The sequence below is a fragment of the Nelumbo nucifera genome, chromosome 2, assembly GCF_055504915.1.
Source record: "Nelumbo nucifera cultivar China Antique chromosome 2, China Antique-T2T, whole genome shotgun sequence".
Classification (NCBI taxonomy): Eukaryota; Viridiplantae; Streptophyta; class Magnoliopsida; order Proteales; family Nelumbonaceae; genus Nelumbo; species Nelumbo nucifera.
Genome location: NC_142650.1, coordinates 32036456 through 32324813, shown reverse-complemented (window position 1 = coordinate 32324813; position 288358 = coordinate 32036456). Strand labels below are relative to the sequence as shown.

Below are 288358 nucleotides of genomic sequence, written 5' to 3'. Positions count from 1 at the left end.
TGTTTTATGGATTGGTAGCTGTATTGTTTTTATGTAAATCCCAGTGTAGAAGGGCGACAGAGATTTTTTTATTTCTTAACCACTATCGTAAATCTCCTTAAAGCTCAGTTTTGAAGGAATACAAATGCAAATATGTATAATATAAATACATACAAAATAATATAAAATGTAAGGTTTTGCATTTTATATTTATATTTATATTTGTACTCCTTCCAACCGAACCTTAATGAACATGTCTGTGCCACTGGGATTCTAATTGCGACTTAAATGAAAATGAGAAATGAAAATAAGATTTAAAGATAGATTGGCTGAATGTAATCTTTTGGATTTTGGTTTCACTGGCATGAGATTTACATGGTGTAACAATCGCTTTGGTGATGAAATACACATGTGATTGGATAGAGCTGTACCCAGTGTTCAACATTTAGGTGGCGTTTGATAATATTTTTCAAACCTCTAAAGTCTAAAACTGTTGTTTTTCAGACGTCAAAGGTGTTTGGAAGTGTCTGAAAATTATTTTCATATAATAAGACTTGGGCCAGGTGTTGAATGTGTTCAAATGCATTTCACACTTGTCTGAAAGTCCAAAATACCCTTAAAAACATGCTTGTGTTTCTCCCTCTCACTGTTCATATTCTCCACTTGGCATAGCTGCGAACCAACAGTGGCAAGTGACTCCTCTAGCGAACTAGTGGCGGCAAGTTATGGCCTTCTCTCTCTCTCTCTCTCTCTCTCTCTCTCTCTCTCTCTCTCTCTCTCTATATATATATATATATATATATATATTCATTTTCGATAGTCGTTGCAACTCTTGACAATGGCGGCAAGTGACTCCTCTAGCGAACCAATGGCAGCAACTCCTCCGCTGCAAGTGACTCCTCTGCTGCAACTCCTCCGTTGTCCACTATTTTTCATCTTCTTCTTCTTTAAGACATTATTTTTTAATTATTAAATATTTTTATTGCTTTATGGACTTTATTACTATTTTCATTATTATTTTGACTTTTAATAATTTATTTTTAATCTATAAATTTGTATGTATTTTAAAAAAATTTCTTATTTTAATATTTTTATTTTTTATAATTTATTCATATTTTTCAATATTATTTTGAGTTTAATAAATAGTTTTTATGAAATAGTACAAGTTGAACTCAAAATTACCAAATAGTCCAATTTAGGGGTAAAATAGTAAAATTAGTGAATTTCATATGCTGAAGGTTTGATCTAACACAAAGAACCTTATTTATTCAAAGCCTGTAAAAAGTCAAAAAACAACTATGTCTCTTTTCAAATTTCATACACTTTTAATATCTTTTTAACTTTTCAGATTTTAGATTTATCAAATGCCACCTTAGTCACTGTGTCAAGTGATCATTCCCCACTATTATTAAATATGCTAACACCAACTGTTTGTTCAGCAAGAAGATGCCTTGAAGTTCTTTGGATGGAGATCTTGGGTTCTTTGATAGTTTCAAAATCTTTGGCAAACATCAAGTGGGTCCTTTGCTAATAAATGTGGAGTTGTGTTAGATTCTTTCTTTCAAAGAAAGGGGATGAGCAACAGGTTCTATTAGGAAAAAAATGGTTAGGTTGGAGAAACAGTTACTCTCTCTTCAAAATTCCCCCACTACAACAAATGCCTCGCATCTTCAATTTACACTTTGACGAGAATTAGAGGCAAGGTTAGACAAAGAAGAGACATATTGGATTCAAAGAGCCAAAAATTAATTGGGAAAAGTGTGGTGGTCGTAATATGTGGTGTGAGCGTCAAAAAATAGTTCACTTGGGCTGGATTTGGAGTTGCCACTCATCATATTAAGAAATGGAGGTGATGTGACCTCCGAGAATGGTATCAAAATCATTTTAGTTCAATAGTGACTCTAGTAGCCTGAGGCACCGGCTAAACCAGTTCGGGCAAGACTCAGATGGGAGAGAGAAAGGGTTAGGCATCCCTCTCCCGAGTCCAATAGGTGGGGCCTACATGGGGTACCAAACAAGCACAATACAATTAACCAAGCAAAATAACAATAAAGAAGTGAACCAAAGGAGTAAGCCAACACAAAAGAAAAGCTCCTTTTTTATTTATATATTTTTTATTTATTATCTTTATTAATTTTTATCTTTTGATTTTCTCCCTTTTTAATTTTTATGAATTATTTATTTATTTTTTGTTATTTTCTTATGGAATACTATTGATTTATTTGTTTCATGGAATTATTTTCTGTTTCTTTTTTTTTGTTTTTTTAATCTGTTACAATTTTTTTTATATTTTTATATTTCTCTCTCTTTATATTTTTATTATATATATATATATTGATTTTTTTTTATATTATCCCCCTTTTAGTAGCTTATTCTTCCTACAACTATATCCCACCTATCAAGCTAATTCATAACCATTGGTCAAGCCCATTATTATAGATTTTCACTTTTTACTTTTTTACTTCCAATTTTTCTTATATCCTTTATTATTATTATTATTATTTATTTTATTTCATAACTATTTTATTTCTCTGCAACCTGCATTCTTTCCTTCCTAACTAACTAGACATTCTGTCACCTCCTCTTCCCATTAGTCTTTATTTTCCTTTGTCTCCTTTTCCTATTGTATATATTTTATCTTCCCCACCTCCAAAGATAAATCGGTGAACAGTTCCAAAACCTAGAACCTATTGGAATGAGTTGAAGAAGAACGTAAAATGCTTAGTTTAATCATCAATAAAAATAATGCAAATTTGATATTCAGATTAGTTCCTAATGTAGGGTGATTTGGCCCGACCTAATAATAGAAAGACACGTGGACACGACCTAGCTGACAGGACGATAGTTCATCCTGACGTATCCAAGTCTGCGACGGACCGAGCTCAAACAATTGAACCACCTCAGGACAGGCTCACCTCGGAAGGAAATCCACTTCGGGACAAGTTCACTTCGGGGCACGATTGCATCAAGATCACCTCGGTTACCAGGCACCTCGGCGTTCGTAACAGGTTGGACCCGGGGGGCATCGGTTCGGGTAATATTGACCGACCTCCACTTGCTGACCCCGAAGATCTTGTCACCGGATTCCATGTTTTACGGGATCACACCTCGTAACGGCTGGCCTTATCTCCTTCGACCAATTCGGACAGCAGCGATATGCTTTATCGGCTAGCGACGTTATCTCCTGTTAATTCGGTAACGGGCCTCATCACGACAAGAATCACAGAACCACTCCGAGAAACCCGCGAGGACTCTAGTATATAAAGACCCCAACCCTTCGGGGGAAAAGGTAAGCGCAATCACTGCTTACTAGCTCTCTTGCTTTCTTAATTGTATTCAGCTTGCACATTACTAACTTAAGCATCGGAGCGACCTCGCTGGGTAAGCACCCCCGGATTCTCTGGTTCACTCTGTGCAGATCCACCAAATCCGTTGTCTACTGGAAGCTAGATCACCTCCAGCTAGGAGCAGTCAGATTGCGTCACATCAGTTCCAAAGCATAACCAAGATAGCAAATCATTTTGATGAAACGATTTAATAAAGAAGGTGTAGAGATATGGTGAATTATCACAGGCCAACAACTTAAGCAGAATTTGATTTTCAGAGATTTGAACATGAATAGGTTATGAAATAAAACACATCATCATCAACAGTATCGATGGAGAAAGAAAAAAAAAATCACAAAAGTAACCATTCTTCTCAAATCTATCTGTAGCGATCCGACGATCGTCTGTAATGTTCAACTGCAGAGGTTTCATTATCACCTCTGTCCTCGGCCAAATTTGTAGAGACTGACGCACAGGGCTTCACTATTGTCCCCGAAAGAATGAAAGAAAGAAAGAAAGAAAGAAATAAAAGAACAGAAATAATAAGAGAACTAGATTTGCCTGAATGGTATTTTGGCCTGAGATTCGATCGAGGCTTGCGGAGAACGAGAACTTTGTTTCGATTGAACTTTGTTGATCTGGATTAGGAGGGCTGTTCGGTATCACTAGAGGAAGAGAAAACCCAAATTATCAGAACTAATATCCTTGTCGTACCGGTGAAGAACAAGGGACTGTCGTTGAGTTTGAAGAGTTGACAATAATGAGAAAGACCAACAAAGCATTTTATATCAATATTTACTCTAGGAAACAATGCTTGGTTTTCTCCATGATTTCATTGACTTGCGATGTTTTCTCCATGATTGGTTCGAGTTCATAGGTGGAAGATGACCTCCGATGATTTCAACCTCTCCTCTATGATGGATCAAGTTCGAAAGCTAAGTATAAATTACTGATGGCACCGACCAGTAGGGAAGAGAAAGAAAAGGAAGATAATGAATGTAAAAAAGTAGGTCGAATGAGGGATATAGCAGATCACCGCTGTTGTGAGTTGCAGCGACAATCTGGAAGAAACAGGGATGGAGAATTGAGAAGAAAAAGAAGAAGAAGCAAAAGAATAATGAGGGGTGAGAGGTCGATGTGGGGTAGCCGCTACTCCTTTGGTTTTCATTCGAAGGAGGACGTCGATGAACAGTATATTAGCTTGAATTGAAAAACTTAGCTTGAGTTTTATAGGTAGGGTTCAAGGCATTTTGGTAAATTTGGGGAAATCTAAGGGTAATTTTGTAAATTTAGGTCAAAACCGGTCTGACGGGGTTCAGGCCGGGTTTTTAATCCAATGGTGGGTGGTTTCGAATAAAAAAATGGAGGGTTGAGATGCGTCTGACCACGGAGAGTGGGTTTGTGTGTGTGGACTTACGCGACTGAAATGGAATGTTTTTGGATATATAGGTAAATTGGGGTATATTTGACTGAAATTTGGTAGGGTGGGGTTTTTGGATGTTCTGGGTTGATTGGTGGGGTTGTACTGAACCAACTAGGCCTCAGGCAAATCTAGAAAAACACTAGTTCGATCAATCTAGGGTTTCAAAATGGAATCTTGGTGCGATGAATGGGCAAATAAAGGAAGGTTTGGGTGAAATTTTATAGGGTAGGTTTTTGGACAGTCTAAGGTGATTGTTAGGGTCAGATTAGACCATTTGGGTCCGGATAAGAATAACTTAGAATCCGATCAATCTGAAGTCTCAAAACGAAATCTAGGTGTGATGAAGGGGAAAACCTAGGTGATTTGGGCTGAAATTTTATAGGTGGGTATTTGGAGATGTATGGGGTCTGGTGGTGATGTTTGATTAGCCTTGAAAGGTTGAGATCATAGGAATTTGGGTCAATAGGATGTTCTAAAACGGAATCTTGGTCCAATGAAAGGATAGATGGGGAATCTGGGGTTGAAACTTTATGGGTAGGTGTTTTGGTGTATCCAAAGTTTAATGGTGTGGTTTGATCAGTTAGTATGTGTTAAGACTGAGGGGATCTAGGTTGTGGGTGTTTGGGCCAATGAAATGGCTTGGAATGGAATCTTTGCTTTATGAAAGGGCAAATGAAGGAATGTTGAGCTGAAGTTTTGTGGGTAACCATTTTGGGTTGTCTAGGGTTTAATGGTGGCATTTGATCTAAGAATTGAGGTGTAGGTGGGTGTTAATCAGTACCATTGGATTGGTATTGGGAAGATTTAACGGTGGATTTGAGGGATTTAGGGCTAAGAGTTGGGATTTTTGGGGATTCGAGTGTTTCGGAGAGGTTAGGGTGGTCTGATCGGCTGTTTGGGGTAAATTGGAGGTTTAGGCGGCATATCGAACAAAAATCGAGTGCTGACATGCAGTATTTTCAAGTACTTACATCTAAAAGGAAGAGAAGAAATTCTATCTATTGGCTTAAAAGAGATGATGGTAGCCGAACATCATCACCAATTGTGATTTCCACTATATTATCTTCTTATTTTCAACAATTGTTCATAACGACATTACCTTCTCTTCATGACTTCGAAGGGCTTCCTTTGATAATCAATGGGGACGAAAATCAATCTCTATGTCATCTTCCCATTGATACAAAAATTAAAGACACACTTTTTAGTATGGTTGTTGATGAGGGCGGATTTGGCCTTCCAGTGAAATTGTGACACCTGGCACCTCATGCAAACCAAGTGCAGCCTCTTGACAACTGGGCAGCTCGGGCAACTTGGCATAGCTCGCCACAGGTAGTTCGGCAGAGCCTGCCATAGCTTGCCACAGGCAGTTCGGAAGAGCCTGCCATAACTCGCCACAGGCAGCTCGACATAGCTCACCACAGGCAGCTCGGCAGAGCTCACCACAAGCAGCTCGGCATAGCTCCCCCCTAGGCAACTCGCCAATTGCAGGGTAGCTCGGTACAGAAGAGCAGTTCGGCATATCACAGGAAGATCTCCTGCCTAACAACCGTACTTGACAGATTCAGAGACCTACGCCCACGTCTCTTGTCAGGCGTCGCCGTGCTTGCCAGCCCTGAGAGCTGTCCCTTGACCGGCAGAGTCGTACTCTACAACAGCCGCCTGCACCCGCCACCTCAGCTCTGGCAGTAACGGCTGCGGTAGAGAGACAGAGGTGGTTATGCCTGACTTGACAGAGGTTGTTACGCCTGATTTGATAGGACACCCCTATATAAAGACTCCGATCCCCAAAGACAAAGGGGGAGAGATGGAAAAAATGGAGGTAATCCCTGCTCCCTAGCTGTCTCATTCCTCTAATATCATCTTCAAGCTCTCTATAATCAGAGTGCTAACTTAGGCATCAGAGAGTCCCCGCCGGGTAAATACCCCCAAGCCCCCTGGTTCAGTTCTCGCAGGTTCCTCAGCTCCCACCGCCTACAAAGTAAAGGAAAAGATGGAGTTCTCGCAGGTCCCTCAGCTCCCGCCGCCTACAAAGGAGAGGAGATCACCTCATGCAAAGGGCAGTTGGGTTGCGCTACACCAGGGAGCTCCACCATCCTCTGAGTTACAGGCCGCCTAGGAGCAGGTCAAGTGACGAGTCCACCAAGGTAGCTCACCACCAGGGAGCTCAGCATAGCTCTCTCCCAGACAGTTCGCCAGGGAGCTCGACATAGCTCTCCCCAGCTCGGCATAGCTCTCCCCTAGGCAGTTCACCACCAGGGAGCTCCACCATCCTCTCCTGGGAGCAGGTCAAATGACGAGGTACTTAGCCGAAAAAATTGGTACGTGACCGGAACCGATTACATCAGTTGTGTTCAAGACAACGGGCCTGAATGGTATACAGGCAGGGGTACTTCAACGATGTTGGGACACAGTTTATCATGATATAATGCATCCAGTACAACAATGTTTCATACAACCTGAGACAATTGCCACTATAAATCAAACTTACATTTGTTTGATTCCCAAATCTGAAGTCACTGAGACAACAGTGGATTTTCATCCTGTTGGTCTTAGCAATGTTTCTTATAAAATTGTTCCTAAGATTTCTTAAATAGATTGAAGCCTCTACTACAAAAATACATTGGACCTTTTCAAAATGCATTCTCTCTGGGTAGACATATTTCAAATAACATTGTCAAAGCCAAGGAAGTGATACACACTATGAGGAAGCAAAGGGGTAAACACTCATCCTTGAGTTAGATCTAACTAAAGCCTATGATAGAATTGAATGGCAGTTCATTTTGAAGGTCCTATCATCTTTAGGATTTGCTCAATAACTTTTGCAATATTGTGTATAACCACATATCTACTACAAAATATTGCGTGTAACTTTGGTGTTTGGCTTAGTTATAAGAGAGTTTCCTTTCTGAGTTGATTTCTCTATTGGAGGGAGATGATCCTCCATCTTGGCACTTGTAGACTTCTTATGTGGTTTGCAGAGGATTCTTTGGTGGTTTACTCCAAGTGCTCAACTTACTTGGTTTAATCCCATGTGTTCTTTTATTGTTTCTATTACATGTTAGTACCCAATCTTTTGTTTGGGTCTTTATTGATTGTTTGGAGCTTCTTTTATAATTCGAGCATGAATGAATGAATTGAGCCTTTATGGCTTAAAAATATTAAAGAAAAAAAGCTAACAATAATAATTTCAATATCTTTATTAGAACCCATCAAGTAACCAAAGCATGGAGTGCTAGTGGATTTAAAATTTAGCATTTTGTATTTCATTTTTTCTATTAATAAGAATACTTCTTATTTAACACATTTATTTTTGTTTAATATTATACATATACAGTATTAGAGATGCGTACAATTTTTCTCAACAAGTCTTGTATTTTCTATAATTTGTATTTCTATCTATTTTTTGAATGGGAAAATGATTTCATTTTTGATTGGTTTTAAATTTTGTATTTCATTTCCATCATTAATAAAAATACTTACTATTTATTTTACTTATTTTTCTTTAATGTGATAAATATAGTAGTATAGATATGCCAATTTTTTTTACAATTTTTTTTTTGTATTTTTTTGTCATTTTATATTTTATTTATTTTTATTATTTTACCATGATACTATGGGTTATCCCATTTGATCAAATTGTTGAACTACTTACCTACCACTTGGACAAAAGAAAGGTTTTATTTTCATGTAGGTTTATTTAAATACATAAGTTTTGTACTATTTAAAATTATTGGATGTCATCTAATTAGTAGAATTGATTGTTAATAAACAAAAATACTTTAAATAAATGATCTAGTAGAGAGAATATGAGTTGACACCTTAAATATTGGACTTAATGTGAGGGAATTGAATGAAGTGAAAATTAGTAGTTGAAATTATGTTCTTTGCCCTTACAAGAGAGGGACCAAATTCAAAAGTAGAGGTGCTTTAGTCAAGAAAATGTCCAAAAAGCTCATTAATTTAATATACCTAACATTGATTTAGTGAGAGGGAATGGGACTTAATTAAATACAAGACTTGATGAGAGAGTTCTAACAATAGCTCTTTTTTGGGGCAAAAAATAACTTATTTATTATTAGATAGAAATTCAACTTTTTAAAATACACACACATATAGGGTTCAAATTATCGAAATGTATTGGTGTGTATCGTATGATATGTATTGATTTTGTACCTTACCGTTACCCTCATTCCTAAATAGTTAATTGTTTTTGTTTGTTTTGTATAGTGGTGGATCCAAGACTTTTGGCTGGTGGGGGCAATCATTATCATAACATCAACTTAGTCATAATAGGGTGGTTTGGGGTAGGGATCATACTCCCTATCCCCAACCCTATCCTTATTAGGGTGAAAGGTTAGCTTCCATCCCCAATCCTTGATTTTTTTTTTCTTTTTGTGAAAAGATTCACTTAAAATGAAGGAAAACCTTCACTCTCCATCCATATCCCTGTCATCGATTAGGCATCCCTATTAATTCCCATCCCAACCATGGTAGTCTCCATCCCTGACCCAATTAGGTTGAAGAGGTTGGGTACTCAATAGGGACAAGAAAAATTGCCATCTCTCTAGGATTGAGGAGCTGAAGTAGAGGAATAAGATTGAGCTATTGTGTCTTTGGAACCAACAATCTGCCTTCCAGTTCATCCTTTTTTGGGTACTTCTTTGGCTGTGGAACCAGTGTTAAGCCCGAAGAGTACAACTCTTCCTCAATCTCAAGGTCTAGTCCCTTTGAGTTGCGTGTAAAAAAGATTTAGTGATTTGAAAAATTAAAGTAGGAGGGGTGGAGTCCTTGTTGAGGGTTGCATGCATGGGGTTAAGGAAGGATCCAACATTCAAGATGCCTCGATTTCGGTGCCATCTGTTTCAAATCTGGTTTGTGAAGTTGAGATGGAGGATTCTGAAGTTGGTTTACTCCTAAACCAGGAACCTACCATGGTCTTTAGCATTCAGACCATTGTAAGAAGTTGGTTCACATGGTACAGGGACATGGGTGTCATTTTTGTATATATATATATATATTTTTTTTTCTTTATTTCTTACTTATTCACCTTTGAAAAAAAATCCCATTTAAGAAAGCAAAATTTACCCTCCTATTTTTTTGAGTGGGGGCAATTGTAAAATAAATTTAAATTTATTAATAAGTTTCACATCTATGCATTTTTTTTTCAAATCATAATAGGGGCAATTGCCCGCACTGACTTCAACATAAATCCACTAGTGGTTTTATATATCATTACATGATGAGAAACATCTATCAACAAAGTGTCAAACAGAAAAAAAAGGAAAAGAAATAGTAAGTTTCAACTAAATGAAACTCTAGATATGCAAATTTTGTGTATCAAAAGTATTGACACTTTGAAATTACAATTGGGTTAAAACTACCAAGATTTAACCAATCCATTATTTTTCCTTTCCTTTTTTGGTATTAAATATCACACATTATATGGGAATAAGGATTCAAGGTGCATATAAGCTCTAGGCTATAAATAGTAAAATCAAAATCCAATCCAAAATTTGATCGGATTTTAAGATTTGGATTAGGTTCAAATTTTATTGGATTTATATTTAGTCTTGTTGCCCTAAGTAGATTAACCCTAGAGGGGGTGAATGGGGTTATACGAGTTTCCTCTATAACCAATGTCCTTTTCAAAACTATTGGAACATGATGAAGATAGAGAGCAAAAATGTAGTGTGCAATATAATGAAAATATCAATATAAAGAAAGAATATCAACCGTAAAAATCAAAGAAACACAAGAGCAACAAAGATGCATACAGGGTTTTTAGAGGTTTAGCTAAACTTGGCCTATGCCCTCTCCTTAGGCACATCACTTGAGAATTCTTACTAAATCAGCTAGATTTTTTGGGTGCCAGCAAAGCTTTTACACCAGTTGGACTTTCTAAGTGCACCAATAACACATTTACACCAGTTGGACTTCCTAGGTACCAATAAGACCTTTCACCGAATAGTCTTGTAGGTTCTATCAAAACCTCTTCACTAAATAGTCTTATAATTCCAATTCAAACCTTTTCATATGTTCTATCTCAAAACACATAGCTAGCAAACCACTAACTATTCAATCACAAATATAATATGAACAAAATTAATCCAATATGCAAGATGATACGGTGAATGCTTAGGCTCAATGGGGCCTTTGTGTTTCTCTAAAATCTCAACTTCTTTCACTCAACATATTTGAACTCGAGGGTTTTTCTCTCTTTTTATCTCATGGGAAGCTTATTAGATCTATCCTTTTATTTGCCCACATTTTCCTCTAGATCTCAACTTCTTTCACTCAACATATTTGAACTCTAGGGTTTTTTTTTTCTCTTTTATCCCATGGGAAGCTCAATAGATCTATCCTTCTGTCTGCCCAAGTTTCCCTCTTGTCTTTCTTGCTAAACCCTTGAATCTCATTTCTATTGCCCAAATCCTCTCATTCTCAAATATTTTATATATAGGTTTTGCAAGAGAACAATATGACCATTTTTAATTGATTTGAGATTGACCATCATTCTATTGGAATCATTAAAAGATGGTTTTCAACAAGTTTCAAACCTTTCATGAGGAAGAAAGAGCAATTATGGCTTAAATGGTTTAACAAGAAATTGTGTGAGAAAATTTTCTACCAGAAGTAGACGACAACTTATGTTCCTAAACATTGTTGTTACAGGTACGTAGTTAACTATTGGGTGGCACTACTATCGCAAGTAATCGATTACTTGGTGACACTATTGTCACAACTTGCCAACTAGTGACAATGTCCAACCTTAGAAAAATATATTATGTAGATGGGGATCAGATCTAATAGACACAATATAGTAATCATGTTCAATGAGCACTTGATAAACATTTTGACAAGTGTCAAAGTGGTTTTTAATCTTTTTCAAGGGTAGGTTGGGGTATATTAAGGGACGGGTGTAAAAAAAATTTCTAAGTGCTCATTGAACGTACTTACGACTTTGTGCCTACCTGATCTAGACTGATGTAGACGACCCTAAGACATGGGAGACAACTACTTAAGCCTTTACACTTGAATTTTTCGCAATTAAGCTCAATATAAAATTTGGGGAAAGCCTAGTCACCTTTTCAATCTAAACCATTAGTCTCTAAGGTTTTGGTTATACCAGGGCAGGTCTATATTGAACCTAATATGAATATCTTGCTACTAGTTACATTAAGTTCCTAAAAGAAATAAACCAAGTTGGAAACTCTGGAGCTCGATGTCTTTTCATTCTTCCTCTTCTTCATGATAACATAGCTTCTTGCATGGAGTGTGTTCGGTTCATATTTTGCTACAACGACTCCTCTAAGAATTAGTGATTTCATGAAGTCCTTTAAGCTCAACTAAGGAAGTATCTCATACAACTGTACACTTATCCTTCTCAAACATTAATACTCTCAATAAGTTTATTAACATCAAAGTACATTGGGTCAACATGCCCGATGCCGTTTCATTTTTTAAAACGGAAACAATTTAAAAAGTGAATTACTTTTTAACTTTAAAAAGCTAATATAAATATTGAATTCACTAGAAACAATATATTTTTATATATTATATATATGTATGTATGTATGTACGCATGTATGTATATTATAATCGGATTCAAATTTTACTTGGATCGATCGAATTTTGGACTTTTGAAGTCCATTGATCTTATTACAAAAAGCTTGAAGTTATGCAGGTTTTATTCCATGCCTCCATATTTAAAGGGACATCAAACGATAATCTCAGCTATTGGGTAGGGTCCAATTGAATTAAGCTTGTTCAGGTTCAAGTTCAATTAGGCACAATTCAAATTTGATATTGATTAAGTTCATATCCAAGAGTAAGCTTGACTAGTTATTCGAAATCAAATTCGACCAATAAAATGTTTGGCTTGAAACCATGAGCCTGGCTTGATTAATATATTATAGAATATAAAAATATATAATATAAAAGTAAATTAGTTTTTCAAGCTTTAAGTTAAATTCGAACTTATTTAATATTTAGTTGAAACAAGTTCGAACCAGAAAATAAAGTTCAAATCAAATTTGAACTTGAATGTAGGATTATATTAATCAAATCAAGTCAAGACAAGCTGAAGTTCGTCTCGACTTGATAAGATTGCACTAGTGCTATTGTATCATCAGAAATCGAGCAATCTACTTAGAAGATTGCTAAAGGAATTCCAGTGGTCTACTCTAAAGTGAGAAAGGTAGTTTTGTGAATGCATTTCGAAGAACAACAGACTCAAGGCCTCGAGTGGGAGAAAAGAATGGTATGTGATGTGCCACATGGTTTGTCTCTCTATGACTTGCCATATGTCATATCATATGGTAAGAGGGTGTATAACAAACTCTACAGGTCCCCACTCAAAAGGGTTTAACTTTTCTTTTCTTTTTCTTTCTTTGGGTGCACAGGTGAAATTCTAGTCTCACATTTGCCGATGGCCGAAGTGACCACATGATTGCTTTTCATATATTACGTTTTGAAGTTGTGTTAAGTATTAATTGTTTGTCTCTTTCCTAGTCCCAACATTTGAAGTTATTTGCTTCGACTGGCCTACACCACCTTGGGGTTGGGGGATGTCTTCCATGCTTAGAATTGGAATTGGGTTCCGCTAGGCTGGAACATTGTCTGGAGTGGGTTCCGTACCTTGGAGGTTTTGCTAGTGTTGGACATTAGGTTTCTGTTGATTGTTGTTAGGTCATTTTGTTTTCTTTTTTGGGTGCAATGGAGCTATATCCATGTTACATGTATAGCTCTTTTTCTGCAGTTCTCTTTTTCCTTGTATGCATCAGAAAATTTGGAGTTTGGTATTGCTACCCTTTTCTCATTCTCATCACTCAATTATTTTTGGGATGAAGACATTTCAGTTAGCGTCAATTTAAAATAAGCTTTGCCTTCATTAAATTAAGGAAAAGCTAAAGTTGTTGTTTGGCGATGATGGTGGTTATGACCTTTGTTAAAATAAAATAGATTAAGCGTCCGTTTGATTCATAATTAGAATCGAAATTGGAATGGTCTATTCTCATATTCTGTTTGGTTTAGATAAGAATGAGAATGGGGATTAAAACCAGCAGAAATGCGATTTCATTTCTAAGAAAGAGGTAGGAAATAGCCATTCTCTCAAATGGAGGAATGTCATTCTAGTAGGAATAAGAATGAAATTCTGATTCCGCCCAACCAACAATTGAAATCGAAATAACCATTCCAATTCCAGACCCCTATTCCTGTTAGACAGTTTTGTATGCCCTTAGCTTCAATCAGAATAATGTACTTTATGAGTTTATTGTAAATGAATAAAAGTGCATATTTGATTCATGTCTCATTGGTATGTTTCTGTGTAATACCCTTAAACTGGACACTTAATGAGACTCGTGTTAGTTTAGAATGTTCACAGCCAGTGGGTCGGTCTGAAGAGATCTATCCTGACAAGGCTGACACTGCGGTGCCACCAAGTCAGTTGGGGTGGCCTGTCTCAGCTGCCAGGGTGAGACCCTAGGCACATACAGTATAGGATTAATTGAATTTATGAACTGGACCAGATTTTCAGTATTGCCCTGGACCTTGGAGATTGATGGGCAAAATTGGAAAGTTACACCCGACCCTTAGACTCGATTATGATACTGCACTAGGTGTCGGATTGGGCTGTTTTTGATGTACCATTCAGTGAGATCCTTAGCGGGGGTCAAAACCTGGGTATGTTGGGACAATCCGAGAATTCATCTGAGTGGGTGATCATAGTGACAGGATCAACCCCTTTGTCGGACAAAGGTAATGATTGGGGATGCACTATCACTGATGGAAACCAAGACTGCCGACAGTCGATTTCAACTGTTGAGATTTGTTTGCAAAGTATATTTTATATAAGATATAAAAGTATATATATTATGGTTTTTGAAAGGTTTGCAAGAAGGTTTTAATTCCCAGGATCCATATAAGTAGAGAGTGCAACACTGTTCCTTGCAGCCGAGGGAGAGGTCATCTCTTGTCGGGTAGTGTATGATCATTATGGGCTGAGAGGTTAAGTGTATGACCATTGAGGATAATACCTGATGGGCTAATCTTGCCTCTGCCCACAGTCCTTGGGTGTTACAAGGTGGCTTGGCCCAGGGACCACTTAGGGTAAGTGTTGGGCCCATAGAGCCCATTTGATGGGTTTCAAGGGGTGCACTGTCCATGACAGTGTATTCGGCCAGGCCTTGTAACAAAGGCTGGGCCGAACCCATGTGGTTGATGTGTAGATCAATGTTTAGGTCCCACGCCATACAAGGAAACCCAACTGGACAGCAGTTAGGAAGGTTAGGTGAGCACATAAGCTTAATGGGCCTAAAGCCCATTTCGAACTGGGCTATTTTATTAGTTAATAATGGGGCGAATTCTGAGATGGATTAGCAGATAGGATAAGGAAAGAATTGATAGGAAGCTGTGCTCACGTGCCATTCTACTGATTCTTGCGAAGGACAGAGTTATTGGGGAATAACACTGCTGATTCTGCTCCATTCTGCACTGCGCCATCTTCAGTGGGAGCAGTCTTTGGATCCTTCCTTGGGCGTGAACACCTTTGTTGAGAGATACTATTTCTCCGTATCAGGTATAATACTCTCCTAATCCTTTTGATTCAGATCTGGTTCAGTTTATGGTTCAAGAATGATCCTTCAAAATATGATTTTCTAAAATAGGGAATGAGATTCTCAGTTGAAGGGAGAGAAAAATTTTTGAAATTCGCCCCCTTATTCCGCAACCTTTGGGCGTCTATATGATGGATCTCCTATCCCTTCAGTGGTATCAGAGCCAGGTTCAAATCTTGAACCAGTTTGTTTCAGATCTGAACCTGCGCAAATGGGCAGAAGGTGTTCTACCCGATTTGCGCAGATATGGGTTTTGGGAAATTTGTTCCCAAAATTAATGGGCGAATAATCTGATATTAATTTTACATAAATCTGGTTAATATTTAGAACTGTTCTTTATGATTTTCTTGATTTATGGGCTGTTCGTACAAGAGAAGATCGGATTCTTGGTTTGCGCAGGGAACCTGCAAGATTTGCAATTTCTTGATTTATTCATTACATTTGGTTTGTAAATAATTTTTTTTTTATTTTCTAGACTCAATGTATTAGGTATTCGATTTGATGTAATCATTAATAGAAATAGGATTTCTATTTATTTTATTTTGGATCGAAGATGGCGGCGCAGAGAAGGAGATTTCGCAGATGGGAGAACTACAATCTGCGTTTTGCAGTTTATGAAACTGCAAACAGTGATCTAACCTCTGTTTTGCAGGATGGATTGTGCGAACAGCCCTGATTGACTGATTCTTAATTTTCTTTTATCTGTATTTAATTTCAGATTATTTTCTTGAATTAAAGATTTAATTAAAGATCAAACCCTAGACCCATTCGAACCAAGATTGGTTCAAAATGTTTGGACCGAATCTAGGGTTTAATCAAGGCTGAAAGTGAGCCCTAATTTTCCCACTAATGGGTTTGAGGATTGATGTTTAATTAAATGGTTAATTCGGCCCAACCTGTAAAGGCCCAGTTTTAAAAGGTTAAAACTACTAAAAGCCCACTTAACATTTAAAGCTATATGGGTTGAACCATTCGGCCCATATACCTAGATAATATTAATGGTTAATATTATGGATTTAAAATGGACTTCAAATGGGCCTTACAGATGATTAATTGATTGGATCAATTTATCCTTGCATATGATGTATGGATGTGTGATGTGCTACGTAAATGGGACATAAATGCTTGGCCCATACTCAATCGACAGTGGTTCTTGTACACACCATGGCTGAATGCACATCATTGTCATGGTGTCCCTTTTGGTCATTGAATGACCTCCCTCAGTGGTGGGCCCCACACCTCATCAAGAGGTTACTTGCGGAACCCTAGCCGATTTAGGCCCACCAAAATCTGGCTTCATGAAATTCAGTAGGAATCATACAAAAATATATGAAGGATTTAAAACTCCAATAATTGCAAAATAGCAAAAAGAAAGAAAAAAACCAAAAGAATAAAATAAAGCAATGGAATTTTGCTTGATCCACAGAGGTTAGAAAGTTCTGTCAATCAAAAACATCATTATTTGCTTTCGTCATTTTCTGATTGCGAAGTCCACTTGCCTCTGGCCAATGCCCCTGATCAAGTTTCAAAGAAACTGAAACCATTGACATACACCACCTGTTTCCTTTTCAATAATTTGCTTGGCTTACGTAGGAACTAAAATGTCTAAACATAAGCAATGACCAGAAAAGGTAAAACGTTGACCTCAACTCTAAGGATATCTAGTTTGGGCAAATCCAGCCACGTTTTAAACGGTCAAGTCAGTCAAACAAATGTTAAGAGTTAAGACTTCAAGGCCAAAGCCCAACCCATTCGTGATGTAAAGCCCGAGTTTGCCAACTCAAGACCAGTGCCTTCTCAAACGGAAGAATGCCGAGTGACCAACTACTGGGGCATTGGCCCTAGCGCTGTCAATGGAATCCGGTCCAGTATGAGTCCATTATAGATGGACCAAGTCCGATCCAATCCAATTAAATACTTTGAATCATTCTGGATTTGTCCAATTTAATGTCTGAATCGACTAAAATGTTCAAATTGGTTTTAATTTAGATTGGGTCCAAATCAAATTTGATCCATTGTACCTGTATTCTTATTTTAATGGATTAGATGTTCATTCAATGCAACCTAATTCAATATAAATCAATTACAAATAGACTAGGTCTAATCGAATCCAACAAATACTTTAGACCGTTACATCTGGACTGGTCCAATTCTATGTTTTATTGGGCAGTCTAATATGTTCAAATTGATTTTGATTTGGATGAGTTTCAACCCATACCTGGTCCATTGACACCCCAAATTGGCCCCAATCACCCCTTAATCTTTAGATTCTCTTTTTTTCTCTTATTTTTATTTATTTATTTATTTATTTTGTTTTTTGGAGCCCTTATAGTGGGATTTCAACTTGGGCAGGCTTGGATTGGGCTTTTATTAAAATTTGAATGGATTCAGCCCAAAGGCCTAAGCTACCTGCACTGTAAAATACTAACTCAGGCCAGCCCAAGTTGCACCCCTAAGCTCCATGATTTCCTCCTTGAACTCTATCAAGTTTTGGGTTAATTTAGGTATGTGCCGTTCCCCTTGTCACTTTCCAAAGCTCTTTCTTTAGTCACATAGAACCTAGAGGTCATTTATTACATGGTACACACTACACATTACAGGGGAATTGAGGTGAATCTCATCAATTGGGTCATTGGCATATTCTATTATTACCATGTTTTCCCTTTTCTTTTGCACCTTTTCTAAGTCCAAACTAGAAGCATGAGAATACTTTGGCTATATTTGGTTAGACTTCTACTTTTTACTTTTAATAGTATGAAAGTATAAAGTACAAATATAGCTTTTACTTTGGTATTTTTTCTTTGAAAACTGTTAGGGTAAAAAATTTTGAAAAGCATGATTTTCAAAACAAAAGTACCATTTTCTGTTTGACAAAATTACCCTATCAGTCGTGTGATTCATTTGATCTTATATGTGACAATGGCCACATTACATACTAAACATACACACACATGCCACATGTACACATCATGTACACGTGGCAACCACTTAGAATTGGCGCTTGGTTTAGGAAATGAAGTGGTTTTGTATAGGTATAATGCTATATATAATGTTACAATAAATAAGTTATAAAAACATTTCATTAAATTTCAAGAATGGTTTAGGAAACGGAGAAGTTGACAGTAGTGATTCCTGTGGCAGTAAACATGCAATAAGCATACCATTAAGCTTGAAGATATTACATGAAATAGATAAAAACATTAAAAGAAAGGGGTAAATATAAAATCGGGATCCATACCTGCGATTCTGGTGGCTGGTATAGGCCCACCAGAGATTGTTACAGCATTCTCAACAGAGAACAAAGCAGATTCGTCCTGTCTTAAAACAGTGAGTAAAGGACTAATCTCCACAAACCCACTTGTTTATGTAACAAAAACAGGAAATGAAGTGAGTTGATTTAAGTTGATCAGTCCTCCATTACTGGCTAGAAGAAACTTTTTCTCTGTATAGAGGTAGTTTCAGCCGTCTGCTTGGATTTCTGAACTTTTCTCCTCTTCTATGGATAGAAAAGAGGGAACCCATCAGATCTCTTGGATAATTGTCCGTCTCCTAGCTTCACTAGGGATCTTTGTACATGTTATTTATGCGATTTCATAGAAACTGAGTAGAAGAATTAAGGGCCCGTTTGATTAATGGGAATAGGGGTCTGGAATCTGAACTGTTTGGTTAGACAGAATTGGAATTCCATACATTCCCCCATTTGAGGGAAGGACTATTCCCTCCCCCTCCGTTTGAAATGAAATCCCATTCCAATTAATTGTAAATCATTCCGATCCCTGTTTGAACCAAACAGACTATGAGAGTAGACCATTCTGATTCTGATTCCGATTTAACTGATTCCAACTATGAACCAAAAAGACCCTACATTGTCTTGACTCTTGAAGACAGATGACAGGATAAGTAATTAAAGTACTTTCTTTCATTGTTTTCAATTTTTAATATTCTCAGTTTTCCATTTCTGCATCTGGATACATCAGCGTGGAGGGGACAAGAGCAATCAGTTTTCCATTTCCACCAAATCATTGCCTTCTGATCATTTTTAAGTGTGAATTTATGTTTTCTTTCCTTTGGTAGTAGAAACTATATTGATACTAGACAGTTGAAAAACCACATGGAATATGGACCTAGAATTAAGATATACATTTTTGTGGAATCAGAATGGGCACCAAGTAGAGGATGGAGTTATTCACCATTTGGGAAAGAAAATGAACCAGAACTCAACATCAAGAAAAAAGCAATTAGATTATATTCACTCTGAAGAAAAAAAATGTAATGAACTTGTTTGTATATCTATAATACTAATTCTCACAACTGAGAAAAAAACCAAAGGATAAGACAAGATCCTATCCCAATTCAAGCTTATCTACTAAAAGCAGCAATTGATTTATCCATGTCACGTAAAATATTTAAAAACACTAAAAAAAAGAAAATACTAAAACAGGAGAAAACAAAGACTTAGCTTTATTTAATGGATTTCTTTAAGTTGGATACATATATTCTTTAGTTCTTCAGTTTCTTTCTTTAGTTACATCTGCTTTTGGCTTCATTATATTATGTAAGTCTTCTCACCAAAATGGGCTCAATCAATCAATCCAAATAATTCAAATAATTAACAAATGAATTGAGGTAAAAAAGAAAAAAAGAATTATTAGATTCATTAGTTGAGTTATACAAAAATAAAGTAGAAGTATTGCTAATAATTGAGTATGGCTCCATAACAAAGCTTATAAAAATATTCAAAATCTCACTTAAGCATTTAGATCCAGCTTAAGCTGAAAACAAAAATTAAGGTTGTATTTGATAAATTTCAGGATTTGTGATTCCAAGGCCCAAAAGGGCTTAATAGTTTTTTCAGCTTTAAATTATAACATTTTTAAAAGCAATTTTTATCAAATGCTCAAAACACTTTCCGGCTCAATTCTGTTTTCACAGCCCAAAGCTCAAAAGCAAAGGTTTATCCAAACAGAACCTAAGTAAGTTGGAGCATGAAGAAAGCAAAAATTAATGATTTATTAAGTGCATGTAGAATATCTCGCTAGAAACCTTGTGCCTATTCTTCTATTCCTGCTTCAATAACACAAAAGGTTTGTCATTTGTTGGTCCAATCAGAACTTGATTTCTCTTAGAGGTGGGTGATCATGGGCCAGTTCAGACCATAAGTATTAGGTACAGGCCCAACTTGCAAATTTCTGGCCCATAAGTGTAGGTTGGTATTCAGTGGATATGTAAAGTTGGTATTTGGGTGCAGGAGCAAATTCAGACCAAGGGTTGTTGGTATTTGGTTTGACACGTTGAGGGAAAGTTCTTAGAAAAGGAACTTCACAGAATTAAGTGGAAGGACAAGTATTAGAGAGATGAAATCCAATTCCTCTGAACTTTAAAGTAGATCCAAAGGATACCCATTGTCCAACCCAACCCATTTAAATCGACCCAATGACTGATTCAGTCAGATCCAGCCCATTATATGAAACCTCCTAACTCACCCAATCATATGAGAAAAACTCAAGAACATTCCAATCCAAATCTAACTTGTTTAACAGCCCTAAACTCAATGTTGAAACTTGAAGCACAGAAAATCTTAAATACCCAGCTAGGTAACTAATTTCCTAGTGTAGAATGTACGGCTTAGTGATGAAACTATTGGGCTTGAATTTGTAAAACTGGGCCCATTTATTCTACTAAAAAGTTCCCTTTATGTTTGGGGTTTCAATATGAGAATCCAACCTGAAAAGATCCAAGTATTTCTTGGAAATTTTATGGTTAGGTCAACTCGCCTTCACCAGTGTTTGTTTTTTTTTTTGGGGGGGGGGGGTTATGGGTTTGGGGATGGGCTACCCATTAAGTAGGCCCAGCTGCCCAGGACTGGACCATACTGTTGAATTTGGACCAGGAATAACAACTAAAAAGGGTTTTAGCCCATCCCCATACCCATTGTCCTCCCAATCCAGGTTAAGGGTGGTAATTTTTAACCTAACCCGCTGAACCCACCCATTATCTAACCCATTCAACCCACTCATTTACTTGACGGATTGTGTGATCAATCCATCACCCAACCAACCCATTTAAATGGGTTGGGTTAGGTTGTGGATAACCATTGGGTTAACCATTATAGACATAAGTATTAATTCTTTAGTCTTATTTATTTTATTCATTTGAATTAAATAATTTATAATTAATGCATTAATTTTCTATTAATAATTGACTAAATTTAGTTTTGCATTGAATCAATACACTTCACCCAACATAAATCCAAATCAATTTGACCCGAGTCCAGACTAGTTCAATGTGGTTTGACCCGATCCGATCCGATCCAGCACATATTGATCCAAGTCGGCCCGAATCCGAAATAGACCCCGGGCAGGATGGCTTAGTGCCGCTTGATTTGTCCGATTTGGGCCGTCCGACCCAACCATTATTCACACACTCCGACCTGACCCAATACAAGTCGATCCGGGTCAACCTGAATCCGAAACGTTTTTGGGCTGGATGATTCGGCCTCCATGTGCTTTGCCCGATTTGGATCGTCCATCCGACCAATATCCACATGGTTCGACCAAATCCGAGTCGACCCGATTTAGCTACACTAACTCGGTTTGGGTCGGTTGGTCCGATCCTGAACCCGTGCACAAACCTGATATGGTCTGGTCCAAGTCAATCCACCATTAATTGAACTGGTCTGGTCCATCGAATTGATCCAGATCTAAACGGTTCAAACGCCCTTGAACCTAAGTGGTTTAAGTTGGTCTGACCGGTTTGAGCCTAAGTGGTTCGGTCAAACCCGAAATCCGAGCATAGTCAAATGGCTTTGCTGCTTGTGTAAAAATAAAATGCATGTAATATGATTTGAACCTTCACCACTTATGTAAATAATAACTACAATAACCATCAAGCTACAACCAACTTGTAAAAAGAGAGAGTTTGTTTTTTAAGTCAATAAATATTAGATTAATGGGTTTGGGTGGATTAAATTGGGTTAAAGCGGGTTTGAGTTGAAGTCAACCCATTTAATTTTATATAATTGGATCATTAATGGACTGGATTGAAACTCAACCCAAACCAAACCCAACCCAACCCGCCCAATTGCCACCCATAATCCAGGTGAAGGCGGGAGGGGGGAATCAATCCCTCTGCGCTACAACCAGCAGAGACCTTATCAATTGAGGAGCCCGGATCTCCTGAAAGCAAAAACTCTCTGAAAACACGACATTTAATTGCACTGTTTGGATATTAAAAATATCTCATTTAAATGGAGATATTTACAATGTGTGACTGGATGTCCGTGCTTTCACAGTATTTTCAGAGTTTTTGCAGTTAGGAGATCCCGTCTCCCATCCAGCCAGTTGGCAAAGAAGGGAGATTGGATAATAGAAATAGACCACATGGACAAAGAGAAAGGGTCAAATAGGGTCATCATATCTGAGAGCGTATGGGAGTTGGCACTGGACCCAATTTTGTCGACGTTCTATTATGGGGCCTGCAAATGAAGAGACTTTTGTGGTTCTAAGCTCCATACTCAATTTAGATATGTGGCAATGAGTGAACACTGAACAGACAAGAAAAAGATGAATTTTAGAAGGCTGGAACTTTTATGGTTCATGTCAACAGTCTTCTTAGAATGACTAGTGGGCCAAATGCATCATTTGTAGATTGCAGATTTTACAGAAGTATTAGGAATTCTTTGGTTTTGTTTCCGACTTGTAGTGAGAATAGGTGGTGTTTGATATCGTGAATGTTTTTTGCTTTCGTTTGTTTTTGAAATTGCCACATCAGGGAATAATTAAAGGGTTCGACTATGATGTCAGAAAAACATGATATTTGAAAAATTTACAGCCAATCAACCGGTACCATAAAAGTAGGAATCAATCGGGCAGGTTTTTCATCAAAATTCACGAGGGGTTGTGATTGGTCAAAACCTTTTCGGTATGATATCTTTCTGGTATATAGATTTTTCCATAATTAAAACATATTCTTTTTCTTTTTCTTTGAGAAGTGAAAACAAGTCAGTTTTGTTTTAAAAATCCATCATGTTATGTAACATTCAAATGAAATCATGCTTTTCAGACCAAAAATTCAATAAGACATTTGGGGTTTCAGTTTTTTTTTTTTTTAAACAAAACAAACACATATACAACCAAGAACAAGTTTTCAGTATTTTTGTTTTAAGAACCAAATTATTTTCAAACCAGATGGCCTTGATTTATTTTTGAAACTCACAAAGAGAAAAACCTATGGTTTTCAAAACCGGACTGAACCGGACAGTCAAACCGGAAAACCAGGGTGATCAGTTCCATTTTTCTTCAAAACCGAATATTTGCAAAAAAAGCATTGGTTATAATCGACAAACTGCTGACTCGGATGATTGAACCATTCCAATCGTTCAACAATTTTGACCATTTTTTATTGTTATATTTTTTTTATCAGAACTAGCCAATCGTTCGATTTGAATGATTGGACGTTCAACTTAAAAACCAGACTCTGACCAGTTCATTCTCCGTATCGATTTTAAAAACCTTGGAAAAACCATTCACACTGGAGAATACCCCTTGATAAATAAAAGTTGAAAGAGTACATATATACCAGACTTCTAGCAGCTCCAACCCTAGCTGAGATATGATGCTTCTAGTACTAGTTTGTACCTACCTGTTTTCTCCTTGCTTTGTACTGAATTAATCATTAGTAACGTATCATGAAACTGATGCAAACTAAAGTACAATTATTTATTTGGAACTTCAATGATCTATCTTTAATTGTTTTGCATTACTAGCACATTAACATGCAGATATTAGATCTATTGCTCTAACTCACAACCGCCCAATAATTTATTCTTTTTGTTTTTTTCAGGACAAAACATCCGTGACTGACATGTAGGGTTAGTACTTTGGATCTAAGATAAAACTTAGGGCTGTTGATGATATCCGTTTGTCTGAATTCAAATTCAAATTCAATGGATCAAAGATAAAAATTAGGGCTTCTGATTGATATCCATTTGTCTGAATTCAAATTCAAATCCAATATGATTAAGCCAGTCCAAATTTGAACCAAATATAATAAGGTCCAATATTAATTCACCCCAATTCAAATTCAATGTGATTAAGTTAAAGTCTCATAAGTTATTCTAAACTATTTTATTCATGATATATAATATCAAAGTCATGAATATGGTATTAAGCAGAATAGAATGCTCAAACAGGACTCATGTAACCCACCTGGATGATGATGCTGATATACAATATCACTCATTTTAGGTTCATTTTGTTAATATTTTGATCATTTTAGCTCAATTTATAAAAGATATATAAGATCTAAATCCAATCGGAGTCTGATCTGAATCCAACGGATAATATTCAATTGAAATATGAATATTGACAGATCAAACTTGGATCTATATGTAATCTCTTGGAACCCTAAGAAAAATATATTTTGGAGAAGACTTCCTGTTTGCTTTAACAGCCAATTTATCTGTTTTAATTACTAAGGCATCTTTAAAAGTTGTCTTTTACCTAATTATTTAAAGGAAAAATGTTTCCAAATAGGGTCAAGTACGGAGCTTCACTAGGCAATCTATCCTATTTCTGCCATGTAGGTGGGTGATGTGGCAATCTGAACTGTCCCACTCTAGATGGGATACTGATTCAATCCCCTAGTCCATATCAAAGCTGGCATAAAAATGAATAGTTAATTCAATAATTATGTGACCCTTGTATTAAGAATTCCATGTGGCAAATGATTTTGGACGTTGGAGTACCCAAAAGGCCAAAAAGAATTCTCTCTCTTCCTCTTTCTGCCTAATTTACATTTTTCGTAGAACAAATTTTGACTCAATAAACCTAGCCACATACATATTCTTAGAAAAGGAATTGGGTATTTAATAGAGTTTATACAATTAAATTTATTGTAATTAGAGGATAAGATGTACTACAAATCTATGTTAAAAATCTTAAAACCAATGGCTAAGTTAGAAAAGATTCTTAAACTCTTCCCAAACTCAACATTGTACTTAACTATATGAAAAATTTAAGTTAGAGAACATAGCCATACGAGTTTCCTACTTAATGGTCTAAGGTTGGGACTTGGTCATTAATCAACTGCGTCAACTACCTATGGCAGATGAGATGGAAATTGGAAAACGAAGAAATGGGATTTTATGGTCATTGAAAAAGGTTAAAAAAACACTCTAATATCTTTTCCCAAATTCCATCTCTCTCATCCAATCTTTCTTTGTTTTCTATTCATATACATTGACTTTTTTTTTTTCTAGATTCTTTTGGTCTGGTTTGTTTCGTGGGTTCTTTCTCTAACTTTTTTTGGTTTTTTTTTTCCTGGTCTAGTTTTCTCCTTGTTTTTTGATTCTCTTCTTGATCTTAATTAATATGATTTACATTTTCTTGAAGTAAATGCATTTTTTTTTTTTTTTTTTAACTTCATTGGATATAACTGCTTGTAGGGGTGATCACCTTCAACTTGTTCCGTAAAGCCTACTAGAAAAATCCAGGATTAGGCCTAGTTTTTTTTTTTGTTTGTTCAGGCCCGAACTGGGCCTCGGCCCACATCAGGTCCATAAATTTCAGGCCTTTTTGGGCTTAATACTTCAAACCTGGCCCGGACCTAGTCAATTCTGTATATATTTAATTGTATATTTTATATATAATTTTTATATATGTAGATATGTTATTTTATTTTATATAACACAAATTTTGTTCATACTATATACCAAATAATATAAAATATTATGCATATGTAGTATTTTATACATCAAAGTCATGGGCCTAGAATTAGGCTTGACCCAACCCGGGCCTGTGTAGGCCCAGAGCTTGGGCCAGGCCAGGCCCGGGCCTTGACTATAGCCCTTATCATAGGTAGAGGCGTAAAGTGGTCCGTGCCAGGCGCAAGCGGCCCACACAAAGTGTGGGCAGTTCCGTGTTGGGCTGTAGGCCGTCACGGGCCGTGTTGCCTTCCCTGATGAAAATTTTGGGGGTCGGCCCGACATGGCCCACGGCCCAGGCCCGCATGGGCCAATGCTGTGCCATGGGCCGGTCTGGCCTGTGGGCCAAGCCTTGGCCCAAGTCGGGCCATGGACTGGGCTAAAGCTATTTTTGTCTATTTATTTTAAAAAATTGAAAAAAAACTTAAAATTTTAATTTTATATGAATTTTGATGTATACAATTGCTTATATATACAATAATTAAATAAATTAGTATAATAAAATTGAAAAAAAATTGTTTATTTTATTAATATATTATTATATAATTATAATTTATATAATATATTATATATATAATATATAAATAGTATGTGGCACGACCTGCTTGATCGTACTGTATCGTGCCGACCTGTGGACTTTAAACCCCAGGCCCAAAACGGCATGGCCTATCATGCCGGGCCTAGCAGGCCTATGGGCTGTCGTGCCGTGCTGTGTCGGGCTAGGCGCTAGGCCCGACCTGGCCTGATCCATGATCATTAGCTGCTAGGTTTATATCAAACTTGCTAGGTTTGTTTTGACATGAGATTATATCAAATCTTCTAGAAATTATACACTACGAGATAGAAATTAGAGCTCATGCTAAGATGCTACATTCTTCAAAAAGGCTAATTTTAACTCTTTTTGTAAGTGTCAATACAAATTTTGTGTATAAATACAAACACAAGAGAAGGTGGAGACAAATTTTGAAATAAATGAGATATGAACTCTTTCCTTTGAAACTCTTACAAAAGAAATAAAACCTCTGATTCTCTCTTGATAATGCACTTCTTACAACTTGAAGATTTATGATCCTCTCTTTGTGCCAAAAGAGAAGAAATCCATTTTTTTATTGTTTTTGGGTATGTGGGGCCACGCACCGCTAATAACACTCCCCCCTTTTTCCCCAATCGGTGGTTATGGGAATTGATCCTACGTTAATGTTAGAGTGAACCAATCAACATACCAATGAACCACCCCTTGGTCAAGAAGAAAACTAAATGTTAGATCCCTAGTCAATCTACCCCACTTTTTTTATGTCCAATCTACCCCTCTTAACACTAGCGGTGGCCACGAGCTGAGCTGTTCACGAGTTGTTCGAGCTTGGCTCGACACCTCGACTATTGAGAGAGACTTAGGCTCGACACCTTGGAAATTGAGAGAGACTTCGACTCGGCATCTCAACAGTTGAAGGAGACCTTGGCTAGGCACATCGACAAATGAGAGAGACCTTGGCTCGATACTTCAACAGCTGAGAGAGACCTTGGCACCGTGACAACTAAGGGAGACCTCGGCTCAGTACCTCAACTGCTAGGGAGACCTCGGCTCAACACTTCAGAAGTTGAGGGAGATCGGAGACCTGCAATCAGAGGCAGCCGAGCTCAAGCTGAACTGAACTCGAAGTTCTGAAATTTTGACTCAAACCAAGCTCGAGCCGAGCTGAACTCGAACTTTTGAGATTTTGACTCAAACCGAGTTCGAGCTCAAGTCTCTAATTCGAATTGAGCTCGAACTCAAACTTGAATCTAATAATTTATAAACAAGCTGAGCTTGAATAACCAGATATTCAACTCGAATCCACCCCTACATCGGTTGATGGCCATTTTTTTTTCTCCCAGCGTCATGGTCTAGGCCAATTCTGTATTATTATACCGAATAAATGGAGAAATGAATTTCAAATTATTCATTCTCAAGAACAATAATTCCAAGCTTGGTGGCTAAATCCTAACTCTACCAGCCATTCATTTCAGGATTTCTTTATCATAAAAATTATAAGTTCTGAATCACATCAATATTGAATAGTTTCTCAATTGGCTGCATGTGCCAATTTTCAAAGGATAAGATTCGAATGATATTTAATTAATTACTACATCAGTAGAGCTAATTAAGGCATGACAAAGGAAAACCAAACTCTGCTCATCATTCAATAAAAAAACAAATAATATAAGATAAATAATCAGAGACACAAAAGAAAGCAAAGACATCAAGTTCATTTGCCTGTAGGGAGATTTACAAATCTTTCATTTCATGGACCATCCCAGTTGGCGGGTGTTCACAATGTTGTCGCCTTCACTGTTTTGGTTGAAGATTTGAAGCTTCAACAGCTTCTGCAGCGAAGGAGTTGAAGCATCAAAGTCATACAAATGACATGGACAGGGTCACAGGGCCACTGAATGCATACAAATGACGCTACTCACATATAGTACAGCCGCACATCACGAACATCTCCCATGAATGACAATTGAGATATTTCCGATGTACGGCAGTGGTGTTCTCATCTGTAGGTAGCAGATCAACATTCTTTATCAGTCAATTCATCCTTGGCTCTAGCTCAAGCTGTTATAGATGTGGACTAACCACCTAGAAAACGTATTCTCTTAAGTGTTAATTGTTAATTAATAGTCACCCATTCGTTATCCTTTTAGATTCTATGCAAAACTAAACTAATTTTATATTAATTGCAATCGATTTGTCGAGGGAAAAGACTGAATTAAGACAGAAATAAATACTTTATTAAAAATCCTTTTAACAATAAATGTATTAACTGAGCCCAGATTTATTACCAATAAGAGGCTGCTAACATAGTTTCCAAGAACTTGATGTCTTGATCTATATATGGATGTTGTTATCAATGGGAAGACAACATCCAAGTGGTGGGGTGGAATTAGTAATCTAATCCCAAACTACAAGAGACAAATAAATTAATGGGTAAACACAAGGAAAAGGTATAAATGATTTATCTAATAACTTTCTCAAAAATCATTACTACTAAGGTTTTGTGTGTATGTATGTGTGTGATGATATGTTCTCATAGTACAATAGGGTGAGTTTGGGGTGGGGCATCCACTCCCCATCAGTGATGGGGAATCTATTAATTTTTCTTGTCGTAAGTCCATCACCTAAAAATAATATAATTTGTGAATATTTTATAAATAATACTATAGGAATTTGAGGGTATTTTAGGAATGGAATTATGGGATGTTAAGATTTTAAGAATTTAGGAAAAACTTAGAGACATTTTAAAAATCAATATTAAGTTTAGGAATACTTTACTAATTTACCATTGGGTTTGGGCTGGATTAAGAGAATTATGCAAAGCCCATCTCCATCTTGTCCCTGGTTTGTAACAAAAATATTTTCGTCATCCCCATTCTATCTCCATTTAAGATTGGGGAAAACCTGCTCTCAGCTCTGTTTGGGGCAAGATGGGGCAGGGCCCTGGTTTTGTGGAGAAAATTACATCTCTATCCCATAGTGGTGAGGTGTTATATGCTAGGTGTGGGGAGCTTCTGGTTATTTATGCTAGGTTGTTTTTTCTATAATGGGTAACCATTTGATCCGGCCAGGTTGTGGTATATGATAGATTTGATTAACATGACATGGTCCTTGGTATAAACCCTAGTTAGGGATGTCAATGGGTCAGGTTCGATATGGATTTTTGCCTTGACTATCCCAACCTGACCCTCGAATTAATGTTCCCACCTGAACTTGAACTCGATTTATTTACCAACCCAACCTGATCTCGAGCCTTTCAATTGCATTTTTTTTGTAACACATTTTAAAAACTAAAAAATAAGAATTTGGTTTATAGGTTTTAATGCGTAATTTTAGCATAGTGAAAAAAGAAAATCCAAAATAAACATGAAAATCTTAACTCTTAAAGCTATGGTGTTAAAAGATATCTGACCTGTAGGTTGGGTTAATTTGGATTTACTGTTTAGTCCCATCTATCATGGTTTTCAAATCACCGTTGACCCGGATGGTCAGACAGTTTTGCCTAGAAACCTTTCAGGGAATTGGTTTCATTTCACCCCTAAATTGTTCTTTTGTCAAAAACTATTGATTTGGTCAATAATCTGTTGACCCAAAAATAATTTTAACCATTTTTTGTTTTAATTATTTTTAAATTACAACGGGCCATCCATTTAAACCAGGCGGTCAAACTATTGATCAGAAACCAGTGGCCAAAGCAGTTATAGTTTGAGTTGGTTTTTAAAACATTACCATTCTTTCATATCTGTAGCCTTAATTTATATGCCAATCTCAAAAAACAGGTTTTAGCCATTTTTATTTTAATTATTTGTTTAAATCTCAAAGGGCCATTCATACGGAATGTTAAACCACTAACCTAAAAATCGATGGCCAAAATGGCTCTGATTTCAGGTCGATTTTTAAAACATTACCATCGATTGATATCCATAGCACTAGTTTATACGCCTACTTGCCAACATTCCATATAATAAATTAATAATAATAAGATAAATAAAAAGTATGATTCTTCTTCAGTTATAATTCCACTACCTCACCAAACATGCTGAAACTTTAGGGACGTGTCATATGTTGAAATACCAAACAAAGGAGCTAAAAAGGTAGTTATAATCCAGTAACCCACCAACCACTCTTCACATTAATTCTTAAAATTAATCTATAATATGATCTCAGTTGACTTGCTTCCTCTTTGGAGAATTGGGTGGTTACAGAGAAAGTGGTGCACATGGAGATTTTGGATCTCATATCCACAATAATTCTAGTTATACCTACCCACAAAATACTGCATCTGTGAATTGCGAATATCTCTTCGTGCATAATAATATAAAAGAGAATGAGATATTTTCCATGTATGACTGCCATATTATATGGGTAATGGGTAGAATTGTCATGGGTAAAGTTCAAAGTTTCGATACAGTCCGATATACTAAATTGGATGTACCGTACATTGTATCAACACTTAATATTTTTTTAGGGTTTTTTTTTATCAAAATATGTTCAGGGGATCGGTTAAAAACCTGATTATTACCCCCCTGAAACAGGTTATACTCCAAAACTCCTTACATTTCACATACGGGCTGATACGTAATGAAAATTTAAACCTTAGTTATGGGTAGGAAATGACTCGCACATGAAGTCCATTTACCTTATCACACGGAGAGCCTGTGGTTATGTGGGTTTGTGCCTCCTCTTTCCAAGGGGTGCTGATTAACCATCCAAACAATTCATAAGTAAGTCATTGGCACTTGTTCAGATTTACTCTCGACTATGGGTTGGGTGGAAGAGAATGGATCAGTAGCCATGTCCACACAGTTGAGACTGGTTCACCTTGTCCATACATGATTTCCATGAGATTTCCTCTATATCTTTCTCTAATTATTAAAGTATGTAGTATATTGTTCATTGTATATGAAATTATTAATCATAAAATTATGTTAAATTCTTTAGACTCAGTTTGGAAAGAGTGAAATTAAGAATATTTTCTCAAATTTTCTGTTTTTCTTTTATTTTCTATCCAACCAACTACAGCCAAAGTGATACCTGCAATGAGATATAGTTTTGTGGCTATTGGTATATATAATAATTTTTTAGGGGCAAAACAATTAAGTAATCAAAGCAACACCCATGGTTCATCATTCATCAATTAAGGTAGAATTTATTTGATAACAGTTGAAATGGCTGAACTGAATAAATTATTGTTTTATCTTTCATCTTTCAGTAAATAAGTTGCTAAGGGTCCATTTAGTTTATGGTTGGAATCAGAATCGGAAATCCCTTGTAATTGGAATTAAAATCGTCTATTCTCATAATCTATTTGGTTCAGACAGGAATCAAAATGACAATTAGAATAAAATGTAATGGGATTTCATTCTCAAGAAAGAGGAAGGGAATGACCATTTTCTCAAATGGAAGAATGCCATTCAACCAGGAATGAGAATGAAATTATCCAATCAAATAGTTGAAATTAGAATAGCCCATTCTAATTTCAATTCCAAACCCCTAATCCCACAAACCAAACATGCCGTAAGTAGGTTGTGAGCTTCTACAGATGCCTGAATGAAATATTGGATTATTTACTGCAAGCTGCACTTCTAATTAAGCACTTTATTGTATGACTTTTTTTTTATAATCTATTAGAAATAATAAGTCATTCAGTTCAGCCATAACCGAATCAATTTAGGGCTTAAACACTAATCCCTAAATTTAATTAGATGAAATGGTTGTGATTGATGGTTATATGAGATGCCTATAGTGGTCATATATATATAATCCAATATGAGAATTTGAACTCCAACGAAAAAGGTGAGTTCAACCAATATAGCATTTTAATTTTTGATGAGTAAGAATATGGGAACCGAACAACCCAAAAACAAATTTCTTTTAGAAAGTTATTTTTTTCATTTAATTTCGACGGCCGGCCTTACACAATCATCTAATTGTTACATAAATATCCCTTCAACATATATAACATAGGCCATTAAAAGGACCTTAAACAACCTACCAAAGCACAAAAGCTGGGATCGATCAGTTACACAATATGGTTCGTTTTGTTTTTGAAAACAAAATTTATTTTTGCTGATGTTGCAATCATGGTTTGAAAACTGGATCAGACCGGATGGTCCGACCGGTTGACCTGGGAACCGGTTTTATTTCACCCTAAAACTGATTTTGGTTAAAAATCATTAATTTGGTTAGTGATTCATTAACCTGAGCGATCGAATCATTAACCCGGATAACAGTTTTTAGCCATTTTTTAAGTCAAAATGGGCCATCCATTCAAACTGAATGGTCAGACCATTTGACAAGAAACCAGTCCCTAAAACTGAATGGTCAGACCATTTGACAAGAAACCAGTCCCTAAAACTGAAGGGTCCGATTTTTAAAACCTTAGTTGCAATTGTTTTTCGTTCCAAAAACAAAACCATGTTATCAAAAACACCCCTTAGTTATCATCAAAACAAAAATTAGCTGATGGGCCCTACTTAAAACTAAACTAATAAGCAAGAGAAAGATTTGGCTATCGAAATTCAACCATCTTGATGGGCTGTCAAAAGCAATCTCCAATTATGCACATATTTGTTCACACACAGACTTGTATAACAATATCGTACTGGATGCATGGCTTGGTGAAGTAACCTGTGATGCTGACAGCTCAGTTTATAAATATATATATATATATATATATATATATATTACACGCAGGAGACATTTTCCTTATACAAGAGATGATAGCCGATTCAGACCCTTGACACATTAATTTGGATCAACTAACTGAATGTAATGGCATGACTGTATAGCAGTGTATGGAACCAATGATAATTAACGCTCTGAAATGTGAACAAGTGAGTCATAAGAAGATAAAATATATGAACCCCACACCCATTCAATATCTCTGTCTCCGTGAGGACATAATCACAAGGAGAGCCCCTGGATGAGTCGCGTGTTCATTTCTCTCGACAGCAGCACCATGTGTAGTGGTGCTTTGTCAGGTGATATTATTAGCCAATAGGCCCAATACCATCCAAAGTACTATTAAACTATTTTATTCCAAAAAATATCCACAAATTTGGGTTTTGGTTTAGATGGATCGGGTAAGGGCAATTTGTGTAATTCGTCAGGTTTCAAACAGACCATTATGTTCTTCTCATGACTCATAACCAATCTTATATATATGTTATATGAAAGGGTCGTTACCCAATGTTATTCCTAGTTATATGAATCCTGAGAGGGGTAGACAGTAAATAATTTTCGGCAGTTTTGTACAACATGACCATGCCCGGATACTGTTTTTAGATTAGGATTTTGTGTTTTCAAACTTGTCTTTAGAATTAAGGTAAATTACAAAGACCCCCCCGTATTATGGGGTCTGTGATAAAGACTCTCTGTATTTTGTTTTGCGATAAAGACCCCCTGTATTATGACCACGAGACAAAGACCTCCTTTGACTTTGACTGTAAAGTCAGATGATGGAATGCGTTAAATTATCAAAATACCCTATTAAACTTTTTTTATTTTTTATTTATTTTTTTTGTTTGCCTTTTTTCTCTTAAAACCTATTGTTTTCTCTTTGTTCTCTTCTTTTTCCCTCCCTCACCGTCCTCTCTTACCTTTCAATTCCAGTAAGAAAATAACACCCAAAAGAAGTATCTCCGATGAAGTAAAACGGTAACTTTGGCGAGAAATCTCTACTGAAAGAGTGGAAGGAAACATGCCACCTCCTTAGGAGAGCAGAAGGTCCTATTCAAAGAAGGCTTCGTTGAATCTTTCAAGGGAGACCCAACAAAGAAGTTAAGTCAGGTTGCAAAGTTCCAGCTTAAAGAAAAGAAATTTCCAAAGCCCCGTATGCAGTTTTTTCACCACTTGGTGTTCCTTACTGAATGTTTTCCGGTGTAATTGAATCTCACTGCAACATCTAAAGTCCAAAACAACCATAATCTAACTATAAGAGAGCTCGTCGGTAGTAAAGCAATATCAGTATGAAGTCGATGAATCCTTGTAGAACATAATCCTTACAGAACCCCCTGAAAGCATCCACCTTGCGACCAAGACCTGTCATTTCGTCTAAATCTCCTTCGACTTCACACGTTTGAAGGTCGAAGGCAGTCGTCCATGTTCATGTCCATGTCGGATTCGGCAGGTTTCTACTTTATCGAAAGGTATAGCTCTAAGGGAAAAAAAAAAAAACAGAAGACTCCAACTATTAAAGTGAAGACCTCACACACACACCTGAAGGCTGAAGCTTCACCACCAACCAGAGAACAAAAGAAATTTAAAGAAACCTCCACAACATTTCATCTTTCACCGCTACTTGTCGATCACAAAAATTTACAAAACAAAGCTAAGATGAGGTCTATGCCACACTGAGTTTCGTTCTTATATGTTTCTTCATATATGAAGAAAAACTTTTTATCTTCTACTCTCCTCCTCTTCCTTTGGATTCTCAACTCTAGCACGCCTATGCTGGAGGAATGGTGCAGATGCCATCGATCAACTCCGTCTTTTCACCAACAGCTTCGCTGTCATTCCATACAGCTCCTCTTCAGAAGTGGCAATCACCGAAGAAGCGTCATTGTGAGAGATGACACAGTCGACACTCACAACAACGTTATCCACCTGGTTCAGATCATTCACCTGCAAGGAACGGAAAACAGAGGAAATTGTGAAGAAGAAAGGGGAGGAGAGAAAGGGGAAGGGGAAGAAGAGAGATCGGGAGAGAGAGAGGGGGGGAGGACTCCGGAAGTCCACCGCTGCTGTTGGTGTATTGTGAGGTCGGGGAAGATGAACAGTATTTTTCTCCGAATAGTTATTACAAGGGTAATATGGGGATTACAAAATATTACAATGGTGGATTTCAATGGAAGGCTAAAGGAAGGGGGTCTTTGTCTCATGGTCATAGTACAGGGGGGTCTTTGTCGCAAAAAAAAGTACAAGGGGGTCTTTGTAATTTATCATTAGAAATATAACCAAAAAAAACTTGTTAGGAGATATTACCATTGCACCGAGCAATGACTCCTTACAGAGCCCCAAAATGTTTTCAATTCATTGTTGATTCGACTGGTTGAACTATTTAAATTGTTATCTGGTCATGATTTTGGGTCCGGTTCTAATAAAACCTAGGAATTTATCAAAACTGTTGACTTATTTGATCTAGTGACGAGGTCATGGATTGCATACTAAATGTGTATGAAAACTTTCAAAAGACATAACTTTGCGCTTCGATATTTGATTGGGCTGATTTTATTATTTTGGGTAATTTATGCATCCCAAAGACACCTTGCCTGCTATTTTCGTGAAAAAAAAAACTTGTTTTTGGCCTCAAATTGCAACTTTTAATATTTATTTACAAATAAAAAATTAAGAGCTGAATGAAAAATATAAATTAAATATAAAATAATATATATATTACATGCAGAATATAATTATACATTATTTATTCATAAGATATTATATGTGTGTTTGTATAACTATGTATATACTTAAATATATAGAGTGTTTACGTGGCACAGTCTAACCTATTCAACCTGGACGGTTAAACCAATGACCTGTTACCTGGAGGCAAAAAACGGTTTGATCTTTAAGTCGGTTTTTAAAACATTGTAACCCCATTCAAAAACCCTAACGTTTTCCTAATTCCACAAAGGCTATTCAAGTGATGACCATGAGATAATGAGTATACATCCCTTTCTCTAGGAGGTCCTTCTCTCATTTTCCTTCTTTTATCGGTGCATTTGGTTGCATATAAAATGAAGGAAAGTTAATCATATAACATACTTTGTAAAATAATAAAACAATTACCCAATATTAAACCCATAATTGACAATGATTTTAATTTGCAAACATGAAAAGGCTATGACACACCAAATGAAGAGTTTCTTGGTACTTGTGTCTAGAGCATTTACCTTGTTGTTTGTTGATTCAATTTTTTTTTCTTAATAAATTTTCAGCATTAGAATGAAGTCAACATATATATCTATGGTATATTCTATGCAAATTGCTGCATATAACTCAAATGTGAATGAACCAGTGATACATCACAATGATATCTTTGATGTAATAGTCTTCAATGGTAAGTACACCTTGTGAAATATGAAAATACACCTTGTATAGTGTAAAGTGTAAATCAATGAAAAGTAAATAAATCATGCAGCATATTTAATGTGATTGGTTAAAATTTTGATTTAACATAGAACAAATATTTGAAAATTGGGCAATTAGCTTGAAGCATGAAATTAATTTTTGGGCGTGAGCCATGTGGTAATGGGCCATACCTTGTACTATTAAGTGCTTAATTTTTGCGTTCTCCAATATATTGAAAAATCAGGTAGATAGAAAAAGGAATGCCATTCAATCAAGGTCTTCAACCATGTTGAGGACAAAAAAGTTAGGTATATTGTATGGAGACATTCCCACCAATATGAAACCCATTAGGGGGCGTTCGTTTTTGGGATTTTGAGAGGGGGGAAAGTTGGTCAATGGGATTTACAATTTTATTGACCAAGAAACTCATATTTTTTTTTTCTGATTTATGTGGGGATTAGGGAAAGTTTATTTCCCTGGGCATCACTTACGTGATACCCATTTTCTAGGTGGGTAAATTAACTTTCCCATATTGGGAAAATTGCCAACATTTGGATGGGACAAAAATGCTCCTTTTGATCATGAAATTTTTATGGCTAGAATGGTCATTATCTTATTTACTTGAAAAATAAAAGAACATGGGTAAATGCACTTACCTGGATAAATGTTTCCTAGGAAACACTTACCCAACTAAGTTCATTTACCTAGGTAACTAACTTATCGAAAAGCGAACGGGGCCTTTATTGTGACATATCTATTATTACCTTACATGAAAGCTACAATTTCACTCATGTAAATTTGTTCAAACATGGTTTGGTTTTGTACTCACAAATTTACATTGTCTTGTTTTGTTGTAAGAGTACAAACACGAATCAAAGGCTGAATCAATCTATTTACATAACTTAACATGCAAAGTTTGCTTCCATTTTTTTTGGAGGCAAACTTCGCTTTCATTAAAAAAGCAAAAAGGGAAAAATACAAAAACCTCCCCTGAAGTTTCTAACAATCATAAAAATCTCCCCTATAGTTTCATTTTAACAAATAACTCCCTTGAACTTTTGAGAAACTCGACAAAAATCTCCATTCCATCACCTTCCCAGACGGAAAACGTTAGATTGATGCACTAGTTTTTTTCTAGATACCCATTCTACCCTTTTATAATTTATTTTACATACAGAATTATTGAAATACCCCTGTTTTAACTCGACAAAAATGTTAGAAGATGACCATTAAATGATGTTTTTGTCAAATTAAAACAAGGTTATTTCAATAATTTTGTCTATAAAATAATTTATAAAAGAGTGGAGTGGGCATTTAGAAAAAAAATGGTGCATCTGTCTAACGTTTCCGTATAGGAAGGTGACGGAAGGGAGGTTTTTGTAGAGCTTCTCAAAAGTTCAGGGGAGGTATTTGTTAAAATGAAAATATAAGGGATGTTTTTATGATTGTCAAAAACTTCAGGGGAGGTTTTTTGTATTTTACCCAAAGCAAAAGCAGTTAAAGAAAAAAACATTATTTTCAATTCCAATAAAAATACATTATTACCAAGTGCCAGCAAAATTAAGGCCATGTTTGGGAGTGCTTAAGTTAAAAAGAAGTGCTTATTCAAATAAGCACTTATTTGCATTTGGCACGTTTGGTAGTATTTTTCTCCAATAAGCACTTAAAAATAAGCATTTGTGTCTATTTTTTCCTTCATTTTCTTTCAAATTTTCAAAAAATACCCTTATGAAAGTGCTTTTATTAAATTACTTTTATAAAAACACTTTGTGAAAGTGCTTTCGTAGAAGTGCTTTCATAATACAAAAGCACTTTTATGAAAGTATTTTTATGAAAGCACTTTTATAAAAGCGCTTTTGTGAAAGCACTTTTATAAAAGCACTTTTGTGAAAGCACTTTTATAAAAGTACTTTTATAAAATTCAATTAGGCATAATTTTATAAGTGGTATTTTAAATTTCAACTATGGATAATTTTGGAAAAAAACATTGAATAAGTGCTTATTGTATAAGCACTTAAAAAACTGGAAATTTGGACTTAAAAATAAGCCTTATTTCAGGCTTATTTCCCAAATAAGCACTTATTTTTAAGCATTCCCAAACATAGCCTAACTCACAGTGCAAATTTATTTCAATTATGCATCTGAATTCTTACCAAACACAGTTACTCAAACTTTTCCTTCCAACTTAAACCCTGACCATTTAGCTAATTTCTTTTGTGTCACCTCAGTCTCCACTTTCTCTTTCTCTCACACTAACAAACCCATTAAATTAAATGCTTTACGTTGTTACATGTCTAATCAAGTATCTTAGATTACATTAATTGCATAAAGCGAAAAAGACTTCCTTGCGTGTGTGTTTGGATATGGACTTCCATGTTTTTGCAATATAAAACAATGGTAACATAAGCAATTAACAGTAATAAATCATTTTATTTATTTTGAAATTCTTTTTGTAAGCTTTATCTTCAATATTTTATGGCTTAACAAAAGCCCTAGAATATAATAATAGATTATTAAATTTTCATTTTCATTTTCACTTTTTTTCTTTTTTATTAATTAATGTATTTATATGTATACATGCATTCAATAGAGTTGGAATGATAAGCAAAGGGATAGCATGACCTTGAAACAAAGAAGGACCCTAGGCCTAAGAGAACAAGAAATAATGCACCAAGGCTCTGTTTGTTTGCAATGTAATTTCATGAGAGGGAGTACAAATGAGTAGAATAAAAATTCTGGTTCATTTTGGTTTTGGGTTTTATTTTACTTTACCAGGGCTTATATCTCTCAACACATTATGGCCTTGTTTCGTTTGTAGAAATTAGAGGTTCGGAATCGGAATTGGAATGGGCTATTCCGATTCCAACTATTTGGTTGGACAGAATCAAAATTCCATTCCCATTTCTGTTGGAATGGTATTCCCGCTTTGAGGGAATGGTCATTTCATGTTTCTCTTTTGGGAATGAAATCTCATTCCTACTAATTCTAATTCCCATTTCAATTCTTGTCTGAGCTAAATAGACTATGATTATAGACTATTTCGATTCCGATTTCAATTGCAAACCAAACGGACCCTATATTTTGGTTGAGACTGATGCTTTGTTAGTGCATCAAGTGACTCAATTGTTGTTTCTATTAAGATCAATCTTTTATGATGATAATGACGATGAATAAATGAATGAATGAAAACATAGCAATTATTATTTTTAACTGGATGAGCCAACTTTTAGAGAAGATTCCAACAATATCTAATTACTGAATCAATAAAACTAACACATGACAAGAGATAATATAACATTGATTACATTATAATATAATACAAATCTCAAGACAGATAATCAGAGTCCCAAGAGAAAACAGAGATATCAATTCCATTTAAATAGTACATATATCATATTATAATTGAAGGGTCTGGCAGGTCTGAAAGACCAGTTGTGTACCAAAGAGATTCACAACTCTCTTCATTTCCTATATCAACTTGTACACAAGACCTTTACATGCTTGCCACATCATCTTCAGTCTCATACAGCAGGCCAGCAAGTGGCAAGAAAAAGGCAATTCTCAGTTGAACTGCTGAAGTGTAGAGATGAACTGAAGCATCCAAGACAGACACAGTCAGCCATATACAGATATGAGTTGGACACTGGAGAGGTCTTGGGCAAGTCATTGATCAAGTCATCCTTCACTGCAAGAGATGTGGACGACCCACCTACAAATCGAAAATCAAGAAGGAGATTGGATGGATGGTTAGGATGATTTGGGGGGTTAATTAATAAGTTGATCGATCTCTATTCCTGTGCCATTTGATAATGAAATCCAAAAAAACAAAGAAGAAAGAGAGAAAGTCCAGATTGCCCAGAAGACACGCTTTCGTTTGGAGTTAAGAAGGGCTGACTTCGTAGCCCTTGAATAAATAAATGGTTTTTAAAACTTGTCCAGAGTCCAGACCAGATGGAAGAACAGGGACAAACTCGGAGGAATAAATGTATAAAATATAAAAGGAAAAGCAGAGAGACCGGGGACAGAGAAATCAAAAGGAGTCAACTTTGAAATCCAACCCGCTCCAATTTTCCTATCCACTATACCAAATCCTTCGAGAATGAAAACCCATCTCCAAAATTATTCCCTCTATAAAACCCAGATCGTAGTCCTTCGATTTCGGTATGATTCTCTCGCAATTTCATCGATGTCTTGTGCTGCTCCGTTGTCTGTACGATTCGTTTCATAGACTTCCAAGTTCCAATCAATACGTGAAAATTTCACATCTCTTTTTCTGTATTTCTCATGAAAATCGGTTGCGATTCCTGTTGCTTAATTCCATCACTACTATCTATCCTTTGGGGATTAATTTTCAATCCTTCTAGACGCTATTGAATTTGTTTTCCTAATTTGGGGTTCTTGTTCAATTTCAAGCTTCCAACGTTTCTTTCCTAGTTCATAGAGTTTTATTATTAGATTTTGTTATGTCAGAGAATCCCACCCTTTCCCCCCTTTTTGGCTGATTATCAGTTCCTTCTATAAACATCTCTGTATTCTCTGTAATTCTGTTTTTTGTGATCACATCATTGATTTAGCTTCTTTTTATTAGCGGCTGGAACCCAGTTGGGTCTCTCAAATTTTCTGTAAACCATGGGAATTCAGAGAGACAGGGTGAGGTTTAATGTTGGAGGTAGGATCTTCGAGACTACGGCGACCACTCTGGCGAACGCCGGCCGGAACTCTCTATTTGGAGCAATGTTTGATGAGAATTGGAACCTGCAACCTGGCGAGGCCGGTGAGTACTTCATCGATCGAAATCCTTCGTGCTTCGCCGTCCTTCTCGATCTTCTCCGAACTGGGGAGCTCCACATTCCTGCCAATATACCTGAGAAGCTACTATACCGAGAAGCTCTCTACTATGGCCTGCTCGACCATGTTCGAACTGCTAAATGGGGCCAATTTGATGGGAACCGGCTGAGGCTGGCAGGGTCTATAATGGGTCGAGCGCCGGGCGACGGTACGGCAATCCGGGCAGGTCCTGATGGTGGCTGTTGTGTTGCCCACGGCAGCATGGTGCACGTCTACGACTGGATGCTGGAAGAGCACCAGTCAATTAATCTCGATTATCAGAGAGTCAACGATGTTGGGTGGATCGACTCAGAGAACATAGTGGTCAGTGCCTGCGAGAGGTTAGGCAGAGGAGATGGTGGAATGGGCCTGTTCAGCTCATCCACAGGCGAGCTGAGGTACAAGTTTCAGGTGAGCCATGAGAATCAGGTCAAGAGTTTCACGGCTGGAGCCTTGAGCTTTACTCCAGACTACAAGATTCTTGCTAGTTGCAAAGGCAGGAGCAACGAGTATGGAATTGGTGTATGGGACCAAATCACAGGGAAACAGATAGATTTCATTTATGAACCTCCGGGTTGGTCCATTGGTGATGCAGACAAGCTTCAATGGCTTCAAGGGACTAACTGCTTGCTGGTTGCAACCTTGTTTCCTAGAAAGGACAACTGTTACATCAGCCTGTTGGATTTCAGAGACAGGAGGATAGTCTGGTCCTGGTCAGACATTGGGGCTCCTGTAACAGTGGATGAGAAGCGGGTCCGTGATGCCATTGCAATGGAGGAGACTAGCTCCATCTGTGTGGTAAATGAGTATGAGGACTTGGGTTTCATGGATCTAAGAAGCACAGCAGGGAGCGTGAGGTGGAGCTCAAGGAGCAGGCTGATGAAGGGGAAGATGCCCGACGAGCCGTGCTATCCGAAGTTGGCATTGCACGGCGGCCAACTCTTCTCCTCCATGAATGATTGTGTCTCAGTCTTTTGTGGGCCGGACTGGGTGTTGACCTCTAGGCTCCAATGTAGCTTTGGGGGTTCCATCTGTGATTTCTCAATTGGAGGTGATCGGCTTTTTGCTCTTCACAGTGAGGAGAATGTGTTTGATATATGGGAGACTCCACCCCCACCGATCCTTTGATTCAGTACAAGGCGCCAGCGCCGGCTCCCTTCTTCCATGAAAGCGTTTGACATATGGGTGTTTTCTATTTTTCTCATAGATTATAGAACTCTTAGATTGTGCAAAATTTTGACATACTACTGGGGAATTTAGATTCTTGAGTTTGCACAGAGATTGTTCATAATTGCTGAAAGGAATCGAATTGATTTTTTTTTGGGTAAAGAATGAAATTGATTGTTTTAGCTACCATAGGCATAGTTTGAATTTATTGAGACCATCCTTCATTTTCAGATCTCTCTCTCTCCCCCCACTTTTCCAGTTTTCTTTTTTCAAAGTTGGTTCTCTCTAGTCTCTACTGTAGTCTGTAGCTTTTGCTCTTCTGAAAACCGGTCTGAGTAAGATTACGCAACAGCTTTGCTGGGGAAAAGAATGTTGCACAAAAATTCTTTTCTCATGGGAGCAGTTACAAGGCCAAGCTGGCTCGTTGAGAGTGGAACAATGAAAGTAGTTGCTCTGAATAAGTTTACGGAAGTTTGCTTCAGTTGAGCTTGATTACCTAATCAGTTTTCCCAGTGGGCCCTATCTGGAAACCTTAATATTTCTTTACCATTTCATGAGCCCATTTGAACCAACAATAGTGAATGTTCGTGGAATACCAAACCCATCCAGACCACCCACCTCCCCACCCAGAAAGAAAAAGGAAATAGAGAAATAAAAATTCCAAAAGAATAATTGAACAGGATATTTCTCATTAAAAAATTACAAATACCCAAGTCAATGAAACTCTGATTCAGTTACCTCTAGAAAGAAAAATGTATCTCAGTGGGTCCCACGAAAAAAACAAAAGAAAAGAGAAAAATAACTAACAAGACCAAGAATGTACAACACTACAACCCCCTAGGAAAGGGCAAAGGGGGAAGGGAAAGAGCAGTCTAAGCCGGTCCATAGGACCATGATAAGGCCCAGTGCATCACCATGTTAACCGGAAAAAGTGGGCAAAAGCCCGGGTCCCATCATGGTCCAAGAGACCAGCTTAGCGTATGAATGAAGGAAAACCATGAATGATGAATGGAATTTAGCAGCACCTACGCCTCAAAAGTTGCATGAGATGCTATTATAAAATTTGCCATGAATTTTTCCCTTTTGATAGCTCAGTATTTTATATATCCAATTTTCTCCACTATAAGCAAAACCTCAATAATCTAAATGGAACAGAGAACTGAATCTGATCGCTGCAAATGAGACCTGAAATTGCACTTTAGTCCATCAATTGAGTGAGTCCTTATCCTTTTATCCATCTTGGTTGCATCACAAAGAAATGGAAAAAACTGGTTGTTGGACACAGACAGATTACAGACTAGTTGATGGCAGTTGGCCTGCTTACATGATGGGTACGTACTCAAGTCTTAACCACCAGAGGTAAGCAATGTATTTTCAGGATGATTATAGCTACGTTCTACCTAATTATTTTTATTTCCAAAATAGAACAATTGTTCAAATATGAGAGGAAACAAGTAATTTGACTGAAAATAAATTGGTAATAAAAAGGAAGAAAAAATAATGAACCCCATGAGGCATGCAATAAGGTTAGGCATAATCAGGCATCACTTTTCTGAGGAATGTAATCGGTTGAGACTCCTCAGGAGAAATTTCATCAAATGCAACATAATTTTCCTCCTTACTGTATACATGGCACATTGTCATTATCGTCTTCATTAACCGCCAATTCCATGTTGCTTCATTCAAATACTGTTGGTGGTGCAGAATACCAAATGCAAAAGAGGGGGGGGGTTAAAAACTCAGTCTCCATTTAGCAAAGGATTTACAAAAAGAAAATTTAAGTCAAAATGTAATAACTATGAGAAACTAGTCCATATTTACCTTGCCCCAGTTCTCCTGTATGGATCGGTGAGCTGCACGCAAGTTGTAGCTTGGTATCCTTGGAGATACATGGTGGGGGATGTGCACATTAATATCATGGCAGAGTATCTCAATCCTGTCCAGCAACGGGGGTTTTCCGTTATCCTCATTTCTAGATAAGCAATAACGTAAAACTAAAGATAATGAAAATATTTAGAAGTATGAAAATGGGAAAAGATAATATATTCGTTAATTGAACATCACTCAAGTTATTTTCTCTTTTTTCCTCCTTTTCCTTTTATTCCCTCAGCTATTTCATTTTATGATTGCTTAATACCAGCATATATTGTAGCTTTGTTGTGCTGCAAAGTTTGAAAATAATATGAACATTTCCTTATTTCAGCTAGTACAACACGCTCTCATCTCATCACACAAAAAAGGGAAGAAATTGTGTATGTGTGGGTTGGGGGTGGGGGAGAAAAAGGGAAAAAGTTAACAAGAAGAAGAGAAAGAAAAGGGCAAATGGCCCATTACCAGTGAGGATAGTTGCAATGAACTGTCCCGTTAAGCTGAGATTGAGCAGCATTCCACTCATCAGAAGATTTAAATGGTATGTGGGGAGCTGTATGATGGACCATTGTGAAAGTACTCATCTGCAGATGTAACATGTAAGCTAAGATCATCATATACATCATTTCAGACATTAAAATATTAATAGGATAAGATAATCTTTCTGAATAGGAAACTAAGATCTCTGTATTATGTTACGAATGGGAATTCCATACAAGTGGTAGTCTGGCAGAGACAAACTGAATGGAACCTATCATTTGATGGGTTCCAACTTCTAACTAGGAAATCTACTAGTCAGAATCCACTCGGCATGTGATTACAGCCATGAATAGGCCTTTTTCATCATATTTTTCTCGAGGCCCAGAAGAAGATTGTCATAATCATCGACTAATTAAAGTCACAAAATACAAGTTGGATACATTGAATGGTGGATCATAACCTCAAAGGTCATACACCAAATAAAGTGATATAACTGGTAGGAGTTTCTGAAAAGACCTTTTTCTGAAACTGTGATATATTTTTTTTTTCCGGTGGCCCATAGAAGTTAAGGGAGAATTTTTTTTAATCAATGGTTTAAGGAGAAGAAAGTGACAACCATTGACTGATCAAAGTTACAGAACATAGGTGGGGCACCTTGTAAGGTGGATCACAGCTTCAAAGGCCAATACACCAAATGAAGGGGTATAACTGGTGGGAGTTTCCTATCTCCTACTTTAAGACAAGAACCTATATTTCCTTAACATCAAAATAATTCAAAGAACTGTGAAAATAAAGGGATCAAGAAGCAATACCCAGAAATGATACCCTAGCCATGGCATCAACCAGAACTTGATCCATCCCATCACCCCCGTCTTATAGATTATCAAGGGCCATCCAATTGTAATAAATGCAAAGACACAAGCCAAGCTTATCTTCACCCTTTTAACTTCACTTGGTCTGAACTTTCTCAAATCGAAGTGCCAGATCAACCTATTTGGATGCTTATTAATGTTAAGAGACAGGAGTATCATATTGAAACATTAGCACTTCAATTACCAAAAAAAAGAAATATTTGCACTTCCAAAATAGTTTTTAAACCTTTGACAAGAAAGCAGAACATTAAATGTGGTTGTTGCATTTACTCATTCAACTAATACTGTCTGAAAATAACTACTATACCAGTGAGCTATAGACATCCAAGGCCTGAATGGTCCATATCCAAATATGATTGCCTTGCGCAAAGCTGGTGATGAATCAAACTCTTCTCTCCAAACAGGGTGCCAGGCTGTATCCTCAGACAACCTGAACAGAATACAAAATTAAAAAAAAAAAAATTCAAGACCAAGATGAAAAGAAATGAAAAACATCACGAGTACAAAAGAATAATAAGGAATAATGTGGAAAATAAATGAAAAATTATGAATCTTGAAACATGTAAAGAACTGTGGCAGTCTGTATCCTATATAACAGCCAAATATTATATACTCTCAAAAGGGTCAACCAGAAATTAGTATATTTAATGATAAGCAAAAAAAAGTCCCAACTAAACTTGATCCATAACTGGAAAATATCAAATTTAAAAGACAAACCAGAATGCATTTTATGAACTAATATCATTCTACAATTGACAATTTTTTGGCCAGAAACAAAAGATACAGCACCAACAAGTTTGACTAGAAACCAAACTGCAGGTAGCTTAAAGGTTTGTGTCTATAGAAATTGGTTGGCAGGTTAATGGTGATTTTCCATTTTGGAAATGTGAGACAAAATGAAAACCGCCTCAAATATTTAAATTAATATAGTTATATAAACTGGAAAAAGGTCCTATAGTTCGGTCAAATAAGGATGTTCTTCCCTACGCAAATGGCAAACCCATACATTTTTGGAACATTGAAGGATCTTGTGACAGATCTAGACTGTCCATCAAATAGGGAATCCCTTGGATTATCCACATGTTCAATCCCATAGTTCATATCTATCATATAGCCCATATTATATTGTGGTTTTAACAATTAATATTGTCCTTCCAAAATTTTAATTTTTTAATATAAAACATACCTACAAAAGTGGGCTTATTTTGCACACAAGGTGTATTAGGCCTAAATGTTTTTCATGAACTGAGAATGGGGAGAGGAACTTGAAGACTCCCTTTGAGCTCCAAACTAGTTTGTCACATGAAAGGTTACTTGGTTGTTTAAGAAAGCTCACTAAATGACCTGACTACTAAACTCACTTGCCACTCCCATATAAAATTATAGCATGGAAAATATATGTACTGCTAAATTAGTATTTACAAACTAGTGATACAGAAACAAAAATATGCAATAGAAGAAAGGAAATATGCTCAGCCTATGGAAGTGGAATAGTGGCTAAATGCTTCTTTGGAACAAATAGAAGCCAACTGTGCCATCCTTGTTGCCCAATTTTTGTTTAGACTAGGTGAAACTAAACAAATACTTCAGGAGAATAGAGATAGTAAAACATAGGATCAAGGTTCAAAATTTCGATACACCCCGATACAGTGGAAAGGGGTGTATCGGGATTTTGAACATTGTGCTTATATATTCTTTTTAGTTTCAAAATTTCACAGGGGAGGGGAATAACATTATTTAATATATAAAACAAACAGTTTTTAATAATACCTTAAAATAAGTGTATTGCTGACGATCGTATTGGCTGATACATAAACAAAATTTGAACCTTATGTAGGCTTCTGGAGCATTTATGATATATGTTATGTTTGTGTCTTGAATTTTATGTTATGTTGTTTGGGGTCTTCTCTTTATATATCTTTGGCTTTGAAAAGAAGTTAAGTTTTTGAGAGTCCAGGTTGTATTGGGGTTTAGGGTTTCTGAAAGAGAGGGTTTGCTCAACACTATAATCTCCATTGCTGTTTTATATAGTGGATTTCCGCTCCTCCTTCACCCGTGGGCATAGGCTATAAGCTGAACCACGCAAATCTGTGTGTGCTCTGATTTCTCATCTTTGTTTTACTTCATTTTTGTGTGCCATTTGAATGTGTTTTCTGGGTTTGAACTTCCTCTAATAATTCTCTGGCATATATAAAAAGATACTTGCTCAAAAGGCTACAAGTGTAGGGAAAAATCTAAAAAAGCAAGCACCATAAGACAATCATCAATAGTGGTCTAATATTACACTTCCTACTTTATTAACACAAGATATAGTAATGCAGAAAAACTAGTGGAAAAGAGCATTTTAATAAACTGTTCAGTAATTCGGGATATTTTAGTAGTTCTGTCATTGGAGGGTTAAGTCTACAACTAGTTTTCCCTGAAAATTCTCTCTCTCTCTCTCTCTCGCTCTCTCGCTCTCTCTCGTCCAAGTCCTGAGGTAAAATATCAAGCTATTATTGAATTTTCAAACAAACTCAAAGGAAAAGCACCACAAGCAGGGGCATAATCCTCAGTGAAGGGTGGGAGAGGTATCTAGAGGGATTACGGTGAAGAGACCATGGTGATGTTTTGGTGTCCATCGACGAGGGAAATTCAGATATTTTGTAATCCCAAAGGGAGTCAGAGTTGATTACTGTTTGAGAACAGAGAAAGTGTAGGCTGAAGCAGATTTCTTAACGTCATGGAATGAGTGTACTGATTCACTGATGTCCAATAGCACCATTGACATTCTACAAACAAGTAAGGTTTTGACTACCAGGATGTATAGCTCATTCAAATTGTTCCTAAAATTAGAAAATTCCATTGTAGATAGACTGGCCACAGGTGGAGCAGGGATTAAATTCCATGTATCAAGGTCTAAACTCCTGGCCAATGGGGAGGAGTGTAACTTCATCTTTTCACAATTGATAACAAATGCTTTTGACCTTGTTGCTGATAAGAAGGGAAAATTACAATCTCAATACTAAGTTGAGAACTTATATAGCCCATGGAAGCACTCAATGTTGTGTGTAATCTTAGGATCTGTACTCGAAGTAGCAAAGAAGAGAAGAGAACCTCTGAAATGCAATGAATGTCGAACTGTACTTGCCAGTCGACCATGCTATTATTTATATATGAATATAGTACAAGGTACAAGAAATTACTGGGATGCCCCTGATTAGTGATGGGACACCCAGATGACTTAAATCATTAAACAGGATTAGGCCCATTAACACAAGCCCAGTTACAAGATATGTTAAACATAAGAATGGGCTAATAAGAACTCTTATCAGCCGAACATCACTCTAACATTCTAACACTCCCCCTCAAGCTAAGCATGGATATCAATCATGCTTAGCTTGCCAAGCATATCCCTGAACTTTGTTGTTGCCAGCCCTTTAGTTAATACATCTGCAATCTGCATCTCTGATGGAGTATAAGGCACACAGAGTTCTCCTGAAATAATTCTCTCTCTGACAAAGTGTCGATCAATTTCAATATGTTTTGTCCTGTCATGCTGCACGGGATTGTTGGCAATGTTGATAGCAGCTTTATTATCACAATACAGCCTGAGAGGACCCTCAGTCTTGATACCAAGCTCATTAAGAAGAGTTCTGAGCCATAAGAGTTCAGCAACCCCGTGTGGCATAGCTCGGTATTCTGCTTCTGCACTTGATCTAGCCACAACATTCTGCTTCTTACTGCGCCATGTGACTAGGTTTCCTCCCAAGAATGTACAGTAACCTAAGGTTGATTTTCTGTCTCCAACAGACCCAGCCCAATCAGCATCAGTGTAGGCTTCAATTTCAAGTCTGCTGTTTTTCCTGAATAGAATTCCTTTCCCTGGGCAAATCTTCAAGTATCTGAGAATTCTTTCCACTGTTCTCATATGAGGGGTCTTTGGTGAGTGCATGAATTGACTGACAACATGCACTGCATAGGCAATGTTTGGCCAAGTAAGGGATAAATATATCAGTTTTCCTACCAATTTTTGGTACCTTTCTTTATCACAGTATTCCTCACCCATTGATTCTTGTAATCCATGGTTCGGTTCTATTGGAGTGTCTGCTGGCCTGCACCCCATCATGCATGTTTCCTCTAGGAGATCTAGCACATATTTTCGTTGACATATGTAGATTCTTTCTCTTGATCTAGCAACTTCAATCCCAAGAAAATATCTCAGATTTCCCAGGTCTTTGATCTCAAATTCTGAAGCTAAGAACTCCTTCAGTCTCTTCATCTCTTTCACATCATTTCCAGTAATCACCATATCATCCACATAAACAATGAGTGCTGTAAGTTTGTCATCCTGTCTCCTTGTAAACAATGTATGATCTGCACTGCTCTGAGTGTACCCCACTTTCTTCATGGCCATACAAAGTCTCTCAAACCATGCCCGGGGAGACTGCTTCAAACCATATAATACTTTCCTTAGTTTACACACCTTCTTTCCAACATCATATCCAGGTGGGGGTTCCATGAATACCTCTTCATGAAGATCACCATTTAGGAAGGCATTCTTCACATCCAACTAATGAAGTTCCCAAGAGAATTTTGCTGCTAGTGACAATAGAACCCTGATTGTGTTGAGCTTTGCTACTGGGGCAAAGGTTTCCTTGTAGTCAATTCCTTCCTTTTGTGTAAATCCCTTTGCCACAAATCTGGCCTTGTACCTCTCAATTGACCCATCTTCCCTGTGCTTTACTGTGAATACCCACTTGCACCCAACAGTGCCTTTCCCCTCTGGCAGGTCCACCAATTCCCACGTTCTTGCTTTCATTAGGGCTTTCATCTCTTCATTTATGGCTTCTTTCCACCTTGGATCAGATGCCGCCTCTGGTACCTGGAAGGAACACATACAGAGGAAAGAGCAGACACAAAAGAATGATAGGCAGGGGTTAAGTGTGAGTAAGAAACATAATCAGCTATGGGATGCCGAGTGGTACAAGAACGAGCAGGCTTACGGAGAGCAATAGGAATATCCAAATCTGAATTGAGTGAGTCAGAATTACCTTGGATTACAGAGACAGATTTATTTAAGTTCAACTGGTTGCAATCATGAGGTTGAGGGCCCTTCTTCCTTCTACTGTATGTAAGTATCTCTTTCTCTTGCCTACTGAAACCTTCAGAAGCATCAGCTGAATCTGGAGAAGTAACTGGCACAGTGGGAGTCTCACTAGGTTGACTCGGAATGTCACAGCTAGGAGTAGTGGAAGGTGATAAAGGGGAACAAATAAGAAGGGAGAATGAGAATCCTCTTCCAACCCACTAGTCTCCCCCTGAAGAGGATTCTGAGAAGACTGGAAATAGGGTTGAGACTCAAAAAAGACTACATCTCTGGTGACATTTTTTCTTGGAGACAGGATCATAACACTTATACCCCTTTTGCGTAGGAGAGTACCCCAAAAAAGTTCCCTTTGTAGCCTTGGGATTCAGCTTGGTTTTTTTTTGGATCCTTCACATGTATGAAGCATGTACAGCCAAAAACCCGTGGGGAAAGAGGAAATTCTTGAAGAGTGGGACACAAAAACCTTAGATGGCATCCGATTTATCAGGTATGATGCAGTGAGTACAGCTTGAGACCTGTTTGCTGAAATAGAGCTTTCGAATGAGAGAAGAAGAAGAAGAAGAAGAAGAAGAAGAAGAAGAAGAAGAAGAAGATATGAGATGGGCGGCAGTATCAGTTCTCAGCCAGCCCTAATCTATTATATATAACAACATTACATAATGTTACATAAATAGACCAGAATGCCCCTGATTAGTGGAGGGACACCTAGTCAAATAAACACTAAATAAGATTAGGCCCAGTAACTAAGGCCCAATAACTAATGACTTAAGACCCAACAAGGATAAACATACAAATTAAGACAACCGAACCAACAAGACCAATATTGCTTGGGCACATTGTGCTGGAAAAGTAGGGTTCGAGCTGTCTCCAATAGGTGCCTGTTCTTGCGCTCAGCAACCCCATTTTGCTGAGGGGTGTAAGCACATGATGATTGGTGTAACATGCCTGCATCTTCCATGAATGAGTTCAGGGATCTTTCAAAGTATTCAGCTGCATTGTCTGAACGGAATTGCTTAATCTTCTTATCAAATTGTGTTTCAACCATCTTGCAAAACATCATAGTTATCCGAGGAACTTCATCACGTCCTTTTAATAGATAAATCCAAGTGCACCGAGAATAATGGTCAATAAAACTGATAAGGTAACGGAAGCCATCAATGGAAACAATGGGTGAAGGACCCCAAACATCAGAATGAACCAAATCAAAAGGGGCTTGAATTTCATTACTAGAAATTGGATACATTGATCTACATTGTTTTGACATTTGACACACATCACAAATTAAACTCTGACTTGGAATGCCCTTACATAATTCGGGAAACAACATTGCTAAAGAAGAAAAAGACAAATGACCTAGCCTAGCATGCCACAAGTGCAGCCTAGCTATTGACTCCACACTTTCCGGACTAGTAGTAACAGAACCTTGTAGGGTTGAGCTGATATTTGCATCAAAATAGTAGAGGCCCCCATACTCATGACCACTCCCAATCGTTCTCCTCGTCAATCTGTCCTGTAAAACACAATGAGAAGGAAAAAAAGTTATACTGCAGTTCAAATTTTTTGTAAGCTTTGAAACAGACAACAGATTTGAGGTAAGACTAGGAACATGTAGGATTGATTTAAGAGAGTGATCCTTGCTTAGGTCAACCACCCCCTTTCCAGAGATGGTGGAGAGAGACCCATCAGCTACTCTCATCTTATCTTGGCCAGACAACAAATGATATGAAGAGAATAAGGGGGACATATGTGTCATATGGTCAGTGGCTCCGGAATCAATCACCCAAGAGGTAGAATTAATGGAACTAGTTGCACTAAATGCAGAGGCTGTACCTGATTTGGCAAGAGAGGTGGAAGCTAAAGAATTGTTCTTCAGACGGGCTAATGCCCGACTGAGAACCTCTACCTCACTAGTTGTGAAGCCCAAAGTACTTGGTCCAGAGGAGTCGGCAGCTTGCCTTGTGGTGGAAGAGGACACTGTTTGAGTACTCTGTGAGTTGTCACTACTGTTGTTGGTGGCAAGATTCCCACTTGCTGTGTGGCCCTTATGTTGCCTTTTGTCCTTTCTCAGAGCAGCTGGCTTCAGATGAGGGTACAAGACCCAACATTTCTCCTTTGTGTGTTTCTCACCACTACAATGGGTACACTTGAGGGACTTCTTGTCTGAAAATCTATTTCCCTTAGTGGAGACTAGGGCTGAATGTTCTCTAGATAGTTCTGTTGACTGTGTCTGGGAGTTAACTTGCATCTCCTTTCTCCTTACTTCTTCATTCCTCACCAGGTAGTAGACATAGTAAAGCTCAGGTAATTCATCTCTCCCTGGAATCTGTGACCTTATATACAGGGTCTAGGCCCACCAGAAACTTGAAGGCTCTACCCTCCTCAATCTGTTTGTCATGCCTCTCCTTATCCTTGGCATTTTCCCAATCCAAAATCAAGTGATGGTCAAGCTCTTCCCAGAGGCCTTCCAGTGTTGCAAAGTATGTTGCCACGGACATGTCTCCTTGCCTTAGGGCTGCAATGTCTTGGTTCAGCCTGTAGATTCTAGCATTGTTCTTTTTCTGGCCGTATGTCTTGGATACTTTCTCCCAAATTTTAGCGGCTGTAGGGAAATGATGAACAGTTCTGGCCACCCGAGGAGTCATGGAGGCCAGCAACCAAGACATGACTATGGCATTTTCCTTGCGCCACACGGTGTATTCAGGACTGCCAATTTCTGGTTCTTTCTTGTCTCCACCCAAATAGCCTGTGAGATCACAAGAGGTAATGAACAACCTTGCTGAGACGGACCACTCTCTGAAGTTATACTCATCCAGCAGCACACTTGTAATCTGCAAGCTGTGCAGATTAGGGTTTTCCAGGTTTGAGGACCTTGCGACAGGTCTGTTATCTCTAGAGGAAACTTCACCAGATAGTGAGAACATCCTGACTTCAGTCCTACAGTTGTTCACAGTGCTGTAGGTGGTTCTGTTTAGGGTTGGCCGAAGTGGTCACAATGTTCACAGGGCTGATAAAAAAGTTCACAGTGCTGGTAGCACACTAGATAGACTTCACTTGGACTGAACCAGTTCGGGTACAGTAGCAAGTAAAAGTTCGAGGCTGCAACTGTGCAGTGTAAGTTTTTACCACTGTGCTGTGCAGGGCTGAAGTAGGGCTGGTAACCAACCTGAAAATAGGGCTCTTTACCACTGTTCTGTAAGAGTCTTGCTGGTGCACCGAAGCTGCAACTGTAGAAGAGGCTCTCCCCCTTTCGGCTAGTGCTAGGACTGTTGAAATCAGTCCTCAACTAGGTCTGTCCTATACAGACCTCTCTTAGTAGCCAGATAGCTACTACTTGCTGGAACCTAGTAGGACATCTACTTCTGGGTCTTACTTCCCTTGAGTCCTACAACCAAGAGAAACCCTAGGTTTGAACTTTTCTTTACTCTCTTACACCCCTAGGTCTTTACTGCAGCAACCCAGAAAAAGGAAGAGAGAAGATGAAAAGACAGCAAGAGAAGAGAGTGCGCCGGCTGAAACCAAGAAGAAGCTAATGCTCTGATACCATGTAATCTTAGGAGCTGTACTCGAAGTAGCAAAGAAGAGAAGAGAACCTCTGAAATGCAGTGAATGTCGAACTGTACTTGCCAGTCGACCATGCTATTATTTATATATGAATATAGTACAAGGTACAATAAATTACTGGGATGCCCCTGATTAGTGATGGGACACCCAGATGACTTAAATCATTAAACAGGATTAGGCCCATTAACACAGGCCCAGTTACAAGATATGTTAAACATAAGAATGGGCTAATAAGAACTCTTATCAGCCGAACATCACTCTAACATTCTAACATTGTGGTCTTTATGGTACCAGTGGCCAGAGATCATTGAAAAGATTTGAAGTGAAACATCTCATACTTTAAAGGGAGGACAAGAACCTTGTCAATGTGATCTAGCAAAAGAGGTTGGGATTATTTTGGGTTTTAAACTAGAGGCATTGCTTTTTATTTAGGTTCTTTGAGATTGAACTAGTCAATTTCACATAGACCTTCTGAAGGTCAAGGAGCTGTTTGATGATGATTGAAGTAGCTGAACTGAACAACTTATTGTTTTGTCTTTTAGTGGATCCAAGTCAGAGTGGCCACTATAGACAAAAGAAGCCAAAGATTAGGTCTATATTGAGGCCAACCTTCAACATTGGGTAATGGCCCTTTAAACCTACCTGACCATATTAATTAATTCATAGTACAGTTTGGGATAATCTCTCAATGGAAAATTCATATGACACAACATTCAACACTCCTCTATCAAGAAGCTGATGGTTAGTTTCAACTGAGGAAATTGAACTAAGATTTAAGAGTTTTCTCGGCCAAAATTTTCCCAGTTGGATGTCCCTATCAATCCTGCATATCCACATTTTCTTTGCCCAAACTTTAATCGCATATTGTATCAATCATCAATACAAACACAAAAGATCAGATGAATGTTGTTAAAGTTAGTCAGCAGGGGTAGTTTTGTCCTTTTTCTATTGTTTCTTCTATTCTGTCTTCAGCTTATATTTTAGGGGCATAGTTGTAAATTTGAACTGTTACTGAATAGAAGAAGTTTATCATGGGTCGACAGAGCGCTAGTCTTCTCTTGACTGCTCTTCTCTTTCTTCGTTTCTCTTTTTCCTCTCTACTGTTTTCTTCTTCATTTTCCTTTCTTTTCCTTCTTCCTCCTTTCTCTTTCCTTTTTCTTTTTATTTTCAGGTCAGCATAGATGGGACCATTGAATAAATCACATTTCTTTCCTTCTGTTTTCCTTAATCTGTTTGGGTTAGAAGACTATCCAAGAGGGATGGAATGTGAAAGGCCTTATAAAGAAGCATTGTACGTGTCATAGATGGTCTCAAATGGAGGTTGTACATGTATACATCTTGATCAAACCATCCTTCTAGTCCAGTCTGTCTCTGGAGTCTGGACAGGCTCACCATAATCCCCTCAAACAGATTTACTGTTAGGAAAAAAACAAGTAATTTGTTCTTAAACATAAATAACAAAATGGAAGTAGTAGAATGCTTACATATTTGTTTTTGCATGATGCCTATCATGTTTAAAACGCCATGGCTCATATGGGTATATAAGGGGCAAAAAGGCCAATGTTCCAACAATGTCCTCCACTAGTTTGTTCCTTGAAAATGATTTGTGAGCACAATCATGGCCTATTACAAAGAACTTAACAAAACAAAAAGTAATAAGATCCTGGGGAAAAATAGCAAGAGAAATTGGAATAACATTTTAGAATCTAAAACAACAGAGAAAACAAATGAGGGGGGACTTACTCCAGTAACGGCAGTTCCAGTCCAAGCCCAAGCCAAAGGAAGCAGATACCATGGAGCTTTGGAGATCATGAAAATTCCCAATGCGTAAGAAGTAACAGAAATTAAAACTGACTTCCAAGCCTTCACATCATCAATCTCAAATACCTTTTGGAAAAATATTCATTATGTGTCAGACAATGCCATAAATTCTGGGGAAAATAATGCGTCTATAACAAATACTATTTTGGTGGAGAACTTCAGACCTCCAATCTTGCAAGAAAATTAAGAGCCACTATTCACGCTTAACTTAGACTAAACTGAATGATCTTAATCATTCAATAAATATTAGATGAAATACAATAAAATTACAGGAAAGTGGATTCATCAGCTAGTATCATTTGATCAGTTTGTTTAGGAACTTGGAGTTCTTGATGGGGTAACTGAGCAAACAGAATGTGTTGGTTCTTCAACAAATACACCATGTGTATGGCATGGTGAATTGGCAGAAGTATGAATATGAGGCTTCCCTAACCTTAACCTAAATATGTCTCGCTTTTATCACTCCATTAAGAAAAGATACCTTCTTAGGAAGGGTGTCAATGATATCCTTCAATGTAACATTTTCAGGCAGTGGTTCTCCAATTTGGGTAAAGCCATAACTTTTAGCTAGATGCTTTCTTTGCTCTGCACTGTCTACTGTAGGTGGCTGAACTGGAACTGCCACAGCCTGTACAATTCTAGTGCCTCTGTGGTGAGATAAAAATTGATGTCTCCTTCCTCCTTTAGGAAGGATTCCCCACTTCACATGGCATATACCTGTTTATGATTAGAAATCATATTAGTGCACCTGTAAATGCTGGCAGGAGCACACCCATAAGCTATAGTCAAAGGAAAATAATAAATATATGCTTTCTCTTAACATGCTGAAGAAAATCTCAGGTTTCAATATGAACCAAGGACAAGAGAAAATGGAAAACATATTTCAGTGCATTAAACACTACTTTGAAATAAAGTATCTTAGTTAAAGATACCACAAATTATTTTCTTCATCCTCAGTGAAGTAGAAGTAAAATCCAACTATGTAAAGTAATTCACTCCCTTCTTTTCTTCTACTCTGTAAATTCTTTTTAGAGGGAGGAGGCCCAGTTTGGCCACCTCTTATGGCTGAGGAAAACACCTAACAAATTTTTAATGCATAATCAATTTTTTTTCTTAGGTACAATCCTCACCTCAGGAATGATCAAAGTCTCAGAACAAAAAAAAAACAATAATAATAATGAAATTCAATGATGAATATGGATTGTCTTCTTTCCAAAAAGGGCAACAAGCAAGTATGTTCAAATGCCTTTAAGAAAGCAGGGACCTAGAAAAAGATGCCACAGCCACTAAACAAGTGAAAAATGTTCTTATTAAAAGAGAAAAAAATACTGAATTAGTGAAGTTACGAACTTTAAGAACTCCTATTGAATTGGACTAGGTGTTGATTTAGTGTCCTGTAGCAAGACAAGCTCAGAAATTATGAAAATTGCTAGCCCACACAGATTTAGAATAAAGAAGACCAATAAAACTGGACATTGTAACCAATAAGTCAATGTCTAACATATTTGAAGAAAGGAAATATTTTCAGTGCCATGTCATAACCACATGAATCAACGGGAGCATTTGGAATGAATACAATATCGGAAGTTTCTTGAGAAATTTTCTAGGGATAGTTATACATCTTTGTATACAACATAGAAACGTGATATAGCTAAAAATGACAAAAGGTGACCCAAGTCAGTGGAAAATTTGTTATGGACAAACAAGTAGAGCAGGTCAGAAACAGTTTACATATCGGGTACAACAAAATCAAGTTGGGATCTAACTTGTCATACAATGGCATTGTAGTATTAAGGGCTTGCACAATCTCTTGCTACTTGGGTAATATAGTTATATAATTAAGAGTCTGTCAAGAGGGAAGCCAAATCTGATCCTTCATAGGGATTAAGTTAATAAATAGCGACTTGACTGTTAATTCAATTGCATAAAAACAGAGAATAATACAATTTCTAACAAGCAGTTTTATTTCTCTACCATTTACCACGACTGGATATTCTATATCTATCATAAAGTGTTCTAGCAGAAGCCAAAAAAAAGAAGCTGAAATCCCATTTGGAAAGAGAATCTAAATCAACAGCCCAATTAGAGAAAAAGATGCAAAAGGCATGTTAATTGCTAAAACAAGCAAAATGAACTTTTGGGTTGTGATTAGCGAGACAAAGGAAACAAAAGCACCTTAAAACTGAAACCATATACATACCATGAAAACATTGCGAGGCAATTCTACTTCTACGAACTCTCCCTTGGTGGGGGCCCTGAAATCAAAAGAGTGATAAATACATAACAGCATTAAAAAAAAAAAAAGAAAAGAAAAACAAAGCATGTACAGAGATATATGTATGGAGAAAGAGTACTGTGAAATAGAATCCCGAGTCTGCAAGTCTGCACGCCATGAGCAGAACTGCTGAAGCTGAAATTCCAGTTCACAAGTCCCCCCACCCTGAATGGCAGAACGAGAAACAGAACGAATGGATGGACGAGAAAGAGGGAGTTAATTGGGAGTTTGGGACCCGTATCTACGCTTTTCTAGCGATGCTATAGACGGGGGCCCACCACATCCTCTTCCTAGATCCTACTTCCTGGCCAATCATCTTTCTTCTTTCAGACATGGTGATGACGCAAGATATCACATTGGCGCCCTACAACGCGCCCCACTGGCGCCCCACCGCACATCCAAGCCTTCCATTGGGAACACCTCCCAATAACAAGTACGGTAAATGTTTCCAATGGATGCGCAATGTGCATGTTGGGCGCAGATATGAATGAATTCCTTGCCTGGGCAGCGTAAGCTTTCAATCACTTGCCGAGAAAAGGGTATACAACTACACACTCTTTCTCCCGGTTTAAGGTATTGAACTCTCCCATTAGTAACCCCACATGTAGGGGTGTCCATAAAAAACCGAAAAACTAAAAAACCAAATCGCAAAGTGCAGTTAACCTAACTGATCGGTTTGATTTCGGTTTGGGGTTCGATTTTTGGTTAACTTACAAAAAAACTTATAGTTAACCGAACTAACCGGTATATATATTTTTAATATGTCACATATTTTTTATGTATTATATATAAATATATATTCATTATATATAAATATATACTTATATTATATTTATAATGATCTATTTATAAATATATTATATATTTTTCAAATGTTTATAATATATTATATATCATTTATTATTTATTATATAATATTATACATATATTTGTATAATATATATTATAAATATAAAAAACCAAAAAACCGAAGAACTGAACCAGTCAAAACCGAAACTGGCAGATCGGTTAACCGGTGGTACCGGTTTGGTTTCAATTTAGAGAATTGAAAAAACTGATACCACCAGTTCGATTTATGTAGTGTACAAATATATATAAAATAATACAAAATATAAGGTTTTGTGTTCTGCATATTTGTACTTGCGTTCTATATATTTTCATAAGGCTATGTATGTTTTTTCATATTTGTATTTGCGCTCTACATCATACATTTGGTTAACTAGTTGTTAAGTGGTATTTGAAAAGATGCAAATGTCTTTCAGTGTCATCTAATTCTCTTTGTCAACCATCCAAACATTAATAGAAATGAACAATCCTAAATCCTTCCTTCTTCTATTCAAGAAAATTGGGGTCACCAAAATGTCCCGCAACTTTCTTGAATAGAAGAGGTAAAGATTTCGGATTTTTCATTTTTTGTCAACGTTTGGATGGTTGATAAAGAGAACTAAATGACACTCGAAGAGCATTTGTATCTTTTCAAAAGCCACTTAACGGTTGATTAACGACAGGTACTGGGTTGGCATATTTTAAACATTTGAATACTGAATTATCATATTTTAATGTTTAGGGACCAAAGTGGCACTAAACCCAAAATATAGGGTAATAATTGAGAATTTTCCTTTTCCATAAAATGATCTTATGCTCTGTTTAGGAAGAGTGTAAATGCTGATTTACTGCACATAACAGTTAAATCGTCTGCACACTCTCCGGACATTTGCTACAATATCATATTGTAGTTGGTGGCGATGAGATTCCAATAGCCTGAGCTCATCTCTGAAGTAAATCTAGTTCAAGCAACTGATTAGGGAAAAGATTATGGTAGGGGTGAGCATTATTCTGTTAAAACTGAATTACCGAATCGAAAATTTTGGTTTTGATTTTTTTGGTTTGGTTTTTTTGATTTTTGGGTAATTTGGTTTTTAATAATTTCGATTTTTGGTTTTAGTTTTCAGATTTAAAAATTTGGTTAACTGAAAAAAAAACGAATTAATTAAAATTTATTATATAATATACTATATATTTATATATTAATACATTATATATAATGTATTATAATAAAATTGTCATAATATATATTATAAGTTATAATATATATATATATATTAAATTCGGTTTTTAATCAAAATAACCTAAATCGAATGCTCACCCCTAGATTATAGATTATGGTACCAAAGACGAAACATTGGGGTCGGAAGGGAGCCAAGTTGACCGAAGAGATGATCCTCGTCGTCTTTTGTAACATGGATCTTGTATGAAGATCACAGTAGACGCAGCAGCGGTGATGGTAAAGGGTTTATTGCAAGACAGGCAGCTGATTCTCATCGTCTTCTATGACCTATATCTTATATGAAGATCACAGTAGACATGGCAACGGCGACAATAAAAGGGTTTCTGGTAGGACGGGTCGCAGTTGCGAACACCTACAAGACATATAGAGCAAACAATTATCGCCATCGTCAAGTCCTAATGGAACATACGAAAAGTCGTTTTTACCCTTACATTAAGAAAGGGCGTTAAATAGTAAATTACTATTTTAGCCCTATATTTAACAGAGCTGCAGTGGAGAAGAACATCATCGCCTACAACAACCGTTGCAACTTCCGTCCGGCGGTGCCTTATCTCCGTCGGGATTAGAATTGTTCAAAGAGAAGGCATCTGATGAGGGACACGGTGCATCGAGATTAGGATCGTTGCCCTCTTCTCTAGCGTTTCAACTACTATCCTATGGCAAACACTATATCCACCATGGTCTGATGAGGAACACGGTCTGACGAGGGACATGTAGGAATGAGGAAGGGAGAACCAGAGAGAGGGGAAGAAAGTGAAGCGTTTAAATCTGTCGCGGCGGTGACAAAAATAGGGGGAAGGAAAAGAGAGAGACGAAGGGGGAGAGAAGAACGGAATCGAGAGGACGAAACAGGCGTTTAATTTCGTTGGGGAATCTCGAACGGAAGAAGCAGAGATGGCGGCGCTACAGACCTTCTTTCCTCCTCTACCATCGGCATTGCAACTCTTAGCAGCGAACCTCCCTCACCGGACCTCTCTCTCTCCTTCTTCTTTATCTTCTTCTTCAACCCACAGCTCAGATCCCTTGTTTTTCCTCCCTTACCATTGTCACTGCATCTACAACAGAACATCATAAGCAGGGCTTGCATCGTTGAGCTGGGGGGAAACGGCCGTCAGCTTGCATGCAAACCATTGCAACATCGGCTGGGTTGTCGACGACGGAAGGCAGTTTAGGCGATCTTGATCCCAACCGAAACACAGTTCGGATGCAAACCGATACATGGCTCACCTTGTCTCCAACCTTTCGACCGAGCAATACAGCGGCGACAAGTTTCTCCCCCGAACTCCCCATGTTCTCTCATTCTCTCTCTCCTCTTCTATCTTTCTAGTTGTCTCTCTCTCCTCTAACTAGCTAACACCCGAGAATACACACTATTCACCTTCATCTTGAACCTCTGGACCGAGCAACATAGCAGCGACAGAGCAGCAGCGAAACCTCCTCCCTCCCATATTTTTCTCTCTCATTCTCTCTCCCTATCCATTTTTGTCCAACGAGATAATACCCCAAAAACCTAATCATTGTCTTGTTCATTGGAGAACCAGCGGCGACAAACCGAGCTCCCTGATCCACAGTGCCGGCAATTCCATTCTTTCTCTCTCTCTCTCTCTCTCCCTCATTTTCTTTCTTTTTTTCATCTTCGATGTCTTTTCATCTCTTTCTTGTCCCCTATTTCTCTGTCACCACTGAACCTACATCAACGGAGCCCCCACTAAACTTGTCATTACTAAGACGCACCATTGAAGCCTCTGTATAAAAACTGCCCTCAAGTTCTAAAGCTGTGCTCATGTTGCCAATTTGCTACATCAAATCTTCCCAATCCGACGTTGAAACAGAACTAGTAGTGGCGGTGACATTTCTCCAATCTCTCATCTTCCTTTCTTTTTTATTCTTTTCTCTATCCACTTCCATCTTCCCCACTCGTCTATTACTACAATCTCCAACGATTGCCAATCACAGCAACCTTGAACCAACTCTAGGACCTAGTTACTACTCACCGTTAGCAATGGAGACTGGAGAGGCCTCCCTGCTCCTTGGTTTTGTTCCAATTGTGTCAGATTGAGTAGACCGCCTCTGTTCTCTGTTAAGCCATTCATCAACAGCTCCAGTCAAGCTGTATCCTTGGATTCACAGAAGCAGCCTGCGGTAGCAGTTTTTAATGTTTTCATCATCGTGTCAAATTGCAAGGTCGAAGGCACATCTGTACTAACTTCCATTTCTCACCAGAAATGAAAATCAACTGGTTTGATTTTTTTTATTGCTTCTCTCCATCACCGTTCTTATTATTTTCCTTTGAAGTGCATCTTGTAACTAGCTCTCGCGCTCGATGATGAACAGTGGCCAATGGAAGAAAAGAAAGATGAAAAGAAAATGGGAAACATAGGGGAGGAGAGAGAGATAGAAGGAGAAGACGTTGTTGATCCATTGGGTTTGAGGCTTTGGGATGTGCGGTATTATCAAAGGGTATTTTAAATATAATTTAATATTAAATCAAACATATGAAATCACATGTAAACGGTTTGTGATAGAGACTTGATTGGAAAGGAGTTATGTTATAAGTGTTAGAAATAACAGGGATACTTTACAATACCAAAATAGTACGGATATAGTTAATGAATTTCTTAAACCTTATAGATGGATACTTTGTCCTTTTTTATCTATGGGTTTCCGAGAACAAGAAGAAAATAAATGGGAGTTCTTGGGGTTGAAGGCAATTCTTCGGTTCAACTACAAAGAAAGACAAGGAGTGGAATAGTTGTGCCACAAGATAGCGTCGGGGAGTAGGGAGTGGTTCGATGCAGTTGTTGCTGGCTATGTTCATCGAGCATAGAATTATTGTGCTGGTTGCATCATATCCTGTTCCACCGTCCACATAATCTCCCTGCCTCCGCCCTCTCTTATTCCACCCTCCTACTACTAATAGTAAAGCGTAACCTAGTCCTCCTCCTCCTCCTTACTGTCTTCAGTGTGCAATCTAGCGTGCCGAAGTAAGGCGGCACCACCCCTGCCTCCTACCTTCATGTTCATCACCCTCATCTTAATCACATCTACCGAGTTCGACGCCACCGTGACCATGAATCCCGTCGCAAAATAATAATTTACTATAGCTGTCGTGTTAAATATAGGGTCAAAAAATAGTAGTTTACTATTTCACACCCTTTCTTGAAGTAAGAGTAAAAATGACTTTTTGTGTCTTGATTACGATTTAATGATGGTGATAATTATCAAAGACGGTAGAAGTATTTTAAGATAATACGAAAACAATAACAGTCCGTTTGATTGCTGAGAAGGGATGGGATGAGAAAGGATGTAATGGAAAGAGAAATTTTTTTTTCTCAATTTTGTCACCTGTTGGTTGTTGAGACCAGTTATTCTGTTAAATTTGTTTTCCAATGTTTGATTGATGAGAAACTTTTACAGGATTGTTAGATCCATCCCAATTTGACAAGTCCATGCATTCTTACGATACTTGTTTTGGAGACAGCGTGGCACAATAATATTTGAACAATGAAACATGTGAGGTTGAAGAAACCAAAATCTTGGTTTCTAGAGAATAAAGTATACATATTTCCAGCTCTTCTTAGTTTCATTTCGAGTTATTGGCACCTTAATCTAGCATTCTTATTAATATACTATAGTTAAAAATCAGAAAATTAATATCTCAAGATGCCTGTAACCATTAAAAACTATCTTACAGTTCCACAAAGAAAACTAGAAAAACCAAAAAATTAATATGGTAGAAGAAATTATACCTAAACAAAGAATATGGTAAAAATTGGGTCAAACAAATACAATAAGGAAAAGAATTTGCTAAATACGTATTAGTGCTCAATAGAAAAATAAGAAACAGAGCAATAATAAACATCATTAATAGAGTAAGAGTCAATAGAAAAAAGAAAAAAAAAAAACTGTTGTAACCTTAAGTAGTTAAAAAAAAAACCTGAGATGACTTGAAACAGAGCAATAATAAACATCAAACATCAAACTGGAAGATCTGAACAATGAGTTTCCAACAATAAATCAAAACTCAAAAACTAAATATAATCACAATTATTGCAGATTTGGAACAAATCAAAAATAAAAATAACATTAATGAGTTTCCAATAACAAAAAAACGGAATATATGTTTCCCAACATAACACCAGAGAGTTCTCAACTACAAAAAAACGAAAGATCTATTATAAACACAACAAAAAACGCTAGATATGATGAATTCCAACGTTAAAATAAGAGATTTGGTGCTGAGATCTAGAATGATGGTGAGATGGCGCCGGAGATGCCAGATTTGGTGTTGGGATCTGAAGGGGGAATTCATAAAATGAACGAAGACAAAAACAATACCAAAAAGAACGAAAATCTCAAAGGGATGTCAGATTTAAGCTAAAAGAAATCGCCGAAGATGGCGTCGGAGAGATGATTGTTGGACGGCGTATTGGAAGAACATGTTGTCTTCAAGGTGCTCTTGATAATATTTTATCACAAATGGCCAAATCTTCTTTTCCCACCGGGGTTTCACCATTTTGGTGCGACCCCGCATATCGATTTTTGGGAACTTGTGTTCCACCTCTTTCTCTCTCAATCCCAGCTTTTCTTTTAAAACAAACACATGAAAAATAGAATATTCTTTAAAGATGCTTCCTATCCCATCTTTTTCTCAGCAATCAAACCGACCATAAGAATATAGTTAATCAATTTCCTAAATGCTAGAGATAGTTTAAAAAATTTGTCCAAAATAAATTAAGTGGTATTTAAAAGACATTTTAATCCTTTTATATGCCACTTAACCTCCACTAATGATTTTCAACTAAACTAACAATTTTCGAAAATTCAAGTATGCATGACACATTTTGAAATTGAATAAAGTAAAGGTACTCTGGAATTTTCCCTTTTTTTCAGCACGCACGTATTTTGACATCAAAGGAATGGACAAGAAATACGTAGTATTGCAGACATGCGAGACACCAATGAAAAGAAAAACAAGAGACATTTAAGAATCGATATATGCACCGACAAACTGAAATTCTCAATCAGAAAAAACAATAATTTAAAATAAGAAAAAACAGTAACTGGGATACCGAATTTCGGTTGCAATGTCCTACATCCTTATCCATCTCCGTTTCCTAAAGCCTGTTTTCTAATACAAAAAATTGGGATTTATTTATTCTGTTCGTTTCATTTAAAAAACTTTACCCTTTTTTAATTTTGTCAATTATTATACCGAATGGATAAGCTTTTTCGCATTCTGGATCTATTGGTATCCGTCACGTTGACAAAATTCTTTGGTTTGGAATTTTGAATGGATCCCATGTGGGTCTCATAGGAATCATTTATTATTAAACACTGTTTTAATTGAGATAACAAACTTGGAAGTATTTCAAAAAAGTGGTGAGAATAAAGGGGTTACCTTCTAAACAATCCAAAAGCTCCTATATATTATTGGGTTTCTTTTGTTCATGCATTTTTTTTTTCTTTTCAAACCATTCACATCTAAGCATAAAATCTAACTCTTTTGTCTTTGGCTTGGTTCCTGACCATATGTTGGAGTGGTGTCACCTCTTTAACAACACTACTGGTGGCACGTGGAAGATGAGACAAATATGGGTGAACGAGGGAGAGAGATAAATGAAGGGTGATGTGGGTATAATTGGTGACTCCACTATATGATACCACATGGCACTATCTAAGGGCAATCTTATCACCTTAACTTCGGCTAGGGGTATTACCTTAACTTTCCTGCGTCTTTGCTGTAGGAGTATTTATTGTAGGCATTACGCCAACACATTTATGATGGAGCAACGCTCAGATTTTGGGATCTCACCCTTTGAACTGCCGCATTCATGACCAAGATTTACGGAACAGTCCACTATGCACACTTGAGTCAATTTTTATTCTTTTATTATGACTTCGGCTTTCCATTAGCCCTAGGCTAATTTGATTGTTAGAATCCTCACCTTTGTGAATACTCACAGTACAACTCTTAAACAGGTGAAACTCTTGGCCCTTTGACTTTGGAAGTTAGTAAGCTACCTTGGGCTCCAGATTTGACAGCAATAAAGGAGAGAGAAAGAGGGAAAAATAAGTGGATTGGATTTTTTATATAGTAGGTTGGACAGGAAGCCAAAGTAAAATATTGGCATATTATACATAATAGGCAGTTGGAGTCTATGTTAAAAAAATTATCCCAAAATAATGTTATTTATTTTTGTGATGGGTCAGTGCTAAAACTATTTGGCTGTTTGGATTAAATGAGTTGATCCATAACATTAAAACATGAAAAATAGATAACATTATAACAAATTATAGGAAAAAATTGAACATGTCATTATATATCTATATAAATATATTAGGCTGAAATGTGTACAAAGGAAAGACCGATGATGCAAAAAATAAAATCTAATAGTAATTTTTGCCTTTTTTCCCTTAGAAATTATAAGAATGCTACATAAGACAAACTCCATTGTGTGATTGACGAGACCGGATCTGCTCCTCACACCAGGCGCCTCACATGCACATCCTACCATGCATTGGGAACATCTCTTGTACTTATAAGTTATTATTCACGGGAGATGTTCCCAATACACGGTGGATGTGCCTGTAAGGTGCCCATGTGTGAGGAGCAGATCCCTTTCCGTGATTGAATTGTAATTTTCCCTATGTTATTAAAAAATTACACGACTACCACGTATAAGACAAACCTTACAACTTGTAATTGTCTCTATGGTGTACAAAAATTACAAGACTACCACATATAAGACAAACTTTCAAATTTAATTGACTCTAAGGCATTTAAAAATTACAGGAATGCCACTTATAAGACAAATTTATTCTCTTTACATCAATGCCTCTATGATATTCGAAAATTGCAGCAATGCCATATATAATTATTCATGATTATGCCATCCTACAAAATAAAATGTTATCCCTCTTCTCTCTCACTTAATTCTCTCTTTCCTCATATTCTTTATCTCAACTTTTATTTATTCATTCATTTATTTATTTTATTATTATCTAAGCATTTATTTATTTAATAAAATAAAATAAAATATTTATAAATCAATAAAATAAAAGAGATTTGACATTGAGAGAAATATTTTAATAAACATTTATTTATTTATTTTATTAAATTATTTATTTAATTTATTATTATTATCTACGCATTTATTTATTTAATAAAAGTAAATAAATCATTTATAAATTAGTAAAATAAAGGAGATTTAACATTGAGAGAAATATTTTACTAGACATTTATTTATTTATTTTACTAAATTATTTTTTATTATTTCCTAAGTGTTTATTTATTTAATAAATTTAAATTTATAAATCAATAAAATAAAATAGATTTGACATTGAGAGAAAGATTTTAATAGATATTATTTATTTTATTATTATCTAAGCGTTTATTTAGTTAATTAAAATAAATAAATTATTTATAAATCAGTAAAATAAAGGAGCTTTTACATTGAGAGGAAAATTTTAATAGACATTTATTTATTTATTTTACTAAATTATTTGTTTATTTAGAAATAATTTACTAACAAATTATTCTCTCCCCTTGAGCTCAATATTTAGGTAGGGTTGCCAATGGGTCTGGTCCAATCCAACTGATCCATTGGACCCGAACCGATTGGGTCGGTTCTAGTTTTAGGAACTGGAACCAACAGGTCAATTCCGGGTCCTGATATAGGTTCCCAATTACTATCAGTTATATATAATGTATAATATACTAAATAAATAAATTATATATATATACTATACATATAATATATATATATAGAATGTTTAATATATATTATACATAAATATTTAAATTTTATTTATTATCGGGTCTGTCGGGTCATACCCGATTGTCTCGAGAACCGATCAGGTCGGTTCCGGTTCCAACCCAAACTTGGCCCTTTGAGGGAGGCCAAAATGTAAGTGGAATAGGGGGCTATGGTTTCCATGGGTCCCCTTGGCTCCGTCCCTGGGTTTGGGATTAAACCTATTCACAGGTCACGTCGGGATGTGACATTTGCCTTTATATCAATAAGACTTGTTCATGGGCCGGGTAGCCTGATGGGCCGGTCCGATCTAAGTTGGGCTTGGACAAGATTTCAGGCCCGCAGGTTCGGGCTTGGGCCTAAAATACCAGGCCTGACTTTTTTTGAGCGAGGATTGGGCTTTCTCAAAAAAACCTAGCTCAAGTCCGAGCCTGACTTGATTATGTATTATATTAATAAGCATATATTTTATATAATAAAAAAACATATATATAATATATATTTCTTTATTTTTCTTCTCTTTTTTTTCAAGTAATAATGACACTTTTCAATATTTTTTAGGGTTTGAGGTCTTTTAGTATAAATAAAATAGCTTTTAATTGAATTAAAAAGGCACAAGTCTTTTTTTTTTTCCAAATTTCTAACCGGGCTTGGGTTCGGGCCCAGGCTTTGGGCTTTATATGAGGGCTGGGCTCGGGCTCAAGACCTAGGCCCAATGGTCGGGCCGGGCTTGAACATATTTTGTTAATGTAGAGGCAAAGCCCGACCCGACCTGGCCCATGAACAGGTCTAATATCAATCAAATATATTCAAGTCCAAGTTTGAGCATGACCAGACCATCGGGCCTAGATTTTGATCCCAAGCTCGACCCCCATAGAAAGCCTGAAGCTCGACCAAGAAGTTGAGAAAAGAGATTTGTATTCTTTATTTAACAACAAAATTGATTTATTTATATTAAATTGACTCCAAAAGTGAAAATTTTAATTAATTATTTTTTGTTTTATTTTATTAAATTAAACACATTATTATCCATAATTTTTATTTATTTAATTCAACATGCACCCAATATTTAGGGTTGTCAATGGGTCGGGTTTGGTTCTAGATAACTTGGATCAGTCATGTTCTAATAATAAATTAATAGTTACTTATTTATTTTATTACAATAAATAATTGATATATTTATTTTACATAATTAAGTAAGTTATTATCCATAGATTTCTATTTATTTATTTTAGTAAATTAGCCAATTAATTAATAATTTATTTTACTAACAAATTATTTCTCTTTCTCTCCGAGCCTAATAATGTAGGGCTATCAATAGGTTAGGTCTGTGTTAGGCAGGGGCAAAGCTAGGATTTTTTTATGAGGGAGGCAAATCTAAGTGGAGTTGGGGGGGGGGGTAATTTAGTGCTATCAATAGGTTAGGTCATGGTTGGGTAGGCGTAGAGCTAGGAATTTTTTATGAGGGGTGCCAAAATCTAAGTGGATAATATGGATGGCCATTGGGGGGCAAACATTGGGATGGGGAATGGGAAAATATACATGAAGAGTGGGGATTTGTTGGGCCATAGGGGGGCCATGGCTCCTTGGTGTCCTTGCCTCGAGGTTGGGATTAAATCTATTCATAGGCCATGCTAGGCTTTGCCTTTATATCAATGGAACATATTTAGGCCCAAGCCTAAGCATGACCGGACCATTGGGCCTAGATCTTGAGCCTAAACTCGACCCCCATATAAAGCCCCCAGCCAGGAAATTGAGAAAAAAGGATTTGTATTATTTATTTAACAACAAAATTGATTTCTTGATTTATTGTTTTATTTTATTAAATTAAATATATTATTATCCATAAATTTCTACTTATTTTAAGTAAATCTTTTTTCCTAAAAAATATTAATTAAAAAATTTACCCTTTACAAATTCATTTTTTCCTATACAATAATTTAGCTTTTGCAAGCAACATAGGGGCCCCTCCGCTAGTTTACCATATTAAACAAAAATATGTTCAATGAATAAAAAACATTATTATTGGTAATAAAAATGATTAAAAATATAAAAAAGAAAAAAAGAATTAATGTCTAAATTATAATGACAAATAAAATGGTTCTATATTATATTTTTTAAAGCTATTTTGCATCAAAATAATCTTAAAGCTATAAATATTAGAGAGCCTTATTAATTAAAATCTAGCAGCGTGAATTTGACCATGTCAACGTTTCTGAAAACCATGCGACCAAAAAACCATTTTTTACTTTGCCTCCGGTTCTGATGGTCCGACCATCCGGTTTGATCCCAATGCGAGAACATTACACGAGAAAGGTTAATAAATAACATTCCACGGTTTTAAAATAATTGTCACAGTCACTCGTCACCGGTTAAGCAGCCCCAATTAATTGTTCAACCCATATAAATCATAAAAACCCAATACCGGTTCACCAGGTCGACCGCCCGGTCTGACCCAGGTCCGACAGCACTCACGCATAGGACACCTAGATACCACCCCACATCGAATTAGCGTTCTCTCAAGTTATCTATCTGCTCAGAAGCTTCCATTTCTAATTAGAACTTGTCCCTCACTGTGGAGGTTTGTGGGCTGAAAGTGCTACACGAGTCAGGTCGGACCGGTCTGGATTCCTGGACAAGGTCACGTGGGCCTAAGAGCCAAGATGACCATCCCACCAGGTGGAAGAAGATTCCTGGGTCGTTCAGATTACCAGACTACTCAACTGGCAGTTAGGTTTATCTGAGCCCAGTACGGAACGGGGCCCAGTTTGGCCCTCGGGGTTCAGTGTGGGCCGGCCCAGTAGCAACGCTTAGCACGTTGTATCCGGAGGAATCTATATGAAAGGAACCGTACTGGGACACTTTACATAATGACCAAAATAACCTCATTGAATAGGGAGCCTTTTTTTGTCGTCTTTGCCTGAAGCACACGTGCCAAGGGTCCAGCTAAGTAGCAATCTGAGCTTTTGGGGGGAGAGAGATGAACAATCAGACGTCATCTGCATCATCATTCACCATCGTTTCCGAACCAATAGAGACAGAGACAGAGACAGAGACAGAGACAGAAACAGAGTTTGAGCTGAGCCTGATCGTTGTTAGATCCGTTTGACAACCCTAGAAAATTCCAAAATCTCAATCTGTCTGCTGTTTTTTTTGCACAAAATTAATAAAAAAACAGGGGAAATTTGTTTATTCCCACGGAAAACGAAAGTCTGGATAAAAGAACTAAGAAAACAAAGGAAAGGATTTGCAGAGAGACGGAGAGAGAGAGAGAGAGAGAGGGAGAAGTGTATTTGTACAGGAGAAAACTAACACCTTAAAGTTGCAGCAAAATTCATTTTTATATTGGGTTCCTACATTCGCATTCTCGTCCGTGATGATTCATCCAAAATTTTCAGATTGGATCTTGCTATTGGAGCTTCAGGTGTCAATCAGCTGGGCATTGATGTCGCTGGAAATGGAGCTGTTCTAGGGGTCGCTTTGCTTTTGTGGATTTATCGGATCTCCCCAAAATGGCGCTGTTTCGCAAATTCTTCTACCGGAAACCGCCCGACGGACTTCTGGAGATTTCTGAGAGAATTTACGGTATGTTCTATATTAATTCCCGAGTTTTGTGGTTTCGGCTGATGGTTTATGGCCGAGGCTTTTCATTTGGGTGTTTGATTTCAGGTATTTTGTTGAATTTCGTCAACTGCTGTTAATTGTTCATGGGCATTCGAAAGTTTTGCATTTGGGTTGTAGTTTGGAAACTTGGGAGTTTTAATTGTTAATGTTTATGTTTTAAATCCTATTTATTCGAGTTTTTTGATGTGTTCGAAATATCTTGTGCTCTGTTACGTGGTTGTGGGAGGCTTTGTTCAATGCATGGTTTGTTGTATCGATATATTTAAGACTATGAATGCTAAGACGAAAGGACAGAGAATGGGAAAAATAAAAGAACAAGAGAAAAACTTCAACTCTAATTGATAGTTTGACTTAGGCATGATTCACTTTAATAGAGCTTCCGATGAGGTTTTGAAAGTGTAAGGCGACCCCGTAAGGTTGCACTATGTAAATATACCAGCATTTGTCTTCTTTGCATAATCTCTGGAGAAAACAACTGTACCAGCTTCCCTCAGGGAGCATTCCTCGTTAAACGCTAGTACCCATTACTCTGGTTCAACCCTTATATTATATTGCCAAAAGAAACCTCCTATAAATTCTTAACTAATGCATTTTTATATAACATAATAAAATTTATCAACATAAAAGAAAACAAGAACAAAAGAGGAGGTATGCTACTCAATTTTACAATAAAACCATAAGGAATAGAAGCGGTGGGATGGCAGCAAAAAAATCTAACTACTGCCACCCCAACCCTATGCATGAAGCTATATGAGAAATCACCAAACACAATTTACACAAGCCATGTAAAAGGCTGACCTTCGATAGCCATCAGAATCCAAGCACAAAAATAACCAACAGCTAGCCAACCCAACTCCCAACCCCTACTTGTCCCAATTACCACCCAAACATCACCACTTTACCTCTCCACCTTCTTACTTTCTCCTTAGTGGTTCTGACATTCATTCCATCAATATCTTTCTGATTTGAATAGCCCATCTTACTTCTATCACTTTTCCTATGGTCTCCCCCAAATGTCCTATGGTCACTTTTCCTATGATCCCACTCCACTACATCCCATTGCAGATTTGCATCAGTTCTCTTCTCTTCTTATGTGATCTTTCATCCATTACCAAAATCTCCTCCACTAGCAGTGTCTAATCTCTGTACTTGTCTGGATTACAATCCAAAACTAATTCATCTTTAATCAAGTCTAAATCCAAGATCTCAAACTCCAAATTAATTGTGTTGACCAGAAATTCACTTATCTCCTCATTGTTTCTCTGTGTTAGTAGCTGCTCCCTTAAACATCCTTATCATACAAATATCTGTTCAAGTCTCATCCCCCTCCCCCACCTGAAAAAAACCTAAAGGCTGCATTTGGAAACGATGCAAATAGTGTAAATGCAAATGACAGTGCATTTCGGTCCATGTAAATGCAAAGCTGGGTTAGTTTTGCATTGACAAATTTACCTTCTTACCAAACAACTTTTAGTTGTAATGGATGCAAACATGAATCCCAATAAAGTAATATACCTTTTTTTTAACAAAAGCCCACTTTGAATGCAAATTTACTTCTTTATTTGGATGTAAAATTACATCTCACTTTCAATGTAAACATGCCTTGGAAATTGTGTTTTCTGTCATTGTGAATGCATAAATGCATTCTTGCCAAACACTAGCAAAACTGAACCAGAGTGCATATTTACACTGAACCGGCATTTACACTCTATTTGCACCGTTTCCAAACACAGCCAAAAGAAAGGAAACCAAACCAGCATGGAAACCTGTTATATGATCTTCCTTAATGAAATAACATTTTAAAATGTTTGAGCCTCTACTATAAATCTAAACAAAGTTTTGGTACTTTGGTTTCATTCTCTTTGACCATTCTTAGTACAGCTCCTAGTTGTATTCTATTATTTTATAATAGTTAGGATGGGGCCTGGTCATCATTGTCATATAGGGAAAATTATGATACAGGAAAGACATGGTATAGAAAGAGGTTTGACCAATCAAAGCACTCCCATGAATTGTGATGAATACCACATCATTGGTCACCTCTTTTATGATACCGTTGTTTGGATGTAAATTTTTCTGGTATCATAGTCAAACCCTGTCATATATATAGTATACATGTAGTGATTGGTTCATCTTCCCTCCATTTTAGTTGAATTCTTATTTTGGTCAAAATTTGGTGACATTAACATTCATTTTTTTTGGATTTAGAGGAACATGAATGTCACATATATACATGTAAATTACTTGAAGGCATAGCTGATAAATCCTTAATTAGTTTGTTTGTTTGAATTTCATTTCCAAAAGTATTCATTTATATTGGCCCTTACAATTTTCTATGTGCATATAGTTTTTGATTATTGCTTTTCTACGGACGTCTTGGAAGAAGGTGACTATGAAGTCTACTTGCGAGGCATAGTAGGTCAAATTCGTGACCACTTCCCTGATGCTCAGTTCATGGTTTTCAACTTTCGAGAAGGAGAGGGCCAAAGCCAGATTGCTGATATCTTACTTGAGTACGATATGACTGTAGGGGAGTATCCTCGGCACTATGAAGGTTGCCCATTACTCACAATGGAACTGATCCACCATTTTCTGAGGTCAAGTGAAAGCTGGCTGTCACTTGGGCAGAAGAATGTGCTTTTAATGCATTGTGAACGAGGTGGGTGGCCAGTTTTGGCTTTCATGTTGGCTGCGCTGTTGATTTATAGGAAGCATTATACAGGAGAGCAGAAGACCTTGGACATGATATATAAGCAAGCCCCTCGTGAACTTTTGCAGTTACTGTCACCACTGAATCCAGTGCCTTCTCAACTTAGATATCTACAGTATGTATCAAGAAGGAATGTTGGCTCAGAATGGCCTCCACTGGATAGGGCACTTACTTTGGATTGTGTCATGCTTCGAGTTATTCCTAATTTTGATGGAGAGGGAGGTTGCAGGCCAATATTTAGAATATATGGACAGGATCCTTTCATGGTTACTGATCAGAATCCCAAAGTCCTGTTCTCTACACCAAAGAAGAGCAAAGCTGTACGGCTTTATAAGCAGGTAGTTTGAAATTCTCTTTCTTTACTTTCTTTTGTACATATATTTTTCTTTTTGTAACCTTATTCTTCTTCCTGAGTAAACATGCTCTCTCTAAAATGTGTCTATACTTCCGTTCCGTTTATTAATAACATTGATTGTTACTTATCAAAAAAAAAAAAAAAAGAAAAGAGGGTGGGCCTTGGCGCAATGGTTAGGTTGCTCCATTGCGACCTGAGTGACCAGGGTTCAAATCTTGGAAACAGACTCTCTGTGTGTACTGGGGGTAAGGCTGAATATGGCACACTAGTGTTGAATATGAAGGTTTATATAGAGATAAAAACAGAAGTCAATGACAAAAAGAAAGATGCCTTGTTTTGTACTGGCATATTGCACAAATAAATAATACAAAAATAACAAATAAATGCATATAGATGTACATAAAAATAACTTGTATTGTATTGTTCATGCTTTGTTCTTACCCACTTGATTGTCTACCCCATAGTTGATAATCAATTTCTTCTAAGGCACATGCATCACATAGATGGTCACACTTCACTAATGCATACAAGTGCAAGAAATAAAATAGGAATACCTTGCTCTTAAAACACTATTGGTTCATATATCTGAACTAAATAGTTAGATTTATATGTTATTGTTCTTTTAGTTCTTAGAGGAAAAAAAACCCTACTCTGATAGGATCCAAACCCATATCTAATATATCAAACAAGTGACATAAAATCTTAATATACATATTGCTTAAAGCTTAGGCCTCAAAACGCCTCGAGGCTTACATGCCACCCCTATGATACTCAATCACCTTGCCTTTGCCTTTAGAGGTTGATTGACATTTCATTAGAGAAAGAATTGCCAGTGGAGAGATTTGTTTACCTTTTGTGAGGTCTGAAGATCAATCGGCTGATTGTCTTACTAAAGGTGTCTCCAAATCAGAGCTTGACAACAATTTAAACAAGCTGGGCATGACAAATATCTATGCTCAGCTTGAGGGGGAGTGTTGAGAGTGTAAGGGCATTTATTTCCTTTCATGTCTTTTGTATTTGGGCGCCTACTCAAGGATCCATTTCTAATTTTCTTCAATATGTTAAGTAAAACATTTCAGGGTGTGAACAGTAACACACCTGAGACTCTCGACAAAAACCTTCTTGAATACTTTAACTCTCATTAATTCATCTGTAAAAATACTGTTAAAAGTATCCAATGTCTTCACCCAATGGACTATTTTGACGGTGATGGCTTCAATAATAGCATCCTTGCTTCTTTCTTTATCAAGAAAAATTCTTTGGTTCCTCTCCTTCCAGATTGTCTAGTAAACTGCTGCCCTTGTACACTTCCATAATATTCTTCCCTTCTTCTTTGGCTAGAGCTAACAAAGGTAGAGACCAACAAACTTTGTACATTTGATCCAAACAAAGAAAGAAACCAATCCCAATTGAAGAAGAAAAAGGGCAGGAGATTAATAAGTGATAGAAATTCTCACCGTTGATCATGTAGAGAGAGCAACAATGAGGTGAAAGGCACTAATTAGGTCTTTTTCTTTGCAGTAATTTACAAGTATTAATTCTCTCTAGAAGCACTTCCTAGCAAAAACCACCCACCCTATGGGGAATAGGTTTACTCCAGACCTCCTTGATTGGAAAAGACAACCTTTGATTGTCATGCAGCTGAATAAGTGATGAGAAAAAGGAAGCACGGTGAAGGAACCAGAGGGAGACAAGGTCCATATCCTCCTATCCCTTTTTGCAGTATCCAAACACATCCCTTCAAGGTTTTGAAGCAAGCTCATGACACTTGAATTAGAAGGAACCATAAAAGAAGAAATGGGTTCCTCCCTATGATTGGAGATGGCATAGAGAGAGGGAAATTGTGTCTTCAATGATAAATTGCTCACCCAAACATGATCCCAAAACTTAACAAGAGTTCTAGACCCGGAACTATATTTGATAAAAGGTAAGAAAGAAGGAAGAACTGAAGAATATCACAAATGGACTTCCAAGGAAAAGCTCTTGTCTCCTTAGCTGAAGTTCTAGTGTCCCACCCTTCAATTGCAAGCTCATGAATGCTAATGATCACCTTTGCCCACAACTTATCTTTGTCAAGAGGTAATCTCAACAACCATGTTCCTAGCAATGCAATGTTCCTTTTCTGTATATTACCAAGACCTAATCCTCGAGATTTTTTACTTCTACAGACCACTTCCCAGCTAACTTTATGATCCTTCTTCTCCTCCTCCCTTGGATCCCATAAAAATCCCCTTATCAAGTCCTTTCCAAGTTAGATGCCCCCTTTCCCATGGATAACAGAGAGAGTACCATCAACCACTTTCACGTTATCCTGTCCAGAGGCAAGATGATATGATGAGAAAGATAGGAGTCATTAGTTATGTGTTCAGAAGCTTTGGAGTCGATAACCCATGAGTTGGAAGTACAAGACTAGATAGCACTAAGGGCTGATGCAATACCTGTTATGGTAGAGGAAAAGACGAGGAAGAAACAGAGGGCTGTTTTAGTCAAGACATTAGCTTGATTTAGGATGTCTACCTCTTCAGCTGTTAGAAGAAAAACAACCTTTTGAGAAGAAAGGACTGTTTAGAAAGATGCAAAAATCAAAAGAAAGTAGCAGAAATCAGAGTTGGTGACAAGATCTGATACTGGAAAAATGGAGGGGATGGAGTTCGTGCAGGCAGGTCAGTGGAGGAGATCCTTGAAGATAGAAGCAAAAAATCTCCTGTTCGAAGAGATGAGAATCAAGGGGAAGGTAAGCCTGAAGGTAAGGGAAGTGAAAAAGGGTACAATATTGCTGGAAGGATTAGAAGTGATCAAGTGGCTAAGAAAGTTCATAGCTGGAGCCTGTTCAAAAGGTAAGCAGATAAACTGGCAGGTTTTTAGTACATTAGAAGGGAGAAGATATGTTGTTGAATGTAAGAGGAATAGAAAGGGGTTCTTCATAGCTTTGACTGAATTTTTTGGTAAGGGACAGAGGCAACTGGTGTGTCTACCAGCAGGAAAACAGAACCAAGGCTGGGGGGAAGTAGACTGGTTGCTCAAAGAGTTCTTAGCTCAAAGAGTAGCAAATGAGAAAAAAGCCTCCATAAGGGAGGAGAAGGCTTATCTCAGTAACAGCAGGGTACAACAAGGGCCAGTGGTCATGGCAAAAACAAAAGGCCATTGCAGAATGGTGGGAGGTCTAGAGAGAGAGGAGTGGGATAGTAAGTTTGTGATACAAGCCAAGGAAAAGGTTAATGATTGGAGGAGGGTAGCTGACTTACTGGCAACCAGGTTGAAGTTGAAGAGTGTTTTCATAGTAACCCCCTTCGATAACTGTAAAGCCATCCTAGATCCATTAGAGAATGATTTGGAAATATTAGCTATCAATGTTCAGGCTGAGTTCGGATCATTCACAGTCTTCAAATGGAATCCAACATCCAACTCCAAGGACTTTTTTGTTGAAGATGGTGTGGTGGTGCATGTAATAGGCTTGCCATTCCATCTACGGAAACAAGAAATAGCAGAGTCTATAGCTGTGTTGTGTGGAGGAATCTTGAAAGGTGCTTTCTGGGGCGATCTCTATTCAGTAGCAATCCTGCTAAGTGGTGTGAAGCCAGAAGAAATTCCACGAAAGGTAGAGGTACGGATAGAGGGGAGCTTTGTCTCTGTGTGGTTAGCTTCCTCCATTGAAGCAGGGCTGTGGAAGGAGGCTCGGTTGGTAGGAGGGGAGAAGGAGGAAGAAGAAGCACTACGTGGACTTGTGAGATTGGGTAATTCAAATGGCAAGGGATGTTTCACTAAAAAGGGCCAACATATTTTGGGAAGCCAAAAAGCTTTGGGGCAGTTGGAAGGTCAAACCTGGAGAAAGCAAGAAGAGGTTATGACAAATGGCAGATCCTTTGCGCAGGTGGTGTTAGGGGAAAAAGACAAAAAGCTTTTAGTGTCGAAAGGGAGAAGGCTGAACCAGCAATCTCAGACAGGGAAGGTTGCTGGTTCGACCATTAAAACAGGGGGGCGTGACTCTTTAAGTGGTTGCGTGGGACGAAAAGAAGGGCCCAATCGAGTGGATCCCTATTGTGGTGGGCCGGAGAAGGCTTTTCAAGTAAAGGACCTAAAGTTGGGCTCCAATAGTCTTGAGCCCAAGGCCCATTATAAGACAGATGGGCCGAGGGACATGTTAAGTAAGCACGTGACTGGGAGGAGGGATGAGCTGATAGACGAGAGAAAGCGTCTATCTTCTTCAACCCCGAACCCTTCCTCTCGATCGAACAGTTCAGGCGCAAAAAAGTCTCAAGACTCGCAGTCTCGAGGCTCTCTACAGTGGGTCCCATCCAACCTGGCGAACCGTCTCTCACCAGATAGGCACAACCCGAGATACATGAAGCCTAGTGATGAGAACAGAACAGGGTTTGAAGATTGGTTGAGTGAACAAAACAACAATGACGATTCTGATAGAGACGAAATGCTAAGTCTGGGAAGTTTGTCTCCGAAAAGCAACAATGATCTTCTTGAAACAGAAAGTTTGCATACATAGTTGTTTTTAGAGGAAGAGACCGAAGAGGCAGGTGGCGGGAAGACTAGGAATGGTGAAGAAATTGGTTCTGAAGCTGTGAAAACTCCTCCTCCCTTCGTCGAGGGAGATGACCCTGAGTCTAATGAATTACAGGATGTTGGTGGAGAGGGACAATATTCGGCCGTGAGGATGGATGCGGGTATTCCAGTGTCGGAAACACAGAGAAAGGTTTTCCAAGTGGGTAGGTCGTCAGGAAGTGACTCTTTCACCATGTCTACTTCCCAACCTTGTCCAAAAAGGGGAAAGGCTTTAAAACCATGTGCCGCCTGTCAACAAGTCATTTTCAGTGATTCTAGTCCTACCCCCGTTTTATCAGGTATGGGTGTCAATTCTGTTTTAGGTACTGACTTGTTTGCTATGCCTGTAACAGATATCCCAACTTCCCATCTAGGAGTTTCTGATGCAAGAGAGAGGGTGATAGTGGAAGGAGGAGAGAGGGTGTTGGAAGGAAGTAGTAAGGGGGAGGCGGATAGAATTTGGGAGTTGATCTGTACAATGATGGAGGAACAAAATAAAAAGGAAGGACTCGTAGAAAGATGCAGTAGCAAAAATAAGTGTGAGAAGGGTAAAATTCTTTCTCAAACATTGGCTGGAAAGGATGGAGAAATTGGGAAGGGGGGGAAAAGAGGAACAAATAAGAAAAAAAGATCTGAAGTGGAAAGGCTAATCTCAGACATTGAGGGGGATTTAGAATTCAGTGGTAGAGGGGATAGGAGGAAGGGCCTAAAATGAGGAGAATATGGCCTCTTATTGGGTTCCTTTGTTTATTTTGTATCGATGAAAATTATTAGCTGGAATGTAAGAGGGTTAGGGAGTGCAAGGAAGAGAAGGGCGATCAAAGACCTACTCCGAAGGGAAAAACCTGATTTTGTGTTGTTACAAGAATCCAAACTGATGGAATTAGATGGGAGATGGGTGAGGAGTTTTTAGAGGTCTAGAGGTTTAGGTTGGAGCTCGTCTCCTTCTTGGGGAGCCTCGGGGGGATTGTAACACTATGGAGGGAGGATGTGGTGGAAGTAGTGGAAGAATTGATAGGCAGATTCTCAGTTTCCATTAAGTGCAAGAATGTAGAAAATGGGTGTGTATGGGTCTTAACCAATGTTTATGGCCCTAATTCCTATAGAGAGAGGAATGAGATGTGGGAGGAATTATATGCAATCAAGGGGCTATGGGATGGTCCTTGGTGCCTGGGCGGGGATTTTAACATCATTAGATTCTCTGATGAAACCAGTAATCCCCAACAGGTAATCTCAACAAGCATGAGGAAATTTAATGGTTTTATTGAAGATTGTGAACTAAAGGAAATACCTCTGCTGCAAGCCAGTTACACTTGGTCCAACCTTCAGGAAACTCCGTTGTGCTCGAAGTTGGATAGATTCCTTTTTAACCTTGCCTGGGGGAATAGTTTGGAAAACTTGGTTGCTAGGGCATTACCTAGGGTCACCTCCGATCACTGTCCTATCGAAATAGGAACTAAGTCTTTTCCTATAGGACCCAAACCTTTTAGATTCGAAAATATGTGGCTTACCCATCCAGATTTTGTGAAAAAAGTGAAGGAGTGGTGGGGTGAGGAGGAGAGGGGGGTAAGATGGAAGGGGATTAAGTTCCACAAGAAATTAAAAAGGTTGAGAGCCAAAATAAAAGAGTGGAATAGAGATCAGTTTGGTAGAATTGAGGAGCAAAAATTGGGCTTAATCTCTCAAATAGAGAATTTGGATGTAAAGGAATCTCACAATGGGCTGACCGAGGAGGACAGAGTGTTAAGGAGACAATTAAAAAAGGAGTTGGAAGAAGTGTTATTGAGAGAACAAATCAATTGGAGACAAAAATCTAGACACAAGTGGATTAGGGAAGGCGATGGGAACACTAGATTCTTCCATGATTTGGCAAATGGGAGACGAAGAAAGAATTTTGTGACCAAGCTAGAGATAGGAGAGGAGGTGATTACCAACCAGGATGACATAGCCAGAAAATTTGTGGACCACTTCAAATCGATTTATAGAAGGCCTTTGAGTGAGAGAACAGTCATGAAAAGGGTGGATTGGCCAAGAATTAATGAAGGAGTGGCAAGGTGGCTGGAAAGGGATTTCGAGGAAGAAGAGATTAAGAAAGTTGTCTTTCTAATGGATAGATCCAAGGCTCCAGGTCCAGATGGCTTTACAATGGGTTTTTATCAAGACTGTTGGGAGGTGTTGAAAGAGGATCTAGCTGAAGTCTTTAAGGAATTTGCAGACAATCACACTATAAGCCTTGGAATTAATGTCACCTTTTTGGCCTTGATACCTAAGAAGAATGATGCCAACCACCCAAAAGATTATAGGCCTATTAGTCTGGTGACAAGCATCTATAAAATTCTGGCTAAAGTGCTCTCATTGAGGATCAAAACAGTCCTCCCTACCATCATTAGTGAAACTCAGGGGGCTTTCATTCAAGGGCGACAAATAACAGATCAGATCTTAATTGCGAATGAATGTGTGGAGGAAATGAAAAGGTCTAGTAGGAAAGGATTCATTTGTAAATTGGATCTTGAAAAGGCCTATGATTTGGTGGATTGGGAGTTTCTATTAGAGGTTATGCGAAATGGTGGATTTGGGGACAAGTGGTGTAGTTGGATCTTTGGGTGTATCAGTACTTGTCACTACTCTATTCTGGTAAATGGTATGGTGAGGGACTTTTTTCCAGCTTGCAGGGGTGTCAGGCAAGGGGATCCACTTTCACCATTCCTTTTTACCTTAGTAGCTGATGTGATTAGTAGGATCATTACTAAGGCTGACAGTGAAGATGCCATTAGGGGTTGGAGAATAGGGAGACACCAAGTCCCTGTCACCCACCTTCAGTTTGCAGACGACCTAATGATTTTTTGTGAAGGAGGTTTTAGTGAAAAGGTAGCAAACCTAAAGGAGCTAATAAAAGGATTTGAAAGTGTCTCTAATTTGAGAATAAATCTGGAAAAGAGTTGCGTAGCAGGTATAAATTTGGAGGTAGGGGAGGTCGAGGCTATTGCGGAGTGTCTTGAGTGTTCCACCTCTGATTGGCCTTTGTCATATTTAGGGGCAAATCCTAGGGAGAGTAGATTTTGGACCCCAGTGTTAGAAAAATTTGAGAAGAGATTAGTCTCATGGAAGAGGAACTATATCTCTTTAGGAGGAAGAATTACCCTAATAAGAGCTACCTTGGCTAACTTACCTACCTATTATTTGTCTATCTTTAGGATACCAGTTAGGGAAGCTAGGAAGCTGGAGAAGTTGATGAAAGACTTCTTATGGGAGCCGGGACAAGAGAAAAAGGATCACTTGGTTAATTGGGAAATTGTGTGCAGAAGTAAAGAAGAGGGGGGTTTGGGAATTGGGAGGGTAACTAGAAAGAATCAAGCTCTGTTAGGGAAATGGTTGTGGAGATGGCCTTTGGAAAGAGAGAGATTGTGGCATGAGGTGGTGGGAAGCATTCATGGGAGGTCAGAGAATGGATGGGATGCTGGTGTATCGAGGCAAGCTAACCTAGCAGCACCTTGGAAGGCTATTCACAACACCCTTCCTCAATTCCTCAATTTTATCAGTTATGAAGTTTGTTCTGGCAACTCTATCCTTTTTTGGGAGGATATTTGGGTAGGAGACTCACCGTTAAAGGATTTGTTCCCTTCGCTTTTTTCTATTTCTTTGTTCAAAAAAGAGGTGGTCTCAAAATTTGTCTCACCCTTGGGAACACCCTTAGATCCTACTTGGGATTTTGGTTTTCGTAGAGGACTTAGGGATGCTGAAATTGAGTCTCTTTCTTTTTTGCTTGGGTGTCTTAATCAGGTTTGTTTGGATCCCTCCAAGCCAGATAAGAGGGTTTGGACTCCTAGACCCAATGGAACCTTCACTTGTGCTTCTTTTTTCAAGTCCATCTCTCAACTTTCTACTCACCAATCCTTTCCGTCAAAAGAAATTTGGTGTAGTGTATCCTCTGTAGAGCTCACGGTGAGGATTGTTACCATCTATTAGTATCTTGTCCCTTTTTTGCAGACCTTTGGGCTTGGCTACTTTCGTTGTTTGGGGGTAGTTGGAGTCTACCAATAGAAGTTCACATGCTCTTCAACCATTCTACCTTTTATTGGCCTACAAAAATAGGGAGAATTATGTGGAGATGTGCTCGTGCTACCTTGACTTGGACTCTGTGGGAAGAAAGGAATCTCAGAATTTTTCAAGATAAGGAAAGGAACAGCCAAGATTTGAAAGATTGTGTGTTAAACAGGGCAATACATTGGCTGAAGACCTTGGAAATCTTTCATCAATTCTCCTTTAATGACATTTGGAGAAATTGGTCAGCAGTAGCAAGGTGTTCATCTTTAAAGGCCAAATCAATTACAAGCTGGTCTCCTCCACCCGAAGGTTCAATTAAGTTGAACTTTGATGGAAGCAGCATGGGTAATCCAGGATTATCCGAAGTGGGGGGTGCTTTGAGAAATGAAAAGGGAGAGATTTTGTTGCTCTACTCAGGTCCTTTGGGAATTGGGAATTCCATCAGGGCAGAACTTTTAGCTGTTGTACAAGGGGTCCAATTTGCAAACCAGTTGGGGGTACAACACCTAATAATCGAGGGGGATTCCAAAGTGGTGGTGGATTGGTTAAAAAATTCTGAAGAGGCTATGTGGCGATACAAGAATGAAATGAAGAAATTTAGTTGGTTGACAAGGAATATGTTGGTCACTGTACAGTGGGTGGGGAGATCAGCAAATACCTTGTCAGATGTGTTAGCTAAGCAAGGGGTAAATAGGGAAGAATTATTTTGGGCTCAGTTGTGATTCTTGTTTTTCTTTCCTAGTTTACTTGTAAGTTTCAAGGAGGGGCTGCAGCTCGCGCCTCTTACTGGGATGATGTATGAACTCACTCTAATTTGCTTCTGAATCAATAAACTTATTATTATTCATCAAAAAAAAGAAATCAGAGTTCAAGAGGAGAGAAGATGAAGAAGAAGGTGGCGGCAACTTGGGTTCAGAGAGAGATTTTCGAACATAATCACTTCTCTTACACCCTTAATTCTATTTTATTAAGTTAAACTTTGGTAATTTACAGAGAAACCCTTAGTTGGGCAGAAAATTAAAAAAGACATAACATAAGAAAGAATAAGCCCAGATTAAGGCCCATTACAACAAAGAATAAACAGCCTATGGGCCATTCGGCCCATCTTCTCTACACTCCCCCTCAAGCTGAGCATATATGTCAATCATGCCAAGCTTGCCAGTATCATGCTGTAGTTTAGCCTTGGGAATGCCCTTGGTGAGGAAATCTGCTAACTGTCCTTCAGAGGTGATGAAAGGTAGACACACTTCTCCAGAAGCCACTCTTTCTTGAATGAAGTGTCTGTCAACTTCAATATGCTTAGTTTTGTCATGTTGCACTGGGTTGTGAGCAATGTTGATGGCGGCCTGATTATCACAGTATAACATCATTGGCTTATCATGCTCAATACCCAGTTCCTCCATCAAGGATTTAAGCCACAATAGTTCAAAAACTCCATGAGCCATGGCTCTGTATTCTGCTTCGGCTGAAGATCGAGCAACAACTGATTGTTTCTTGCTTCTCCAAGAGACAATATTACTTGGCACCAAGCTATAGTACCTAGAGGTAGATCTTCTGTCATCAATTTTTCCTGCCCAGTCAGCATCTGTGTAGGCTTCAAGTTTCATATGGCCATGCTTGGCAAATAGAATTCCCTTTCTAGGGGAGCCCTTCAAATAACACAGAATCCGCTCTGTTGCTGCCATATGAATATCCCTAGGAGCATGCATGAACTGACAACATATGCAATGTCTGGCCGAGTCATGCATAGATAAAGAAGTTTTCCAAGTAGTCTTTGGAAGACTCCCTTATCTTCTAACAATATTCCATCTGAAGCAGAGAGTTTATGGCTCATATCGATAGGAGTAGCAACTGGTCTAGCACCCATCTTCTCTGTTTCAAAGAGCAAATAAAAAACATACTTCCTCTGAGAGATAAGGATCCCATCCTTGGATCTAGCAACTTCTATGCCAAGAAAGTATCTCAATTCCCCTAGATCTTTGATCTCACACTCTATATGAAGAAAATATTTGAGATCATTGATTCTTGAGACATCATTACCAGTCACAACAATATCATCAACATACACAATCAGGTAAACGGCCAAGGATCCTCTCCTCTTCACAAAGAGGGTATGATCAGACTGTGTCTGTACATAGCCAAAACTAACAAGGGTGGCCCTAAACCTTTCAAACCATGCTCTAGGGGACTGTTTGAGTCCATAAAGAGATTTCTTTAGCCTGCAGACCTTTCCTTTCATATCTGTTTCATACATCCCTGGAGGAAGAGACATATAGACCTCCTCATGTAATTCTCCATTCAGAAATGCATTCTTTACATCCAGTTGATAAAGTGGTCAGTCTGAGTGTGCAACCAAAGATAGCAGAACTCTCACAGAAGTCATCTTGGCAACAGGGGCAAATGTTTCCAGATAATCAATCCCATATGTCTGTGTATAGCCTTTTGCAACCAGCCTAGCCTTGTACCTTTCAATGGTGCCATTAGCATGCTATTTGATAGTAAAGACCCACTTACAGCCTATTGGATCCTTCCCTTCAGGCAAATCAACCACTTCCCATAGCATCCCTCCATTTTGGAATATTAAGAGCTTCTGACACAGACCTGGGAATTGGGTTAGAAGCAACAGAAGAAAGGTAGGCAAAATATGAAGGAGAGAGCAAACTATAAGAAAGGTGTTTGGAAATGCAATGTGCAATACACTTCATTTTTCCTTTCCTAATAGCAATGGGGATATCAAGGTCTGGGAAGGATGGCTCCAAAGGGGCTGTAACAGTACCTGTTGTCTCATCTGTAACTGGAAGTGCATGAGGCTCATGTGTTGTAGGGGAAACAACCTGCTCATTTCTGGTTCTTTGCTGTTGATACAACATGGGATTAAAAAGAGGGCGAGGAGGTAAAGGAGGAGGAATAGGAACACTGGAATGAGAGTGAAGTGACTGATCCTCCCTTGATTCATTTGAAGGAGGAAGAGACTCATCAAAAGACTCAATTGGGACAGGAAGAGGAAGAGCAAACACTTGTGACAAATCCTCCCCCTTTGGACAATGTCTCTCCAGAGAAGAACCATAAAAGGAAGAAAGCTCATCAAAGGTCACATCCATTGAGACATACCGAGTGCCAGTCTTTGGATCAAAACAACAGTAACCCTTCTGTGTGGAGGAATAACCAAGGAAGATACACTTGTGGGCTTTTGGTTCAAATTTATGTCTTTGGACACTTGGGATATGTACATAACAGGTGCAGCCAAAGACACGAAGAGGAATAGGAAAAAGATCCTTGTCCGGATGAAGAAGACTGAAGGGAGACTTAAACCCTAAAACCCTGTATGGCATACGGTTTATAAGGTAGGTTGCAGTGAGAACAACATCACCCCAAGACTTTGTAGGGACATGTGAGACAAATAGAATACTTTTTGCAACTTCAACAATATGTCTATTTTTTCTTTTAGCAACTCCATTCTGTTCCAGGGTCCTAACACAGGAGCTTTGATGAATAACCCCTAAATCAGTGAGATAGCAAGTCAAGTTTTTCTTAAAATATTCTTTTGCATTGTCGGATCTGAAAATTTTAATCCTGGTATCAAACTGGGTTAGGACAAATTCATGGAATTGCCTCACAAGACTGGGAACTTCATCACGGGACTTCATAAAAAATATCCAAGTGAACCGAGAAAAGTCATCAATGAACAAGATAAAATATTTGTAGCCACCCATAGAGGGTAAGTGGTAAGGCCCCCACACATCAGAGTGTACAATATTAAAAGGAGAAGATCTTTTATTACTCAAAGGATAATTGTTTCTACAATGTTTTGACAGTTCACAGGACTCACAATGAAGACTGGACAAACTAATTCCCTTAAACAGTTCTGGGAATAAATGACTTAATGCAGAAAAAGAAAGATGACCCAAACGAAAATAACATAACATGACTCGACTGGTGGACTCTGTAGATGTAGACCCAAAAGCAACTTTTCCAGGTTGTTCATGGCACTGTCCAGGAGTATCTAGCAGGTATTTTCCATTCGCCTCACAGCCACTCCCAATCACCTTTTGAGACTCCAGATCCTAAAAAACACAGTAGGAAGGGAAGAAGGTTACACAACAGTTTAATGACTTAGTTAGGCTACTTACAGATAACAAGTTTGTATTTAGTCTAGGTACATGAAGAGCAGAAAGAAGAACCAAGGAGTCTGTAGCCTTGATGGTTCCCTTGCTGGAGATAGGGGCAAGAGAGCCATCGGCTAGGGTGATTTTGTCACGTCCAGGAAGTAAATCATTTGAAACAAACAAAGTAGAAAGGCTGGTCATATGATCAGAAACACCAGAATCAATAGTCCAAGGGATCCTACGATTACTTGAAATGGTTGCATGATTGGAAGAAGCCCGTATACCTGAATGAGAAAATGCAGAAGAGGTTGAATTTTCTGAAGGGTTGGAAGAAGAGGTTACACCCTCTAGGTGACTGATCATCCTCCCAAACTTCTCATATTCTGCCTTCATAGCTGCTAACTGTACACTAGCCGTCATCTCTTCAGTTTGGTATCTGTCACTATCTAAACCAGCAACAACATTAGCACTTCCTGCCCTTTTATTATCAGGCTTCTTCTGAAACCGAAGTGGTAGGAGCTCAGGATGCAATTTCCAACACTTGTCTTTAGTGTGTTTTGGCTTTTTACAGTACTCACAGACAATCTCTTTCCTCCCTGAGCTACTTGGAGTCCCTGCAATCCCCTTGGGTTTCACTCCCATATTAGCAAAGTGATCATTTAGACCAGCCCCTTGAACCTGGACAAGTCTTCTGCTTTCTTCACTACTTACCAAGGCATATGCCTGTGATAGTGAGACACTATCCTTGGATAAAATATTTTGTTTTGTGATATCATACTCTGGATTTAATCCTGTCAAGAACTCAAACACCCTGTTTCTCTCAACCAGTTTTCTGTAGGTCTCAGCATCATTAGTGGTGTCCCAGGTTACAACTTCTATCAAATCTATTTCTTGCCATAAAGATTTCAGTGTTGAGAAGTATACAGCTAATGGTTTCTCCCCCTGTCTCAAATTCTTCACATCACTTCTCAACTTGTAAGCTCTTGCCACATTTAATTTTTGGGAATAGGTTTCAGCAACACTATCCCAAATTTCCTTTGCTGAATTCATCCACAAATAGTGCTGACTAATCTGTGGTTGCATTGAGTTCACAAGCCACCCAATAACAGTATAATTTTCTTGCATTCACTTTTCATATGATGGATCATCTTCCAGAGGAGCCTTTTTGCTTCTGGAGATAAAATCCCACTTGCCTCTTCTACAAATATGAATCTTTACTGATTGTGACCAAGCCAGATAATTAGTTCCGTCCAGCTTGACTGTGGTCACAGCCAGTAGAGAGTCCACAGAGGCTCTCAGAACCTGTCCGGATTCAGCAACATGCTTGTTTTCAAAGTCTGAGGAGTTCATCTTCTTAAACACTTCAAAAAATGATTTCAAACAACTTCGAAAAACACCAAATGAAGACAGAACAAAACTGTGTTGTGAGCCAACCTCTATGCAGCCGTATCAGTAATCTGCGTCACACCCGGAAGCTGGGAGAAACGGAGAAAATTCAGCCGCTCCTTGTAGACTTCACAGAACACCAATCCACTTGATTCGATCTTCAAGAAGGAGAATGAGAAAGCCTTCACTCACTGAGCGCCCAGGTCAAACTCCTTGTGGGGCCCGCAATCAGATTTCTCCAGAAAATTTGGGTTTCGGGCAACACACTTGAATCTGTCAAGGGGGGCGACAAAGCCAGTCCTCTTCTCTCCAGAAACCACTAACAACTAGGCTGAAAAAGGTGTCTTTAACTATTCATACGATTCAGTTCTCCATACACACTGTATTGGGAAAAAAAGGTGAAAAAAAGGGAAAAACGAGCCTGCTCTGATACCAAGAAGAAAAACAGCCTTTTGAGAAGAAAGGACTGTTTAGAAAGATGCAAAAATCAAAAGAAAGTAGCAGAAATCAGAGTTCAAGAGGAGAGAAGATGACGAAGAAGGTGGCGACAACTTGGGTTCAGAGAGAGAGATTTTCGAACATAATCACTTCTCTTACACCCTTAATTCTATTTTATTAAGTTAAACTTTGGTAATTTACAGAGAAGCCCTTAGTTGGGCAGAAAATTAAAAAGACATAACATAAGAAAGAATAAGCCCAGATTAAGGCCCATTACAGCAAAGAATAAACAGCCTATGGGCCATTCGGCCCATCTTCTCTACACTGTTAGAACTAGCTACATGCCCATAGGTCCCTTGCCACTTAGTTGGCTTCTTTTCTTTATTAAGAGCTGCTGGTTTCAAGTGGGGATACAAAATCCAGCAAGTGTCCTGATTGTAATTCAGGTACAATGACAAGGATGCCCTTAGTGGGACAGCTAACTCAAAAAGATAAGAAAAAGGGAACAACACTGGCCCATAACTAAGGCCCACTAACTTAACACACAATTAACAACACAAATAAAATAAAAAGATTAAGGCCCATTTGGCCCATCATTTCTACAGTCCCACTATTTATATCAACTTAATAAAAGAGACTTTACATAAACACCACTGTTTATGATAAAAGATGGACAGGAGTGTCCTCATTATAAAAACTAAAATGTCTAAACTACCCTGCCACCCATATACATTAGATTTCATTCTCTTCAACATAGGGCATGAAATATATTTACAAAGAATAACTTATTTTTATTTATAAATATGCCCATACTTAACTATGTCATCATATAAGATCCCTGAAAACTTTGTTGCAGGCAGACTGTGAATTAGTCAAAATCGACATTCATTGCCATATTCAAGGTGATGTTGTGCTTGAGTGCATCAACTTGGATGATGATCTGGAACGTGAAGAGATGATGTTTCGAGTTATGTTCAACACAGCCTTCATTAGATCTAATATCTTGATGCTTAGTCGTGATGAAATTGACATTTTGTGGAATGGCAAGGATCAGTTTCCCAAGGACTACAGAGCAGAGGTATGCATCTCTCCTGCTTCATTTGAATGGCCTAGTTCATGATAGTGTTTCTCTGATGAGTGCTACATTCTGTTTTGTATGGGTGAAGATTCTCTTCTCTGAAATGGATGCTGCCTCATCTCTTATCACAGTGGATTATCCTCATCTTGAGGAGAAGGAAGGTGTTCCTATGGAAGCATTTGCTAAAATTCAGGAGATCTTTAACAATGTGGATTGGCTAAATCCAAGTGCAGATGCTGCTATAAATTTTCTTCAACAAATAGAAATAGATACAGCAAATATTCTCCAAGATAAGTTGGAGGCTGGTTCTTTTCAGAATGATGAAGGTAGAGATCTAGTACAGGAGCCAAGTCCTGAAAAGCTTCCAGAGAAACTGAAGCCTGTGTCATCAGAAAATAAGATTAAGAGCTCCATGTCTGTGGAACTGGAAAAACAGACTCTGCCCTATAAACTATCTGTAGATTTAGATTCACCTAAAAGTAAGTTTCAACCAAACGAACTGCATGTTGCATTTCAACTACGTTCTCCATCAAAGATCATAACACAACGAATATCTCCTCTATCAAGTCCAATGTCGTATAATTCTCCACAAGGTTCACCTGTGGCAATATCAAGATATCATAGTGCACCCTCAGTTCTTGGTATTACAGCTCTCTTGCATGATCATTCTTCAGATGGGAGTCCAGACAGCCTTAATCTTCTGGTTGCATCTCCTCCTTGCTATTCACCTTCACCTAAACTTTGGGGGTCTAGTATTGTTTCATCAATACCACCACCACCACCACCACCCTCACTGCTGAATCCTTTGATGCCTTCTACCACAATAATTTCTTCAATCCCTCCATCACCATTACATCAACATCTATCAACTTCAAAATCATCAGCTCCTTCTCTAATGCAGGATCCTGGAACCTCTTCTTCAGATGGAGGCCAGTTATCACTGGCTTCTCCCTCTCCACCTCCCCCTCCCCCTCCCCCTCCCCCTCCTTCCTGTAAGGAGGCATCAGCATCTGTGATTGTCACTGTAGATTCAATTCCTCCTCGTCCTCCACCTGTGCCCCCATGTTTAGGTTCCACTGTTAAGAATTTATCATCAGTCCCACCACCACCACCACCACCACCTCCTTTTCCATCCAAAACTGTTTCATTCGCCCTCTCTCCTCCTCCCCCACCTCCACCCATGGAGAAGGATTTGCGACCCAAAACCATTTCATCAGCCCCCTCTCCCCCTCCTCCCCCACCTCCTCTCATGAAGAAGACAGATCTTTCATCTGGTCCTCCTCCACCTCCACCTCCTCCTATGTGTTCAGGAATTTCCCCAGGTCCTACTAATATATCTATTGCACCACCACCACCTCCTCCCCCTGGTTTTTCATTAAAGAGTTCTGGGCCTCCATTAAATAACTCTCCGCATGTTCCACCTGTGCCTCCTCCTCCAGCTCCTTTTCCAAATGGGGTTTCAAGGGCTGGTGATGGTTTCCCACAATCTCTTTCTTCAGGCAATAGTGGAGCTAGTGGTGTTGCTGGTCCTCCAACTCCTGCACCACCTTTAATTTCTTTTGGTATAAAGGGACGAGGGTTATCACGTAATACAAGTCCAAGGAATCAACAAAAGAAGTCTTCCTTAAAGCCATTGCATTGGTTCAAGTTAACACGGGCAATGCAGGGAAGCCTGTGGGATGAGATATCTAAGTATGTTTTCTCTTGCTTTGTATTTGCATTCTCTTTCATGTTACGAAATGTGACTTTTCCTATTTATAGGATTTCAGAATCATTTATATATACATATATATGTTTCTATGTGTGTGCATTTCTTTCGATGCTAGGTCTCCAGGGGTTGTTGAGATGCCAGAACTAGAGAATCTTTTCTCAGCAGCTGTTTCAAATTCTGAACGGGGCTCAGGTCAAAACTCAAGTCAGCGTGCCTCAGCTGGACCTAAATCCAATAAAGTCCACTTGGTAATTTGGCCATTGGTTCTCATATGATACCACATTTTTTTGATCAATATATGTGATACAACATTTACCTATAGTTAATTGAAATCTATTTTGTTACTCAAGGGTGTGGCTCGTTTAGATATTGTTTATGCTCTTTGTTAAGAATTAAGAAAGATTTTCCCCATTTAATGGGAAGAGGTATTTGCAAATCATAACAACAACAACAACAACAACAACAACAACAACAACAACAACAACAACAACAACAAAGCAATTACTACTACTACTGCTACTGAGATATTTGCAAATCATAACAACAACAACAACAACAAAATAATTACTAACTACTACTACTACTACTATTATTATTATTATTATGATAATAATCATCGTAGTTATTATCATCATTGTTATCATAATCATTTTTACCATTATAGTTATTATCATTATCATTATGATAATTATAGTGATAACAATGATGATGGTAATAATAACAGCAACTGCAATACTAGGCCCAATAAACCACGACTAGTCTGTCAACAAACATATATGCTCAGCTTGAGGGGGAGTGTTAGAATACTTTGTATGCACAATTAAGGCTAGTGATATAATTTCAAAAGATTAAATATGATACTTTCGTTTTAGTTGACTAGAACAATCAGGTGTGCTCTTTCATTCTTTCTGTTCTCCTTTCCTCTTGTTTCTCTCCATTTTCTATTTCTACCTTCTTCAAGCCCTAAATCTTTAATTTCCTCAAAATAAGTTTTAGTGATTAGATTGTCATGAGCAGAACTTCAATTCTGCCTTTGATATCTCATAACATCTATCTATTATTCTTGCAGATTGAGCTAAGGCGGGCATATAATTGTGAAATCATGCTTTCAAAGGTCAAAATTCCATTGCCAGATATGATGGTATGCTAATAGATAGCATTTCAAGTAGCTAAGGTTTCCATAGAGGCTAGTTTGATTATAATTGTAGAAGGGCCATAAAAATGGTCTTTCTATAACTTAAAATGCTTAATTATTTGAGTTCCAGACCATGTGTTTTGTCTCTTTCTTCCATTATCATTCTATCACCTAGTCCTTGGGATGTCCATCTATGCATTCTTTCATATAGAAACTGTAATCATGTCAGGAGCATTGCAGTAATAAACAGCTTTTGATTGATTCTTCCTGTTGATTTTGCCTTTTCATTACAGCATGCTGTACTTACACTGGATGAGTCAGCATTAGATGCTGATCAGGTTGATAACCTAATTAAGTTTTGTCCAACAAAAGAAGAGATGGAACAACTGAAGGTAGATAATTATTATTTTTTCTTTGCAAGTCATAAATCCTGGATATTTTTCTGTACTGTGTACTCAACTTCAAATATTTCATATTTCCCTTAGATCTTGAGATAAAAGTAGGGAGGTTCTTTTGGAAATTATACTCTGATATTCTTTTGAAGCATTTTAAGTGCATTCACTTTCATACACAGGGCTACAATGGAGACCCAGAAAACTTGGGGAAATGTGAACAGGCAAGTCAGCTCCTACTCTTTACTTGATTTCCTCCCCTCCCCCACCTGAATCTTTGTCTTGCTAGGAAAGAAAATATAACGTATACTTAAAAGTGTTCATTAATGTTATGTTTAGTTTGAAAGAAAAGGCCAGGAAAGGAAGGGAAAGGTAGGGAAACCTGGTACAGATTTCTCCACTTTTCCCTTTCTTTTCCTACCTTCTCTTTCAAACCAAACACAGCCTAAGGCATTAAGGTTGTCATCTATTAGGTTTATAAAAGCAGCATGAGTTGATGGTTTCAGTTCAAAACTACTTTTATTAACCCATGAAATTACATGATTGCTTTTCTGCTTGTTAATTAAAACCTGGTCTGAAAATGTATCCAATTCTCATTCTCTGGTGCAATTTTGTAACAGTTCTTCTTAGAGTTGATGAAAGTTCCACGAGTTGAATCTAAGCTTAGAGTTTTCTCATTTAAGATACAGTTTCGTTCCCAGGTCAGAGTATGGTGCAATATATCTTGTTTTTTTTTCCAGTATTACCTTGTTTCCTGCTATCACTTTATATGGCCATTTCCTTTCCAGGTTTCTGACCTTAGGAACGCTCTGAATGTTGTAAATTCTGCATCAGAAGAGGCAAGTTTTTCCTCTTACTTTTCTAGTATTTCTTTTGCACTCAATTAGGTATTTCTATGAAGATTAGAATCTCATAAACACTGAGACCAATGTGTGTATCAGATCAGGAATTCTGATAGATTGAAGAGTATCATGAAAACAATTCTTCAACTGGGAAATGCATTGAACCAGGGAACTGCAAGGGGTAAGTTGAAATTCGATTGGTCCAGTATATTAGCAATGAGTACTGTCAATGTGTCATATATTGTTGAAACATGAAAGATCCAAGTGTGTGCAGCCTTAACAATAAAAGAAAAAGGAGAAAAAAACTAGAGAAGAAAGTGTAAGAAGAGGAAAGAAGAGAGGAGAAGCAAACTGGAATAGAACTAGGGATGCAGTAGAGAGGAGAAGATGAATTAACTTCATCTAATTTCCGCCCCACTTTTATTATTATAGTAAAATAAACTATTCTAACACTCCCCCTCAATCTGGAGCATAAATGTCACAAAGCTCTATCTTGTTACAAATATGATCCATGCGAGTATGGCTCAGCCCTTAAGTAAAGAGATCGGCCAACTGATATTCTGATTTTACATATGGAGTAACCACTTCTCCAATAAAAACATTCTCTCTCACAAAATGACAATCCACTTCTATGTGTTTTGTCCTTTCATGAAAAACAGATTAGAAGAGATGTGAATTGCAGCTTGGTTATCACAAAACAGCTTTATAAGTTTAGTAACCTCTACTCCAAGTTACTGCAACAATTGCTTCAATCAAACCAGCTGACAAGTAGTGTGAGCCATTACATTGTATTCTATTTCAACACTACTCCTGGGTCCTGGCTATCACACTCTATTTCTTACTCTTCCAGGTAATTAAGTTTCCATAAAAAAAGTGCAATATCCTATAGTGGACTTCCTATCTGTTATTGTATCCGAGTAACCTTCTAACACCAACTCTCCCCCATTTCTATACAGTAACCTATTTCCAGGAGCACCTTTTAAACAACGTAGAATTCTAACAACACCTTGCTAGTGCCTAATTCTTAGGTTTTGCATAAATTGGACAAGTTCTCCCACATTGAATGAAATGTCTAGTTTGGTGATAGTAGATAGTCTTTCCACCAACCTCTTTTACCTTCATGGATCTTCCAAAAGCTCCCCCTCACTACCAGTGATCTTAGTGTTCGATTCAATAGGGGTTTCAACTGGCTTAGCCCCTAGTAACCTTGTTCTCTCCTGTAAATCAAGTACATAATTCTGTTGTGAGATTGAGAAGCCAATGATGCTCTATTGTGACAACCAAGCAGCTATCAATATTGCACATAATCTTGTTCAACATGATTGAACTAAGCACATTGAGGTTGATATACATTTTATACGGGAAAGAGTTTCCTTAGGAGAAGTTTGTTTGCCATTCATCACCTTAGAAGACAATTGGCTAATATTTTGACCAAGGGAGTTATGAGAGGGAAGCTGACACACTATATAAGCAAGCTAGGCATGATTGACATCTATGCTCAGTTTGAGGGGGGTGTAAAGAGACTGGGTTGAATGGGCCTTAGTATCTTTTCTTGTAGTATGTTTTTATTTATCTGTTAACTAATGGATAATAGGCCCATCTTAATGGGCCTGTTATTTCTTTTTTGCTAGTTCTCTTTATGTTATTGCCTAGCTGGCTGCCCACTTAAGGGTATACTTGTAATTATGCTAAGATTGAAGTTTAGTAAAAAGGATTAGAGAAGGAAGGGAAGAGATATTCAAACTCTTCTTCTTCTTCCTCTTCTTTTCTCCATCTTCTTTCTTTCGTGTTGCTGTTCTCTTCTTTTCTTCCTCTTTTCTCTCTAAATTTTCCAAGTTTACATCAGTTTTAGAGGACTGATTTACATCTGATGTGAAGACTTAGTCACAACTAGAACAAGAGGAATGGGGTCCTCAAAGGGAACTGGAAGTGGAGGTGGAGAAGAAGAAGAAGAGACATCGCCTAACCCAGAAAAAAACGAAATAGACTCAATGAAAGTAACATCAGGATACACAAAGGAACGTCGAGAACTGGGTTTATAACACTTATAACCTTTATGAGTCTGGGAATAGCCAAGGAAGATACACTTAGTGGATCATGCATCTAATTTGCCCATTTCAGGCCTAAGATTATGGACAAAGCACACATACCCAAAAACCCTGGGAGTAAGAGGAAGCAGAGACAAGGTAGGAAACAAAATGGTGAAAGGAGAATGACCTTCAAGGATGGGCATTGGTATCTAGTTAATAAGTGCAAGATGTAAGCACAACATCACTCCAAAAACATTTGGGTGCATTCATATGGTGCAAAAGGGACCGAGCAGTTTCCAAAAGATGGCAGTTCTTTCTCGTAGCCACCCCATTTTGCTATGGGATGTAGGTACATGAGGCTTGATGGATAATGCCATGTTCCAAATACTCCTGAAATGGTGTATAAAAGTATTCTCGGCCCTTGTCAGAACGAAGAATCTTAATGTGTACACCAAATTGATTGTGGATTTCGGCATAAAATTTTTGGAAAATGAAAAACAATTCATTCCTTTCTTTCATAGGATAAAGCCATGTCATCCTTGAATAATCATTAACAAAAATTACAAAGTATTTGTAACCATTGTATGAAACTATTTTATTTTGACCCCAAATGTCTTAATAAACTAAAGAAAAAGGACTCGACATCTGATTATCAACCCTAGGACTAAAGGGAACACGATGATATTTCCTTAACTGACATGACTCACAATCCAAAACAGAAAGACGACTCTCAAGGACAGGACAAGTTGTTAAACAGTTTTGTATGCCCTTAGCTTCAATCAGAATGATGTACTTTATGAGTTTATTGTAAATGAATAAAAGTGCATATTTGATTCATGTTCCCTTGGTATGTTTCTATGTAATACCCTTAAACTGGACACTTAATGAGACTCGTGTTAGTTTAGAATGTTCACAGCCAGTGGGTCGGTCTTGAGAGACCTATCCTGACAAGGCTGACACTGTGGTGCCACCAAGTCGGTTGGGGTGGCCTGTCTCGGCTGCCAGGGTGAGACCCTAGGCACATACAGTGTAGGATTAATTGAATCTATGAACTGGACCAGATTTCCAGTATTGCCCTAGACCTTGGAGATTGATGAGCAAAACTGGAAAGTTACACCCGACCCCTAGACTCGATTATGATACTGCACTAGGTGTCAGATTGGGCTGTCTTTGATGTACCAATCAGTGAAATCCTTAGCGGGGGTCAAAACCTGGGTATGTTGGGACAGTCCGAGAATTCATCTGAGTGAGTGATCATAGTGATAGGATCAGCCCCTTTGTCGGACAAAGGTAATGATCGGGGATGCACTCTCACTGATGGAAACCAAGACTGCCGGCAGCTGATTTCAACCGTTGAGATTTGTTTTGCAAAGTATATTTTATATGAGATATAAAAGTATATATATTATGGTTTCTCAAATGTTTGCAAGAAGGTTTTAATTCCCGGGATCCATATAAGTAGAGAGTGCAACACTATTCCTTGTAGCCGAGGGAGAGGTCCTCTATTGTCGGGCAGTGTATGATCATTATGGGCTGAGAAGTTAAGTGTAAGACCATTGAGGATAATACCTGATGGGCTAATCTTGCATCTGCCCACAGTCCCTGGGTGTTACAAGGTGGCTTGGCTCAGGGACCACTTAAGGTAAGTGTTGGGCCCATAGAGCCCACTTGATGGGTTTTCAGGGGGTGCACTGTCCATAACAGTGTATTCGGCCAGGCCTTGTAATAAAGGCTGGGCCGAACCCATGTGGCTGATGTGTAGATCAATGCTTGGGTCCCACGCCATACAAGGAAGCCCAACTGGGCAGCAGTTAGGAAGGTTAAGTGAGTACATAAGCTTAATGGGCCTAAAGCCCATTCCGAACTAGGCCATTTATTTAGTTAATAATGGGGCGAATTCTGAGATGAATTAGCAGATAGGATAGGGTCTTGACCCTATCCACTCAGAGAGTCCAGATCTGAATGTGATTCAGATTTAGAAACCTCCTAATGAGATTAGGAGAAAGCTAATCTAATCTGCAGATAAAATAAGGGTTTATCCTTATCACCTGAAGAGAAGGCTGATCCAAATATGATTTGGATAAGCGGCTCCTAATGAGATTAGGAGCTGATCTTTTTAGGTTAACATAAGGAGGGGGCGGCAACCTTTAGAGACATCACATCAGATTTTCTTCAGTGCTGAAATCAAGAAGAGAGAATTCTGCACCCTGCGAATACTCTCTTGCCGCCTCCCTGTTCTTGCCGCCCTGTTTGCTAGTTCGATATCCAGTTGTGGGAGAAGTCAAGATTGGATCTTGACATCAGTTTTTTGAGAAAGGATTGAAAGGAAGTTGTGCTCACGTACCATCCTGCTGATTCTTGCGAAGGACAGAGTTCTTGGAGAAGAACACTGCTGATTCTGCTCCATCCTGCACTGCGCCATCTTCAGTGGGAGCAGTCTTTGGATCCTTCCTTGGGCGTGAACACCTTTGTTGGGAGATATTATTTCTCCGTATCAGGTATAATCCTCTCCTACTCCTTTTGGTTCAGATCTGGTTCAGTTTATGGTTCAAGAATGATCATTGAAAATATGATTTTCTAAAATAGGGAATGCGATTTCCAGTTGAAGGGAGAGAAAAATTTTTGAAATTCGCCCCCTTATTCCGCAATCTTTGGGCGTCCATACGATGGATTTCTAATCCCTTCACAAGTAACTTAAGTGTTTTAAGCGACAAGTGACCAAGTCTACAATGCCACTGAATAGGAGAAAGAGATGTCTGAAGAGCCGTTGTTGAACCACTACCACCATGAAGATAATACAGTCCATGAGCTTCATGCTCTCCACCAATCTTCATCTCCATCTTGGGATCCTGAAAATTTATGAAGAAGGGTAAAAAGTGATAGAGCAATTAAGAGACTTGGTCAACTTACTAGCAAACATAAGATTAAAAGGGAATTTAGGAACATACAAAACTGAGGATAGGGATAAAGAATCTATGTCAACACTACCAACATCACATATGGAAGATGTGGGACCATTAGAAAGGGTAACAAGGTGTGATGTGGAACATTGAGAAAGGGAGGAAAACACACTTGGAGTCCCAGTCATATGATTGGAAGCTCTAGAATCGATAATCCAATGGGAGGGTTTGGATGCCAGACAAGCCATACCTGAATGTGCAAGGGTAACTGTATTCTATTGAGACATTGAACTACCATCATTGGCCACTGCATGCTTTGCCCAAGTTGAAGATGGGCCATTACTATGTCCTTTGCAGCAAGCTCCCCCTGAATCTTGGCCTCCAATACGTCTACCACCACAACTATACATGGGTCCACCACCACCACTACGGCCGGGTTGAACTCCCTGAGCTCCACCTATGACTCCACGACCTCCCCTTCTTGTCACTACAAAGGTAGACCTATAAGAGAAAATTAGATTTCTCTGTAGGTCCAATAGAAATCCTCTGAAGACAGGCAAACACCTCTTTAAGAGAGGGAAGAGCAAACTCACCTAGTATCTATGCTCTCATTGGTTCATATTCAGGTTTCAACCCTACTAAAAATCTGGTTACATCGAGTTGCTTTCTCTGTTGTTGCTGAATTTTAACATTAGAAGTAAGGGGATGGTACACATTCCACTCATTGTGAAGATTCCTCATGTTAGCATAGTATTCCTCAAGACTTTGATTACCTTGCTACAAATTAAAGTACTCCTGATATGTAAAGATAGTGAGAGGATCTAGCTGCGGGGCTATTTTTGTACTTTTACTCTTTGTTGTACAACTATTCTTTGTACTCTAAGGGCAGATTTGTCCTTTTATCCTTTTAATATAAATATAACTTTATAGTTGTTAGAATGCTCGAGTCAGGGGTATTTTGGTCATTCTGGTGTATCTTCTTGAATGTGAAAGGTCTATTGTATCTGAGTTTAAGTTATGTGTCCCATCTTCTATGAGGGATAAAATTGTCTTTCTTGTAACTCTAAGTTTTATGAATAAAATTCAAGTGGGTCGGCTAGGAGAGTGATTTTTCACATTCTCTCTAGTCTGGCCGAACTCTCTTCTTCTTCTCTCCTTCTTCTTTCTCTTTTCTTTCTTCTTTCTTCTTCTCTACTTTGACCTAGAATCAACTAGGGTTTATTCACATGGTATCAGAGCTGTAAGGTCGTATCCTCACTCCTTTCTTGCTGCTGTTCTCTTTCTGGGTTCGCCGCCAACCTTCACAGTCATCTTCTTCTTTTCCGACTGACCTGAGTGGAGGTTCGATAAGGGGCTGAAAAGGAGCTGTCGTTTTGTGGGCCTGGAGGTGAGAATGCCTCCGGTCGTTGCTGTGGTGGTCGTTGGAGTGGTATATTAAACCCTCTCTTCAGTATCGAAGAGGGCTGAATGTGGACAGGTATGAACACTACTGTTGCTGGTCCAAGTAAGGGACTGTGAATGTTTTTTTTTTTTTGCTTCAAAAGTTGGTTGTGGTGATGCTCGGTGTGACTGATATGCATTTCAGTCGTGTTCCTCTGCATTTCTCTTCATATGTATGCTGAAAGAAGAGTTGTCGACTGCTGAAGTTCACAACAGCAGTAGATTGGTGGTGGTTGTGTCGTGGTGATTGGTGTATCTATGTTTCTAAATATTTAAAAGTTGATCTCCTGGACCTTGTGTGTAATCAGTTCTGCAGTGTGCAGCCCAAGTGTTTGATGTGAAGACTGAGTGATTTCAGTCTTAGTGTGTTGATGGTAAATGGTTCTGCAGTGTGCAGCCCAGGTGTTTGATGTGAAGATTGAGTGATTTCAGCCTTAGTGTGTGGTGTGTAATGTGTATTTAAAGAAGCTGGAGTTAGTGGTGTTATAAGCGAGATAAGCCTTGTGAAAGAGTGTGAGGTTGTGTTGTGTATTTGAAGGTGAAATAATTAAGATGGCTTCATTTGAAAATGGGAATGATAACAAAACAGGTGTCATGCTTTCTCCAGACTAGTGTTCAAATGACATCCATCAAGTTGAATGGTGAGAATTATGTACCATGGGCAAAATCTGTGGAGGTGTTCTTGAAGGCCAAGAGGAAGGTAAAACATGTAAGAGAGGAGAAACCTTCCTCTGATTCCCCTGGGTTCAGTGACTGGGAACAAGAAGATGCACAGATAACGACATGGCTCTGGAACAGCATGGAACCAAAGATTAGTGTAAGCTTCATGTTCCTAGATACAACTAAGGAAATCTGGGATCATGCTAAGAAGTTGTATTCTGGACAAGACAATACAACTAGGGTGTATCAGTTATACCAAGAGTACTTCAATTTGAAGCAAGGGAGTCAAAGCTTGGAAGAGTACTATGCAAGTTTGAGGAACATTCGTAATGAGCTCATTGTGTATCACCCTCTAACATCAAATGTCCAGATCCAACAACAACAACGTGAACAACTTGATGTGACTAGGTTTCTTGTGGGTTTGAAGGCTGAGTATGAGCCTGTCAGAGCACAGATATTGGGGGGATCAGCTCTTCCCTCACTTGAAGAAGTTTTTGCCCGTCTTAAGAGGACATCCATTGAGCCGGTGGAACATTCTTCCTTCTCTGATAGATCTGGTTTGGTAGTGACTAAAGGGAGTGGCCGTGGAAGTAGAAGTGGTGGTGGCAAGAAACCATGGTGGACACATGTTTAACCGGGCTAGTGGCCGGACTGGAGGCCGAGAGTCAGGGGGAGGCCGTGGAAAAGGAAGGAGTAATGCTCAGAGAAAATGTACACATTGTGGCTTAGAGGGGCACACAGTTAATTTCTGTTATGATTTGCGTGGTCCACCCAACACTTGGGCTAACCATGCTACATCTAAGAGTAGTAGCACAATTACTGAAAGCCAGCAAACTGCCCCAACCCCCTCCACACCTGCTTGTGCTTCTGGGCAAGAAATGGTGAGTGTACCACGGTAGTATATGAGCAGTTCCTTCAAACATCTCAGCAGAACACAACTACACTTGCCCATTCAGGTATGACTTGCTTAGCTTCCAAAGCCTCACCCTGGATCATTGATTCCGGAGCCTCGGACCATATGTCTGGGACTCTTGATGTATTTTGTTCCCTTTCTTGCTCCTCCACATCTCAGACAGTTACACTTGCTAATGGTTCTACATCTCCTATTTGTGGTGTTGGTGATGTTGATCTCTCCTCCTTGTCTTTAGCATCTGTTTTATATGTTCCTAAGTTCCCTTTTAACATTATGTCTGTTAGCAGATTAACCAAGTCCCTTAATTGTTCTGTAACCTTCTACCCTTCTTCTTGTGTGTTTCAGGATCTCAAGACGGGGAAGAAGATTGGTGGAGGGCATGAAGCAGGTGGTTTGTATTACCTTGATGGTGGTGGCCCCCCAGTGGCTTTTCAGTCGTCTCTTACTCCTCTCCAATGGCACTGCAGACTTGGTCATCCCTCTCTCAAGGCTTTGGAGCTGCTAGTTTCTTCCTTGAGTCATCTTTCATCATTAGATTGTGAGTCATGTCAGTTGGGAAAACATCATCGAGTCTCATTTAGTCCAAGAATTGATAGTCGTGTCTCAAGTCCTTTTGCTTTAGTTCATTCTGATGTATGGGGTCCAGTTAAAGTGGTGTCATACAATGGGTTTAAGTATTTTGTAATCTTTGTTGATGACTTTTCAAGGATGACATGGATCTATCTTATGAAAGACCGTAGTGAATTGTTCTCTATTTTTCAGAAATTTCATGCTGAAATATGCACTCAATTTGGTGTTCATATGAAAATACTTCGCTCCGATAATGCCAAAGAATACATCTCCTCACCATTTCAGCAATACCTAGAACATCATGGAATAATTCATCAAATTTCTTGTGCCTACACCCCGCAACAAAACGGTGTAGCTGAACGGAAGAATAGACATCTTCTTGAAACTGCTCGGTCCTTGATGATCAATATGCATGTCCCAAAGCATTTTTGGAGTGATGCTGTTCTTACATCTTGTTTTCTAATAAATCGGATTCCCATGTCAATCCTTGGAAGTCAATCCCCTTTCTCCGTGTTGTTTCCTACTTTGTCTCCATTTCCTCTCACCCCAAGAGTCTTTGGCTGTGTTTGTTTTGTTCAACACTTGGGGCCTGGAGTAGACAAGCTAGATGCTCGAGCTACGAGGTGTATTTTTCTTGGCTACTCGAGGACTTAGAAAGGGTATAAGTGTTATAACCCAAAATTTCATAAATCGTTTGTGTGCTCTGATGTCACCTTCTTTGAATCAGTTCCATTTTTCTCAGATGTTGGGGTCTCTTCTTCTCCCTCTATTACTCAAGTGTATACCCGCAGAAGTGCTTCGGCTCCTCCTCCACTTCAACACCTGTCGACAGATCCTGCTACTGCTCCTTCCCCCTCAGATCTTGATCTCCCTATTGCTTTGCGGAAAGGTAAACGTACTTGTACTTCTCATCCCATTTCGGACTATGTTTCCACTGCTCACCTTTCTACTTCTCACCTTAAGCACACTGTTGGGTGTAAATGGGTCTATACAGTGAAGCATCTTCCTGATGGCAGTGTGGAACGATTGAAGGCACGGTTAGCGGCCAAGGGCTATTCTCAGTTATATGGTGTGGACTATATGGAGACATTCTCTCCTATGGCTAAAATTGGTTCAGTTCGGGTGTTGATCTCATTAGCTGCTATGTATGATTGGCCTCTCATACAACTTGACATAAAAAATGCCTTCCTACATGGTGATCTTGTTGAGGAGGTGTATATGGAGCAACCACCAGGGTTTGTTGCTCAGGGGGAGGCTGGTAAGGTGTGCAGGCTCAAAAAGGCAATCTATGGACTGAAACAATCTCCACGTGCATGGTTTGGCAGGTTCAGTGAAGTGGTGAAGGCCTTTGGGATGAAACAGTGTCAGTTTGATCATTTTGTGTTCAGCTATAAATCAAAGGATGGGAAAATCTTGCTAGTCGTGTACGTGGATGATATTGTCATAACTGGAAGTGACAACAATGGAATTGACAGGCTAAAAAAAATTCTTACAGGACCACTTCAATACGAAAGATCTGGGGAAGCTAAAGTATTTCCTAGGAATAGAGGTTGCGAGGTCAAAACAGGGGATCAACCTATGTCAGAGAAAATATGTTCTTGATCTACTTGAAGAAACAGGGTTGTTAGGCGCTAAACCAGCAGAGACTCCTATGGAACTCAATGCCAAGTTAAGTGTGGATGCAGGTGAAGAGTTTGATGATCCTGGAAGATACAGAAGGTTGGTGGGAAAGTTGAACTACCTGACCATTACCCGATTAGATATATCATTTGCTGTGAGTGTGGTGAGTCAGTTTATGCAACATCCCCGGGTTCCTCACTGGGAAGCTGTTCTGAGAATTGTTAGGTACCTAAAGGGTGCTCCAGGTCATGGTTTGTTATACCAAAAGGGAGGAACTCTTGAGATAGTAGGGTACACAGATGTTGACTGGGCTGGCTCTATATCAGACAGGAGGTCAACCACAGGGTATTGTACCTTCCTGGGTGGCAATCTTATAACTTGGAAGGGCAAGAAGCAAACAGTGGTGGCAAGAAGTAGTGCAGAAGCAGAGTACAGGGCTATGGCCCACACCACATGTGAACTAGTATGGCTGAAGAACTTACTACAGGAGATGGGTTTCTCAATTGACAAACCCATGAAACTATATTGTGATAACCAAGCTGCTGTTCACATCTCATCCAATCCCGTCTTCCATGAAATAACTAAACATATTGAGGTGGATTGTCACTTTGTGAGAGAGAAAGTGATAAGTGGGGTAATAACTACATCTCACGTGAGCTCAGGAAATCAGTGGGCAGATCTCTTCACAAAAGGATTGTCTCGGGGAAGAATAGATTACATTTGTAACAAGCTGGGACTATATGATATATACTCTCCAGCTTGAGGGGGAGTGTTAGAATGCTCGAGTCATGGGTATTTTGGTCATTCTGGTGTATCTTCTTGAATGTGAAAGGTCTATTGTATCTGAGTTTAAGTTATGTGTCCCATCTTCTATGAGGGACAAAATTGTCTTTCTTGTAACTCTAAATTTTATGAATAAAATTCAAGTGGGTCGGCTAGGAGAGTGATTTTTCACATTCTCTCTAGTCTGGCCGAACTCTCTTTTTCTTCTCTCCTTCTTCTTTCTCTTTTCTTTCTTCTTTCTTCTTCTCTACTTTGACCTAGAATCAACTAGGGTTTATTCACAATAGTGTCGATTGACACATTGGATCACACCCACCAAATCTGTTCTCTTTCTCTCTCATTCTAAACTTTCGACTTGATTATGACATGGTATCAGAGTAGGTCACAACCTGATCTACACATAACATCTCGTTGATTATCTCTGTTACTATTGGTTCAAGAACTCTGTAATAGTATTTGAGATGTTCTTGAATGTCCTTTAATCCTCTTCCTAGATCGGCTACAGATCTGAACTTTACAGACCATTTTCCTGGACTGCTGCGCCATTGGATTCACCTTACTTTTTAGATCTCCTCGTAGAGACATCGGATCAGCCTGAAATCTTAGATCTGGTGTCACCCAGACCAGATCTATTGAATCCCTTTGCTTAGGTTTGGATCAGTCTTGATTTTGAGGGGCTTTGATCCACTCTTCAGTTTGGCAGAACATTACAGTTACCTTTTTTGGACATCATCTGAAAGGTATTCTCTTTTTTTTTTTTTTTTCTTTGGTTCGAACCTTATTGGTTTTTTGGAAGTGTTGTTGCCTTTTGTCTCCTGATGACATCGGAAAGGATGGAGGTTCTTCCTATTAAATTCAATGGTACAAACTACGCATTATGGAAGTTTAACTTTCAATTCCATGTCGAAGCTAAGGGTCTCTGGGGATATTTGGATGGCTCTATTCCTAAACTTGATGACTCTAATATTAAGGGACTTAATCAGTGGAAGATAGACAACGCAAAAATTGTATCATGGATTCTAGGTTCGGTCGAAATTGATATTGCTATCCCTATGAGAGGGTACAGGACAACCTATGAGATGTACCAGTATCTCGAGAAAGTTTTATTAGCAATCGAACACCTCTAGACAGTATTAGAGAGGTTGACATCTTCTCATACTATCAGGGAGACAGAAAGGTCCAGGAATATTATGTAGGATTCATCAACCTTTGGACAGAATATGAGTTAGTTCACATGGGAAAGGATCCTTTAGGCTGTTGTGTGAAGTACATGAAGGAACACTTTGACAGAAGGAAGATTATGCACTTCCTAATGCATCTAAGTCCTGAGTTTGAAGTCGTCAGATCTAATATCCTGAGCCAAGGAACACTTCCTGACTTAGATACTATCCTTGGGGAAAATTTGAGAGCAGAAACCAGATTGGCTACACAGACTACACAGGATGGAAGAAAAGATTCCAACATTGATGCTGCCTTCCTGGCAACTAAACCAAAAGGGAAGAAGGACTTCTCTAAGGTATAGTGTTATGAATGTAAGGAGTATGGACACATTGTCTCCCATTGTAAGAAGAAGAACACATGCACATATTGCAAGCAGGTTGGCCATATTACTATTGAATGTCCTACCCGGCCTAAAAAAGGTAGTGGATCAAATCAGAAGAAAGGAAGCTACAAGGCCTATCGGACTGCTGTAGATGGTTCAGATGTTTCATCCTCTATTACTTCTATAGCTAGCCAAAACAACACCTCCAGTGGCATGTCTGAAGAACGGATTCAACAGCTCATGACCTCGGTCATCTCCTCAGCCTTCTCTGCTATTGGTCTGTCTGGTAAGTCATCGATCTATTGCCCTTCACCGAACCACCTTTGGTATATTGACTCAAGAGCCTCTAACCACATGACAGGGGCCACTCTCGGTTAGTATCCCAAACCCCATCTTTCGAATAATCATATTATCACTACAAATGGTGAAATACTGGATATACTTGGCTGTGATGATTTGTATTTATCTACTTCTAAGTCATCTCTGTTTCATTTATCCAAAAGTTTATTTGTACCTAAGCTTACTACCAATTTGATTTCTGTTGGCCAACTTGTAGGGGAAGGTAACAATGTCCCATTCACTTCTGGTGGTTGTTTGATACTGGACCGACAAACTAGGGAGGTGAAGGGGAATGGGGTGTAGATTGAGAAGACTATTTGTTTTGGAATTTGAGAAGAATAAGACTGCACCTGCTTTTACTTCGTGTTTGCTTTCTACTACTTTTGGCTTTGAATCTTTTAACTATAATAATGATCGGCATTTGTGGCATAAATGCCTTGGCCATCCTTTTTCTAAGAAACTTGATCGGTTATTTGCTTTTGATAGTTTACCTGTTTTTACTGTTTCCTTTAAGAATGTGAATAAATATTGCATTACTTGTAGTTTATGTAAGAGTCATGTTTTACCTTTTCCTTCTCACTCTAAGCATGCAACAGTTCCTTTTTTATTTAATACATAGTGATGTTTGGTTGTCTCCAGTTGTCTCACAGTTGGGATATAAGTACTTTCTAACCTTTATTGATGACTGCACCCATTTCACTTGGGTTTATTTTCTTTGAAAGAAATCTGAATTGTACACTGTATTTAAACACTTTCATACCTATGTTACTACCCAATTTGATGCTTGGATATGTGTGCTACGATCAGATTCAGGAGGAGAGTATATTCATGGAGACTTCCAAATTTATTTAAAATAACATGGAATTCAACCCAAAAAATTCTGTCCAGGCACCCCACAACAAAACAGGATAGTAGAAAGGAAGAATGGGCATATCTTGAGTGTAGTCAGAACACTTCTACAAGATTCCCATGTACCCTCTTGGTTTTGGGTGGAGGCGGCCAGCACTACTGTGTATCTCATAAACTGTCTTTCATCATCTGCTTTGAATAACTCTTCTCCTTTTCAGTCTCTCTTTCATAAACCCCTAGACCTATCTATGCTCACGGTTTTTGGTTGTACTTGTTTTGTCCACCTTCCACCTCATGAATGCATAAAGTTAACTACACAAGCAGCTTTGTGTGCCTTTATGCTGTACAGTTCTGAACATAAGGGGTTCCTTTGCTATGATCGTTTGGTTCGTCGTATTAGAATATCTCGTTATGTAGTTTTTCTTGAAAGTTTCTCCTTTTTTGAACATATTGTAAAATTACCAGCTCCTTCCATTTCCTTGTTGCACAGTTTTGATTCTACAGGTACCTCAGATATTCCATTATCACCTCCACAATAACTTCGGACCTACTTCAGGAAGCAATGACCTTCTTCAGTCTCAATGCCCCCTCTACTCCACCACCAGTTGCTGATCCAATCACTCCAACAGCCTCAATAAGTGTACCTAACCTTCTCCCTGAACCTACTGCACCCACTTTACGCTGTTCCTCTAGAATTTCTCACCCACCTGATCGTTATGGTTTTTCACCAGACCATAGCTCCTTTTCTGTTGTTTTATCTATCACAGACATTCCCAGATCTTACCAGCAGGCTGTAACAGAACCACACTGGAAAGATGCCATGGATTTTGAGATTCGAGCCCTTCTTGAGAAAGACACTTGGGACTTGGTAAAAGCTCTACTTGTGACATCTCTCATAGGAAGTCGATGGGTTTACTCAGTGAAACTGAAATCTGATGGAAGCCTAGATAGATACAAGGCTAGGTTGGTTGCACAACGCTACAAACAAGAATATGGGATAGACTATAAAGAGACCTTTGCTCTTGTAGCTAAAATGACCACTGTATGATTTCTGATGGCTATATCTGTAGCCAAATAGTGGACAATCCATCAGATAGATGTCAAGAATGCTTTTCTTCATGGGGAGTTGAAAGAGGCTGTCTATATGAAGCCTCCTAGATATTGTACAGACCCGCAACTTGTTTGTTGTCTGAAGAAGTCACTTTATGGCTTGAAGCAAGCTCCTAGGGCCTGTTTTGAGAAGTTCAGATCTGTCATCACTGATGCTGGCTTTATCCAGAGTTCTTCTGATTATTCTTTATTCATCTTAAGGCAGAAGTAGGGAGTAACGATATTACTCCTCTATGTTAATGATTTACTCATTATAGGGGATGATACAAAAGGAATTGCTAGGCTACAACAGTTACTCAGTGAGTCCTTTAAGATGAAGGATTTGGGACCTCTAGCATATTTCTTGGGACTTGAAGTGAACAAAAACTCGGGACTATTTTGTTAACCAACAAAAGTATGCGACTGATCTCGTTAAACTGGCAAATCTTAGTGACTCTAAGGTCGTGGACACCCCACTAGAACTGAATTTAAAACTCAACAAAGATGATGGTTCTCTTCTTGAAGATCCTACCCTTTATCGTCAACTAGTGGGTAGTTTAATCTATCTCACCATGACTCGGCTGGATATGTCTTATGCAGTTCAGATAGTAAACCAGTTCGTGTCTTCCCCAAGACAAACTCATTTATTTGCAGTTCATCGGATCATTAGATACGTGCGAGGCACCCTGTCACATGGGATATTTTTCTCCTCATCCCCAAGACAACCTCATTATGCGGATGCTGATTGGGCTGGATGCCCCGACACCTAACGAAACACTACTGGCTAGTGTGTATTCTTTGGCAACTCTCTTATCTCGTGGAAGTGCAAGAAATAACCTATTGTGTGCAAATCTTCCACTGAAGCTGAATACAAGGCTATGTCTTCCGTGTGTAGTGAGATCATATGGCTTCAGACTCTTTTATTTGAAATACTTAATGAACCATCATCATATGTTCCTCTCTATGCAGACAATGTCAGTGCAATTAAAATTGCTTCCAACCCTGTCTTCCATGAGCGCACCAAACACATAGAAGTTGATTGCCACTTCATCCGCGATCTCCTTCTTGAGGGTACCATATCTCTTTCTCATGTCTCCTTCGGGCTCCAACTAGAAGACTTGTTGACTAAAGCAATGACTCGGGCTCGGCATCTATTTCTCATGGACAAATTGATGCTTATTACTAGGCATCAGTTTGAGGGGGAGTGTAGAGCCAGTGAGAAGATCTTGCCGCATGGCTATTTTTGTACTTTTACTATTCTTTGTTGTACAACTATTCTTTGTACTCTCTTTTTTTTGTACACTGTAAAGAGACTGGGCCGAATGGGTCCTAGTATCTCCTCTTGTAATATCTTTTCTTTTCTTGTTGGCTAATGGGCCTCTCTTAATGGGCCTGTTATTTCTTTTTTTTTAATCTCTTTATGTTACTGCCTAGCTGGCCACCCACTTAAGGGCATACTTGTCATTACTCCAACATTAATGCTTAATAAAAAAGGATTAGAGGAGAAAGGGAAGATAATTCGAATCTCCTTCTTCTTTCTCTTTTCGCTATCTTCTTCTCTTGTGCTGCTGCTGCTCTTACTTCTCTTCTTCCTTTTTTTTTTCTTCTAATCTTCAAATTTACACCTAATATTTGAGGACTGATTTACATCTTGGTATCAGAGCAGGTCTATTTCTTCCCTTTTTTTTTCTTCTACCTCTTTTCCCATACACCCTTAGATTAAAAGAGTGTATGGAGAGATAGATTTTCTATAGTTTAGAGGATCTCTGGCCTAGTTGGTAGAGGGTTTGGAGAGTTTAAATCTGGCTGGATATTGCCAAAAAGCGGTGCAGTTCTGTTGCTGCCCAAAACCCTAGCCGATTAGAGATTTTCGAAGGTACAGGTAAAGGTGAAGCTTTGGGTGTGGCACTCTGTGCTTGGGAGGTGTCTTGTGACTCCTAAAGGAGGGCGGTTCAGGATTGGAAGAGATTGGGAAGTTCTGGTAGGAGCGGCTGCATCTTCTCTCTTCCTCCTCAACAGCTAGACGGAGTAAAACCCTAGTTTTCAAGCATCTGGGTTCTGGTTTGACTTCAAGTAAGTTTATATAGACAAAATTTCTGGTTTTTTGATTTTTCGTTTGATTAATGGAGTCATACGGAAGTGAGTTCAAGCAAGTGCCGATTTCCGGCCTTGGCTTGGTAGATTCCGTTTTGACTGGTGTGACCACAATCAAGCTAGATGGGACAAATTATCTTGCTTGGGCACAGTCTATAATAATTTATGTCTGTAGTAGAGGAAAACTCGAGTATCTCACAGGTAGTAAAGTGAAACCCGAAGAGACAGACCCTGAATTTGAGAAATGGATGAAAGAGAACTATACTATCATAGGATGGTTGGTCAATTCTATGCAACCTCATATAAGTCAGCATTATCTCTGGATGTCTTCGGCTAAGGAGATAGGACAGTGTTACTGAGACCTATTCACAGAAGTTGAATGTAGCCAGAGTCTATAAGTTGAAAAGTGATGTGAAGAACCTAAGACAGGGGGAGAAGAGTGTAGCAATCTACTACTCTATACTGAAATCCCTATGGCAAGAAATTGATGTTATGGAGATAATTGTATGGGAGAGTAAGAATGATGCTGAAATGTATAGGAAGTTGGTGGAGAGAAATAGGGTGTTTGAATTTCTCATTGGACTCAACCTTGAGTTTGACATCATTAGGCAAAATATCCTGGCCAGAGATGAGGTTACTCTTTCCCAGGCATATGCTATGATAAGCAGTGAGGAGAGTAGGCGGCAGGTTCAGTTGCAGGGTCCACCTACAGAACACTTTGCACATGCTGGAATAAAGCCAAAGGGTCCTACTGAGAAAAAGGAGTAGATATGTGAATATTGCAAGAAACCGAGGCATACAAAGGACATTTGCTGGAAGCTTCATCCTGAGCTTCTTCCTGATAGGTTTAAGTAATAACAACTCTAAGAAGGGCAGTCAGGTAGGAAAGCATAAGACAACTAATGTTGCTACAGTATCTGAAGGAGGAAATAAGGAGAGTGAAGAAAAATCAACCATTGAGTTGTTGACAACAATGAAGGCGGATTTTGAAAAGTATGGGAGGCTACTAAATCACTTGGAAGCTACTATTTCTTCATCTCACTCTTCCAACAACAACACATCATCTTCATCTGCATTTGCTCACTCAGGTATTCGTGCTTTTGCAAATCATGCTTCATTTGTTTCCAGATATATTTAAGGGAGTGTCTTTATCGAGTCTTCATTGTGAGTCGTGTGAACTGGCAAAGCATTGTAGACATTCTTATTCAGTAAACAATAAAATATCTCTTTCTCCTTTCCAGATTGTTCACTCTAACGTGTGGGGGCCATATCATTTGCCAACTATGGGGGGTTACAGCTACTTTATCCTTTTTATTGATGACTACTCTCGTTACACTTGGATTTATCTCATGAAATCCAAGGATGAAGTACCAGCTATTATGCAAAAATTTCATGAACTCATCCTCACCCAGTTTAACACTTGTATCAAAATATTCCGTTTTGATAATGCTAAGGAGTATTTTGAGAGAACCCACTCCGCCTATCTTGAAACTTTTGGGGTTATTCATCAAAGTTCTTGTTCCTACACTCCACAACAAAACGGGGTGGCGGAAAGGAAGAACAGACATGTGGTTGAAGTTGCCAGATCCCTCTTGTTTGCATCCCATGTAACTATAAAATTTTGGGGAGATGCTGTTCTTATTGCTACTTTTTTTATCAACCTTATGCCCTCCTGGGTCCTTAACTTCAAAACCCCCTTTAGCCTTCTCTTCCCGGATGAGGATATTTTTTCTCTTCCTCTCCGTGTTTTTGGGTGCACTTGCTATGTGCAAATTCACAGTCATCAAAAGTACAAGTTTGAACCTAAGGCTCGTAAATGTGTTTTTCTCGGATATGCTTCCACACAGAAGGGATATTGCTGTTTTGATCCAGTTAGTGGCACCCGCTTTGTATCTCGGGATGTCACCTTTGCTGAGTTGACTCCTTTCTTTAGCATTTCTCCTGAGGGGGAGAAATCTGAAGAGCCTTTGTTATGTCTCCAGCTGTTCCTCTTCCCATTCCTCTTGAGTCCTATCATGAGGTGTCTACTTCTCCCACTGGACCTACCTCCGATATTCCTATTCCTCCTCCTCCTCCACCTCATTCTCCTATAATTCCTCCTCCTCCTGTTCTCCAAAGGTGGTACCAAATGTTAGACAGTTTTGTATGCCCTTAGCTTCAATCCGATTTGATGTACTTTTATTATTTAGTGAAATAAATAAAGTGCATGTTTGATTCATGTTGTTTGGTTTAATTCTGTGTAAGACCCTAAAACTGGACACTTATAGAGACTTGTGTTAGTTTTAAATATTCATAGTCATTGGATAAGTCTAGGGAGATTTATCCTACCAAGGCTGATACTGGTGTGCCACCAAATGTTGGGATGGCCTGTCTCAGCCACCAGGGTAAGACCCAAGGCACATGCAGTATGGGATTACTTGAATCCTTGAACCGGACCAGATTTCCAGTATTGCCATGGACCTTGGAGACAGATGGGCAAAATTGGAAAGTTACACCTGACCCCTAGACTCGATTATGACATTTCACTAGGTGTCGGATCGGGCTGTCTTTGATATGCCAATCAGTGAGATCCTTAGATGGGGATCAAAACCTGGGTATGTTGGGACAGTCTGAGAATTCATCTGAGTGGGTGATAATAGTGACAGGATCAGCCCCTTTGTCGGACAAAGGGTAATGATCGGGAATGCACTCTCTTTGATGGAAACCAAACTGCCGGCAGTTGATTTCAATCGTTGGAATTTTGTTTTTGCAAAATTAATATATTTATATATATATATATATATGTACGGTTTCGAATTGTTTGCAAATGGTTTTAATTCCCGGGATCCATGTGAGTGGAGAGTGCGGCACTGTTCCTTGCAGCCGAGGGAGAGGTCCTCTCTTGTCGGGCAGTGCTTGATCATTAAGGGCTGAGAGGTTAAGTGTAAGACCATTTAGGGTAGTACCTGATGGGCTAATCTTGCACCTGCCCACAGTCCCTGGGTTTTTATAAGATGGCTTGGCCCAGGGACCACTTAATGTAAGTGTTGGGCCCATAGGGTCCATATGATGGGCTCAGGGGTTTACTAAGTCTTTCAGTGAATTCGGCTGGGCCTTGCATTAAAGGCTGGGCCGAACCCATGTGGCTGGTGTGTAGATCAATGCTTGTGTCCCACGCCATACAAAGAAGCCCAACTAGGCAGCAGATTGGAAACTAGTTAAACACTGAACATCTAATGGGCCAAAAGCCCATTTCGAGCTGGATTGATATGATCACCCATCTATGGGGCGAATATGAGATTAATGTTAGTAAAAGGATTGGGCCTTTAACCTTATCCACTCCAGGAGACCAAATTCAAATTAGATTTGAATATGGTAACCTCCTGATAAGATCAGGAGTAAACTAACTTAATCTGCAGATAGGATTAAGATAATCCCCTATCCAAATACAGATTTGGATTGGAATAACTCCTAATTAGGAGGTTTCTTAATCAAGAAGAAAGGAGGAGAAAAACAAGAGAAAATACATCAGAATTCGAACTAGGGTTTTGGTGAAAAGAAAACTCCCTGCGAATTGAGATTAGATCTCATTCATACTCCAGAGAGAAGAAAAGCAGTTCAGCCATCTTCGTCCCTGGAGTTCTCCTCCTGCCGCCGCCATTCACTATTGCAAGACTCAATCTTTGCAACAATAGGAAGTCAAGAAATCAGTTCTTGACATCAGTCTTGAAAGAAAGACTGAAGAAGATTCGGTGTTCAGAGTTTCCAGAGGATTCTTGCGAAGGATCCAGTGTGTAGGACGCACCCTGCTGGTTCCGTTCCATCCACAGCTGTGTCATCTTCAGCAGGAGTGGATCTTGGTTTCTTCTTTGGGCGTGAACACCAACTTTGGGAGATATTGCTTCTCCGGATCAGGTATAATCCTCCCATTTACCTTTTGGTTCAGATCTGGTTCGATTATGGTTCAAATAAGATCCTTGAATATGGTATTCTAAATTTAGGGAATATGATTCCCAATTGGGAGAAGGTAGGAAAATTTTTGAAATTCGCCCACCCATTCCGCAACCTTTATGGCGTCCATTAGATGGATCCTACCATTCTTTCACCAAAGGCAAAGATTCAGACATGGGCAGGTTGTTTCCACTCCTACAGAAGAGCCTCTTGCTCCTCCCATCATTACTGAGGTAACAGGTCGGCCTTCTTTTGACCCATCTACAGCTTTCCCAGACCTTGACCTTCTTATTGCTTTCCGTAAGGGCAAGTGGAAGTGTACAACCCATTGTATCTCCAAACACCTGTCTTACAGCCTTCTCTCTCCTTCCTACTACTCTTTTCTTGCTTCTGTTTCTTCCCATGTGATACCCAGGTCCGTACCGGAAGCCTTATCTCAACCTGAATGGAGGGATGCTATGATGGCTGAACTGGATGCTTTGCATAAGAACCATACCTGGGATATTGTTGACTTGCCTGAAGGGAAGGAACCAGTGGGTTGTAAATGGGTATTTACCATTAAATATCACTCTGATGGCTCTATTGAGAGGTTTAAGGCTAGGCTGGTTGCTAAGGGCTACACTCAAATGTATGGTATTCACTATCTTGAGACATTTGCTCCTGTAGCTAAGATGACCTCAGTCAGGGTTTTGTTATCTCTATTCGCTACTTTTGACTGACCCCTACACTAGTTTGATGTTAAAAATGCCTTTTTGAATGGAGACCTACATGAAGAGGTCTATATGTCTTTGCCTCCTGGGATGTATTGGAAGGAAATGCAATGCAAGGTGTGTAAATTGCAGAAATCTATTTATGGTCTCAAATAGTCTCCTCGGGCTTGGTTTGAGAGGTTTAGGGCTGCTTTTGTCTCCTTTGGCTACACACAAACTCAATCTGATCATACCCCATTCTTGAAGAGAAATGGCTCTCTGGTGACCTTCTTGATAGTTTATGTTGATGATATTGTGGTCATGGGTAATGACACTCAAGAGGTCAGTAAACTAAAAAGATTTCTCAACTCTGAATTTGAGATCAAGGATTTGGGAGATCTTCGGTATTTTTTGGGCATTGAAGTTGCTAGATCTAAGGATGGTATCTTCATTTCTCAGCGTAAATATGTCCTTGACCTCCTTGTTGAGACTAGTAAACTTGGAGCTAAACCAATCTCCACTCCTATTGATGCTAATCATAAGCTTTCTGCTACAGATGGTGAGCTTTTATCTGATAAGGGGGTGTTTCAGAGACTGCTTGGGAAGTTGTTATCTCTTTGCATGACTCGACCAGATATTTCCTATGCAGTAAGTGTTATTAGTCAATTTATGCATTCTCCCAGAGATACTCATTTAGCTGTTGCAAAAAGGGTTTTGTGTTACTTGAAAGGTACTCCACGGAAAGGTATTCTATTTGCCAAACATGGACACATGAAGCTGGAAGCTTTCACTGATGCTGATTGGGCAGGATATATTGATGATAGGAGATCCACCTCAGGTTATTGTGCTCTGGTCGCTGGGAACATTGTGTCATGGAGGAGTAAGAAACAGTCTGTAGTTGCTAGATCTATAGCTGAAGCAGAATACAGGGCAATGGCACATGGTGTGTCAGAATTACTGTGGCTACGATCCCTTTTAGAAGAATCGGGGGTTGACTACGAGAAGCCAATGATGCTCTACTGTGACAACCAAGCAGCTATCAACATTGCACATAATCCTGTTCAACATGACAGAACTAAGCACATTGAGGTTGACATAAATTTTATAAGGGAAAGAGTTTCCTCAGGAGAAGTTTGTTTGCCATTCATCACATCAGACGAATAATTGGCTGATATCTTGACCAAGGGAGTTCCAAGAGGAAAAATGACACACTATATAAGCAAGCTGGGCATGATTGACATTTATGCTCAGCTTGAGGGGGAGTGTAAAGAGACTGGGCCGAATGGGCCCTAGTATCTCCTCTTGTAATATCTTTTCTTTTCTTGTTGGCTAATGGGCCTCTCTTAATGGGCCTGTTATTTCTTTTTGTTTAATCTCTTTATGTTACTGCCTAGTTGGCTGCCCACTTAAGGGCATACTTGTCATTACTCCAACATTAATGCTTAATAAAAAAGGATTAGAGGAGAAAGGGAAGATAATTCGAATCTCCTTCTTCCTTCTCTTTTTGCCATCTTCTTCTCTTGTGCTGCTGCTCTTACTTCTCTTCTTCCTTTTTTTTTTCTTCTAATCTTCAAATTTACACCTAATATTTGAGGACTGATTTACATCTTGGTATCAGAGCAGGTCTATTTCTTCCTTTTTTTTTTCTTCTACCTCTTTTCCCATACACCTTTAGATTAAAAGAGTGTATGGAGAGATATATTCTCTATAGTTTAGAGGATCTTTGGCCTAGTTGGTAGAGGGTTTGGGGAGTAGCATGCCAAGATGACTGATGTAGCATTCTGTCGAGGGGTACTAGCACAAGATGACTAATGTAGCATGCCAACATCCTCCATGAACATGTTCAAGGATCTTTCAAAATATTCAGTAGCATTGTCTGACCGGAATTGCTTAATCTTCTTGTCAAATTGTGTTTCAATCATTTTACAAAATGCCATGGTTATCCGTGGCACTTTATCACGTCCTTTTAACAAGTAGATCCATGTGCATCGTGAGTAGTGATCAATAAAACTGATAAAGTAACGAAAGCCACCAACAGAAACAAGAGGTGAAGGGTCCCAAACATCAGAATGAACCAAATCAAAAGGAGCTTGAATTTCATTACTAGAAACTGGATAAACAGTTCTACATTGTTTTGACAACTGACACAAACTAAACTTTGACTTGAAATACCCTTGAATAATTCAGGAAACAACCCTTCCAATGATGAAAAAGGTAAATGACCTAGCCTAGCATGCCACAAATGTAACCTAGCTATTGACTCCACATTATTCTGGCTACTAGCAGCAGATGTTTGTAAGGCCGAACTAATGTCTGCATCAAAATAGTAGAGACCTCCATTCTCATGACCACTCCCAATCGTTCTCTTCGTCAATCTGTCCTGAAAGACACAATGAGTAGGAAAAAAGGTTATGCTACAGTTCAAATTCTTGGTAAGCTTTGAAACAGATAAGAGATTGGAAGTAAGATTGGGAACATGCAGAACAGATTTAAGAGAGAGGTCCTTGCTTAGGTCAACCACCCCTTTCCTAGAGATGATGGAGAGAGAACTGTCAGCAACTCTCATCTTATCTTGACCAGACAATAAGTGATAGGAAAAAATAAAGAGGACATATGTGTCATGTGGTCAGTTGCACCAAAATCAATAATCCAAGAAGTAGAGTCAATAGAACTAGTTGCACTAAAAGCAAAGACAATACCTGATCTAGCAAGGGAGGTGGAAGCAGGAGAATTAGTCCTTAGACGAGTTAAAGCACGGCTAAGGACCTCTACCTCATCAGTAGTGAAACCTAAGGACCCGGATACAGAGGAATTAGCATTCTGTCCCATGGGAGAAGAAACAACTGTTGATGTATTCTTTGTGCTATCACCACTGCGACTAGTAACAAGGTTCCCACTTGCTGCTTGACCCTTCTGGTGCTTCTTGTCTTTCCTCAAGGCAGTTGGTTTCAGATGAGGATAAAGAACCCAACACGTCTCTTTTACATGACTTTCACCTCCACAATGAGTGCACTTAAGATGCCTCTTGTCTGAATACTTGTTCCCCTTTTGATTTGAAGAAATCAGGGCTGAATGTTCAACAGGCCGTTCAGATGGCTGTATTTGAGTGTCAACTTGCATCTCTTTCCTCCTAACATCTTCAGTAGAAGTTCAGGACTGTTATCAGTCTTGAACCGTAATGGATTTCAGGTTTGAAAATAAGAAGAAAGGTAAAGAGAAAAGAGGAGGAAGAGGGAGGAGAAGCAGTAGAACACAAGAGTTGAAAAGGAGGAGCAGAAGCTTAATGTTCTGCCGCTGCCACTTTAATTAATATTTTATAGGTTATGCTCATTACATGGAAAGGACAGATCTGCCCTTAGTCTTTACATAACAAATAGAGCAAAAAAAGACTGAAATAAATAACAACTGAAACAACTAAATGACCAATAGCTAACCCTAGGAAGACTAGAACACCTTCTACCCTATAAGTACAGTGGGACCGTAGCTGTGGGGCCCACATCAGTGTTCTCTACACTCCCCCTCAAGTTGGGAATAAATGTTTATCATTCCCAACTTGGATAGATCCGCCTCTAGCTTCTTCCGTGGTACAGCTTTGGTGAGGATATCTGCCAGCTGCATGTTGGAGATGTATGGGAGGCACACTTCTTGTGATGAGACCCTCTCTCATACAAAGTGTCGATCAACTTCAACATGCTTAGTTCTGTCATGCTGCACCGGGTTGTGTGCTATATTAATAGCCGCTTGATTATCACAATACAGCATCAGGGGCTTCTCATACTCAATACCCAACTCCTCAAGTAGTGATCTCAGCCAAAGAATTTCAGCCACTCCATTAGCCATTGACCTGTACTCAGCTTCAGCACTGGATCGGGAGACAACACTTTGTTTCTTACTCCTCCAAGAGACCAGGTTACCTCCCACAAGAGCACAATATCCAGAGGTAGACCTTCTGTCATCAACACTCCCAGCCCAATCGGCATCTGTATAGACTTCCACCTTCATGTGGTCATTGTTCTTGAACAGTATACCTCTACTTGGGCATCTCTTCAAGTATGCTAGTATTCTTTCTGCTGCTAGAAGGTGCGTGGTTCTAGGAGAATGCATGTACTGACTGACAACACTAACTGCATAACTGATATCTGGCCGTGTGAGGCATAGATATAGGAGCTTTCCCACTAACTGCTGGAACATAACTTTGTCTTCAAGCAGCTCCTCACTCTCTGCACTAATCCTGTAGTTCTGTTCAATGGGTGTATCTGCAGGTTTGACACCCAGCTTTCCAGTTTCAGCCAACAAATCTAGAACATATTTCCTCTGAGAGACAAAGATCCCCTGTTTAGATCTAGCAACCTTAATACCCAAAAAATACCGTAGTGTACCCAAAGCTTTGACCTCAAACTCTTGATGGAGCTGTTTGAGGGACTCAATCTCATGGCTGTCATTTCCTGTCACCACAATATCATCAACATATACTGCAAGTAGTGTCAGTGAGGACTCCACCCTCTTGATGAACAGTGTATGATCTGACTGGGCTTGTACATAACCGAACTTCCCAAGGGCTAGTCTGAATCTGTCGAACCAAGCTCTAGGTGACTGCTTCAAACCATACAATGCCTTATTGAGCCGATAGACCTTCTTACCTGCCTCTGTATCATAGAATCCAGGAGGCAACTGCATGTAAACCTCTTCCTGCAAGTCCCCATTCAGGAAGGCATTTTTAACATCCATTTGGTACAAAGGCCAAGTGTAGCTTGCTGCAAGAGATAATAGAACCGGGATGGTGGTCATCTTGGCTACCGGGGAAAATGTCTCCAAGTAATCTATACCATAAGTTTGAGTGAACCCTTTTGCAACTAGCCGAGCTTTGTACTTCTCAATGGAACCATCCGCATTGTGCTTCACAGTAAATACCCATCTGCATCCAACTGGTTTCTTTCCTTTGGGCAAGTCAACTAGCTCCCAGGTATTATTTTTCAACAGGGCATCCATTTCAACTTGCATTGCACCTCTCCACTCCGGGACTGATAGGGCTTCTTGCACTATTCTTGGAATAGGGACATTAGCAACGGAAGTGAGATAGGACCTGTAGGAGGGAGATAGGCGATCATAGGACAAAAACTGGGAGATGCAGTGGGATGTAGATGTGGTGCAATGCCGTTTTCCTTTACGGATGGCAATGGGAAGGTCAAGGTCATCTGCAGGGGGTGAGGTAGCAACAATGGAAGGAGTCTCTATGGGCCCTGGGACTGTAATATCTGGACTTGGAGCCGCAAAAGAGGTTGGAGCTGGCCGGGACTGCTGATGACCGGGATCAACCTGCCTGCATCGCCTGTGATACACTCTCAACTCCCGATCCCCATGACCACCCTCGTTACTGTAGCCCTCATCACCCACTGGAATAGGTAAGGGAACAGCCCCAAAAATATTAACCCTACCCTCACTGCACTCCCCCTAAAGAAAAGTACCCAAATCTCCACGCTCACTACTCTCCCCCTGAGGAGAGACCCGAGAATAGTAGGGTGTCTCCTCAAAGAAAGTGATATCCATGGATACAAACTTCTTCCCTGAGACAGGATCATAGCAACAATAACCCTTTTGAGTTTGTGCATAACCAAGAAAGATGCATTTGGAGGCCTTGGGTTCGAACTTGAAGTGATGGGGACCGAGAAGCTGAACAAAACAGGTACAACCAAATGTTTTGAGGGGAACAGTGAACAACTCCTCATCTGGGTATAGAAGGGAAAAAGGAGATGACATATCAAGAACGCGGGAAGGAACCCGATTAATAAGATATACAGCCGTGAGGATAGCATCACCCCATAAGCGAATAGGGACATTGGAGGTAAACATAATGCTTCTAGCCACCTCCAAGATGTGCCTATTCTTCCTTTCTGCAACCCCATTCTGCTGAGGTGTATGAGGGTAAGTGCTCTGGTGAATAACCCCATGAGTAAGAAGGTAAGATGCCAATGGCTTAGCAAAGTATTCCTTTGCATTATCAGATCTAAGAACTTTGATCTTGGCATCAAACTGGGTTAGGATAATTTGGTGAAAGTTTTGGGTCAGGGCGGGAACGTCATCTCGTGAATGCATAAGATAAACCCAAGAAAACCGGGTATGGTCATCAACAAATAACAGAAAATATCTATACCCACCCATGGAAGGAATGTGATATGGCCCTCAAACATCCGTATGCACAAGATCAAAAGGACGATTGCTCCTTTTATTGCTCAACGAATAAGAGTGTCTACAATGTTTAGCAAACTCACAGCTTTCACATTGCAACTGGGACAACTCAATAGACTCAAACAAATTAGGAAACAGACTCCTGAAGGACCGAAAAGACAAATGACCCAATTGGTTATGCCAAAGCATAACCGAACTCACACTCTGGGAAACAAGTGACTTCTTATCCCCTGACTCTTTCTGACGAGAACTCTCCCCGAGTAGATAGATCCCATTCGTCTCACGGCCAGTCCCAATCACCTTCTTCGTCTTCAGGTCCTGAAAAACACACCGGTCAGGGAAGAAGGTTACTGAGCAGTTCATGTGTTTGGTAATACTATTGACTGAAAGAAGGTTAGTATCAAGTTTAGGGACATGTAAGACAGAAGACAAGGAGATGGTATCCGATAGCTTGATGTCACCCTTGCCAGAAATGGGGACAAGAGAGCCATCAGCAATAGATACTTTATCCCTAACAGAAGATAAATATAAGTGGTAAACAATGAAGGCAAGCTAGTCATATGGTCGGATGCACCTGAATCTATTACCCAACAGGGTTCAGTGGTACCTGGAGCTGAGGCATGGCTGGCTGAGGCTCGAGTACCTGAATGTGCGGAAGCAAATGTGGCGGGGGCTAATGGTGACTGCGGTGGCTGAGCTTAGTTCCCAACTTCCCCTTCCAACTGTATAAGAGCAGCCCGAACTGCGGCTAAGGTCTCTAAGAATGTGCTTCTTGTGCCAGACGAGGATGCTGAATTAGTATGCATTGTTGCCACATGAACGTTACCCTTCTTGCTTCTTAACTTTGCCGGGACCAAATAAAGGATGTAGCTTCCAACATGTTTCTTTTGTGTGTTTGGGTTTCTTACAATGCCCACATACCACATAACTGCTGTTCCCAATACTGCCTTCTGCCTGATTCTTAAACTCCATTTCGGTCAAGAACCAGAAGTCTCAAAATTAGGGTTACTACAGTAAAAAACAGCACTTGGACTATCAACCACAATTACAAAATCAGTATAGAACCAATCTGTACTCACAGTAGATGTACATAAAACAGGTATAAAACTGATCTGAAATCAATAACCGCACACAACAGCAACAGTCCAAACTGTTTTCACCCCCTTAGAAGAGTTCGAAACCCCAAAAGAAAACTGAAAAACAGTTTGAAGAACAATCTGATATGCTGAAGCTGAATTGGGGTTTTAATCAGTTCTAAAAGCAAATTCTCAGCCGTACACTCCAGACAGTACCGCACGGATAAGGCTTGTAGTAGGGTTAATATGAAACCCTAAAACTGATCAATGTTGAGGAGAGAACTATTGGGGTTTGCCGCAGTATTAGATCACAAGGTGCAGTCCAGTACTAGGGTTTGCCGCAGGATTAAGACAAAACCCTAGAGAATAGAAAGATAAAACCCTAGAGTGGTTCGGCCACCCTTGCTAGATAGGTCCAACCTATCTTCTCTGATAGTACTTCTCTCAGAAAATAAAAAACTTACAATAGGATGTTGTTCGCTGCCTTCCAAGGTTACCCGAACCCTAGCCTTCTTTGATTCTTCCTGATCACCAACTCGCTGCAACTGTGGCAACTCTTCAAACAGCTGCTAATCCTCTGGAGATCTCCAAGAACCAGTCAACGACCTCTACTTTCTCAGCTTCCAGCCTTAGATGGTTCTCATGTGGTCGGCTGGACTAGACTCACATGAGAAACCCTAACTCTGATACCAAGTAGAAGTTCAGGACTGTTATCAGTCTTGAACCCTAATGGATTTCAGGTTCGAAAATAAGAAGAAAGGTAAAGAGAAAAGAGGAGGAAGAGGGAGGAGAAGCAGTAGAACACAAGAGTTGAAAAGGAGGAGCAGAAGCTTAATGTTCTGCCGCCGCCACTTTAATTAATATTTATAGGTTATGCTCATTACATGGAAAGGACAGATCTGCCCTTAGTCTTTACATAACAAATAGAGCAAAAAAAGACTGAAACAACTAAATGACCAATAGCTAACCCTAGGAAGACTAGAACACCTTCTACCCTACGAACACAGTGGGACCGTAGCTGTGGGGCCCACATCAGTGTTCTCTACATCTTCATTCGTTACTAGATAATAAACATGATGTAAATCTGGCATTTCATCCCTTCCCAAAATTTGAGACCTTATGCTCTCATACATTGGGTCTAAACCAGCCAAGAACTTAAAGGCTCTCCCCTCTTCAATTTGTTTATCATGCCTCTACTTGTCTTTGGCATTCTCCCAATCAAGAATAATGTGGTGATCAAGCTCTTCCCACAGTCCTTCTAGGGTTGCAAAATACGTTGCAACTGTCATATCTCCTTGTCTCAAGGCAGCAATGTCTTGGTTTAGCCTATAAATTCTGGCATTGTACTTTCTCTGTCCATAAGTTTTAGACACTTTCTCCCAAATCTTAGCAGCAGTGGAAAAGTGTTGAACAGTCCTGGCTACTCTTGGAGTCATTGAAGCAAGCAGCTAGGACATAACAGTAGCATTACGCCAAACTGCATACTCCACACTACCCACTTCAGGTTCCTTCTTCTGCCCATCTAAATAACCCGTGAGTTCCCAGGAAGTAATGAAGAGCATGGCAGAAACAGACCATTCTCTGAAATTGTATTCATCCAACAACACACTGGTGATCTGCAAGCTGTGCAGATTTGGATTCTCCAGATTAGGAGACCTCCCACCAGATCTATTATCCCTAGAAGACACTTCCCCCGATATTGAAGACATATCTTCTCCCTCTTACAATGATCACGATTGCAAACTCAGTACAAAGAATACTGTTTCAGACTTACCAAGGTTGTTACAGTCCTGAGAACTCGTAATAGATCTGAAACCAAGAGCAACCCACCGCTGCACTGTGCTGACTTCTGCTGTCGTAGACTGTAATCACCCCTACGACCTGTACTTGGACTGCCAAAATCCTTCCACCTAGATCTGTTCCACACAGATCTCTCTTAGCAGCCGAATGGCTACTACCTGCTGTAAGGAGTCTAGTAGGGCATCAGCTTCTGGGACAAACTCCCCTTGGGCCCTACAACCAAGGGAAACCCTAGATACAGATCTTGCTGTGTTCTACGGTCAACCCTAGGGTTTCTTCACATCAACCAAGATAGAGAAGAAAAAAGAAAGAATAGATAAGAGTAGAAAAGGTGGCGAAGAAGAAGAAGAAGAGAAAGTTTGAGAATGGCGGCTCAAAACCTTTCAGCCGACCCTATTATCTTATATATATGTTTATCACATAGTGTTACATGAATGGACTAGAATGCCCCTGATTAGTGATGGGACACCTAGACAAATAAAACATTAAACAAGTTTAGGCCCAATAACTAATGACTTAAGACCCAGCAATGACTAACATATACATTAAATCAGCCGAACCATCACTAAACTTTCGACTTGACTCTGACATGATAAAGTTGATACACTCTAGTAGTATTGTCTTGTCCAGAGTCCAGCTTCTTGCATGGTCCCAAATCTCCTTAGCTGTATCTAAGAACATAAAATCCACACTAATCTTGGGTTCCATACTATTCCATAACCAGGTTATAATCTATGCATCTTGTTCCCAATCACTATATTCTTGAGAATCAATGGAAGGTTTTCCTCTCTTACATGTTTCACCTTCTTCTTAGCCCTAAGAAAAACTTCTACAGATTTTGCCCAAGGCATATAATTCTCACCATTCAATTTGATAGAAGTCATCTGAACATTCAGGTAATCGAGGGGAACCATAACACTAGACTGGTGTTCACTACTATCTCCCGTATCTGATTTTTTTTTTCTTTTTCTTGACTGAACACTGCACCACCTGAAACTGCTCTCTTCGTACCATGGATTAGAGAGCTTTCTACAAACCACCACAAACAATCACCGCACCACAAACTAGAGGCATGAAAACCTCTTAAGGAAAAAAAAATGATCACTCCTTTGCAGCCTTTTTCCTAATCTCCAAGGGATTGTTGAGAAATCTGCAAAGCCATAGAAAAAAATGGCGATGAAGAATTCTGGGCAGATTTGAACTTGTTACAGCAGCTCTGATACCATGATAAAGTTCAGATCTGCACTAGTATTCAATTAAGAACAGCAGTAGAAAGAGACTAAAGGAGAGAGAAGAGAGAAGAAGAGAAGAGAGTAGAAGAAAAGACTGGTTCGAACAAGAGAGAAAATCAACCTCTCTAGTTGGCCAGGTTTATATTTATAGTTTTCTATAATGAAAAAGAATGACTGTTATGCCCCTACTTAAGTATAGGACACATCACTCAACTTAAACATTACACTTCACACCAAATATAAATAAAAAGACCAAACTGCCCCTATGCAGTTGACACTAACAGAAGGTAAATGGTAAGGCCCCTACACATCAGAATGCACGATATTAAAAGGAAACTAAGATATTTTATTACTCAAAGAATAAGAGGTTCTACAATCCTTTGAAAGGTGATATGATTCATAGTATAGACTGCACAAAGAAGGAAAAGAGGAGGGGAGCCTGTTGAAAGAGTGTTATGTTAGGTGTGCTTGGGTGGTAGGGTATTTGGGTAATTATGTGGTTAAAATAAGGACACTCCAGTCCACTTCCTTTATTATAATTAAGGGCATACTTGTAATTTTGTCATTTTACTTAATGTTAATATAAAGGATGGGCCGACTGCTATGAGAGGATTAAGTCATTCTAATCCTTCTTAGAAAACAGTACGATGGTTTTCTCCTTTCTCTCTTCTCCTCTTTTCTCCCTTCTTTCTCTTTGCTTTTGTCTTTCTGCAGTGCTAGTGTTTGTCTCTGTAATACCATATTTTCACATGGTATCAGAGCAGAAGTGAAGTAGGTCTGGTAGGGTTCACTGTACAGGTGATAGGACCAGATTTAGTGAGCAGCCTTCATGACTAGTGATGGTTTCGACCATCACAACTGCTGTGACAGGTTAAGAGTGAAGTGTGTAACCCTCTAGTGGATCGGATCCAAGAGGGAATCCTGTGACTGATATGTTTCTGGAGTAGTGACTGCTGTTGTGATGATTTAGAGAAGTGATTGATGCTGTGAAAGATTTAACAGTGGTGTGATAGGTGATTTTGTGAACTATGAAAGGTTTCAGGTTGGTATAATACAGTGGTGATTTCATTTTTCTTAGAAAGGTGAGTTAGAATGGAGGTAAAATCGAGTGTATTGGCCCCCACAACCTTTATGTTAACTACTATCAAGTTGAGTGGAAGTGCGAACTATGCTGTTTGGGCAAAACCTGTAGAAGTGTCTCTCATGGCAGTTGGGAATTTGAAGTATCTCATTGACAATAAACCCGGGACTGATAACTCCACATACTCAGCTGATTATCTTATTGACAATAATCAGCTGCACTCTTATCTTCCTTTACACCTCAAAACAGATTTGGGAACAAGTGAAGAGAATGTATTCAGGGAGCAACAATATCACTTGAATATATCAATTATTTCAGTCATCTTTTTGTCTACAATAGGGAGATAAATCTCTTGAGGATTACTATTCTGATATGGTGAGTCTTTGTGAGGAACTGAATATATATCAACCTGTTATCAATGATGTTTCAGTGATGGAGAAGTGGAGAAAAGAACTATATGTAGCGAAATTCCTTTTAGGAATCAAACCTGAGTATGAATCAATGAGAGCTTAGATTTTGGGCAACCTAGAGTTACCTGATTTGGAGGATGTATTTTCTAGGTTTCAGGGGGCTAAGCTATCTGAATCCATCCCACTATTCGATCGAGCAGCACTAGTTGTATACGGAAATGGTGGATGAGGCTGTGGTACTTATGGAGGTGGATGTGGCAGCTATGGTCGTGGTCCTCCAGGATTTCCAGGTGGTAGAGGTGATAGTGGTAGTAGGGGTGGCTGTGGAAGAAGCAGAAATGGTAATGGTCTGCACTCACTATAGGTTAGAAATACCATAGTTTTCAAGGCACCAAGGCAAGGCTAGGTGACAAGGTGGAAATTTCTAAAGTGCACCTATGAGATGTATTCTGAAAGCTGAACCACTGTAGTCGAAGTAGCAGAGAAGAGGAGAAGAAGAAGAGATGCTGAAAATGTCGAATTGTACTAGCCAGTCGACCAGTTCTTTATTTATAGATGAATATAGTACAAGGTACAAGAAATTACTGGGATGCCCCTGATTAGTGATGGGACACCCAGATGACTTAAATCATTAAACAGGATTAGGCCCATTAACACAAGCCCAGTTACAAGATAAGTTAAACATAAGAATGGGCTAATAAGAACTCTTATCAGCCGAACATCACTCTAACATTCTAACACTCCCCCTCAAGCTAAGCATAGATATCAATCATGTTTAGCTTGCCAAGTATGTCCCTGAACTTCGTTGATGCCAGCCCTTTAGTTAATACATCTGCAATCTGCATCTCTGATGGAGTATAAGGCACACAGAGTTCTCCTGAAATAATTCTCTCTCTGACAAAGTGTCGATCAATTTCAATATGTTTTGTCCTGTCATGCTGCACAGGATTGTTGGCAATGTTGATAGCAGCTTTATTATCACAATACAGCTTGAGAGGACCCTCTGTCTTGATACCAAGCTCATTAAGGAGAGTCCTGAGCCATAAGAGTTCAGCAACCCCGTGTGCCATAGCCCGGTATTCTGCTTCTGCACTTGATCTAGCCACAACATTCTGCTTCTTACTACGCCATGTGACTAGGTTTCCTCCCAAGAATGTACAGTAACCTGAGGTTGATTTTCTGTCTCCAACAGACCCAGCCCAATCAGCATCAGTGTAGGCTTCAATTTCAAGTCTGCTGTTTTTTCTGAATAAAATTCCTTTCCCTGGGCAAGTCTTCAAGTATCTGAGGATTCTTTCCACTGCTCTCATATGAGGGGTCTTTGGTGAGTGCATGAATTGACTGACAACATGCACTGCATAGGCAATGTCTGGCCGAGTAAGGGATAAGTATATCAGTTTTCCTACCAACTTTTGGTACCTTTCCTTATCACAGTATTCCTCACCCATTGATTCTTGTAATCCATGGCTTGGTTCTATTGGAGTGTCTGCTGGCCTACACCCCATCATGCCTGTTTCCTCTAGGAGATCTAGCACATACTTTCTTTGACATATGTAGATTCCTTCTCTTGATCTAGCAACTTCAATTCCAAGAAAGTATCTCAGATTTCCCAGGTCTTTGATCTCAAACTCTGAAGCTAAGAACTCCTTCAGCCTCTTCATCTCTCTCACATCATTTCCAGTAATCACCATGTCATCCACATACACAATGAGTGCTGTAAGTTTGTCATCCTGTCTCCTTGTAAACAATGTATGATCTGCACTGCTCTGAGTGTACCCTACTTTCTTCATGGCCAAACAAAGTCTCTCAAACCATGCCCGGGGAGATTGCTTCAAACCATATAATGCTTTCCTTAGTTTACATACCTTCTTTCCAACATCATATCCAGGTGGGGGTTCCATGAATACCTCTTCATGAAGATCACCATTTAGGAAGGCATTCTTCACATCCAGCTGATGAAGTTCCCAAGAGAATTTTGCTGCTAGTGACAGTAGAACCCTGATTGTGTTGAGCTTTGCTACTGGGGCAAAGGTTTCCTTGTAGTCAATTCCTTCCTTTTGTGTAAACCCCTTTGCCACGAGTCTGGCCTTGTACCTCTCAACTGACCCATCTTCCCTGTGCTTTACTGTGAATACCCACTTGCACCCAATAGTGCCTTTCCCTTCTGGCAGGTCCACCAATTCCCATGTCCTTGCTTTCATTAGGGCTTTCATCTCCTCATTCATGGTTTCTTTCCACCTTGGATCAGATGCCGCCTCTGAATACCTGGAAGGGACACATACAGAGGAAAGAGCAGACACAAAGGAATGATAGGCAGGGGATAAGTGTGAGTAAAAAACATAATCGGCTATGGGATGCCGAGTGGTACAAGAACGAACAGGCTTACGGAGAGCAATAGGAAGATCCAAATCTGAATTGAGTGAATCAGAATTACCTTGGATTGCAGAGACAGATTGATCTGAGTTCAACTGGTTGCAATCATGAGGTTGAGGGGCCTTCTTCCTTCTACTGTATGTAAGTTGTTAGACAGTTTTGTATGCCCTTAGCCTCAATCAGAATGATGTACTTTATGAGTTTATTGTAAATGAATAAAGATACATATTTGATTCATGTTCCCTTGGTATGTTTCTGTGTAATACCCTTAAACTGGACACTTAATGAGACTCGTGTTAGTTTAGAATGTTCACAGCCAGTGGGTCGGTCTGGGGAGACCTATCTTGACAAGGCTGACACTGTGGTGCCACCAAGTCGGTTGGGGTGGCCTGTCTCAGCTGCCAGGGTGAGACCCTAGGCACATACAGTGTAGGATTAATTGAATCTTTGAACTGGACCAGATTTCCAGTATTGCCCTGGACCTTGGAGATTGATGGGCAAAACTGGAAAGTTACACCCGACCCCTAGACTCGATTATGATACTACACTAGGTGTCGGATTGGGCTGTCTTTGATGTACCAATCAGTGAGATCCTTAGCGGGGGTCAAAACCTGGGTATGTTGGGACAGTCCGAGAATTCATCTGAGTGGGTGATCATAGTGACAGGATCAGCCCCTTTGTCGGACAAAGGTAATGATCGGGGATGCACTCTCACTGATGGAAACCAAGACTGCCGGCAGCCGATTTCAACCGTTGAGATTTGTTTTGCAAAATATATTTTATATAAGATATAAAAGTATATATGTATGGTTTCTAAATTGTTTGCAAGAAGGTTTTAATTCCCGGGATCCATATAAGTGGAGAGTGCAACACTGTTCCTTGTAGCCGAGGGAGAGGTCCTCTCTTGTCGGGCAGTGTATGATCATTATGGGCTGAGAGGTTAAGTGTAAGACCATTGAGGATAATGCCTGATGGGCTAATCTTGCATCTGCCCACAGTCCCTGGGTGTTACAAGGTGGCTTGGCCCAAGGACCACTTAGTGTAAGTGTTGGGCCCATAGAGCTCATTTGATGGGTTTCAGGGGGTACACTGTCTTCAGCAGTGCATTCGGCTAGGCCTTGTAACAAAGGCTGGGCTGAACCCATGTGGCTGATGTGTAGATCAATGCTTGGGTCCCACGCCATACAAGGAAGCCCAACTGGGCAGCAATTTGGAAGGTTTTTGAGTACATAACCTTAATGGGCCTTAAGCCCATTTCGAACTGGGCTAATTTGATCAGTCATTTAAAGGGGGCGAATTCTGAAGTGGGTCAGCTAAAAGGATTGGGCTTAGACCTTATCCACTCAGAGAGTCCAAGATCTAAATAAGATTTAGATCTGGAAACCTCCTAATTAGATTAGGAGACAGCTGATTTGATTTGCAGATAAGATAAGGATTATCCCTTATCACTAAGGGACTTCTAACCCAAATATGATTTGGATTAGCAACTCCTAATCTGATTAGGAGCTGATCCCTTTGAGATTATAAAAGGGGAAGGGGGCGGCAGCCTTTTACATCATCAACAGCATTCTTCTCTTAAAGAAAGAGAGATTGAGAGATTTCCTGCATACTGCGAATTCTCTCCTGCCGCCACCTTCTTGCCATTGCCATTCCTTCAGTTCGATCTCCAGTTCTTGGGAGCAATCAAGATTGGATCTTGATTTCAATCTTTTGTGAAAAGATTGGTTGGAGCTGTACTCAAGTCGTCCAGTTGATCCTTACGAAGGATCGAGTTCTTTTGAAGAACGTTGCTGATTCTGCTCCACCCTGCACTGCGCCATCTTCAGTGGGAGCAGATTTTGGATCCTTCCTTGGGCGTGAACACCTCCATTGGGAGATAATATTTCTCCGTATCAGGTATAATCCTCTCCCACTCCTTTTGGTTCAGATCTGGTTCAGTTTATGGTTCAAGATTGATCCTTGAAAATATGATTTTCTAAATAGGGAACACGATTCCCAGTTGAAGGGAGAGATAAAATTTTTGAAATTCGCCCCTTATTCCGCAATCTTTGGGCGTCCATAGGATGGATCTCTCATCCCTTCATAAGTATCTCTTTCTCTTGTTTATTGGAACCTTCAGAAGTATCAGCCGAATCTGGAGAAGCAACTGGCACAGTGGGAGTCTCACTAGGTTGACCCGGAATGTTATAGCTAGTAGTAGTGGAAGGTGCTGAAATGGGAACAAAAAGGAAGGGAGAATGAGAATCCTCTTCCAACCCACTACTCTCCCCCTGAAGAGGATTCTGAGAAGACTCGAAATAGGGTTGAAACTCAAAAAAGACTACATCCCTGGTGACATATTTTTTCTTGGAGACAGGATCATAACACTTATACCCCTTCTGCGTAGGAGAGTACCCCAAAAATATTCCCTTTGTAGCCTTAGGATCCAGCTTGGTCTTCTTTGGATCTTTCACATGTATGAAGCATGTACAACCAAAAACCCGCGGGGGAAGAGAAAATTCTGGAAGAGTGGGACACAAAACAGAGAAAGGGGTCTTCATACCCAGTACCTTAGATGGCATCCGATTTATCAGGTATGATGCAGTGAGAACCGCTTGAGACCAATATTGCTTGGGCACATTGTGCTGGAAAAGAAGGGCTCGAGCTGTCTCCAATAGATGTCTGTTCTTGCGCTCAGCGACCCCATTTTGCTGAGGGGTGTAAGCACACGATGATTGATGTAACATGCCTGCATCTTCCATGAATGAGTTCAGGGATCTTTCAAAGTATTCAGCTGCATTGTCTGAACGGAATTGCTTGATCTTTTTATCAAATTGTGTTTCAACCATCTTGCAAAACATCATAGTTATCCGGGGAACTTCTTCACGTCCTTTCAATAGATAAATCCAAGTGCACCGAGAATAATGGTCAATAAAACTGATGAAGTAACGGAAGCCATCAATGGAAACAATGGGTGAAGGACCCCAAACATCAGAATGAACCAAGTCAAAAGGGGCTTGAATTTCATTACTAGAAATTGGATACATTGATCTACATTGTTTTGACATTTGACACACATCACAAATTAAACTTTGACTCGAAATGCCCTTACATAATTCGGGAAACAACATTGCTAAGGAAGAAAAGGACAAATGACCTAGCCTAGCATGCCACAAGTGCAGCCTAGCTATTGACTCCACACTCTCCGGACTAGTAGTAGAAGCTTGCATGGCTGAGCTGACATCTTCATCAAAGTAGTAGAGGCCCCCATACTCATGACCACTCCCAATCGTTCTCCTCGTCAATCTGTCCTGGAAGACACAATGAGAAGGAAAGAAAGTTATACTGCAGTTCAAGTTTTTTGTAAGCTTTGAAACAGACAACAGATTTGAGGTAAGACTAGGAACATGTAGGACTGATTTAAGAGAGAGATCCTTGCTTAGGTCAACCACCCCCTTTCCAGAGATGGTGGAGAGGGACCCATCAGCTACTCTCATCTTATCCTGGCCAGACAACAAATGATATGTGGAGAATAAGGAGGACATATGTGTCATATGGTCAGTGGCTCCGGAATCAATCACCCAAGAGGTAGAACTAATGGAACTAGATGCACTAAATGCAGAGGCTGTACCTGATTTGGCAAGAGAGGTGGAAGCTAAAGAATTGTTCTTCAGACGGGCTAATGCCCGACTGAGAATCTCTACCTCACTAGCTGTGAAGCCCAAAGTACTTGGTCCAGAGGAGTCGGCAGCCTGCCTTGCGGTGGAAGATGACACTGTCTGAATACTCTGTGAGTTGTCACTACTGTTGTTGGTGGCAAGATTCCCACTTGCTGTGTGGCCCTTCTGTTGCCTTTTGTCCTTTCTCAGAGCAGCTGGCTTCAGATGAGGGTACAGGACCCAACATTTCTCCTTTGTGTGTTTCTCACCACCACAATGTGTACACTTGAGGGACTTCTTGTCTGAAAATCTATTCCCCTTAGTGGAGACTAAGGCTGAATGCTCTCCAGGTTGTTCTGTTGACTGTGTCTGGGAGTCAACTTGCATCTCCTTTCTCCTTGCTTCTTCATTCCTCACCAGGTAGTAGACATGGTGAAGCTCAGGTAATTCATCTCTCCCTAGAATCTGTGACCTTATACCTTCATATACAGGGTCAAGACCCGCCAGAAACTTGAAGGCTCTGCCCTCCTCAATCTGCTTATCATGCCTCCCCTTATCATTAGCATTTTTCCAATCCAAAATCAAATGGTGGTCAAGCTCTTCCCAGAGGCCTTCCAGTGTTGCAAAGTAGGTTGCCACGGACATGTCTCCTTGCCTTAGGGCTGCAATGTCTTGGTTCAGCCTGTAGATTCTAGCATTGTTCTTTTTCTGGCCATATGTCTTAGATACTTTCTCCCAAATTTTAGCAGCTGTGGGGAAGTGATGAACAGTTCTGGCCACCCTAGGAGTCATAGAGGCCAGCAACCAAGACATGACTGTGGCATTTTCCTTACGCCACACGGTGTATTCAGGACTGCCAATTTCTGGTTGTTTCTTGTCTCCATCCAAATAGCCAGTGAGGTCACGAGAGGTAATAAATAGTCTTGTTGAGACAGACCACTCTCTAAAGTTATACTCATCCAATAGCACACTTGTAATCTGCAAGCTATGCAGATTAGGGTTCTCCAGGTTTGAAGACCTTATAAGAGGTCTGTTATCTTTAGAAGAAACTTCACTGGATAGTGATGACATCCTAACTTCGGTCAAGGAGTTGTTTACAGTACTGTTGGTGGTTCTGGTTAGGGCTGGCCGAAGTAGTCACAGAGTTCACAGTGCTGATAGCACACAGATAGGCTTCACTTGGACTAAACCAGTTCGGGTACAGCAGCAAGAAAAAAAAAATTCTGTAACTGAACCAGTTCACAGAGCTGGAGTAGGGCTGGTAACCGACCTGGAAATGATCAGTAACTGAAGTCGCCACAGTCTTGTAAAGGTTTTTCTGAACCAGTTCTGATGCAGGTTCTGATTAGCTGAAGTAACCTCAGCAGGTCCTGACAGCTCGCAACACAGTTTCAGACTTGTCGAGACTGTCACAGTTCTGAAGCAGCTCTGTTACAGCAGCAAAAAGTGTTCTGGGCTGGTAACCGACCTGTGCTATGTAGACTCCACTTTGCACTTCGAGTACTGCTACTGTAAAGGGAGTTCCCCTCACAGACAACACTAGGACTGCTGAAATCAGTCCTCAACTAGGTCTGTCCTATACAGACCTCTTCTTAGCAGCCGAATAGCTGCTAACTACTAGAAACTAGTAGGACTCCAGCTTCAGGGTCTTACCTCCCTTGCGCCCTACAACCAAGGGAAACCCTAGGTCGAACCTTGTGTTGTTCTCCTGCAACCCTAGGGTTTCACAGCAGCAACCCAGATAAAAAAAAAAGGTGAACTACAGCAAGAAAGATGAGATGGCGTCGGCAGTAACCAGGAAAGTGCTCAATGCTCTAATACCATGAAAGCTGAACCACTGTAGTCGAAGTAGCAGAGAAGAGGAGAAGAAGAAGAGATGCTGAAAATGTCGAACTGTACTAGCCAGTCGACCAGTTCTTTATTTATAGATGAATATAGTACAAGGTACAAGAAATTACTGGGATGCCCCTGATTAGTGATGGGACACCCAGATGACTTAAATCATTAAACAGGATTAGGCCCATTAACACAAGCCCAGTTACAAGATAAGTTAAACATAAGAATGGGCTAATAAGAACTCTTATCAGCCGAACATCACTCTAACATTCTAACATATTCTACAACTAAAATCCAACTAGAAAGTTCGGTTTGAAGTTTCTGTTAAGGTTAAAGTTAAAAAATATGAATCCAATTCATATTAAATTTCAGGCTAGGTTAAGATTGAGACATTGTTCAATCTGACCCTATAATATATAAGTAAATAAGTCATTCTAATTCAAGTATAACTTCAAAAATCCAATTCAAACAAATTGGATTGAATAGCAAAAAATTAATGGATTTTGTTATAGTTAAAATTAGGATTTCAAGAAATCAAATTGGGTCATGATTGAGATAAATCAGTATTAATGTGACCCCCACCCAAAATATTTGCTCCGCCCCTGATCCTAGGCATATCCCAATACGTCTCTTAAAGTTGCTTTTCCGATACACTTAGTGTTTCCAGTACTTTGAACCTTGCTTGCAGTTTGATGTTGCATATTAATGTACTTAAGGGATTTTGGGCTGATGCTGTGTTGACCACTGCGTTTCTTATCAACCGTATGCGTAGTCGTGTTCTCAAGTTTAAGGCCCCATAGCTCTTATTTCCTCAGTCTCCCTTGTTTTCTATCCCAGTTCGTACTTTTGGGTGTTGGTATTTTGTCCAGGACTTGCCTCTGTCTTGTGGTAAGCTTGACCCGTGTTTCTATTCCTTGTACTTTTCTGGGATATGTCACCACTCAAAAGGGATATAAGTGTCATGAGCCCTCCTCTCGTCATACATTCATCTCCATGGTTGTAACTTTCACTAGGCATCAATCATTCTTTCCTGTTTCTCCTTAGGGGGAGAATAGTACTTTGGCCGAATAGAGAAGAGAACAAGAATAATCTTAGAGGTGTCCAGAATAATAAATCCCCACCTCAAAGAGTCTCTTATACATTAATAGATATTACAATTACAAGAATGCCTATATAGGGATGGAAGAGAAAAAAGGAATAAAGAATACACGTAATGTAATGTACAACAGGCACTATACTAATAAGATACATCAAGTCACAATATCTCCACAATTTGTAGAACTAGGTTGATCAAGTGCTAGATCTGGATTGCTAATATGTTATGTCTGATGTAGATTATAATTAATCCTTGACATTTTGCATTGTGTACCTGTTCATTATGGTTTTTCTTGTCATCTCACTGGTTGTTAGAATCTTAATTCAGTAACATGTATACCATAAATAAATTACTGCTTGCTGTCAATTTCCCATTGTGTGATTTTCATGGGCTTTGGAAACAGGGAGCTGTTCTATCTCTGAGTGATTAGTGTTGATCCTAACTGTTCTATTGCTTTCTTCATGTCGTGTTGTCATTCTTGCATGATCCCATTGTCTGGCCTGATGTGTTTCTTTGTCCACTCTGTGTAGACAACTATTTCCTTTCTGTTTGGTGCTTGAAATCTTATTTGGCATGCTTGTCTGTCAGTCTGCCTGCTAAGTTCACAATCCCATGTGTAGGTTCGGCTATTGGTTTTAGATTGGATAGCCTCCTTAAACTCTCTGATACACGTGCGCGGAACAACAAGATGACTCTCATGCATTATCTTTGTAAGGTATGATATTTGTTTGTCTGTGCTTATTATTCTTGTCTGTTTGCCTTAAAATTTAGTCGACTTTACTAATTTTATGTTTCGGTATGGATATCGTATCCAGTGTTTTAGAAAAAAACTGGGAAACTAAACCATTTTTGGCAAGGGCTGTACTTGTTTGGACACTATAGGACTTGACAAGGGTTGTGCTTATTTGGACAATATGGGAAGAAAGGAACAGTAGGATGTTCGTGGACAAGGAAAAGAATAAGGAGGCAATTATTTAATGTGTAACCGCTAGGGCAGGTCACTGGGTAAGTCTTTAGATAGCTTTTCATCCTATTCAATGGATGACATTGTCAGAAATTGGAAGTAGTAGGGACATCATGAAGAAAGGAGAAGTAACATGGGGGAATCTAAGACCATAAGGAGTGGGAGGTTTCTTTAGAAATGAGGAAGTATATGTTTTGTTTCTTTGTATCCAGGACTGGTTGTAGAAGAGTCGTTAAGGGCTGAGATCAGGGTTGTAATGGAAGGGGTGCAAAGGGCGAAGGAAATGACAATTAAGAAGTTGATAATTGAAGGTGACTCAAAACTGGAGGGTGGTTGCTAAGAAAAAAAGGCAGCTTTGTGGTCATATAGAATTGAGACAAGAAAATTCAGGTGGCTAACCCGAGATTTAGAAGTAAAAATCATTTGGGTACAATGGGAAGCTAATAGTATGACAGGCATCCTAGCAAAATAGGGGGTGGGGAATGATCACATGATTTGGGAACATTTGTAAATAAGGAAGGTTATATCGTGGACTAACACCAGGGGTAATGCTCCTTAAGGGACATTGAAAGTCTAGCAAGGGAACTTGGTGCTTCTTTCACTTGGATGAGGAGGACTGCAAATGGGATGGCTGATTCATTAGCTAAACAGGGAGTTTATAGGCAGAAGCATTTCTGAGCTTTATTGCAATACTATGTGGTGCATTGTCTGTTTTATGTTTTACTGTAATTCTGTAATTTGTTTCTCTTAATTGAATAAAATTCTTATTTGCTGATCAAAACCAAAAAAAGGAAGGGGAGAGTCAATAGAAATTAGCTTTCAAAAAGGTGTCTTGTATATACATGTACATTACACCATCAGCATCCAAGCTTTATCCCAACTATATGGGGCCAGCTACATTAAACATGTATCGCCATTCCAATCCTATTTAATGCCATATCCATTGTTAAATTATTAGCACTTAAATCATTTCTTACTACTTCTACGAATGTCTTTTTTGGTCTACCCATAGCCCTTCTAGCCCATGCAGCTTGTAACATATTACTTCTTATAGGTACCCTTGATGGTCTTCTATGCATGTGACAAAACCATTTTAGTCTACTTTTCTCTCATCTTATCATCTGTTTGACCTACTCCTAAGGTCTTATGAGTGACTCCATTTCTAATATTACCCTTTCTAGTTGTCCAACCTGTCCATCTCAGCATACTCTTAAGTCTTTTTTGCCACTAATTTCTAATTATTGAACCAAGGTACCAAAAAAAGGTCACATTGGGTTATCTCTTAAATCATTTCTTACTACTTCTACGAATGTCTTTTTTGGTCTACCCATAGCCCTTCTAGCCTATGCAGCTTGTAACATATTACTTCTTATAGGTACCCTTGATGGTCTTCTATGCATGTGACAAAACCATTTTAGTCTACTTTTCTCTCATTTTATCATCTGTTTGACCTACTCCTAAGGTCTTATGAGTGACTCCATTTCTAATATTACCCTTTCTAGTTGTCCAACCTGTCCATCTCAGCATACTCTTAAGTCTTTTTTGCCACTAATTTCTAATTATTGAACCAAGGTACCAAAAAAAGGTCACATTGGGTTATCTCTTGGTTTCTAATCCTAAGAATACCCTTATTTGCACTCCTATTATTATTAAATTTACACATCATATATTCTGTTTTAGTCTTATTTTAAAACATCTTGTTTCTAAGGAATTTGCCCAAAACCTTAATTTTGCATTTAATCTTTCATTAATTTCATCAATTAAAAAAAAATGTCATAAAAAAGCAACATGCACCATGGGACCCCCTCCTAAGTATGTTTAGTCAACACATGTGCATTATATCTTTTTTTAATTAATAAAATTGATAGTTATCCATCGAAAAAAGCATACTCTTGGAGATTTGGGGAGCTGAAGTATTTTCTGGGCATTGAGGTGGCAAGGTTCAAACATGGGATCTTCATTTCCTAGAGGAAGTATGTGTCAGACCTACTATAGGTAGGGGTGGCAAATGGGTGGGTAGGGGTGGCAAATGGGTGGGTTGGGTATCAACCCACCCATATTGACCCTCCAACCCATTTTCCACCCATATTTATTGATGTTAAGGGTCACAACTAGACCTGTTCATGGGTCGGGTAGCCCGACGGGCTGACCTGGCCCGACTGTTATTAAGTTGGGCTTGGTCATAATTTTAGGCCCGCAGGCTCGGGCTCGGGCTTTCTCAAAAAAGCCCGACCTGAGCCCGAACCTGACTTGATACAATATATTAAATAATAAAAATATATTTTATTTAATAAAAAATGTATACAATATTTTTTCTTTGTTCTTCTCTTTTTTTCCAAGTAATAGTGAGATGTTTATTATTTTTGAGTTTTGAAGGTTTTTAATATAAATAAAACACTTTTTTATTGAATAAAAAAAAATCTTTTTTAAAATTTCTGCCCGAGCTCGGTCTTGGGCTCGGGCCTGAGTGTATTCTGTTGATACATATACAAAGCCTGGCCCGGCCCATGAACAAGTCTAGTCACAACCCACCCTGACCCACCCCATATAACCCATCCTAACCCAAACTGTGACATATTTTCTAATTTTCCATTATTTCAAATGCATTAAACATAGAAATGTCAACTAAGAAAACATAAAAATGATAAAAAGTTCAAAAACTATTTTTTCAAATAAAAACAAAAATGCACAAAAAAACTGAAAATGATAAATATATTTCATGTAAAACACAAAAAAATATAGAGGAAAATTAAATGAAAGTATCATTTCACATAAACATAGGAAATTGTAAAAAAATAGAAAATTGCAAAAAAAAACAAAAATGCAGAAATTTAGAAAAATATAAAATAAGAAAAATAGAACTTGCATAAAAACTGAAGAAATTATAAAAAAATATAGAAAAAACACAAAATTGCAAATAAATAAAAAATATAGAAAAATGTATAAACAACAAGACAACAAAAACTATGAAACATTTAGAAAATGATAAAATGCAAAGAAAATACAAAAATTACAAAAAATTGGAAAAGTATAAGAAATATAGAAAAACAACAAAAATTATAGTAAAGCAATAAAATGAAAATAAATAACAAAAGTATAAGAAAACCAAATGTAAAAAAATGTAGGAAAATTACAAAAATTGATAAGAGTTTTTTGAATTTTTTTATACAAGAAAATTGTTAAAACTATCGGTCTTTTCTTTATTTTTGTACCATAGGGGTATATGTGTAATTTTCTTTTTTATTAGAGTGAGTCACCCTAATATAAATACTAAACTTGGCGCCGCCAACAACACTTTTTTACTCCAAAATCTCTCTCTCTTCTCTCTTGTCTGTTCTGATCTTTTGGTGATATTTTACCAAGAAAACATGGTATCGAGTGGTAGATTTGGGATTATAAGCGGTTTGATAATTTTTTTTTTTTCTCTTATAACTTTTTTTCTGTGTCTCTTGTGGATTGAATCCAAGAAAGGGTGCATTGGGTTGACTTGAAAGGAACTTCTGTGGAATTCTTCCCTTTCCCTCTTGGTTGTGTGCCAAAAAAACTCCAAGGGAAGGCAAATGCTTGATTCCCTTTGATGATCTCAATTACCAAGAATGGTCAAGGGGAATCAAGCTTTACATAACTACAAGGGGGAAAGTGGGGTATATTAATGGTAAAGTCAAAGAACCAAAGTCTAGAAGTGTAGAACATGATAGGTGGGACCAGGGAAACAACATGGTGATGTCATGGCTGTTATTGTCCATGCTACCACTAGTAGGGAAGACCTTCATGTGGGCAGAAACATGTCTTGAGATTTGGGAGCAGGCTAAATCTACATATTCAGAACAACGACATTATGCCAAAATTTATCAGTTGCAAGCTGCCTCCTCAACATGTAAGCAAGGGGAGAGGAGTGTCTTTGTCTACTATTCACATTTGACCTTGATTTGGAAAGAACAAGACCATTATCAGAACATAGACTAGAAGTATGATGCAAATGCTAAAGCCTACAAGCCTCTGGTTTCCCAACAATGGGTTTTTGCCTTCCTTTTGGGGATGAACCCTACATATGAGTCTATCCAGGTTCAGATATTGGGGAGTAAAGATCTCCCATCAATGCAAGAAGTGTATGCCCTAGTATAGTCAAAAGAGAATAGACAGAATGTGATGAATAATTCTGAGAGGGAGTAGATTGCCTTAGTAGCAAAAGGGAGTGTAGATACAAGAGCTGGTAATTCCTTTAAGAAGAGTGACTTCTAGAAGAAAGTTGACGGATAAGCTATGGTGCACTCATTGTCAGAAGTCTAGACACACTCGGGATACATGTTGGGAACTCCATGGGAATCCAAAGTGGGCCCAGGAGATAAGCCAGGACCGCCCTTCCGTGATTGATCCCAAGGAAGATATCATTAGTTCTTTCTGTGACCATTTGGAGCTGTATGGAAGGGCAATCCGCTAGATGGATTCTTCTCATCCTCCCTCGACTTCCTTTGCATCTACATTAGGTAATGGTAATTTTGCCACAACTTTCCATGTGGCCTCTCATCCCTCAGACTCCCCTTGGATAATAAATTTTGGAGCCTTGAACCATATGACTAGTAAGCCAAATTGTTTTCAATCTTTTCATCTTTTATCTGGCAAGGACAAGGTGAGACTAGTTGATATAGCTCTTTCTCTACCATAGTTGGTCAAGGAACCATCTCCCTTCCTCTTGGACTTACCCTTTCTAATGTGCTACATGTTCCAAAATTACCTGTAAATTTGTTCTCTATTAGTAGTATAACAAATTCTATAGAGAACACTGATGTGGTACCCACTGCGTTCGTATGGCAGTAATATCTCAGTTAGTTATGACAGTGTTAGTTGGTAGTTATTTCAGTTTTTATTATTAGATTTCTTTTATTCTTTTTGCCATGCAAGCGATAAGGGCAATTCAGCCCTTTTACAGTTAGTCAAACATTTATATAAATCACAAGAGTGGGTCGGCAGAAGTCAAGACCCTCTCTCTCTCTCTTTTCTGAATTCCTCTTCGTGTACTTTTTCTCTTCTTCTCCTCTCTTCTTCTCTTCTTCAAATTTGTATTTATTTCTTTTTAAATTCAAGACAGATTGTAGTCTTGATCGACTACTTGGTATCAGAGCCGACCTAGGAGTTCTTATGCTTGTCTAATTAGGCCGACTACATGAGAACTTCCTAGGTTTGGAAGTTTTTCAACAGAGAAGGTGGATCGGCTGATTCTTGGAGGTTACTGGTAGTGTACAGCTGCTACTAAGGAGATTGTAGAAGCCTGGGAAAGTTTCAGTGATCAGGAAGAATCAAAATAAGTTTCGGATCCTCAAGATTAGGATTTTGCATCAGCTAGAAGGTGGCGGCCAGAACTTTTTCATAAAGTAAGCCTTTTTTCTTGAGATTGACTTTAGAAAAGATCATCTTGGTTTGTTCTGGGAGGTGCGGATGGAAAATCTTTGCTTTTTCACCTGTGTTTTTAGGGTTTTGAGAGAAAACTCTAAAATTCAGAACTATTATTGGTTTCAGATCAAAATTTGGACTTGTTTCATTCAGAACTGTGTTTTTTGTTCTCCTGAAGACCTAGGCCGGCTGTTATCAGTTGTTTGGGTGTTGTTTCTCTTATTACAGTAGTTAAAAAAGGTTTTTTATTAATTCTTAATCAGGAATGGAGTTCAAGAATCAAGGGGAAGGTGTTTTTGGGACTAGTAGTTCTGGTAACATGTTTGAGAATACCTTTCAGATTACAATTGTTAAGTTTGATGGATCAAACTACTTAGAATGGACTCAATCGGCCATGATGGCCATTGGGGGTAGAGGAAAACTGAACTACTTGTTGGGAGATGTGAAGGAACCAACTAAGGAGGACCAAACTTATACCAAATGGGTTTAGGAGAATTATTTGGTTATGACATGGTTGTGCAACTCTATGTAGTCACATATCAGCTGAAACTATTTGTGGGAAAAAACAACTAAGGAGATCTGGGATGTCATGAAAGAGACCTACTCCCAACCCCTTAATGTTGCTAGGGCCTATGAGCTGAAATGTGAGGTTAACAACCTTAAGCAAGGAGAGAAACCAGTCTCGGTTTACTTCTCTACCTTGAAATCTTTGTGGCATGAAATTGACCATCTAGAAACACTTGAGTGGGAAAGTCAGAAGGATGCATAGACTCATAGAAAGCAGGTTGAAACTAATAGGGTTTTTGAGTTCTTAGCTGGTCTAAATCCTGAATATGATATTTGTGAGACAACAACTACTGACAAGAGACAATGTGACCCTATCACAAGCCTACTGCTTAGTGCATAGTGAAGAGACTAGGAGAAAGGTTATGATGTCAACCCTTCCAACCAGCCTTGGCAACATTTAAACCTAAGTCTAGGGGTGATACAGAGAGGGATATAAAGAAGGAAGACAAGTGGACTCTAGTAATGTGAACATTGCAAGAAACCTAAGCATATTAAAGACACCTGTTGGAAGCTGCATTCTCATCTAGTTCCAGCAAAACTCAGGAACAAAAGGGGTAATGCTAATATGGCTGTTAATACTGATTGTGCAACCTCATCAAGTGCACAAGACCAGTCCTCACACCAGTACTATTTCTAACAGTCACAATTAAGGCACAAAACACCACAACCTACTTCTGAAAACATGTACACACTGCTGAAGCACATAAACAGTCCAGGAAGAAGAAGAATACTGCTGTACCAAGTATATTGATGTATATTCCATACTTCACAGACTAATTCTAGCATATACCTGGACAAAGGGGATCACACACCCCTGTACAGCATCTGTACAAAGGTGCAAGGAACATAACAGGCCTTCACAGCATCAGCCGAAGGTCAAAAAAGAAAGTTTATAGGTCTTCACACCATCTGTCGAAGGAACCAGGCCTTCATAGCATCAGCCGAAGGTCAAAAAAGAAAGTTTGTAGGTCTTCACAACATCAGTCGAAGGAACCAGGTCTTCACAGCACCAGTCGAAGGTCAAAAGGACGTTTTTTGAATCTTCACAGTATCAGTCGAAGGAGGCAAGGAAGCTTCACAGCATCGGCTTCCACCAATTAGGGTTACCTTGGTGCTACGACCAAGGAAGAACCTAAAAGAAGAGACGAAAGTTATTTCGGATCAGTCCGATTTGAAAATTTGGTCTTCACAGTCCAAGAAAAGAGATTGACGCATGGGTTGAGTGAATGCTTCTTAGCGAAAGAAAACTCCTATTGCCCAGCGTGTTGCTCTGGTACCATGTAATAATATGAAGAAGAGGAATAACAGAGAAGAGAGAGAGAGAGAGAGAGAGGAGGAGAAGAAGAAGAGAAAAAGATATGAAGGGTCGAAAGTTTTGGAGTTGGTGGCACCCAACTTCCCTTTTATTTAAAAGTTTTATAACAATTCTATGAAATTGCAAATAGGCCCCTGGCACCCTGGTAGCACACCCTAAACAAAAGAAAAGAACATGCTGCCAGCAATCTAAGATGACAGCATTGTAACAACATGAATAAGAAAAAACAATTTAAAACTAACAACAACTGCTATTGGGGGATACAGATATTTCTTGTTGTTTGTTGATGACTATACCTATTTTTCTTGGGTTTACCTTATGCGTCATCGAGATGAGGTTCTTGCTTTGACCCAGATCTTTTATTAGATGATTTTAACCCAATTTGGGGTCAAAATGAAAATCTTCAAATCCGATAATGCGAAATAATACTTTACCTCCCCATTAGCCTCTTGTTTGCTTGATCATGGGATTATCCACTAGAGTACTTGTTCATACACCACAACAGAATGGGGTTGCTGAGAGAGAATGGGCTCATATTGGAGGTGGCTAGAAGCATCATGTTTTACTCCAATGTGCCTATTCGTTTCTGGGGAGATGCTATTCTTACAACAATGTATCTCATCAACCGAGTTCCTTCACGGGATCTTGACATGAAACCTCCATTTACCCTTCTATATCGTGATAAAGAATTGTTTACTATTCCCCTTAAAACCTTTGGTTGTACTTGCTTTGTTCAGATTCTTAGCCCTCATCGTTCCAAATTTGTTCCTAAGGCCTCCAAATGTATTTTTCTCAGTTATGTACAAACTCAAAAGGGATATATTGCTTCTGTTATTTCTGTAGCTACAGTAGTCCGAACCAGGAGAAGAGAAGAAGAAGAAGAAGAAGAAGAAGAAGAAGAAGAAGATGAAGATGAAGAGAATAGTTGAACTTGATAGGTTAAACCTTATCAATCGACCCTTAATATGGATTAGTCTCTAATTAGTGGTACAAAGACTAAACTGCCCCCACTTAAGTATGGGACAGGAAGTCACTATTAAGACTGCCACATAAGCGCATAACTTAACAGAAACAAATTGACTAATCTACCCTTATTTGGCCAGCTCTAACACTCCCCCTCAAGCTGGAGAATATATGTCATATAATCCCAGCTTGTTACATATATAGTTCACTCTCCCTAAGCTTAAGCCTTTTGTAAACAAATCTGCCCACTGATCACCTGAGCCCACATGTTATGTGCTTATCTCTCTAGTAAGGACCTTCTCCCTCACAAAGTGGCAATCAATCTCTATGTGCTTTGTTCTCTCATGAAAAACAGGGTTGGATGAGATGTGGAGTGCAGCTTGATTGTCATAGTACAATTTCATAGGTCTATCCATGGAGAATCCGATTTCTCGTAGGAGATTCCTCAGCCATACTAATTCACATGTAGTGTGTGCCATGGCCTTGTATTCGGCTTCAGCACTACTCCTTGCCACAACTGTCTGCTTCTTACTCCTCCATGTCACAAGATTTCCTCCAAGAAATGTGCAATAACTTATAGTAGATAGAGATTAGACACAGAACCTGCCCAATCTGCATCTGTATACCCAATTACTTCAAGTTTTCCTCCTGGTTTGTACAATATCCCATGGCCTGGAGCTCCCTTCAGGTACCTTACAATTCTAAGAACTGCATCCCAATGAGGTATCCGAGGGTTCTGCATAAATTGGCTCACCACACTGACTGCAAAGGAGATGTCTGGTCTCGTGATAGTCAAATAGTTCAGCTTCCCCACTAGCCGTCTATACCTTCCAGGATCATCAAATATCTCCCCTGTATCACTGCTCAACTTAGCATTTGGTTCCATGGGAGTTTCAGTCGGTTTTGCACCTAACAGTCCTGTTTCATCCAGCAGATCAAGAACATATTTTCTTTGGCACAGGTTTACACCTTGTCTTGATCTAGCAACTTTTATACCCAAGAAATACTTCAATGTTCCAAGGTCTTTTGTTTGAAAGTGATTTTGCAAAAAGACCTTTAGCTTATCGATCCCCAATTTGTCACTACCAGTTATGACAATATCATCCACATAGACCACTAATAAAATCTTTCCGGCTTCTGAATCATAGCTGAACACTGAGTGGTCAACTTGGCATTGTTTCATTCCAAAATTCTTCGCCACTTCACTAAACTTCCCAAACCAAGCACGAGGTGATTGTTTCAACCCATAAATTGCCTTTTTTCAGTCTGCACACCTTACCATCCTCCCCTTGAGCAACAAACCCAGGTGGTTGCTCCATATATACCTCCTCCATAAGGTCACCATGAAGGAAGGCATTTTTAATGTCAAGTTGAAACAAGGGCCAATCATACATAACTGCCAGGGAAATTAAGACACGGACAGAGCCAATCTTAGCCACTGGAGAGAAGGTCTCCATATAGTCCACCCCATACAACTGTGAATAACCTTTTTTAACAAGTCTGGCCTTCAGGCGCTCCACACTACCATCCGGCAAGTATTTAACAGTGTACACCCATTTACCACCCACAACATGCTTACCAGGTGGAAGAGTAGTGAGCTCCCACGTGTGAGTATGCTGAAGGGCAGAGAGTTCCTCCTCCATTGCCTGCCGCCACCCAGGTGAGCTAAGAGCCTCTCAGATATTCTTAGGTATCGAAATAGATGACAATAGTGAAACAAACTGGCGATGTGAAGCGGAAAGGCGAGATACTGAAACAAAATTGGAAATGGGATGGAGGGTACAACTACGTTTACCGTTTCGTAAAGCAATGGGAAGATCAAGTCCTGAAGGCTCAGGGACCACAGGATCCACAGACAAGGTAGAAGCTGGAGGAGCCAGTGTCTTTCGATGAGTATACACGTGCCGGATCGGTGGTCGTTCAGTAGGGATCTGCACTGGAGGAGGTGAAGGGTCAACCCCAACTGGAGCACCCGGAACAGGATCACTGACTGGAAGAGGAAGAGGAAGCAAAGGTGATGATACGAATACTTCAGGTCCCGAGAAGAAGGGGACAGACTAAAAAACGGTGACATCAGGATAAACATAGCACTTCCGAGTAGTGGGATTGTAACACTTGTACCCTTTTTGAGTCCGAGAGTAGCCAAGAAAGACACACTTAATAGAGCGTGCATCCAGCTTGTCTATTCCAAGACTCAGATTGTGAACAAAGCACACATAGCCAAATATACAAGGTGTTAATGGAAAGGGAGACAAGGTGGGGAACAAGATAGAGAAGGGGACCGACCATGAAGAATGAAGGAGGGCATCCGATTAATAAGGAAACACATAGTAAGTACAGCATCACTCCAAAAACGTTTCGGAACATTCATATGATGAAGAATAGACCGAGCAATTTCAAGGAGATGACGGTTCTTTCATTCAACCACCCCATTTTGTTGAGGAGTGGATGCACATGAAGTTTGATGAATGATGCCATGCTGTTCTAAATACTGTTGAAAGGAAGTAAGAAAGTATTCACGACTATTATCTAAATGAAGAACTTTGATTGGAACACCAAATTGTGTACGTATTTCAGCATGAAATTTTTGAAAAATGGAAAATAATTCACTCATTTCTTTCATTAAATAAATCCATGTCATCCTTGAACAATCATCAATAAAAGTGACAAAATACTTGTAACCATTATAAGACTATTTTAATCGGGCCCCAAACATCTAAATGAACCAAAGCAAAAGGACTCAACATGCGACTTTCAACTCTAGTACTGAAGGGAATACGACGATGTTTCCCATACTGACACGACTCACACTGTAAAGACAACAAATGACTCAAAGACGGAACCAGTATCTTGAGTGCCTTGAGAGATGGATGTCCTAGTCGACAATGCCACTGTAGAGGAGTGAGTGAAGTCTGAAGTGCAACTGATGATCCACCACCGTCAAGGTAATACAATCCACCAGCCTCATGCCCCTCACCAATCTTCTTCCTCGTCTTGAGATCCTGAAAAACACAAAAGGAAGGGAAAAATGTCATAGAGCAATTAAGAGTCTTGGTTAATTTACTAACAGACATAAGATTGAATGGAAACTTGGGGACATATAGAACAAATGATAAAGAAAGAGAAGCCGTGTCAACATTACCAACACCACAGATGGGAGAAGAGGAACCGTTGGCAAGGGTAACAATTTGAGATGTGGAAGTTTCAGAGAGGGAAGAGAATACACTTGGAGTCCCGGTCATGTGATCAGAGGCTCCAGAGTCAATAATCCAGGGAGAGGGTTTGGATGACAGACAAGCTATACCTGAGTGGGCAAGGGTGGCAGTAGTATGCTGTGAAGTAGTCTGGAGGAACCGTTCATACTCATCACGCGGTACACTCACCATCTCCTTCCCGAAAACAGATGTAGATGTGGAAGGAGTTAGACCTGCCTGTTGGTTATCACTAACATCAACCCCACCAGCTACTGCATGATTGGCCCATGTAGAAGGAGGGCCATGAAGATCATAACAAAAATTCACCGAATGTCCGTCCCTGCCACAATGGGTACACTTCCTTGTAGAGTTACTTTTTCCTTTACCACGGCCTCCCCCTGAGTCACGACCACCACCACGGCCAAATACAGAACCACCACGACCTCCTCGGGAGGCATGTCCTCCCCCTTTAGTACCACGTCCACCTCCTTTGGCTATCACAAATACTGATCTTTCAGACTGTGTGGGATTCTCTGTAGGCCCCAAAGAAATCCTACGAAGCCGTGAAAACACTTCCTCAAGTGTAGGAAGAGTAGAGCCCCCTAATATTTGGGCCCTAACTGGTTCATATTCTGATTTCAACCCCACTAAGAACCTCGTGACATCTAGTTGTTCCCTCTGTTGTTGCTGAACCTTAACATCTGGAGTGAGGGGATGATAGACATTGAGTTCATTTCTGAGGTTCTTCATACTGGCATAGTACTCTTCTAGGGTTTTATTCCCTTGTTACAGATCGAAATACTCCTGATAGAGCTGATATACCCGTGTGGTATTATCCTGCCCAGAATAAAGCTTCTTGGCATGTTCCCATATGTCCTTAGCTGTATCTAAGAACATAAAGTTGGCACTTATTTTGGGTTCCATACCATAACCATGTCATGATTTTGGCATCTTCCTGTTCCCAGTCATCAAACCCTGAAGAGTCAGCAGGCGGTTTATCTTCCTTCACATGCTTCACTTTCCTCTTTGCCTTGAGAAAAACTTCCACTGACTTGGCCCATGGTACATAGTTCTCACCATTAAGTTTAATTGAAGTCATCTGCACACCCAAATAGTCAGAGGGAATCACCACACTAGGTTTCTGATCACTACAACCATCTCCAGTTGCTGCCATGATGCTCTTCCAATGCTACTTCTAATCTGAATTCCTGGTAGCCAACTAAGTACTGCTGTTAGGAGTTTGATGTTCTAGACACTACAGTCCCCAAACACAGTTGATAGGTACACAAACTTTTGTTCTTGTTCACACCACTACTGATTTCACAAAATCATGGATCACACTAACATTAATTCAGCAACTCACTGACTGCATACAAGCCCTCTTAAAGCTGCTCAATAGAGATTGAGCATCACAAACACCACCACACAACCATAGCTGTCACACATGGTACAGGTCTGTCTGACCTTTTCAGAGGGCACTACAAGTCCAAAGAAAACAGCAACCACTACCACTGCAGTAACCTGTCATTCAATTCAGGTCACTTGTGACCAACAAGGGCTTCAAAACAACTACAGACCAACAAAAAAGGGTCAAACATACCCTTATATCATTCGGCCACTGTAAACACAACCTGTTCTTGGACGTTTTTCCAAGAACCAAGGCAACAAACAACCTAGTTCTCTAGGTTCTGATCAGTCCCCGCAGATTTTGAAGGCTTTCAACCCAGAAATACCAACAACACAAAAAAAAGGAGGTAACCAACCTTCGATGGAGAGCTTTAGTCGACCATCCACTTCTGAAGTTGTTCTCTTGAAAAAAAAAAGTCAGGTTCTGCGCAGAGAAAGAAGTACTGAGGTGTTCTCAGACCTAGGTCGAATCTGGGTTCTCTATTCTTCAGCCCAGAAAGAAAGAAAAAAAAAATGAGGTCACGAACAGAAAAGGAGCAGGTCACGAATCTGTGAGGAGATTTAGAGAACAACGTCCTGCTCTGATACCATGTTATTTCTGTAGCTACAGTAGTCCGAACCAGGAGAAGAGAAGAAGAAGAAGATGAAGAGAACAGTCGAACTTGATAGGTTAAACCCTATCAGTCGACCCTTAATATGGATTAGTCTCTAATTAGTGGTACAAAGACTAAACTGCCCCCAAGTATGGGATAGGAAGTCACTATTAAGACTGCCACATAAGCACATAACTTAACAGAAACAAATTGACTAATCTACCCTTATTCGGCAGCTCTAACAGCTTCTATGAACCCACTTCTGGGAGGAGATTTGTCTCTATGGATGTTACTTTCTTTGAGGATGTACCCTATTATCCTAGGGTTTCTCCTCAAGAGGAGAGTAGGGAGCGTGGGGTTAACTCATCAAAAGTTCCTTTACCTGTTCCATTGAGTGATGAGGGATGTAATGGGGAGGGTTGTCAGAGGTGCCGCGATTTGAGAGTCTATTGCAGGCAGTGGAGGTAGGTTGATTTTGGTCATCAGCAGTCCATGCTAGCCCCAGTTCCTTCTGCAGATCTAGATCCAGGTACCACAATTCCTTCATCAGGTGTTACAGATGAGATACCTTTCACTGGGATACCTTCCACCGTTGAGCTCTTACCTCCATTGGATGACCTTGACCTCCCCATTGCAGCCCGTAAAGGCAAACGACATTGCACCACATCCACAACTCACTGCATTTCCCAGTTCCTGTCCTATGATCACCTGTCCCCTTCTTACAGGTCCTTTCTTGCATCCATTGCTGATATTCCTATCCCTAGAACAATGCAGGAAGCTTTGTCAATTCCTGAGTGGAAAGATGCAATGAAGGTTGAAATGGATGCTCTTTTGAGGAATAATACTTGGGATCTAGTTGACCAGCCTAAAGGGAAGAAACTAGTTGGTTGTAGATGGGTGTTTACTGTGAAACATAATGTTGATGGTTCCATTGGAAGGTATAAGGCCCGATTAGTTGCAAAGGGATTTACTCAGACTTATGGTATAGACTACTTGGAGACTTTTGCTCCAGTAGCCAAGATGACCACTATTAGAGTTTTATTATACCTTGCAGCTAGTTACTCTTGGCTCTTGTTCCAGATGGATGTTAAAAATACCTTCCTCAATGGAGACTTGCAGGAAGAAGTCTACATGCAGTTGCCTCCTGGATTTTATGATGTAGAAACAGGAAAGAAGGTTTGTCGTGAAGGGATGGGAGATCCATCATATGGATGGCCGAACCATGCAGGGTGGCTGGGCTAAATTTCAAAAAATTTCTTTCTCCCATCCGGGAATTGTATTCCCTAATTTAGAAAACTGCATTTTCAAGGTTGGTTCTTGAAACAAACTGGACCAGATCTAAAACCAAAAGAGGGAGAGGGATATACCTTATATGGAATAATAGTAACTCCCAATGTAGGTGCTCACGCCCAAAGAGGTCACCAAAACCCGCCTCCACTAAAGATGACACAGCTTATGTTGAGGTAGGATCAACAAAGAGGTTCTTTAGCAAGAACCCTAATTCTTCAGCAAGAATCACGTAGGGTGTGTGTGAACACGACTTCATATTGTTTCTTCTAGCAAGAAACAATATCAAGAACTATTCTTGATTAGATCCAAGAGTGGAGATCGAACTGGGTAGGGTGGCAAGAGTTGAGGATTTCGCCCCCTTATTTATAACCTTCTCTGGATCAGCTTCGTAATCCAATTAGGAAAGAGTTTCTCGATCCAAATCTGATATTTGGATGTGGACTCTTAATTAGATAAGACTTATCTTATCTTACTTCTGATCCTAATCAGATTACAAACTAGATTCGCCCCATTTTATTAAATCACTTAAGCCCAGTTCGAAATGGGCTTTAGGCCCATTAAGTCATATAGCTGACTTACCCTTTTAAATGTTGGCTAGTTTGGCTCTCTTTGTATGGTGTGGGACCCCATCATTGATCTCCACAAAAGCCATATGGGTTCAGTCCAACCTCTGTTACAAGGCCTGGCCATATTCACTGCTGTAGACAGTGAACCCCTGAGCCCATCAGTATGGGCTCTTAATAGGCCCAACATTTACACTAAATGGTCCCTGGGTCCAGCCACCTTATGAACGCCCAAGGACTATGGACTTATGTGAGATTAGCCCATTAGGTATAACCTTAAATCGTCTTACACTTAACCTCTCAGCCCATAATGATCAAACACTGCCCAACAAGAGAGGACCTCTCCCTCGACTGCAAGGTACAGTGTTGCACTCTCTACTCACATGGATCCTAGGAATTAAAACCTTTTGCAAACATTTTGTGAAAACATAATATATATGTATATCTCTATATAAATATATTTTGGAAAAACAAATCTTAACAAGTTTGAAATCAATTATTGACAGTTTAGGTTTCCATCAGAGAGAGTGCATTCCCCGATCATTTACTTTGTCCGACAAAGGGGATGATTCTGTCACTATGATCACCCACTCAGGTGAATTCTCAGACTGTCCCAACATACCTAGGTTTTGGCCCCCTCTAAGGATCTCACTTATTGGCATATCAAGGACAACCCAATCCAACACCTAGTGCAGTACCATAATCGAGTCTAGGGGTTAGGTGTAACTTTCCTGTTTTGCCCATCTATCTCGAAGGTCCAGAGCATAACTGGAAAATGGTCCGGTTCAGAGTTTCAATCAAACCCACACTACATGTGCCTCAAGTTTCACCTTGGCAGCTGAGACAAGCCACCACCTTCTTGGCAGCACATTAGTGTCAGCCTTGGCAGGATAAACCTCCACACGTCTATCCAACGGCTGTGAAGATTCTAAACTAACACGAGTCTCATAAGTGTCCAGTTTAAGGGTATTACACAAAAACACACCATAGATAACACAAATCAATTATGTACTTTCACTCATTTACAATAAAATGGATTTGTACATCACTCATTTACAGAGATGCTGATTGGGCTGGGAGTGTTGATGATGGAAGGTTTACCTATGGATATCGTGCTTTTGTAGGAGGTAGCCTTGTCTCTTGGAGGAGTAAGAAACAAAGTGTTGTTTCTCATTCCAGTGCTGAAGCTGAATATAGGTCCATGGAAAATGGTGTGGCTGAAATCCTATGGTTGAAATCACTATTTGAGGAGTTGGGTGTTGCTTAAGAGAAGCCCTTAATGTTGTACTGTGATAATTAGGCTGCCATTAATATAGCCCATTATCCGGTACAGCATGACAGAACTAAGCATATTGAAGTAGACTGACATTTAGTTAGAGAAAGGGTTTCATCTCAAGAAGTGTGTCTTCCGTTATATCACCTCCAGCATGCAGCTCGCAGATCTTCTCACCAAGGCTGTTCCAAGGAAGAAGTTAGAAGTAGACCTATGCAAGTTGGGAATGACAAACATCTATTCCCAACTTGAAGGGGAGTGTAGACCCCACTGATGTGGTGCCCACTGTGTTCGTATGGCAGTAATATCTCAGTTAGTTATGACAGTGTTAGTTGGTAGTTATTTCAGTTTTTATTATTAGATTTCTTTTATTCTTTTTATCATGTAAGAAATAAGGGCAATTCAGCCCTTGTAGAGAAGATGGGCCGAATGGCCCATAGGCTGTTTATCCTTTTTTTATCTTTTATGTTCTTTGCTGTAATGGGCCTTAATATGGGCTTTATTCTTTCTTATGTTATGTCTTTTTAATTTTTTGCCCAACTAGGGGCTTCTCTGTAAATTACTAAAGTTTAACTTAATGAAATAGAATTAAGGGAGTAAGAGAAGAGATTATGTTCGAAACTCTCTCTCTTTGAACCCAAGTTGCCGACACCTTCTTATTTCTCTCCTCTTGAACTCTGATTTTTGCTACTTTCTTTTGGTTTTTTGCAACTTTCTAAACAGCCCTTTCTTCTCAAAAGGTTGTTTTTCTTCATGGTATCAGAGCAGGCTCGTTTTTCCCTTTTTTTCACCTTTTTTTTCCCATACACAGTGTGTATAGAGAACTGAATCGTATGAATAGTTAAAGAAACCTATTTCAGCCCAGTTGTTAGTGGTTTCTGGAGAGAAGGGGACTGGTTTTGTCGTCCTCTTGACAGATTCAAGTGTGTTGCCCAAAACCCTAATTTTCTGGAGAAGTCTGATTTGCGGGCCCCACAGGGAGTTTGACCTGGGTGCTTAGTGACTGAAGGCCTTCTCATTCTTCTTCTTGAAGATCGAATCAAGTGGATTGGTGTTCTGTGAAGTCTACAAGGAGCAGCTGAGTTTTCTCTATTTCTCCCAGCTTCCGGGTGTGACGTAGGTTATTGGTACGATTGCATAGAGGTTGGCTCACAACACAGTTTTTGTTCTGTCTTCATTTGTTGTTATTCGAAGTTGTTTGAAGTCATTTTTGAAGTGTTTAAGAAGATGAACTCCTCAGACTTTGAAAACAAGCATGTTTTTGAATCCAGACAAGTTCCAGGAGCCTCTGTTGACTCTCTACTGGTTGTGACCACAGTCAAGCTGGATGGAACTAATTATCTGGCTTGGTCACAATCAGTAAAAATTCATATTTGTAGTCGAGGCAAATGGGGTTTTATCTCCAGGAGCAAAAAGGCTCCTCCAGAAGATGATCCATTCTATGAAAAGTGGATGCAAGAAAATTTTACTGTTATTGGATGGTTTGTCAACTCAATGCAACCATAGATTAGTCAACACTATTTGTGGATGAATTCGGCAAAGGAAATTTGGGATAGTGTTGCTGAAACATATTTCAAAAAATTAAATGTGGCCAGGGTTTACAAGTTGAGAAGTGATGTGAAGAATTTGAGACAGGGGGAGAAACCATTAGCTGTATACTTCTCAACACTGAAGTCTTTATGGCAAGAAATAGATTTGATAGAAGCTGTAGCCTGGGACACCACTAAGGATGCTGAGACCTACAGAAAACTGGTTGAGAGAAATAGGGTGTTTGAGTTCTTGACAGGACTAAATCCAGAGTATGACATTACAAAGCAAAATATTTTATCCAAGGATAGTGTCTCACTGTCTCAAGCATATGCCTTGGTAAGTAGTGAAGAAAGCAGAAGACTTGTCTAGGTCCAATGGGCTGCTCTAAATGATCACTTTGTTAATATGGGAGTGAAACCCAAGGGGATTGCAGGGACTCCAAGGAGTGAAACCCAAGGGGGTTGCAGGGACTCCAAGTAGCTCAGGGAAGAAAGAGATTATTTGTGAGTACTGTAAATAGCCAAGACACTAAAGACAAGTGCTGGAAATTGCATCCTGAGCTCCTGCCACTTCGGTTTTAGAAGAAGTCTAATAATATAAAGGCAGGGAGTGCTAATGTTGCTATTGGTCTAGATAGTGACAAATACCAAACTGAAGAGATGATCTCTAGTGAGTAGTTAGCAGCTATTAAGGCAGAATATGAGAAGTTTGGGAGGATGATCAGTCACCTAGAGGGTGTGACCTCTTCTTCCAACCCTCCAGGAAATTCAACCTCTTCTGCATTTGCTCATTTAGGTATATGGGCTTCTACCAATCATACAAGCATTTTAGGTAATTGTAGGATCGCTTGGATTATTGATTTTGGTGTTTCTGATCATATGACCAGCCTTTCTACTTTGTTTGTTTCATATGATTTATTTCCTGGACGTGACAAAATCACCCTAGCCAATGGCTCTCTTGCCCTTATCTCCGGCAAGGGAACCATCAAGGCTACAGACTCCTTTGTTCTTCCTTTTGCTCTTCATGTACCTAGACTAAATACAAACTTGTTATATGTAAGTAGCCTAACTAAGTCATTAAATTGTTGTGTAACCTTCTTCCCTTCCTACTGTGTTTTTCAGGATCTAGAGTCTCAGAAGGTCATTTGGGAGTGGCCGTAAGGCGAATGGAATATATCTGTTGGATACTCTTGGACAGTGCCATGAACAACCTGGAAAAGCTCTACATCTACAGTGTCCATCAGTCGAGTCATGTTATGTCATTTTCGTTTGGGTCATCTTTCTTTTTCTGCATTAAGTCATTTATTCCCAGAACTGTTTAAGGGAATTAGTTTGTCCAGTCTTCATTGTGAGTCTTGTGAATTGTCAAAACATTGTAGAAACATTTATCCTCTGAGTAATAAAAGATCTTCTTCTCCTTTTAATATTGTGCACTCTGATGTGTGGGGGCCTTATCACTTACCTTCTATGGGTGGCTTCAAATATTTTATCTTGTTCATTGATGACTTTTCTCGGTTCACTTGGATATTTTTGATGAAGTCCTGTGATGAAGTTCCCAGACTTGTGAGGCAATTCCATGAATTTGTCCTAACCCAGTTTGATACCAAAATTAAAATTTTCAGATCCAACAATGCAAAAGAATATTTTGAGAAAAATTTGACCTGCTATCTCACTGATTTAGGGGTTATTCATCAAAGCTCCTGTGTTAGAACCCCGGAACAGAATGGAGTTGCTGAAAGAAAAAATAGACATATTGTTGAAGTTGCAAAAAGTATTCTATTTGTCTCACATGTCCCTACAAAGTTTTGGGGTGATGTTGTTCTCACTGCAACCTACCTTATAAACCGTGTATGCCATATAGGGTTTTAGGGTTTAAGTCTCCCTTCAGTCTTCTTCATCCGGACAAGGATTGTTTTCCTATTCCTCTTCCTGTCTTTGGCTGCACTTGTTATGTACATATCCCAAGTGTCAAGAGACATAAATTTGAACCAAAAGCCCACAAGTGTATCTTCCTTGGTTATTGCCACATATAGAAGGGTTGTTGTTGTTTTGATCCGAAGACTAGCACTCGATATGTCTCAATGGATGTGACCTTTGATGAGCTTTCTTCCTTTTATGGTTCTTCTCTGGAGAGACATTGTCCAAAGGGGGAGGATTTGTCACAGGTGTTTGCTCTTCCTCTTCCTGTCCCAGTTGAGTCTTTTGCTGAGTTTCTTCCTCCAAATGTGTCAAGGGAGGATCAGTCACTTCACTCTCATTCCAGTGTTCCTCTTCCTCCTCCTTTACCTCCTCGCCCTCTTTTTAATCCCAGGTTGTACCGACAGAGAACCCGAAATAAGCAGATTGTTTCCCCTCCAACACATGAGCCTCATGCACTTTCAGTTACAGATGAGACAACAGGTACTGTTACAACCCCATTGGAGCCATCCTTTCCAGACCTTGATATCCCCATTGCTATTAGGAAAGGAAAAAGGAAGTGTACTGCACATTGCATTTCCAAACACCATTCTTATAGTTTGCTCTCTCCTTCATATTTTGCCTACCTTTCTTCTGTTGCTTCTAACCCAATTCCCAGGTTTGTGTTAGAAGCTCTTACTATTCCAGAATGAAGGGATGCTATGAGAACATAAATTGATACCCTGCACAAGAATGACACTTGGGAAGTTGTTGATTTGCCTGAAGGGAAGGATCCAGTAGGTTGTAAGTGGGTTTTTACTATCAAATATCATGCTGATGGCACCATTGAAAGGTACAAGGCTAGGATGGTTGCAAAAGGCTATACACAAACATATGGGATTGATTATCTGGAGAACTTGCCCCTGTTGCCAAGATGACTTCTGTGAGAGTTCTGCTATCTTTGGCTGCACACTCAGACTGACCACTTTATCAACTGGATGTAAAGAATGCATTTCTGAATGGAGAGTTACATGAAGAGGTCTATATGTCTCTTCCTTCAGGGATGTATGAAACAGATATGAAAGGAAAGGTTTGCAGGCTGAAGAAATCTCTTTATGGACTCAAACAGTCCCCTAGAGCATGGTTTGAAAGGTTTAGGGCTGCCCTTGTTAGCTTTGGCCATGTACAGACACAGTCTGATCATACCCTCTTTGTGAAGAGGAGAGGATCCTTGGCCTTTTACCTGATTGTGTATGTTGATGATATTATTGTGACTGGTAATGATGTCTCAGGGATTAATGATCTCAAATCTTTCCTTCATACAGAGTTTGAGATCAAAGATCTGGGGGAATTGAGATACTTTCTTGGCGTAGAAGTTGCTAGATCCAAGGATGGGATCCTTATCTCTCAGAGAAAGTATGTTCTTGATTTGCTCTCTGAAACAGGGAAGATGGGTGTTAGACCAGTTGCTACTCCTATCGATATAAGCCTTAACCTCTCTGCTTCAGATGGAATATTGGTAGAAGATAAGGGAGTCTTCCAGAGACTACTTGGAAAACTTCTTTATCTATGCATGACTCGGCCAGACATTGCATATGTTGTCAGTTGCATCAGTTAGTTCATGCATGCTCACAGGGATACTCACATGGTAGCAGTAGAGCGGATTCTGTGTTATTTGAAGGGCTCCCTTGGAAAGGGAATTCTATATGCTAAGCATGGCCATATGAAACTTGAAGACTACACAGATGCTGACTGGGCCAGAAACATTGATGACAGAAGATCTACCTCTGGGTACTGTAGCTTGGTGGCAGGTAATATTGTCTCTTGGAGAAGCAAGAAACAATTAGTTGTTGCTCGATCTTCAGTCGGAGCAGAATACAGAGCCATGGCTCATGGAGTTTCTAAACTATTGTGGCTTAGATCCTTGATGGAGGAACTGGGTATTGAGCATGATAAGCCAATGATGTTATACTGTGATAATCGGGCCGCCATCAACATTGCTCACAACCTAGTGCAACCTGACAGAACTAAGCATATTGAAGTTGACAGACACTTCATTTGAGAAGGAGTGGCTTCTGGAGAAGTGTGTCTACCTTTCATCACCTCTGAAGGACAGTTAGCTGATTTCCTCACCAAGGGCATTCCCAAGGCTAAACTTCAGCATGATACTGGCAAGCTTGGCATGAAATCCACTGAATATTACACTCTAATTATTAAATCTTATTTGGGTTTATAGTGGATGGGACCCACCAAACCAGCAATTATAACAGTGGGTCTACTATGTTGATTTCAACAGTGAGTGACGACCCCCCATTCAATTTATATTTAGCTTTGAATGTGGTGAATAGGATCCACCGATTGCAACATTGTGATCTACTGTTGCAAGGTTCTGGATAAGATCCACATGACAGTGGGTCCCTCTATAACATTTGACAGCAAATTGAAACAGTGGGTCCCAAAAAATATTGTCAGTAGCAAGTGGCAACATGTGCTGTTACAGGTGGTAAACCAGCACACCTATCCCCTTTTTAAGTGGATAAAATCCACTGACAGTGGGACCCAGAGATGTGTCTTTTATCCATTATATTGAATGTTCTTTTGAGGTGGATAAGATCCACCAAACATAGCGATAGTTAGTCTCCAAGTATTAATCTCTTTCAGTATATAAATTGAAATAAGATGTTGAGTTCTAACAGCTCTAGAGAGAGAGAGAGAGAGAATAAGATAAAGATTGCAGTAGATAAAATTTTTAAGGGGTAGAAGAAGAAGATAAAATCTATACCTGTGTATGGTTATCCTTAATCAACTCAATCAGCCGACTACTAATTCCCTCCTCTATTTCTTCTCTTCCTCTCTCTTCTCTCTTTTTTTTTTCTCTTTCTTTCTTATCTCTTTCTCTCCTCTCTTCTATTTGCCGACCACCAATTTTCTTCTCCTCTCCCCCTTATATAGAGGGAGACAGTTATGGGGTAGGGAGGTTAGAGCAACCTCCCCACTCTTCATACGTGGGGTGGTTGCTTAACTCCCCCCCATAACCAGAACTGAAAATTTGAACTTGTGTGAAGTGGGCCAGCTGTCAAATCTGGCCCCCCCTCAAGCTTTATTTATTTATATTATTTTATTTTTTTTACATCATATATTTTTTATCATAAACAGTATGGTGGAGACAGTTTGAGAAGAAGATTAAGATTATTAGATCTGACAACACCAAGGAGTACTTTGAGAAGCACTTACAAACCTTCCTTGAAGAAAAATGAGTGATTCACTAGAGTTCTTGCCCTCATACTCCCCAACAAAATGGGGTATCAGAGAGGAAAAACAGACATGTGATTGAATTTGCCAGAGGCTTGTTATTCCAGATGCATGTTCCAACTCGGTTTTGGGGGGATGCTGCTCAAACAATTGTATATCTTATTAACATCCCTCGTGGACCCTGCATCTCCAGTCTCCTCACCAGCTTCTTTTTCCTAATGAAGATACATTCCATCTTCCTCCCAAGGTTTTTGGGTTTGTTTGCTTCGTCCATGACATGAGTCCTTCTAGGCTGAAATTTGATCCAAAGTCTATCAAGTGTGCATTTTTGGGATATTCTTCAGTCCAAAAGGGGTGTCGTTGTTATGACCTTTGTTCTGGAAAAAGGTATGTGTCCAAAGATGTCACATTCTTTGAGTCTACTCCCTTCTTCTTTGTCTCTCGTCCTTCTCTTTAGGGGGAGGATGTTAGTGAAGATCGAACTCCCTTTTGTATGCCGATTCCTGCAACTAATGCTGTTAATCCTTCTTCTCCTCCTCCTCCCTGTGGTTGTAGTAGTCCTCCTCCCGTGCCTCCTCCTATTCCTCGGTCTTGGCATCAATGGTTCGTCAAACGAAGAAAGAGGATGACTCCAGAGATTGAATGCCCATTACAATTTGTTTCCGATGCCTGTGTTGAATCTGTTGTTGAGCCTCTGTTGAAATATTTTAGTATTTGTGTTAGGTTCTGTTTGGCTAGTTAAAGCGTTTTTTATTTCTATTTTTTTATTTCTGTTATGTCTGTTATTGTACTCACTTACAGCAGGGGCACAAGGGTCTTTTCCCTATATAATATAATAAAAGCTGGCGCCGCCAGTACTGTTCTATTGCCAATATCTTCTCTTCTCTTCTCTCTTCTCTCTTCTTCTCTTCTCTTTTCTTCCTCTTATTTCTGGCCGACCACACTGTCAAGATGGTATCAGAGCAGGAACACTGACTGAGAGAACAGATCGAACAAGCTTCCTTCCTTTTCCAACTTGCTGAATCTGGGCGGAACAAAGATTTGAATCTGGGCTGAAGAAAACAGATCTACAACCGGTACAGTCCTTCCTTTTTTTTCTCTTCCTTACCCTCCTTGGTCGTGTACCAAGGGAAAAAACCAAATGAATCTGGGCTGCTGAATGCTGTCAGACCTTTGTGAGGTTTATACCTCTTGTTTTTTGGGATCGTGTGATCCTGTTCCTGTGTTAAGGTGACTGTAGGTCACAGATGACCTGTTATCTCAATTTTTTGGCTTGATTATAAGTGTTAAGGATCTCTCCTGCTGATTAATGTTCTTAGAAATTCTGGAAGGCTGGTAGGTTGGGACTATTAAACCGTACAGGTCTGAAATCTGCCGAATCTTGCCTTTTTTGTCCTGAAATTGGTACTGTTTGTGCTCAGACTGTTTTCAAACCCAAGTGTGTGGGTGTGGACTGAGTACGTGTGTGGAGCAATTTTGTTTTGGAGTAAGGAGGGATCCTAAGTCCAGTGTTTGGGACTGATTGTCTGTTTTGACCATGTCGTCTGAGAATTCTGCTACTTCAGAGATTCCAGGGAGCCACAATGGAGTGAGTGGGGGAATGGATATGAGTTTCCCCATGGCTGTTATTCCCTTTGATTGTCTGAACTACCTTGAGTGGTCTAGGGGAATAAAACTCTACATCACTGCTAGGGGGAAAATAGGATACATCAATGGGAGAGTGAAGGAACCGAAGTATGGAAGTGCTGAATATGATAGGTGGAACCAAGAGAATAGTATGGTTTCCATGCTGCCATAGGTAAGGAAGACTTTTATGTGGGCTGAAACTGCTTGTGAGATATGGGAACAAGCAAAGTCCACCTATTCAGAGCAGAGACACTATGCCAAGATACATCAATTGCAAGTGAATCCTCTACTTGCAAGCAGGGGGAGAGGAGTCTCTCGATGTACTATTCTGATTTGACATCGATATGGAAAGAACTTGATCACTACCAGAATGTGAATTGGAAGTGTGATGAAGATGCTAAGGCGTATAAGTCACTTGTATCTCAGCAATGGGTCTTTGCCTTTCTCCTAGGGCTGAATCCTTCATATGAGTCCATTAGGGTGCAAATCTTGGGTAGTAAAGACTTGCCATCAGTTTAGGAGGTGTATGCCTTAGTGTAATCAGAAGAGAGTAGAAGAAGTGTGATGAATTGTGTAGAGGGGGAGTCAATTGCCCTAGCTGTCCGGGGAAATTCAGATACAAATGTCAGAGGTGTTTTTAAGAAAGGTGACTCTCAGAAAAGAACAGATGATAAGAATAAACTTTGGTGCACTCACTGCCAGAAGACATGACACACGAGAGATACATGTTGGGACCTCCATGGAAAACCTAAATGGGCACAGGATTTGGGTAAGAAGTCAACACCTGATCAGGGCAAGAAACCAAGCCAGCAGAATCAGAAAAAGTATAACTCAGCTAATATGGTGTCGACAGAGACTAGTCCATTGGTAACTCAGGAGAGGCATCCCAGTTCTGACCCTAAGGAAGAAATTATCAATTTCTTTCGTGACCATTTGGAATTGTATGGTAGGACTCTCCGCCAAATGGATTCTGGTCCTACTCCCTCTACCTCTTTCACGTCTACATCAGGTAATGTTGCCACTGTTAGACAGTTGTATGCCCTTAGCTTCAATTAGAATGATGTACATTATGAATGAATAAAGTACATATTTGATTCATGTTCTTGTGGTGTGTTTCTGTATAATACTCTTAAACTGGACACTTATGAGACTCGTGTTAGTTTAGAATGTTCACAGCCATTGGATAAGTCTGGGGAGATTTATCCTGCCAAAGCTGACACTGGTGTGCTACCAATTGTTGGGGTGGCCTGTCTCAGCCGCCAGGGTGAGACCCAAGGCACATGTAGTGTAGGATTAATTGAATCTTTGAACCGGACCAGATTTCCAGTATTGCCCTGGACCTTGGAGATTGATGGGCAAAACTGGAAAGTTACACCTGACCCCTAGACTCGATTATGATACTACACTAGGTGTCGGATTAGGCTGTCTTTGATATTCCAATCAGTGAGATCCTTAGCGGGGGTCAAAACCTGGGTATGTTGGGACAGTCTGAGAATTCATCTGAGTGGGTGATCATAGTGATAGGATCAACCCCTTTGTCGGACAAAGGTAATGATTGGGGATGCACTCTCTCTGATGGAAACCAAGACTGCCGGCAGCCGATTTCAATTGTTGAGATTTGTTTTGCAAAATATATTTTATATAAGATATAAAAGTATATATATTATGGTTTCCAAATGTTTGCAAAAGGTTTTAATTCCCGGGATCCATGTGAGAAGAGAGTGCAGCACTGCTCCTTGCAGCCGAGGGAGAGGTCCTCTCTTGTCGGGCAGTGTTTGATCATTATGGGTTGAGAGGTTAAGTGTAAGACCATTGAGGGTAATACCTGATGGGCTAATCTTGCATCTGCCCATAGTCCCTGGGTGTTACAAGGTGGCTTGGCCCAGGGACCACTTAGGGTAAGTGTTGGGCCCATAGAGCCCATGTGATGGGTTTCAGGGGGTGCACTGTCCATAACAGTGTATTCGGCCAGACCTTGTAACAAAGGCTAGGCTGAACCCATGTGGCTGATGTGTAGATCAATGTTTGGGTCCCACGCTATACAAGGAAGCCCAACTGGGCAGCAGTTTGGAAGGCTAAGTGAACACATAACCTTAATGGGCCTAAAACCCATTTCGAACTGGGCTGATTTGATCAGTTAAATAAGGGGCGAATTCTGGGATTGGATTAGCAGATTGGATTGGGTCTTAACCCTATCCACTCAGAGAGTCCAGATCTAAATGTGATTCAGATTTGGAAACCTCCTAATGAGATTAGGAGAAGGCTGATCTAATCTGCAGATAAGATAAGGGTTTACCCTTCTCACTTAGAGGGAATTCTGATCCAAATATGATTTGGATCAGCAACTCCTAATGGGATTAGGAGCTGATCCCTTCAAGGTTATAAAAGGAGGAGGGGGCGGCAGCCTTTAGACACAAGATCATCACCTAACTTCAGAGCTGAAATCACAGAAGAGAGAATTCAGCACATCTGCGAAAATTCTCTCTTGCCGCCTCCTTCTTGTCGCCGCCTCACTTGCCAGTTCGATCTCCAGTTCAGTGGGAGAAATCAAGATTGGATCTTGATATCAGTTCCTTGTGAAGGGACTGATAGGAAGCTGTGCTCACGTGTCGTCCTGCTAATTCTTGCGAAGGATTAGGTTCTTGGGAAGAACACTGCTGATTCTGCTCCATCCTGCACTGCGCCATATTCAGTGGGAGCAGTCTTTGGATCCTTCCTTGGGCGTGAACACCTTTGTTGGGAGATATTATTTCTCCGTATCAGGTATATCCCTCTTCCATTGCTTTTGTTCAGATCTGGTTCGGTTCTTGGTTCAAAATTGATCATTGAAAAATATGATTTTTCTAAAATAGGGAATTTGATTCCCAATAGGATGGAGAGAAATTTTTGAAATTCACCCATTCTATTCCGCAAGATTTGGGCATCCATACAATGGATATCTCATCCCTTCAGCCACTGCCTTCCATGTGTCATCTTATACCATTGATTCTCCTTGGGTTATTGACTCCGGAGCCTCAAACCACATGACCGGTAAGTCAAATTTATTTCAGACATATAACCTTCTCTCTGGGAGAGATAAGGTGAGACTAGCTGATGGTTCTTTCTCTACCATAGCTGGCCAAGGTACCATACCTCTCCCACTCGGCCTTACCCTTTCTAATGTACTGCATGTTCTGAAATTACCTATTAATTTGCTGTCCATTAGTATTAGTAGTATAACTCACTCCTTGAACTGTTCAGTCACTTTTTTTCCGTCTTCATGTGTGTTTTAGGATTTGGCCTCGGGGAAGACGATTGGTAGAGGAAGCATGGTGGATGGTCTCTACATGTTGGAGAATAAAGCTGGTCTTGTGGCTACAGAGTGCATGAGTTTGTCAAGTGAGAGTCAAGCCTATTTATGGCATAGTCGTCTAGGTCATATTTCTTTTGAGTCATTAAAAGTTATGTTCCCAAAGTTGTTTGAGTCCTTGTCAGTGAGTCAGTTACAGTGTTAGACATGTCAATTGAGTAAACATTGTAGAAGTTCTTTACCTTTGAGAAATAAAAGATCTGAATTTCCATTTCATATTGTTTATTCTGATGTTTGGGGCCCTGTTACACTACCCACTGAGGCTGGATATAAGTACTTCATTACCTTGATTGATGATTACTCTAGATACACTTGGGTTTACCCTATGCGATCTCGAGATGAAGTGCCAAAAATTGTGAAAGACTTTCAACGCATGGTGTTCACTCAGTTTCAAACTGAAATCCATATCTTCCAGTCGGACAATGCGAAGGAATACTTCCACAGTGATCTCATGGAGTTTTTTGCTTCAAGTGGGTCACTTCAGCGAAGCTCTTGTGCCAGGACATCCCAACAAAATGGTGTTGCTGAACGAAAGAACCGTCACCTTCTCGAAGTAGCTCGTGGCTTATTAATTCATATGAATGTGCCAAAATGTTTTTGGATGGATGTTGTTTTGTGTGCTACATACATCATCAACCGTATGCCATCTCGGTTACTAGAGTATAAGGCCCCACATTAGCTTATGTTTTCTACAGCTCCGTTGTCCACCATTCCGATGCATGTTTTTGGGTGTCGTTGCTTTGTCCATAACCTATCCCCTACTTGAGGTAAGCTTGATCCTCGGGCTATTCCTTGTGTTTTCCTTGGTTACCCTTTATCTCAAAAGGGGTATCGCTGCTATGTCTCCATTGATGTATCCTTCTTTGAGAATCAACCTTTCTTCTCGTTTTCTCCTCAGGGGGAGAGTAGGGTTGAGGAGAAACAGGCGACTCAAACTCAACTACCTCCTTTACCCGATCCTCCTCCATTCCGGGTTTTTCATCGTCGCCGTAAAAGCTAGCAGAGTTCAAGAGCCGTGGAACCTGACACTATGCAACCAACATCATCGGATTCACTAGAGGCAGATCCGTCTCATAAGCCAGGTACACTTGCTCCTATTGATATGCCTGTTCCTCTAAATGTTGATTCACCTGTCATCAATGATCTTGATGAAGGGATGAGAGATCCATCCCATGGACGCCCAAAGATTGCGGAATAAGGGGGGCGAATTTCAAAAATTTCTCTCCCTTCAACTGGGAATCGCATTCCCTATTTAGAAAATCATATTTTCAAGGATCATTCTTGAACCATAAACTGAACCAGATCTGAACCAAAAAGAGTAGGAGAGGATTATACCTGATATGGAGAAACAGTATCTCCCAATGGAGGTGTTCACGCCCAAGGAAGGATCCAAAATCTGCTCCCACTGAAGATGGCGCAGTGCAGGATGGAGCAGAATCAGCAATGTTCTTCTCCAAGAACTCTGTCCTTCGCAAGAAACAACAGGATGGCACGTGAGCACAGCTTCCTATCAATTCTTCCTCCAAGAACTGATGTCAAGATCAAATCTTGACTTCTCCCACTGGTGGAGATCGAATTGGCAAAACAGGGCGGCAAGAACAGGGAGGCGGCAAGAAAGAATTCGCAGGGTGTAGAATTCTCTCTTCTTGTGATTTCAGCACTGAAGAAAATCTGAGTGTGTGTCTCCTAAAGGCTGCCGCCCCCTCCTTTTGTTAACCTAAAAGATCAGCTCCTAATCCAATTAGGAGCTGCTTATCCAAATCATATTTGGATAAGACCCCTTTTAGGTGATAGGGATAAACCCTTATCTTATCTGCAGATTAGATTAGCTTTCTCCTAATCTCATTAGGAGGTTTCTAGATCTGAATCACATTCAGATCTGGACTCTATGAGTGGATAGGGTCAAGACCCTATCCTATCTGCTAATCCATCTCAGAATTCGCCCCATTATTAACTAATAAAATAGCCCAGTTCGAAATGGGCTTTAGGCCCATTAAGCTTATGTGCTCACTTAACCTTCCTAACTGCTGCCCAGTTGGGCTTCCTTGTATGGCGTGGGACCCAAGCATTGATCTACACATCAGCCACATGGGTTCGGCCTAGCCTTTGTTACAAGGCCTGGCCGAATACACTGTTATGGACAGTGCACCCCCTGAAACCCATCAAATGGGCTCTATGGGCCCAACACTTACCCTAAGTGGTCCCTGGGCCAAGCCACCTTGTAACACCCAGAGACTGTGGGCAGATGCAAGATTAGCCCATCAAGTATTATCCTCAATGGTCTTACACTTAACCTCTCAGCCCATAATGATCATACACTGCCCGACAAGAGAGGACCTCTCTCTCGGCTGCAAGGAACAGTGTTGCACTCTCTACTTATATGGATCCCAGGAATTAAAAGCTTCTTGCAAACATTTTAGAAACCATAATATATATACTTTTATATCTCATATAAAATATACTTTGCAAAACAAATCTCAACGGTTGAAATCGGCTGCCGACAGTCTTGGTTTCCATCAGTGAGAGTGCATCCCCGATCATTACCTTTGTCCGACAAAGGGTTTGATCCTGTCACTATGATCACCCACTCAGATGAATTCTCAGACTGTCCCAACATACCCAGGTTTTGACCCCCGCTAAGGATCTCACTGAATGGTACATCAAAGACAGCCCAATCCGACACCTAGTGCAGTATCATAATCGAGTCTAGGGGTCGGGTGTAACTTTCCAGTTTTGCCCATCAATCTCCAAGGTCCAGGGCAATACTGGAAATCTGGTCCAGTTCAAAGATTCAATTAATCCTACACTGTATGTGCCTAGGGTCTCACCCTGGCAGCTGAGACAGGCCACCCCAACCGACTTGGTGGCACCACAGTGTCAACCTTGTCAGGTAGGTCTCCCCAGACCGATCCACTGGCTGTGAACATTCTAAACTAACACGAGTCTCATTAAGTGTCCAGTTTAAGGGTATTACACAGAAACATACCAAGGGAACATGAATCAAATATGCACTTTTATTCATTTACAATAAACTCATAAAGTACATCATTCTGATTGAAGCTAAGGGCATACAAAACTGTCTAACACTTGATGTTCCTATTGCTAAGAGAAAGTGTGTTAGATCTTGTACCACTAATCATCCTATCTCTAATTTTGTGTCCTATGATCACGTTTCACCTTCATTCCGTGCATTCCTCTCCTCTGTGGACAGTGTCCCCGTTCCTAAGAATGTGGCAGAAGCTTTATCTAAACCTGAATGGACAGATGCAATGCAGGAAGAAATTGATGCATTACACAAAAATGGCACTTGGGAGTTGGTGAAGGAACCAGTGGATTGCAAGTGGGTGTTCACAGTGAAACACAAGGCTGATGGAACTGTTGAAAGGTATAAGGCTAGACTGGTAGCAAGAGGTTTTACACAGGTATATGGAGTGGACTATGCAGAGACTTTTGCTCCAGTAGCCAAGATGAACTCTATCAGGATCCTTCTTTCATTGGCAGCAAATCTTGACTGGGAACTTCACCAATTGGACATAAAAAATGCTTTCTTGAATGGTGACTTGGAAGAGGAAGTGTACATGACCCAACCTCTAGGTTTCTGTGCCAAAGGTAGTGAACAAAAGGTGTGCAGGTTAAAAAAATCTTTATATGGGTTGAAACAATCACCTCAGGCTTGGTTTAGTAAGTTCCATTTAGTAGTTCAACAGATGGGGTTCAAACAATGTCAGTCAGATTACACTCTATTTGTGAAAAGAGGTGAAGGAAAAATTGCAGCTCTTATTGTGTATGTGTTACCTGGAGTAGAGGCATGAAAAGCAGTGGCTCTTGTACCTGAGTGGGAAAAGGCTGATGTGGAGGAGGGAGGTGCAGTAGTAGTAGAGACAGATTGAGATGATCCTACAAGCCCAACTTCATTCTCCAATTGAGTCAAAACTGCCCTAACTGCAGCTAAGGCCTCCAAAGAAGTAGATCGAGGCCCTTGAAGGGAAGAACCAACTGATGTAATAGCTGCATTTGCATTTCCCTTCTAATTCCTGAGTCTTTCTGGTACAAGATTTGGGTGAAGCTTCCAACAAGTGTCTTTTGTGTGCTTAGGTTTTTTGCAATATTCACAAAACACACCTTTCTTTCCTTCATTCTTCATCTCTTTCTCCCTCTCACCACTATATTTGTGTCTTGCAGCTGCTAATGCCACTTCCATTTGAGAATTTTGTAGCATAACCTACCTCCTACTCTCTTCACTATGTACTAGGGAGTAGGCTGGAGACAAGGTAACATTTTCCCTAGTGAGAAGCTGTTGTCTAACAATGTCAAAATCAGAATTTAGACCCGCAAGAAATTCAAAAACTCTATTTCTCTCAACCAACTTGTTATAGGTTGCTTCATCCTTATTACTCTCCCACTCAATTGTTTCAAGATGATCTATCTCGTGCCATAAGGATTTCAGAGTAGAGAAATAAATCGATACGGGTTTCACTCCCTGCTTTAGATTGTTTACTTTAATTTCCAACTCATAAGCCCTAGCCACATCAAGTGGTTGTGAATAAGTCTCTTTCATATTGTCCCAAATATCCTTGGTTGTCTTTGCCCAAAGGTAATTTCTGCTAATATGGGGCTGCATCGAGTTGCACCACCATGTCATCACAAGATAATTTTCTTGAACCCATTTGGCATAGGAAGGGTCATCCTTGGCTGGTTCCTTAGTGTCTCCAGTCATGGCCTAACTTTCCCCTTCCTCCAATTGCCATCATGGTAGATTGAGCCCACTCCAAATAGTTAGAACCATCAAACCTGATTGCGGTAACCTGAAAAGGGTTGTTATCAGTCATACTAACAGCCCTTTCAGCACCCTCACCAGCAGGTTTCTGCTCACCCCCAAAGAACTCCATGTTTAGTTCAACAAAAAGAAGTACAAGAACACACTCGGCTGCCTTTTTGAATAAAAAAAAAAAGAGAACAGAGGAGAAGCAACTACCCGGTCCAGAAAATTCCAGAAAAAAATAGCTGCACTCAGAGATTTCAGAAAACCCTACTCAGTCCAATAAATTCCAAAAAGTAGCTGCACCTCTCAGAGGTTTCAGAAAACCCTACTTTCAGTTATAAACTTCTGGAGAGCTGAAAAAAAAACTACCCAGAAACTTCTGGGCGACACCTTCAATTCGAGATTTAAACCCTAAATCTCACCTCAAAAAGAGTTTTCTCTGATTCTTCCTGACTGCTGGGAAAACTCCAAGAATAGAAGCATCCTAGGCAAGGCTTCGAACTCCAATCTCCAAGAATCAGGCCACGAACAGAACTAAAACTCCAGCCCTATTAAAATCTCATGTAGCTGGCTGGGAAGAGCCTACATGAGATACGCGAGCAGAACTAAACCTGCTCTGATACCAACTTGAAGTTACTGCTGTTAGCAGAACTTCTAGGTAGAAGAGAAAATCAGAAATCGATAGGAAGAAGAGAGAAGAAGAGAAAAGAAGGGAGAAGAAGATAGAAGAGAATAGAAGAAGAACTAGAGAGGAATGGACAAAAAGTCTCTTATTGCCGCCCTAAGCAGTATTTTTATTTGTTTAACATAACATTAGGTAAAAGGACAAAAATGCCCTGCTACCTATAACAGTACAAGAAAGCAAGATGATAGCCAAAAAATAAGAAATAAAAGACTGAACTTATGGGATCACATCTGGTCCACTGTATCACTACAATATTCTAATCATGGGCATCTGAAGGTAGAGGCCTATTCTGGTGTTGATTGGGTAGGTTCTATTGATGATAGGTGGTCTACTTCTGTCTATTGTACTTTGGTGGGTGGCAATGTTGTATCCCGAAGAAGTAAGAAGCAATCAGTTATGGCTCGATCTAGTGCAGAGGTAGAGTACAGAGCTATGGCACATGGAGTCTCAGAACTGTTGTGGTTGAAGAACTTGTTGACAGAAATGGGAGTGCAAATTGATACTCCAATGATATTATATTGTGACAATCAAGTTGCCATAAACATAGCCCACAACCCTGTTCAACATGACCGTACAAAGCATATAGAGGTTGATCGACATTTCATTAGAGAAAGAATTGTTAGTGGAGAGATTCGTCTACCTCATGTGAGGTCTGAAGACCAGTTGGCTTATTGTCTTACTAAAGGTGTTCCCAAATCAAAGCTTGACAACAATTTGAACAAGCTGGGCATGATAAATATTTATGCTCAGCTTGAGGGGGAGTGCTAAGAGTGTGTGAGCATTTTTGTCCTTTTGTGATATTTTGTATTTGGGCGCCTATTCAAGGGAACCTTTGTAATTTTGTTTGTGAAGAAAAAATGAAACGTCTCTTGGTGTGAACAATGCCACACCAAGCATTCTCGACACTTCTTCTTCTTCTTCTTCTCTTCTCTCTTCAACATCTCTAAACCTTACAACTTGCCATCACTAATGTTAAGGATTAGAGTATTCACCAGATGGATGTAAAGAATGCCTTTCTTCATGGGCATCTCCGTGAGATAATGTATATGAAACCCCCACCAAGCTATTATGGTGATCCTAACTTAGTCTATAGACTTAAGAAGTCCTTATATGGACTTAGACAAGCTCCAAGAGCTTTGTTTGAGAGGTTTTGTGGGGTTTTCATTGAAGGAGGATTCCAATAGAGCTCTTCAGATTATTCTCTCTTTACTCTCAAGCATCCTCAAGGCTCGACTCTTCTTCTAGTAGCTTCTTATTCAATCCTTCAAGATGGAGCCCGATCCAATGACCTGTTTTCTTGGTCTTTTGTTTACTTAGTGCTAGGGGATACTTTGTCAACCAGCAGAAATATGCTAGTGACTTGATTAAGATGGCCAATCTCTCAGTATGGATGATGGACAACTTCTTCCTGACACCACTTATATCATCAGCTTGTTGGTAGTCTCATCTATCTTACCATGACCTGGCTAGATATATCTTATGTTGTCCAGATAGTCAATCAGTTTGTGTCTGCTCCTCGGCAACCTCATTTCTCCACAGTCCTTCGAATTATCAGATATGTTATAGGAACATTGCCTTATGCACTCTTCTTCTCATCCTCCTCATCCCCTTAGTTGACTACTTATGTTGATGCTGATTGGGCTGGTTTCCCCGACACCAGACGGTCCACCACTGGATGGTGTGTTTTCTTGTGTGATTCACTCATTTCTTTTAAGTGTAAGAAGCAGCACAAAGTCTCCAAGTCATCTCTTAAAGGCAAATATCATGCTATGTCATCTATTTGCAGTGAGCTCATTTGGCTTAAGGCTATTTTTCATGACCTAACCATTGATCATCCAGCCCCTATTCCTTTATTTGCTTAAAACATGAGTGCAATCAAGATCGCCTCAAACCCAATCTTCATGAACAAACTAAACACACTGAGGTTGATTGCCACTTCATTAGAGATCTCACTACGGGTCACATCACTCTTCCTTGTGTCATCCAATCTTCAATTTGGCCAATCTCTTCACCAAGGCTATGACTTGCACGAGACATAATTTCCTTATGGACAAACTGATGCTCTTGCCTCGGCATCAGTTTGAGGGGGAGTGTAGAGAAGATGGGGGTTAATATTGTAATTTTACTTCTCTTTTATTTGCTATATTGTACACTACCTCTGTACATCTCTGTATTTTACAATTCTTGTAAGGACAAGATTGTCCATTTACAGTTTTACACAATATATAATTCTGGGCATGTGGGACTGTAACACACCCAACCAAATCATGTTTCTCTCTTGTTTCCTATCTATTTCGACTAGAACTGACAAACAGAAATTGGGGGTCAAGATTATAAACTCCATCTACATTCTGCATTCTGGCTCTTGCTATATTTAGATCTTTGGTTAGGAGAGTGATTTGGGCACATTAAATTCTAGACAAAGTGACGCCCCTTAATCACTATTCTAAAGTACATATTTTAAAATATACTAGTGCCTTTATGCATCAAATTTTAATAATTATATAAAAGGGAACCTATTGTATTTTAAGTAGGGTTGTGGCTGCTTTATGTAAGATCTCCATAAATGGACCCTTTTGGTCATTCTAGAGCTTGGAGATTCCCTACTAATTCTTTGATATTTTACATTTTTTGGTAATGGTTTTCTACTCATCATGCTCTAGGTGCTTGCTGATAAATTGCCAGAAACTATAGATTTTCAAAAAGACCTTGTCAGCTTGGAAGTTGCATCAAAGGTATAATGATATTGTTTTTGGATTATTTTCTTTCACTTGTAGATAATTTGATGTCTGAACTCATTTATTTCCACCCAGATACAACTAAAGTATTTGGCAGAAGAGATGCAAGCCATTAGCAAAGGCTTGGAGAAAGTTGAAGAGGAATTGATTGCATCTGAAAATGATGGTCCTGTATCGCAAACTTTTCACAAGGTATTTTTATAAATGTCTTTAAATAATACTGTTGCCAAAATGGATGCTTTTTTTTTCATGTTCCAAAATCCATCATACAAAATAAAAATAGAAACAATAACATTAACAATTGGTTTTCTTTTTGAACATATGAGGTAAGTATTTTGTGCCATGTAATAAATCTTAAACATTTTCAAATAAGCAATCTTTCAGACTGTAGAGAAGATGGGCCGAATGGAGGTGGGCTTTGAATGCTTTAACAGTCCTCCCAAACAACAAAAAATAACCCAGCAAAGGACTGAGAAAAGACTTACAGTCTCTGGTTTGAACTATAAACCAGGCCGAACACTTGTTCTCTGAGATAACTTTGAAATTCTTTTTCTCTGATTTCAAATCAGGCCAAACAACTTGCTCTCTGATTCTTCCTGGTCACCGAACCCTTCTCCAAGTGTATAGAAACTTGGGCACCCTCCAATGACCTCCAAGAACCAGGCGGATGACTGTAAACTTTCAGCCCTAGAACCTCCTCATGTAGTTGGCTGAACTAGAACCACATGAGGGACATGCCAAGCAATGGCCCGCTCTGATACCAAGTTGAAAAACAGCCCACTTGATGTATGGAACTGTTTGAGATTAGATGCAAACCAGAAAATAAACAAACAAGAGAAGAAAAGAAGAGAGAGCTGGTGGCAATGAGTGTTAGAGAGTAAGAGGTTCGAACATAACCCCTCTCTAACACTCTAAACATCTTATTAATAAGTTAATCTTTGACAAATTACAGAGAGGCCCTTGAGTGGGCAGGAAAATACAAAAACAGAACATTACAAAGTATGGGCCCAGAATAAGGCCCACAACAGAGAGAAACATAACAGTAGAAGATCAAGACTGTAATCAGTCTTGAATCCTAATAGGTTTTAGGTTCACAAAACAAAAGAAAAGTGAGAGAAAGGAGAGAGAATAGAAGAGAAATAGGAGAACACAAGTGGTTGAAAGGAGGGATAGATTCTAACAGATCTGCCACCGCCACTCTCTTAATATTTATAGGTTATGTTTAGTACATAATGGAAAGGACACATCTGCTCTTAGTACTTACATAATAAATAAAGTAAATAAAAGCTGAAATAAATAACAACTGAATTAACAAACTGACTCAAACTGACACTACTATAACTGAAACAAATAACTACACTGCTGTCCTACGAACACAGTGGGGACCACTGCAGTGGGGCCCACATCAGTGTTCTCTACACTCCCCCTCAAGTTGGGAGTAGATATCTATCATTCCCAACGTGGATAGGTTTGTCTCTAACTTCTTCCTTGGTACAGCCTTGGTGAGGATATCCGCGAGCTGCATATTAGATTTGATGTACGGAAGACACACTTCTTGTGATGTGACCCTTTATCGCACAAAATGTTGATCAACTTTGATATGTTTAGTTCTGTCATGCTGCACTGGGTTGTGGGCTATATTAATAGCTGTCTGATTATCACAATACAGCATTAAGGGCTTTTCATAGTCAATATCCAACTCTTCAAGTAGTGACCTCAGCCATAAGATTTTAGCCACTCCATTAGCCATTGACCTGTATTTCGCTTCAGCACTGGAGCGGGAAACAACACTCTGCTTCTTACTCCTCCAAGAGACAAGGTTACCTTCCACATGGGCACAATATCCAGAGGTAGACCTTCTGTCATCAACACTCCCAGCCCAATCGGCATCTGTATAGACTTCCACCCTCATGTGATTATTGTTCTTGAGCAATATACCTCTACCCGGGCATCTCTTCAAGTATGCTAATATTCTCTCTGCCGCAAGAAGATGAGAAGTTCTAGGGGAGTGCATGTACTGGCTAACAATACTAACTGCATAGCTGATATCCGGCCAAGTGAGGCAGAGATATAGGAGCTTTCCAACCAACCGTTGGAACATAACTTTGTCTTCAAGAGGCTCCCCACCCTTTGCACTAATCTTGTGATTTTGTTCGATGGGTGTATCAGCCGGCTTAACACCAAACTTTCCAGTTTCCGCCAACAGATCTAGAACATATTTTCTCTGAGAGATAAAAATCCCCTGCTTGGATCTAGCAACCTCAATACCCAAAAAGTACCGTAGTGCACCAAGATCTTTCACCTCAAACTCTTGATGAAGGAGCTGTTTGAGGGACTCAATCTCATGACTGTCATTTCCTGTCACCACAATATCATCAACATATACTGCTAGTAGTGTCAGAGAGGACTCCACCCTCTTGATGAATAGTGTATGATCTGACTGGGCCTGTACATAACCAAACTTTCCAAGGGCTAATCTAAACCTATCAAACCAGGCTCTAGGTGACTGCTTCAAACCATACAATGCCTTGTTCAGTCGGCAAACCTTCTTACCTGTCTCTGTATCATAGAATCCAGGAGGCAACTGCATGTAAACCTCTTCCTGTAAGTCTCCATTCAGAAAGGCATTTTTAACATCCATTTGAAACAGGGGCCAAGAATGATTTGCTGCAAGGGATAACAGAACTCGGATGGTGGTCATCTTGGCTACTGGGGCAAAGGTCTCCAAGTAGTCTATACCATAAGTCTGAGTGAACCCCTTTGCAACCAGCCGGGCTTTGTACCTTTCAATAGAGCCATCAGCATTATGCTTCATAGTGAACACCCATCTGCATCCCACCGGTTTCTTTCCTTTTGGTGGGTCAACCAGTGCCCAAGTATTATTCTTCAACAGGGCATCCATTTCGACTTGCATTGCATCTTTCCATTCTGGAACTGATAAGGCTTCTTGCACTGTTCTTGGAATAGGGACATCGGCAATGGAAGTGAGATAGGACCGGTAAGATGGAGACAAACAATCATAGGATAAGAACTGTGAGATGCTGTGAGCTGTAGAAGTGGTGCAATGTCGTTTCCCTTTGCGAATGGCAATAGGGAGATCAAGGTCATCCACAGGAGGGGAAGTGGCAATAGTGAGAGGTATCTCAGTAGGCTCTGGATCTGGAGCCGCAGAAGGAACTGGAGCTGGCCGGGACTGCCGAAGACTAGGATCAACCTGCCTGCATCGCCTGTGATAGACTCTCAACTCCGGCTCCCTCTGACCACCCTCACCACTACAGCCTTCATTATCCAGTGGAATAGGTAAAGGAACAGCCCCACTTCTACCAGCCCCACTTCCACTCTCACTGCTCTCCCCCTGAGGAAAGAAACTCAAAACAGCCCCCCTCTCACTGCTATCCCCCTGAGGAGAAACCCTAGGATAATAGGGCGTCTCCTCAAAGAAGGTGACATCCATGGAGACAAACCGTTTCCCCGAAACCGGATCATAGCAGCAATAACCCTTTTGAGTTTGTGCATAACCAAGGAAAATGCATTTGGAGGCCTTAGGTTCAAACTTGGAATGATGAAGCCCGAGAAGCTGAACGAAACAGGTACAACCAAAGGTTTTAAGGGGAACAATGAACAACTCCTCGTCTGGGTATAGAAGGGAAAAGGGGGTTCTCATATCAAGAACCCGGGAAGGAACTCGATTAATGAGATAAACTGTCGTGAGGATAGCATCACCCCATAAGCGAATAGGTACATTGGAGGTAAACATAATGCTTCTAGCCACCTCCAAGATATGCCTATTCTTCCTTTCGGCAATGCCGTTCTGCTGTGGTGTATAAGGGCAAGCGCTCTGGTGAATAACTCCATGGCTAAGAAGGTAGGAGGTCAATGGCTGAGCAAAGTATTCCTTTGCATTATCAGATCTAAGGACTTTGATTTTGGTCCCAAACTAAGTGAGAACCATCTGATGGAAGTTTTGGGTCAGAGCAGGAACCTCATCTCGAGAACGCATAAGATAGACCCAAGATAAACGGGTATGGTCATCAACAAACAGTAGAAAATATCTGTACCCACCCATAGAAGAGATATGATATGGCCCCCAAACATCAGTATGCACAATATCAAAAGAGGAATTACTCCTTTTATTACTTAAAGAATAAGAGGTTCTACAATGTTTGGCAAACTCACAACTCTCACACCTCAACTTTGATAACTCAACAGACTCAAATAAAGCAGGAAACGGACTCTTCAAAGACTTAAAAGACAAATGACCTAATCGGTTATGCTTTGGCATAACCGAACTCACAGACTGGGAAACAAAAGACTTCTTATCCACTGACTCCTCTCGACGAGAACTCTCTCCAAGCAGATAGATCCCGTTCGTCTCACGGCCAGTTCCAATCACCTTCCTCGTCTCCAAATCCTGAAAAACACATCGGTCAGGGAAAAAGGTTACTGAACAGTTCATGTGTTTGGTAATACTACTAACTGAAAGCAGGTTAGTATCAAGCTTAGGAACATGCAAGATAGAAGATAAAGAGATAGTATCCGATAGCTTGATGTCCCCCTTGCCCGAAATGGGAACAAGAGAGCTATCAACAATGGATACTCTATCTCGGCCAGAGGACAAGTGATAAGAAGTGAACAAAGATGGCAAGCTAGTCATATGGTCAGATGCACCTGAATCTATTACCCAGCAGTGGTCAGTATTACCTGGAGCTGAAGCATGGTAAGCTGAGGCTCGAGTACCTGAATGTGCAAATGCAGATGTGGCAGGAGCTGATGGTGACTGAGATGGCTGAGCTGAACTCCCAACTTCCTTTTCCAACTATATGAGGGCAGCCCGAACAGCAGCTAAAGTCTCTAGGGATGTGCCTGATGAGGATGCTGAATCAGTGTTCACTGCCATATGAGCATTACCCTTCTTATTTCTTAGTTTTGCTGGGACCAAGTGAGGATGTAGCTTCCAACAAGTATCTTTTGTGTGCTTGGGTTTCTTGCAATGTTCACATACCAGATCCCGTTTATCTTCCTTATTCTGGTCCCTTTCTGAGTCACCCCCTGGCTTAGGTTTAATAGCTGTCAAGGCTGGGAAAGAGGGCTGAGGCTGCATCATGACTTTCCTCCTGGTCTCTTCACTATGCACCAGGGAGTATGCTTGAGAAAGGGTCACACTATCTCTTGTCAATATCTATTGTCGCACAATGTCATATTTTGAATTCAAATCAGCCAGAAACTCAAATACCCTATTCGTCTCGACTTGCTTTCTGTGAGTCTATGCATCTTTGGGACTCTCCCACTCAAGGGTCTCTAGATGGTCAATCTCATGCCACAAGGATTTCAAGGTAGAGAAGTAGACAGAAACAGGCTTCTCTCCTTGTTTAAGGCTGTTCACCTCACACTTCAGTTCATAGGCTCTGGCAACATTAAGGGTTGGGAATATGTTTCTTTCACAACATCCCATATCTCTTTGGCTGTCTTTGCCCACAAGTAATTTCGGCTTATATGTGGCTGCATAGAATTACACAGCCATGCCATAACCAAATAGTTCTCTTGAACCCACTTGGTGTATGTTGGGTCCTCCTTGGAAGGTTCTTTCACATCTCCCAAGAGGTAACCCAATTTTCCCCTTCCTTCAATAGCCATCATCGCTGATTGAGCCCACTACCATAACTGTGGTTTCCAAAACTACTTTCTCCCTGACCTTTAAACTCCATCTTTGATCAAGATTCAGTGGCTACAAACTGTTAGAGCCACTATACCAGAAAACAGAGTCAAACAAGCAAGTCTGAAATCTGATCCGAAACCAACACAAATCTGATCTGATCTGAAATCTGATCCGAAACCAACACAAATCTGATCTGATCTGATCCGAAATCTGATCTGAAATCAATCGCCTATCACAGTATATGCAAGAAATCAACTCAAATCTGATCTGAAATCAATCGGCATGCACAGTACCAGGCAGCCTATCAATCTGAGATGCTATTTTCTGAAATCACTACTGTGGGGCCCACTGCTGCGAGAGCAAAATTAGGGTTTCAACTGTAGGTCTGAAGTAAGTGCTCAGCTGCACTCTCCAAGCAGTCCGCACAAGTGGGACTTGTCGTAGGGCAATATTAAACCCTAAAAACTAATCACCTCTGAAGGGGGGGGGGGTGTTCGGCCCAACAGTCAAACCCTAGAAACAAACTTAAAAACAATTCGGCAAGCCAAACCCTAGAAACAAACTTGAACACAGTTCGGCCTCTCTTTCTAGATAGGTCCAACCTATCTCGACTGATTGCAGTCTCTGAAACTCAATAAAAAAAACTTACTTATGTACTTCGGTTTACTGTCTTCTAGGGTTACCTGAACCCTAACCTTCGCTGCTTCTTCCTGATTACCAACTCTCTGCAAGCCGCGGCAAGTCTTCAACTGTTGCGAACCTCTCCTGGTATTCTCCACGATTCAGCCACCGAAAACTTCTTCAAAGCTTCCAGCCCTAGCTAGTCCTCATGTGGTCGGCTGGACTAGACACACATGAGAAGCCCTAGATAGGCTCTGATACCAAGTAGAAGATCAAGACTGTAATCAGTCTTGAATCCTAATAGGTTTTAGGTTTACAAAACAGAAGAAAAGTGAGAGAAAGGAGAGAGAATAGAAGAGAAACAGGAGAACACAAGCGGTTGAAAGGAGGGACAGATTCTAACAGATCTGCCGCCGCCACTCTCTTAATATTTATAGGTTATGTTTAGTACATAATGGAAAGGACACATCTGCCCTTAGTACTTACATAATAAATAAAGTAAATAAAAGCTGAAATAAATAACAACTGAATTAACAAACCGACTCAAATTGACACTACTATAACTGAAACAAATAACTACAGTGCTGTCCTACGAACACAGTGGGGACCACTGCAGTGGGGCCCACATCAGTGTTCTCTACAATAACATAACATGAAATGACAGTCTGTGGGCCATTTGGCCCATCTTCTCTACATCAAGTGGGCTGTTTTTCAACTCAGACCAATGTATTTAAGTTTATCATCTTCAATGGTAAATCATCTAAGGACATTCAGTTGTTATTGTTCACTTCTTGCACGTATGTATTCCCTTTTTTGTGATTAACAAAGAAAAAAAAAAGAGATAAATGAAAAGGATAGAAGTACACGAGATATGGGTATCCATCAACTGCTTATTCAAGGGATTTAAGTTCAGTCATTTTTATAGTCAATAGGGGAGGATCTTGTGGGGTGATGATTTTGCCTTGTAGTGCTTTGTTTGATTTTCTCTCATGTTTTTGTATTGGGTTGTCAAGAGAATCTCTCTGATTCTGCATTTATTTTCTGTTTTTTAAGGAATTTATCTTGTCTCTCAAAATCTCAAAAAAAAAAAAAAAAAAAAAAACAGAAGTACATGAGATGGGAGAGCTTTGTCGCCTCCAAGAAAATAGATCAGCCAAAATAAATTGTATAAATATATACCAGTTCCCAAACCAACAATCCTTTGCAGAAGATACATGAAAATGCTACCAAGATAGCTAACATGAAGCATCCTCCACCATAACATCAGAAAGGAACCACAACCTAATTACTAATTCTAAAGCTCACTAACCCTCATCGTACCATCCTAATCCCTCTGTCTCACCCCTAACTGATCTACACTGCCTATTTTCTGCCTCTACCACCTCTCCTTCTACCCCTAACTGAAAGGAGGGAGAGATCCATCGTATGGATGCCAAGAAAGTAGCGGAATGGGGTGGGCGAATTTCAAAAATTTCTCTCCTCCCTTCAAACTGGGAATCATATTCCCTGATTTTAGAATACAACATTAAAGGATCTAATTGAACCAAAACCGAACCAGATCTGAACCAAACAGAAAGGGAAGGGTTATACCTGATACGGAGAATCGGTATCTCCCAATGTCGGTGTTCATGCCCAAAGAATACTCCCAAGATCTGCTCCCACTGAAGATGGCGCAGTGATGTTGGAGCAGAACCAGCAGTGTTCGTCCTACGAACCAAATTCTTCACAAGAATTCGATGGAAGCGAAGAGCACCGTACACAATCAGCCTTTCAGCAAAGACTGATATCAAGAACACCCTCTTGATCTTTCCCCCTCAGAGAGATCGAACTAGGCAGTGAATGGCGGCGGTGGCTGAAGAAGAACTCTAGAGCTGAAGTTGGCGTATTTGCTTTTCTTCTCTCTAGGGTTTCTGAGATCCAATCTCAATTTGCAGGAGGAGGTTCTTCTGAAACCTTGGTTCGAATTCTAGTAATTCAAGACTAGGGTTTCTCCTCTTTCTTAGTGATTAAGAAACCTCCTAATCCTATTAGGAGTTATCCCAATCCAAATCTGTATTTGGATAGGGAATTATCTTAATCCTATCTGCAGATAAGGTCAGCCCACTCCTGACTTATCAGGAGATTACCAGATTCAAATCTTTATTTGAATATGAAATTCGCCCCTTTAAGTGGGTAATTAAACCAGCCAGTTCGAAATGGGCTTTAGGCCCAATAAGTATTAAGTGCTCAACAGGCTTCCAAACTGCTGCCCAGTTGGGCTTCTTTGTATGGCGTGGTACCCAAGCATTGATCTACACATCAGCCACGTGGGTTCAACCCAACCTTTGTTACAAGGCCTAGCCGAATTCACTGGAGAGCCCAGTGAACCCCCTGAGCCCATCACATGGACTCTATGGGCCCAACACTTACACTAAGTGGTCCCTGGGCCAAGCCATCTTATAAAAACCCAGGGACTGTGGGCAGATGCAAGATTAGCCCATCAGGTGTAACCCTAAATGGCCTTACACTTAACCTCTCAGCCCATAATGATCAAACACTGCCCGACAAGAGAGGACCTCTCCCTCGGCTGCAAGGAACAGTGTTGCACTCTCTGCTCATATGGATCCCGGGAATTAAAACCATTTGCAAACATTTTGAAACCATACATATCTATATATCATATATATAAATTTTGCAAAACAAAATTCCAACGATTGAAATCAACTGCTGGCAGTTTGGTTTCCATCAGAGAGAGTGCATCCCCGATCATTACCTTTATCCGACAAAGGGGTTGATCCTGTCACTATGATCACCCACTCAGATGAATTCTCAGACTGTCCCAACATACCCAGGTTTTGACCTCCGCTAAGGATCTCACTGATTGGCATATCAAAGACAGCCCAATCCGACACCTAGTGCAGTATCATAATCGAGTCTAGGGGTCAGGTGTAACTTTCTAGTTTTGCCCATCAATCACCAAGGTCCAGGGCAATACTGGAAATCTGGTCCGGTTCAAAGATTCAATTAATCCTACACTACATGTGCTTTGGGTCTCACCCTGGCAGCTGAGACAGGCCACCCCAACACTTGGCAGCACACCAGTGTTAGCCTTGGCAGGATAAATCTCCCCAGACTTATCCAACGGCTGTGAACATTCTAAACTAACACGAGTCTCATTAAGTGTCCAGTTTAAGGGTCTTACACAGAAACATACCACACAACATGAATCAAACATGCACTTTATTCATTTACATTAAATGTCAAAAGTACATCAAAACTTATTGGAGCTAAGGGCATACAAAACTATCTAACAGCTCCCACTTGCACTTAGGTCCAATCTAGTACAAGCTGGAGTCCCATGCTTTCCACGTGTTTCTCAAACACTTTCTGTGTGAGTGGCTTAGTCAATGGCTCTGCCACATTATCCGCTGATGCTACCCTCTGAATCAGGACGTCCCCTCTACTAACAATCTCCCGCAGTACATGGTACTTCCTCTCGATGTGCTTTGACTTCGAGTGGGCTCGAGGCTCCTTAGCTTGAGCGATCGCTCCATTGTTGTCACACAACAACGGGATGGGTGATGTGCTGGACGGAACCACTCCTAATTCGTGAATGAACTTTTTCATCCACACGGCTTCCTTGGAAGCTTCACATGCGGCAATGTACTCGGCCTCGGTTGTGGAATCTGCCATGGACCCCTGTTTGTTACTTTTCCAGCAAACAGCACACGATCCTATCGTGAAAACATACCGAGATGTAGACTTTCTATCATCTGGATCTGATTGGAAATCGGCATCAGTATACCCCAGAATTTGTAGTGAACTACCATCGAATACCAGACAAAACTCTTTTTTCCTTCGAAGGTATTTGAGTATGTTCTTCACAGCAGTCCAATGCTCCTGCCCTGGGTTGGCCTGGAACCTGCTTACGACACTCACCGCCTGAGCAATGTTAGGGCGAGTGCACAACATGGCATACATGATGCTCTCAACGGCTGAGGCATAGGGAATGTCTTTCATGCCCTCAATCTCCTCAGAAGTCTTGGGAGACATCTTATTGGAGAGAGTGACCCCGTGCCTGAAAGGAACGTTTCCTTTCTTGGAGTTCTCCATGTTGTACCTTTTGACAATTTTGTTAATGTAAGTAGCCTGGGATAATCCAATTATCCGCTTCGATCTATCTCTATAGAGTCGAAGACCCAGTATATAGAAAGCTTCTCCAAGATCTTTCCTGGAGAATTGCTGCGAAAGCCACACTTTGACCAAAGTCAACATTCCTACATCATTCCCAATAAGTAGGATATCGTCCACATACAACACCAAGAAGGTGACCTTATCCCCACTGGACTTCCTGTAAACACAGGGCTTATCCGAATTCTGCTCAAAGTCAAGCGATTTGACTGCAGAGTCAAAACGGATGTTCCAACTCCTAGAAGCTTGCTTAAGTCAATATATGGATCTATTAAGTTTACATACCATGTGTTCCTGACCAGCAGCAATGAAGCCTTGCGGCTGCTGCATGTAGATATCTTCACTAAGATCTCCATTCAGGAACGCGGTTTTGACATCCATCTGCCAAATCTCGTAGTCATGGAATGCTGCTACAGCTAGCAGAATCCTAATGGATTTAAGCATGGCCACGGGCAAAAAGGTTTCCTCATAGTCGATGTCTTCTTTCTGAGTATACCCTTTCGCCACCAAACGAGCTTTGAAGGTCTCAACCTTGCCATCGGAGCCCTTCTTCCTCTTATAGATCCATTTGCAACCGATTGCTTTTACCCTGGAGGGAGGATCTACTAGAGTCCAGACTTCATTGGCCTCCATTGAGTCCATCTCGGCTCTCATGGCCTCCACCCATTTCTGGGAATCTATGTCCAACATAGTTTCCGCGTAAGTTACAGGATCCTCCTCACTAGTCAAGGCCTCCAGCTCGTTTATGTAACCCATCATCCGGAAACAATGGTCATGAACTTGCTGCCCCTTGGTCATCTGCGCGGTCATGAACTGCTTCAGGACCTTTTGACGAGTAGAACGATTCTGCTCTTCATACATAGTTTTTAGACTATCCAATATGTCCTTGGCTAGTTCGATCTGATCGTGTGAAAATTTGAGAGAAAAAATGAATTGATTGTATTGTCTTGGAAGGAGCATATACACAACTTTATATAGAATTACAGAGCTAATTTACAGGGTGATAAAATAGGAAACTAACTTTTCCTAAAAAACTAATTTCTATATTAGTGGGATTCTTCAATTAATATCCCATGATTCTAGGAAATTAAGTTTCCTAAACTGATGGAGCTAAAATTATGGAGAATCAATCAGAGAGTCAATCTTCTACTTTCCAACACTCCCCCTCAAGCTGGTGAATATGCATCTTTCATTCCCAGTTTGGAGATAAGTCCTTGGAATGCCACACTGCAAAGCCCTTTTGTCAGCACATCTGCCAGTTGACCATTCGTTGAGACGTATGGAGTGCAAATTAATCTGCTATCCAGCTTTTCCTTTATGAAATGCCTATCTATCTCAATGTGCTTTGTCCTGTCATGTTGGACGGGATTGTGAGCAATGTTAATAGCTGACTTGTTGTCACAGAATAATCTCATTGGACCTTCCCATCTGATCTTTAGGTCTTCCAAAATTATCTTGAGCCATAGTAATTCACATATTCCCTGAGCCATTGCCCTGAATTCTGCCTCCGCACTTGATCTAGCTACCACATTCTGCTTCTTACTCCTCCATGTCACAAGATTTCCTCCAAGGAATGTACAGTAACCTGTAGTGGACCGCCTATCCATGGGAGAGCCTGCATAATCTGCATCGGTGTATGCCTCTAGGGTTAATCCAGTATTTCTTTTAAACAAGATTCCTTTGCCAGGATTAGCCTTTAGGTAATGTAGTATCCTATAGACCGCCTGTAGGTGAACCTCTTTCGGGTTGTGCATAAACTGGCTAGCCACGCTCACGGCATATGCTATGTCTGGCCTTGTGTGGGCAAGATATATAAGTTTTCCTACTAATCTTTGGTACATTTCCCTATTCACGGCTGGATCTTCATTTGCTTCTCCCAATTTATGATTTGGCTCAATCGGTGTGGAGGATGGTTTGCATGCTAACTTTCCTGTCTCTCTTAAAAGATCTGTTACATATTTCTGTTGTGAGATAAAGATGCCTTCTCTGGAATGAGCTACTTCAATCCCTAGAAAATACTTCAATCTCCCAAGTTATTTTATTTCGAATTCTTTGACTAGGCATCTTCTCAAGGCTTCCTTCTCCTTTTCATCATTTCCTGTCACAATTATGTCATCGACATATACCAGAAGAGCCGTGACTCCCCCTACATCCGAATGCTTTATAAAGAGTGTATGATCTCCCTGACTTTGTTTGTATCCAATGGCAAGCATAACTTTAGTAAATCTTCCAAACCATGCCCTAGGTGATTGCTTGAGACCATATAGTGCTTTTTTCAACCTGCAAACTTTATTTCCTTTTAGATTTCCTTTGAAGCCCGGAGGAATATCCATGTATATCTCCTCCTCTAAATTACCGTGAAGAAAAGCATTCTTTACATCAAATTGCTCCAAGTACCAGTCGAAGTTAGCTGCTAGTGACAACAAAATTCTTACCGTATTCATCTTAGCCACTGGAGCGAATGTCTCCTGATAGTCAACACCATAGGTTTGTGTATATCCTTTTGCCACGAGTCTTGCCTTGTATCTTTCTAGAGAGCCGTCTGACTTGTACTTTACTGTGAAAACCCACTTGCAGCCCACGGGTTTCTTTCCTGGTGGTAGGTCAACAATTTCCCATGTTTGATTCTTATCTAGAGCCTGCATCTCTTCTCTCATAGCATCTTTCCATTTCTCATCAGATAATGCCTCAGATAAAGTATTAGGAATATGAATGGTGTTTAGACTAACTAGGAAACTCCTATGTGATGGTGAGAATTTTTTAAAGGACACAAAATTTGCTAAGGGATATAAGGGATGTTTAGTGCATTCTCTTGTGCCTTTCCTAAGGGCAATAGGAAGATCTTGGTCAGATGCTAATTCAGAAGAAATTTCTGGAACTGTATTTACCTCATTCTCAGGATTAGGAGTTGAATCTTGAACCTGCAATCTCATAGAGTCACAAAGTTCATCATTCTCTATCATGGGTCTGGTATGAATGGGTGAAGAAGTTGGTTTGGTTTGAGGTGGTTCGATAGGTGTAGATACGGATTGAACTGGTATAGATGCTGAGTTTGGGTGTTGAGAAACTGTAGGTAGACCAAGCGGGAACAATTCTCTGTCCTTATCTTCAATGAATGACAAAGACTCCCCCTAAAGATAAGGTTGAGTGAAATATGGTGTTTTTTCTTCAAAAGTGACATCAATAGAGACAAAGAATTTTTTAGTAGGTGGGTGGTAACACTTATAACCCTTTTGGGTGGACGAATAACCCACAAAAATACACTTGATGGCTCTTGGATCTAACTTCCCTCTATTATGGGTATGAACATGGACAGAAGCAGTGCATCCAAAGATTCTTGGGGTGAGATTATTTGTTGTACGTAGATCGGGATAAAATTGAGAAAGTGTTTCCATTGGTGTTTTAAATCCCAAAACCCTTGAAGGTAAACAATTTATAATGTATGCGGCTGTAAGCACAGCTTCCCCCCAATAGGTTTTTGGAACATGCTGGTGGAAAAGTAAGGCTCGGGTTGCAGCTAGTAGATGACCATTCTTCCTTTCTGCTACTCCGTTTTGTTGTGGAGTATTAATGCAGGAGGATTCATGGATAATCCCTTCTTTTTGAAAATATGGGGATAAAGTTTGGTTGAAATAATCCCGTGCATTATCCGATCTAAATCTTTTGATTCTGACCCCAAACTGATTTTGGATCATGTTATGGAAATTTGGGAGTACACTACTTACATCTGATTTAGATTTAAGAAGAAAGATCCAAGAGACCCTAGTGCAATCATCAATAAAAGAGACGAACCATCGTGAGCCAGACACATTTGGAACTGTGGAGGGTCCCCATATATCACTATGGATAAAAAAGAATGGGACTGAACTTCTCTTGTTACTGATTGGAAAGGGCACACGCTTGTGTTTTGCAAATTCACACACATCACAATGAAAATATTCAACACTCAATCCTTTAAACAAGGAGGGAAACATAGTTTTCAGAATTCCAAAAGATGGATGTCCTAGTCTAAAGTGATGAAGCCAAATGGTGTCTTTGTTGGATGATGAAAGGAATGACAGAGATAACTTATCCTGGATAATATTTGATTTGCATGATTCTTCAAGATAGTAGAGTCCATTCTTCTCCTTAGCAAGTCCAATCCTCTTCCCCGAATCCTGGTCCTGAAATATACAGTAAGAAGGATAGAAAAGCACATTACAGTTCATGTCATGGGTGAGTTTTTGGATGGATATCAGGTTAGTGGACAATTTTGGAACATGAAGGACACTTTTTAGTGTAAGTGATGGATTAATATGGATATCCCCAAGGCCAGCTACGGTAGTAAGGGAACCATCTGCAATGGCTATTTTTCGATTGCTTGGGCAGGGGGTGTAAGTGCTAAAATGTAGTGAGGAGTGAGTCATGTGATCTGTGGCTCCTGAGTCAATAACCCATAAATCCCTAATAGGTTCATATGAGACATTTAGTCCGTGAGGAATAGAAAACTTACCTGAGATTGCAAGAGAGCCTGTACCACTAGGTTTCTCCAACGATCCCAGAAGCCCCTTTAACTTTTCGATCTCCTCCTTATTGAACTCGGTCTTGTCTGGAGGCTTTTCTTGGCTCGGCTGATTTGTGGTGAAGTTAGCTTGACTTCGACTCTTCTGTTGTCCTCCTCGGTAGCCCCATTCCCTATTCGATGGTTTACCATTCAGCTTCCAACACTTCTCTTTGGTGTGCCTTGGTTTCTTGCAATAGGTACACCAAAGAGACTCCTTGTTGTCCTGTGCAGAGGACAAATCTGTCTTCATTCCTTCCAGTATTTTCGGTTGTTCCATCCTTGTAGTCATGGCTGAACCTTCTAGTACTTGGGGTTCAAGCATAACCCCCCTACGGCTTTCTTCAGCACGAATCAGAGAAATAGTCTCATTTAGAGATGGTACCTCTTCTTTGCCGAGAATCTGGACCCTAACTTGATCAAATTCTGCGTTGAGTCCTGCAAGAAAGTCATAAACGCGATCTTTTTCAATAAAACTCTTTAGGATTGCTGCATCCGCTGCACATTTAGTCTCAATGCACCGATAATGATCGAGTTCTTGCCACAGGTTCTGCAGTAAATTTGCATACTCGGTAACTGTCTTGCTGCCTTGTTTAGTTGCTCCAATCTTGACTTTGATTTCGTACACTTGTGCTGCATCACGTGCTTTTGAATATGTTTGTCGGACGGCATCACAGATCTCTTTAGCCGTGGATAAAAACATACACGTATCGCTGATTTCAGGGTTCATTGAATTCCATAACCATGACCTGATCATGGAGTCCGCACGCATCCTTTTTCAGGGTTGTGGGGTCCACCACGAAAGGAAGGGGTCATCCAATGACCGTAAGGGACACCATGGCAATGATGTGCATTCAGCCATCTTCCCTCCATTATGTATGTCATATACTTGTCAATTATTTTGTCTTTTTTTTTGTTGTTATCATACATTTTGTCTTTATAGTGACTTAGTAAGTGAATCATTTAAAAGTAGTAATCCGATCATCAAATCACTGAATCCCCATTTTTTCTTTTAGGAAAATATTTAAAAAAACTATGATGGTTTTAATGAAATATCAGAAAGCTTCTAATTATATTTTAAAGTTTTAAACCTTAAATTCATAGTCTGTCAATGAAATCTGAAATATCACTGTCATATTGGCAAAATATTGGAGATATTAAGAGAAATAAAATGATTGTTGGAAATTTTCATACTTCCACTAGGAAAATGGGGAGATTTCAGAAATTTTACCAAATCTTGCTGATATTGTGAACCATGATGGGGTTGAGTAAGTTGCATTTAGGATTGTTTTTGCTGGCTAATTTGTTGTATATTTTTCTTCATGTTGTGCACACTGTGTTGGATTTTGATAGACCCTTCCTCTTGAGGACCTCCACATATCTGCCCCCTTTCCTCTGTCTTTGCACACCCCTTCTGCACATCCATGCCCATGTGTGTTTCCTTCTATCTTTTCTTATTCAACGAAACCAACTATATTGCCGATTTTTCATCCCTACACCATCTATACAAAATTATGCATCAGAAAGATCCTATCGACTTTGAAGCTTTTCCTAAACGCTACCATCCCTAGGGCAAATTAACACAACATAGGAATAAAACCCAATTGATACCTTCCATTCTTGTATGTTTATACAAATAAATGGCTCTAAAGTCAAGATTAGAAAGATCAAAATGCTATGGATCTATGTGGCAAGATTTATTTAGACATTTCCTTATTAGTAAATTGTAGGAAGCATCATATAGGATGTGTAAGAGCATACACTTGCAAATCACCATAGAACCAGTTTAGTCCATCCGGTCCAGTCTGGTCCAATTAACAACCCAGGCTACCAAGAAGTAATTCAGAGAAAAATTATAGAAGAAGTGATTGACAACTGTCCACTTTAGCTGATGTGGCATGGAAGGTTCTAGAAACCTCTCCACTTAATAAATAGAAAATATAAATAATATTGGGAAATTAGCCACAGGAGGGGGGGAGGTCTCTCCACTGACATTTCTCCCAAGTCTTCCTTCTACCAACATTCTCTCTCAGACCCCTTTCCTCTCTCTCTCTCTCTCCAGTCAGGCCATGGCTAGTTTCTCAATCTTTCTCTTAGATCACTGACTTACAGGAACTATGGTGGCCTAATCCCTTGCCAGAGGATACATAGTGCAGTCCCTCTGGGGGGTCCAGATAATCTTCATTTCTCCCTTCGGCTGTTTCTCGGACCTTTGGGGTTTGACCATGAATGCCACATCCCTGGAGCTTACAGGATGAATAGCACAGTGGTATCTATGTAGGCAACTGAATATCTAAATGAGACTAGATTGATATTGTTATAAGTTATGTTAATTATTCCTTTTTTTTCTTTTACAATGCACGTTTTTCTTTAACTGTTATTGTTCTTTTTATATCTGTTGTGTTTTTCAAATCAAATGTTTTTACTTGCAGACTGTGAAGGAATTTCTTGTCGTTGCAGAAGCAGAAGTGAGGTCTTTGGCTTCACTATATGCCGGAGTGGTATGTCCTAGCTTTTCCCCTTAATAATGGAGCTTAAACTTCAAATGTGTAAGCAAGACAAAATTGTTCATAAGATGGTATGTTTTTGGATTGGATTACAGGGTAGAAATGCTGATGCATTAGCACTTTATTTTGGAGAAGACCCAGCCCGTTGTCCATTTGAGCAAGGTATCTCCATCTTGTTAGCTTCAACATTTACTAACAATTTAGAAACTGAAAGAGTAAAAATAAAAATAATAATTGCCCACCTATTTCCATATAATTCTTCCTCTTAGGTTCCCAACTCCACGTGCTTTTAATCAAAACATAAATTTCATTTCTTGATTTATTTTAGGTTTCCATTATGCCTATGTTTGTATCTGATCATCATAGATTATCTTCTCATATTTGATAGTACAGATGTTCTTGTGGTTTTTTTTTTTTATTTTTTAGTTTTGAATCTGCAATTATACTTCTTCTAATAATCCCTGAAGTTTTGTTAACAGTTGCCATGTTTTTAGTTATCTTTCCCTGATTTACATGAACTTTCCAAATATCTTAGTGATATTAGCAAAATATCCTCAAATTTTCCCTATTTCTTTATGGTGAAACATCTATTGATATTGAAATCACAAACTATGAACAAGGCTTATAGAAGAGGAGAATAGAGATAGTGGCATTGTAAATATATAAAAAAACAGCAAAAGTATATATAGAGAAAAAGAGAAGGAAGAACTTGCATGGGGAATGCTACTTACCTACGAACTTTCACAAGTCACTCAAATAACAACCTCCATTAGTATGATGGACGAAAACACTCCCATGGGTATTACGTGATCTATTATAGTTTTCTAGATGCCAAGATTGTCCTTCTTTGACCCATTAATCATTTTCTTCTTTGTTTTGTCCATGTCAGGAGATTAGGGTTTCTTTTCATCTTTGAACAGGGTTTATTTGCGAAGTTGGAGGATTGAAGAAATAGATGGTAGGAAAAACAATGTATTCCAGAAATTTTCCATTCTCATCTTCATTTTCCCCATTCTTCCGAGTGTTGTTTTTGAGTCAAGTGTTTTGTGAGTCTCCTTTGTGTTTGATGGCGAAGTTTACCCTTCTTACTTAGTGGGTCTCCTACTGTTGTTTCTGAGACAAATATTCCGTGGGTCTTCTGGTGTTAAAAATTGTTGGTAATTAAGTATTATGTACTTCTCTTGTCATAAATCAGATTTTGTCTATTGTTATGCTTGTTGCTTTGACATCTGAAAAGTCTTGGCTGTAGGTGATTTCATAGCGGAGTCCTTGAAGACTGCTAATGAGATTCTTAAAACGAGAAGGAGAATCAACTAATGAAAAAAATTGATTAATTTCCATTGACTAGCGCTTGGAATATTGTATCATCGGCATTAGCTTATCTCCACGGTTGAATTTATATCCTACAATTAATTCATTTCAGCATAGATGAGCAATGGCTATTGTGTTGGCCATTTAATGAAAGTTCCTACAACTAAAGGAAAAAATTTGATTAGTTTCCATGGGTGATTAGTAGACCACTAGACTGTTGTTTTTTGGCTCTTTATTGAAAGTTTATACAACTAAAGAAACAATTTTGGTATTCCTTAATGAAAGTTCATTTCAATATTTTGCATGAGGAAGTTTCTTCCTGTGGTAAAAAAAGCTCTCTGTTCCCATTTTCCAACTCCAGTAATGCTTGGAGGAGTTTCTTCTGCTTGTTCAGTGGTGAGAATAGAACCTTAAACCAGACCTTTAACTATTGTTCCATTCGATTTGAGAACAAAACCTACTACAAATGGTAATTTAAGAGGATTAGATTGGTCATTTTCCACCTGCTGTTAACAGTGCTTAGCTTGTCAAAGCTTCCTTTTTTTCTAGGGGGGGGGGGGGGTGTCTTTGCAACTTTTGAAAGTTTAGGTAGTGAAGTGGCACACCCCTCATAGTTTATAAGGGTTTTTGGAGTTTACCCATAAGAAAAAGAAATTTTAAAAACACTAATCCTTGGCATCATACTTCATTTAGAAAGTATGGGCCCAATCTTCCTATGTAGACTTACGTGTGTCAATCTACTAGGTTTGCAAGCTATAACCAAGAAAATAAGAAGACATAAGGGGGGTGTTTGAATGAATGACCCGACCCCAAAGTATTATGAATAATGTTAATATCATTAGTTTATTACTTTATTATTATTTTACTTCTATTTTATTATTATTGTGTTATTATTATTTTATTAATATTATTGTTTATACATTCTCATATTCAACTTTGAGGGCAAAATGGTAAGATTGGAGGCAATGTAGGTTACACTCATATTATGATGGTGTAGGAGCAGTGAAGGAGAAGTGAAGTTTTTGAAGGAGGCCCTCATATTATGATGGTGTAGGAGCATAACATAACACTAAGTATTGCGGAAGGGACAGGGCGAATTTTAAAAATTTCTCCCATCTTTGCAGGGAATCGAATTCCCTATATTTGAAAATCATGTTTTTCAAGGATCAATCTTGAATCAAGAACCAAACCATATCTGAACCAAAAGGAGTAGGAGGGAGGATGTACCTAATACAGAGAAGCAATATCTCCCAATGGAGGTGTTCACGCCCAAGGAAGGATCCAAAATCTGCTCCCACTAAAGATGGCGCAGTGCAGGATGGAGCAGAATCAGCAATGTTCTTCCAAAAGAACTTGACCCTTCACAAGAATCAACTGGACGGCTTGTGAGTACAGCTCCAACCAATCTTTTCCTAAAAGATTGGAATCAAGATCAGATCTTGATTTCTCCCGAGAACTGGAGATCGAACTGAAGGTGATGGCGGCGGCAGGAAGGAGGCGGCAAGAGAGAATTCGCAGGGTGCAGAAATCTCTCTTCTTGTGATCTTCAGTTCTGAAGAGAATTGAACATCAATCACTAATTGTGTTTCGCCCCTTTCTTTCTTTCATAATCTTAAAGGGATCAGCTCCTAATCCCATTAGGAGTTGCTAATCCAAATCATATTTGGATTAGAAGTCCCTTTAAGTGATAAGGGATAACCCTTATCTTATCTGCAGATCAGATCAGCCATCTCCTAATCTAATTAGGAGGCTTCCAGATCTAAATCTCATTTAGATCTTGGACTCTCTAAGTGGATAGGGTCTAGGCCCAATCCTATCAGCTGATCCATGTCAGAATTTGCCCCTTTAAGTGACTGATCAAATCAGCCCAATTCGAAATAGGCTTAAGGCCCATTTAAGGTTATGTACTCACTTAGCCTTCCAAACTACTGCCCAGTTGGGCTTCCTTGTATGGCGTGGGACCCAAACATTGATCTACACATCAGCCACATGGGTTCAGCCCAGCCTTTGTTACAAGGCCTGGCCGAATACACTGTTATGGACAGTGCAACCCCTGAAACCCATCTTGTGGGCTCTATGGGCCCAACACTTACCCTAAGTGGTCCCTGGGCCAAGCCACCTTGTAACACCCAGGGACTATGGGCAGATGCAAGATTAGCCCATCAGGTATTATCCTCAATGGTCTTACACTTAACCTCTCAGCCCATAATGATCAAACATTGCCCGACAAGGGAGGACCTCTCCCTCGACTGCAAGGAACAGTGTTGCACTCTCCGCTTACATGGATCCCGGGAATTAAAACCTTTTGCAAATCATTTCGAAACCATAACATATATATCTCTATATATAAATATATTTTGCAAAACAAAATCTCAACAATTGAAATCGGCTGCCGGCAGTCTTGGTTTCCATTACAGAGAGTGCATCCCCGATCATTACCTTTGTCCGACAAAGGGGCTGATCCTGTCACTATGATCACCCACTTAGATGAATTCTCGGACTGTCCCAACACACCCAGGTTTTGACCCCCGCTAAGGATCTCACTGATTGGTACATCAAAGACAGCCCAATCCAACACCTAGTGTAGTATCATAATCGAGTCTAGGGGTCAGGTGTAACTTTCCAGTTTTGCCCATCTATCTCCAAGGTCCAGGGCAATACTGGAAATCTGGTCCGGTTCAGAGGTTCTATTAATCCTACACTGCATGTGCTTCGGGTCTCACCCTGGTAGCTGAGACAAGGCACCCCAACAGTTGGCCGCACATCAGTGTTAGCCTTGGTATGATAAATCTCCCCAGACTTACCCAATGGCTGTGAACATTCTAAACTAACACAAGTCTCATTAAGTGTCCAGTTTAAGGGTATTACACAGAAACACACCACAAGAACATGAATCAAATGTGTACTTTATTCATTTACAATAAATTCATAATGTACATAATTCTGATTGAAGTTAAGGGCATACAACTGTCTAACAGCTCCCACTTGCACTTAGGTCCAATCTAGTATAAGCCGGAGTCCCATACTTTCCACGTGTTTCTCGAACACTTTCTGTGTCAGTGGCTTAGTCAATGGGTCTACTACATTCTCTGCTGATGCTACCTTCTGAATCAAGATATCCCCTCTACCAACAATCTCCCGGAGTACGTGGTACTTCCTCTCGATGTGCTTCGACTTCGAGTGGGCTCGTGGCTCCTTAGCCTGAGCAATCGCTCCATTGTTGTCACACAACAATGGGATGGGTGATGTGCTGGACGAAACTACTCCCAATTCGTGAACGAACTTCTTCATCCACACGGCTTCCTTGGCAGCTTCACTTGCAGCAATGTATTCGGCCTCGGTTGTGGAGTCTACTGTGGACCCCTGTTTGCTTCTTTTCCAGCAAACAGCACACGATCCTATCGTGAAAACATATCCAGATGTAGACTTTCTACCATCCGGATCCGACTGGAAATCCGCATCTGTATACCCTTGGATCTGTAGTGAACTACCATCGAATACCAGACAAAACTCTTTTGTCCTTCGAAGGTACTTAAGTATGCATTTCACAGCAGTCCAATGCTCCTGCCCTGGGTTGGCCTGGAATCTGCTTACTACACTCACTGCCTGGGCGATGTCAGGACGAGTGCATAGCATGGCATACATGATGCTCCCTATGGCTGAAGCATAGGGAACGTCTTTCATGCTCTCGATCTCCTCAGAGGTCTTTGGAGACATCTTCTTGGAGAGATTGACTCCATGCCTGAAAGGAACATTTCCTTTCTTGGAGTTTTCCATGCTGTATCTCTTGACTATTTTGTCAATATAAGCAGATTGGGATAATCCTATTATCCGCTTCGATCTATCTCTATAGAGTCGAAGACCCAGTATATAGGAGGCTTCTCCAAGGTCTTTCATGGAGAATTGATGTGATAGCCATACTTTTATCGTAGTTAACATTCCTACATCATTCCCAATGAGCAGAATGTCATCTACATACAGAACCAGAAACGTAACCTTGTCACCACTGGTCTTCTTGTAAACACAGGGTTCATCCGGATTTTGCTCAAAATCAAACCTTTTGACCGTAGAGTCAAATCGGATGTTCCAACTTTTAGAAGCTTGCTTGAGTCCATATATGGATCTATTCAACTTACAGACCATGTGTTCCTGACCCGCAGCTACAAAACCTTGCGGTTGCTGCATATAGATATCTTCAGTAAGATCTCCATTCAGAAACGCAGTTTTGACATCCATCTGCCAAATCTCATAGTCATAGTAAGCTGCTACAGCTAGCAGGATCCTAATGGATTTAAGCATGGCCACGGGCGTAAAGGTTTCCTCATAATCGATGCCTTCTTTCTGAGTGTATTCTTTCGCCACCAAACGAGCTTTATAGGTCTCAACCCTGCCATCGGGGCCCTTCTTCCTCTTGTAGATCCATTTGCAACCAATTGCTTTTACCCCGGAGGGCGGATCCACTAGAGTCCAGACTTCATTGGTCTCCATTGAGTCCATCTCAGCTTTCATGGCATCTACCCATTTAAGGGAGTCTATGTCCAACATAGCTTCCGTATAAGTTACGGGATCCTCTTCACTAGTCAAGGTTTCGACCAGGTAACTATCCTGATCGTAACCAAAACGGACCGGTGGCCTGGACACCCGGGTAGATCTTCTAGGTTGGTCACTACCTGGAACTTGTGGGACACCTCCCACTGCATCTGGGCTCTCCTCATTAAGAACAATTTCCTGACGAAGATTGTCCAAGATGTAGTCATTTTCCAAGAATTGCGCATTCCGACTGCAGAACACCTTCTGCTCACTTGGATCATAGAATAGGTAGCCCACTGAGCCCTTTGGGTAGCCTACGAATAGGCAACGGCTGGTCTTGGATTCCAATTTGTCCGGATTAGTTCTTTTAACGTGAGCCGGACAACCCCAAATCTTCAAGTGTCGTACACTTGGTTTCTTTCCGGTCCAAAGCTCATAGGGAGTCTTAGGAACCGATTTGGTTGGAACCCGGTTCAGCACGTATATCGCAGTCTCTAATGCGTATCCCCAAAAGGATGTGGGTAACTCTGAATGGATGAGAAGTGACCGGACCATATCTAATAGGGTCCTATTCCTCCTCTCTGAAACACCGTTAAGTTGTGGTGTAGCAGGAGGAGCTAACTGTGATATTATCCTGTTTACCTTCAAGTAGTCCTTGAATTCGTCAGAGAGATATTCGCCGCCTCGATCTGATCGAAGGGACTTAATTTCTCTCCCTAACTGTTTTCTCGACCTCTTGTCTGAACTCTTTGAACTTTTCAAAGGATTCAGACTTATGTCTCATTAGGTACACGTAACCATACCAAGAATAGTCATCGGTGAAAGTAATGAAATACACGTGTTAGTTACGGGTCCTAACACTCAGGGGACCACATACATCAGTATGTATAAGGTCAAGCGTGCCTGTACATCTTTCAGGCTTACCGATAATTGGCCTCTTTGTCATCTTACCCTGAAGGCAAGGCTCACAAGTGGGAAGATCTTCTACAGTTAGAAAATCCAAAGGACCATCCTTTACCAGTCTTGTGATTCGGTCAATACCGATATGGCCAAGTCGGTAATGCCACAGGCACATGGGATTAACTGTATCACGTGCTCTTTTCTTGGGGATTTCGGCCGACGTAGTTTCGGCTATGTTAGTTTCTAGAGAAGGATGTAGAACATAGAGACCATTCTCCAGTTCCCCATATGCGATGAATTTATTGTTTCTTTTAATAGTAATCGTATTACTGAAAAAGACAGAATATCCATCCGCACACAGTTTTGAGACAGAAATCAAATTTCTTCTTAGATTTTGCACAAAAAGACAATCTTTAAGTACAATATTTCCTTCTCTAAATTTTAATTCTACGGTGCCTATTGCCGTAGCTGCAATGCTTGCAGAAGTCCCCAAGTAGAGCATCACTTCTCCATCATTCAGCCTTCTGCTTACCTTGAACCCCTGTAGTGAGTTACACGCATGAGTTGAAGCCCCGGAGTCAATACACCAGGACGCAGAAGCCAGCAATAAGTTAGTTTCTATGACACAAGATTCAAAATTACCTTTCTTGGATTCCAGGTACTGAGGACAGTTCCTCTTCCAGTGGCCGGTTTGTTTGTAGAAGTGACATGCATCTACTGTCCTGTCCTTCTTCTGCTTCTTGGGCTTGGTAGTCTTTTTCTGAGGCTTCTTTGCCTTCCTCTTTTTCTTGCCCGTTTTGTTAGCTTCAACAAGCATTACCACAGGCTCATCCTTCTTAAGTAAGTCCTCGGCCCTTTGCAACATGTTGCTCAGCTCTTGGACGCTGACATTCAGTTTGTTCATATTGTAGTTTAATATGAACCCATTGAAGGAAGAGGGCAAGGAGTTCAGAATGGCATCTACTTGAGTGCCAAGATCTAGCCCGGATCCAAGGACTTCCAGCTCGTTAATGTATCCCATCATCCGAAGACAATGGTCGTGAACTTTCTGCCCCTTGGACATCTGAGCGGTCATGAACATTTTCAAGACCTTCTGCCGAGTAGAACGGTTCTGCTCTTCGTACATTGTTTTCAGATTGTCCAATATGTCCTTAGCGAGTTCGATCTGATCGAACTGCCTCTGTATTGAGTTGTCCAAAGAAGCAACGACATAGCAGCGGGCTAGGGAGTTTTTATCCTCCCAATCTTGGAATTCTCTCCTACGGGCTTCAGAAGCCCTATCACCCGGATGTTCCAGGGCAAGAGACTTGACTACCTTGTCCAATTTTTCAGATGTTAAAACCAACATTAGGTTACGATACCAGTCGACATAGTTTGGGCCCTTAAGCTTGTTGTCGTCAAGAAGCTTTGCAAATTGTCCGTTTGCCATTTTCTGATAAAACAGCAAATATCAGTCCACAACCTTATATGATTCATGTTCAAATCATAGACATGGATTTTAATCTATGTTCCATTCCCATTTGTTCATCTCTGAGTTTTCCCTCCTTCTCAGGGATGGATACAACGACTTGTCTCTAGAAATGTGGGAAACCATGTAGGGTGCATGGAGCCAATTGTTTCAGCTGCAAAACCCCACCACCTTTCTGTGAAGAATCATATCCACTCATCATATGAGTTTTCCCTTTGGCCTCTGTTAGACAAGGTTCAGAGCCGTTTTCAGGTAAACCTTTCTGTCCAGTGAGTGCTCACCCATCATATTCGTGAACGCCAAGGTACCATGAGAGAGTTCCCATTTTCTAGTGAAGCCCCTCCCACATCGGTCTATGACGCCCCTATCATCTAATGAAACACTTAGACAAGCCCAACAGCAACTGGGTAGCCCATTTTCTGGTGCGTTTCCTCATTACTTTAGGACCCATCCTCATGCTAATGATGGAAGGCCTTTAGAGAGTTCATCACATGAATCTCCCTATCACGTGCACTCATATTTACTGGAGGGAACAAGAATTACGCCCTAGTTTATTTTAGGTCAAGCCAGAGTGGCTTCCATTGACTTTCACAAAGTCAGATTTCGGTGGGCCTTAATCGGCTAGGGTTCCGCACGTAACCTCTTCAGGAGGTGTGGGGCCCACCATTGAGGGAGGTCATCCAATGACCAAAAGGGACACCATGGCAATGATGTGCATTCAGCCATGGTGTGCGCAAGAGCCACTATCGAATCTGCATGGGCCAAGCACTTATGGCCCATGAACGTAGCACATCACACATCCATACATCACATGCTGGGAGGAATTGATCCAATCAATTAATTATCTGTGAAAGCCCATTTTAATCCATAATATTAACAATTAATATCATCTAGGTATATGGGCTGAATCAGGGTTACCCAGTTCGGCCCATATAGCTTGTTCTTTTGAAGTTGGCTTTTGGCAGTTTTAACAATTTAAAACAGGGCCTTACAGGTTGGGCCGAATTAAATATCCAATTAATTATCAATCCTTAGGCCCATATGAACAAAAATTAGGGCTGATATACAGCCTTAATCGAACCCTAGATTCGGTCCAAACAATTTGAACCAATCTTGGTTCGAATGGGTCTAGGGTTTGATTTTTAATTAAATATTTAATTCAAGAAAATAATATGAAATTAAAGAACTGATAAAAGAAAACAAGAATCAGTCAATCCAGGGTTGTTCGTACAATCCATCCTGCAAAACAGAGGTTAGATCACAGAATGCAGTTTCACAAACTGCAAATCGCAGGTAGCGAATGTCCCATCTGCGAAATCTCCTTCCTTGCGCCGCCATCTTCGATCCAAAAATAAAATGAATAGAAAACCTAATTTCTATTATATTTACATCAGATTGAATACCTAATACATTGAGTCGAAAAATAAAAAAAAATTATTTACAGACCAAATGTAATGAATAAATCAAGAAACTGCAAATCTTGCAGGTTCCCTGTGCAAACCAAGAATTCGATCTCCTTTTGTACGAACAGCCCATAAATCAAGAAAATCATAAAGAACTATTCTAAACAATAATCAGATTTATATAAAATTAATTTCAGATTATTCGCCCATTAATTTTGGGAACAAATTTCCCAAAACCCATATCTGCGCAAATCGGGTAGAACACCTTCTGCCCATTTGCGCAGGTTCAGATCTGAATTAAATTGATTCAAGATTTGAAACCTGGCTCTGATACCACTGAAGGGATGGGATATCCATCACATGGACGCCCAAGTCTTGCGGAAGGGACAGGGCGAATTTCAAAAATTTCTCCCATCTTTGCAGGGAATCGAATTCCCTATATTTGAAAAACATGTTTTTCAAGGATCAATCTTGAATCAAGAACCAAACCATATCTGAACCAAAAGGAGTAGGAGGGAGGATGTACCTGATACAGAGAAGCAATATCTCCCAATGGAGGTGTTCACGCCCAAGGAAGGATCCAAAATCTGCTCCCACTGAAGATGGCGTAGTGCAGGATGGAGCAGAATCAGCAATGTTCTTCCAAAAGAACTTGACCCTTCACAAGAATCAACTGGACGGTGTGAGTACAGCTCCAACTAATCTTTTCCCAAAAGATTGGAATCAAGATCAGATCTTGATTTCTCCCAAGAACTGGAGATCGTACTGAAGGTGATGGCGGCGGCAAGAGAGAATTCGCAGGGTGCAGAAATCTCTCTTCTTGTGATCTTCAGTTCTGAAGAGAATTGAACATCAATCACTAACTGTGTTTCGCCCCTTTCTTTCTTTCATAATCTTAAAGGGATCAGCTCCTAATCCCATTAGGAGTTGCTAATCCAAATCATATTTGGATTAGAAGTCCCTTTAAGTGATAAGGGATAACCCTTATCTTATCTGCAGATCAGATCAGCCATCTCCTAATCTAATTAGGAGGCTTCCAGATCTAAATCTCATTTAGATCAGCTGATCCATCTCAGAATTCGCCCCTTTAAGTGACTGATCAAATCAGCCCAGTTCGAAATAGGCTTAAGGCCCATTTAAGGTTATGTACTCACTTAGCCTTCCAAACTGCTGCCCAGTTGGGCTTCCTTGTATGGCGTGGGACCCAAACATTGATCTACACATCAGCTACATGCGTTCAGCCCAGCCTTTGTTACAAGGCCTGGCCGAATACACTGTTATGGACAGTGCACCCCCTGAAACCCATCTTGTGGGCTCTATGGGCCCAACACTTACCCTAAGTGGTCCCTGGGCCAAGCCACCTTGTAACACCCAGGGACTATGGGCAGATGCAAGATTAGCCCATCAGGTATTATCCTCAATGGTCTTACACTTAACCTCTCAACCATAATGATCAAACACTGCCCGACAAGGGAGGACCTCTCCCTCGACTGCAAGGAACAGTGTTGCACTCTCCGCTTACATGGATCCCGGGAATTAAAACCTTTTGCAAATCATTTCGAAACCATAACATATATATCTTTATATATAAATATATTTTGCAAAACAAAATCTCAACAATTGAAATCGGTTGCCGGCAGTCTTGGTTTCCATTACAGAGAGTGCATCCCCGATCATTACCTTTGTCCGACAAAGGGGCTGATCCTGTCACTATGATCACCCACTTAGATGAATTCTCGGACTGTCCCAACATACCCAGGTTTTGACCCCCGCTAAGGATCTCACTGATTGGTACATCAAAGACAGCCCAATCCAACACCTAGTGTAGTATCATAATCGAGTCTAGGGGTCAGGTGTAACTTTCCAGTTTTGCCCATCTATCTCCAAGGTCCAGGGCAATACTGGAAATCTGGTCCGGTTCAGAGGTTCTATTAATCCTACACTGCATGTGCTTCGGGTCTCACCCTGGTAGCTGAGACAAGGCACCCCAACAGTTGGCCGCACATCAGTGTTAGCCTTGGTAGGATAAATCTCCCCAGACTTACCCAATGGCTGTGAACATTCTAAACTAACACAAGTCTCATTAAGTGTCCAGTTTAAGGGTATTACACAGAAACACACCACAAGAACATGAATCAAATGTGTACTTTATTCATTTACAATAAATTCATAATGTACATAATTCTGATTGAAGTTAAGGGCATACAACTGTCTAAATGATCACTTTGCTAACATGGGGCTGAAACCTAAGGGAATTACATGAAATCTAGGTGGTTCTGGGAAGAAGGAAGTTATTTGTGAGCACTGTAAGAAACCAAAGCACACAAAAGAGAAGTGCTGGAAACTGTATCCGGAGCTTCTTCCCCTTCGTTTCCAAAAGAAGTCTGATAATATGAAGGCTGGAAGTGCCAATATTGCTGCTGGTCAAGATAGTGACAGATGCCTAACTAAAGAGAGGATTGCTAGTGAACAGTTAGTAGCTATGAAGGCTAAGTATGAGAAGTTTGGAAGGATGATCAGTCACCTAGTGGGTGCGGCCTCTTCTTACAACCCTCTAGGAATTTTAACCTCTCCTGCATTTGCTTATTCAGGTATACGGGCTTCTACCAATCATGCAACTATCTTAGGTAATCGTAGGATCCCTTGGATTATTGATTCTGGTGCTTCTAACCATATGACCAGCCTTTCCACCTTGTTTATTTCTTATGATTTGCTTCCTGGCCGTGATAAAATCACCCTAGCCGATGGCTCTCTTTCTCCTATCTCTAGCAAGGGAACCATCAAGGCTATAGACTCTTTGGTACTTCTTTCTACTCTTCATGTACCCAAACTAAATACAAATTTGTTATCTGTAAGTAGCTTAACTAAGTCTTTGAACTATAGTGTAACATTTTTCCTTCCTACTGTGTTTTTAGGATCTAGAGTCTCAGAAAGTGATTGGGAGTGGCCATCAGGCGAATGGAATATATCTGCTAGATACTCCTGGACAGGGCCAAGGACAACCTAGGAAAGCTGCATTTGGATCTACATCTTCAGAGTCTGTCAGTCGTGTCATGTTATGTCATTTTCGTTTGGGTCATCTTTCTTTCACTGCATTGAGTCATTTATTCCCAGAACTATTTAAGGGAATTAGTTTGTCAAGTCTTCATTGTGAGTCTTGTGAATTGTCAAAACATTGTAGAAGCAATTACCCTTTGAGTAATAAAAAATCTTCTTCTCCATTCCATATTGTGCACTCTGATGTGTGGGGGCCTTACCACTTACCCTCTATGGGTGGCTACAAATATTTTATCTTGTTCATTGATGATTTTTCACAATATACTTGGATATTTTTTATGAAGTCCCGTGATGAATTTCCCAGACTTGTGAGGCAGTTCCATGAATTTGTTCTAACTCAATTTGATACCAGAATCAAAATTTTCAGATCCAACAATTTAGAAGAATATTTTGAGAAAAACCTAACCTGATATCTCACTGATTTGGGGGTTATTCACCAAAGTTCCTGTGTTAGGACTGTAGAATAGAATGGAGTTGCTGAAAGAAAAACCGGCATACTGTTGAAGTTGCAAGAAGTATCCTGTTTGCCTCACATGTCCCTACAAGATTTGGGGGAGATGTTGTTCTCACTGCAACCTGCCTAATCAAACCATATGCCATCCAGAATGTTGGAGTTTAAGTCTCATTTCCATCTTCTTCATCCGGGCAAGGACCTTTTTCCTATTCCACTCCGTGTCTTTGGCTGCATTTGTTATGTACACATTCTAAGTACCCAGAGACATAAATTTGAACCAAAAGCCCACAAGTGCATTTTCCTTGGTTATGCCCCCACGCAAGGGTTATTGTTGTTTTGATCCAAAGACCGAAACTCGGTATGTCTCAATTGATGTCACCTTTGATGAGTTTTCTTTTTTTTTCTATGATCCTTCTCAGGAGAGGCATTGTCCAAAGGGGGAGGATTTGTCATAATTGTTTGCTCCCCCCCCTCCTTGTCCCAGTTGAGTCTTCTTTTGAGCCTCTTTCTCTTTCAAACGAGTAAAGGGAGTAACAGTCATCTCATTCTTATTCCAATGTTCCTATTCCTCTGTTACCTCCTCGTCCACTTTTTAATCCCAAGTTGTACCAGCGGCAGAGAACTAGAAGTGAACAAATTGTTTCCTCTACACCACATGAGCCTCCTGCACTTCTAGTCACATAAGAGACAACAAGTACTGATACATTCCCTTTGGAGCCATCTTTCCCAAACCTTAATGTCCCTATTGCTATTAGGAAATGTAAAAGGAAGTGTATTGCATATTGTATTTCCAAACACCTTTCTTATAGTTTTCTCTCTCCTTCATATTTTGGCTATCTTTCTTCTGTTGCTTCTAACCCAATACCTAGGTCAGTGTTAGAAGCTCTTACTATTCCAGAATGGAGGGATGCTATGAGATTAGAAATTGATGCCCTACATAAGAATAACACTTGGGAAGTGGTTGATTTGCCTGAAGGAAGGATCTAGTAGGTTGTAAGTGGGTTTTCACTATCAAATATCATGCCGATGGCACCATTGAAAGGTATAAAGCTAGGCTGGCTACAAAAGGTTATACACAGACATATGGGATTGACTATCTGGAGACCTTTGCTCCTGTTGCGAAGATGACCTTTGTGATGGTTCTGCTATCTCTGGCTACACATTCAGATTGGCCACTTTACCAGTTGGATGTAAAAAATGCATTTTTGAATAGAGAATTACACGAGGAAATCTATATGTCTCTTCCTCTAGGGATGTATGACATAGATATGGAAGGAAACGTCTACAAGCTAAAGAAATCTCTTTATGGACTTAAACAATCACCTAGGGCATGGTTTGAAAGGTTTAGGGCTGCCCTTGTTAACTTTGGCTATATACAGACTTAGTCTGATCATACCCTCTTTGTAAAGAGGAGAGGCTCTTTGGCAGAGTTTGAGATTAGGGATTAATGATCTTAAATCTTTCCTTCATACAGAGTTTGAGATCAAAGATCTGGGGTAATTGAGATATTTTCTTGGCATAGAAGTTGCTCGATCTAAGGATGGGATCCTTATCTCTCAATGAAAGTATGTGCTTGACTTGCTCACTGAAATAGGGAAGATGGGTGCTAGATCAGTTGCTACTCCTATTGATATGAGTCATAAACTCTCTACCTCAGGTGGAGTATTGTTGAAAGATAAGGGAGTCTTCCAGAGGTTACTTGGGAAGCTGCTCTATCTGTGCATTACTTGGCCAGACATTGCATATGCTGTCAGCTGCATTGGTCAGTTCATGCATGCTCCCAAGGACACTTACATGGCAGTAGCAGAACGAATTTTGTGTTATTTGAAGGGTTCTCCTGGAAAGGGAATTCTATTTGCTAAGCATGGTCATATGGAACTTGAAGCTTACACAAATGCTAATTGGGCTAGAAATATTGATGGCAGAAGATCAACTTCTAGGCGCCAGATCTTTAGCCGAAGCTGAATACAGGGCCATGGCTCATGGAGTTTTTGAGCTGTTGTGGCTTCAACCCTTGATGGAGGAACTGGGTATTGAGCATGATAAGCCATTAGTGTTAAATAGTGATAATCAGGCTGCCACCAACATTGCTCACAATTCGGTGCAACATGACAAAACCAAACATATTGAAGTTGACAGACATTTTATTCGAGAAAGAGTGGCTTCTGGAGAAGTTTGTCTACCTTGTATCTCTTTTGAAGGACAGTTAGCTGATTTCCTTACCAAGGGCATCCCCAAGGCTAAACTTCAGTATGATACTAGCAAGCTTGGCATGATTGACATCAAGTCAATACAACCCAATTAATCTCTTTGCTATAGACACTTGACACTACATTAAGGGAAGGACTTTTTCCCTTTTTGTCTTTATGATATGGTGTCCAACTTCCAATCACCATTGGATCCTTCATTAAGGATACTAATAATTCTACTGTCAATAGATTTAGGACTCTAAGGAGGAAGTTGTACAAAGTGTTCTCTATGTCTTAACATAATAGCAGATCCAATCACATTGATCATTAGTCAACATACCCTTCTTGAATGTCCCAACATACCTAGATATTTGACCCCAAAAGGATCTCAATGGTTGGCATATCAAAGACAAACAAGTCTGATACCAATATCAATTCTAGGGATTAAAAGCAACACACAGTTGTTCCACCTGTCATAAAGTCCAGGAACATGTTGGGTTTGGTCTAGTTCAATGTTTCTTGTAAACACTCATCCTCACGTCTTAGGTCACAACCTAAGCAGTTAAGAACCATTGCTTAACTACCTTTGGCAATGTTAGAATGACAACATTGTCAGGATAGACTTTCCCAAGTGTATCCACTGGTTGTGAAGTTTTTAGTCCATATTATAATAATCATGTGGTCTCATACATAATACTTCTATGAACTAAGGTTATTTATTAGAACAACCCAATAACACATGAAATGAATATTCTTTTATTCATAACAAATGTACAATAAATCAGTTAGAGCTAAGGGCATGCACACTATCTAACAACTCCCACTTGCACTCAGGTTCAATCTGGCATAAGTTGTAGTCCCATGCTATCCACATGTTTTTCAAACACTTTCTGCAAGAGTGGCTTTGTTAATGGGTTTGCCACATTCTCCGCAGATGCTACTTTTTGAACCTATATCTCTATGTGCTATGATCTCTCGAATAATGCAGTACTTGTGCTCGATGTGTGGTATGTTTGAAAGCGCGTTGTTAAACACTCTGAAACACCAATTTAAACATTTATAATTTTTACCGTTTCTCAAACAACTACTAACATAGTAAATGGGTGAGAACGGGTCGTATCCAAAGGGAAGCAAGTGAAAAATTAATATATACTCGGATCTGGACAAGAGAATGCAATCGGGAATGGCAGAAAATACGAAAATAAAATCTATTATTGCTGAAATTAAATGTTTCGAATTTAAACAAGACAATAAATAAAAGTCAGAATTTAATAAAGTATGGGAATCAACAAAGGAAATAAAAGAAATAAATAAAAAAAAAGATCCAGAATCCGGATTTGGTGGCGGTAGCTACAGATCGGCTAGACAGCTTGCAGAAACCCCTCCTTACAAGAATCGGGCGTCCGTCCTTTCTACAACCCTCGAACCCCTCGAGACACCTTAGCCTTGAACCGAACGAATTCAGATCTGCAAAACAGAGAAACAAACAAGAATTAAATCTAAAAGATTGCAGAAATAAAAATAACAGAAAAGAAAAGAATGGTTGATCAGATCCAGTGGCGGTAGTTGCAGAATGGTTGAACAGCTTGCGGGAACCCCTCTTGACAAGATTTGGGCATCCTCCCCTTCTACAACCCTTGAACTCCTCAAGAAACCTTAGCCTTGTTAACTAGGTGAATTGACCAACCCCTTCTCTAGGGCTCCTGTGGTCCTTTTTATAGAGAAGGGTGGATATAACTAGAATTAGAGAGAAAGAGGGGGGTGGCAGCTGGGTTTTAGCAAAAATATGGGTGCCCTAGGGTTTAGAATGAAGGGTTAGGATGGTTCTAGGGTGATCCTAAGGCTGAGAAGAAAAGGAGAAGGCACCCAATATTATGTAAGGCTGAGATTTAATGGCTAAAGGCTAAATGGTGAAGATTAGAAGTTAGGTGGCTCCTAGGGTTAGAATGCTAAAAAGAGAATGCCCTAGAATGGATGGTAGAGATTAGGGGGGATGGAAGGTGAGGATTTAACAGTTAGGGGCGGCTAGGGTTTGTTAAGAGTGAAAAGAATGGGTTAAAAGGCGCCCTAGGGTTTGCTAAGGCATGGGGAGCATTCTAATACAGTAAGAGGGGCACAAACTGGGTTTAGCAGCTAGGAGGCGCCCTCCTGCTTTCAGTTTTTCACAAAAACACCCCCTTTCTCAATTGGACTTCACACCAGCTTCCCAAAATCTGCATTTCAGCTATGAAAACTTCCCAATTTTCCCCAAAATTTGCACAGAGGCCCTTAGAGGCCACAACATTGCATTTAACTGGGAAAAGGGCGCATCTTGACTATTCTAAGGCCAAAAATACCCCTGAATTGATGCCCTTAAGGCATCAAAATGCAAAGTTATCACACCCCCCCAACTTAAACATTACTAGTCCCTTAGCAATGCATCCTTAAAATTACACTGATCATAGAGATCTTTCCCATCTCAAGATCCTCCCTGACAAAATTAGTCAAGCATCTTGATTCTAGCATTCTCAAACTTTGTATAGATCAGTATTGGACTTAATGGGTAAAATCGTCTTTCTATGAATATTATAGAAACTTGGCTTAAAAATCTTATTTACCCTTCCATTTGCAGACTGTCTTGATAATCTGAGATTGATTTTAAAATTAGACATATATTCTTCTTATCAATTTTTTACAATGGATTTCTACCCCTGAACTTGATTTGCACACTTATTTCTATTGTTACCTTCCACCGTTTGACGCGAATCTCGACACTTGCCTTAGGTGAAGAGACCCGGTTACTAAGTGTTAGGTAAGTGTCTTTGGCATTCCCTTTTCCGTTTGACACGAATCTCGACACTTGACTTAGGTGAAGAGACCCGGTTACTAAGTCTAGGATGTCCATTGTCCTTTTATTCTTCTTTTCTTTTCTTTTTTTTTTCTTGCAACACTGTTCAGGGCAGTCCATTGTTTCTAACAATTTGAAAAATTTTTGTCTAATTTCTTAATCTTTCTCTTCTTATCTTGGCAGGGGCAAACGTAGGAGTATTTTCCAATTTGTAAATGATTTCGACAATATTCAAATGAGACCAATTTTGACTCCTATCACTTGCTACCAATTTCTTCAAAATTCAATATTCTTTTATCAGTTTCCTCACTTTTTCTGTTTGGGAATCTCTTTTAATGGAAAGAATTTTTAAGTTTTTCAGTGAAATTTTAATTCTAGATTTCTAAAGGCTTAGCTTCTATTTTTTTTCCAATTTTTCTCTCTTTCGTCACCCCCAACTTAAATGCCATTGTCCCCAATAGCATAATTAGACTGATGCAAAAAGGACTTGGGCCAAAGGGAACAATCAACAGGGTTTTCCTGAGGGGTTCAAGATCTGCCACTTGGTCTCGAATCAAAAAAAGAAAAACAAATCCTAAAATCAAAAACACTAAAAACTACGTTGGGTTGCCTCCCAACCAGCGCTAAGTTTAACGTCTTCAGCCAGACACATTCATGCACTTCTTCCATCTACACTCTCCTACTCACTTTCATCTTCATACAAACAGGGCTTAGACTGGGCTAACCAAGGGACAGACAAGGCATCTAAAAGATCAACTACATCTATCTTGCACTCATCTTCCCCTAGGTTTGGATACTTAAGAGGCACTAAAAACGTTTAGCCGGACTTTCTGCTCCCCTAATGAAATGTCCATTTCTCCTTGTAGAGAACACTTATGTGGGCCCCATAGCTGTGGTCCCCACTATGTTCGTAGGACAGTATGTGCTGTTAGCGTAGGGGTATTTTTGTCTTTATACCTTGATTGATGTTGCTGATCGGTAATGTTGTGTTGGAACATGTGCTCTTAACTTAAGTAAGGGCACATAGGTCTTTTCAGTCATGTTTTAATAATAATATAAATACTTACTGGCCGACTGGGAGAAGTCAAGTTGACTCTTTCAGTTCGAACTAGAATTCTCTCTTCTCTCTTTCTCTCTCTCTTTCTTTATCACCTTTTCTTCTTCTACATAACTGAACTCAGTCAGGCCGAACTCTAAGGCAGACCTGAATTATAACATGGTATCAGAGCTAGGTTAAGTCTGCCTAGATTTCTGCTTGCCTAGGGTTCATTCTCTGCGCACCCTATCTAGGGTTTTCCTCTTTTTTTCTGTGTTTGATTGGAGATAAGGGAAAGGGCTGAAAAGGATTGATCGCCCTCTTCCCTTGGGGGTCTCTATGCCTCCAGTCAGGTCGTATGTGGTCGGTTGCTGTGATTTCTGAGATCGCCTCTCCTAGTAGAGGAAGAATAGAGGGCCGAACTGTGTGGGCAGTGGCTGTTGTGTGTGAAGCGGCTGTTGTGTGTGGATTGCTCTCCTGCTCGTATGGGTGTTACTTCAACGATAAGGTAAGAGATTTCAGTGCATGATATCTGTTATGGATTAAATAGGAGGTGTGTTTCAGACCATATGCTAGGGTTTCGACCAGTAAGTGCTAGGGTTTATGCTGGTTTCTTTGTGCATTTTGAAGGAAGAGATATGATCATATAGTGGTGAGATTTCAGGTAGTTGTAGGAGTAGGATTTGTGGTGTGAGCACACTTTTCAGCAACAACAAGTGCTGAAATCAGTGTGACAGGTGTGATCTAGGGTTTGTGGTGTAAAGAGCACACATTCCAGCAACAATTAGTGCTGCAATCAGTGTGACAGGTGTGACCTAGTGGTGTGTAGTGTGCAGATCTCAGTGATAATAGAATTCAGCAAGTGTGCAGAATTGGTGATAACATAATGGGAGACAATAATGATTATAAACCTAGTGTGATGGTGCCTACAGACTACCTGAATGTTCAGATGACCTCCATTAAGTTAAATGGAGAGAATTATGTGCCTTGGGCTAAATCCGTTGAAGTCTTTCTGAAGGCAAAGAAGAAGGTAAAACACATCAGAGAGGAGAAACCCTCCTCTGACTCTCACGAGTATGAAGACTGGAAGCAAGAGGATGCTCAGATCATCACATGGTTGTGGAACAGTATGGAACCCAGGATTAGTGTGAACTTCATGTTCCTTGATACTGCCAAAGATGTGTGGGACCATGCGAAGAAATTGTATTCGGGGCAGGACAATACAACCAGAGTTTATCAGCTTTATCAAGAGTACTATAATCTGCAACAGGGCAATCAAAGTCTTGAAGAGTACTATGCCAACATGAGGAACATACGTAATGAGTTGAATGTCTATCATCCTCTCACTTCTGATGTCAAGATTCAGCAACAACAAAGAGAGCAGCTTGATGTGACTAGATTTTTTGTGGGACTAAAGTCTGAATATGAACCAGTACGGGCTCAGATATTAGGGGGATCAGCTCTTCCGTCCCTAGAAGAGGTATTTGCTCAACTTCGGAGGATTTCTATTGGATCTACTGAGAACTCTAATATCTTAGATAGATCTGCCTTTGCTACATCGAGAGGCTGTGGTGGTAGAGGTGGAGCTCGGGGAGCTCAGTCTGGCCGTGGTGGTGGTAGTGGTTCTGCATATGGCCGAAGTGGCAATGGTGGGTCTACTCATAATCGTAGTGGTGGTCGTACTAGGAGCAGAGATTCAGGGGGAGCCCGTGGTAGAGGACGTAGCTCAGGCCCGAGGAAGTGCACTCATTGTGGTATGGATGGACATACCATCAACTATTGTTATGATCTACATGGTCCTCCCTCAACCTGGGCCAATCATGCCGCGACCGGTGACTCAAGTTCCAGCTTTAGACAGGAGAATCATTCATCTGACCAGTTGCCTCCTACATCCACAGATGGTCCCATGAAGGAGATGGTGAGTGTTCCCCGTGATGAATATGAGAGGTTTATCCAATCACAGCAGAACACGTCGACTTTTGCTCACTCAGGTATGGCTTGTCTGGCATCTACACCCAATCCCTGGATCATTGACTTTGGAGCCTCCGATCACATGACTGGAACTCCAGGTGTGTTTTCCTCCTTATCTCATTGCTCAACATCACAATCTGTCACCCTTGCTAATGGTTCCACATCCTCAATTTGTGGTGTTGGTAATGTTGACCTAGATCCTGTATCCCTCTCATCAGTTCTGTATGTTCCTAAATTGCCTTTTAACCTTGTGTCTGTTAGTAAGTTGACCAAATCACTTAACTGCTCCATTACCTTTTATCCTTCTATGTGTGTCTTTCAGGATCTCAAGACGGGGATGAAGATTGGTGGAGGGCATGAAGCAGGTGGACTGTATTATCTTGACGGTGGTGGTGGTAGAACTTCAACAGCTCTCCAGTCATCTCTTTCTCCTCTCCAGTGGCACTGCCGATTTGGTCATCCGTCGCTAAAAGTCTTGAAGTCCTTGGTTCCGTCCTTGAGTCAGCTTTCTGTTTTGGAATGTGAGTCGTGCCAATTTGGGAAACACCATCGTGTTCCCTTTAGTTCTAGGGTTGATAACCGTGTGTCGAGTCCTTTTTCTTTAGTTCATTCAGATGTTTGGGGTCCTTATAAAGTGATGTCATATAATGGATACAGATATTTTGTCATTTTTGTGGATGATTTTTCAAGTATGACGTGGCTCTATTTAATGAAAGAAAGAAGTGAATTGTTTACCATTTTTCAAAAATTTTATGCTGAGATTCGTAACCAATTTGGTACCCACATCAAAGCTTTTCGTTCTGATAATGGCCGCGAATATTTATCCTCATCATTTCAGGAATACCTGGACCAACACGGCATTATACATCAGACCTCGTGTACCTACACCCCACAACAAAACGGGGTGGCTGAGAGAAAGAATCGCCATCTCCTTGAAACAGCAAGATCCCTAATGCATCACATGCATGTTCCCAAACCTTTTTGGAGTGATGCAATGCTTACCTCTTGTTTTCTGATTAATCGGATGCCCACGTTCATCCTTGATGGTCATTCTCCGTTTCAGGTCTTGTTTCCCACTTTGTCTCTGTTCCCTCTTACGCCGAGAGTTTTTGGGTGTGTCTGTTTTGTCCATAATCTGGGTCCCGGGAATGACAAGTTTGATGCCCGTTCTCTCAAGTGCATCTTCCTTGGCTATTCTCGGACCCAGAAAGGGTATAGGTGTTACCATCCTGGTTCTCGACGGTCCTTTGTGTGTGCTGATGTCAGTTTCTTTGAGTCTACTCCATTCTTTTTAGGGTCTGGTGATGCTTCTTCCTCCTCATCACCTCCTCCTCTTCCACTTCCCGTTGTCGATTCTCCTCCCTTTGTTCCAGTCGTGACCAAATCCTTGCCTCCGGTGCCCCCACCTATTGAACGCCTACCTATCCGTCATGTGTATACACATCGCCCACGTGCACCAGCTACTACTCCTCCGGCTACATCTCCGTCGACGGATCCGGCACCAAACCCCTACTTAGCATCTGAGATTGATCTACCCATTGCTTTGCGGAAAGGTAAACGTACTTGCACCCTTCATCCCATTTCTAATTATGTTTCTCTTACTCACCTTTCCGCTTCCCATCGCCAGTTTGTTACCTTGTTATCATCAGTTATTGTTCCTAAAGATGTCCAGGAAGCCCTTGCCTCTCCAGGGTGGTGTCGTGCCATGGAAGAAGAACTCTCAGCCCTTCATCATAATCAGACTTGGGACCTCACTGCTCTTCCTCCTGGGAAGCAAGCTGTTGGTTGTAAATGAGTTTATACGGTTAAGTATCTGCCTGATGGTAGTGTTGAACGCCTGAAAGCGCGATTAGTTGCAAAAGGGTACTCCCAAACCTATGGCATTGACTACATAGAGACCTTCTCACTGGTTGCTAAGATAGGGTCAGTTCGTGTTGTGATCTCTCTTGCAGCCATGTATGAGTGGCCACTATATCAGCTTGATATCAAGAATGCCTTTTTGCATGGTGACTTACTCGAGGAGGTCTACATGGAGCAACCTCCAGGGTTTGTTGCTCAGGGGGAGGATGGTAAGGTGTGCAGACTAAGGAAGGCTATATATGGGCTTAAACAGTCTCCTCGAGCATGGTTTGGTAGGTTTAGTGAGGTGGTAAAGAAGTTTGGTATGAAACAGTGCAAAGTTGACCATTCTGTATTTAGTCATGACTCTCCGGGAGGAAAAATACTGTTGGTGGTGTATGTAGATGATATTGTTATTACTGGGAATGATATTGGTATTGACAGGCTGAAGACTTATCTGTAGGATCACTTTCAAACAAAGGATCTGGGTAAATTGAAATACTTCTTGGGGATAGAGGTAGCGAGATCCAAGTATGGGATTAACCTGTGCCAGAGGAAGTATGTGCTTGATTTGCTGGAAGAAATAGGCTTGTTGGGTGCCAAACCAGCTGAAACACCCATGGACACAAATACCAAGCTAAGCAGTGATATGGGTGAAGTGTTTGAAGACCCTGGCAGATACCGACGACTTGTGGGCAAACTGAACTACCTAACCATTACCAGACCAGACATCTCATTTGCAGTTAGTGTGGTAAGCCAGTTCATGCAAAAACCTTTGATTCCTCTGAGAATTGTGAAGTATCTAAAGGGGGCTTCGGGTCGCGGTCTGATATACAAGAGTGGGGGAAAACTTGAAATAGAAGGGTATTCTGATGCTGACTGGGCCGGTTCTATGTCTGATAGGCGGTCTACTACGGGCTATTGCACATTTCTGGGAGGTAACCTGGTGACATGGAAAAGTAAGAAGCAGACGGTTGTGGCAAGAAGCAGTGCAGAAGCAGAATATAGGGCTATGGCGCACACCACTTGTGAATTAGTGTGGCTAAGGAACCTTCTACAGGAAGTAGGGTACAACATTAACACTCCAATGAAGCTCTATTGTGATAATCAGGCTACAGTTCATATCTCCTCTAATCCAGTGTTTCATGAAAGAACCAAGCACATTGAGGTTGACTGTCACTTTGTGAGGGAGAAGGTGCTGAATGGAGAGCTAGACACTACACATGTTAATACAGGAAATCAATGGGCTGACTTATTTACAAAAGGCTTAAGTCGGGGAAGAGTGGACTACATATGTAACAAGCTGGGAGTATATGATATACCTTGATTTGAGGGGGAGTGTTAGCGTAGGGGTATTTCTGTCTTTATACCTTGATTGATGTTGCTGATCTGTAATGTTGTGTTGGAACATGTGCTCTTAACTTAAGTAAGGGCACATAGGTTTTTTCAGTCATGTTTTAATAATAATATAAATACTTACTGGCCGACTGGGAGAAGTCAAGTTGACTCTTTCAGTTCGAACCAGAATTCTCTCTTCTCTCTTTCTCTCTCTCTCTCTTTCTTTATCACCTTTTCTTCTTCTACATAACTGAACTCAGTCAGGCTGAACTCTAAGGCAGACCTGAATTATAACATGTGCAATTATTTGTTTTAGTCATGTTAGTGTTAGTTGGTGGTCAACGTGTTATTTGCTTTATTTGTCATGTAAGTATTAAGGGCAGATCTGTCCTTTCCTCTATGTACTGAACATAACCTATAAATACTAAGAGAGTGGCGGCGGCAGATTAGAGTCTGTCCCTCCTTTCAAACCTTTGTGTTCTCTTGTTCTTCTCCTCTCTTTTCTTCTTTTCCTTACTTTTCTTTGTAGAGAACACTGATGTGGGCCCCACAGCTGTGATCCCACTCTGTCTGTAGGGTAGAATGTGCCCTAGTCATCCTAGGGTTAGCTGATGGTCAATCTGTTATTCCAGTTATTATTTATATTTCAGTTTTATATTGTTTTATGTGTTATGTAAATACCAAGGGCAGATTTGTCCTTTCATGTAACTAGCATAACCTATAAATACTAAATAGGAGTGGCGGCGGCAGAATATTCAGATTCTGTCATTCCTTTCAATTCTTGTGTTCTACTGCTCTCTCTCTACTCTTTCTCCTCTCTCCTCTATACTTTTTTCTCTTTTTCGAACCTGAAATCTATTAGGGTTCAAGGCTGATAGCAGCCTTGAACATCTACTTGGTATCAGAGCAAGGATTAGGGTTTCTCGTGTGAGTCTAGTCCAGCCGACCACATGAGAATTCCCTATGACTGGAAGCTGAGAAAGTGGAGTTCGTGGACTGATTCTTGGAGATCGCCAGAGGGTTTAGCAGCTGTTGAAGACTTGTCACGGTTGCAGAGTGTTGGCGATCAGGAGGAATCAGAGAAGACTAAGGTTCGGGTAACCTTGGAAGGCAGCGAACAGTTTTTTCTTGTAAGTTATCTATTTTCTAAGAGAAGTACTATCAGAGAGGATAGGTTGGACCTATCTGGAAAGGGCGGCCGAACCAGTCTAGGGTTTTCTCCCTTCTATTCTCTAGGGTTTTACAGCAAACCCTACTGTTGGGCCGAACTACCTTAAGGTTCTTTTCTCCTACTCTAGGGTTTGAAAGTGATCTTGCGGCAAACCCCAATAAGCTTGCAGCAAGCCCTAATGTTATATTGAACCTTGCGATTTACCTGGAGCTGTCCTCAAGTTTTTGTTAGCATTGATCAGCTTTTAGGGTTTCATATTAACCCTATTGCAAGTCTATCTGTACGGTACTGATTGGAATGTGCAACTGAAATGTTTTTCTTTAAGGACTGATTAAAACCCTAATTCTGCCAAGCATAGCAGACCTGCTTCTAAGCTGATTTTTCAGATCCTTTTGGGGTTTTCGAACTCTCTTAAGGGGTGAGAACTGTTCGGACTGCTGTTGTTGTGTTTGCTAGTTGGTTTCAGATCAGATTTATACCTGTTTTGTGCACATACACTGTGAATACAAATTGGTCCTATTACTGCAAATGTTTGTTCCTAAAATCTATTGGAGTGATGTTATTCTCACTTCATGTTTCTTGATCAACCGAATGCCTACATCAGTCCTTGGAGACTCACCATTCTCTATCTTGTGTCCTTCAAAGTCCCATTTCTTTCTTCCTCACGTATTTTTGGTTGTGCTTGTTTTGTCCATTGCTTGGGCCCTAGACATGATAAACTTAAGTCCCAAGCAATCCAGTGTATCTTTTTAGGCTATTCTCACACACAAAAAGGGTACAAATGTTATGATCCTATCCTCCATGTTTTGGAGCAGCTACAGTAATCCGAACCAGTGAAGAAGGAAGAAGAAGATGAGGAAGAAGACAAGAGAAAGAGAGAACAGGAGGGTTTAGTCGAAGCTGATTAGTCACCCATTCAGTCGACCCCCTTATGTTTATTAGGTTCTAATTACACTTACAAAGACTAAACTGCCCACACTTAAGTGTGGGGCAGAGTGCTCTAATAAAACAGCCACATAAGCAAAGTACTTAACTGACATGAGATTACTAAACTACCCCTATTCGGCTCACTCTAACACTCCCCCTCAAGCTGGAGAATATATGTCATATAATCCCAGCTTGTTACATAGATGATTCACTTTCCCTGAGTTTAGAGCTTTTGTAAACAAATCTGCCCATTGATCATTCGAGCCCACATGTTCTGTATTTATCTCTCCAGCAAGGACCTTCTCCCTCACAAAGTGGCAATCAACCTCTATGTGCTTTGTTCTCTCATGAAATACAGGATTGGATGAGATATGGAGTGCAGCTTGGTTGTCACAATACAGTCTCATAGGTTTATCCATGTGAAACCCAATTTCTTGTAGAAGATTCCTCAACCACACTAACTCACAGGTAGTATGTGCCATGGCCCTATACTTAGCTTCAATACTACTTCTGGCCACAACCATCTATTTTTTACTCTTCCACGTCACAAGATTTCCTCCAAGAAATGTGCAATAGCCCGTAGTAGATCTTCTATCATTCACTGAGCCTGCCCAGTCTGCATCTGTATACCCCACTACTTCAAGTTTTCCTCCTGGTTTATACAATAGTCCACGGCCTGGAGCTCCTTTCAGATACCTCACAATTCTAAGAATTGCATCCCAGTGAGGTATACGAGGGTCCTGCATGAATTGGCTCACCACACTGACTACAAAGGATATGTCAGGTCTCGTGATAGTCAGATAGTTCAGCTTCCCCACTAGTCGTCTATACCTTCCAGGATCTTCAAATACTTCTCCTGTATCACTGCTCAACTTAACATTTGGTTCCATAGGGCTCTCAGCCGGTTTTGCACTTAACAGTCCTGTTTCTTCCAATAGATCAAGAACATATTTTCTTTGGCACAGATTTACACCTTGTTTTGACCTGGCAACCTCTATTCCCAAGAAATATTTCAATGTTCCAAGATCTTTTGTTTGGAAATGATTTTGCAGAAATACCTTTAAATTTGCCAATCCCCAATTTATCACTACCAGTAATGACAATATCATCCACATAGACCACTAATAGAATCTTCCCAGCTTCTGAGTCATAGCTGAACACTGAGTGATCTACCTGGCACTGCTTCATTCCAAAACTCTTCACCACTTCACTGAACTTCCCAAACCAAGCACGCGGCGATTGTTTCAGCCCATAAATTGCCTTCTTCAATCTGCATCTTACCATCCTCCCCCTGAGCAACAAACCCAGGTGGTTGTTCCATATATACCTCCTCCACAAGATCACCATGGAGAAAGGCATTCTTTATATCAAGCTGAAACAGAGGCCAATCATACATAACTTCCAGGGAAATTAGTACACGAACAAAACCAATCTTAGCCACCGGAGAGAATGTCTCCATGTAGTCCACTCCATACAACTGTGAGTAACCTTTAGCAACAAGTCTGGCCTTCAGACACTCCACACTACCATCTGGCAAGTATTTCACAGTATACACCCATTTACATCCCACAGCATGCTTACCAGGTGGGAGAGTAGTAAGTTCCCACGTTTGAGTATGTTGAAGAGCAGAAAGTTCCTCCTCCATTGCCCGCCGCCAATCAGGTGAACTGAGAGCTTCTTGAACATTGTTAGGTATGGAAATAGAGGATAAAAGGGAAACAAACTGGCGATGTGATGTAGAAAGACGAGATAATGAAACAAAATTGGAAATGGGATGGAGGGTAGAACTGCGTTTACCTTTCCGTAAGGCAATGGGTAGGTCAAGGTCTGAAGGTTCAACAATAGGAGCCATGAGAGGATCCGCAGATGAGGTAGAAGCTAGAGGAGGGGCCGATGTCGTTCGACGTGTATACACTTGCCGGATTGGTGGACGTTCGGTGGTGATCTGCACGGGATGAGGTGATGAGTCTACTCCAACAACAACATCTGGAACTGGATCACTGACAGGGAGAGGAAGAGGAAGTGTGGGTGGAGACGAAGGCGCTTCAGGACCTGAGAAGAAGGGGACTGACTCAAAAAAGGTGACATCAGTGTCACGGGGGTAATCGTTGGGGCCCCATGCGGCACTCGAAATGGGCGAGTAAGCCTACGAAACAAAGCAAACACACACAAAAAGGCAACAAGATGGCACACGAATTAGCAAAAGGCTATTTGTATTGCATCAATTAGTGGTAAGCACAAGCACACAGTACAGTGTCGAGGGGATCTCGTGCTTAACCTTTACACGCTTATGAGCTCACTTGACTACCTACCTCCCCTCAAAGAGTACGTTAAGCTTTTGGGGGAGTGACAAAAGGAAACATCAAAAGGACGGAAAAACATACTAAGTAATTACAATAACGCCATTGGCGGCCCCCCTTACAAAATACAAGCAAAGCCCACCCATGACACACATGTTGACACCATGAAGGCACGCGGTTGGCACTCTGATGGCTCACTGTAGGTGCTTGATGGCGTGGCGAAGGAGTCACCTGTGACATTCTCCCCCACTCAATTCGATCTACGTCCTCGGAGATCGGCTTCGGCTGGTCCCTTAGAGTCACTGTTGCGGAAGGAGGGTTCTTCTGCTGCTCCCCGAACCGGCTGTCGTCCAAGGCCGAGGTTTATATTTTGGTGGCATGGTTGAGTTGGCTCATTCTGTTGGGGTTTCCTATGGCTAAGTCCTTTCCTGGCAGCCTCAAGGTATGTTAGTGGCTGGTTTAGTTTGGCTAAGGGGTAGGTTTGGGCCAGGTAAGGATCAAAATGGTGTTTTGGATTATTAAGGTGTGGATTCCCATGCATTTTTCCTCAAGGGTAACTCACAGGGCTACTACGAGAACTAGCCTTAGGGATGATGTGAATGTGGTCCCTAGATGGCTTGGGTGGCACTCGCTCTCCCCGGTGGTTGTGGTAGTAGATGTGGGCAAGGTTTGACACGGCCTTGGGTCTTCTTCTGTTGGGCCCACCAATTGCGGGCACTTGCGGCTTCTGCTGTGAAGTCGACTTCTGCTGATGTTGACTTGGGCGTTGGCATTGGCGTTGGTGCTGGAAATGGAACTGTCTTGGGGGTGACTTCTTCCGGGTGACGACTTCCCAACCAGTTCCAATGTCGATGTGAGGTACTTGACAGGACAGGGGTTCTTCCTTGTTGACGCAGCGTTGTCTTCATGGTTGCTGGTTTCTTGGTACAACTGCAAGGCTGAAAGCTGCTTCCCAAGTATCTGCAAGGCTGATGAGACAAGAACCATGCAAGGGGAGTGTTCGTCCAGAATAAGCAAACTGTTGATGTGTGGCATAAGTGCTGCTTCCGCCTGCTTGAGGAACTCCACTCCAAGAACAACCTGAAAATCATCCAAGGGAACCACAGATAGATTGATGGGTCCTTTCCATGGTCCAACTCGGAGTTCTACTCCATGGGTCGTGCCCTCTACTGCTTTGGCCCCGGAGTTGACAGCCTTGACCCACCCAGTTTGTTTGGTGGTGGTCAAGCCGAGTCGCTTTGCTTCCGCAACCGAAATGAAGTTGTGGGTGGCCCCAGTGTCCACCAAGGCTTGGGTCGGCCTCCCGCCAAGGGTGATGTCTACATAATTCAGCCCCTTGTGGGCTTTGGTGGGCCGCTTTGATGTGGCCTCTTTCTTGACCATGGCATTGATGAGTTGGAGGGCGCCTACTCTTGGCGCCGCTGTGGGTTTCTCCTCATCGCTCTCTTCACTATCGCTGAGTTTGGCGATGAGGGCAGTTATTTTCTTTCGGGTTGGACAGTCACTCGTCCAATGCTTCCCGTTGCAAAGGTAACAAGGCGCAGGAGGAGGTCTCCTAGTGGATTGGTGGCCCTGATAGCTTGGGCCTCCTTGTGGTTTCTTCCCTTGTTGGTAATTGTAGGGCTTGTCCGCGGGAACTGGCTTCTCCTTTGTAGAGGTTGATTGTGGATCTCCCCCACTCAGACTCATGGTACCTGGGCTGGATGGTCTTTGCACATCTTCCTTAGGTGTTCTCAGATCAACAAGTTGCTCAGCTACGGCCATGGCGGTGGCGAGGTCCTCAACCCCGCGTCGCTGGAGTTCGAGCTCGGCCCATGGCTTGAGACCGTCCATAAAATTGAACAGAAGATCCTTGTCTGACATGTCAGTGATCTCCAGCGTCAAGGCCGAAAACTCCTTGACATAGTCATGTAGTGATTCTTGATGTCTGAGATTCTTCATTCTTCGGTGCGCCAAGTACTCCACATTTTCTGGGTAGAACTGCCGCTTGATCTCACGCTTGAATCCAACCCAAGTGTCGATGGTGCGGGTTCCTCGTTGAATGTCTTGGCAACACCTACGCCACCATAACATTGCGATATCAGTCAAATACATAGCAGTTGTACGTACCTGAGTTTGGTTGTCAATGATGCCAGTGGCGGAGAAATATTGCTCCAATTGCCACAAGAAGTTGTCAAGCTCCCTAGCATCCCGAGCACCCGAGTAAGGTGTTGGCTCTCGGATCTTGATGTTCATGGAAGCTAGGGTGGAGGGAGTGCTAGGTGCATTGGCCACTGCCCTCTTTAGGAGAATCATCTCATCTCTCATCTCATCTTGCGCTTGAAATCTGTCTAGCAAGCCCTGTAGGCAGCTTTGGGAAGGCCCAGCTCCCGAATTCTGTATGGTGGTGTGCATGTCTCTGAAGGAGCCATTGAAACGTCCTTCTAGTTCCACCACTGCATTCTCAATCGTCTCTAGGTTGAGGTGGAGTTCATCAACCCGATCTCGGGTTTCTCCCACTGTCACCTTGCAACGTAGGAGGCGCATGTCCATGGTAGCTAGTTGGTCGACTGATTTGTCGTGCTTGTTAGCCTTAGTTGTACGCCGCTTGGTAGGTTCGTCAAGTGGAGCGTCATCAGAGTCGTGGGCTTGAAGCCGCCCATGCGGTGTGTCATCGGCAATGCCCCGATTGTTCTTCATTGTGTTGATGTAGGGACGAAGACAAGGTCCAGAATGTGTGTAGGAGCTCCTACTCTGATACCAATTGTCACGGGGGTAATCGTTGGGGCCCCGTGCGGCACTCGAAATGGGCGAGTAAGCCTACGAAACAAAGCAAATACACACAAAAAGGCAACAAGATGGCACACGATATAGCAAAAGGCTATTTGTATTGCATCAATCAGTGGTAAGCACAAGCACACAGTACAGTGTCGAGGGGATCTCGTGCTTAACCTTTACACGCTTATGAGCTCACTCGACTACCTACCTCCCCTCAAAGAGTATGTTAAGCTTTTGGGGGAGTGACAAAAGGAAACATCAAAAGGACGGAAAAACATACTAAGTAATTACAATAACGCCATTGGCGGCCCCCCTTACAAAATACAAGCAAAGCCCACCCATGACACACATGTTGACACCATGAAGGCACGCGGTTGGCACTCTAGTGGCTCACTATAGGTGCTTGATGGCGCGGCGAAGGGGTCACCTATGACAGCAGGGCAGACATAGCACTTCTGGGTAATGGGATTATAACACTTGTACCCTTTTTGAGTCCGTGAGTAGCCAAGGAAGACACATTTAATTGAGCGTGCATCTAGCTTGTCTATTCCAGGGCTCAGATTGTGGACAAAGCACACACAACCAAAGACACGAGGAATTAATGGGAATGGAGATAAAGTGGGAAACAAGATAGAGAAGGGGGACTGACCATGAAGGATGAAGGAGGGCATCCGATTAATGAGAAAACATGCAGTGAGTACAGCATCACTCCAAAAACGTTTAGGAACATTCATGTGGTGAAGAATAGACCGAGCAGTTTCAAGAAGCTGACGGTTCTTCCGTTCAGCTACCCCATTTTGTTGAGGGGTGTATGCACATGATGTCTGATGAATAATGCCATGCTGTTCTAAATACTGTTGAAATGAAGTAAGAAAGTATTCACGACCATTATCTGAATGGAGAATTTTGATTGGAACACCAAATTGTGTGCGTATTTCAGCATGGAATTTTTGAAAAATGGAAAATAATTCACTTCTTTCTTTCATTAAGTAAATCCATGTCATTCTTGAACAATCATCAATAAAGGAGACAAAATACTTGTACCCATTATAAGACTCTATTTTGATTGGACCCCAAACATCTGAATGAACCAAAGAAAAAGGACTCAACATACGACTCTCAACTCTTGGACTGAAGGACACACGACGATGTTTCCCAAACTGACATGACTCACATTGCAAAACTGACAAATGACTCAATGACGGGACCAAAATCTTGAGAGCCTTGAGAGATGGATGTCCCAGTCGGCAATGCCATTGTAGAGGAGTAAGTGAAGTCTGAAGAGCAATTGAAGATCCACCACCGTCAAGATAATACAGTCCACCAGCTTCATGCCCCCCACCAATCTTCTTCCCCGTCTTGAGATCCTGAAAAACACAAGTGGAAGGAAAGAAGGTAACAGAACAGTTAAGAGCTTTGGTTATTTTACTAACAGACATAAGATTGAATGGAAACTTAGGGACATATAAAACAGATGATAAGGGCACAGAAGCCATGTCAACATTACCAACACCACATATGGGAGATGAGGACCCATTGGCAAGTGTAACAGTTTGTGATGTGGGGGTTTCAGAAAGAGAAGAGAACACACCTGGAGTCCCGGTCATATGATCTGAGGCTCCAGAGTCAATAATCCAGGGAGAGGTTTTAGATGACATGCAAGCAATACCTGATTGGGCAAGTGTGGCAGTGGTATGCTGTGAAGTAGTTTGAAGGAACCGTTCATACTCATCACGCGGTACACTCACCATTTCCCTCCTAGAGGTAGATGTAGATGTGGGAGGAGTTCGGTCTGCCGGTTTACTGTCACTGATATCAACCTCACCTGCTACAGCATGATTAGCCCATTTAGAGGGAGGGCCATGTAGATCATAACAGAAATTCATTGTGTGTCCCTCTCTACCACAATGAGTACATTTCCTTGTAGAGTTATTCTTCCCTCTGCCACGGCCTCCCCTTGAGTCACGACCACCCCGACTAATCATGGAACTTTCATGGCCCCCTCGGGGAGCATGACCTCCCCCTCTTGTACTATGTCCAACCCCTCGAGCTGTCACAAGTGCTGATCTATCAGACTGTGTGGAGTTCTCTGTCTGTCCCAAAGAAATTCTACGAAGCCTTGAGAATACTTCCTCAAGTGTAGAAAGAGTAGAGCCCCCCAATATTTGGGCTCTAATTGGTTCATATTCTGACTTCAGCCCCACTAAAAATCTTGTAACATCTAGTTGCTCCCTTTGTTGTTGCTGAACTTTAATATCTGGAGTAAGGGAGTGATAGACATTGAGTTCATTCTTTATATTCTTCATGCTGGCATAGTACTCTTCTAGAGTTTTGGTTCCTTGTTGTAAATCAAAATACTCCTGATAAAGCTGATACACTCTTGTTGTGTTATCTTGTCCAGAATATAGCTTCTTAGCATGCTCCCATATATCCTTAGCCGTATCAAGGAACATGAAGTTGGCACTAATTTTGGGTTCCATACTATTCCACAGCCAAGTCATGATTTGAGCATCTTCTTGCTCCCAATCATCAAACCCTGGAGAGTCCTCCGGTGGCTTTTCATCTCTTACATGCTTTACTTTCTTCTTTGCCTTGAGAAACACTTCCACTGATTTAGCCCATGGAACATAGTTCTCCCCATTCAGCTTAATTGAGGTCATTTGTACCCTTAGGTAGTCGGAGGAAATTACCACATTAGGTTTCTGATCATTGTAGCCATCTCCTATTGCTGCCATTGTACTCTTTCACAGTTGCCTCTAACCTTACTTCTCAGCTACAAGCTGATTGATGTTGTTCACAGTTTGATACTTCAGCACCTATTGCAGCCCCTAAACACAACAGTGGGAGCACACACTTGTTCTTCTTCACACTACTGCTGACTTCACACACCTACGACCCACATAAGCATCACAAGCACCACAACACAACAGTAGGCCCTCTTACAACCACTCAATAAAAAAAATTGTGCATCACAAGCACCACAACACAGTCAAACTGCTACACCCAGTTCAGATTTGTTTAACACACTTAAGAGGGCATTACACGACCACAAGGAGCTTGGCAAGGTCACTGCATTCCACCTTACACCACTCAGCCACCTACAGCAGCCCTAACACCACTCAACAACTCACAGCAGCCCTACACCATTCGGCTACTGCACACACAGCCCTTCTTAGGGCAACAATGAACCTAGTTCTCTAGGTTCTAATCAGTACTAACTGATTCTTGAAGGGTTCCTACCCAGAAATACCAGCAACACAAAAGGACTAAATAACCAACCTTCCTTTGAGAGTATCAGCCAACCATTCACTGCTGAAATCACCTTCCTTGATGAAGAAAACTGTGCGCAGCAGAGAGCAATGAACTGTGATGTCTCAGACCTAGGGCGAACCAGCTCTCTCCATTAACTAACCAGAAACGAAGAAGAGGGTGTCACGAACACAGCTGAGATGCTTTGCAAGCGGAAGCAGGTCAGAAACCTCGCTCTGATACCATGTTTTGGAGCAGCTACAGTAATCCGAACCAGTGAAGAAGGAAGAAGAAGATGAGGAAGAAGACAAGAGAAAGAGAGAACAGGAGGGTTTAATCGAAACTGATTAGTCACCCATTCAGTCGACCCCCTTATGTTTATTAGGTTCTAATTACGCTTAAAAAGACTAAACTGCCCACACTTAAGTGTGGGGCAGAGTGCTCTAATAAAACAGCCACATAAGCAAAGTACTTAACTGACATGAGATTACTAAACTACCCCTATTCGGCTCACTCTAACACTCCATAAGTCGTTTGTTGTTTCTGATGTCACCTTCTTTGAGAGTCTTCCTTTTCTAGACAGGAACCCTCCCCCTCTATTCCTCTCCCATCTGCTTCAGGTGATGTGTTTGTCCCTCTTCCCACTATTGAGGATCCCATTTGGCCATCAATTCACAATGTACATCAGACGTGCTCGAGAGCTTGCACCAATTTCTACATTGGCTCAAACTCTATCTTCATTTATCTACTGCCCGTCAAAAATTTGTGTCTCTTCTGTCTTCTATATCTGTCCCTAGGTCTGTTCAAGAAGCTCTTGCCTCACCTAATTGGAAGAAAGCAATGGATGATGAATTTCAAGCTCTCCAGTCTAACCACACATGGGATCTTACTCTCTTACCCCCTGGGAATTGGTTGTAGGTGGGTGTATATGATCAAGCATAGACAAGATGGTAACATTGAGAGGCTCAAAGCCTATCTGGTGGCAAAAGGCTATACATAGACCTACGGTGTTGATTACTCTAAGAACTTCTCTCCAGTGTCTAAGTAGTCATCTATACGGGTTATTATTTCTCTTGCTGTCCACTTTGATTGACCCTCGTAGCAGCTTGATGTAAAGAATACTTTTCTTAATGGTGATCTTTAAGAGGTATACATGGAGCAACCTCCTAGTTTGTTGCTCAGTACAACCTCCCCCTTCATATCACTCATCCTGATATGTCCTTTAGTGTAGGGGTTTTGAGTCAGTTCATGCAGAATTCCACAAACATTAACTAGGAAGGTGCTGTAAGAGTATTAAGATACCTAAAAGGTGCTCCTGGCCGGGTATGGCCCACACCACCTGTGAATTGATATGGCCAAAACATCTCCTTCAAGATATTGGTATTTTTATAGGGAAAGCCTATCAAGTTGTTTTATAGTTGACTATCATTTTGTAATTGAAAAGGTAACAAATGGTGATATTGTAACTCCTTATGTCAAGTCAGAAGAACAGTTGACAGACTTGTTTACAAAGAGTTTGTACCATACCAGGATGGATTATATTTGTAACAAGTTAGAGTTCTATGATATATATGCTCCAACTTGAGGGGGAGTGTTGAAATGTTTGCCCACAGGGGCATTTTAGTCTCTTGCTGTAATCTGGTATTTCCCCTGTTAAGAATCACTTAGAAGGGGCATCTTTGTAATTTCCCCATATTATAATGAATAGAACTACAGTGCAGATCGATTGGAAGGAGATTGGAAGGAGAATACAGTTCGTATCCCTTTTCTTCTTCCTTTCACTTTTCTTTTGCTTTCTACCATTTAAGACAGGTTTCCCAACCTTTTTCTTCCTTTTTCCTCTTCTTTTTCTCCTTTATTCACAAATTTTAATAAAGTACATAGTCACATATTTGTATAGCTTTTCATTCTATAATGTATGTGTTAGTAAGTGTTCATCCAGTATTTGGTATGGTGTAGGGTACACCACCAAATATATTATGTCTCTAGGCATCACAAGGCACAATTTAGGTCCTTTCTCAAGCAAAAAGAAGTTACTTAAAATAGTCTGAAAGTAAGCACAAGTTCCAAAATGTGGATTCAACAAATTGTGAAACTGTAAAGTAGCAATTAGCAATTATCTACATTCCACCATCCATAATAAGTTAATACTCGACTCAACTAAGCCTTATCCCAACTATATGAGGTCAGTTCCATGAATCTTGTTCATCATGCTGGTCTGTTAAGTGCATGCACAATTAAGTTAATAGCAATATAAAAATAAGAGTCCAGTTCATAATACCCTTAAACACGTATAATAATAATTCAACACATATGCATATGGAAATACAATAATTCAACAAAAAATCCGGCCTACACCCATAAATGTGTTGAGCATCTTCTTAATGGTTGGTTGTCCCTTAGAAATGGATGCAAGGTTGCCAGCAGGAGCCTAGGTCTGCTGCAACAAGATGGTGAAACAGTTGATGGCATATCAACTCAGAGATAAACACGCCAACATGGAAGACTAAAAGAACAAATTTGGCTGATGTATTTTGTTTCTGATTTGGTGTACCAGAAAATCTTACACCATATTGTTCCAGTAGATCTGGACTTGTGTTGTGGGGCTGATCCCTGCTATGCCTTTTATGAAAGACTAGTTTACTGCAAGCAATAAGGAAACCATGAGGACCCTTTCAGGTTACATTCATTAAGTCACTGTGCTCCAGGGTATTATGGTTGAGTGGTCTTGCCATGAACAGATCACAACAAATATAAATGCTGATCGAGTGGTTGTCCATTGGGTAGTTGCCAAATTACCATGACATATGTAATTCATATTTACTGGGTGAAAGATATCAGAGAAACAGAGGAAAGAGAAGAAGAGAGAGAAGAGAGGAGAGAAGAGAGAAAGAAGAGTTTTGGGGGGTCTAAACCTAAGGCTGGCAGCTCCAACTTTTGTATTTATATTAGGGCGACCCAACTTAATAATAAAAGAGAAGAAAAGTACAAATATGCCCCTGTGACACAAAGAATAGAAAAAATAACATAAAAACTAACTGATTTTAACATTCCCCCTCAAGTTGGGACATAGATGTCAATCATGCCCAACTTGTCACATTAGTCATTGTGTTGCAAATGATGTAATCCCTTTGTAAAAATGTCTACAAGTTGATCCTTGGAACTAACATATGGAGTGCACACTTCCCCATTCATAATTTTCTCCCTAATAAAAGTGTTTCTCGACTTCAATATGTTTAGTTCCATCATGAAGAACTGGGTTGGCTGCAATATTGATGGCAGCCTTGTTATCACAATACAAGGACATGGGACTCAACAGGAAAACCTAGCTCACTCAATAGATTCTTTATCTACATAACTTCAACACTTCATCAGACATTGCCCTATACTTAGTTTCTCCATGTGACTAGGTTCCCTCCCACATAGGTACAATACCCACTAGTGGACTTTCTATCATCAACTGATCCGGCCCAATCAGCATATGTGTACACTTCAACCTTCAAACGTGCATTCTTCTGGAATAGTAAACCAGTCCTTGAAAACTTCTTTAGATACCCAATGATTCTCTCAGTTGCCTCGAAGTGTGTGGTCTTAGGAGCATGCATGAATTGACTAAGAACACCCACAGCATAAGCAATGTCAGGTTGGGTCATGGACAAATATAATAGTCTTCCCACAAGTCTCTAGAATTGCTTTACATCCTTGATAGTCTCACCATGGCAATCACCTAGTATGTGGTTTGGATTAATGGGAGAGTCAACAGGCTTAACCCGGAGATTTCATGTATCTTGTAGTAGATCTAGGATGTATTTTCTTTGAGAAATGAAGATCCCCTTTTGTGAATGGGCCACTTCAATTCCAAGAAAATACTTCAAGAGACTTAGATCCTTCACCTCAAATTAAGTGGCTAGGAACTCCTTTAGTTTCTAAATTTCAACCTTCCAATCACCTGTGATCACTATGTCATCAACATACACTATGAGGGCTGCAATTTTTCCTTCTCTTTTCACAAATAATGTATAATCAGTCTGACACTGTTTGTAGTAAATCTACTGCACAGCCAGACGAAACTTGTTGAACCAAGCTCTTGGTGATTGTTTTAGTCCATACAAGGACTACACGATTCACAAAAAAAGGTAAAAACGCCTTCACAGCATCAAACTTCCCTCTAATTGTTTATCAGCACACGACCAGGAGAGAAGGGAAGAAAGAACATAGAAACCTTCAGATCAGTCCAATGCACTTCCTTGACAGTTTTGATCCACAACAAAGAAGAAATTGAGAAAACTGAAAGAAGAGCTTGATCTCACGGCTTCTAATCCCAGAAAACCTGCTCTGATACCATGTTTTCTGGGTGAAAGATATCAGAGAAACAGATGAAAGAGAAGAAGAGAGAGGAGAGAAGAGAGGAAGAAGAGTTTTGGGGGTCAAAATCTCAGGCCGGCGGCTCCAGCTTTTGTATTTATATTAGAGCGACCCAACTTAATAACAAAAGAGAAAAGTACAAATATGCCCCTGAGGCACAAAAATAGAAAAAACACAGAAAAAATAACATAAAAACTAATTGATTTTAACAGTTGCCAACTTGCCATGACATATGTAATTCATATTTACTTGGTGATTTTCTTTTTGGATATCTGGGCAATGCCTATTTTTGTGTGCTTTCTTTTAGGTTGTGTTTGTTTTGAAGGAAAAAGTAGGGAAAAGAAGGGAAAGGTAGGAAAATCTTTACAAACCTTGTATAGGTTTCCCTACCTTTCCCTATTTTTTCCTTCAAACCAAACATAGCCTTAAATGCTAAAAATGGTGAGACAATTTACCTGGTGCTTCTTTTTCATGTATATCTCTTTCATATATTTACTTTTTTTTATTTCAGTTGTCTCTACTTTACTCAATTTTGTGAGAATGTTTGAACGGGCCCATGAGGAAAACTGCAAGCAACTTGAACTTGAAAAGAAGAAAGCACAGAAGGAAGCAGAAAGTGACAAGAACAAGACTGGTACTCCAAAAATAGATTCTCAAAACTCATCAAGAACAACCTTAAACAGTGGCAAAGCCACATGACTTGTATTTGTTAATCAGCAGAAGCAGTTTCTGTTCCCAAGGGAAATTTTTGTACTTGATCCAAATGAAGAACTGAGATGACAAATCAGAAACACCAATGGAAAAGGTTCTGTTGATGACAAGAAGAATGCCAATCTGATGGTGCAGAGAATAATTTACAAGTGAAAGGAGTTACGAAAGGTGAAACATTACAATTATCTGCAAAGCAAAATGGCGGAACCTGTACTTAGTAGTAAGTTCTTCATGCTCCTGACCCCAAGAAAACCTTGGCTGTCCACACTCAATAGTCTGAGCTGTCAACGGGGTTTTCCCTGCATGATGCGCTAGTTCATCCTGCAACGCATCCGGCATTGATACCATTACAAGGAGCCTGTGTGAACTGTCATGCGGGGAGAGACCTATTGACAGCCTAGGCGGTCAAACTTAGCCAAAATTTTGCCATCTGCCCCACCACAACTCCCCTCGTTTATATCATTCTCTAAATCTGAATTCGTTTTTTCTTTGGCAGGGAGTGGGAATAGGTAGTGTAAGTTTTTAGTTTTTGTGAACGACTTGTAAAATATTCACATCCAATCTATTGTAAATATGTGTCCAAATACCTGTCTTTTATTTTATTTTATTTTTGTGAATTCACATTGTTATCTATAATTCTATATTCTTTTTTTCTCTTCCTTATATTTTTTTCTTTGTATATTTTGGAATTATAAATTAATATGTAAATGTTGATAATCTTTCCAGTGTCTAGGGGAAGTGTTTTTCTTTTCTTTCTCTGATACGGTAATTTATTTTCAACAGATTCGGTTTTGGATTTGGTGGCTATGAACTTTTATCTGGTTCGTATTCTTGTTATGACCCTTCTCTGATTTCCTTGCATAATTCATGCAAGACAAGATGAGAAATATCTTATTTGGGTCACATTTTTTTTTTCTGTAGGCAGGTTACATTTTCGTCATTCTTTGGTTTTTAGCCTTAAATGAGACACCTTTCCTCTCTAAGATTGCATTTGTTACCATTGTCACTTCTGCTTAGGTTGGTCAATATAAATTTTATGAGAATATACTTTTTTTCTACCACAAATGCTTTCAGTTATCAATTCAACATTGGATACCATTTCTACTTCCTTATGAAACGTCAAATTTAGTTTTTTTACTATAAATGCCAACATCTAATCTAATGCCAATATTTTCTTAGTGGAATTGATTATTCGATGTGATATGATGATGCAATTAATGAGTGAATGAGGTTTAAATATAAATGTCAATTAATCAGGGTGGAATGTTGGTTGATTATTTCATTAAAATCATCCACGGAATCAAACCCAGAAAGGATGTTGTTTCCAAATCCTACTCATCAAGATTTTACATCTTTGTTCTATGTAGATCCCTTCTGCTTATGATCAAATTGATGGATGAAGTTAATTAGCATTGAAATACGATCTGGCCATTTAGTACAGGTTATCTTATTGTGGGCCTAATTGTATGCTATGCCATTTGATCTTGGATGGATCTGAATAGAAATGCACATTGAGAATCGCATGTAAGCAGCTTCATAATAGTCCTGGAACCGTCTCAGAACTTTCTTTGTGGGGATAAATGCATTAAAGAAATCAAAGCTATATATTGTAACAAGCAGCCCACTTAGGTCATTGATTGTTTCTGAGATGTAATCTGTTGATTTTTATATGAAATTTAGCCTTTGGGCTTTCAAAAAGGAAATCATTTTATTGCATTGATGGATGCTATTCCATATTATGCTAGAGCTGCAAATGGATCGCATTTAATCTGATTTTAATTTGAACTTGATTTGTTTAGGTTGGATTCGGATATCTATAATTGGATCTTATCGGTTTAAAAAAGTAATTGATCTGTTTATTAATCGGGTTGAATTCAGGTAGTACTTAATCCAATCCACTAGTAGCGGTGGTAATTGGGTGGGTTGAGTTGGGTTTGATTTGGGTCAAAGCAATCCATCTAACCCGCCAACCCATTAATGACCCAATTATATGAAATTAAATGGGTTGGGTTCAACCCAAACCCGCCTTTACCCAATCCAATCCACCCAAACCCATTAGTCTTATATTTATGTACTTAAAACTAAAAACTAACTCCCACTTAACAAACAAGTTGGTCATAGCGATGAGTGTAAAACACCTCTTGGGGACCTACGATGAGCAATGAGCGTCCCCTGAGACTTGTGATGGACATAACATGATACCGCAAGGTTGAGACTAGGGATGCAAACGAATTGGAGCATATTCGAATCAGGGTATATTCAAATCTGATCAGACATTGTTCATGTCGGATCCGATCAGATCTGATAGGACTCGATCTAAATTCGAATCCTATCAGATCTTTGGATCTTATTTGATTCGACTTGTTTTCTTTAAAAATTATTAAATTATTAAATTATTAAAATAAAAAATAAAATATACTAATTTAAATAAAGATAAAAACAAAAAATACAAGTATTTTTTAATTATTTCCATCATATATATACATGTTTTAAAAAAAATAATATGATAAATTTATAAAAATATAATATAAATAATATATTTATAAATAAATAAATAACACACACACACACACACACACACATATATACATATATATATATATATATGACACATCGGATCAGATAGGGGCTGATCCGAAGATCCGACCAAGGGGTGATCCGAATTCAACCAAATAGGATCGGATCTCAGATTGGATTGCCAATCCATTTGCACCCTTAACTAAGACAACCCCAATACATTGCCAGTTCCTTGCGATGAATATGAAAAAACAATTCATGTTGTAACAAATAGTGGATAGACCCCAAGGCTAGTGACACCCTCCTGTGGGTGTTTGACACGAGGCACCCAAAGGCGAATGAATACGTCAGTCAAACTCAGATCTTGTCATTGACACTTGGTCATAGGGAAACCCATAAAGGGTCTTAGCCCACACATAGCATGCAAGAATCTTTAGGAGAAAGAAAATTTTATCCTTGGAGGATCTCGCAAGACACATGGCGAAAGACCAATGGTGTCCCTTTAATAACCAACATGAGGACAAAGATCCCCTTTCCTAATAGAAAATGTTTCTTTTCGTGTCTTGCTAATATCCTCGATATCCTCTCTATAAAAAAAAGACAATGCACAACCTCTAGGATTATTAGAATTCTCAACCAAGACTCCCAAGATGCTCGAAAGGCCGAAAGCACACCCACTACCTCAACCTACAACCCTAACCAGAACCTCACTTCATCTTCGTCTTTCAAAGTGACCATCCCATATTGACTCACCACCACACTTACACCCATAAATATTTTCTTAGATTCCATCATGTCTAATTGTCGAGTACAAATCTGCTCCCCACAACAACATCCCAATTGCACATACTTGTATGTTATTATTTATGGGGAGATGTTCCCAATACACGATGGGATTTGTTGTGAGGTTGGTGTGAGGTGTGCTCTGTGAGGAGCAAATCCCAATTCCTAGTTGTCTATAGGAAAAAAGTTACATTTACTAGTACGTTCACACTCATTGGTCACATGTTTGATCTTAATCAAACCATTTGTTAAGAGCTCTAGTGTTGGTTTGTCTTGAATAGGGTATACATGAATCGAGCTTTTCATATATAGGCTATTTGAGCTTGGCTCATGAGACTTGCGAGCTTTTATATATATAACATTTTTTTATTTTTTATACTTATAATAATACTAGTTTTTATAATTCTTAATTTTTATATGTAAAATAAAAAATAATTTTTTATTTTAATAAGAAGCTTGGCTCCTAGTCAAGCTCAAGCCAAGCTGAGCTGAATTGAAGAGCTTTTGAGTCTAATCAAATTTGTGCTTAAGCTCTAACTCAAACAGAACTTGAGCCTCATAGTTTTTTGACAAGCCAAGATTAAAAAGCTAGATATTTGGCTCATCTCAGCTCGAATGTGCCCCAAATGATTTTGACTTGATCACCAAATGCCTAGGTTGCGTTTGGTTCGATAAAAAATAAGAAAAGAAAAATCAGAAAGTCGAAGGACAATTCTTAAGGAATCTCACAAATTTTGTTAACTTTCTCTCAGCTTTATGTTTCTCTTTTATTTTGTATCAAATCAAACATGGCCTTAAGGACTTTCTGACCCAAGTGGAGTTTGATTTTCTGTCTCCAACCCTGAATCTACCATAATCATATGCGTTCATGTTAGACCGGTCTAATCCCTCATAATCTTACACTAGAGAACGAATTTGTATGTTTAACGGTGAATTTATGCAACTATATTGGAAATTTCACTACTCTTCACAAATCTGTTAAAAACAGATTTGTACAAAGGGCTAGCAAACCCAAGCAGGAGTAAACAGCTGGCTAGTATTTACTCATGATCAAGGTTCGAAGTATGCAAGTTTCAAGAATGGATGAACTAAGACATCAAGTGGCCAAATGACCTAATTCATAGTATTGGGTTTCATAGCCCATTGTTTTACATTGTATTTGTAGCATATATACATATAAAGTCAAATGGTGGAATCCATTATTTAGATTATGTATAAACACTTTGGCTTAGTTTGGAAGGAGTACAAATGCAAATTAATATTGTAGAGTATTATTTTATATATATTTGTAGTGTACATATTTGCATTTATAGTCTTACCAAACTGAGCCTTTTGTGACAAAATAGTGTCTTTTCATGGATTTCACCTTATTTATACGGCTCAAAAGACTATTGTTTTCATAAGCTTGCGGTTTAATTTATTTATTGGAATGCTGTTTGTCGTGGGTTGCATTGAGCAGAATGGGGGTGTAATTCAGACTGTCTTGGCACCCAATGTGTTAAAATCTCAACCCATCTCAGTTTGTCAATAAGGTCACATTGTCTGTTTGGCTCAGACAGAAATGAAAATGAAAATTTAAATCAGTAGCAATGAGATTTTATTTTTAAGGAAGGGGCAAAGAATATTATTCCTTCAAATGGAGAATATCATTCCATCAAAAATGGAAATAGAATTCTCATGATTCTACCCAACTAAACAGTTGAAATCAAAATAACCCATTCCAATTCCAATTCTAAACTCCTATTCCTACAAATCAAACGGAGCCTAATTCCATCCAATTGTGATATCGAGTTGATTGGATTGACTTTGTGTTGGAGTTTTATTAACCAAACTTACAAACATATGCATATCAGGCTAAGGGTGAAATTCGGGTTGACCAAAGTAAACATTTACACTGTTTCGAATTTGAACATATGGGATGGATCCATTCAAATTTTATTAAAATTCCAACCTGAGTTCACCCAAATTACATCTCCAGACATGGACTATTACTTGGCGTAATGGTACAACTTCATGTTGGAAAGCATGAAAACATGGATTGGAGTATGAAGGCTTATTTTAAAGTCAATATATATGCCACTATGAGCATAATTACATAACTGGATACAATAAATCAATACGTAAACATATAAATATATGTTTTTAAGAAAATAATGTATAGTTACAAATTAAAGCATGATACATCATATATTGGTTCGGGTTGGAGTTTTTCAACCTTAACCCTAACGCTAACCCACATTTCAACTGAGTCCAACCTAAATCATATTTTTATTATATCGGGCCAAGCCAAATTGCTCCCCTAGAATCGGTGGAAACATCTTTTGATTAGGCTTTTAAAGTGTTTTAATTTTTTATTAAAAAATATTACAATTAAAATATGATTATAGGAAAAAAATATTCTACCTTTTTAATTTGTTATTGTTCAGCATTAAGTAGAGGTTTGGCAAATATTTTTCAAATAAAAAAAATGTTTTTGCAATGATTATTAACTTTGGGATATGGGAAAGGAGGGGATTCTTGAAACGTTAAATTTTTGTTTCCTGAATTGCCCTCATGACATGACACATTGAAATTTAAAAAAGCTGACTAGTTTTTATACCGTTGTCATTATAAATATAATATAATATTAAGTCAAATCACTTTAAATGTTTAATCAATCTATATCATTTTTCTTAGAAAATAGATGAAAAAAATCACTTGTGAATTATGGTCCACTTGTGAAATGCTCCGGTGCCAAAAGTCACCTAAAATAGTGTTTCTGATAATCGACCTATGGACCATGGTGAGCCCAATTGAGATGGCCTACGTTTGGACTGGGCTTCTACAAACAAGCAAATCATGTTGAACATTTGTTCCAAATAAGTCACTTAGAGGGTAGTTTCATCATGGGTAGAGACATGGGTGGTGGCATAGGGGAGCCATGGCCCACCTATGCCTTAAAAATCCTCACATAACTCATTTAAATTCAATATATATTTTGGTTCCTATTCAAGTTTACTAGTTTTGGTCACTTCAAAAAAAAATCCTAGTTCCACCCTTGAATTTCATACTTTAGTAATTAAGGCCCTGTTTGCTTTTCAAGAAATTATTTATCTAGGTAAATGCATTTACCTGGGTATTCTTTTATTTCTAAGTAAATAAAGAAAATGATTATTTTAACCATAAAAGGTCATTATTAAAAGGGGCAATTTATCCCATCCAAGTATTGGCACTCATGGTTTTAAAAAACAACCTAGAAATGGAACCGTTCTAGCCACCGAGTTCTAGGTCGATGGTTTGACCGTCTGATTCGAACGGACAATCCGTTCTAACAACAAAAATTTTTAAAAATTAAAAATAAAAACAGCCAAAACCGTTGAATGTGTCGATGGGTCGACTCGCTCGCACAAGTCAACAGGTCATTGACCGATTCAACGATTTTTTGCTAGAGACCAATTCAACAACGGTTCGAAAACCATGTTAGCATTTAACCACCTTAGAGATTAACAAGTGATGTCCGGGGAACATAAATTTTCCATGGACCCCAAATAAATTTGAAAGAAGAACATGAATGTCTAAGGGTTCAACTATGATACTAAAAAGACATAATATCTGAAAAACTTATGACCAATCTACTTAAATCATAAACATGATAACCAGTCAAGTGTCATTTATCAAAATTCACGGGAATTCATGAGTGTATTGTAATTGGTGAAAACTTTTAGGAGAATGAATGTTTAGCGCCTCCTAGAATTTTTAGCCTTATCCTACAGGTTGAATGAATCTCAACCATGAATCGATGTCAAATCCATGGATAGGATGCAATTTATAAGGGGGCTACTAGTAGACTATGGAGAATGTAATTTCAGATTTCTATGAGTGCAATGTACACTTCACCGAAAACTTTTTCTATACCGTATCTTCCCAACATCATAGATTTTCCCAAATCTTAGTCAATGAAAACCAAAATTTCGTTGACACACTTTTTCCCTCTCAAAATAAAATAAAACAAAACCGAATACCCCTAGATGGTATTCAATTCCCCACATTGATTTCGGTTTTATGGATTTTCTCCAACTACAACTTTTGATGTTTATATGGCGGGGCCCAATTTAGAGGGCCAGAAACCGCGTCCCAAAAGCTCTCCTAAATGGGTACTAGAAAGTAGAAACCGAAGGCTGCCGATTTATTTATATTTCTTTTGACGAGGGTGTGTGAATCAACAGAAACGATTTATGCCTGTTTCTGCTACAATGCTGTATAACTTATTTTAAATACATTCATGCTAAACAGCCAAACACCTTCTAGGGTTCCATCATCCAGTACAACGGTCACTTAGCTGCCTTTTTTCATCATCCAGTACATCTACGCCTATCTTGTCTGTGTAACCACTTACAAAAGGTAACGAGGAAAGGTAAAAACAAGAGTATACCAATCTAGTGGTTGAGATCACTCGATCAAAATTTTCTTGGCAAGCCTCTGCTGACCAAAATCTTTACAATAGGATTTGGTTCAACCCGAACCCGACCAGGCTGAAAGAAAGCTAACGAGCCCGCCCCATTTCATATAAAATACACCATGCTCAGCCAATCTTATCTTATATACAAATATTTTGATTTTACAATGCCAGTGGGTCGTCGGATTCATCATCATTTAATCATTCATCTGTTCACCTCAACCCGAGCCCGATCTGGGAGGGTTTACCACTTAACCCGACCCACTGACATCCCTACTCACCAGACGGCAACCTTCTTCAGTCTCTTAACTTCAGCTCCCAGACAAGTGTATTTAGCATAGAAAAAAGCCCCCAGTCATTCGAGTATTCCGGAAGCTCTCCTCCCCTACGCTGCTAGGCTCTCTGCCTCTCTCTGCTAAATTCACTGTCGTCTTCTGCTGTGAGAGACTAATGAGTCAAGAGTTTTGAGTACCTCGGAAACAGAGCTACCAGAGATCCATCGATGCAAAGTGAAGAGAACAACTAGAGCTGTCCTGTAAACAAATCAGTGAATCACCCATCTCCACCATTTTTGTCCTTTTTCCTGAAAACTGGATCGAGCCTTGTAGCATAATCTTCTCTCCCTCACCCATTGCTTCCTCAGAATCGCAATGCTTTCTTCAGCCAACCTCTCTTGCTTAGGCTTCGAGCGTTATCAGTTCTGATTGTTTTCTCAGTGTGCTTGATTGAGGCTAAGAGTTAGAGTGAGTGCGTAGAGACTCGGATAAAATGGAGAAGATTCAGGCTGCTAGAAGACGGGCTGGAGCTAGAAATGTTGTTGCAGGTTCTGTCTGGGAAAGCAGAATGAAGAGCGATGAGGTGAAAGGTGGGATCAAGGTTTTCACCGGTGAAGAGAATTCTGAAGAAGTTGGTGGCGGTGGCAGTGAGCGTGGTGTTCAGGTTAACAGACAGTTGAATCGGAATCAGAGTGGTGTGGAGCGTGGGAAGAGGAAGACATGGAAAACTGAATCCTTTGACGGATTTGAGAGGAGCCCATTTCAGATAAGGAAGACGAGATCTCAGTCGCATCGATTTTCTGGTGAATCTCTCAGTTTGTCTCTTGATGGAATTGATAAAAGCCTAATTCAGTTGGGCAGGAGGCCAATTCATTTAAGGAAGGCAAGATCTGAATCGAATGGATCTTCTGATGAATCTTGTAAGGAGCTTGGTGTGTCGGTCGATGGAAATGAAAGTGGCCCAATTCAGACGGGGAAGATTAGATCCGGGTCTCCTAGGGTTCCTGAAGAGACTTGCAAGGAGAAGACGATTTCAGTCAATTTTAGCGATGTGGCCGAGATCAAATCTCCACAGAAATTTGTCGTGAACGATGATGGTGTTGATGGGGATGAAGAAAATGATTGGGGCGATGAGGAGGATGATACAGAGATGGAGATAGAAAAGAAGAGCTTCGATGTCAAAGAAATTAAGATGGAAGAACAGAAACCCCAGAAGGTTATGAATGAGGAGAAGAGAGATGATCAGGTCGATGTGCCGACATCAATACCCATCTCTGAAATTGTGAATAAAGAACCAGCTTCAATTGCAGAACAACCCCTAACTGTTCAGAGTCCCATAGAATCCCAAAAGGCTGTGAACGAAGAGGAGAAGGTCCAACAGATCCCTGAAACACCAAAACCCATTTCTGCAAATGTGAATAAACAGCCAGCTCCTGTTGCAGATCAACCTGTAGTTGTCCAGAGTCCCATAAAATCCCAAAAGCATGTCAACGAAGAGGATAAAGCTCCACAGATCAATGAAACACCAAAACCCATCTCTCCAATTCTGACTAAAAAGCCAACATCACCTGTTGCAGACAAATCTCTAATTTCTCAGAAACTCGCAAGGCTCAAAAAGGCTATGGATGAAGAAAATAAGCTCCCTCAAATTCATGATAAACCAACAACCCTATTTCCAAATGTGAATAAGCAGCGACGCTCTGTTTTTTCTCGTCCTGTAATTAATCATGATCTTAGAAAATCACCATCAAGTTAGTAATTTTCTTGGTAGTTGGTACATTATAGTGATATTGGTTCCCCGTTTTGTGTATACACATTTTTTCTTCTTGTTTCATATCTCACTATCGTTTGGCCTTCTATGATTGCAGTTTCAGAAGTATACAGGAGTAACCCACAAACCCATAACAAATTACAAAGCATTGGTAAGTTCTAAACTTCTGATTTCAATGTGAACTTCCTTTTCTTTGCCCTACACTTCATTTGCTAAAATTCTCTTGTTTCTCACTTTTCTTCTTTTATATTCTTATCAATAATTCAGTCGATTTGGTAATGTGGAGAGACATCCCAAAATCTGCATTTGTTTTTGGAATTGGAACATTCATCTTGCTATCATCCTCCTTCTCTAAAGACATTAACTTCAGGTAACCAAAGAAAATTAGACAGCATTTCTTCACGAATCTCCTGTTTTAACAGAGCCATAATTACTAATTCTCTTGTTTCTCACTTTGCACAGCTTAATATCCGCAATGTCTTATCTGGGTCTCATCTATCTTGCTATAATTTTCGTCTACAAATCAATCCTCGGCAGGTAATCTCCCAAACCCATAACCTCAAGGAAACAAAAAAGTGACAATTTCTTTTTAATCTCACATATTTTCTGCTGGCTTATCAGGGGAGCTGTAGATATAGATGATTCAAACCATACATTTATTGTGGGTGAAGAAGAGGCAATTTGGCTAGTAAAGCTGATTCTTCCTTACTTAAACGAGTTCCTGCTAAAGCTCAGAGGCCTTTTCTCTGGACACCCTGCAACTACAATGAAGGTAATACTCTCTCTCTCTCTCTCTCTCTCTCTCTCTCTCTCTCTCTCTCTCTTAAAGAACTAAAAACAGAGGAACTGTGTGAGAATGGCAGTTGGCAATTTTGCTGTTTGTTTTGGCTCGGTGTGGAAGCTCCATCACTGTATGGAAGATGGCCAAACTGGGTAAGGTTTATTTGGTTTTTATTTAATAAAATCTTTTCATGTTTGTAGGGTTTCTGATTCTGGTTCTGGACCTTCTGGTTGACGTTTGGCTCTTCACTGTCTGTAGGTTTCTTTGGAGTTTTTACGGTACCAAAAATTTGTTCTTCTTATTCCACCCAGTTAACAGGATGCGGTAAATATCAGATTTTGTTTTTAATTTTTTACAGATATTATAGTATACGATTGAAGTGGACCGTCTATCATAAGGTCATAAGGTTGAGCATCAATTGGGTACCATAGCGGGACCCACATTCTGGCTTCCACACCTGAGAAGAATCTCTTGGGCCAGGATGCTCTTCAATAGTCACCACCTGATCTGTTCATATGGGTCCTACATACAGGAAAGTTTTGGATCAGGCGATTTCGAGACGCTTGGAATTCATGCTCTCACAAGAAAGCCGTGGCGTTTGGCATTTTTACCCTCGTGTGGAATTTGTCCTCAACAGTAGCCCGCATTTGGGCAGGTAAGGATATCTACGTCATTTCAAAAGAATGTAGGGGCAGTTTTGGCAAGTTGAGGCTTGATATGTTGAGTGATGGACCATCTTTATGCAGTGTTCGTATTAATCGTAGCCCTTAAATACTATCAGCAATCGTTGTTCGCTGAAGAATGGGGAAGAGAAGATGTGGCAGGAGATTCGAGGCAGGAAGAAAGTGGACGGAGACAAGGAGGGCGTGGGCCCACTTTAGTGAAGGTGAAGAAGGCATCCTAAGTAACGTCTGTGCATGTGATGTGATATGATATGATGCTCTGTTGTGCCATTTTCTCTGTTTTGTCCTTTTCTTTGTATATAATGTCGACCTCATCCCCAACTTCACAATCTAATGAAATCTAATCTCAGTCACACAAGAAATGCCAGCACTCAGCAGGCAGCTGTGGTTTTCAGTAGCGAGGACCACAATCGGCCCAGGCCCATTCTTTCTAAATATATCAAGTCAATATAATCTGATCATGCACGTGTGCATTCATTGCTTAGGTTTGGATTCACCGGTCTATAGGTCAAAGGTCAAAAAATAAAAAGGATATGAGATGATCACGACCATTGATTAAACAGAATATTTTATAGAGGACGGCTATCGATGATAGTTCTCCAAGTAAGACTGATTGGTACCATGTATGAGCTTTCTAAGGCTGCATTTGGCATTTCTTATTTTAAGAACTTATCTCCTTTCTTAAAATAAGAAATACCAAATGCAGCCTTAGGCTAATCCAATCCAAGCCCCTGTGAATTTTCATGCGTACCACCGGTTGAGTGGCCGTTCACAGTATCCGTTTATCCAAATTTGAATTCGAGTTCAATAAATATATAATTGGATTAAATATGAATTCATCTTATTAGATACAAAATGTGGTTCAATTTGAATTTAACTACATATATGTTCATATGCATTCGAAATGTATATCTATTAGTTTGAATGTCATCTTTTAGCAAGGGTTCAACTATGATATCGAAAATACATGATATTGAAAAAAGTTAGGGGTGGGGAACTTTGATCCTATCATATTTTTCCAGCAGTATAGATTTTCTCTTTTATTTTTATTCACGAAATACAATTAAAGTCATTTTTATTCATTTTATTAACAACTATTGTAAGGGCACATGTATAAATAAAAGGGTAGAAATGTAAGTTAACATTATATATTTAAATTTTATGGCATGCATCAAAATCAAGACAAATATTCATTTTATTATATATTATAGATATATAATATATTTGATGATTTTAAATTTAATTTATTAATATTATTCTACATTCAATTGCAATTCAAATTTGATTTAAATCTGATATAGTTCTAATGGATAAGATGTAATTTGAATTCAAATATTAATTAACCAAATTTGGATCTACTTGTATCCAATTCAATTTGATCCATTTACAACCCTAGGTCTTTATCCATGTCAGCTTATTTTCTCTCCTTTGCATCTCAAAATTCTCAACCCATTTGGAATTTTGTGATATTGTGTAGTGTTTCCTTCTTTCATGGGACTACTTAAAATCATCCACAACCAATTCATTTTCCATTTTATTGGAAAAGTGAATCTAAATATCTAATCACTCCCTTACAAAAACATGGGCATCTTTTACACTAGTCCATACATGATATATTGCACATGTTTCTTCTAATAACTTTGTATATTAAAGGTGTTAAAGTGAACTTTGAACTGGCCATTGCATGGGTTTCTTCCAATGTTTTCAACCTGTCATAGACCTAGATGGTCAAACCTTTTGAACCATCACTCGGCCATGATTCCAGGTCTTTTTTTTTTAATTTGGGGTTTGGTAAAAAATCATTGATTTGGTGAAAAAACATCCAACTCAGGCAGTTGAACTATTGACCTGTTCAAGCCAGTCACCTAGTCATGGGTTGCACACTAAGTATATATACAAACTTTTTTGGCAGTAACCCATTCTATCTGAAAGATTGAACCAGTAACCCATGATCCGGAGGCAAAAATGGTTCAGCCCCCATATCGAATTTTAAAACATTGGATTTCTTTGTACAATAAGGTGTCAAAGTGAACTTTGAACTGGCCCTGAGCCATGAACCCTTGGGCTGGATAAACTTTACCTCAGGTCGTCAGATTTGACCGGTTAGATCAAGATATGGCCAACTGAAATAACAGAGCCATCTAGAAATTAACCACTTTGTCAAGAGAATTAACAGAGACGACCAAATGAAGAGCAAAGCATGATTTGAAGTTTATGGATAGCCAACATTGATTTTACTATTTTTGGTTTATCACTTTACTTCTATATCTTGCAAAAGTAATGTATGTATTTATAGTAATTTGATCCCTAAAAGCTTTCTCTTAGTGGCCTCCATTTGCCAATTACCCAGTAGGCCAGTAGTTGAGATGTTCACTCGGTATCTCTCCTAAAACAAAAGCCTGATTTCATATCCATGACGACTCTACTACACCTACCCACATGATATGACAGTCACACATGGGGAACATTTCATATTTTTACATGCTCTTATGTATGGAGAGATGTTTCTAATATACGGATGTAGTATTTTGTGGATATGTAAGATGTGTGGTGTTAGATTAAATTGGTAGGGTGTTGGAATGTGTTTTATTGGCAGGAGATCCCAACTCGAAACTGTATACTCTCTATCCCCACCTCCTAATTCCCATCTACTATCAAAAAGTTGGGCTCCATTTGGTTGCATTTGAACTGGCAATGGAAAATCAAAACGAAAATTTCCCAAAAACTGGGTACTAATTATATAAAGTAATGGTATCACTCCTTATTTTATTTGCAAGTCATTCTCCAAACAAAGGTTGGTCGTCTCCATCATATCTTGTTACACAAACATTTCTCCACTTCACAGGTCCAGGAATAGTAGGAACATAATTAGCTTTCTTATTGAATATATTTTCCAGGGAAATCATTTTCTTTTCTTTTTTCTATTTTATATACAACCAAACAACCATAATGGATTTTGCTTTGCTATGATTTCAGAAATTTTCATAAAAGACCTCTATTCTCTTATTCTTGAGGAACATGGTTTAAGTTTTAAGGGAAGGAAAATCCCAGCTATTTTCAAAGATATCATAAAAAATAATCCTTCTTTACAATATATGGCGAATACTTGCCTAAGTCATCCCATATTTTCTTGGATACACTAGTGTAAGAGCACATGCCATATACATGTGCAAGATAAAAGGATAAAAATAACAAAAAATCTATGATATTGAAAAAATGTGAAACTGCCATACCATAAAGGTTTTGGCCAATCAAAACCCCCTGTAAATTTTGATGAAAATACACTTGATTAGTAACAATTTTTATTATGCTAGTTGATAGGTTATACTTTTTTTCCTATACCATTTCCAGAATCATAGTTGAATCCAAAAATTAAAAACAAAAAACCTTTTGTGTGTAATTTAATACAAATTAAATGATTTTACTTTTATAATTTTCACGGGAATCAAGGAAAGTATCTACATATATGTCGCAACTTTGACCCCATAGAGACAACGAAGTGATATACAATAGACCCAGTTAGCAACTTAGCATGTTAAGGAATGCCAAGCGACCAACTGAAATATTGGATCATCAGCAAGACATCAACCATCCCAAAATTTTGGTCCATTTGTTTTCCTATTTTTTATTACTAGTAAATGTGGACGTGCTTTGTATATTGAAATTTTAAATTACAATGATAATTATTATCATCACCATTATTACTATTACTATTACTATTGCTATTACTACTACTATTATTATTATTATTATTATTATTATTGTTGTTGTTGTTGTTATTATTATTATTATTATTATTATTATTATTATTATTATTATTTAATTTTGTATTCCATTTTCATCATAAATAAAAATATTTTTATTTTAGCAATTTTTATTTAATATGGTGAATATATAACATTAGAAATGTCCCCAAATGTTTTTGACAAAATTGTATACTTTTCATTTTCTGTGTTCTATCTTTTTTAATATTTATTATTCATCATTAATAAAATTATTTCTTACATTTCATACTTAATTTTATTTAGTATAATGAATATATAATATTAGAGATATGCCCAATTCCTTTTTTTTTGTATTTTTATATATTATTTATTTTGATTTTTTATTAGTTGATTATGGCATTATTGATTAACCCATTTGAACCAAATGGCTGAATTGCTTACCCACACACTAGGAGGGAAGAAAATGATTTTATTTTCAAATTATTTTTCAAAATATTTATTTTTAAACTATTAAAATCAATGTTGTGGATTTAATTAATAGAATTTAATGATGAGAAAAGTATATCTTAAATATAGGACTTAATGAGAGGATATACCTTAGATATGAGACTTAATGAGAGAGAATAGGAAAATAATTTTATTTCCAATTGGTTTTAATTTTATATTCCATTTTCATCATTGATTAAAGTATTTCTTATTTATCATACTTATTCTTGTCTAATATGATGAATATGATATTAAAGATGTTCCCAAAATTTTCTTTAATTTCTTTTTTTTTTTGCATTTTATCAAGTTTTAATTTTTTATTATTTAACTGTGGCAACAATGCAACATGGGTTGGCCTATTTGACCCAAAATTGTTTAATTTCTTATCATCACATTAAAATACTGCTTTTCCAAGTCAATTCCAAAACCTCCTCTATAATTTAACTTTAGCAAAAACCTCCCTTCTATTTTCAAAAAACTCGACAAAAACCTCCATTTTGTCAATGACCAAGACAGAAAATGTTAAACCAATGATATTTTTCAAAATACCTATTTTACCCCTGTACGAGTTATTGTATACCTATTTTACGAAAATACCCTTTGCCCTCTCTTATTATCCTGGTTCCTCTCTTATTACACAATCTGAAGAATGGGTGAGGAACGAAGAAGAGGGGCAACTGGTTCCTCCCCTGAAGTTCCTCTCTTATTACATAATCCGCTAGAAGCTGATTATCCTCTTCTTGAGAGTCTTCATCTTGGCTCATGCAAAACATATATGCAATTGACAAACGGCCTTGACAAGACGAATCCATTGAAATAGATTGTCTGATCTTCTGAAAGCCTTCATCCCTGATGATCTCAATTATTGTGTCCCTCTGTTGGGCATCCCCCAGATCACTCATAGTCCGTAAGGGTGTCTTTGGAGCAGCTCGGCCATCCTGGGTAGTCTCTTCTCCACTATCCCTCTCTGTATCTTCTATAGCAACCACTATGATACAATATTTGCATGTGCCCACATACTTCTTCAGATCTAGCTGTGAATATTACCTTGGACTTGTTTGATTCAGTGAGAAGAGGAATTCCAACATCCTGCAAATCAACTTGAGCCCATATGTCATCCAAGAGGAGCAAGAACTTTTTCTGTTTCAGCACCCTCAAAATTTGAGTCGGTTCTGCAACCTGGGTTGCATCTTCTCTTTGTGTAATCCCCAAATGCATCACCGATTTGCTTTCGAATTTTTGTGGTGTTTAACTCCCTGGACATCACAACCCAAATCACCGCATCAAAATCACGGTTTGCTATTTGCAGCACAAACTCACTATTGATTTTCTTCAGAAGGGTAGTCTTTTCGACTCACAAACTAATTATTGAGAAAGGCTCAGATGATGTATAAGGATAAAAATGTAATTTTCAACATTTTCTGTCTTGGTCGGGAGGTTTTGTCGAGTTTTTTGAAAATAAAAGGGAGATTTTTGCTAAAGTTAAACTATAGGGGAGGTTTTATGATTGTCAGAAACTTTAAGTGAGGATTTTGTATTTTACCCTATATATTAAAATAATGATTTCTGGCCAAAGCTCCCTACATTCAAACATGGCCCACTTACATTTAGACACCAGTCATTTCAAAGAGTTAAACAAAATGGACACGTGTCAAATTCTTATTAGTGGTAGTTCAATAACAGAGCTCACTAGACATGTATCAAATTCTAATTAGTGGTAGTTCAATAACAGAGCTCACTAGACGTGTCTCATTAGGTACATGTAACCATATCGTGAAAAGTCGTCAGTGAAGGTGATGAAATACACGTGTTGATTCCGTATCTTAACACTCAGGGGACCACATACATCAGTATGTATAAGGTCAAGTGTGCCTGTACATTTTTCAGGCTTACCGTTAAATGGTCATTTCGTCATCTTGCCTTATAGGCAAGGCTCACAAGTGGGAAGATCTTCTACAGTTAGAAAATCCAAAGGACTATCCTTTACCAACCTTGTGATTCGGTCAACACCGATGTGGCCAAGTCGGTAATGCCACAGGCACGTGGGATTAACGGTATCTCGGGCTCTCTTCTTGGGGATTTCAGCCGACGTAGTTTCGGTTATGTTAGTTTCTAGAGAATGATGTAGAACATAGAAATCGTTCTCCAGTTCCCCGTATGCGATGAATCTGTTATTTCTTTTAATAGTAATCGTATTACTAAAGAAGACAAAATAAACATCTGCACACAGTTTTGAGACAAAAATCAAATTTCTTCTTAAATTTTGTACATAAAGGCAATCTTTCAGTACAATAGTTCATTCTCTAAAAAGTAACTCCACGGTTCCTATGGCCGCGGCTGCAACAGTTGCAGTAGTCCCCAAGTAGAGCGTGACTTCTCCTTCACTCAGCCTTCTGCTTACCTTGAACCCCTGCAGTGAGTTACACGCATGAGTTGAAGCCCCGGAGTCAATACACCAGGACGTAGAAGCTACCAACAAGTTGGTTTCTATAACACAAGTTTCGAGATTACCTTTTCCAGTGGCCGGTCTTCTTGCAGAAGTGACAGACATCCGATGCCTTGTCCTTCCTCTGCTTCTTGGATTTGGCAGTCTTCTTCTAGGGCTTTCTCTTTGCCTTCATTTTCTTGTCCGATTTGCTAGTTTCAACAAGCATGACAATGGGCTCATCCTTTTTAATCAATTTTTCGGCCCTCTGCAACATATTGCTGAGTTCCTGCAAGCTGATGTTCAACTTGTTCATGTTGTAATTCATGATGAATGGATTAAAGGATGGAGGCAGAGAGTTGAGAATAGCATCAATCTATGTTACCAGATCCAGCCCGGATCCAAGAGCCTCCAGTTCGTTGATATAACCTATCATCCGGAGACAATGGTCGTGAACTTGTTGGCCCTTGGACATCTGCGCAGTCATGAACTGTTTCAAGACCTTCTGTCGAGTAGAACGATTCTGCTCTTCGTACATTGTCTTGAGACTGTCCAATACGTCATTAGCAAGTTCGATCTGATCGAACTGCCTCTGAATTGGGTTGTCCAAGGAGGCAATGATATAGCAGCGGGCAAGGGAGTTTTTCTCCTCCCATTCTTGGTATTTTCTTCTCTGGGCCTCAGAAGCCCTATCTCCTGGATGATCCGGGGCAGCATTCTTGGCTACCTTGTCCAATTTCTCAGAGGTTAAGACCAACATAAGGTTCCTGTACCAGTCGGCATAGTTTGGGCCCTTCAGCTTGTTGTCATCAAGCAGCTTTGCAAATTGTCCGTTTGCCATTTTCTGATAAAAGAGCAAAGATCAGTCCACAACCTAATTTGATTCATGTTCATTACATAGATATGGATTTTAATCTACGTTCCATTTCCATTTATTCATCTCTGAGATTTCCCTCCTTTCTCAGTGACGGAGACTACGAGTTGTCTCTGGAAATGTGGGAAATCACATAGGGTGCATGGATCCAACTGTTTCAGCTGCATAACCCCACCACCTTTTTGTAAAGGATCATATCCACTCATCATATGAGCTTTCCCTTTGGCCTCTGTCAGACAAGGTTCAGAGCCGTTTTCAGGTAAACCTTTCTGTCCAGTGAGTGCTTACCCATCATGTTCGTGAACGCCAAGGTACCATGAGAGAGTTCCCATTTTCTAGTGAAGCCCCCCCCCCCCCCCCCCCCCACATCGGTCTATGACGCCCCTATCATCTTATGAAATATTCAGACAAGCCCAACAGCAAATGGATAGCCCATTTTCTAGTGTGTTTCCTCATTACTGAAGGACCCATCCTCATGCTAATGATGGAAGGCCTTTAGAGAGTTCATCATATGAATCTCCCTATCACATGCACTCATATCAGTTGGAGGGAACAGTCAATTACGCCCTACTTTGATCTAGGTCAAACCCAAGTGGCTCCCACTGACTTTCATAAAGTCAGATTTTGGTGGGCCTAAATCGGCTAGGGTTTCGCACGTAACCTCTCCATGAGGTGTGGGGCCCACCATTGAGGGAGGTCATCCAATGACCAAAAGGGACACCATGGCAATGATGTGCATTCAGCCATGGTGTGCGCAAAAGCCACTGTCGATTGATCATGGGCCAAGCATTTATGGCCCATGTACGTAGCACATCACACATCCATACATCACATGCAAGGATAAATTGATCCAATCAATTAATTATCTGTAAAGCCCATTTGAAGCCCATTTTAAATCCATAATATTAACCATTAATATTATCTAGGTATATGGGCCGAATTAGGGTTAATGGGTTCGGCCCATATAGCTTTATCCGCAAAGTGGGCTTTTAGCAGTTTTAACCATTTAAAACTGGGCCTTTACAGGTTGAGCCGAATTAACCATTTAATCAAATATCAATCCTCAGGTCCATTAGTGGGAAAATTAGAACTGACTTTCAGCCTTGATCGAGCCCTAGATTTGGTCGAAACAATTTGAACCAATCTTGGTTCGAATGGGTCTAGGGTTTGATCTTTAATTAAATCTTTAATTCAAGAAAATAATCTGAAATTAAATACTGATAAAAGAAAATCAACAATCAGTCAAACAGGGCTTGTTCGCACAATCCATTCTGCAAAACAGAGGTTAGATCACAGTTTGCAGTTTCATAAACTGCAAATCGAAGATTGCGATTCTCCCATCTGCAAAATCTCCTTCTCTGCGCCGCCCTTTTCAATAAAAAAAAAATAAATAGAAATCCTAATTTCTATTAATAATTACATCAGATTGAATACCTATACATTCAGTCTAAAAATAAAAAAAAAATTATTTTACAGACCAAATGTAATAAAGTAATCTAAAAAACTGCAAAATCGCAGGTTCCCTGCGCAAATCAAGAATTCGATCTCCTCATGTACGAACAACCCATAAATCAAGAAAATTATAAAGAACAATTCTAAATAATAATCAGACTTATATAAAAATTAATTTCAGATTATTCGCCCATAATTTTGTGAACAAATTTCCCAAAACCCATATCTGCGCAAATTGGGTAGAACGCCTTCTGCCCATTTGCACAGGTTCAGATCTGAAACAAATTCGTTCAAGATTTGAACCTGGCTCTGATACCACTGAAAGAATGAGAGATCCATCGTATGGATGCCCAAATCTTGCGGAATAAAGGGGCGAATTTCAAAAATTTTTCTCTCCCTTTCAACTGGGAATCGCATTCCTTATTTAGAAAATCATATTTTCAAGGATCAATCTTGAACCATAAACTGAACCAGATCTGAACCAAAAAGAGTAGGAGAGGATTATACCTAATACGGAGAAAAAGTATCTCCCAACGAAGGTGTTCACGCCCAAGGAAGGATCCAAAGACTGCTCCCACTGAAGATGGCGCAGTGCAGGATGGAGCAGAATCAACAGTATTATTCTCCAAGAATTCTGTCATTCGCAAGAAACAACAGGATGGCACGTGAGCACAACTTCCTATCAATTCTTTCTCAAAGAACTGATGTCAAGATCAAATCTTGACTTCTCCCACAACTGGAGATCGAACTGGATGTCTGGCGGTTGCAGGAAGGAGGCGGTAAGAAAGATCTTTGTAGGGATTGCAGAAATCTTTCTTCTGTGATTTCAGCTCTGAAGAGGATATGATTATGTGTGTTCTCTAAAGGCTGTCGCCCCCTCCTTCTTTGTATCCCTAAAAGATCAGCTCCTAATCCAAATAGGAGCTGTTGATCCAAATATGATTTGGATCAGACCTCTCTTTAGGTGATAAGGATAAACCCTTATCTTATCTGCAGATTAGATCAGCCTTCTAATCTCATTAGGAGGTTTCTATATCTGAATCATATTCAAATCTGGACTCTCTGAGTGAATAGGGTTAAGACCCTATCCTATCTGTTGATCCATCTCAGAATTCGCCCATATTTAACTTATTAAATAAGTCCAGTTCGAAATGGGCTTTAGGCCCATTAAGGTTATGTGCTCACTTAACCTTCCTAACTGCTGCCCAGTTGGGTTTCCTTGTATGGCGTGGGACCCAAGCATTGATCTACACATCAGCCACATGGGTTCGGCCCAGCCTTTGTTACAAGGCCTGGCCGAATACACTATTATGGATAGTGCACCCTCTGAAACCCATCAAATGGTCTCTATGGGCCCAACACTTACCCTAAGTGGTCCCTGGGCCAAGCCACCTTGTAACACCCAGGGACTGTGGGCAGATACAAGATTAGCCCATAAGGTATTATCCTCAATGGTCTTACACTTAACCTCTCAGCCCATAATGATCATACACTGCCCGACAAGAAAGGACTTCTCCCTTGGCTGCAAGGAACAGTGTTGCACTCTCTACTTATATGGATCCTGGGAATTAAAACCTTTTTGCAAACCTTTTAGAAACCATAATATATATATATATACTTTCATATCTCATATAAAATATACTTTGCAAAAACAAATCTCAACGATTGAAATCGGTTGCCGGCAGTCTTGGTTTCCATCAGTGAGAGTGCATCCCCGATCATTACTTTTGTCCGACAAAGGGGCTGATCCTGTCACTATGATCACCCACTCGGATGAATTCTCAGACTGTCCCAACATACCCAGGTTTTGACCCCCGCTAAGGATCTCACTGATTGGTACATCAAAGACAGCCCAATCTGACACCTAGTGCAGTATCATAATCGAGTCTAGGGGTCGGGTGTAACTTTCCAGTTTTGCCCATCAATCTCCAAGGTCCAGGGCAATACTGGAAATCTGGTCCAGTTCAAAGATTCAATTAATCCTACATTGTATGTGCCTAGGGTCTCACCCTGGCAGCTGTGATAGGCCACCCTAATCGACTTGGTGGCACAACAGTGTTAGCCTTATCAGGATAGGTCTCCCCAGACCGACCCACTGGCTGTGAACATTCTAAAATAACACGAGTCTCATTAGGTGTCCAGTTTAAGGGTATTACACAGAAACATACCAAGGGAACATGAACCAAATATGCACTTTTATTCATTTACAATAAACTCATAAAGTACATCATTTTGATTGAAGCTAAGGGCATACAAAATTGTCCAACACCTTTCCCCTGTAGTAAAGACACTCCACCCTATCCCCACCTCGTCCTCGGTGGTGGGACGGGTTCAAGGCGAGGCACCCATTCCCTATTAGCAATGGCCGGGGAATTCCCAAATTTTCTTCACCTGAGGCAACCACCTAAAAACAATCTAATTTGTGGATATTTTACAAATAGGATTATGAGAATTTGGGGGTATTTTAGGAATTGGATTATAACAATTTAGGAGTATTTTATAAATGGAATTGTGGGATATCCTAGGATTATTAGAATATGAGAAAAACTTAGAGATATTTTAAAAACCAATATAGAATCTATTGATATTTTACTAATTAACCATCAAGTTTAGGGAATTATATGCAAATCTTGTCCTTTCCCTATCCTTGATTTGGAGCAAAGATATTTTCCCCGTCTCCACTCTATCTCTTACCCATACTTATTTAAAATTTGAGAAAACTTGCCCCGTTTGGGGTGGGGCAAGGCAGGACCCTAGTTTTACAGGGAAAATTGCCATGCCTACAATTCTAATAATTTTTTATAACTAATTAACTAACAATAAATAATAATATTTTATTATAATTTCCAAAATATATTGAAATTGTTGTTGATTAGCAAAAATGTAGTAAATTAGTTATTTACAATAACAATAAATTAATGTGATTTAATGTAAATTATTTACTTTTCAAGCCTAAATTATTTACTATTAATCAATGTGATGTAATTATAGTAAATTAATGTAATTATAATAATAGTAAATTACATTAATTTTAATTAAAAGTAAACCATTTGTTGTTAATTAACGTATAACCAAGTATGTTGAAGTCAATCACCAAGTGGTCTAGACTAGTGTGGATAGATTTAATAATTTTCCTGAATTATTTCATAATGATCTATTCAAATAATAATAATAGATTGTTATTTAAATAAATATGAAACAATTTCTGATAGATTAATTTCATAATTAATTTTGCTAAAATTTTTAATAATTATTTAGTTGAATAATAATAATGGACTATTATTTAAATAGTTTTGAAGAAAATTTTCATGGATTAGTTTTCTAATTTTTTATTTAAAAAATTCTGGATTATTAGTTATAGAGTTTCCTTGATTATTTGATAATTGTTAATTATAACTATTGATTTTATAGAAATTAGTAAATTACGCCAATTAGTAATATCTTTTATTAATAAATAATTATTGTAAAAAGTTAATGAAAATTTATTAAATTATATGATTAATGCAAATTACGCTAAACATGAGAAATTTGAACATTTATTAATTAACCAATAGCTAGTTTTCACTAATGGTTGGTCAGTTTTGAGTGTCGAACTCCTTAACTTGATCAGATCTGTTTGGCTAGCCAAACAATTTCCAACTGAGCTGAATTGCCTAGTGAACAATCCTAATTTCAGCTAAATTAACAGTCTAATCTCTAACAAATAACAATAGCTTAATCTCCAATAATTATTGAAAATTTATAGCAAAAATACACAATTGCTGACAATATATCTATTTTTTCATATATTTATATTTTATATTATTATTAAAGTTACTACAGAATTTTCTTATTTAATCTATATTTTGTTTTTAAATAATGTTTAAAATATGATTTAAAAATCAAATTTTTATATTGAAAAACATTTAAAAATAGTATATAAAACATAAATAATACTCTGCCCCACCCCGAATGGGGCAAGTTTTCTCGAATCTTAAATAGGGATGGAGAAGAGATAAGGGGATGGGAAAATATTTTTGCTCCAAATTAGGGACAAGGTTTGCATATAATTCCCCAGACCCAATGTTAAATTAGTAAAATATTAGTAGATTTAATATTGACTTCTAAAATATCTCTAAGTTTTTCCTCATATTCTTATAATCCTAGGATCCCATAATTTCATTTATAAAATACCCCGAAATTGTCATAATTGAATTCCTAAAATACCCCAAATTCCCATAGTCCTATTTGTAAAATATCCACAAATTAGATTATTTTTAGGTGGTTGCCTCGAGTGGGGAAAATTTGGGGATTCCCCATTCCCAATGGGAAAGGGACAGGGTTTGCACATAATTCCCAAAACCCAATTCTAAATTAGTAAAATATTAGCATATTTAATATTGACTTTTAAAATATCTCTAAGTTTTTCTCATATTCTTATAATCCTAGGATCCCACAATTTCATTTATAAAATAACCCCAAATTGTTAAAATTCAATTCCTAAAATACCCCAAATTCTCATAGTTCTATTGTCAAATATCCACAAATTAAATTATTTTAGGTGGTTGCCTCGGCGGAGGGAAATTTGGGGATTCCCCATCCCTAACGAGGAATGGGTACCTCGCCTCCAACCCTTTCCGCCACCGAGGACGAGGTGGGGGATGGGGTAGAGTGTCTTGACTACAAGGGCAACGGAGAGGGAGAGGGAGGGGTGCCGCATCTTGTTCTTTTGATAATTACTTTTGTGCTTTTGATAATTTTTTAAAGTTGTAATATAATTTTGTTATTTAATCTATTTTTTGTTTTTGAAATAATACGTAAGATACGATTTAGTTATTAATATTTTGATATTTAAATTATTTAAAAATTATTTATTTATAACATTATTTAATTATTTAAATAATACCATTATTTAAAATTTTAAAATATTAATTTTTTTAAATTTAATAATCAATGAAATTATAATTTATACTATTATTACATAATTTTGTTATTAATTTTGTAAAATATAAAATTATTATTAATTCAAAAGCTATAAAATCTATTATAATTATTATTCTACTCTTAAGAAAAATTTTTAAAATTTATTACATAATTTCGTTAATTTAACTATTTAAAATTTATTTATGATAACATTTCATTATTTAAATATTTAAATAATATGCAAAATATTTAATATTTTTTGTTACTTAAATTTTATTTCTTAAAAGTTATTATGTAGTTTTAAATATTTTGTTACATAAATATTTATCTATTTTTAATATTTGTTATTTAAATATTTTTTGTTTATGTTTTAAAATATTATTTAGTTATTAAATTGAAAAATCCATAAAATCGTAATTTATATTGTCATTGCATAATTTCATTATTAATTTTATTAAAATATAAAATTATTATTTAAAATATGAATATTAATTAAATAATACCATTACTTAAAATTTTAAAATATTCATTATTTATTAAATTTAATAGTCAATGAAATCATAATTTATACTATTATTACATATTTTCATTATTAATTTTGTAAACTAAAAAATTTTTATTAATTAAAAAGTTATGAAATTTATTATAATTATTATTCTACTCTTAAGAATTTTTTTTTTAAGTTTTATTACATAATTTCGTTATTTTAACTATTTAAAATTTAGTTATGTTAAACATTTCATTATATAAATATCTAAATGATATGTAATATTTAACCTTTTTTGTTATTTAAATTTTATTTCTTTAAAGCTATTATGCAATTTTAAATATTTTGTTACATAATTATTTATCTATTTTTTTATATTTTGTTATTTAAATAATTTTTATTTTTGTTTTTAAAATTTTATTTAGTTATTAAATTCATTGTATAATCCACAAAAATATAATTTATATTGTTATTACATAATTTCAGTATGAATTTCATAAAAATATAAAATTATTAATAATATAACTATCATTAAACCTATTATAATTATTTTTTATGTTTTTAATAAATATTTTAAAGTTGTTAACATAATTTTTAGCATAATTTCAGTATGAAGTTTTCTTTAGATAGATATAGATGATAAGGGGGGGGGGGGGGGGGAGAGAATAAATAGGAATTAGAGATAATTTAGGAGAAAGTGGGGGATAGTTAGTTTCCTAATAAAAAGGAGAGGAAAAAAGGAGATAAGCCATGTTAGGTGGCAACTCCTAGTTAGACCTAGCAATTGGGTTGGGTGGGTCGGGTTCGGGTTGGGTCAAGGTACTTTGGATTGATTTCGGGTCGGGTTGAATTTCGGGTTGGGTTTTCAAATGCTAGACCCTAACCCTAAATGTTCGGGTTAGGGTTGACCCATAGGTCAATTCGGGTCATTCCAAAAAATAATTGAAATTTAAAAAAATAAAGAAAAATTACATAAAAAATGTCAAAATTACAAGAATTAACCTTAAAATTCCAAATATAAAACAAAAAACTTGAACATTTAACAATTTAAAGAGTAAACAATAATCCCAATTAGACTTGACAATTGGGTCAGCGGGTTGACCCATGACCCAACCCAGTTTTTTTCGGGTTGGGTCAGGTCGGATCATTTTCACATTCGGGTAGCTAAATATGAGACCCTAACCTTGTTTTTTTGGGTTGGGTTGGGTCAACTTTTTGCCAGGTCTACTCCTAGTGCTTATAGAGGGAATCTTGCACCCGCTCTAGAATTACAAGGTTTGGGTAACGAAATAAGGACAGGACCGTTGATATGACATGTTCTACTTTAATATATATATATATATATATATATATATATATATATATATATATATATATTGATGTTAATTAACAACAATATTTTGGGTAAATATTGTAATATTCATGTTAATTAACAATATTTTATAAAAATTGAAAGCTCTTTAACTAATTTCTATAAAATTGAGAATTATATTTAACAATTATCAAAAATTATAAAATTTTAGTTATTGCTATTATTATAGTTAATAACTGAATGTAGATGGAGGAATATAATATTATAATGTTGTAAAATGAAATTATTAATTAATTTATATGGGAAAATAAAAGATAAATTAGTGTAATTTTGTTAGTAAACTACCTAATAAAAATAAATATTTAATAACAATTTAAAATAATTTTCAATAAATCTCCATAATTACACAAATGTAATAATTTTTTAAAAAATTTTCATAAAACTACATTTTTGTAAAATAACATTTGGAAATAAAAAGATATAAAATTTTTGAAAGCTTATTTAAAATGTATTACAAAGTTTTTGAAAATTATTGGAATATTTTGGAAATTTTAGGAAAACTTATTACATTTGATAGATTTTGGAAAACTATTGAAAAATTATGTAATTTTCATTGTAAATTATTAAAGATAAATGAGTATGGGAAAGGTAAAATTGTAATTTTAACCAATAATTACACAAATTATTAAGATAAGTTAGTATAATATTGGAAAAAGGAAATTATTGATTATTTTATATTAGAAAATATAAGATAAAATAATGTAATTATGTAAGTAAACCATTTAAAAAGAAAATAAATTATTTAATAATAGTTTAAAAATAAAATTGAACAAATTTTCAAAATTACACAGTATATCCTTTTGATATTACATTTCAAAATTTGAATAAGTTTTCCAAAATTTTCTTAAAATTACATATTTGAAAATTAAAGACAATTCTGTGTACTTTTAGAAATTTAACATGTGGTTGATACTCAGTATATCATTTTGTTAATTTTTGTCATCAAATTGAATATTGGGTTGATAGGGTGTGGTTGCCTTGTCTTGAACCCGCCCGACACTAGGGATAGGGTAAGGAAAATTCAAGGATTCCCCATCCTTGATGAGGAGTGTGTGCTTTGTCCTAAACTCATCTGAACACTGGGATGGGGTGGGGATGGGGTAGAGTGTCTTCACTATAGGGTGGGGATAGGGATGGGGTGCCCTGCCCAATTTCCATTCTTATATAATTGTTAATTATTAGTGAAATTAATAAAAATGTTAGATTTTATAATTATTTTTATTTATTTAAAGTCAATCAAAATTTCATTTAAAAATAATAAAAATGATAACAATTATTAAAATTACTACAAATGATTAATAAAATTAAATTTATTAAGAAATATTTATTCATATTAAATTAACAATAATTATTTTCTGTAAATCAACATTAAATGAAAAATACAATTACATCAAATTTTGATTATTACTTTATCAATTAATTAATAAAAAATAAAATCATCAATCTTTCAGATTTTTCAGTGTATCACACAAGTCCCCACTAGTATACATATATGATAAATGTATACATCATGGATTTTTTATGAACAAGTATATTATGTATTTATGACATATATCTATACTATTAATCACAGACATGCCTTGGTTTTGCTGCAACTAATAAGTCATATCTTTGTGACTTTGCCCTTTTACTAGCACACGCGTGCATATCAGCATATCACATGCCCTTACACTACGTGATTATAAATGAACTCGCTGAAGCACATCATGCATTTTATTTATTTAGAAACATTTTTTTAATTATATATACATGCATAAATGTATAAAATATGTATATGTGAATTTATTAATAATACTTACATATATTTTTAATCCAAGCCCGAGTTATGTTGGATTAAATTCAGGTTAGAATTAAGTTGATAAACTTGGGCTTGACCTTGAATTGGGCCATGTCCGAATGTAATCTACGTTAGGATTGGGCCTGGATTGACCCTCAACCCGACCCATCCTGTTCAAGTTGCACCCCTGGTAAGAGCTTCATAAGAAAATATTTTCTCAAAAAAAAAAAAAAAAACTTCATAAAAAATATTGCTTCTCATTCTCAGTGCTTCAAACGAACTGCATCCGTGTTTTCAGGTTGAAGCTTATCCAAACGCAACCTACTTCAATTTAAAATTGAAATAATGTTTTCCTTCCAATAATGACTGTTACATTCAAAACACGTGTCCTAGTTGGCGGAGTTTTAACATTTTAGAACACGTGTACACCTTACTGGGATCGCGTGCTCCAATAAAAGTTTGGCTTAAACTTTAAACTCTCTCGTTGCTTCACTTCAGACTTCACAAGCTTGAGTTGAGGCCTGAGGGTTCATCATCTCTTCCTTCAAACGTTCACCACTGCAACAGCAGCCAATCTTCCTCTTCTCTTGGTGCCCGGTGGATCTACTCTCCGTATCGAGAAGTGACGTTGCCGGATGCTACTATCCGGTTTGTGGTAATCGCAGCCAAATTTTCTTTTTCTTTTTTTTTTTTTTTCCCTTCAAACAAAGAAATACTCTTCTCATTTTACGTTTTCTTCTCAGACGATCTTACAGGTTTGGTTTGGACGGTTGAAACAAGTTCAGAAACTATTTGATCGTCGAGGTGCTTCTGTTGATATAGGTATGCATTCTAAACAGAGTGCAGTTGATACTTCTATCCGGTGTACAATCTGGAGTTTAACTAGTACATGCCTGTACTGTAACTACGTACCTTTGACAAACTAATGTTCAACTCAGAGAAGTCAAGAGCATGTTCCAGAAATCAAGTGGCTTCCATTTTGTTGATAGTGGTTGAGTTTTAAGACTCTCGATCATCTACGTGACATGGCCTCGACTTCTCACAGAAAAACTAGGATACATCAAAGTCAATTTGTTGTGCTCACTAGGTGTTTGACGAGACTCTTACCTGTCTTCGTTTGGTCTTTTAACAACGTCAGATAGTGCAAATAAGTCCATTACTCCATCTGTCAACGGATCATTTGGAATAACAAGTATACTATTAAAAGCAACCTAAAGAATCAGTAACTAGCATCCTCAACAAGAAACTTGAGATTATTTCGAATAGCTTCCTTATAGGCATGTTACCCTGAAAGTCATTTTGAGAATTGAGGTCCATAGCTAAGGTGAACTGGGTTTGATTTTTTTTTTGTCTTTTTGATATCTTTATCTTTCTCTTATCTTATTTTTAATATGTTGAAAATTGAAATGGGATGATATATTCTGATCTGAGAATTCATTGCTGTATCAAAGATTGAGCAGTTCCTAGATACTACAGCCTTGGTTGAACTTATATTTTGAATGGTTTTAGTGATTACTCCACAGTGGCAGATCCAGGACTTTGATCAATGGGGGAAGACATTAATAACAACAACTTAGTCATACCATTTGAATAATCAAAACAAAAATTGGGATTAAAACATTTTCACTTACTAAAGGTTGTAAAACACCAAGGAAAAGATCTCATCCCAAAAGGGGGAAATGCATCAACAAATTCAAGTGCATCCTTCAAGAATGAATAAGATAGAAGGAAGGATTCTACCTGGTTTGTCTCCTTGATTTCCTCCTCCACAGTCCAGCAACCCGTTCCAACCCTAAATTGGAAAAGAGAATAGATGGTTTTGGATGATCCCTTTAGTTCTCAGGGATAATGCTTGTAACATTGAAAGAAGATAATAGGGTATAGAGTCATGTAATTTCTCATTATTCCATTTCAGTTTTAGATTTCAAGTAGGTCCTAGTGTGTGTGGGTGTCATACAAGTCATTGTTGTATATTTGAGTGGGGGCAATTATAAAAAAAGGTCAAATGCCTTCTTTAACCACATGAAACTTTTCAAAATGTCAGTGGGGGCAATTGCCCACACTGACTTCTATATAAATCTGCCCCCTGTTACTCCAATCAAAATTCTTTATACTTTCATTGTTCTATGACATGTGAGAGCATTGTAGACCTATTCATTACATATGTTGAGTAAAGGCATGGGGAAAGATTCAGGTCAATCCAAAGTCGAAACACCATTCTTATTCTCAGGATCGCTCTTCTAAACTCAATATTATTTTGAGAATCTAAAATAGGCAAATGATTTTTTTTTTTTCAAAATCATTATAAGAATCATTTCTTATTAAAAATGATGCCAAATGGAGCCTTAGCTTTTCTCTCCATTTATAGTCTAAAATCTAAATGAATCCAAGTTACATATGGGCAGCAAGCATTCCCTCAGTGTTAGCAGAAAATTGATTGATCAAAACTTCATTAACCCAATTATACTACCTAATCTTCTAATCTTTTATCTTGGTTTTGGCTCTTCCTATCAGAGTTTTTCTCTCACAAGTCACATCTGTGAGGTTGTCTGTTTTCTTCTACTTACTGGTATCTCATGGTGAAGTCCTCGTGGATCATTTGGAAGGGAGTCTTTTGTTTTTGAATGATGTAGAGGAAGTATTCAGAGGTCCATTGCAATTAAAGTCCAAGAAGGATTTTCCTCATCTTGATAGTCCTTATGACTGGGGACACTATTGTGGCTCAAACTTACAGGAGATGAAAGTGCATTTTTTCTAATGGGGTGACTTTTTAATTCATTGCCTGGGTGTGTGTGGGCGGGGTCATTGGGGGAAGCATTGCTGGTGATGCTTTCCCAGTCACTGCTGTACCTGGAGTTCGTGAAGCCACAACTAGCATTGCCCAATATTTGATCCAAATTTCAAGCAACACTGTTCATGGTTATTTCCAATGCTTTCTTTAGTCTTTAGACCTGAAGATGGATACATTGTGGAACTGATTTGGTCTAGTTGGAAGATTCTATGGCATTGATAATGGGCTAGCTACTGATAGCATTAATTGTTTCATAGTTCTGTCAGGGGATGAGTTTGCTGTTGTTGAGTCTGGCGCCAGAATTGGAGAAGACAACTTTTCTGGCGATCTGTTTCTTGATGTTTCGATTTTTGTGGAGCTTAAACCAGGTAATTTGTGCCCATCTCCGTGGATACCTTGATCTTTGGAGTGCTATTTTTGAAGAGGTGGCGGTTACCATCTACAATTTTGAAAAACGGGCAAGGCACTTTAATTTGGTTAATAAAGATCTGGGCTGGTCAACACTGTTTTTACGGGAGGAGGTGTTTGGCTTCTTCTTGCCTCCTCTTAAATCTTCATTTATGTTTTGATTTGCCATGGTTGTGGGGTTTTCCATGGAAAGTTCTCCTTCCAAAAGCCTTAAGTTTTATTCCAGGGAGTCACACTTGCTGAAGTTAATCTCTATTGGAGGCAGTTGGTCTTCCATTTTGGCACCTCATCAACTTTGCACCGTTTGCAGAGGTTTCTTGAACTGTTCGCTCCCCCTGTTTGTGATTATCTGTTTAGTGTTCAGCAAGTTTAGTTTGATCTCTAAGGCTGTATTTTTTCTCTTTCTTGCTGTTTTTATTTCCCAGTTTGTAATCAGAGCATTTATGAATGAATTCTGCCTTTTAGCTTCAAAAATTCATGACGCTTACAAATTTGAAGCATTTATAACTTAAGCATTCTTCTTGTACCATACAATTTTGTCATTTTTCTTTATTTTTTGTTGTATGACTAGTATAAAACAAGTATGGGACAATTATATTTGTGTGTTTTGTTTGAGATCTTCTATCCTATTAGTAAGTTTTTATGCATTTAACTTGCCTTTTTTATTTGGCTTGGGAGAATAAATTAGGTCTGATTTGTGATTAAACAACACATCTACCTAGAAGACTGGGACCCACACCAACATAACTGTATTTTGTTTAGGACCTATCTGTGTGGAAAGTCTTAGAAGTCCTTTGGCTAGATTTTTTTATTTGAATTAAGTAACCAAAACCTACTATCTACCCTCCCACTAAGTCATCCTTCTCATCCATTATTTCAGTCTGAATCATGAATCTGCAACAGCCCAACTTCTCCATTTCTATGTGTTCTAAGGCGTTAGTTCATTTAAACGAGTATTAGAATCAGTAATTATACAAAATAACAAGAAGAGTATGAAGCTCACTGCAAATGGTTGCAATATGGACTTGGTGAACTGTCTCAGTTTACTGAACTCATTACTTGAACACAGGTTAGTATGTGAAATAGTATTTGACCACTTATGGTTGATGATTCCATTTATAAATAATTAATGAATTAAAAGTTATATGATGAGATCCAAGGGTCACTAATTTCGGCATTTTTCCATCTAAAGGAATCAAATGTTAAAAATAATTGCTAGAACCTATGCAAGAGCCATGAGGTGTCAGTTTAGCTGCTAGAAGATTGCACAAAAAATGAACAAGAAATGGTGATAATGAGTTGTCAAGTTATATGTTTATACTTACATAAATTATATACATTATTTGATATGATACATATAATATTTAGGTGGTGTTCTGCTCATGGTTCATTTGGATGTTTTACTATCTATTTTGTAAGGGGCAGATGGTTCACTCGTATGCTTATTTAGGTTTGATTGATTTGCTTACTTTTGTATTTATTTCTTTACTTTTTTTATCATGTGAAGAAGTTGAGGAGTGGCTGATATGGTAAATTGACAGTAATATTACTCTTTTAAATGTAAGATAAGAAGATAGGGAGTCATATTTCAACCCTCTTAAAACTTTTTCTTGGCATGTTGCTTCCTCTAATAAGTCTGTTTCTTGTAAGTGGTTCCAATTGCTGCATGTTTGATTTTGTAAGCTTTACATCTATGTTGCAGATTCAATGAATTGGAAGTGTACCACAGGCAGCAACCAGAATTCCTGCAACTGCACAAGCTTCAGTGGCACCTTCAACTGCACAACCATCAGTTACTTTAACTTGTAATTGTACTGAGAATACATCACACGAAGGACATAAGTAGTAACTAGTCAAAGAAGGGTAAGTATTGTCTTCTCAGTTCTCTTTTATCCTTTTAGGTCTCTGTCTTGAAAGATGCGACAAATGCTTGCCAAAATGAACATGTAATTGAAGAAGCCTGAGGAGTTGACCTTATTTGACAACAGCAGCAAAAGCTGTTGCTTCAGGAACTTCAACCCTCAACACAGACACAACCACACCTGTAGGTTCTGCCTTCCCAACAAGTTTCTCAAATACCAATGGCACAGCTTCAAAAGCAGCTATGCCATTAGCAGAAATAACAAATTGAGCAACCTTCCTTATCCTCTTAAGTCATTTATGTGCTACTTGGTTTATTCTAATATAAATTTTTTGGTTCATCTACATATAAGCAATGGTCTTATATGGAATATGATTGGTATTAAAGACATGCTGCCATTCATCTTGCTTTGGTTAATAAGGTCTTGTTATTACTATTCTTACTATTTCAATGGCATTTTAATCTGTAAGCTTCAAATTTACTATATATGCACATGCATGTATACATATGCCACTATGCATACAAATATATATAAATAAGGAATATGTGCATGGACAAAAGTTTAAGTGTTCAACACCCCAATTGGTATAAAAGCAAGACTTGTCTGTCCAGTAGCCTTTGATTTCCAGAGTGTAAAAGATTTTCTATCTATTTTATTTACTTGCACTTTCCACTTTAACTGGAACAAAAACTATCTACTGGACACTGTTATATTCACTTGTATGTATCTGTGAATGTCATATCTTGAATTCTTGGTTGTTCTTTCAATCACACAAATATCCCAGAGTAGTATTCTTTCTTGATAATTTTGTCATCTATTCAGAAATTTTTTCTTATATCAGTTTGCTGTTGAGCTTGAACTATACATTTCATACTAATTTTAGGTCTCAATTGGAATGATTGAATTTGGATGAATTGTATAAATCATAAAATTTACAAATTCAATAGTGGGATTTGAACAGTAACAATACGATATTTGTTGAAAAGGATTAAGACATAAGATTTGAATTGAAACCTTTGGTATTCATGATCTGAATCTTGAGTTCTGTTGTAAATTGTAAGATTTTGACAACCATGGTTTCTTGGTGAAAAATGCTTTAGTTGTGGTGGAGGATAATACTCTCATCCTTCTAGGTTTTGGGACAATTTATTTTCAAAATCCCGTTAGAAGTTTGAAAGGTAGCAAAAAGGGAAGACAAGATTCACAGGGATTTGTTCTTTCCAATTGACACCTATTGCATTATATGAAGGGAAATAGAAAGTTTATCTTGCCATAGGTGGCTGAATGTATTACGTGATCCAACTTGGAAAAAAGTGTTCCCAAATCTCCACTTATCATTACTTTCCTTGATGAGATTTTGGACTGTTAGTCTTACCAGCATTTAATGCTAATATCATTTCTACTTGTAAGGTTTCCAAATGATGTGACTCAATGGACCATCCCATTGATCTGGACCAATCCAAATTGTGGTTTGAGGAACACTAAAGTGGGAAGATTTATCCTGCCATTGGTGGGGAATGGATTATGATCCAAATTGCAAAAAATATTCTTAAAATTTCAATTATCATTACTTTCCTTGATGAGGCTCTGGACTGTTATGCCTGCTGGCATTAATGCCAATATCATTTCGACTTGTAAATTTTCCAAACGACATGACTGATCAATGTACCATCCCATTGATCTAGACCAATCCAAATTGTGGTTTGAGGAGCACTAAAGTTGGCTAGTGGTTGAAGGAACAGTTGCTTGGTGAGAGAGCCTTAAATTTGAATTAGTGTAAAATTTGGCATCTGGCCCTCTGTGATGGTCCTCACATGTAATGGTGAAATTATAGCACCTGTTCAATTACTCCTTGTGTGATCTTTGTTTTACAATTGGAGTTCTTATTTTCTGTTGACTCTTCATTAGCGAAAATGCTGATGACATTTCTTGATTCATTCAAGGCTTTTTGGCTTGGTGCTTCTAATTACCAAAATTCCCTTCAATTGATGCATGTTCTTATAAAAATCAGGAAAATTGTTGAGTTCTCATAAGCTTCTATCATAATGGAATATAAAAATTTCTAGTTTGTTCTTAGTAGTATCGTGAAGTAGTCTGAGGGTGGAGAAAGTTGGAGGTAACCGGACTTGGTACTTTTGGTTGTCTTGTGTGAAACTGTAGAATAGTTTTTATTTTCTTATACAACTTCAAGAAGAAATAAGTGACAACAATCCCAGAAATACTAATAATTCCGCCCTTTTGGTATCCCAGCCCACTATGATGTATCAAGACCAATGTTGTCAAAAGCTTACAATTTTATGATATGATTCACAATTTGAATCATGAATCCCAAGGGTTTTGTTTTGAATCTTATGTCTGAATCCTTTTTTGCAAAAATCTTGTGATTTTTTTTTGAATCCTATGGTTGATTTATAAATCTTACGACTTATACGATGCACTGTGTTTCAAATAAAGTCAATTAAGAATTAGTTCTCTACTTTGTTACGTTTTGTTTATATTTAGTTTTGTTATGGGAGACTTGTTTTAAAGCCCTTACTAAAAAAATGATTTATTTATGTTATTTAAGACCAAACATCGGGTTTGTTTTACATCATATGTAGGCTAGAGAGCCATTATATGTGATTTTTTTTTTCCTTTCAAGTCAAACTTGATTTATCATCTTAGGCTTCTATTGGACAAGTGTTAAAGTCTATTGTTTTAGGTATATATATTGTAGATATGGATTAAACATTTTTTTCTGAAAAGTAAAGCCATAGTGTAAAATCATCCTCTACATATTTAGCCTTTTAGTATATTTATAATTATTTTTTTGATAAGTTTGTAAAAAATATAAATAATCTTACAATTTACGATCCAGTTCATGATTCGATTCAATTCAAGTTTCTCTATAATTTACCATATGATTATGATTTTGAAAAAAAATTGATCAAGACAATTTTTATTAGTTATTGTGGATAATGATTTTGTAATTTCTATTATTTATTTGTAAACATTATTTGTAAAAAACTATTTATTTACAAAAAAATTATTTATTTGTAAAAATTATCTTGTACAAGGGCTCTTTTATTAGCCCTCTTTTTGTTTAGTTGTTTGGCAAAGCTCTCTCCTGCTATTTGTTCTCAATTCTTAATACAACACTATTTCCATCTTTCTCAAAAATAAAGGTAATTGTTGTTAACTGGACGCTTTGGCTTTTGAGGAACTTGGATACACATAGTTGCCAACAGCAACCAGGTCAGTTGTCGATCCCACTTGCTTCCAACAGGTATTTGGCACTAACCCTTTTGAGACTCTCCACCCTCTTATCTATCATCATTATTGAGCTCCTTATGTCTGCAACTACCACAGGGAGTTCAGGTTGCACAGGATAGGATGTGGGAAAAGCGAGTCTGCTAGTTATTTACTTTCTTCACATAGGATTAGGAAGATATGGGCTAAGGACTTTTAGTTTTTTGATCAGTCATAAAAAATGAGGATATATTCATGGAGTGATTTGTTTTTGTCCTTGACGTCTAGCTCATCAATTTGGTTTTGACCCAGCATTAAAAGAATAAAATAAAATAAAAAAAGGATTTCTTATGAATCTTATCCATCAATGATGGTCCTTGCATGGGATAGCCAGTTGATTGAGCATAACCTAGGTACTTTGCAAGCAAGAGTTTGGATGGCCTTAGCCAAATACTCTTGGGAATATCAACCACATTTTCTTAGTGTCCAAAAAAATTGATGCTTTCGATGGTTAAAATAGTCATCTGGTTGGAGCAATTTTCCTAGGATGTTCATTAATTTGGACATACTAGTGTTATTTGTAACCTGTTGCATATATGATAAAACTATAATTGAAATACTGCTCTTTCCCTTGTGTTTATTCTGATGGAAACTTTGTTTGTGGGCAGGAACTTGAAGTGGAAAGAAGGCATCTAAGGTGGCATACCAGCAGAGAAGTATCACCATAGATTCAAGTGGCATTTCCCTCAAGTTCCAAATGGTTATCTGTATCACCTGATCGATTAATATTAATTAGTTAGTCCACACGGTAATCATTTCTCTTAGATCTTTCTGTTGTCATTACCAATTAAAATCTTTGATCTTTCCTTCTCTGCAGCGTGGTTATTGTTATGGATTTAAAAATAAAGCATCAAACTGATGAGATGTATATAGTCTTGTTCATGTTAAACATATTTGGTGTGTGTGTGTGTGTGTAATAAGGGGTGTGAGGGGGGTTGTCAATGGGTGTTCAAACATCTCTTATGTTTAAACTTCCCTTGCTGGTGAGATGTGCTGCCTCCTAATTTGTTATACAGTAACAAATTCAGAAAAAAAAATGCAATACAAAATCAGATTTAGAGTCTTTTCTTTTTGTGAATTTTGATAAATATCACCTGATTGGTTTCCTATCAAATAAATAAATACCACCTGATTGATTACCACTTTTGTGATACCAGTTGATTGGTTACAAGCTTTTCTGGTATCATAGTTGAACCCTTTTGCAAAAAAAGGTAATAAACTTTGCTGAAATAACAAAAACAGTTGTGTTTAGGGAATAATGTTCAAATTGGTGAGTAGGAAAATAATTAAAATTTTTGGACAAAATTAGCACTGAAAAAGGAAAAAAGTTTGATGGCTTCTTGTTTAGTAGCAGATGCACATAGAAATGGTTTCTACATTTTCCATTGTCTTTGTGACAGTTCCATTACTTTGTAGAGTGATTTTGCAACGATATTTATATGTCATTTCTCAACCAAATTGCTTCATGTTCTTGTTCCAACTTCCAAGCACCCCAAACGCTTCATCTGCATATTTCTCCTCTTCCACTTTTTTGTTGTCTGATCTTTTCATTTGATCATGACAATATAGTCATCACCATTGAAACTGATATTACCTTCACTGGTTACAAGTTTAACCAACCTTCCTGTTCTGTTAAAAACATCCCAAATGAGCTCCTTGGCTTCTTCATACTTACCAGAGACATGGAAGTACACCATATGAAAATTGTTGTGGAGTCAAGATACAGATAAAGAAACTTTTCTCTCACAAAGATGGTACAAATAGTAAAGACCATTTCTATCTACATCTGCCACTAAACCCGTGCCTATCCAACTTTCTCCTTTTTTTTAAAGTCTAATTTTGTCCAAAAAAATTAATTATTTTCCCATTCACTACTGATTTGAACATTATTCCTTAAACACAATTAGTTTTGTTGATTCAAAATGTTTATTACTTCTTTTTTTTTTTCTGGAAAAGGCCCTTGAAGAAAAAACGTTGAATCTGGTTTTCTGTTGCATTTTTTTTTGCTGAATTTGTTGTATAACAAATGAAGAGGCAGCACATCACATTAAATGCAAGAAGTTAACATGTGAAACAATGGAAGGCCCATTAACAACCTCCCTCTCTTGCCCCTTTTCTGCTTCCACTACTGTTGTTGCTGTTTCCTCCATCAGCCAACAGCTGCCACTCTTGTTATTCTTCTTCTTCTTTAACCACTTTGTTATTTTAAACTATTAGCCTGCAGATTTCATATAGGAATCTATTCTATTTGATTATTTACTAGTATTGATGATTCTAAGCTGAAGTGAAATCAGGTATCCTTTCTGAACTCACGGCAACCAATCTAGAAAAATAATTCAGAAGACAACCTCTTTTATCCTTGTTTCTTTGGTGGTTACAGAACGACTTCTGCTTTCCTACTTCAAATTGAAAATTCAGAGAAGAGACCAAGAAAATGTCCATGAAGGAGGACGGGTATCTCTCTCTCTCTCTCTCTCTCTCTCTCTCTCTCTCCACATCAATTTCATGCTCTCAATGCTCTTTAATTTTTAACATCTTTGGATTTCAGTCTTTTAATTGCTTCAGCACTGTCAGACGTGCAAATTAATGTGCATGGAGTCCACTTCCGCTTGAAGAAAGTAAGGAACAAACACTGAGACGGCCCAAGAATATTTCACTACTTATATTTATTTGTTTTCTTCTGCATATGTAATTTTTTGTTCATTTCCTTTGTTCATAGAAACTTCTTGTTGCAAAATCTGCTAAACTTGCTAAATTACTTGAAAAAAATCAACATGAAGATATATCCCACTTGCTCCCAGACATACCAGGTGATTCTCAAACATTCGAACTTGCTGCAAAGTTCTTCTATGGTCATGAGCTGAACTTGTCTGCCGAAAATGTCATCCCACTTGCTTGCCTTGCTCATTATCTAGAAATGACTGATGATTTCAGCCCCAACAATCTTTACGATAGATGTCTATCATTCATGGAACAATGGGTTTTCCCCAGCTGGAATGAATCCATCAAGGCTTTCCAAAGCACGGAACTTGTTATTAGACAAGCTCTAGAACTTGGCCTGATAAATTCTTGTTTGGATTCCATTGTATCAAAGGCAATTTCTAAACCCGACCTCCTTGGAAAACCAATCAAGAATCCTATGGATGGTGACAGTGGGGATGGAAAAAATGGTTATTATCCAAGTGCAAGAAGAAGGCTTTATGTCCCTGATTGGAAACAAGATCAGTTGATCACATTGACACTCCAACATTATCTGTTTGTCATGACTGCCATGATTCACAAAGGGATTCAATCAGAATATATCACAGGTTGTCTTCTCCGTTATTTGGAGAAGTGGGTATATTGTGTGGTTGGAGGGGTAGGCTTGCCTCTTCATAAGAAGAGGGAGGTTATTGAACAAGTGGAGAAGTTATTGCCTGATGAGAGGGAACTAGTACCTTTCAAGTACTTGTCTGAAATGCTACGGTCAGCAATCACCTTGCAAGCTAGCTTAGACTGTAGAAATAGACTTGAAATCAGGATGGGGAAGAAACTAAATGAAGCCACGGTTGTAGATCTCTTGATACCTTCTCAAGGTTATGCTAGGGAAGAGAAGTACGATACTGAGTGCATTGGAAGGATTGTGAAAAGCTTCTATGCCAATTATAATTCATCAGATTCAGCAGAGTTAGTTGGAGTTACAGAGCTCATTGAAGAATTCTTGTCTGAGGTAGCAAGTGATGTGGCTTTGAAGAAGGATACATTTATATCACTGGCAGAGATGGCAATTGCGACATCATTGGGAATTCAACGAAACACTGATGGAATATATAGAGCCATTGATATTTATTTGGGCAAGCATGGGTACCTGACAGAGACAGAGAGAGAGGAGGTATGTCGGGTGTTGGATTGCCATAAGATGTCTCAAGAGGCACGTGAGCATGCTAGACAGAATGAACGGTTGCCACTGCGAGTTGTAGTACAGGTACTATATGTGGGACATTTGCAGCTGCGGGATGCAATCGCAAATGGTGATATGCTGGATTCTTATGGTAGGTGTCAGAGGGTGGAAGGTGGAGAGAATGCAGTTGTTGGGGTGGACAGGGACAACCATAGTCAGGGTACTGCTGCTAGTGAGGAAGAGCTGCTAAGAGCAGAGATGAAAGACATGGATGATAGGGTAATGGAGTTGGAGAAGGAGTGTTGTAGGATGAGGATAGAGATGGAGAAAAGTGGTGGTGGCAGTCATTCTGTAGTGAAGAAGAAGGGAAGCATGTGGAAGCAGCTGAAGAGGAAATTTGGTTGCATCAGAAACAGCATGCATGAATGTAATTGCCAGGTAAAGAAGAAGAAGGTGCATCCAAAGAATTGTGCCTAATTAATCTGTAAGCCTTCTAACTTCATCCTAGTCATGTGCAGCTTCTATCTGGATTTCTTTTCAGTTTTTCTCCTTTTTGAGGCTTAATCAATTATTGGTTGTTTAGAGATCATCAAATAAAATTTACTTCCGGAAAAATTTTGAAAAGGAAAAATAAAATGTTGATACCTGGATTGTGGCAAGTTCAACAGGGTAACTATATTTATACATCAACATAGGAGCAATGATGAGAAAGTGCAGAGTGGCGTCATAGTTCATTAGTAGTCAATAATCACCCTATCCTGTATTCTGCAATGGTTTGCCTTTGACTACACGGGCTTTGTGGCTAATATTATTAATAATCACCCTTGCACCCCTCCACTAATTTTCTGTCAATTTCATTGAGAGAGTATTCACGTGACATTTGAAACTTTTCAAAAGCCCAACTCATAATCGCTTGCTCTTGTACATCAAAGAAAGTGATGTCAAGCTTATCTTCACTCTTCAAGGTGGGGGCAGAAGTCAAGCTCTTATAGCTCTTAAAGGTCGTGTCTTTGGATTCAGATGAATCCAGTAACTAATACCTTCCTTAGTTCTGGAAATCAAGGCTTTGACTTCACAGATTTGTGACTGCTATTTTTGTTTAGTAAAATGTAATGCTGTTAGAGGCGCTCATTGTTCATATCCCAGCAGCGAGCTAAGATGGTAAATTCTGTTAATGTTTCCATGGGTTGGCTCCCTTCGTTTATAGTGCAAATTTCATCTGCATTGCTGTAAGTGTGCCAAGTGCAAATTCTGCTTTATTTTTGTTTGTTTGAGATGAAGATCATTATTTCTTAAGAAGAATATGAAGTGATATGGTCCTCGCTTTATATGAAAGAGAATTGAGGATAACAAGAGATTTTGCATCAGTTTGATGGTCTGATCATCAGCTCTCAACCGAGTCCTACAACTCTGCTGTAAACAAATAGTAAATAGATCAAGGATTTGTTATGTGACAACCTTACTTCTTGGTTTCAAGTAAATATCCCTTTCATCCTCTCCAATCCACCCAGGAAAAAAAAAAAAAAATCACCAGCAAAGGATCTAACAGAGGGAGAACCTAACCAATTCCTAGCAACATTCTTAATATATTTAAGCATTTTGGGCATGCATGCACAATCTGAGGTCCCTACATTTTCAGGGTCCAGCTTGGATTTCAGGCTTCATGATTTATGTGATCCTGGGCAAAGTGTTGGTTCTGGCTATCCAAGATTTTGGGAAGGTAGGACCGATACAGACCTAAAATTTGGCATCCCTTCTCTGACTTATCTGATATGGGTATGACTTTAAATGTCAGGAATAACCTAGTTTGGTTTGGGCTTTTAGTGATGTCTCAGCCCTCAGGTAATACGGGCTTGGACTAATAGAGCTAAAGCCTGGTCCAACTTGACCCCGGCCCAGCTTTTGAAAAATAAAAAAACAAGTACGAGTATGTCTGGCATGCACACAATGTTCCTAGGAGTGTTCATCAAAATCTGAAAAGCCAAACCGAACCAATGAAACTGAACCGAAAGTTTGGTTTCATTTAACCAATATGAAAAGCTGGTGATTAAAATAACTTACCGATGTATATAGAATTCATATTGTATATTTATTTATAGGGAAAATTCTTCATAGGTGTTTATACTTTAGGTCGAGTGTCAATTTAGTATCCAAATTTTAATTCAATTTTCATTTTGCCATAATTTAGTACCTATCATTATCATTAGACTATCAGTTATGTATATCACGTGACTGTGATTTTACGTGTGATTTAAGATTTTTTAAAATATCAAAATTACCCTTGAATACTGTTCATCGTCTTCTTTCTCAAGAAAAGTTCAAACATACTATTCATCATCTTTTTTATCAAGAAAATAAATAGAGTGGTGTCCGGTTCCACCCCAACCGGCCAGACGGCCATCCACCACCAGCCAGATGTTTTTCACCCCAACAAACAGAGTTGCAGCAGTTTTTCACTGAAAGGGGTGCTGTCGCCATTGCATATCTGAACCGGCGAAAAACGTGCAGTGGTGGATGGCGGCGACGGCACCCCAATGAATAGAGTTGCAGCGGTTTTTCGTTCAGAGGGGTGCCCATCATCGTTGCAGATCTGAACCGGCGAAAAACGTGAGGTGGTGGATGGCGGCGATGACACCCCAACGAACAGAGTTGCAGTGGTTTTTCGCTGAGAAGGGTGCCATCGCCGCTGTAGATCTGAACCGGAAAAAAACGTGCGGTGGTGGATGGCGGCGACGGCACCCCAACGAATAGAGTTGCAGCGGTTTTTCGTTGAGAGGGGTGCCCATCATCGTTGCAGATCTGAACCGGCGAAAAACGTGAGGTGGTGGATGGCGGCGACGACACCCCAACGAACAGAGTTGCAGTGGTTTTTCGCTGAGAAGGGTGCCATCGCCGCTGTAGATCTGAACCGGAAAAAAACGTGCGGTGGTGGATGGCGGCGACGGCACCCCAACGAATAGAGTTGCAGCGGTTTTTCGTTGAGAGGGGTGCCCATCATCGTTGCAGATCTGAACCGGCGAAAAACGTGAGGTGGTGGATGGCGGCGACGACACCCCAACGAGCAGAGTTGCAGTGGTTTTTCGCTGAGAAGGGTGCCATCGCCGCTGTAGATCTGAACCGGAAAAAAACGTGCGGTGGTGGATGGCGGCAACGACACCCCAACGAGTAGAGCTGCAGCGGTTTTTCTATAAGAGGGGTGTCGTTGCCGCTGCAGATCTGAACCAGCGAAAAGCGTGCGATGGTGGATGGCAGCAACGACACCCCAACGAACAGAGTTGAAGCAATTAGAATTGCACATCGTGCCCGGTTCCACTCTAACGAACAGAAATCGGAAGACAGCCTGATGTTTTTTGCCGCTGCAATTCTATCGGACGAATAACCGCTGCACATCGTGCCCGGTTCCACCCCAACGAACAGAGTTGCAGCGGCGATGGCATCCTTCTCAGTCTGAACAGAATCAGTTTCATTATGGGTGGTCAGAGAAATGATTGAAGGAGAGGTTTAGATTCCCGGAAAGTGATTTCAAATCATCGAGATCGTCTGGGATCAATCCGTTGAATTCATTTGATGACAAATCGAGTTGAACTAAGTTGTCGATGATATTAGATTGTCACGTTTTAAAATTTAGGTACTAAATTGGTACGTACAGGATACTTATCGGAAAATTTCCCTTATTTATAATATATTATAAATCTAAAAAACTGAAAAACCAATGCTCAAAAAGCAAAACAGCCGACCAGTTAATTGGTTGGTTTTAATTCAATTTTTCAAAAAGCAAAGGACCAACTCGGTTTGGAAAAAAAAAAGTCCACTGTTCGATTAATTGAATTGTGAGCACCCGTAAATGTTTCTATGTTTACACGACGCATTTGCATTTCTGGCATTTGGCCTAAACCCACAAATGCACTCGACCCCCTATTTTTGATAAGCTGAGCACCACCATTTTCATTTAGGGACGTGAGTACAACAATACCCTCTATAAGGTTATCATTTTGGTTTATTTGACTAGGGGTACCCGTTTAGGCGTTTATCAAAAATAGAGACACTTTCAACTAACTGAAGCTAGTTCAACTAAAAGCTTTGGTTCAGCTGCATAAATAACATAAGCTGTTTGTTGGGAACTGGCTTAGTGGCCTAAGAAGTCAGATGATCTACGCAAGTACAGCTATTCAAACAGGCTGAAGTGGATATATAGACTTTCAACTAGCTGATTGATAGCCAATTTAGCTCTCAGGATGTTTCACCAAACATAGTTTATAGGCTGTTCATGTGATCCCAGATAGGGAAAGCCAAAAGCCACTGATTCAGCTCTCCCATATGGACACTTAAATTTATACTTGCAGAAAGGCTATTGCATTTTCTATACAACATTCGTTAGCTAGTCTCCTCCTCATCATCTAATCCTTATCTTAATTCTTAATCATGGATTTTGAATTGTCATTGACCCGGACAGTTGGACTGTTCAACCTAGAAACTATTCAGGCAACTGGTTTCATTTCACCCCTGACCCGATTTTTTGTTAAAAACCATTGATTTGATTAGTGACCCACTGATCCATGCAGTCAAACCATTGATCCGTTCAACTTGGACAAGGGTTTTTGTCCGTTTTTTTGTTTTAATTATTTTTTATTTTTTTATTTTTATAAATTGCAATAGGCCGTTTGTTTGGATTGGACAGTCAAACCACTGACCTAGAAACTGGTGGTCAAAACGGTTTCAATTTTGGATTAATTTTTAAAACATTGATCCCAACTATATGGGCCGGCTGCATGGATCCTGCCTATGCCATTCCATTCTATTTCATGCCATATCCATTGTTAAATTATGAATACTTAAATCAGTCCTTACTATTTCAATTCGTCTTTTTTGGTTTGCCCCTAGTTCTTCTAGCTCAGTAATCATCTTTTGAACACATACACAAAAGAGGGGAGAGATCAATTTCTACACTCCAGGTCCCACTTATTTGACAATTTTTACAGGCTAAGCATAGTCTAACCGGTATTATAGATCAGTAAAACTGTCAACCGGTGAGCTTCATTAGAACATTGTTTTGTTCTAAAGAACCATATTTTGGTTCAAATATATGAAAAACACATGAAACGAGAAGAGGAACCGGTCTGCTTTCACATAAATGAACTGTAGCCAAGGCCAACCCTTTTCTCAGGAAACCCAGTCTAAAATGAAAGAAAATCAAATTGGGTTGCTTGAATTCAGACTGAGCGGCTGCAAGACCAACATTGCCAATCAGTCTGGACGAAAGCTGACTTGATATAAATGACATAACAACTTGATCTGGTGGTTTACCAATTGCTGATACATTCACGAAAGCTTATGCTTAGACTTTTCAGCACCAACCATCCAACTTGTACCCCCAACGAGTTATTTAACAGAACCCAACCGTGAAATAAATTTGTGGCTCTCATTATATATATATAGTTGAGACTGGCAAGCTGAAAAGTCTTAGACAGGTTTGATTCCTTGAACACATGATGTGCTGCAGAATTGTAATAATAGACTAACCTACTAGCACGTTTCTGGTGGTCTTGGGACTATATTTTTTGCTTTAATGCTTCCATAGTGATTGTAGTGATGTTTTCATTTTTTTTAATGGCTCATTCTAGGTCTCTTCTAAGACAACAGCAAATGGGGGACCTCCAATCTAGAGCATCCCAAACCCAATTGATAGTTCTGATCTCTCACAGGACCCTTCAACTAGGGGTGCAATTTGGATGGACTCAGGTTGGGATTTTGTTAAAATTTGGTCCAAATGTTCGAGATGGATGCAGTGTAAATTCTTTGAATGGGGTACTTGATTTGCACCCCTAACTTCAACAAAAAAGAGGGTTTGAGGGTCTAGGCTCAATTATTTTAAGGATAAATTACGTAAACCTCCACTTTTCTGACAATTTCTTTAACATCCCCTGAACTTTGATCTCTTGAAAAACCTCTTTCCGCAAATTAAATAAATTATACAAATTGATCCCTTGCGTTGGTTATTTTGAGTAGACAAATAGGTGTTAAATTTCAAAGATACGCTTATATTTCCATTTAAAATAAGGCCAAATTTATACTGCAAAAAGACATGATACATGATACTGGAAGGGTTTATTCACGTTGGATGTTGGACAACACACCCTAGATTTACAACTGCTTATCAGAATATTAATCTAAATGTACGAAGCATGTGCACTTCATGCATCGATCCCTACGGGAAAAGCACGTAAGAGCTATAAAAGAAATGTTAAAAACTGCTTTTGGAAATAATGTAAATGGAATGTAAATCCTGGTTCAAGGTAAATTTAAACTCTGGTTTACTTTTGCCTGTATTTGGTAACATTACATTTATGTATTGGCAAATGACAAACCAATGCATATTTACATTGATAATAAGATGTAAATGTACATCAATAAAAAAGAAGTAAATTTGCATTCAAGCGGTCTTTGGATAAAAAAAAGCATATGTTTTATTGAAATTCATGTTTGCATCCATTACAGTTAAAAGTCTTTTTGGTAAGATGATAAATTTGTCAGTGCAAAACTAATCTAATTTTACAACTTATATGAACCGTTTTACACTCTACATATTTGCATTCACACTTATTTGCATCGTTTCCAAACTTAGCTTTAGGTGAAAATTAGGAGAAAAAAATTTAACTATATCCACAGATGTATTAGGTCAAGTTATGAAACAGTCCTAGCCACACCTTGTTTCATGGATCCATGCTAATACCACAAATTAGGACAGAAATAGGGGATGCCAGTGGGTCAGGTTTAGTGGTAAACCCACACTGACCTAGCCCTATTGGGTTAGGGTTGGGTCAGCCTTAATTGGATTTCGGATCGGATTCAGGTTGAGGTCTGTTTGTGCTAAATCTGATTCATTGGCATTGCAGCATTGAAATACTTCATCTTTATTTAGCCAGATCAGACTCGGTTTGAATTTAAGACTTGGACTGGAGTGAAAACCGGAATGTTCTCTAGGTCTTTGTTTTACCAATTATCTAGGAGGTTTTCCTTTTTTATTTTTTCGAAGGATTACTACACAATGGGGGTAGCCCATCCCCCAACCCATAATACCCCCCTCCAACCCAGGTACAGGCAAGATTCGATCCCAAGTCTCCAAAATGATCAATAGGAGACCTTGCAATTGGGCGGTTTTCCCATCCAACCCATCAAAATAGTTAATTCAATCAGGATATGAAATGGCCATCGGTTCCTGGTTTTCACAACCGAACCATCCAATCCAAGCCGAGTCTTAATACATTGCCAAAAAATGACCCATTGAAATCCCTAGACACAAGAGTTGCACTCCGGATCCAGTGCGTTTGGACTCGAAGGGATTTTCGCTTCAAGTCCAATCACATTTCGACACGTTATTAGATGTTGGGTTGGAGTAAATCTGCAACCGGCTCAATGAAAACACTTGTTGACATTCAAAACTCAAAAGAAGAAAAAACAAACAGAACAAGGGCAACCGAAGCGACCTCAACATTGCTACTTGGAAGCAACAATGCAGCACACCATCCTCATCCTGGATTCCGGAGTGATCATAACGAGGGTAACTAGAGCTGGCTTCCTCCTCCTTCCTAATGGCTTAAGGTCAACTGCAATTCATGCTACAGTAATACGTTAGAGCTCTTGTCATGGCTTGGGTCGTTCTTGAGTTGTGACCACAACAAGAAGTTGGTCAGCATGGTGGTGAGTGACCACAACAGGAACTTGGCACCAAGTGTTTGACCGGAAGTAGCCATTTCAAAGACTCTCAACTTTCCTTTATTCCAAGAAAGTTCAATAGCACAACTCATGAGGTGACATGCAGAACGGAAGCAGACCTTTTCCTCCCCTCCGATCCCTATGAAGTGATCAATTAATGCATTTCAGCTTGATCTTTAATAAAAAATAGTAAAAAAAGGAAGAATAAGAGAAAACAAAGCATGAAAACAAAAGTTAAATTACCCTCAAACTTTATATAACTTCGTCGACACTTGCACAAGAAATATAAACTTAACCAAGAATAACCAACATATGAGCTTCATTATTGTAGAATCTAACACTGTTTGGAAAGAGCATTGAGTGTTCTTCCTCGTTAGCACTTCAGTGTTTAAATGCCATTTTTAAGGGAGTTTTTTTACTGTATTTTCCTCAAAAAACCATGACCACTGGGTCATTTGTCCATCTTAACAAATGCTTGGTGATGATTTATATAGAGTTCAGATTTGAGAAAATGGTTAAGACAAGAGCTGGGCGGTTTTCGAACTCAAGGTTGAAAGATTTACCTTTATGTTTATTTTTTAACAAATAAAAAACTTTTAGAGAATTGTCATTTCAGACAGTTGCAAGTTTACTCCAACTTAACACCTGGTAACATATCGAAATATAGTTAAAGAATAAATAAAGGACAGAAAACTAAATTGATTGAGAATGGTTCGATGGAATGGAGAACCATTCAAACCCTATATATTTATAGATGAAGAAGTACAGTTTGAGTACAACACTTAGTTGGAGAGAATCAGATAACATTGAACTCTATCAGATAGAATTTATCTTAGGTTTGAACTCTATCTGATAGGATCTATCTGGTTATCTTAATCTAGATTGAGTTACATCTGTAGATGGAGATCTATCTGATGACATGGCAGCATCTGATGATGTGGCAATAGGGTTATCCTCAATACGCCCCCTCAAGCGAATGGGCATTGGGAGCACATGTAGCTTGTGCATAATGGAGGAAAACCGAGGAGAAGCCAACAGTTTGGTGAAGATGTCAACTAGTTGATCTAGAGACTGAATGTGGTGAAGTTTTGGAGAGACTTCTTTTGAAGATGATCCTGTAGGAAGTGAAAATCAACTTCTATATGACGGATCCGAGCATGAAAGATCGGATGAGCAGCACGATAACATATTCCGACATTATCACAGTAAAGTGACGGAGCAGATGGAAGTCCGATTCCGAGATCTTTTAAGAGAGACTACAACCAAATTAATTCGGTAATAGTATTTGCAAGAGACATGAACTCTGCTTCTATACTTGATCTGGCAACTGTCTACTGCTTCTTAGCACTCCAATCACTAGATGAAAACCAAGATAAACACAGTAGCCACCAGTGGATCGACAATCATCAGGGCACCCAGCCCAATCAACATCGGAGAAAGCCATGAGACTGGAGGTAGATTGAGAGGAAAAGAATAAAGTGTGATCTATATATTTGAGATATCGAAGAATACTCTTAACTATCATCCAATATTCATCTGTGGGATTATGTAATAATTGACAAGCCTTGTTGACTGCAAAATTGATGTCAGGGCGAGTGAGAATGAGATACTACAAACCTCCCACAATACTCCTGTATTAAGATAGGTTAGAGAGAGGTGACCCATGAAGTCTAGAAAGTTTAGCACTCGCCGGTATAGGAGTAGAGAGAGGTTTCGCATCATCAAGACCAGCACAATGAAGAATATCAATAACATATCGGCGTTGACAAAGATAAAGCCCAATGTAATCCCTGTGAGCTTCAATACCCAAAAAATAGTGTAGGTCACCAAGGTCCTTGAGCTAAAACATTCGACTTAGGTTGGCAATCACAGATTTGATAATATCCAAGGAAGTGTCAGTGAGTATAGCATCATCCACATATAATAACAAGTATATACGGTGAGCACCATGAGAATAAATAAAAAGAGAGGGATCACAGCTAGGTTCAACAAACTTAAAGCTAAGGCGTGAGAACCAAGCTTGAGGAGCCTATTAAAGCCCATAGAGGGCTTTGGACAACTTGCACACATGATTGGGCCAATCTACATCCTCAAACTTTAGGTTGCTGCATATAAATGTTCTCAGTGACAAGACCATTGAGAAATGCATTATCGAAGTCCAGTTGCTGAATAACCCACTGATGGGAAACTACAAGGGAAATGATAGTACGAATGGTGGTGGGTTTAACAACTAGGCTAAAAGTGTCAGAAAAATCCACACCCAGGATTTGCATAAAACCCTGAGCAACAAGCTAGGATTTATATCAAGTTTCCATTTGATCTTATACACCCATTTAGAACCGGCCACATTGATCGAAGAATGATATGGAACAAGATCCCAAGTCTTGTTCTGAACAAGAGCCTGAAACTCTGTGGACATCGTATCACACCAATGACGATGTTTAGAGGCTTGGGAATAAGTGTTGGGTTTCAGATTCAGTAGCGGCAACAGAAGTAGTATAGCAAAGGGGAAGAGGGTACCGAGTAGCTAGAAAGGCTTCAGAGCACATGGACCTGGTAACCATAGTATGAGTTCGCCGAACTGGAGTAGGAACAAGTTGTGTGGAGTCCAATAGATCCTGAACCAACTGAGTCCGAGGTCAGGTGCGGGGAAGTTCATCAGAAGCAGAAGTAGGGCCAACACTTTCAACAACATTATTGCTGGTATCTGATCTGGGTACATCAGTCCTGGAAGATGTCTGAGATGACGATGAAGTTGTAGGATTAGATTCCGGTGGTCGAGGTACACACACTGGAAACAGATGGACAACAGTAGAACTGGGTTTTGGAGATGATACCGGCGGTGGAAAGCCAGGGAACAGATCTTCATCAAAAATAACATGGCGGCAAATGTAGAGCCGACTTGCCTTGACATCATAGCAACAATAACCCTTGTGAGAGGAGTTGTACCCCAAAAATATGCAGAGAGAGGATCTGTAATCCATTTTATGTCTATTGTACAGTCACAAGAAAGGATAACATGCACAACCAAAGGTGTGAAGTAGAGAATAATCTAGTGTATGCTGAAATAAAATTTCATTTGGTGACTTGCCTTGAAGTGTTGGGGAAGGGATGTTGTTAATCAAGAAAACCATAGTTTCAGCTGCATCAGACCAAAAATTCTAGGGAAGAGAGGCGATGGCCAGTAAGGTGAGGGTGGACTCTATCACATAGCAATGCTTCCTTTCGACTGTGTCGTTCTGCTCATGAGTGTGAGGGCAGGCGAGACGGTGTCTGATGCCTTGAGAGTCAAGGTACTGTGAAAGTCTTCGGTATTCCCCTCCCCAATCAAATTTGAACACATTTAATTTTTTTGTCAAATAAAAATTCAACATGTTGTTTAATTTTGAGAAAAATATCAAATACATCGGATTTTTGTCGCATAGGAAAAATCCAAGAAAATTTAGAAAAGGCATCAACAAATAACACATAATATTTAAAACCATTATTTGACTCAACCGTGGCTGGCCCCCATACATCTGAATAGATCAGTTCTAAAGGATGATTGTAAGACGACAATGAACTAGGGAGGGAAAGACGATGACTTTTTCCTAACTGACATGCATGCCAAACTGAAAAATAAAACAAACCATTGTAGGAAAGACCAAACTAAGACAACACTTGTCGAACTGCCTTAATCGAAGCATGCCCAAGCTGATGATGCCAAACTTAAACTAATTCTCTCTCGCCAATAAATGCAGTACTGTCGGAGGATGAAGAAATGGATGCTGAAGTAGGAAACTGATAGAGTCCACCCTTACTGGGCCCGCGGAGTAGAACTCTCCCCATATGGTCCTTCAAGGGAAAAAATGAAAGATGAAATTCAAAGACATTGTTATCTTTGGTAAATTTTCTAATAGAAAGCAAATTCTTTGTAATGGAAGGAACATGATAAATATCCTCAAGATAAAATTTATTGTCATTATGAGAAATAATTGAAGAACCATTTCCAAACCTATGCCAGTACCAACTTTCACCTAGTCAGACCCTCCATAGTCTGATCAAATTTGTATATTGTCTAGATCGGATGTGATATGGTGTGTTGCTCAAGAGTCCGGATGCTGAGTAGGTGTGAAAAGCAGCAGCTAGATCCAAAGTAGGGTTTTGAGTAGATTGCCAATCAGGACCAAGATAGGAGATATCAAACTGATGCTTGCATTTCCAAACACTATGGCCAGGGATGTTGCATAATTGACAAATAATAGAACTACGTCCGCGATCGCGTCTTGGGGCCATCGTTTTGATTCCCGCAGCCACCTCTGCCTCTTCTGCGTTGTGAATTATTGTGCAACTGTTGTGAGTTATTTTTATTGCTCGAAACATAATTAGTAGAATCTACATCATCAGATTTAACATAATGATTTTCCTTGAGCCAAGACTCATGATTGAGTAATTGGCCAACAACATCAGCAATTCTCAGTCTATCAAAATCAGGTCTATTAGCAATAGCAGTAATAATGGACTCATATTTAGATCTGAGTCCACTCAAAATACATATAACATGATCTTGTTGAGAAACAGGTTCATATACAACGGAAAGGTTGTCAGCAATACCTTTAGCCTTCTGTATATATTCAGAAATAGAAAGGGTACCTTTCTTGATACTCTAGAGTTGTCTCTTCAATTGCAAAACTCTAGAGCGAGAGTGAGAAGCAAACAACTCCTCCAACGCACTCCAAACTTTAGAGGATGAGGACATAGCTACGACCTGAGTGAGTATACCCTCAGTAAGGGATGAAACGATCTAGCTAAGTACCAATTGATTCAGTTGGTACCAATGGTTGAATGCTGGGTTGATAACCTTCCTTGATGGATCCTCAGGATCATTGATTTCCTAAGGAGGGGCAAGGGTTTTTCCTTCCACTATTCCCATGAGTTTGTGAGTACGGAGAATGGGAAGAAGCTATGCACACCATAGGAGGTAGTTGTCACTGTTCAACTTGATGGGGAGATAGTAAGAGACATTTGGAATTGATCTTGGCGTATCAGTTGTAGATGCTGGTGTCAACAACCCTACGTTGTTGTTCTCTCCTCCTGTCGAGCTGTTGAATGAAGCCATGAGAATATGGCTCTGATACCAAGTTAAAGAATAAATAAAGGACAAAAAACTAAATTGATTGAGAATGGTTCGATGGGATGGAGAACCATTCGAACCTTGTATATTTATAGATGAACAAGTGTACAGTTTGAGTACAACACTTAATTGGAGAGAGTCAGATAACATTGAACTCTATCAGATAGAGTTTATCTTAGGTTTGAACTCTATCTTATAGGATCTATCTGGTTAGTTGAATTCTATCTTAATCTAGATAGAATTACATTTATAGATGGAGATTTATCTGTTGACATGACAGCATCTGGTGATGTGACAGCAGGATTATCCTCAATACATATAATTAAACTCGAAGAAAAAAGCCCTTAGAGTCCAAACGCACTGCATCCAAAGTGCAAGAGACGCTCAGAAGATGGTCTCTCTCCTGTTGGAACACTCCCTTACGAGTTATGATCCCTTGGCGCATTAAAGGTTGAAGTTGCCCGGAAAATTCTGAGCACTCATCATGGATTTTCTATCTCACTCGGTCAGGAAACGGAGCTGCCATGCATTTGTATTGCCAAACCTATATATTTCTAGGTTTAGTGCTCTCTCCTTTCTTATTAATTACCTGTACGTAGTGGTGAATTCTGAGTTGCAATGAATCTTGCCTTTGGGCTTTTCAAAAGAACAAACCAGAAAAAAATCGTTGTGCATAATTCTTCAGTGCTCTACAAAGAATTAAAGAATTAAACCTGTTTACCCTGCAGCATATAACATATATATCGAAGGTATCTCCACTCTGCTGGAGAAATGGGATTTTAATGCTAAACATGAAAGTCTTCTCATCCAAAGGATTTAAGTATGGCAAACGTATCCTACTGCGTATGTATCAGTTTTTTAACTGAGCAATATGCTATGATGTATGTCAATTTTAAATAATGATAGTAGGTTTGCAATTATGGTGAGAAGATGGGTGCTGATTGAAAGTTGAAACTTGATTAAACACAAAGTATCAAAGGGTGAAGAGTGGACAAGCAGGCGCATCCATAGCAAAAGGCGTTGTAAGACTATATATGTTACCGAAAGGTATCCTAAAAAAATCTTTCACATGGGATTCTGATTGGGTAAAGATTTTTAGGTAACATATGTTTCGGCATCATGGAATTGCCTAAATGGGTCGGGTGAGGTTGAGGTCAACCCAGGATGTTGAACCATCAAGCTTAACCCTAATTGAAATCTAGTCCAACTCAACTAAGACATCAGAGTTCAGACTAGACGATTGAATCTATTTAGAATCCTATGCAGCACTTGGAGGCAAATTAGGAGAATTTTGAAAACCTAATTGTTTGATAAATTAGCTTGTGCGCTATAGAATTGCAATTGTCGAGTTAGAAAAAATGAAATTTTATAAAGGTTAATATATCTATGGATATAGGCATAAAACCATGTTCATTAATTTTTTTATTGATGGTGCGCAATCCAGTCATTCCTAGCTGGTACTTGCGTGGCTCCTGAAAGGTATCTGAGATAAAGAAGATGAAGAATCCCCGGGGGTTTACCTGGCGGGAACGCTCCAATGTTTAAGTTAGAGTTCTGTGAAAGATGCAAAGAGAGGAAGAAAGCTAAGAGTGCAGATAGCGCGAGTATCGGGAAGTTACCTCTGTCCTTTGGGATTGGGCTACTTATAACAGAATTCTGTCCAATCAGGCCCACCTGCTTCTGACAGGGCAAGTATAACCGCCACTGTCGTCCTGCCGCAACCGTTATAGCCAGGGCTAAGGTGGCACGTGCGGGGCCGTCCTTTCAGGGTACGTACCTGTCAGGTGTAAGACACCTTCTAAAGGTGGCGGGCACGACACTGTCTGACGAGAGAATTGGTTGCAGTCTCCAGGTTTGTCGAGTACGGTGGTCAGGCAAGAGGCCTTTCTGTGATGTGTCGAACTGCTCTTCTGCGAGCTACCTTGTACCGAGCTACCCTGCAACTGGTGAGCTACCTGTGGCAAGCTACACCAAGCTGCCTGGCCCGAGGTGTCTCTACCTTGGGGGTATCTAGAGGCGGATCGTGGTGTTCCTATTTGGGAATGGCCTAAAATCCACTAGGAGGAGCTCGGGCATTAGGAAAGGTCAGGGGGCCCCGAGCTCGGAGGTAGCTCGGAGTGCCTCAGCCTTGGATAGGAAGTGCAAGCCAGGCGGCTCTCGGCGAGTAGCCTAACCCGCCAAGTTGCTAGACTAAACTCGGTGAGCCCTTCCTGTCGAGTTGCGGTTGCGCTTGCTGTGCTGTCACGCTGAGTCATTGCTTGAGCAAGGTCATGCCCACGTGTACCCGTGCTACGAGGTCGGGCGAAATCACCCTCCATCAATTGCCCCCCACTCCCTGTGTTGGTGGTGTTGACCCAGTGCGGGGAGTTCATGACACGCCGGGTGGATTTGGCTTCAGTACTCATGCCACTCCGTCGTGCGCTTCGTCCAGCTGAACCGGTCTAGTGCCTGGCTCGATCAAGAGAAACCCGGATCGCGTTCGGTTTACATGCGGACCTCACGCGATTTGGACTTTGCGAACGTCAAAAAACGCGCTAAACTGATTTCGCCTCGAAGAGCCTGTAGCCGGTTTCTTTGAGAGCCGTTGGATCATCTCAATCTTGACCGTTAACGCCCGGATGTAGTGGCTATAAATAGTGGGGGACCCTTGGTCGCTTCTTCGCCACAAAGTCTTCAGCGTTAGCGTTGAGCTCATGTCTGAGGTTCCTAGTTCAGGTTTTCTAGCTCGGTTATTCCCTTAGTTCGGTTCGCGAGCTTCGTAATCTCCTGTGACTTGATTAACTACGAGTTGAGATTCGCTGCAGATGACGATGCACTTGGCTTTTACTTCTCTGGCTAAAGCTAGTCCAACTATCAACGCTTTGTATTCCGCTTCATTGTTAGATGTTGCGAACTCGAAGCGTAGTGTGTACTCCAA

General features: G+C 39.4%; 5 protein-coding genes across 11 annotated transcripts; 4 read left to right on the top strand and 1 right to left on the bottom strand.

The window, feature by feature from the left end:
* The first annotated feature begins 40665 nt into the window (after positions 1–40665).
* Positions 40666–42873, top strand: LOC104603305 (BTB/POZ domain-containing protein At2g24240-like). The gene has a single exon (XM_010267303.3). It carries the CDS (start codon positions 41279–41281, stop codon positions 42602–42604), a length of 1326 nt encoding a protein of 441 aa, XP_010265605.1. The 5' UTR covers positions 40666–41278; the 3' UTR covers positions 42605–42873.
* Positions 42874–43825: 952 nt separating this feature from the next.
* Positions 43826–58846, bottom strand: LOC104603306 (omega-6 fatty acid desaturase, chloroplastic-like). The gene is made up of 10 exons (XM_010267304.3): positions 58690–58846; positions 58536–58590; positions 56817–57052; positions 56258–56401; positions 55999–56150; positions 46172–46294; positions 45805–45982; positions 44978–45096; positions 44465–44579; positions 43826–44332 (listed from the first exon to the last, which is right to left on the bottom strand). Exons 1-10 carry the CDS (start codon positions 58726–58728, stop codon positions 44171–44173), a joined length of 1323 nt encoding a protein of 440 aa, XP_010265606.1. The 5' UTR covers positions 58729–58846; the 3' UTR covers positions 43826–44170.
* Positions 58847–71432: 12586 nt separating this feature from the next.
* Positions 71433–232358, top strand: LOC104603308 (formin-like protein 18). 2 transcript variants are annotated; one of them, XR_736198.3, is made up of 18 exons: positions 71433–72020; positions 74407–75107; positions 90509–90730; positions 90819–92422; positions 92557–92689; positions 93511–93582; positions 93870–93968; positions 94151–94192; positions 94589–94669; positions 94757–94807; positions 94910–94991; positions 137608–137702; positions 174270–174341; positions 174420–174536; positions 191764–191832; positions 191934–192000; positions 231442–231861; positions 232138–232358. XR_736198.3 is itself a non-coding variant. In XM_010267305.3 (17 exons), the coding sequence occupies exons 1-17, from the start codon at positions 71948–71950 to the stop codon at positions 231627–231629; spliced, it is 3768 nt and encodes a 1255-aa protein (XP_010265607.1). In that variant the 5' UTR covers positions 71433–71947; the 3' UTR covers positions 231630–232358. The 2 variants fall into 2 exon arrangements, 1 of the variants encoding a protein (XP_010265607.1); XM_010267305.3 differs by having other exon boundaries at positions 231442–232358.
* A 7320-nt stretch (positions 232359–239678) lies between these two features.
* LOC104603309 (uncharacterized) lies at positions 239679–243349 on the top strand. 3 transcript variants are annotated; one of them, XM_088898767.1, is made up of 9 exons: positions 239679–241402; positions 241520–241573; positions 241690–241792; positions 241885–241959; positions 242044–242194; positions 242286–242355; positions 242462–242527; positions 242736–242858; positions 242985–243349. In XM_088898767.1, exons 1-9 carry the CDS (start codon positions 240145–240147, stop codon positions 242999–243001), a joined length of 1917 nt encoding a protein of 638 aa, XP_088754893.1. In that variant the 5' UTR covers positions 239679–240144; the 3' UTR covers positions 243002–243349. The 3 variants fall into 3 exon arrangements, with proteins under 3 accessions (XP_088754893.1, XP_010265612.1, XP_010265609.1); XM_010267307.3 differs by having other exon boundaries at positions 239684–241402; positions 242950–243349; XM_010267310.3 differs by lacking the exons at positions 242286–242355; positions 242462–242527; positions 242736–242858; positions 242985–243349 and adding exons at positions 242404–242457; positions 242562–242729.
* A 17523-nt stretch (positions 243350–260872) lies between these two features.
* Positions 260873–273261, top strand: LOC104603310 (BTB/POZ domain-containing protein At5g17580-like). Of its 4 annotated transcripts, none has more exons than XM_019198740.2 (8): positions 260873–261041; positions 261130–261208; positions 265288–265448; positions 268612–268681; positions 269344–269483; positions 271116–271189; positions 271284–271353; positions 271455–273261. In XM_019198740.2, the coding sequence occupies exons 6-8, from the start codon at positions 271170–271172 to the stop codon at positions 273090–273092; spliced, it is 1728 nt and encodes a 575-aa protein (XP_019054285.1). In that variant the 5' UTR covers positions 260873–261041; positions 261130–261208; positions 265288–265448; positions 268612–268681; positions 269344–269483; positions 271116–271169; the 3' UTR covers positions 273093–273261. The 4 variants fall into 4 exon arrangements, with proteins under 4 accessions (XP_019054285.1, XP_019054284.1, XP_010265613.1 ...); XM_019198739.2 differs by having other exon boundaries at positions 268612–268712; XM_010267311.3 differs by lacking the exon at positions 268612–268681.
* The last annotated feature ends 15097 nt before the right edge of the window (positions 273262–288358 follow it).

Coding starts and splice junctions, on each gene's coding strand:
- LOC104603305 (XM_010267303.3), top strand. CDS start 41,279: ATGGGAATTCAGAGAGACAGGGTGAGGTTTAATGTTGGAGGTAGGATC.
- LOC104603306 (XM_010267304.3), bottom strand. CDS start 58,728: ATGGCGTGCAGACTTGCAGACTCGGGATTCTATTTCACA. Junction 58,591..58,689: donor ACTCGGGATTCTATTTCACA/GTACTCTTTCTC, acceptor TTTTGATTTCAG/GGCCCCCACCAAGGGAGAGT. Junction 56,402..56,816: donor TTGACACCCTTCCTAAGAAG/GTATCTTTTCTT, acceptor TTTTTCCAAAAG/GTATTTGAGATTGATGATGT.
- LOC104603308 (XM_010267305.3), top strand. CDS start 71,948: ATGGCGCTGTTTCGCAAATTCTTCTACCGGAAACCGCCCGACGGACTT. Junction 94,808..94,909: donor TAAATTCTGCATCAGAAGAG/GCAAGTTTTTCC, acceptor TGTGTGTATCAG/ATCAGGAATTCTGATAGATT. Junction 94,992..137,607: donor GAACCAGGGAACTGCAAGGG/GTAAGTTGAAAT, acceptor TCCCATGTGTAG/GTTCGGCTATTGGTTTTAGA.
- LOC104603309 (XM_010267307.3), top strand. CDS start 240,145: ATGGAGAAGATTCAGGCTGCTAGAAGACGGGCTGGAGCTAGAAATGTT. Junction 241,574..241,689: donor TAACAAATTACAAAGCATTG/GTAAGTTCTAAA, acceptor TCAATAATTCAG/TCGATTTGGTAATGTGGAGA. Junction 242,356..242,461: donor ATGGAAGATGGCCAAACTGG/GTAAGGTTTATT, acceptor CACTGTCTGTAG/GTTTCTTTGGAGTTTTTACG.
- LOC104603310 (XM_010267311.3), top strand. CDS start 271,170: ATGTCCATGAAGGAGGACGG. Junction 271,190..271,283: donor ATGTCCATGAAGGAGGACGG/GTATCTCTCTCT, acceptor TTTGGATTTCAG/TCTTTTAATTGCTTCAGCAC. Junction 271,354..271,454: donor TCCACTTCCGCTTGAAGAAA/GTAAGGAACAAA, acceptor CTTTGTTCATAG/AAACTTCTTGTTGCAAAATC.